Source organism: Urocitellus parryii, chromosome 3, assembly GCF_045843805.1.
Source record: "Urocitellus parryii isolate mUroPar1 chromosome 3, mUroPar1.hap1, whole genome shotgun sequence".
Taxonomy (NCBI): Eukaryota; Metazoa; Chordata; class Mammalia; order Rodentia; family Sciuridae; genus Urocitellus; species Urocitellus parryii.
The window spans coordinates 124,229,529-124,514,726 of record NC_135533.1 but is presented as its reverse complement, the minus strand read 5'-3'; the positions used below and the strand labels follow the sequence as shown (position 1 = coordinate 124,514,726).

The 285,198-nt window shown below is 52.9% G+C and overlaps 1 protein-coding gene and 2 pseudogenes across 1 annotated transcript; 1 reads left to right on the top strand and 2 right to left on the bottom strand.

Annotated features, from left to right (window-relative positions):
• The first annotated feature begins 72,743 nt into the window (after nt 1–72,743).
• On the top strand, nt 72,744–263,030 carry Tmem132c (transmembrane protein 132C). Its single transcript, XM_077796454.1, has 10 exons — nt 72,744–72,875; nt 72,989–73,049; nt 87,722–88,607; nt 175,572–175,712; nt 215,046–215,229; nt 247,046–247,189; nt 257,237–257,442; nt 258,822–259,095; nt 260,106–260,297; nt 261,864–263,030. The coding sequence occupies exons 1-10, from the start codon at nt 72,744–72,746 to the stop codon at nt 263,028–263,030; spliced, it is 3,387 nt and encodes a 1,128-aa protein (XP_077652580.1).
• LOC113196263 (small nucleolar RNA SNORA40) lies at nt 108,216–108,356 on the bottom strand (annotated as a pseudogene).
• On the bottom strand, nt 155,327–161,701 carry LOC113196254 (oligosaccharyltransferase complex subunit OSTC pseudogene; annotated as a pseudogene).
• Nucleotides 263,031–285,198: the final 22,168 nt, after the last annotated feature.

The window sequence follows — 285,198 nt, the reverse complement described above, 5'->3', positions numbered from 1 at the left end:
CTTTTGCTTTGATTATTTCGAAGCACTGTACCCTCTGCATTATTATGTCCTTTGGTTGAATCACATCCATTAGTATAACGTAATGCCTCTCTTTATTTTTGGACATATTGCTTGCTCTGAAGTCCATTTCAGATATTAATGTGGCCACCTCAGCTTTCTTTCGAGTAACGTTCATGTTCCATTTTTTTGTTTAGCATCGACCTTTGCAGAGAGCACACAGTCCCAACCGAAACCCATTCACTTGTTCCTTCAGTCTGACAGTCTTTGTCTTTTAATCATTGTGTTTAGACCATTTATATTTAATGTGATTATCCATAGATTTACATTAAGAGCCAACATTTTGCTCATGGGTTTCTTCATGTCCCATCTGTTCTGTATTCTTTGCCCCTCCTTCTTCTGCCTGATTTTGGATTAGGTGTTTTTGCGATTCCATTTTATCTCCATGATTGGCTCATTACTTAGAGTTCTTTTTAAGTTGTAGTCATTGCCCTAAGGTTTATAAAGTGCATATTTAATTAATCAAAGCTTATATTTGAGTTATGTTATATACAGGAATCTTGAAAGCGTATATTCCCAGGGCTATTTCCTGTTCATGTGATTCTTTTTCAAGCACACACCCTCTTACACCATAGGTGCGGCTACAAGAATTGTCAATTAGAGATTATTTGTGCATAATTATAAAAAATGAAAATCACAGTTACTTGGCTTGCACTTGTTTCTGAGTGGGCACTTCTGATATCCTTGGAATCATTTTCCCTGCAGGATTTTATTCTCTCTCCTACCTGCATAGTGAGTTCTCTCGTTTATGTACCCTAGGGATTGAGAAGTGGCTGCTTTCAAGGAGAGAAGACAGGTGATGTCCACCCCAGCTGTCAGGGGAGTTAGCAAAGTCTCCGAGACAATGAGTTCCAGCTTCTCTCCAATGGGGTGATTTCTCCTCTTCTGCAGTACGCACACGTTCTTTGATTAATGATCTTCGTATAGGTGTTCGAACCGTCACACTTGCAGATGGCTGGCTTCCTAGAGCTGCCCCAAGGCTCTGTGTAGAAGATTCTCTCTTCTCTCTGTAAAACACTTCTTTCTTTCTCAGCAAACTTTGTGTGCTCAGCAGTGGGGTGAGGGTTTGCTCATGAACGAATGGGGTGGGGGGACCACAGTCTGTGTCAGAGAAGCAGAGACTGCATTTTGAGCCTCTGTTCTGCCGGTTCCTGGGTGAGTTGGTCAGAAGTCTTTGGTTGTCAGCAGCCAAAACATTGGAGAGCCACCTAGGAAGGAAGTCCTCAGGGATGGGGAGCTCAGCATCACACTGCAGGCTGGAGGGCCAGGTTTCCTGAGAGGAGAGCCTGCCTGCTGGGGGTCGCTGATGCCTGCCTTCTGCAGGGCACCCTGACTGGATATGGGGCTTCAGTCACTTTATTCACTTTTATGCTCAGTTTGTAGATTCCAGAGAGAAGGAAGCTCACAACCTTGCTGAACCTTAGAAGCATCTGGAGAATTAAAAAAATAAAAATAAAAAACACCAATCCTCAGGCCTGCCCCAACGTTTTTGAGTGGGGATCTTGGTAGCAGAGCAGGGAGTAGGTGAGAGGAGGATGGATCACTTTTGATCCTTTTAAAGATCTGCGAGTGCTTCTAAGGTATAGTCAGGGGTGTGACCAGGTGGCATAGGTCCTTCTCTGTCTAGAAGAGGCAGCTTGATGGACAGTCCCCCCCATTTCCTATCCAAGGAAAGAGGAGAAGTGCTCTTACCTAAGAGGCCGGGTGGTTGCTGAAGGCAAAGCCCAGGACGCCCTTCCCGCTGTCCCGGGCCTGCTGGACAGTGGGGACCGTGGTGGGGGGCAGCTCTGCTGAGCCCCAGGTGCCCTTCAGTCAAGTGAGGCAGCTCACAGTGAGCGGGTGGGCTCACGCTCCTGGTGCAGTGTGTGGGTCTTCCAGGGCTGTGGCGCCTGGCAGGGACCACAACAGGGCAGCTTCATGCAACAGCGAGGCCCAGGCTCCAGACTTGGCAGGCCATGTGTCTCCCAGGGGGATCCGCACTGCCTCCTCCAGCTCCGGGGCTCCAGGGGCCTTTGGTGTCTGGCTGCATCTCCCCAGCTGGTCTTCTCCACATGTCCCTCCCCTCTGTCTTATAAGGACACCTGTCATTGGATGTGAGGCCTCCTCTCCTCCAGATGGTCCTTTTGAGATCCCAACTTAATGTCACCTGCCAGGACCTGCTGTCTCAGTAAGATGCGTCCACAAGTTCAGAGAGGATGTGCCAGGGCCCTTTCCAACCAGTGTACACAGTAGGATTTGGCAGGGGAAGAAGAGCACACCATCAGCACAGTGAGGCCGCAGATGTTTACAGCTATCCAACGTCACTAACTAACTGAACAGCGCGCTGGGTGAGGCCAGAATAGCGGACGCTGGGTCAGTGCAAGGCGGTCAGTGCAGGCCCACGCAGAGCCCGGGAGTCTCTTCTGCTGCAGCAGCGGGCACTGCTGGGCCTGGCCTCGGGGCAGTGCTCTGGACACTGTCCCCAACGCCTCTCCCCTGGGCTCCCAGAGCCACCCCAACACCAGGGCAGCTCTGAGTCTCTCGGGGTAGCTCTCTTTGTCCAGTTCTGCATCTTTCTTGCATCTTTCTTGCTCAGCTGGTCGCTGTGGCTTCACTGTGGTTTGTTTCCTGCTGCTCCCCCACGGTCCCAGACGCTGTAGAAATGTAGATGTTACCCCACCCACTTGGGCACACGGAGAATCACTAGCAAATGTTTGAGGCACCAGGGATTCTTGCATTCTCAAAATAAAGGGACTTTAAGGACGCTTTACCCCCTTCAAGACATGCACACGTGCACACAGGCCCATACACAAAGCTAACAGCTTCTGGTTTTATCATGAAGTTGCTGCTTAGGGATGATTTCAAGAACAAACAAACAAAATAGCAAAAACAAAAAACCTCACAGTGTAACAAAGAAACAAAACCCAGAAGTCTCACGCCCTGTAAACTGGGATCAGCACTGCCAATGGGGTTTTGTTTCCACTGGAAACAGTGAGGTTGTGTTTGAGGCACTGGGGACATCTTTCCCCCTCCTTGCCTGATAGAAATGTTCTTGGAAGGTACACCAAATTTAGTCTTTTAGTCCTGAGTCCTTTAGTTGAAAATGCCAAAAGAACCTACTTTAAGCAAACCATATCAAAGCCAAAATGAAAAACAAAATGTTTTAGCATGGAGTAACTGAGACATCCATGTGGGCTTCAGGCATAGTTGGATCCAGGAATCATGCAATGTCACTGGATGATGTTCCTCTCCTCTCTCAGCTTCTCTGTCCTCTGTGCTGGCTTCATTTTGAGATCTTCATCAGTATCACCAGCAGCTGGCCCCAATCTTACATTCTTTCCATGCAGCATCTACAACCAAAAGAAAACAGCATCCCAAATGAATGTAGAAGTTGCACAGTTGAATCTCCTGGCACTCCATAGTGGCCCAACTGTGACCACAGGCAATGAGACTGTCTGCTTGGCCAGATCTTGGACACACCAATCCTGGGAACCTGTGGGTGAGGTCATCTCCAGCCCAGCCATGGGGGGAAAGGATACAAAGGACACTGATGTCCAGGGATAAATGGGCGCCGTGGACAGAAGGCAACAGAGGCAAGACCAGTGAGACCAGATCCCCCAATAAAGGAGCACAGCCTAGGGAGCCAGAAGTGCTGCTCGGCCGCTTGTCACAGGCCCAGGGGAGCCAGCTCCCTTCTCCTGCATCTCCACCTTGGCGCTGCGTCCTCCCGGCAGCTCACATCCAGGAGGGCCTCGCCTGCTCTCTGCCCGCTTTGCCCTGGGTTCCTGCGCTGGCCCTCAATCTCCCCTCCACGGCGACTGTGGCCCAGGCCCTGCGGCAGTCCTCCCTCCTCAGGCCCCTCTGAGCCTTCACCGCAGGCTGCGCTGGGCTCCAGGCCTTGCCCCTGCCCGGGCTGCACACAGAGGCCCACAGCTCCCCGGCCGTCCAACTGCGAGGGAACGTGATCCTGGGCCGTCTCCATGTGGGGTTCTTCTGCGGCCACAGAAGTGGCTCCATTGATTGCTCTCATGTCCTGTCCACCAGATACCCTTCCCAGCAGGGCTCTGCCATTCCTCTGGCCAGTTGCTGCCCCGGTGGTGGCCTGCCCCCCCATACTGTAGCTGGGCCTTGTCCCCTGGATCAGACCAAAGGACTGAGCTTCCCCAGAGGCAGGAAGGGACACCTGTCCTCCAGCCGGCCACTCCCCTGCAGTGAGGACTGACCAGCCTCCTCCTCATATTGGTCTGTTCCTGGGGAGAACCCTGCTAGTAGAGGCCCTACGAGCTCAGTCAGAGGCAGGAGGCCTCCGGTTCTCCAGCAGGCACACCCCTGCCTGGCATTCCTGCTGGTGCTTATACTAGCCTCTGCTGATGGGCAGAGCTGGCCCTCACTTTGTTCTGAAAGCTAAGGTGGAGACCGGAACTGCCCACCCGCTCTGCAGAGGGCAGCTGTAGGCTGGCTTCGGGGCCCCTGACCGACTTCCTATTCAGGTGCTCAGCTCATGATGTCCTCTGCTGGACTTTCCTGAGGGTACGAATGTGGAGGGTACAGAGCCGTGAGCCAAGTGCCAGTGCTGCCTGTTGTCTGACCACCCAGGCCCCCTGACCTCATTGCACCTTGCTCCACTCTCTCCTCTTGGCCTTCAGTGGTCCCTTTAGGGCCTCTGTGGCACCATGGGCAAGCTGCACACAGCCAGGGGGTGCATCCAGCTTCTCTGGTCCCTACTCTAGGCCGTGCCCACCCCCGAGTGCGTCTGCTCTGCACCTCCACCCCCCCCCATAGACCCCGGATCCATTCACCCTTTTACTGACTCCCCTCCGGAGAGCAAAGCTCCGAGAACCGAGGTCCTCCTGCTGGGCCCCTCTGTGCCTGTCTGTTTTGCTCACCAGCCCGTCCAGCACATGCGAAGCTCCAACTGCTTCCAGCGTCCTCTCTCTTCCTGAGCTCAAATCCTGACAGCTCAACAGTGGGGGGGTGGAGCCCCCACTTGGTTTGGCCTTGCTGCCCTCTGCCCCTCCTCTAGAGCACTGTCCCTCTTGGACCTGGAGCGGGAGCACTCATGGCTGCCCAGTGACGCTTGGGTTCTGTCAGCCTGGCTGACTGCACCGGCCAGAGGAGACATCTTCACGTTGCTGACTCGGTTTCTGTGGGGTCACTCTCTCCTCTGTCCCTCTCTGAAATACAGGAGGGTTCATTCTTGGGGATCATGGGTCCCCAATACCAGCCACAGGAAAGACCGAACTCCACCTAACTAGTAGAAGACACCCTTGAGTAGGACCTCCTAATATTGATTGTAGGAATTGCTGAGATCATAGACCCTGGGTGCCTAATAGGTCCAAGGACTGTTGGGGATAATGAAGAGGGACTCAGTGAGGCTGCAGGCAGGGTTTGATCTGGACCTTGGACTTGTTTCCAGCATTCACTTGGCCTGGCTTCATTTTTAGGTCCCATGTGGTGATGCCTGGTGTCAGGGTTCCAGGTTCACAGTCTTGAGGGTCAAATGCCCTTTCCCATCATCCCAAGAAAGGGGAGACTCCTGTACCAGCTTTGCCTGGTTCACATGCCCACATTGGAACTGCTTGACCCGGTCAGTATAAGACAGTTGCTCTGAGTCTCCCTTGGGCTGTGTGTGAGGTGCAGAGGGTCACTGGGTGATGTCCTATGGGGCTCTGCCCGAGATGCTGACCATTCCCGCGTCTCCATGTTGAAGAGCATGAGCAAGGCAGGGGACAGAGGGGCCACTGGGACAGGCAGCATCTCTGCTCCTCAGAGATGCGCCTGAGCTAGTGTGCGCAGCAAGGCCGCGTGGGGAGGGTGTCCACTGGAGCTGATGTCCTACTTGCCTGGACCAGGAGTGTCAAACGGTGTTTATCACTTGCCTGTCAACCCAGTGGAGGCAAATCCAGAAAGAGGCAAGAGGTGGGACTGTGTCACCAGGGCAGAGACATGAGGTCCACACGGGGCTGGTCTAGTGGGGCAGGACCTGCCGCTCCTAGCAGGTCCCAGCAGGGAGGAGAGAACCAGGCGTGGCCTCCCTGGGGCTGGAGCCACTTGAACTCCTGCTCCACTGGGCAGATGGGGGCTCTTCCCACTGACCCTTAGCCTTTGGATCTGTACCTGGACTGGAAAACTGCCCTGTGGAGACTGAAAAGGGCCCCTGAGCAGGGTCCACCTGCACCCCTCCCCTCTGGACACCACCGCATCCTTTGTCCTGCTTGCCCTTGGCAGGCTGGTCCCCACTTGCTGGTTCCTGTGCCCCCTGGATTCCCCTTGGTGGAGGCCAGTGGGGGCTGGGGCAGGAGAAGAGAGAGCTGGACACTTGTTCTCTGCCTGTTTGCCTCTGTTGTGTGTCTCCAACTGGGGACTCCTGTGCACGTTTTCAACTCTCACAAGGGACAGCAACACTGTGTCCCTCTTCCGTCTTCTGATGACGGTGCTGTCCCCTCCTTCATGTACTTGGATAGCCAGCATGGCGTTTTATTTTCTCCATAAGCCGTCCCATCAATATAGGGACTTCAATCTTTGCACTGGGTTCTCTTTCCTCCTGAGAGTGACTCAATGCAGATAAACGTCTCCTGCACACCATGGGTGACAGTTGACTATTGGTGGTGGTTTTTATGTTGAAACAAATTCAAACATTCTAAAAGGTTTCAAGAAAAAGGGCCTCGAATTTTTGTCCTGGACAACTTTGGGACCTGGACCCTGTTGGAAACCCAGGCTGATTATTTGGGATCTTGAAAGTTTTGGAGACCCAGGCTGGTCATTTGGGACCTTGACAGTATTGGAGGCCCAGGCTGGTCATTTGGGACTTTGATGCTGTTGGAGACCCAGGCTGGTCATGCTGGACCATGACATTGTGAGATGCAGGATGCTCATTCAAGGCCCTTGACCTTGCTGGAGATCCAGGCTGGTCATTTGGGACCTGGACCCTGTTGGAGGCCCAGGCTGGTCATTTGGGACCTGGACCCTGTTGGAGGCCCAGGCTGGTTCTTTCACAGGCCTCTGTCCATTTGGGTGTGTCCATTGTAGCCTGGAGAGCAAATGCAGGAGTCCCAGCTGTGGCACTCCATCCCGTCTGCATCTTAACAGGGTGCACAGAATTTAATGTGCCACCACACTGAGGAGGTTCTCTTTGATCACTTGATGAAGGAGGTGACTGCCAGGTTTCCTGCTGCGAGGTGCTCTCGTTCCCTTTGGAATCTTAATGCATATTTTTGTGAAAATATGCTTAGAGACAACGTGAGTGTCCTCTCCCTAGTGAGAGTTTTCAGACTTCACTTGCGAGTCTGCGGCAGGATGGGCTCCTGGACTTGCACGGCTCTCTCTGGGTTATGTTTCATTGCCATTATTGTTTATTTTGGTGCTTGAAATATCCCAAATTTGGCCACTGGGAGCCATTGCATGACAGCTTCTATGTGATTTGGACATGTCCTCGTTAATCTTTAAGCAGTGCCCTACTTTCTGGGTAGAAGATCTTCCAGGCTTGCCTGTCCCCGTCCAGGGAGCAGCTCGCTTCCGCTTGGTGAGGAGGGGACGGTCTGCGGAACCCAGGGCCTGGAACGTGGGTGGTTTCATCCTGGTCAGGTGCTCAAAACATCTTTGTAAGCTCTTTCCTGGGAAAAACAATACAAAGAATCCCATAGACTTTCCCCAAGAGTCCCCCGAACCATCCTGGATGGTGTCTGTGCTGACGTTTTCTCATCACCCACCCCTGCTGAGTCTGTTTCTCCCCACGTGTGTGGGTTTCCTGAGCTGCTTCTGTATAAGTTGTACACTTCACCTCTTGAGTGTGTGTTTCCTAAAACAAGGGCCCTTCCTTGCCTAACCACACTGCAGAGCTCAAAATCGACCAAGTGGCACTGCTGCGGTCTCATGGCTCCTCTTGAACTTCCTTCAGAGGTTGCCTGTTTCCTGCTAAAGTCGCTGACGGCCAACACCAACAAGGCTGCTCCAAGGGCCAGGCTCTGGTGCGGGGTCTCTGTGTTTTGCTGCGAGGTCTCTTTTGTGTCCTTGGCACCCTGGCGTGTTGGGAGAGTGCAGGCCACATCTTCAGGTGGAGCGTCCCTCCATTCAACCCACATTCTTTTAGAAATAGTAGTTGTACCCAGTTCACACTCCTGGACACCGAGCTCTGATTCGCATGGCTATCCGGGCACCCTTAGTGTCACTGATGTCCCCAGTCACCCTGCAGGATCCTCTTGTCTTTAAGGCCCCAGAGGCCTGCTTGTAGGAAGCCCCGTCCCTCTTCTCTCCCCAGCTTTCTCTCGCAGTGTCCCGTCCAGGCGTGCTCTGGTTCCTCTTGCTCGTTGCACGTTCTGTTCCTGAGGGCCACCCTGAGATGTGCCTGGGGCACAGCGAGCCCTGTGCTCCCAGCTCCCCCGGCACAACAGAGATCAGAGGGGAACTTCCACAGGATTTTCCCAAAGGCCAGGGATAATGGAGGCCTCCTCATTGCTGTGGACATGTCCTTCTTACACACTGGCACGCCTGTCCCTCTTGAGTCTCTGAGGTGTGGAGTGCCCAGGTCAGGAAAGTCCCTTTCACACCTGTCCCTTCTTTCCATGAGAGTTGGGGGAACCACATGATCTTGCATCCCCTTCCCTGGCACACTGCAGGTACACACACACACACACACACACACACAAGCTATCACTTGTGTACTCATGTTCACACCTGCACACACTTGTACACACACAGGCACACGTACGGTGCCTGAGGGCACAGCTCCAGGACTAGCCATTCATTTGGGGGCATAAGTGAATTGAAATGCAGATTTAGGAATTTTTTAGAAGTCCCTAACCCCCAAGAGTGTGGTCCTTTCCAGACTCCTATTTCTGTGACTAAGAAAAACAGGGACTGTTTCCCTTTAGGATAATGGCGACTTCACAGTTGTCTCCGGAAATGTCGGGTAGTGGGCTGTAGGGCTTCAGCCCAAGACAGGAGCACATCCCTGCCCTGCATTTGGAGACTGTTCTGAAAGAAAAGAAGTATACCCAAGAGGTGGGTTGAAAGTCTCCATCTTCAAAGCCAGAAAATTGCTGCTAACTCTTCAATCAGGGTTTCTAACGTGCAGTCTGCCCCGTGTGAGTCTCAGTGGTTTTTGTTATGTATTAGTGTCACCTGCACTTCCACGGACTTAATAATTTGGCTTTTCTCGATTTCGAATCTTCTCTTTTAATCTGAGCTTTGCCCTAAGCAACCATTTCCATGAAAATCACTGTTTTACATACTAATTGCATTTCCCCCAAACATTAAGATAAATACATAACCGATAACATGTTTAAAGGTCCTCTTGTGTTTACCCCAAATTATCTCATATTGCGCACTTGGGCAGACCCTGGCCTCGGGCCCAGGTGCAGCTGGGACTGGCAGATCTGATATGGGCCCTTTCTTCTCTGTGATTTGAATCTCCTGACCGCTCGCTCTGTCATAGCTTTGAAAAGTGCTCCTAGGAGAGATTGGGAAATGGTTTCCTGAAATTCTGAGAGGGTAGGACCAGGAGTGCAGCTCAGGGAAGAGCACTTCACTAGCATAACTAGGACCTTGGGCTCATCACCCACACCATCTATGCACAGTTATGCTATATATAGTTCTGAAGGAGAGACACATAGGGCCATCCTTTGCAACCATAGAACGCTTACTAGCAGGACAGTGAGAATGACGGTTGTGTCATCACATGGGGACCTCAGCAAGGGAGTTGCAGTCTGGGCAGCCTCCTTAAACAGGGATCCAGATGCTCCTGGGCTCTAGTCAATCATCAGTATTAAGTTGGCATTTTCCAACTGTAAACTTCAGTGCCCTTTTTGAATAATATTTAAAAAAAATCCAGAGACTTTTCTCTGCTCCTGCTCCCAGAGTGGGGTATCCAGGTCCTCAAGGACCATGTTCTGTCTTCTGTGAGCCAAAAGGACAACAAATATAGAATCTCTGCCTTCTGGATTTCATCTAACGTAAAAACGTAAGGTTTCCCAATTTCTGAATAGAAAATATGGATTGTGCATTTTAATGTGAGACGTACCTGAGAATCCAGATGCGCACACACCCATCTCTAAGTGAGAATTACCCTCAGGAGGGAAGCTGACCTGATTTCCCACACAGAAGCCCTGAGTGGAGCCTGCAGTGGGTGAGAGCGCCACCCTCCTGGTGAAGTGAAGGATGGCAGCTTGTCACAGTCAGGAAACCTGTGCAAGAGGGAGCTGGGAATTCTTGATGGGGTCTTTCTGAGACCCAAGCCTGCCCCAGGGAGGAGATTTTGGATTCTGAGAATCCATCCAGGGAAAAGGAAATGCATAGTAATGGGAGAAGCCTCGCATGGTCATGCCACTGAGGAAGAACTCTGGTGGCCTGCTCCTCCATACTCTGTAGTTCCAGGTGTCTGTCTCACCCACAAGATGCCAGCAGCTCCTGCCCAGCTGTGACAGCCAGGTGCTGCTTTCCTAAGTGGGCAGTGGCTGAGGAGGAGGCTTTGAGCTGCTCACAGCTGCTGTGTGAGGGCATCAGGTCTTCTGCAGGAGGAAGGACCTGAGCGGTGGGAAGGCACTCGACAGGGTGGAGGGGAAGCCTGATGGACTGTGAGTCCTGGGGTACTTCCTGTGCCCAGGCCTGGTGCTCCTGAGGTCCTGATTCTCTACTCCACACCTGTGCTGGCCGATGGCCTGTCTGCCCTCCATCTACCCTTGTTCTTGCCTGCTCACCCTGGCTTGCAGGGGCCCACTGACTCCTGGACTCTTGAGTCCATTACAAGGCAGTGGCTGTGGCTCCCCACAGTAGCCAGTCTCTGGGCTCCTTGCACACGCTATGTTAAAGCTTTCGGCAGAGCCTGGCCAACCCCTCATGTCCGTACACTCCATGGGCATCACTGCAGTGTGTTAAGCACAGTGGACTTGGCTTTCTGCTTATTGTAGTTAAAAGAACTCTGACCAAAAAGGTTGCAAGAAACACGCGTAGACCAAGAACCGTGAACACAGAACCCATGTCCACCCACTTGCTGCTGTGAAAGACAGCTGGACCAGCCTTCCCACCCTGTGTCTGGGTCTGTGTCAGATCACAGGAGATTGACATTCCTGCTGCCTGCTTCATAGAGAGGTGTGGGACTGGCAGTGTCCCCTAGGGTTTGAGTTGGCAGTGGGTGGGCACAGGTTTTATCTCCAAGTCAACATTGAAACCCTAGTACCTGGGACAATGCAGGCATACAGTAGGCTCTCTGTGAATGTCCCTTAGCAAATACTAAGAACCATGGATCATGATACAGTGAAGCCCACTCAGCGGATGGCTACCAGTGTTTCTTTGCAGAAATAAAATAAATTTGCGACTTTTTTCTTACTACATTTCACACGTAGGTCTCCATGTTCTGTGTGAGTGGGTGCAGTTTTCCCTGTAAGTTCATTTCTTTCAATAGACCTTGATTTTAAAAGGTTTGGAGGCCAACATGCAAGATTATAGAGCAGCTTTTGTAAACAGAAAGGGCTTGTGTAAATTTGACTCCTGGATTGTTCTCGGTGAGCAGAGAGGATCTTGTCCAAACCCCAGGTCCATGCCACCTCTCTGGTCGCAGGTCTCTTGGGGTAAACCCTACACTTTTTCTTTGTAGCCACTGCAAATAACTTTAATTCCCTAATCTCCAAGGGCTGTTTCATGTGGAAATCATTGTTTGTTCACAAGCTTAGGAAGTTATTAAATAAAATTTGATGATGATTCATGGGGTAGATAAATGCAAAATCTTGTCTTTAATGTAAAACATAACCCCCCCCCCCCATCCTGATCTTTTGATTAATTCTACAGCAGCCATTGGGAGGCCAGGAAATTTCTATTTATTTCTAGAGCTAGCTCCGTGCAAAATTTAACAGAAGAGGGGCACTTGAATGTCACAATCTATTTGTGTTCTGAAGCAGGGCTCATCATTTATTCTTCAACAAGGATTTCTTTTGAGTGCAGAAACAGGAACTTGTTTTATTTAGAGGAAAAACTTTTTTTTTTTTAATATTGTTTTTGAGCTCTTGATCTCTGTTTTCAAAAGCAAAGCCCGCTTAGAAACTCTCAGGTATTGTCTTCTTAGTTTACAGCCTCTTAAGGTCAGGGATCATTCCTTAAGACAAGGAGCACACATAACTGGTGACAGCACAGCCTCCCTCGGAACACGCTAGAACACAGATCTCCTGCAGCTCCTGTCACCTCCCTGGGTTTCACTGTAATTGCCCTCCTCTCCAAAGCACGATTCCTATTAAATTATTCATGGTGGTGTAATGTTTATGTGATCAGAGCAATTATTGTAATTACGTATTGTGAATTTTCATAATTAATGACCTCACTCAGATTTCATTTGGCACAGCATATTTCCAAAAGGGAATCAGATGATCAGATCTCCTGGGGAATCAGAATGGAACAGCGTGGCAACCTATCCTGGTTGGCACAGTAATGGGAACTTTAGTCATCGATCTCAAGAGCAGGGTGGGAGACCTCAGAAGGTGAGGGAGGGAGCAAGATTTCTCCCGGGAGTGCATCAGAGGCCTGGGCCCAGCTCAGCATATTTCTCTGTGAACCATCCACGTGAGGCTGCCCAGAGGTCTCCTGGTAGCACAGCCTGGTGACCTAGAAGGCCATCAAGGACAGCAGGCACAAGTGTCTCCTCTTGTGCTGCTTTTGATTGAGGCTGGGGGCTTCAGATCTGCTGAAACCCCCCAGGGACAGAGTCTGTCCCCAGTGCTTTCCCAAGGACTCAGGCTCTGTCCCCAGCCCCGTTCTTGAGAGGGTAACAGGCGAGCACCTGGGGAATTGGCCAGTAAGCATGGAGAGACAGCTGATGTTTTCCCATACACATTGGTGATGGTCGGTTCAGCGCCTGCCACGAGATGCCAGGGACTTGGTGGCTTCTAAGCAGCAGAAATCTGTCTCTCACAGTTTAGGAGGTTGCAGCCTGAGATCAGGTGCCAGCAGAGTCAGAGTTTGGCAGGGGCCTGCTTCCTGGCTCACAGGTGGTGCCTTCTGCTGTGTCCTCACATGCTGGAAGGCACAGACTAGCACCTGGGTCTCTTTCCTAAGACCACTAATCCCAGTCATCAGGGCTCCACACTCAGGACCCAGCACCTGCCAGAGACCCGCTTCCTGACCCCCTCTCCATCACAGTGAGCTTAAGTCCCCCTTGACTTCTTTCTCTGTCCAAATGAAATCTGCATTTTCCAGATCACGGTTAGCTAAGTGCTCCTCTCCCATCTCCTCTGCTCTGTGGCTTTTTGAGGACCTTAGGCTCCCCTTCGCCTCCACGTCTCCAGGACGATATGGATCTAGTCTTCAAAGATGGAAACCCATCCTCTTCTCCTCTGCCCTCTTGCCCTGCGCCTCCACCTGACCTTGCTTCTCTTTCCCTCAGTAGCCCAGTGTCTTGGAGAACATTTGCTGATTTCCCATTCAAAGTGTGTGGCTTGAAGCCAGAACCAGGAGATAACGGGGTGGATCTGAGCTGTAGACCATAGTCCCTCGTCGGCAGCCACTCAGGTGTTATAGGTAGGATGCTTTGGGCTGCAAGTCCTAGCAGCCTGAATGCGGTCTGGCTTGAGTGGTAGGGAGAGGCAGTGTCCTAAAAACACCTACTCCAGAGGTAGGGCGGCGGCTCCGTTGATGGATGGATGGCTTATGTGGACCTTAGTGTCCAGTGTCTGTCCCTCTTTCCCTCAGAGGCCAATGTCTTATGGACTTTCTGCAGCATCCTGAGGGTTGGCTGCTTCTCCGATGGGTTACTTTTAGGGCCACAAGATAATCGTGGTATTGAGAGTGAACCTTTTTTTTGAAAGAGGAGAGAGAGAGAGAGAGAGAGAGAGAGAGAGAGAGAGAGAGAGAGAGAGAGAGAGAGAATGAATGAGAATGAGAATATTTATTTTCCAGCTTTCGGCGGACACAACATCTTTGTTGGTATGTGGTGCTGAGGATCGAACCCCGGCCGCATGCATGCCAGGCGAGCGCGCTACCGCTTGAGCCACATCCCCAGCCCCCATTTTTTTTTTAAATGGCTGGGGGAGTGACTAGCTTTTCGGGCTTTCTCTGGAGAATGAGAGGCAGTCTTTGTAGCTCCTGGCTCCCTGCCTTACAGGGTGTCTGCAGAACGCACAGCCATCGCCTGCCAGACTCTGAAAGCACGCTGGGTTGGCCTTGAAGGGAGGCAAGAATGGAGTCAGCCTCCACACCATGCAGGGCCGGGGAGCTGTTGACCATGGTCATGACTGCATTCAGCCCTTCAGAAAAATGACTCGTTCCTGTAACTTAATGAAGGGATTTTTAAATTCTCTGGGTTCAACATATGAACACTCTATTCTAACAGACAATAAAGTATATATAAAATATATATATATTTTTAAAAAAGATATTTTTCTGGGTACTGTTTTGGGAATCATTGGATTTGAATTCATCTTCCCCAACCGCTCCCTCCACAGAAACCCACCCCCCACCCGTGCTCCTGGGAGGACTTGGCCTCCTGTTGGCATGGACATCAGAGACGAAGCCGATGACTTCTATCCAACAGGTTTCTTGCTTTTGCAGTTGCAGTGCACTAGTTTTTGTCTTTTGAACTTGGAGGATCTGAGAGAGTTGAGCGCCTGCTTCTAGGGCTGGACCAGCAACTCTGAGCCAGCTGGAAGTGACCGGTAGTGAGCAGAACGCAGAACTGTGGTGCAGGAGATGTGTGCCTCCCCTGTGTGGCTTTGGTTAATGTTCTGCAGCAGGAACTCCATGCAGCTGGGCTGGATGTGACGGCCCCCCACTGGTGCTGGGCCAGTGGCTGTGAATATTCTAGGTTTGTAGACTCAGGGCTTTCGTGGGCAGCCAGACTTATTTAAAGTCATAAATGGATTATTGGATTATGCCTTGGTCATGCCTCTAAGTCACTTACGGCTGCTAGCATGGCTTTGGGTCCCTAATAAGCTGCACCCTCCACAGGAAAGTGACTCTCTTTCATTAATTAACGTTGAGTCTTCCTCGTTATGATCCTCTGGCTTTGGAATAGCTCTCTGGTGGGCCTCTGAACCGAGGGGGACTTTAGTTCTTAGCCTCTCTCTCCCAGCACCTCTGGAGAATGGCAGAAATATGTCCTGGTGCGTAGGAATTTTTTTCTTTTTAGGATTCAGAATCTCGTCTAAACCTTTCCCTGGGACACTCAGAAGATTCTAAGGGAAAACTCTCTTGAGTATCATGATTTTTTTCTTAAACACAACCGTTTACCCTCCACCTGGACAAATCCCTTAGAGGACCCCGAGCATCAAAACCAAACTGTGGGGCCCTCTTGGCCTGTCAGCAATTTAAAATTGAAACAGAACTTAACCATAAGGTGAATGGAAGAGGGTCCAACAAATATTAATTGATTTCTCATTGACTTTGGTATTCGATCCTTTGGAAAAGGCCCCATTTTGCTGGTGTTGGGGGAGTCCGGGGGCCAGCCGAGCCCGCCTTTCACTAAGACGTGGCTTTAAAAGCTGCAAAGCGCTTTCACATTTTCAGCTCGTGTTATCTTCTTTCCTGCCCCAGTTGGGTTCAGGCTGTCTCCAGAGGGCACCCCCCACCCTGTCCCCTTGTCCTCCGTGTCTGTCCCACCCTCCAGGATCAGGCTCCTTCTGACCCTCCAGCCCCAGCCTCCCCTCTGTGCAGAGGCCTCGCCGGTCTGGTTTGTTTAATGAACCAAATGTTCTTACTTCACAGCAGCTTGTAATTGGGGGATCTTTTTTTTTCCCTGTTTTTTTTTTTTTGTTTGTTTTAAATTTTATCTTGAAATAAGGAAGACTCAGAGCAAACTATTATACAGAGCCCCGTGTACCTTCACTACCCCCTGGCTGCCCTTCTTGTAATGGCACTGCCTCCACGCTCACGCCCGAAAGCTGGCCTCCCTGAGCACGTGCGCAGAGCCTGGTGTCCTTTGTCCACAGAGCTGCCTGCTGCCCCACTGTGCTGTCAGCACGAGGCCCTTCCTGCTGCAGTCTCTGCTGCACCCTACACCTCTCCTCCCCACCCCGAGGGCCCACGGGCTCCCCACCCCTGCAGGGTGTCCCTTCTAGAGTTTTGTCAGCAGACTCACTCGGTATGCGACCCCTGAGCTGTGCTTTCTCGTGACTCATTCTTTTTATTTGTTCTTAAAGCAGTTTTTAATTATGTAAATAATACATGAGCGAGCACACCCCCTTGCTGGGTGGGTTCAAGGTTGTCCGTGACACGGGTGTCCTCTTTGAACCACACCTGCCCGTGCCAGACCTCGACCCTGCCCTCCGGGGAACTCGCCCATCTGGAACCAACCAGGGCCTGGACACGACCCTCAGGGTCCTCCTCACCTGTCCCTCTTCTCCCACACGGTACCATGCGAAGCTCCAGGAGAGCAGGGTCTCTCTGCTACAGTTGCCTTCCCTGCACCCTCCCTAGTGCCGTGCCGACTCTGCGGTGGGCGCTGCCTTCTGGACCTCGGGCAACCACAGGAGCCTCTGCAGACCAGGGCCGGCTGCCTGTGCTGGCTTCTGGAGGAGCACAGGTGGTGTCCCTGCGTCCAAGCTCAGTCCGGTTCAGAGCTCATCTTCCCACCACTGCTCTGGGTCCTTAGAGGTGATCGATTTATTTCCCTAAAACTGAAAACCTTACTGGAGGTCACGGTCAACAGACTCACTTCCCAAGGGGCCCTGCTGCCCCAGAGTCTGGATTTTTAGGTCGCTGTCTCATCCCGTGTGCCTTCCATCTTCCACCCCTGAATGAATAGTTGGTTGGGTCCCAAGAAACACCTGTTCCCAGGGGTGGCCGAAGCACCCCTGGCTGGTTTGGAAAAGGTGGGCCGGTGGAATTCATCTCGGTTGGAGTTCAGCAAGGCACAGGGGGCTCTCCAGACCTTGGTGGCCACAGAGCCACCAAGGGAGTGAGCCTCGTGGTGCCAGTTCAGAGGATAAGCAGAAAGATGGTGATCAGAGGGGACCAGAGACACAGGAGAGAGTGTGTGGCTGTTGGCATCCTTCCAAGAGGCGAGGGGAGGTGAAGTTCCTTGAACAGAGGAAGCCCTTGGTGGGGGCAGTCAGGTGGTGTGTGTAGCTGGTTGCTGTTGACACAGAGCGTGAAGGGACACCCAAGCACCTGTGGTCAGGCCTGCAGAGCGCCTGGAGCTGCCAGCGTGAAGCTGGTCACCCCACGGCCCAGGCAACACGTACCACGTCACTCTGGGTCGCAGATTTGCTGGCAAGCTTGGAGCAGACATCTGCCGACTCCAAGTCTATTCCTTTGTCTGTCCAATAAAAGTCATCACCCGGGTTCCCGCTGGTGAAGCCAAAGGGCATCGTTAGTTTTAAACAAAAGTGCCCATGATGGCTGGAACACAGACCTTACCAGGGAGACTGTGTCAGAGCGTCTGGTGGCTTCTGTAGTCTCGGGCTGTGCCTGGCTTGTCCCCCCGAGGGGCTCATGGGGGCCGCAGGAGCAGCTGACTGCGGGGGCATCAGATATAGGAGCGAGAGATATGTTTGGAGGGAAAAAGAGACTCACGTCTTAATTGTGTTGATACCGTCCCCCTCTCAGCAGTTACTGCCCAGCCAGGGCAGAGCCTAAAGCCCATGCTCGCTCCAAGCCCGGGGCACAATACAGTCTCTAAACACGAAGCTCCCGCCCAGGTCTAGAGGGTTCTGTGGCTTCATATTGTGGTTTTTGTGGTTTTTTTTTTTCCCATCAGAAATTAAATTATCTGGAATGACAAAGCCACAGCTGTTAAACAGTGGGCATCAGATGACATTTAAATAGCATTATCTTATGCTCTAATGGAAGAATTGGCTGGTGATTACAAACGAGACCTCCCAAGGCAGTGAGGACATTTGCAAATGGCCTATTTTAAGCAGACCCCTGAATCCATCACTACAGATCTTCAGAGAAGATGCAGCCCCAGCCTCACCAGTGCCTGGTCCTTTAAAGACCGTGCAGAGATTTCCAGTGTGATGCTGAGGGCTTGGTCCCTGTGCACGTGTTCCCTGTGCACTGTGATTAGCATGTGACTAGCATGTGACACTCATTGTAGGAATTCACCCAAGGAGGTAGCAGTGGATCAGGGGTTGCTGGGGACCTCATTTGGTCCTTCCAAATCTCTTGGTGTGATTCAGGGAGTCTGTCCGAGTCTGCATTCCGCACAGCAGGGCTGTGGCAGGCACCCTGGGCAGGAGGATCCATTTCCAGCTGCATGCAGGTTTTCCTCTCTGAAAACCCACGTCCCACTGACTTCACCCTGCAGCGCTTATAAGCGTTTTATCTTGGAATGCACATCTTGACCCATGAGGAATCCCAGGGCTCCCCTGGGGACTGATGCTTGTCTCTCTGGTGATGTTATTTTTAGAAATGCCAAAGGGAGAGGCTGGTGATGGTTTGAGTTGTAGCGCTTGGTGCAGCAGCGGGATTTCTCTGGCAGGTTTTTTCATGCAGTGGTTTTTGGAGATCTGGTTTCTGACGTCGTCAAGGAGGGCATTTAAAAGAAAATCTATCCATCTCCGCCAGAGCTCCGTTTCCCACCTATCAGTCAGTCGGATTACTGCTCAGGTTGGGAGTAAAGGAAGGATGAAAGAACTCATGATAGTCCTTCAGACATCACTGTGGAAACATGAGCTGGGTCCTGTGATATAGTTGGCACACGGGGAAGCCCAGACCTGCCCCGGCATGGCCAACCCTGGCTCAGCCGGCTCTTCAGCCCTGGTGAGGGAGCCCCTGGACTGGCCCCCACCATTGAGAAGATGCTACAACCCCAAATTATCATTAAAAGAATCAATGGGAAACTACACGGCTCCTTCTATCATCCCTGGAATGAAGAACCTTCTTCTTTGGGGCATTTTTTTGATTCAGAGCCCCTGGCCAAGATTCCAGTTGACCAGGGTGGTCACCACATGGCACTGTGAGAGGACCTTATTCACTGTCCAGAGATGACTTCTTCCACTGAGACTGGAATAATGGGGTGGGGTGATCTTCCCCTAATCCCGAGCATCATCAGGGAGGGAGGAAGGGTGCAGAGCTGCTAAAAGGTACAGATATTCCAAGTGTGTTTTAGAAACTCAGGAGCATTGAGGCAAGATGTCCACAACTGTCTGCACGGGAGGCTGTAAGCACCAACTCTCTGGATTGGACAGAAGAAAAAAGTAGTGAAGCTATCAAGGGCGGGTATTTCCACGTCCGTTACTCCATTTCACTATTGTTTTCCTGGATAGATTTCTATCAGGTGACATGAAAATGAGGCCAGATATTTTCATAATCTCATGTGACCCAAATGTATTATGAATTCCTTCATCCAGTTTTAATATCACTCTAAATTATTCCTCAAAGTCTATTAATAATTAAGGCAAGCCAAAACTGTATTATCTCCTAATGGCACTTTGACTTTCTGGTTTCTTTTTGGAATGAATGTCCCCCGTGCGTTTCCTAAGAAATTCCGCGCTGCTCATTTCATGGCTTCTGGGTCCTCCAGCCCGTCCCCTCTCATGGGAGTCACAGCCATGCTCGGAGGGGACCCTCCCCTTGCTTTTCTCTGGGGAGCTGCCCTTTCCTGACTTCTGGACCCTTAGGTCCAGAGACAGTCACATGATGTGGGTCTGTCCAGTGAGAGATCTCCTGCCGGGTGGGAGGGATCAGGTCGGAGGTGAGCAGGTGTTCAGAGCTGGTGGACTTTGGCCACAACCATCATGATGCAGACAGTTGTGGATCTTGGACCTGCTGTGGTCATACTGCAGGAACATGAAGCCACTCCGGGGCACCCTGCGTGGTGCTGCAGGGGTCAGTCCAAGGTGGGGCCTGCAGTCCCTTGGTTGCTGCTGTTCCCCTGGGCTTGTCAACCACAGGAGCCTGTGGCACTCCACTTGTGCATGAGACTCGGGAAGCTGGCTGCTCAGTGCTCGCTGAGTCTTATCCCCACCCTGCCCTCCGCCTCGCTCACTTGCTCTTTCCAGTGACTCAGATTCTGGGGATTCTTTGCTTCTTCACCTTCTACAAGCACATGGCTTAGATGGCTGACAGTCCTCGGGAAGTGACCACGCACTCCACGGGTCCAGCACACAGAGGAGGACTGGGACTGCGTTCAGCAGGTCCTGGGCACTGGACCCATCTCTGCCGAGTGGGGAAAGAGGGTGTGCTCCCCTCTCTCTAGGGGGCATCTCCAGCTAGCCATGGCCATAACCGGAAGGAGCAGCAGACTCATAGGGAGGGACTAGGCAGGGAGACTTGCTATCCGCCTGGCCCCTGGGGACCTGCTGGCCTTCACCCAGCACCTGTGGAGCACTGCCCAGGAGAAGGGACACTGTCCACTAGCCTCCTCTGCTGCTCCCAGGACATCTCCGCTGGGGACCACTCTCTCCGCAGCTTAGCACCCTGGCCGAGCCCCTCCCTCCATGGGAGCTGTGAGCTCTTAAGGCCAGCTGCCTTTCTCTCTCTGTCCCGTACAGGGAAGAGGTGTTTTAAGTGAGACAGAAAGCATTTCCTCTAGCTGTGGCCAGGGACATTGTCCTGGCTGGGCCTGGAGGAAGGGAGTCCAGAGTGTGCAGTTCTCTGTGCTGATGAGGGCCAGGGAGTCAGGGCCATGTCCCCACCCAAGCAGCAGGCCCTTTCAGGAATCCCGGGACATTGCCCTCCTCTGGTGGGAACCTGGTGCACCAGGATGGGGCCCAGGAATGAAGAGCCCCAAGAAGAGGAAACGTCAAGCATGGCTTTCATCTCTTGAACTCTGACCTATGGCAAGTGACCTGCATTCACGGAGTCTCTGGACCTTCTTTGTAAACCTGAGACATCTGGGGCAAAGCAAACCCAACACACACTTTCCCTTTTTTCCTTTTAAAACTTGAAATGAAACGCTCATTCACTAAACCAACAGTTTTCAAGTCACCACCCCATGGACTCAGCCCGTTCTTGGTGTTGTGCCCCATCCCCTCTCTGTTTCAATGCTTTCCCATCACTCCCAACACCACAGGCCTTGAGTAGCTCCCTCCCTCCCCCCACAACCACTAATCCACTTCCTGTCTCTGTGGAGTCGCCTTTCTGGACACTTTATAAAAGGGGACTCACAGGGCAGGTGAGCTGTGCCACAGCTTCCTCCGTGAGGCATTGTGTTTCCGAGCTTCCTCCATACTGTAGCAATGTTCCATTTCAGGGCTGGGTAATATTTCACTGTGTGGGTGGATAACCCATGGTATCCTTATCCACACGCCAGCTGGTAGACATTTGGGTCGTCCCTACTTTTTGTGAGTAGTGCTGCTGTAGACGTGTGTACACAGATATTTATACTTTGAGAACAAGGAGTGTGATGAAAACAATCGCTAATTGTTTGTACTAATTAAACACTTAAATTATGTCCTCGAAAGCCATCCTCCATGCTTGATGGCCCCACTGTCGCTCATGGTTATGCTGTTTTTAATGGTAAACATGTGGCCTGCTGCAGAGGTGCTGAGGCCTCCACTGCAGGTCTAGCCTCCCACTCCCCGTGGCCCAGGAGTCCTGAGTGATGGCCCAACACTCCATGGAGCTAGGGCCCAGTGCTTTCTGGTTGTCACTGAACACTCAGCTGAGCCGGGCCCGAGGTAGCCAGGGCACCATGTCTGGGCCGTCGCCACCTGCCTGTGGCTGTGTGATCCTGGGTCCCAGAGCTTTGCCTTCTCCCTGGACAGGGTGCCGGGCTCTTCTCCCTGCTTGGCGGGCTCCGCGGGATCTGGGGCTGCTGCCCAGCTGGAGTCCAGCTGGCTGGAGGGAGCAGCCCCTCTTTTCTCCTCTGCATCTGTTTTCTGCAGGATAAAGTCTGAAAATATTGCCATCATGATGTGGCTGGCACCCAGTGCTCATCGGGTCACTTAGGTGTGTTCCCAAAGCCCCTGCGTTCACAGGGGCCTTCAGAGCCATGCCAAATCACCTCTCCTTTGTGGAAGAGATGTGGCCGCACATTCTGAGCCGGGGCTGATTGGTTCCCCACCTTCTGCCCTGCAGCCTCCTGTGTGTCCCCTCCCTGTCTGCTCGAACCTTGCTGTCCATCCTGGTCCACACGGGCCACCTGCTGAGCCGTCCTACATCAGCTCATCACCTCCACAAAGTGCTTTTTCGCGCCACAGCTGGCCACTTTGTGCAGGGTGACTCAAAGTCGTCGGAAGCTGAATCATATCCTCTGGCCTCGTTCTCTGCTTACATCAGCTTGGGTTCATCAGGGTTCTCAGTAGCCAGTGACAGAAAGCCAGCTCCTCAGTCAAGGGACTCTTGAAAGCTGAGGACTCGTCGTCCATAAAGTCAATCAGTAGAGACTCTTGCAGGCATAGCTGGCTCTGGGTGCCCCCAGGAGGGTTGTGGCATCTCCTCTGGGTTCTGCTTTCCTCTGGCTCCTTCTGCAGGTAGAATAATGTCCCCTCTAAAGCTCATGTTTACCTGGAACCTCAGAATGTGGCCTGATTTGGAAACACGGTGTATGTGGATGTAACTAGTTAAGATGAGGCCAAGGTGGATCAGGAGCGGGCCCCAGATCCAATGGCTGGGTCCTTAGAAGAGGAAGGAGAGGGAGACGTGGGCTCCCAGACACACAGGGGAAGCCCTGGGGCCAGGGACCAGGCTAGTGATATCCCTGGAAGCCACGGGGCTCTGTGGACTCCCAGCAGCCATCTGGAGTGGGGAGAGGCAGGACACGAATTCCAGAGCTCCCAGGTGAGGCTGACCCTTTGGACGGCGTGGCCGTGTACTTCCAGCCCCCAGAACTGTGAGGAAAGAGAGTTCTTTACTGATGTCCTGGCAGCCCTGGAGCCCAGTGGCCACCATTCCTGGGCTGCTTCTCCAGAAGAACCAGAGATCTCTGGCTGCACCCGCTCACCAACAGGGCGAGGGGGAGGATGACCTGGCTGTTTCATGTTCCCCCAGGGAGGACGGCCTCCTGCACTGGCAGGAGGGAGACAGATGTAAGACACCAGAGCAGAGAGGGGTGCAGAGAGCCACTCAGCCTGTGCCTGCCCCCTTCACCTGCTCTGGACTAAGCAGGTGGGCTAGCACCTGGGGGTGACAGAGAGGACAGCTCCTGACTCAGGGACGTCTTTTCCCTGGGCCAGTGTAGAGTGAGTCCTGTGCCCCTCACCCCAAGCCCCCTTCCCAGAGACAGCAGGTGCCTTTCACCTGCACCGTCTCCTGAACAGGACATCACACCCTGGACAGAGGAGAGCAGGGAGAAGCTAAGTGACAGAGTTGCTCAATGAGTGAGGCTCAATGACAGAAAGACTCTTGGCACCTGGGGTCGGTCTGTGCGGGACACCCACCCCCCCTCCCATTCTGTACCCGGCCTCCAAAGGCCAATGGAGACCTGAATCTGTGACAGCTCTCTCCCAAAGGCCAAGATCGCCCAGTTATCCGGACACTCTTGCCTCTTTCTGTATTGCCAAAGAGCCTAGGGCATTGCTGGAGGGGGACCGAGGTGGGGGCGGGGGTGACTGCAGGAGCAAGTGTGACCTTACACCTCAATTAACCGATGCACTTAGGACCCAGCCCCACTGTCCTGGATGGGGCTGGCAGAGGCGGGTGAGTTCCTGGCCCAGCTGGGACTCTGTCAGGGAGCAGGTGGGATGTGTGGTGGTCCCTGGCCTTTCCAGCTGTCCAAGGTGATCCCAGAGCCTCAACTCTGCGGCTGGCACCAGGTGGAAACTGTGTGGGCAATAAGTGAGTTATGACTAGCAGGGAGAAGAAACGGCCAGGCGAGCGGGATCCGTTTATTTTATGATATTTCCCCCTAAGAGAGCCTTGGAGTTCCCACCAAGAAGAAAGGCTGCCCGGCGGGAGGCAGCGCAGCCCTCCTCGCTCCAGGTTGTCTGGGAACTTGATTAAATCCATCACTCACCGCCCGGGAGAAAGGGTGGGAAACCCAGGAATGGCGAGGGTCCCCGGGAGACACTTGAACTTGGAATCTGCTTAATAGCTCTTGGCACGGAAGGCAAACAAGAGTCTCTCTGAGATCAAAGGACTTTATCTCCCTCAGTGGAGAAATCTGCTCCTTCAATCACTTATTGTTTGAGCCAAATATATCCCTAGAGTGAGAGGGAAAGAAAAAAGAGAGAAATGTCCTGTTTCTGCCTTTTACTGTGACTCCAAGTGAGTCCTGAACTTTATGGGGAGTGTTTTGTTTTAATTGGCGAGAGCTTGGGTGGAGCCAACTGCCACTCAGCCTTCCGTCTGAAGCCACTTGGAGCTGTAGAAGGTATCATTGGCAAGACACTCCTTGTGTTTCTCCACTCCTGATGGACTCAGTGGGCCTGGACTTCTGGCCTCCAAAGCTGTGTGTGAAGATGCAGCTGGGTGTTTTAGTGGTGAAACTGGGTAGTGAACTTTGTTATAGCAGCTGCAGGGAGCTAACACTGACCTTGCAGGTGGTCAAGCTGTTGTGGCACAAAGGAGAGCGAGACAAACTGGGAGACAAATACACATTTGTTTTCATGCTCCAAGGAGTCGGGTGTGGGCAAGAAGGATGCTTTCAGACACGTGGACCATCTGGGAAGGCTCTTCAGAAAGGTGTGCTTGAGGCCAGCACCTGGCAGTCAGAGGGGCAAAATGTCCAGTGACCTTTAGCAGAGCCTGCTGCAGGCTGAGGAGCAGAAAGTACAAAGGTCTGAGACAGGAAGAGTGGGAGCTTTCAGGATGCACAGACTAGCCAGTCTGGCCATGCTCCAGGCTGAGGAGGAAAGGAGGTGGCAGGTCAGAGGGATGCGTCCAGATATGGCTGAACATATTGGGCATTCACAGGAAGGCAGGGAACTGAGGGTCGGGCTGCAGTAGTGGATGGAAGGTGAAGTCAGAGGGTGCTCTTCAAAGATGTGGAGGAGGTGGCTCTTGTCAGATGAGACCTGCTGCAGGTCCCCTGGGGTGGCAGTGCCCTGTTCTGCTCAGCACATCCTCCTGACTTCCTGGGAAATTAGCTTCCATGTTCAGTTGGCTCTTTCCCTTCAGGCAAGAACCGGAGCCGTTATGAGCTGGGAGATGAAGGAGGGAGAGCGCCACACAGGACGGCACCGGATTGGCTCCTTTCCAACCGAGAGCAGAGTGCGACCTCACGTGGGGTCTCTGCAGATGGGATTGGCTGAGATGGGGTCATCCTGGAGGAGGACAGACCTAAATCCAGGGAGGGGACCTTGGAAGAAAGCCACGTGGTCACCCAGAGAGGGACGCAGGAGAAGGTTCTGAGATGTCGGAGGCAGAGCCTGGGGGGAGGCTCACGGCAGGTTCTCCCCAGAACCGTTGTCAAACCCTGACCTCAGGCCCCCAGCCTCCAGAGCTGCAGAAGCATGATTCCTGTTGTCCCAAGCCCCGGGGGTGGCTCTTTGTCACAGCAGGGGAAGCTCATAGTAGCCAGTTTGCAGGGAGCTGTCCATCCTGGGCCCGGAGCCCAACCTCTCTTATGAGAAGAAGACACATAAGTACTTTTTTGGTTTTTTGGTCTCAGGTTTTACTGAGGGCCCCGCCCAGTGGCTCCAGCCCATCCCTCTCCTTGGTCACTTTATCACTGACTCACTCAGTGGTTGAGTTCCAAGGAGCCCCTGCTGGGACAGGCCGGTGGCAGGCCAGGGTGTGTGAGGGGTTCCACTCCTCCCGTCACACCACGGTGGCAAGGTCCCCTCCTCCTTCTCCATGTCCTTCCCTCCCTCTCTGTGCTACGAAGGCCCAGTGGGCTCAGAGGACTTGGGGCTGGTTTTGGAGGCAGGGCTTTCCTCCCAGGCCCTGCCCACAGTGAGGAGGCCGCCAGGTGAAGTGTGGGGCCTCCAAGGGAGGCCGGGCTTCACCTCTGGGGTGACAGCGAGGACAGCTCCGTGGCCCACATGTTGTGGACACACAGAAAGGTTGATGTGGACTTCAGCTAGGGGCCTCTCATGACCCTGGTGTCCAGGCCTGTCCCCGTGGTAACTGTTAAGCGTCTGTTCTTGCTCGGTTTCTTTTGACGACTTCCCTGTGACATCCTCTTGGTTTAACTTTTTGGCGCAGGTGGAGAGCCGGCTCCGTTAAACCCCACCCCCTGCCTGGGCCACCTGTGCCCACTTGTTCTTATTTAATTTGTTATTCTTAATACAGTAATTGGCACCTGGGAATCCACCGCTCCAAACAAAAGCCAGTGATCCATCCGTTTAACCTGACTGGGTTGAATAGCTTCCGCCCGTGTGCACATTTTAAGAAGAGTTATATAACATCGCCGACAGCTTTATTTCTTAGGTTTCCTCAGTAACCAGGCCTGTTTCAGATGCATCTAGGCCCCCGGTGGGGACTTGGCGGGGCTCAGAATCCATTCGGCATCATCTTCCGGGGGAGACCCTCCCTTCCTATTACCTGCACTAAATGTAGTCCTGTTGCTGCAAAAAGGAGAGAATCGTCTTCTTTCTCGACTGATTTCTTTCATCATCTAAGCCAGGAGGCACCTGGGCCGCTGTGTGGTTGTGTAATAAAAAGGCGTGAGAATAGGCGTGCTGCAGACCCCACGGTCACAGCCTTCTCTGCTCAAGCCAGAACTGTTTATGAGGGGTTAGGGTTCCCGGACCACGGTGCTGGAGGTGCAAAGCCCAGAGATTAAACATGAAGGGGGAGAACTAGGCCAACCAGTGTTACCAAGGAATCGCCACCAGCGAATGGAGGCAACAAGCTGCCAAGAAAATGTGCTCCTGTTTTTCTTACATAATTCTCAGTAAGACTTTAGGAGAGTCGTTCCCTGAGAACGAGGGTGATCCATCAGTGGGCGCTGCTGCGGTTTTGGGGGCAAGTGTGTCTGGCCCCACCGCTTACTTATTACCTGCACTGGATAGGTCACCCCAAAAGTCTCACATTTTGGAAGAGGAACATGAGTTTGTGAGTTCCCCTGTCTGCATGGGAAGCACTTCCTGGGGAGCAGCAGATGCCAGGTGAGGCTGGGCTTTGAGGAGTAAGGGAGGCATGGACACAGCCCTTAATCCTCAGGAGGAGAAGCAGGAATTCAGAGCAGACATTGAACTTGACTTAGGCTTGAAGATGATCTCCCGGGGCACAGTTTTGAGTTTTCTGTTTCGAATGGCTCACAAGTGAATCTGCATCCGTTCTGGGAGTCAGCTCAAATTCCTGTGTCCCCAAGTCCCGAAAGCAGGTGCGGGGAAGCCTCTGCCACCTGTGTTCCCCTTGCTCTCTGCACCTACCCTTCCCACGGCCAGATGCCCACCAGAGAGCATGGCGTGCACTTGGATAAGTAGACACACCCTCTCCCTGAAGGAGAACCTCGACTCACCAGGGCCTGGTGCACAAGAACAGCAAGCAAGGGTCATTACGTGCCTGTGGTGGGTGACATCAGCAGGACTTGGAGAGCTAATTACGTTCTTAATTATAGCTTTGTATTGAGTTAGAGAACCATCATCCATAACGTAATTGAAACCCTGCTGGGATGGCGTCTGTTGCCAGCTAATTGCATGTCATTTTTTATTCCACTTTAAATAAGAACCGCATTTCATTTGTCTCTGCTTTAATTAATTGACAGGGGAAACTTAATTGGGGTTTTATCAATAGATCGAATATTTTCAAGTGATGGCAGAGAAATGAGTCACGTGCAGGCATAGCAGCCTTCGCACACAGAACTGTGCTTGTGTGACACTTGGGGAAGAACTCGGCTCTGAAACAAGACACGGGGTGGCTGGACTCACGTGGGTTCCCTTCTCACTGTGACCCACCAAGTGCTTCTCTCCTTGGGCTTAAGTGTTTTCATCTCAAAAATGAGAGTTGGGTGGGTCTTAAAAGTCCCATCTAACTCAGGAATTCCACCCTCGCGACTTAAGATGCCCAAATGAGGTAGAGACCACGTGGCGTTGGGCAGGAGACCCAACTGTTTGGGGTCTGGAGTTCATCATTATTCTCTACAGAGTGGGTCTCCTTGGCCATCAGCAATGGGGGCTGTGGTCAGCCCAGAAAAGAAATTAGGTGGGGTAGGAGCAGCCAAAGCAGGCAGGAGCTCAACCCAGGGCCTGCATCTCGTGGAGGGCTGCCGGGGGCAGGCGGGGGCCCATGTCCTTCCTGACATCACTCAGACCCAGGGGCCCTGGGCAGTGTGCTGGGCCAAGCCGGGCAGCCACCTTCTCCCTCAGCTAACAGTCCTGTTAGGTCTCATAGGACGGGGGAGAGGTCATCACCTGGAGGAGAGAGCAGGGTGCCGGCACCTTGCCCACTCTGAACCTCCGGGACTGATCCTCGGCCTGTCTGGCTTTTCATTCCCCAGGGAAGCCCTGCCTTCAAGAGATCACGGCCTTTCCAAGTGGGGAAGATGTCAACACAGAGAGGGTGTCTACAGGGACTCAAGCTGGGTCCCCAAGAGTTGCTAGCTGGACATGTCTAGCTTCTGCTTTGTTCTTGTGGCTTATTTTGAAAAGTGTTTTTCTGGGATGAACCTCCCTGTTGTAAAATAGATTCTTTTTTTTTTTTATTTTTTTTTTACTTCTCAGGCCGTAGTGTGAGGTGAAATCAGCTGAGACTCTGCGGGGAAAGGCTGGTTTTCCTCTTCTTTCTCCACCCGAGTGTGTCCGAGTCTCCCTTTCCTGGCGCTGTACAGGTGGTCCTGTTACTTTTGACTGGTTGATTCAGTGTGTGGTCTCTTGAATTACTGGTTGTGCTAATGTGGGTAGGATTTGTCCCTCCTTCCTTCCTCTTCTTTTGCTGATTCTCATTTGCCATTGAATGTCTGGTGGATGGTAACACATCCAGGAGATGAAGACACCATTGTTTAGGAACAAGAGATTTTAAAATAAGTTTCCAAGAAGTTAGAGGCCATCTCCAACATCGAGCGGTGTATGTGACGCCCTTGCTCCAGGCATGCGTCCGCAAGGTCTCTTTTGTTTTGCCGTGGTAGAAATGGGTTTGGGCTAATCTAAGCCAAAGCACACCTCTTGACAAAGAGCACAAGTCAAGTCTCGGAGATCTGAAAACAAACATATACCAAAGTCGGTGTCCTGATTGTTACCTCCCACTTTGCAAGATGTCCCTACTGGGGGACCTGGGTGGAGTCCACAGGTTTCTCTGCACCATTTCTTCTGTGTATATATTTGCACAAATATCTCAAAAAATTTTTCAAACACCAAGAACATTCCAGAAGAGTATCCATGGGGCCTATTGCCCAGAATCCCCAGGAAAGGATGTGGCTGGAAACCCCTGGAGGGTCCTCCAGCCTGTGCAGGGGAGGCCAGACCTCGGCTCACCTGGCCTGGCAGAATGCATCTCCCAGGATGGCCACGTGGCATTTCTAAGCCTACACGCTCTCTCAGAGCTGCTTCCCAGACCAGACAGAAATGACGCTACTTCCCCCACCCTCCCCTGGGGCTGGCCTGTGGCTTGCCTTACTTGCTGGTGATACTGTGGGACGTGACACCAGCCGTGAAGGTGACGTGGCTTCTGCCTGCCTCTGTCTCTTCTGGGTGACTCCCTGGGAATGCGCCTCCACGTCACGAGTAATCCCAAGCCAAACAGAGAGGCACATGTCAATGTCGTTGCCAAGGGTGGCTGACAGACAGCTGTCCCCCAGGACATGTGAGAGGGCAAGGGACCCCAGATGGAACCCTGGCCTATGAGCCCCTCAGCTAGTGTCATGCAGGGCTCAGACTAGACTTGGCCTGGCTGGACCCATGTGCAGATTCATGAACCAAGTGAATTTTGTGAGCTGGGAGTTTGTGGAATGGTTGTGCACCTAGGGGTAGTCACGGGGCCAGCCTGCAGCGGGCAGGAGGGAGCCCCAGAGGGCCTAACCCCATTCGCCTTTCTACTCATCATCAGTCCTAAGGCCTCACTTCAGGGACTCTGGGGAATTTAGAGGATGTCAGTGACCAAAAGAAATCAGAATCAAAAAACCGTCCCCATAAGGGCTGGGGTTGGGCTCAGTGACAGAGCGCTTGCCTTGCATGTGTGAGGCCCTGGGTTCGATCCTCAACACCACATAAAAATAAACAAACAACATAAAGATATTGTGTCCATGTGTAACTAAAAAACTATTAAAAAAATAACCTGTCCCCATAAGATCCTTGAGAAGCATCTTGAGGGTGATATTTAATATTTTGGGCACCAATTATGTGTAGGCATTGGGGATAATCTCAGCCCAAAGTCCTTGTCTTCTTTATGGTTTCTGACTTTTATGTTAACCATCTCACCATGGGGCTCCATGCGTATTCAAGGAGAGACGGCCGTGAAATGACAAGTAGAGGAAGGAGACCGGGAAGGTCACCTGGGCAGCATCACCACGTCAGAGAAAGCAGAGCCACCCCCCGTCTAGCATCTACCTTCAGGTGCCTGTCCTGCTCTAGGGTGGCAGGCAAGCTAACAAGGTGAACAAGAGGTTCCCCTCCTGCAGGCCTACGGTTCCCGCAGAGGGAGCTGCACTGAACACACCAGCCGGCCCACGTCCATCTTTCCAGGGCGAGCATCGGGAGAAAACTTCAAGAAAAATGCAGAATTTATTCGCCAACTCCCGGAAGGCATTTCAGTGAGTTTCTGGCCCCGTGCAAGGAAAATGGAACAGGAGTCAGGAGGAGCATTGGCCACAAGCAACTCCATTTCCTGAGCTTGGACTGATTGGAAATGAGGAGGAGGAGTGCCCAGTCCATCAGTGGGAGATTGGCCTGCAGCCACTGCACTCGGAAGGAGCACCCCGGCCTCGGAGGGCCGTTGTCAGGCCTGACGGAGCAGGAATTTAAGTTAAAGAATATTCACAGACTGCAGGCCACGGAGGAAGCAGGGGTGTTCATCTTCTCTTTACAGCCGCGCTCGCTGGGAGCCTGCCTGTCTTTTATTGTTAATATAAAAATCAATATAGCAAGAGGCGAGTCTGTGCTGCGATAATACCAGCTCCTTGCACCAGGCGTGTGGAATTAGATTGCTGATAGATGTGCCTTGGTCTACTCCCCAGGCTCCAGATAGAATCTGTGGGCTCTGCCAATCAGCACGGTAAAGCAGCCTGGATGGATGGTGGACCTGCGTGAGGCCCGTGGTGGCGGGAGGATGCGGGTCCCTTGCAAGACGCCCTCCCAAGGGAGCTGAGCTCACCCAGGCCCAGCCATGCCCTCGGGTAGAGAGTCCCAGGGCAAGTCTGCATCTGCCCAAGGGAGGCTGCAGGGGTTAAGAGAGAGGCAGAGGAGGAAAGAAAAACAAAGGAGAAAAAGAAATGGAGAGATTACCTTTGAGGAGACTTCCCCTCCAGGACTTTGGTTAAAATGTGATGGTTTCAATGAAAGAACAGATGATGTCACCTCTTCTCAGACGTGCCCTGTTCCACATAGACGCCCATCTTTACTCCCGTGACCCTGGGAGCATCACTGACCCATGGCAGAGCCAGGGTCACCTGTCTCCCGCCTCCCCTCCCTCGGAGCCCCAGGGAGGACCACCCAGCGGCTTAGTGATGCTCACTAAGCAGGACGTGGAGGGGTTGGGAGGAGCTGGGCAGAACATCCACCCAGTATGTGCAAGGACCTGGGTTGCGTCCCCAGCACCTCAAAAAGAAATAAATGATCACTCTGGAAACGGGAGGGTGATATCCAGCAGTCACCTCCACGCTGCCGTATTGACGCTCAGTGACTGTCACGTGACGTCTGCCAGCTTTTCTTGGCTTTGCCGTGTCCCTCCTGCCCCAGGTGTGGGTCCGTGTGGCTCTCCCCACACGTGTGCAGCCTCTGTTTGAAATTCTAACCCCCAGGGCGTTCCTGGAGTAGGGTGTTGCTGTGCCCCTGGAACGCGTCCTAATGCTCAGGCCTGTTCACGGTGTCTGTCCGTCCCCCCCCCCCCCCCCCCCGTGTTTGCAGTCATACCGCTGCGTGTCGTAACCGTCTCAGGAATAAGTCGCTGAAGCCGCTTTAGGTAAGTGTGTCTGAATTCCTAACAGAGAATTCCTTGCACTGAGTCCCCAGAAGCTGGGGCACAGAGCTGGGGGAGGAGCGGGCCCCTGCCATCTCCACGGGAGGCGGGACCTCTGTGCCCTGGCCTGGGAGCCGCGAGCGCCATCCCCGTTCGTACTCTTGGTCTTAATGATTCCCCAGCTGATTTTGGCTCTTGCTGATTTGGTAAAGGGAAATGTGAAGAAAAGCTCAGTGCCCAGGTCAGCCTCTGGGAAGTGTCCAGCAGCAGCCCCGGGTCTGAGTCTGTTGGGAACTGGACCTCACAGAGGCCACCATGCAAGTGAGGTCTGTCGGGGCCACCGCAGTGATTCTCTTAGGGTCCCCCTTAAGTCTGTTGTGACCCTTCTAGAAAACGAACATGCGAGTGTGCAGTATACACTCTGACAGATGCATCGCAGACAGGCATGGATGCTGGCATGTGGGTGGCCTTCTGAACATCATCCGCAGTGTGGCTCATCCTGCTCACCCTCACCAGGACATCTTGCTCACCCTGGGGATTTTTGTGTCAGCCTGTGTTTCCTTCTGGTTTGCCGTCACTTGGCCATTGTCTCTCCCAGGGCCACTGTGTCATCTTCTGTGCACAGCGGGCATCTCATGTCCCCTGGCCCATCCTATGGGTCCCACCTGGCACCTGGAGCGACTGCTGTACCCCAGCAGCCCTCCTGTGCAGGCGAGTAGGTGAAGATTCCCTGGGGTCTGAGCCCACCATGGGTGTGCAAGAGTCCTATCCTTGGCAGGCTCTTGCTCCTGGCTGTGTGCAGAGGCTGTGCCCCACAGCGTCTGCTCCAAAGCAGGACCAAGACATTGCCTGAGTCCACCTGGCATTGCCAGGAAGGAATGAGTGTATGCAGGACCCCAGGATTCTTCAGAGATAATATTGTCATGAGAATCAGATGGGACAATACCTTCTGTTGCTTTCTGCTTCTGTGAGTGTAAGGGAACTATACGGTCATTTATCAAATTCTGAAAAACCTCACGTATCCAGCTTTAGTTTCTCCATCTCGGGGCTGTCCCTCAGCCAACCTGCCACCTCCTCCATCGGGGCTCTGCCCTCCACTGATTCTCTGGGTGTGAGGTGGCCGGGCTGCACCGGGTGCCAGGGCTTCACTATTCAAGTTGCCAGAGCTACTGGGGGAAAAGGATGAAGATGGCTGTGTCCAGCCACCCTGTGCCTGCCCCTGTCTGCACCAAGTCGATATGCAAATGCACCCGGAGGATGCACCCCGTTGCTGGAGCCCAGCCTGAGGTTGGCACCCTGGGTGCCACCGAACCGGACTCGAGCAGCAGAAAAGGAAGGTGAGGGAGGGAACATCACCTCCGAGACCCCCAGGCCAGGCCTGAGGCCGGCCCTGCCAAGCAAGGGCAGGTGGATGGGCCCATTGGCCATGCTGAGCGGCTGGACAGGGTCAGAAGAGTTACCACGTCCCGTGCTCCAAAACCTCATTGCTCTATAGCACTGTCCTTCCTCCTCCATCGACAATACAGTGGAACAGCGCTTGGGGATTAATTGCAGAACAGCTATTTCTGGGCAGCTGGAGGTGATCTGTTAATCACAAAAGTTAGGAACAAGTTAGAAAAGCTACTTAAGGGCAGTTCACTTAGTGCTCTTCTTTTCCCCTCTATCTCTTCTCACCCACTAGAAAACTCCTTGCCTTCATGACAAAGGACATCCTGGCACGGGTGGCCTCAGGGTCCCCTGGCACTGACCATTGGGTTAGCCATTGTGCTGCCTGTGTGGGGGGCATTCTCAGGGGCAGGCAGCCTTACTGTGGGGTCACCCAGAGCAGGAGACAGATCGGGACAGAGGGACTTTGAGCAAGAAGATATCAGCTGTGGTGGGATGGAGGGGTGAGCGGAGGGTGACTGGACGCCTCTGTTTTCAGAAAGATTCCGAAGCTAACAAAATCACTGATGCACATCCTAAGTTCTATTCCCAGGGACAAGGCTCAGCCCAGCCCTCCAGCCCTGTCCAACAGGAGGCACCTGCTGCTGCCTGCCAGGGTCCTTCTAAACTCCAGCCCGTCAGACCAGGTGTGCGGTACCTTGTCCCCAGCTGTCCCCGTGCACATCGGGGAGCACAGACTTGCAGACCTGCGTGGTTCCTCCAGCCTCCCCCCTTCTCCCATCCCCTGGTTTCCATGGGAACCTCTGATGCTATTTTCTGGAGTCACAGATTACTGCCACAGGCTAGGACCCGTGGGGGAAAGAGCAAGCTTCCCGTGAGTGACAGGTCAGCTCGGATTCCATGGGCCAAGGAAGGTCTTGGTAACCCAGGGATTTGAAAGGCATTTCTGTGTGTCTCCTCTAAGGGATTCCGTATTTCACTCCTAAGACCTCGATATGGTTGAACTTGGGAATTATTTCAGGTGAAAACTCCAGTGTTAGCATCATTGGGTTTTCTGCTTAAAAAAAAAAAATACAAAACTTTCTTCTAGTACTCTGATCTCGGTAAACTCTGCCAGGGAGTTGGGAAGAAAGGCACGCAGTGGGGAAGGCTGGAGACTAATCCTTCCCTGGCCTGCGACTGCCCAGCCTCGGGCCGTGTGTATAAGATTGACGGCATGTAGAAAAGGCACCAGGGAGGCCAGAGGATTAACTTTTATTGGTTTGTGAAAATATCCGTTCTTAGGGAAGAAGTTGAACAAAGTTGAGTTTTCCCAGGCTCCACTATAGCAGAGCAGAGTCGTGTAATGCTTCCTTTTATGCTCCATGTGCAGGGCAGGGAGATGTTGTACATCAGCTTCCATCAGGTGGATGCCCTTTGAAGGGATGGTGTGCAGAGGGCTGGCCTCCTGCAGCCTCTGAGCCCCTTGCTCTCTCTGAGGTGGAGGCAGCAGGGTGGGAGCACAGGGACCAGATGGAATAGACATGTGGAGGCCACTAAGCGGGTCCCAGATGTCTGGGCAGCTAAACATTATATGTTCCTCCATATAGGAAGCCAAATATGAGCCAGGAGTGTCCTTCTTGATGGTGCTGAGGTTTGCTTTGTCACCTGTGGGGGACCTTGTGAGATGCAGAGGAAGCCGTGACAGCCTCATTCCTGGGGGCCTGGCCCCAGGTACCTGTGCTCCTCCTCCTCTCCATGTGGCAGGGGACTGTGGGTCTGGGCCCCTTTGTCCTTCTGAGTCTGTGAGAAGTCAGAAGTCTTCCAATGTCGTGGGAAGGGATGTCACTGAGGTCTGAGATCGACCACTGCGGGTCCCCCCTTCTACCAACCCTTGTGAGCTTGTGGGCAGAGGCACTTAATTCAAGTCCCCATGCCACAGGCGTGTCAGCAGCTGGACAGTCCCCATGCACACCGCACGCCCATGCGGGCACGGTGTGCAGACCCCGCCGAAGAGGCCCCTGTGACAGACACCCCTGTGCTCCTCCTGTGGCAGTGACAAGACAGGATCCAACATGGCCTGAGAGCCTGGAGCCTGTCCCCTCCTCCACACGGTCCGCAGCACAGTGTGTGCCAGGCTGTAAGGTCCATGGTGCAGACTGAGGTGACGCCGTCTCACAGTGGGTCCCGGTGCTCGGTGCGCTCGGCTCGTTAAAATCACCTTCTCAGGTGGCTCTCGTCACCTGCCTCAGGTCCCCTCTGAATCAGTGACAGCAAACGTCTTGTTTTAGCAGAAGGTGGATCCGCGGGCCCTCGGCTGGGAAGACGGAGCTCAAGGGGCCACAGGAAGATGCATCAGCCACCATGTGTGGCTGACCACGGTCCCCAGTTAGAAAAGCAAAGAATGCAGCAGGTCTAAAATAGGGGACATTAGAGAATGACATCACCAGCACCCATCTCAGGATCACAGATGGCAGCCCTTCGTCATGTTCCCCAAAGAGTCTTGTTTTTGTTGTTTTTAAAGAAGAGCGAACGTTCCTGATGAAGTGGAGATGCCCTTTGCAGGCTCCCCAGGGGGCCATCCCTCTGTCCCCTGCACGTCCTGAAGCGTCAACCCTCCTCCCCCCATCTTCACTAACATGGATGTGGAGTCCCCGCTCCGCTACGTGGATGTGAACTTGGGTAACCTGGGTGTTCCTGTGTGCTGCCCCTTGCTGGAGGTGGTGTGTCCAGACGAAGCCGTTCTCTGCTCACACGCCTCAAGGCCACTGGTGACCATGCCACACCCTTGCAGACATTTTTGTGTGACAGGCAAGAAAAACAGCCCCAGTGTCTTGTTATGACACCAGGTGACGCTCTGTATAGTGGGTGCACATGTGAAAGCACTTCTGAGTGACTATTTAAAATGGACATTTTGGTTTGTGTTTTGGTGTCTTGAGACGTGGAAGCCCCTTGTGGTGCCCTGGCCCTGGGAAGGCAGGTCAGGCTCTGTCCTCTGCTGTCCCCATCCCGGTGTTAGCAAAACTGCTCTTTGACCGGACCTGGGGCTCTGGTCTGAAGGATCGGTATTAAGAGCTCATGGGCTCTCTGTTTTCTGTTTCAAAGTCGTCAACAGCTCCCCCTCTGACTCGCGGTCCCTCTCCATCCCCCCTCTGCTGCGAGTGCGTGCTGTTCTCAGAAGTGACAGACCACGTAATTCTCACATGTCAGGGGCAAAGCCAAAGCCCCGGGCGCTGCCACAGGTTTTCTGCAGGGATTAAAATAAAAGTCTGCCGCCCCTCGGCAACAAGCTCCCCTGCACCTCCTGGGCACCTGTCACCCTGACACTGGAGGGCGGCTCCGTGTCTGCCAGGGAGGACGGCCCTGGGTCCCTCTCACGTGGCTCAGACTCCCCTCTCCTCCTGCAGGGACCGCCATGTTCCCAGTTGTCGCCAAGGTTGTTCATCAAGATTGTGCCTTGCCAAGTGGCCAGGGACCTTGGCAACCTGCCCCGTGTCTCTGTCGAGGCCTCTACCTTCTAGACAGCACAAAATCTACCCAGAAAACGTTTATTTGGAGTCCAGGAAACAGAATAGAGTCGTGTTTTGAAGTGAGGTTGAGACTTTTTGCTGATTTTGAGTGTGTGCATGTGTGTGCGCGCACACTATAGTGTGTAAGAGAACAGGGGTGCACATATGTATATGTAGGTGAAAGCAGGTTGTGTGCTTTGTGTTTGCTGCGTGTATTGTATGTGTGTGTTGGTGTTCACTGTGCAATGGATGTATACGTGTGCCTGTGAGAATGTGACACATGTATGCATGTGTGGGTCTTGTGTGCACGTGTCTCTGTATACCTGTGTGTCATACACTTGCACGTACATGTAAGGATGTGCTGCGTGAGGGTCCATGTGAGCTTTGTGGCCCTGCATCTGTGTGTGCATGGGTATCTGCCCCTGCATGCTGTGCGTATGTGTGTTGTGTGAGTGTGCGTGTGTTGTGTGGGGGGTGAAGGATGAAGGGGTCCAGAGGACACTGCCACCTCTCCCTCTTTTCCCTGATTTCCAGGGCTGCCGCTACCCAACCCCACCTCCACCCCAGTTGGAATGTCCTGCCTTGATCAAGAGCAGGGACTATGGAGGCCGTCTGGCTTCCGTGTCAGCCCTCGGCTCTGTTGGCCTGCAAAGGTGGCCGCAGCTGTCAAATGTCACAGTGGCTCCCACCCTGACTTCACTCTGCCAGCCCAGCTGCTGGGTACCTCCACCCACTGCCCTGCCCTCAATGTCCTCAAGGTGCTAGGCCTCGGCCAGGCAGGGCCTGCTCCATGTCTGAGGCCAGCATGTGTCCCAGTGCCCAGGCCTGGGAGGTGTTACCCAGCTAATGAGATCCCCAGTGGCCCTGATGTCCCCAAGGGTGTCCCTCGGAAGTGTAGGCTCTTGCTAGCCCTCAACAGAAGGTATGTGGACATGGACTTCTAATGTCATTCACAAAAATCTCTTTTTTAAAAGTTTTTGAATCCTTAGCTTCTACTTATTTGAGCTTTCCTCTAGTTTCTTGAAATTAGACGTCATTATTTCTTTCATAGTTTTCTTATCCATACACCTGAGGCTATCAATTTGCCTTTCAGTGCAACTTTGGCTGAACCCCACAGTGCTCTTGCCCTTCAGTTCTAAAGAGCTAAAGGTTTCCAGTTTGATTTTTTCCCTTTAAGTCAAGAGTCATTTAGATGTATGAAATATTTCAAAATTATAGAACTACACAGTTTTACTTTTAAAAGTTCAAACTTGCCTATAAAATTCACGTAAAACTCAGTGTAAATCTCTTCTTTTCCAAGTTGTTAGTGAATTATTTAAGCCTCAGAGGCTACCACTTGGTGAGACATTAATATTCCACGTGAGAATACTGTGACAGTGGGATAATGTTATGACGTTTAGGGTGCTGCCTGCATTTTCAACTTTTGCAAAGGAATTTTAACTCTAAAAGTATTTAGTGCATGTGCGCTGAAACATCATCCATCTTTCTTATTGGCTACCTCTATAATAAATCAGTTTATAAATTTGAATTTGTATAATAAGCAAATGATGCCCTTTTGAAAGTTTTAGGTATTGACATTTTGGGGTTTTTGTTTGTGTTTTTGAAGAGATCAGCTCTTCAAGCAAGCCCACACGTCACAGATGTATTCTAACCTCCCATTGGCATATGGAGAGAGGATGATCTGTGGCAGGCAGCATGTGCCAAAGCGCTTCCTGGATACAGTGTCTCTCCTGCTGGCATGATCTCATTCAGTTGTCGCCGTAACCCATGAGGAAGGGCCAGTGGTCTCCTCATTACAGAGGAAAATAGAAGCCAAGCAGATGCAGTAACATCTGGTTCATGCAGTGACAGAGTGGTAAAGCCAGCTTTAGCTTGGCAGGCCTCACAGGATCCCCCATCTTGGGAATTTGCTTCATCTCCATTCTACAGGTGGAGATGATGAGACCCAGAGAGGGACAGTGACTTGCCTAGGAGTACCCAGCGGTAAAGGGTGGGGTGTGGGGTAAGACAAAAGCCATGGGATCCCAAGGGAAGTGACCTGACTGTGCAGTTGAAGGCTCTTGACTGACTGCTCCCCTCCCCTGGGGTGGAGAAGGTGTAAACCTGGGTGGACGCACCCCCACTTGTCTGCCCTCTTTAGGAATTATTTTATTGGAAATGTAGAGTGTAGCTGTTTGCCAAGATCTAATCCATGATTACCCACCATGTCTATCCAAGCTCATTAAATTAGATCAGTGTGCGTGTGTGCGTGGGGTGGGGGGGGGGTTGTGCCTCTGTGGTACTAGGCTTTAAGAGATCAGGGTAATTTTCCATTATGACTTTGCATTTAAATAAACGGAAGCAGCTTCATTGTGAAAACACTTGTCTACTATTGAGCAATAAATGTCTAAGTGACATTGGCTTAATTACTAGTCAGACCCCTGCACTGGCTAAATAGAATTGTTTTGGAGTGTGTTCGTTAGACGGGAGGAGGCGGAGTTTGTGGAAATAATCTGCATGCCTTTAACTCTGCGTTTGAATATGTGCATTTGTAAATAGACGCTCACTTATTTATAGACACGGTCATTACAGAGCTTTGTGAGAGCGTTTTCTCCGCACGCTCCGAGGTTGGTGGGGGGGGGGGACCCTGGTGTGGTGCACCCACCTCCTAAACAAATGTCCCCAGTTAGGTAATTATATGATGAGGACGTCCCAGCTGCATCTCTATTTAAAACCCAGTTTCTATTTCCAGCAAGACCATTCTTCTAAAGGTTGAGACGTCACCCTTTTATTTTGCTCACATTAAATATCAAAAATGTATCATTTTTCTCAAATAGGCATCCATGTATCCCAGCAGTCCATGGTTGTCCACCAAGGGATAAGAGAAGCCAAGCGTGAGGAGAAACCATCTTGTCTCGCCATCTGTCTGGCCCTGAGCTGTGGCGGTGTTTCCGCCTCCCAGCGGGGGGACACACGCTGGGTGGAGGGCAGATCATTAGGCCAAAGTCCTGGTGGTGACCCAGCTCTGGGCAGCCTTAGGAACCTGCACCCCCACCGTCTCCTTCTGACCCTCCCGGAGTCAGGGGGCTCCCATCCTGGCCAGGTGGAGGGAGGCTTCCAGGGGGACAGGAGAGGGTCCGGAGCACGGTGTCCCCCAGCTCCTGGGCAGTGGTGGCCTGAGCCTCCACCGTGTTCACGCAGGGTGTCTCTATTTGATCTGGGGTTAGGCCGCTTTCCAAGTTGGCATGGCACACGTACGCCTGAGGCCGTGCAAATCAGACCCAGTCGGCCTTGAAGTGGCCTTGAAGCACGCTCGTGCCAAGAGCAGGTCAGATTTGGAGGGAGGGACGTCGGGGGGGAGATGGGCGCCGGTTCCTTGTTTCCTTCTTTCCTTTTTCATGGTCTCTGATCTTGTGAGCACGTCCTTTCCCTACTCCAGCTGTGTCTGCGTCACTGTGCCTGAAGATCACAGCGTCTGGTTCACTCCATCCACCGGGGAACGGGGTCAATGGGAGTGATCACCTTGTGCGATGCTGAGCAGCGGGAGACTCGGGAGCGTGTGCCCGGGAGGATGCTATGCCCTGGGGAAGCTTCTAGAAGGGGGCAGAATGTTCCAAAGTGGGTTTGGGGTCATTTCTACATCTCCTCAACTCTCAGGTCTGCATGAGGGACGTGAAGCACCTGTGTCTGCCGGCTGCCACACCCCGGCTGGGCAGAGCAGAAACCCAAGGATCCTGTCCCCGGGGTCTCCACACTGCCTAGGGCCAGTTCTCACATCCAAATAAACTGAAGGAGCAAGGTGGGTGGGGGCTCCCTGGTCCTCCCACTGCCCCCTGCCCTGGGCAGTCTCTGTCCCTGCAGCCCTCTGCAATTAGATCTGTCTCTGAGCTGCTTCCAGTTTCCAGGAGAACCCACAGGATTTATTGGGAGCCAATTTCTGGTTCATCATTACAAAAGTTGGAGGTAACGTGGAGCCTTATGCGAACCTGTCCAGGAGGAGAGTTTGTGTGCCCTGAAGAGATGACCCACAGCTGGGGTTCCAGCCATTCAGGGAGGGCCTGCTCCTCCAACTCTGGGCCTGCGGTGTTCTGTTCCTCCCCACCAGTTCTTAGATGGCCTCAGGGGTTTCTTGCCTTGGCCAACCCCAGCTGGCCCACTATGGTGAACTTTATCCAGGAAGATTCAGAGTGATCCAGCTCGTTACCACTGTATAAAATCAACCTGGAAAAGATTGTCCTCTCCCCTGGGTGTTTAAGAAATCACCTCCAGTGATCTTGAAAGAAAATCAGGGATGCTCAGAGATGTGGTGTGTGCTGGGCCGAGATCTGGTGCTGCCTGGGGAAGCTGCTTTCAGGGTCAGCCTCCCCAGAGCAAGGGAAGGCCCCCGTGTCCAAATCACAGACAGAGAAGTTGTGGATGAGCTGCGGTATCAGGCGTTTGGATCCCGTGTGCCTTCCCCTCCCTGTTCGGCATTGCCACCTACACAGAAGGGCACATGACTCAGATGAAGCCCATGTCTGTCCAAATGACTGGAATGGAGACCGCTGACCCCACACGTGCTGGTGAGGCCGTGGAAGGACAGGGGCCTCCTTCATCACGCTGGGAATGCAAATGAGCAACCCCTCAGGAAGGCAGTTTTGGGTCATTTCTTGTTTCTTCTTTCCACACAAATGCAGGTGTGCACAGCAGCTGCATACCAGAGACGCACTAGGTGGATGCAGGGACAAACCCTGGTGCACTGTCCTGGAGAGTGACTCACAGACAAAGGGGGTGAGCTATTAAGCCCTGGGAGACGGAAGGCACCCCGCAGGCATGTTGCTAGGGAGGAGATCCAGGGAAGGGAGGCCCCACCAGAGCCATCAGGCAGGGTCCTGAGTCACAGAGGCAGGAAAGGTCCTCAGTTGCCTGGGTTGGGGTGGTGACAGAGGGTGCATCGCAGGTTTCGGGGGCAGCTGAAGGATCCATGTGGCAGTGATGATGCCTGCGTAGCAAGATTTGGAATGTGAACTGTGGGCGCTCCTCGCCTGTGCCCTTCATGGTGCATCTGTTGGCTCAGCAACCACCACATGTGCTCCTGCTAATGCCAGGTGACAGTGAGAGGGCAAGGGGCACGGGTGACAGAGCACGGGGACGGGGTGGGGAGGAGCTGCTAGGGGTTCTCTCGACCTCATTTTCTGTGGTCCTAAAGCTCATCTTCAGCCCACTAATGGAAAGTAAGGTGCAGCCCGCACCCCACCTCTGCGGTCCCACCTGGCTCTCCCTTAGTTTCCCATCACCCTCTCTAGGGCTGGGGCGTGGCTAGAGGCAGGGGGCTTGCTCGCATGGCCCAAACCCTGGGTTTCCCCCCAGCGCCCCAAAAATACAGAACTTGGAAACCACTTCCCCTTCTTAAACGGGCTTCTTCAACACGTGCGCGTCTGTCTCCCCTGCCCCCCTGGGCCACCTGTCCAGCATCGGCTCCGTCCATCTTGACCCCTGGAGCCTCTTGGGTGCCCCGGTCAGAGTTCACGTGTGGTGGGTGTTCAGCAGGCCCTGCACCAGGGAGGTCCCCCTGCAGCTCTGAGCAGCCAGCTGGCTACCTGGGATCCCTGCTCCTTTCTTGTCCCCTGTCTACAGGTGTGTGTGTGTGTGTGTGTGTGTGTGTGTGTGTGTGTGTGTGTGTGTGTTTGCATGTGTGTATGTGTGTGTGTGTGTTCATGTTCTTTTCTGAAGAGATGAAGTCCACCCCAGGGCCTTGAGATCTATGAGCCATTGCCTGACTCGTGTCTCCAGATGTCGGGGCGAAGGCTGGCTGGGCCCCTAGAAGCACTGTGGGAAGAGCTCCAGGTAATTCATGGATTTTGTGAGGATGTTGCCAGCTTAAGTGATGAGCGTGGGGTCCTTAAGGAGGACTTAATGTGAGCACTTAGGTTCTTCCAGTGGCTCCAGGTGTCCCTCTGGCCGGATCTTCACATCTGGAAGGAGGATTACAGTGGGTTGCGCACCCTCCCCTCTCCTCTGCTTTCTGAGCCCTGTGGGGGCTCCCGGGCTGAGAGGCTCCCTGCGTAGCCCTGGGTCCAGCCTCCTCCCACCCGTGCCAGCATGGGGTCCCATCCAGGGACACTGCCAGGCCCCTGCAGGGCATCCAGCTCTCTGTGTCATTTGGAGGGGACCAGGTTTCAGAGGCTCTTCCTTTCGGCCCCCTGGAAGGGCAGCAGGTTAGCCCTGGGCTGGAGCCCACTTACTCCTGGCCTAACCTGGCCTTGCTGGCTGATCCAGAGGCCAGGAGGCCCAGAGCCACATGGGAGCCCACGAGTCACCTCACTGGGCCGCTCTGTGCAGGGCCAGGGCTCAGGGCCAGCAGATGTGCCTCTCCTGATGTCTCAGCTGAGCCCCTTCTCACTACCCATGATGGGAGAGGAGGGACGAGGCCACTTTGGGGAGGGACTCGGGGCTACTCTGGGCTGCCACTTGCCCTCTCCCCATGAAAGAAGTTGCCCTCGGTGACACACAGGACAGCCTGAGCTGAAGCGCTCTCTGTCCCAGCACTTTGGAGGAGACTCGGGCGCGCAGCCCAGGGGCAGCTCTGAGGGCACTGACCTGCAGCCAAGGAATCGCAAGGCAGGAAGTCCCCCGTGCTGGGCACCTTCTGGGTGCCCACAGCAGACGTCCATCGGGAGCTCGCAGGCCAGGAGCCACAGCAGGGCTGCCGACACACACAGGCTCTGCAGGGAGGACTCCTGGCCACCTCTCCCGTCACTGCAGGACCCTCAGGGTCATCAGCGCCAAGTTTCACAGGACCCTCCAGGGAGCTCCTTGGTTGTCAGGGACCCTCCACAGCCTCCCACGCCTGCCAGGCCCCAGGGCGTCCACAGGCCCCCGTGGTCTGCCCTCCTGTCCACAGACATGCAGTCTGTTGGGAGCGTGGGGAGGCACCAACAGCCTCCAGGGTGGGGACCCGGTGGTCTCAGCAGTCTGGGCCCTGGAGGGCCAGCGGTTTCACACCGAGCGCCCGTGTTCGTGCGTCTAAAGTCTCCGTCTCGGTTCCCCAGATCCCACAGGTGGCCGAGTGGCCCTGGCGAGCTCTGTCTGGACCCTCCATGGAGGCTCTCTTTAGAGGCCTGTCATCTTACAAACCCAAGCTCCTCCCCGTTACAAGGGACCATAAAGGTGGTCACAGAGTGCCGCGGCAAGTCCATCAGGAAACACGGTGGGCTCCCAGGACAGGAAATGGCAGGGGCAGGGACAGAGGGTCCAGTCAAGAGCCGGCACATTCCACATGAGCCTCCTCCGGTGACATGACCACAGGCTGACACGGCCTGTGGAGAGCATGAAGCACCCGTGTTGGGAGCTGGCCCCCTCCTGGACCCTTGCCCTTCCTTCTGGGCTCTGCTGGGGCAGGCTCTGCCTGCGTCTGTGTCACCTTTAAATTACCCCCTGCCACCTAGGGTAGCAGGCCGTCCGACCGTATTTGCTCTTCTTTCTGTATGTTGGAAGGCTCCGTAAATATTTTAATTTGGGACAGCAAAGGAGGATGAAGCCATCTGTTGGTGTAGGAGAGCCACCGCTACCCTTCCCACCCCATCCCCAGGTGTTTGGCTTGCTCCAAAGGACTTAAAATAGCTCAATGTCATCCGCACTTTTAGGGGAAATCCGTATTCTAGCAACATGAAATTTATCAGAAAAAAGACTCAGGGGAACTAACATCCACAACAGATGCAAATGAACATGGGTGTACACCTTTAAGGAAGTATCCTTATAGAGCCGAGCGTAGGCTTCTTCCCCTTTCTTTTCACCGCTTGTTAGAATGTAGATGTGATGGCTTCAACTGCTGCAGCCACATTGGGCCATGAGTTGGACAACACAGGCAGAAAATGATGTGTGGATTTGGGGGGAGGGGGCCTCTCAAACCGTGGACTTGTCAAACCAGCCCTTCACTTACTTGGACTCTGAATGAGAAAGAAAGAAATTTTCATGAACCACTGGTGCTTCTAGTCACAGTAGCTAAAACGTATGTGCTGTTATCGGCCCCACCGCACCACGGCCAGCTCAGCCCACCTGACCGCACTTCTTTGGACTTGCTTAGTGGGAAGGTGTGAAGGCCAGCAGGTAGGGTGGGGGCAGGGCGGGGCAGATCCCTCCCCCTCCCCCTCCCCCTCCCCTCCCCTCCCTGCACCCTCCCCTCCCTGCTGACCTCTTTCCAGAGCCCGTGATCTCTGCAGTGCGACCCCCAGGGTACCTGGCTGAGGTGACACCCAGCACTCTCTCCGAGGGTTTGGTCAGCAGCGGTCACTCGCCCCTCCTTTCCTCCTGTTCTGTGGGGGCTCCTATTCCTGGGGTGCTGGAGCCTTTGGGCTCTGCAGACCCGATGGGTTTGGTTTCCGACCTGGACCTCCCGGCAGGGCAGAGGTGGCTCAGCCCTCCCTTCCTACTCCCCCAGCAGGGCCACCAGGTGCCCCTGGGACGGTGCAGAGCCCATGGTGCTGACCAGCTGGATCCTCCTGGAGTCAGAACGTGCCCTTCATGTCCAGGTGCCCCCTGAGCATGTCCCCAGAGGTCCCTGGAGGCTTGAGTGGCAGGGCTTGAGGGAAGGTGGCCACAGGGCATTCAGGGTGACAGTGATGCCATGTGGGCAGTTGGGACATGCAGGCAGAGCCAGGGCCTGGACAAGGAGCAGCTTTCTGACAGGTGTCCTGGCAGTGGCTGAGCCGCCCCAGGAGCTGCTCCTTGAGGTCAGAGCGCGGTGGACCTTGCTGAGTGGCCTATCCTGTGGCCCACGAGACTCAGGTTTCCAATCACAATGTTACCGAGACATGATCTGTGCACATAAAATTGGCCCTTTAAAGTGTGCTGGCCATTGGTGTCCAATAGCTCGGAGTTCAACGATCATCCTGGCTGCCTGGCTCCAGAATACCTCCTTCACACTGAGAGGCCGGGACCACTCTGCCGTCCCTCCCCAGAGCCACCAGGCTTCTGCCTCTGTGGATGTGCCCGTTGGGAAGGCCTGCATCAGCCGAGTTGGGAAGCACCTTGTCACACATAGGCATCAAGTGACACAGTGGTGCTCACGGCCCCGCAAGGCACCCTGACTCTGGCCAGCAGAGCGGTTCTAACGGTCGTGCGCAGCGTGAATCGGCCATTCCATCCTTTTACATCTGAGGAATAATTGCTTCTCGCCCGAGTTTCCTTCTGTCCCTTGCATAAAAAAGGGCTGTGACCCATCTCTAGTTGCTGCGCCACTTGGGGCAAGGCCGATGTCTGGGGCCACCTGCCTGCTGGTGACGTCCACCGTCCTGCACAGCTGTGAGGACTGTGACCTCCCTATGACCATCCTGGCTCCCTCATCAGAACCCCCCGGCCTCGCCTGCAGGCCGGGGCTTCTGGACCCGTAGCTCCGTGGCCCTGCTCTGTGTCCCTGGCCAGCGCCATGCGATGTGCCCGAGTCCCACGGCGTGAGCTTCCTGGGCAGTACCTGGCCCCACCTGATTTCATACCACTCCTAGGAGACACAGGATCTGCTATCACTTCCTACTGTAGAGGCATCTGGGGGCCGGCCAGGCCACTGTGAGGTGCTTGTTGGCAGAGCTAACCCTGCAGTGGGGGGTGGTGAACTCTGGGAGCTCCTGGGGACTCAGCATTGGTCCCTCCAGGCAGAGCCAGCATCCGGGGACCCTGGCCCTGTGTGCAAAACTGCAGGTGTGCGCAGGAGCAGTGCTGAGCACCACCGTCCTCCGGGCTTGCAGAGCGTGGCAGGAGGCCTGCACCTCAGGACAGGGCTCTGAAGAGGAGGAGGAGGTGGGAAGAACGCACTTCCCAAGTCCATGAAGATTCATAGACCCCCCGCCCCCCACCCACTGCCACTCAGATTCTGCAACTTCTTCGGAATCTGTTCCTGGGACAGAGCACGCCTAGTACCCGGCTTCAGCTGCCCAGGCCACCAGGGGTCCTGCCTTCCCCAGCCAGAGCACCTTGGTTCAGCTGTGTTGGGGACAGGAGGTCCTCCTGTACCTGAGCCCCCGCCCTCCTCACTGTCCCTATCTCCACCCCCTCAGTCACTCTGACCCTGCGGGAGCCAGTCCTGGGAAACACACTGCTCTGCACACACAGGGCCTCCGGTCTCACCGCCCTCCAGGAGCACATCCCAAATGACACACGCACCTCCCTGGAAGCCACCTGTGTGCACTCTCATCTTCAATGGTGGTTTTATCTCGTTTAGGAGAACCTTCATTCCAACAAAATTGGTTTTTTATGAATTCTCAAAATGAAGAGTCCTTTTTGATACAAATCACCCACGGAATCCTCGCGCCCTCTCCATGAGTCCCCCGCCTCGATGGAGCATCTTGTTCCTGGAGTATTTGGTGGGGGGGGGGGTGCGGGGGAGGTGGGAGTGAGGACCAGAGCTCGCACTCTCCTGTCACACCCCCAAGGGGGCAGGCTGAGGACCAGGACCACAGCCGAACAGCAGATCCGTGCTGCAGAGCACAGCAAGGCCAGGAGGAGCCCGAGCACGGGGTCTCTGCGGCTGGTGGCAGGAGGGCTCCCCAGGAACCTGACTTCAGAGGAGGTGGCGGAAGGCAAAGGGGGCCCTGTGGACGTCCAAGGGGTGCTGTCCTGGAGGAGACTGGCCAGTGCAGAGGCCCCGAGACTGGACAAGAATGGTGTGGAGGGGGAACACCAAAACCAAGTGCAGGGCAGAGTGCAGGGTAGGAGATGGGAAAGGAGGCATGGGGAGGCTCAGGGGACCAAACCTGTGGCCCTGGAGAGGCATGTGTGACAGACACTGGAGCCGGTCCAGGTGTCTACCCTCTTATCTCTTTCCAAGGAGCAGAACTCCTGATGCATTAGACAACCCAGGAGAACAATGGTCTTTTCCAGTCATTTCTGCAACTACTGTGGCTCTGAGACAATGTTCTAGCTTTTGGTATGTAAAAGTGACTGTGTATATTTCAGGAGGCACCTGTGCTTTCCAAGAACTCACTTTAAAGGGAGGGAGCATGCCTGCTTCCTACGGACAGGGGTGTGAATATAATATCAGGACTCCAGCAGCCATGTTGGGTTGTGAGGTGTTGATGCTGAGATAGGAACTAAAGAGGGAAGGAGCCCAGGTCTCTGATGCCATCAGGTGTCACACCTGTTCGTTTTCTCGTTTAAGCCTCTGCTATTTGGGATATGTCACTCACAGGAAGCTTTAGAGAGGCTGAGGAGGTAGACAGTCATGGCTAAATCTGAACGTGGGAGGAGGCCCAACAGCAGGAAGGACGCACATGCCCTCACACACACGCACACGTGTGCACACACACGCATGTAGCGTGCCTTCGTACATATGTGAGTGTGTACAAAGTATCAACCTGACATGATCAACGTGGCACATGACATTTCCTAATGTGAAGAAATCTGTGACACGGAGTTGGCTTGTGCTATGGCGGAGTCTACAAGTGCCAGCTCGGCCAGGCTAGAGGGCGAGCTGTGGACCCAAGAGAGCCCACCGGTCAGTCTCACACCCCAGGCCCCAGGGTCTCCTGCGAGACCACCTGTTTTCCTAGTTTTCTTTTAAGGTCTTCAGCTATGGGGACGAGGCCCGCCCATCTCGGGAGGGCAAGCTGTTATTTGCTGGATGGAGTCCAGGGTTGATGGCATCCCTAACAGGAGTTGCAATGACCACTGGGGCTCCCTGTCCCAGCTAGGTTGAGGCGCGACATTGCCCCCCATAGGGGAGAGGGAACGGGAGGTTTCAGACGCTGGTGTGGGTGAGGAACTGTGCTCAAGTTGTAGGTTTGACTTGTGTCTCCTCCAATGCCAGCCGTCCAGCGTATCCAGAGGAAGACCTCTGTGTCCAGCAGTTTAGCTCCGGTTCCTCACTGCATCCTGCGGGAGCCAGAGTCAGGCCCAGTTCCATCCTGTGGTCTGATGAAGGGAGGGAACTCAACCTTCCCACCTGGCCCACAAGCAAGGTGGCATCTAGGAGGCAGAGCAGGGAGACGGGGAGGACAGGAGCAGGAGAGGCAGCCGCGTCGAGGGGCAGGGGGTCAGAAGGTGTCCCTGTGTTTCTGCTCTGCTCAACTTGGCACTTCTACCCTTCCTTCCTCAAAGAAGGGAACTGGGAGAGAAATGAAAGGGATGGGGTGAGCCAAGGCCAAAGGAGACAGAGGGGGCTACCGGGGCCAGAGGGCGCTCCCCATTCCCTGGCAGCCAACAAGCAGGACTCCTGGGGTTTCCTGGCAGCACAAGAGAAAAGGGAAACAGGACTAGACCCAGCACTCCCCCTGCGAGCTGCAGGAGACCAGCGGAGCCTCCTCCTGGCCGGAGCTTCCCATGGTGCTGGTTTCCTGCAAGAGGAGGCTGAACCCCTGGTCTTGCTGCTCCTGGAAATACTGCCAAGGTTTAGGAGGGCTTCCCCACAGGGCATCGTCTCAGTGAAGAGAGGCAGATCACCAAGATGACCCTGAGGAACTGCTCTCTGTGGGCCCCTCTCAGCCTCCCACGGGGCTGCTTCCTGCAGTGGCTCAGTGCGGCTGGCCCCTGCCCTCCTGCTCAGCCAGGAGACTGACCCTGGCTGCAGGTTCAGGCCGGTGCTCACCTCCGGCCTGCCGCTCCTGATGGGGCTGGTGAGACCGTGCAGGCACAGAGGCCTTCATTGTGCCCAATCTGTTTGTCCTGATAAAACATACTGCATTCTGAGCCCCTGGCCTGTGGGAGGTCATTTGACATCAAGTCATTAAGGACCCTGAGGCGCTAATGATGCTTTTGTGCAGCCCTAGGGTCCTGGAGAAGAGAGGATGGCCCTGGGGAGGGCCTGGGTGCCGCAGCTGCAGGTCACAGGTTGGGAAGGCCTCCCGTGGGTCAGCCAGCTCAGAGGCCACAGAGGCTGCCCTTGATCAAGAGGGAGGGGAAGAGAGGCCGAGAGGAGCACCCACGGCACCTGCTAGCCACGCCCTGTGCACCCCAGGAGAGCCTGGAGCTGGACCTCTCGCTCCAGTAGGTAGGCTGGAGCTCCTCCCTCCGGCCTCCCCCTCTCCTCCCCCATCTTCCTCTCCCCCCTCCCTCCCTCTCCCCCTCCCTCTCCCCGTGGCATCTGACTCAGGCCCACCCACCATCTGGATTTAGAAACTGCAGAGCACTACTGCCCTTCCCGGTGGTGTGGCCAGTGCCCCAGTGTTCTGTCCGCCGGTCTGGGTGCCCTGAGCCCTGTGGAGCCCTGAGCCCTGCAGAGCACTGACTGAGCCCAGACTTGGAGGCTTGGAGGGGAGCGAGGCCACCCTCTGCCTGACACCCTCCATGGCTCACCTAGAATAAGAGCCCTAATCCTTAGATTCCCACCTTGGGCTGGCCTGTGGCCCCACCCCACCCACCTTCCTGACTCCCCCAGGTGCTTCCAGCCAGCTCCCACCTCTGCCTTCACCCACCTCTGCCCCCAAGGCTCCTCCCTAGGGCTTGCCTCCTTCACCTACAGGTATCTGGTGGGCGAGGCTCTCCCAGGCACCCTGTGTCCCCGCAGCCTCCCCATGCTCCGGCCCCCATCCCACGTGGCCCTCCACTGCCGAGTATTTCATCCTGTTTGGAGTTTGTTTCCCACACAAATGGCGAGCTGCGTGCAGGGCGGGGTTTTGCTGCTTTGACCTGTGCTCCATCCTCAGCGTGGGTCCAGAGCAGTGGGTACGTGGGAGCTCAGCACCCTGGTGTTCCAGGAAGGGTGCAATGGGGAACTGCCCTGGGTCGTCCGCGCAGCCTGAGGGGTTCGATCTTCCTCTGCTCTTGGTCTCTGCTCCCCCGGAACTTCACCAGGAACTTCAGCAAAATGCACAGCTTGTAGGTTGGGGCCATGACACGTGGAATTTGCCCCTTTCAGGACGACAGAAGCCCAGCACTGGGCCGGCTCCTGAGGGCTGTGGACCTTAGACCCACGAGAGGACAGACCCAGACCCCCTAGCTCAGCTTTGCCCGGAGAGGGCAGAGTTAATACAGAAGGCAGGTGGGGAGGGGTCGGCCTCCCAGGGCAGAACAAGCTTCCTGCTTTCAGGGGAAAATGGGGTTGCTGCTGACCAGCTCTACTTCAGGAGCGCCAGGTGACACACCACTAATTCTGTTCGAATGAACCACGAGCTAATGTCACAGTCCCCTGCCAGCCTCCCGCCACATCTGACCTCCTAACGAGTCTTGCACTTGTCTTATGGGTCCCGTGGGCAGCTGCCCTGGGGCTGCTCTGGTGTTTCTGCTACAGGTCTCCTCGCCGCACCTAGACCTGATTCTCCACCTACCCAGGACAGGCACAGGAGACGGCCCACCTGCACTTAAAGCCACCTGTAGTTCTAGGTGGCTCTCTCCTTCACACACACAGACACACATTCAGCATCTCAAATATGACACTAAGGAACCCAGGTTAGATACACAACTATAACATGTCTGGTCTGTCTGTCTGTCTGTCTCTTGCTTTCAAGGGGTGGGTTTGAGCCCCATGTGTCCTTGAGTGGGTTAAAATGAAGAAGCCGTATTGCTTACTTCAGTGACAAGAGTCCAGATGAGGAGCCCTCTGAAGCAGGGCCTCTGTCCTCTGGCTACCCTGGCCACGTGCCCTGGTTCCTCACTGCAGCCCTGGTGCCTCGTCTTCCTGATTCACAGCTTGAGCTGAAGCCCTGGGGGCTGCATCCAGCTGCCCCCCAGCCCCAGCATCCACACTAGCACGGGCACGTTTTGTTCTAATGAGATCAGATTGCTGAGCTAGAGGATCTAAGAGATGCAGAGGGCCCCACCCCATCTACAGGGGCCCGGCCAGTGGGTCCTGTGTTTCTCTGCTCCTGGCCACTGTTTTCCAGGTGAGAGAAGAAACACACCCACTCAGCTCGGGGCCCCTGCACCTTCCATCAGCACCCAGTGCACCCAGCCTGGGGCCCCTGCACTTCCCATCAGCACCCAGTGCACCCAGCCCTCCCATCAGCACCCAGTGCACCCAGCAGGGCCCCTGCACCTCCCATCAGCACTCAGTTCACCCAGCCTGGGGCCTTCTGCACCAGCCATCAGCACCCACTGCACCCAGCAGGGCCCCTGCACCTTCCATCAGCACCCAGTGCACCCAGCCTGGGGCCCCTGCACCTCCCATCAGCACCTAGTGTACCCAGCCCTCCCATCAGCACCCAGTGCACCCAGCAGGGCCCCTGCACCTCCCATCAGCACTCAGTTCACCCAGCCTGGGGCCTTCTGCACCAGCCATCAGCACCCACTGCACCCAGCAGGGCCCCTGCACCTCCCATCAGCACCCAGTGCACCCAGCCTGGGGCCGGTCTCCAGCTCAGGCTATGAATGGTGAGCACCAGGAGTGGGACATGAAGGGAGGGGAGGGCACTGGCCTTGGGTCATGGCTCCTAGAGGAAGTGGGTTCACAAAGCCTGTTTGTACAGTACGCAGCAGCCTGAGCTCTAGGTGCCCTTACACCCTCAGTGAGTGCCTGTCATGAGGACCAGAACCCAGGGAGGGGATTGCATCCTACAGAGGGGAACTGTGGGGTGGATGATGACAGTCATCATAGGAATGACAACAGCTGCTGTCCTGTCCTCTAGTGTCAGAATTGGTGTCCAACTAAATCATGGGTAGCAAAGGGTGGGAAGCAGCATCAGCATCCTGACCATTTCTACACTATGGTGTGTGGTGGGTGTGTGTGTGGGGGGGGGCTGTGTATGTGGGGGGTATGTGTGTGTGGTGTGTTTGTTGGATGTATGTGTGCGGTGTGTGTATGGTGTGTGTGTGTGTGTGTGTGTGTGTGTGGTGTGTGTATGTGGGGGTGGTGTGTGTGGGGGGGGGTGGGGTGTGGGGGGGGTGTGTGTGGTGTGTGTGTATGTGTATGTGCGTGGTGTGTGTGTGTGGTATGTGTGGTTGTGTGTGTGGTGTATGTGGTGTGTGGTATGTGTGTGGTATAGTGTTTGTGGTGTGTGTGTGAGTGTGTTTGGTGTGTGTGTATGGTGTACACCTGAGCTTCCCAGAGAACCAGGCCACCAGTCCCCACGTGGGAGTGTCTGGAGTTGTATGTGGTGACCATTCATATCACAGGACTGGACCCGGGGAAGGGTCACACGTCCATGCAGGAGACGCTTGTGCCTGAGGCCTTGGGGGCCCCTGTGGCCCAAAGCCAGGCACCTCCTTGGCACTGATGTAGACCCACGTGATGGGTGGCCTGTGGCGTGGCAGAGAGGGTGCACCTCCGAGGCGTGGGGCAGGTGCCCAGGCAGAGCCCTGGATCTGCCTCCCGCTCTCTCCTGACCGATGCGGGAGGCACGTTGCTGGCACGTGGTAGCAGTGGGCGGTGAAGGGCCTCCCTGTGCTGGAGGCCAGGCCAAGCCTGCTCACATCAGGCCCCAGAGCAGGCGGTGAGCATGTCCCACCTGGTTGGGAAACAGATTCAGGCACGATGGCCACCAGGTGGCCAGGCCCGGGGCCCACTGCCTGCTCACCTTGCCCTTCCACGTGCTGCTTCTCTTCAAAGAGCTTCTAAGATGTTCTGTGAGTATATAAGAAAGTAAGCCCTCAGCCCACCTAGAGGGCTCTCCCCTTGACCTTGTCCACACTCACCCCAAGGTGAAGACCCCTGGCCCTGGGCATGCTCTCTGCGGTGACCTCCTGCAGTGACGGCACCTGCAGCTCCACAGACCTCCAGTGCCTGGGGAACACCACTGTTCCTCTTGATGGCCGTGGTCATGTCCCTCATCAATCGCGTGCCACCTGTTGGGGACGTGTGGGTGCCGACTCAGGGACAGCAGCTCATTAGTCTTTATTCCAGGATAAAGCTGATGTGAAGCAGCTAATGAGAGCTGAAGTTCTGTATCAGAAAAGGCAAAATATTAACCTGGAACCCAACAGGAGTGGTGTTGAAGGGTGTTTTGACTTTTTAATAAATTCTGTTAAATCTCAAGTAGGGTGGTGATCCTGTGGCAGGGATGACAGGCGTGGGCTGTTGCCTGGCCACTCACTGAGGCTCTGACCTGTGCTGACACCCTGCTCAGTACTATGGTGGCCTGGCAGGTCCTTGTCCAGCATATCTTAGGCCACGAGAAGAATCCAGCATGGAAATGAAGGCGGCTCAGGTGGAGGCAGGCCATGCACGCACACGAGCCGGGGCCACATGAGAGCAGCTGTCACGAGGAGCCTGGCTGGACCAGAGCAGAGCATCCAGTGGGATGGTGGCAACTTCCCCTTCTGTGCCATTCAGTGTGGACGCCACAAGTCACACGTGACCAACGGACACTTAAAATGAGCATAATGAGACTTGAGAACTGGGTTTTAACTTTATTTAATTTTAATTAACTTCAACTTAAATGTCAGCATGTGTGTGCTGGCTGGGGAAGGCCCTGTGTTCCTGAGGGAGCCCTCGTCCCCTTTCTCCACTGGCTGGGGAGTGCTTGAACTTCCCCATGTCAACTCCACAGCTTGATCCAAGGAGTACCCAGGACAACCTGGGATGAGTGGGGAACAGCAGCCCGTTGGGTGCCCTTGGCTTGGATTGGGGGCCTGAGCAAGGCTCTTGGAGCTGAATAATTCAGGGGCAGTGTCCCCCAAAGACTCTCCCTGGTGCCAGCCTTGGGTGTGCACAGCATCCCCTGAGTGTCCTCCGTCTGCTCCCTCAACTCCCCGTCAGCTCTCCTACCACCTCAGCTCTGCCAGGGCACACTGTGCATTACTTGTCTGCACCCACAGCCTTGGCTTGCAAGCCAGGACGGTCTCATCGTCAGCCTCCATGGGACCTGTGGGTCACTCAGGTGACAACATTGGTGGACCCTTACTAAGAGCCTGGCCCTGCTCGCGGTGTTGAAGGACCAGGAGTCCAGGAGCCTTTGCATGTATGACATTCACAGAGCAGGAGTGGCATGGGGGAAGTGGACACACCAGCTCATGGCCTGTGAACCTCGAGTTGACACTGATTGCCCCCCCGACCTCACCGGCCCCCCTGGGCCTGAGTCACGTCATCTGAAACTCCTAGGGCTGGCCAAGGTGGACCAGGAAATGCCCAATGACTTCAACCCGTGCTGCTGTGAAGCAGAGAGGTGGCAGCTGTAACAGACTGTGATATCCGTCAGGAGGGAGAGACTTGGGGTTCCTTGCAGACTCCAGGGGCTCTGGGTGCAGTTGTTATGCCATGGCCAGAGGTTCCAAGGACGCCTTTGCATCTGTGCAGGGAATCTCACCGTCCTGGGGACCAGGAGCTTCCTGCCCAGCCCTGGCCACCTCCTCAGCATCAGCAAGCACAGGCCTTTGAAGTCCAGGCTTCCCCACCCATGGGCGCCCTCCTGGTGGTCCGCCAGCCTGTTGTATTTGGAAAAAGAAAACACACCGCGATTGCTGGGCTTGATGGCCACATCTTGAACCGTTTTCCAGCGTCTGAGGCTGTGCAAACTGGAACCACATCTCTCCAATCTCCTCTTCCTTTTCATTCTTTTTTTATACCCAGCGCCTCAGAGGAGGCCATGTGCTTCCAATTCCTGAGCACTGGATGCTCCGCAGTGGGCGCAGGTAAAAGGCGTTTGATGTGTGGCCATCTGCGCCTGGGGAGGGTCGCTGACCAGCTCCTTCCTCTGCACGTCCCTCCTTACTTAGCAAGGAAGGATGCCTTTCTCACCAGTAGGAAAAAAAATGTGGGCCTCAGAAAGGTCCAGAATCCTGAGGCTGTGCCATTCCAGCAGGGCTGGACCTTGTGAAGCTCACACCTGGGAGTGAAGACCAGGGAGCTGGAGGGCAACCCTGGAACGAGCGGGTGAGGGCCGGAGCTCTGGCTGCCCTGTTCCTCCACAAGAGGAGATAGGACTGCTGCCACCTCTATGCTGACCCAGTGACTCCACACTCTTGTTATTAAATATATATGCTTTTTATTCTTGATTGAGTCACATAGTAATTGCACCTGTTTATGGGGTACCATGTGACATTTCAGGACATGTGTGGGACTTATAGTGATCAGCTCAGGGCTGTGGGAGTCACTGTCCTCTCTGACATTTATCATTTCTTTGTCTTGGAAGCATTCAAAATCCACTCTACGCACTATTTTAAAACACACAATTTGTCACTGCCAACCAGCCACCTCCTGTGCTGTAGAACACTAGTGGTCCTTCCTTCTACCTAGTCACACCCCTGTTTCCATCTTCCACAGGGAAGACTGAGGCTGGTCTGGAACATCCACCACATAACCCTGCTTTGCTGGGCTTTGGGGAGATGGGGATGAGCAGCCAGATGGGGTCCCTCACTTGAGAACCTGCTGGACACCTGCCCGTCCCCATCCTGCAACCCCGGACGGCACCTCCTAGCTTGCAAAAGGCCCCGGTTAGGGAAGGGTGGTCACAGGCTCAGCTCAGGTGCCCTCCGGTGCCTTTCCTGAAGATAAAATAGACACACTCTGGTCACTAAGTCAATGGTGCCTGAAATTCCACCAAGATGGTCACATGACCTGGAGAAGGGGCACAAGGCAGAGGGCCCACCCCACTCCTGTGAGTCCTCTCCCTTTTCAGGAGGGTCCCTCAGTAGCCAGACATTGGCCAACTGATTACCTGGGAAGATTCATTCGTCGCTTTGACTGGTTTATAAGCCAATTAGCTGCTGTGGTCCTGTGGTGAGGGCTTTTTCTTGTTCTTTCTCTAATTTGGGGGCACTGGAAATATCCACCAATATGATGCCAAATGGCGCCAGGTTTAACCAAATGGGTTTGCAGATCTTGCAAGAGATGCAGGACTTGCTGAAGTCCAGGCTTCAAATCCTCAGAGGCTTTTGCTCACCTCTGAGGATTCGACCACGTGTGTGTCCTGTAGCGCTCCACCAGTGCCAAGGAAATAGAAAATAAAGAGGACGATTTGGATATCGGAGGACTGAGAGGAGGCCTTGGGCAGTGGATGAAATGTTTTAGGCCCTTTGCCAAAAAAGAAATTCCATGTTTATGTTTGAGCTGCAGAAGTAAAATATAAATAAAGACCTATTTATAAGACATGTATCAATCTCAGCTTTGAAGGAAAAAGTCAAGTTGCCATTTCATCAACCAAAGTCACATCTATTTCATTTTCTGCCTGTTCCAAAAGTGACCACATGGTTTTAATTAAAACCTACATCTTGTTAAAAGACAGATCAAATGTAATTATATTCATAACTTTTCACTTAAAAAAGAAAAGTCCCCATGAAAGCCTCCTATGTCAACTGGTTTCAGCAATGTTTTGCTTTCTGTTTGAGGAGGATTCTTCTTGATTTTTGTTTCCTGGGAATGAGGGCTCTAGAAAAGTCAGGGCATCCATACCATCTGCAGCAGGCTTAGCCAGCCGCTGTTCTTGGTTAGGGTCAGCCTTGACCCAGCCACAGAGAAGACTGAGGCTGGGCTGCTTTGCTAGACTTTGGGGAAATGGGGACAAGCAGCCAGATGGGGTCTCTCACTTGAGAACCTCATCCTTGGTTTGGGGGCTGCTGGACACCTGCCTGTGTCCCCATTCTGCCATGCAGGACAGTACTTTCTGGAGAGGAGGCAGCTGCCCTGGCAGGGGGTGGCAGGACCCCAGGAGGAGGTGGAAGCTTGGCTATCTCTGAGGAGAGGGGAAGGCATGAGCAAGGCTGGGGTTCTCCTGGGTAGAGGAGGGAGGAAGCCACCATGTCCTGAGACAGTGATGGCCAGGCAGGGGTCCGATCCAGGATCCAACCCGGGACTATGCTTCAAACACTGAAATTTGGAATTAGTTTGCAGCGTCTAGAAATTAGAGCCCCTCTTTGCCCTGCCACACACACAACTACACACAAACACACATGCATACATACACACACGCATACACATGCACACACCTACACAAATGCACACATGCATGCACATACATGCATACATACAAACACATACACACATACACATGCATACACACATGTACACACATGCACACACATACATGCATACATACAAACACATACACACATACACATGCATACACACATGTACACACATGCACACACATACACACATGCACACATGTGCACGCACATACATACACACCCAAACACACACATATATGCATACACACATGAAAACACATACATATCATACACACGTGTATACACATACACATGCATACATCCACATACATACATGCATACACACAAAAACAATACAAATACACATGCACGCATACACACATGTACACATATGCACATGCACACATGCATGCATATACACAAGAACATACATGCACACATATGTATATACATGCATACACAAACACACATACATACACGCATACACATACACACATACACACAAACACACACTGCCTACACTGTGCACATGGATTCTCGTGTAGTCTTAGAGGGGGGTGCTTCCCTCGAATGACCCCCACTCCTCCTCTCCCCACCCCTGCCCTGTCCCTTAGCACTCAGGTGGGAGCTAGTTGAACAGAGTCCACAAAGGGAGGCCAGGGACCTCTGCAAGGACAGCCTCCTCTGCCTCCAAGAGTGTTGTGAGGCCTGGGGTCTCTCAGGCCAGCTGCCCCGCCTGGCTCCCAGGTTTGCTCTTGGAAGGAGTGCTGGAGGAGGGCCTGTCCACCATGCCAACCACTAGCCTACCCACAGCTGAGTGTGGCTGGGCTTGTCAACGTGGGGGCTCTGGGTGGACCCAGGTGCTCCCTAACCCTGAGTAGTGGAGGGTGGAGACCAGGCAGGTCTGAGTCCACTTGAGCCCTGGGAGGGTGCAAGGGGGAGGATGTGAGGCAGACCCCCGGGCTGCTTCAGGGAAGATGGGAGGCCCCCTGCTGGAGCATTGGCCTGCTCCTCTCACCGTCCTGCCTGTCAGTGATCTCTGGTCCTCCGCGAGCTTGGAAGCATCTGTGGATCACGTTGCCGCCCCTCCCCAGGGCTGTCGAGCTGCAGGGTAGGGGACCTGGGGCGGGCAGGGCAGTGCTATCCCTGTCTGACCATCTGGCAGTGCTGTGGGGACACTGGGACACATTGTCACCTGTTGCTGCTGTTGTCATATTGTCATACTGAGATGCCTGGTGTACTGTTACAGTTATGAATTTGGCAACAGAATACATTGGTGATTAATTAACAAGTGAGGTAGTCATTGAAAAAGCATCCCCATCATACTTCATTCCAACCAAATGCATATTTCTGAATTCCTTGTCTTCGAATCCAAAAGCATATGTCCCTGAAACCCAGGGCTTCACGCCACTCTCTGGTTCTGGAGCCTGGTTCTCTCAGGAAACCCACGGATTCCCTTGAGCTCTGCAACCAAATCAAATGCAAATCTCCCACTGCCCTGCCCCCTCCCCCAGTGGCTGCCCGGCCCCCTCCCTCCTAGTGGCGCTCCGGATGGTGTCTGGGTTTCATTTTTACAAGGGGCCTTTAAAAGCTCCTGGCCCCTTGAAAATTCCCAGCCCCTTTGTTCAAATGGGGACAGAGGTGGCCAGGCTGCCCCTGTTGATTGTGAGCCGAGAAGCCCTCCCCAGGAAGCTGTGATTTATACGCGCGGGCTTGTCACGGGGTGAAAGGAAGGGCCACTTTTTCATTTGGATCCAATGTGAGGTCTGAAAGCCTCCACGGCTGGAGACCCAGCTGGGTCCGCGGCCCAGATGAAACACATTGCCCGCTTTGTTGCCGGGAGGGCGTTTGGGGAGGTGGCGTGAATGTGCCTTCCCTTGGCCGCTCACACAGGCCCAAGGAGGGCCGCAGGGGACTGTGTCTGGCCCCAGAAAGCACACAGAAGGCACTGCCCCCATGGGTGCAGCTTTCCTCCTGGGGGTCTCCAGGCCCTTGCTGCTCCTCCTGGGGCTGACCACAGCCTCAGACACCTGCCTTTGGAGGATGCCAACTGTCCCCACCACATTCCCAGCCAGGTGACTGACACTGCAAATCTGCCTGACGCTCACCTCGTCCTGTGGGATTTGGTTTTTGTTTTAAGGCCCCAGCATGGGCCTGTGGCCACCCTGGCTGACATTCCAGCTTCTCAGCGGACAACAGGGAAGCCTTGTCTGTGAGACCTGGGGACGCACTAGAAGCCTTCTAAGGTCCCATCTGGCCACCTTCATTCATGGAACGTGCATTAACTAACCCTTTCTTTCATGACAATTGCCCAGCGGGAAAAACAGCCACAAGTTCAAGGGAAAAACAAGCGTCTCCCGTGACATTTCTATGGACAGAGCCTGAAAATAAACGAGTGTGTAATAGCAGAGGTGAATTCTGAAAACTCCATGCACTAGAGAGGAAAGCACGTTGGTGAGACAGTGGTGTCTGGGGACAGCCCTGGGTTTAGTGCCCCTTAATGAGATCAGAGAGGGACTTTCTACTGAGGTCACCATTGAGCTGAGACCAGAATGAAAAGACGGGACCTTCCATGGGAGGAACATTCTAGAATACAAAGAGAACGTGCAAAGGCCCAAGGTAGGAGCAAGAGAACCTCTGGGCCATTGAGCTGAGACCAGAATGAAAAGACGGGACCCTCCATGGGAGGAACATTCTAGAATACAAAGAGAACGTGCAAAGGCCCAAGGTAGGAGCAAGAGAACCTCTGGGCCATGGGAAAGACCGCCATTGTGCTGGGGCTTAGAGATTGGGCATTGCAGGAGAAACTGGAGATCTGAGCTCAGAAGGACAGATGAGGCCTGGACCCCCAGTCTCTTAGTAAGGTTAGTGATCAGTTCCAAGAATCCAGCCAAATGTGCCCATTCCTGGCACAGTCCTGGAGCACTGGTCCCTCTAGATACAACACAGGTGAGCTCTGTGCACCGCACTCATCAGTAAAACGGCCATCTGCCACAGAGAACGCTGGCTACTCTGCTGTGTAATTTTGGGGGCAGCTTAGTTTCAGTGACAACTCCACTCCCACCCTAAAGAGGTGGGAAACAGGGCGGGATGTGCATCAGCAGCAGTGCCATTTGACACGCTCCAAGTTGGGTTCCGGGTCCCCCAGCCCGTCTGAGTTCCCTAGCCCTGTTCCCAGCTGCTAACATGACAGTGTTGGTTTCTAAGTCTGGCAGGGCTGTTGCCACAGGTAGCGCTGGCCTGAGCAGGCTGGGCCAGTGCACACGTGCCACAGCGTACAATGTCCCCCTGGGTTTGAAGACACAGGATGAGAAAAGGAATGGAGAGGGTCACTTGAGTCATTGATATGCGATTGCATGTCAAAACAACATATTGGACGTATTGGGTTACATAAAACACATCGTTAATATTAACTTCAGAGCTTCTTTTATGACTTCGTGGCCACAGGAAATTGAACATGCGTGGCTCAGTGTCTGAGGCTGGCATTCTGGGCTGCAGTGGTGGGTCTGGGCCAAGCCAGCTGCTTTTCCGTGGGTCTCTGGAGTTGAAGGAGGTCCCATCACATAGGTCAGCCCCAGAGTTCTGGATCCACACATAGAAGCCGTGCGTGAATCAGGCAAAGCTGGTGAGTGGACAGGAACCACCCTGGAGGGCCAAGGTGCAGCCTTTGGAGGTGGTGACAGCTGTTCTGGCTGCCAACCCACCAAAGCCCTGTACAGAATCATGGTGTTTGGAAGTTCCTGAGCCACTCCGTGGGGCAGCTCATTAACAGCATTTTATGGGGACCACTAGGGCCCCCAGGAGGTGGATTTCAACTCGAGGACACACATTTTGTGCATTTCCTGTGCACTCAGACCCGAGGGCTGCAGGTCAGTCCAGGGTGCTTCAGGCTGCAAGTAACAGGGACTCAGGAAAACGTGCTTCATAACAAGAACCTGGGATGCAGAGGGGAAGGGCTCTGCAGAGAGGCTCAACAGTGACCCCAAAACCTAGGATCTCTGACTCCCCTCCATACTTTTCGCTCTCATTGGCTTCTTCCTACAAGGTCTGAACATCAATGTGCTGTTCATCGATGTGTGCTTCGTCAGGAAAGGGAGTAGCCTGGAGGCTGGTCCCCTGGCCTTCTTGTTAGGAAAGGAAGGGCTCCCCCCGCCCCGAGACGTGCCCTTCAGTGTAACTGGTGAGAACTGGGTCTCCTTTGCCTTCAGGGAGCAGTGAGGGGTGCAGAACCCGTGTCAAGGAAAGGGGCTCGTGATCGCAGCCCCACGGGCTTTACTTTGCTCCCTGGGCAGGAAAGGCAGGGGGAGTGGATTCGGGGTAGGGAACTGGCTGTGTGTGTGGAGGGGAAGCAGGGAGCAGGCCAGTCCCCAGGCAGCTGGCTCTCCCTGGGATAGGCTGCAGGTGCAGTCCAAGCCCTAGGTCATTACAGCTGGGCACCTGCTCCCTGGGGGGACCAGGCAGGTTCTCGTGTGCTCACTGCGGGGCTCCATCTTAAGGGCAAGCAAGGACCCACTGGGGAGGTGGAGGGCACAGCAAGGGCTTGACAGGAAGAGGCCTGAGCAGGACCTTGAGGGCATGCCTGCTCAGTGTTCTGCAGGAAGCTCAGGAAGTGCCGTGACGCTGTGTTAGGACAGCAGAGTCAGAAGACAAGACAGGGGTATGGGGACATGGTCTCCAAGGGGCTGTTAGCAGGGCTTCCGACTTGGATTTCAAAACTAAGAGTGTGCAAGAGCGTGGGCTCTGGAGCCCAAGTTCCTGGGCTGGGGTTACATGTGCAAAGACTCTGTTTCCTAATAGGAACAGAGGGTAGGGACCTGCACGGGGCATTCTGGAGGTTGCGGTGCACCCACTCTCAGGACAGAGCCTCCACTGGAGTGGAAGGGAGACATGTGAAGACATGGGGTGAGTGGGAGACATTCCAGGGAGGTGACCAAAAAGATGACAGATCTAAGGCCCGGATGAGCATGGTGTGTCCAGGGAAATCCAGGGATGAGTGTGCAAAGCTGGGCACGGTACATTGTGCTGAGGCTCAGGGCAGTGAGAAGCTCTGGGGTCCACATGGGTGCAGAGGTGCTTGAGAGGCCCTGCGAGATCTGAGGTTTGCTCCAGGCCCCTTCCCTGGGGGGAGTGAGGCTGGTGCAGCGGGGGAGAAATTCCTCTCCATCCGGAGCACGTTGAGATCACCCATTTGGGACTTTTAGAGTGAAATGAACCAAGGAAACATCACAGCAGCCTGCCCCGGGATTCCCTGGGCTCACAGCAACCAGGCACCTCCAGGAGATGATTTTCCTTCTGATTTATGAAAGTCTCAGGGTCCAAATTTTGAACCTGCTTGTAGAATGCATTCTGGATGTCGTCATGGGAATCAGAGACTTTTTCGCCTGTCTCACAATGAGGTTTCTGTGATTATTCAAATTTTGGTAAGCTTTAAAAACATCTTTTGTTGCCAACTATCAACTTTGAATATCTGGAGAATTAGGCAATTTTATTACTTCCAAAGAGAAAACAGGGAGCACAGATGTCGGAGATGAAGGCTTAAGACACTCACCCAGTGGGAGCATGAGATAGACCCCTCGGGTCCCAAGGCTCGGTGTCAGTGTGTATTTCAACTTATAAAACGGGGATCAAAGTGTGAGTTGACTGGGAGAGGCTTGGAGTTTTGAAATCCAGAACAATGCTTTGACCAGAGTAAGCATCGGAAAAAGTTGGGGGGGGGGGGATGAATAAATTGTTATATTACTGTTTAAAAAAAATAATCTACATAGGGAGAGAGGAGCTGGCTCTGTCTCTAAGGTGGCATAAAACGTAGGGAACACAGGGGCCCATCTGCCATGCTGGGGCGTATGCTGGTGGCCAGGGTGAGGCATCCTGAGTCCTGGCCTGGCTCCCCCCTACCTTCTTGGCCCTACTGGTCCCCCGCACAGTGACACTCAGTGCTGTCCCAGCACTCCAGGGCCTTCCCTCTGCCACTGGGAGTCAGCTTACAAACCCCTTCATCCCTGATGCTGGAGGGAGAGGCCCCCTGGACCCGCCGAGAACTTCCTGCCATTTACCAGAGAGCCCTGGGAATGGAGCCCCCAGGATGGTCTCTTGGGGTAGAACCGACCTACTGTAGGACACATGACTGTTCCTGTCCCAGGTGAGCAGGCGCTTCTCAAATCACAAGTGAGGACCCTCAAGGGAGGTCGGGGGCAGTTAGGGGGCAGTTTCTAAAACAGAAGTGGAGGGCAGGGCCACAGTGGAGCTGGCTGGAGCAGGACGTCACGGGCCAGGACAGAGCACACAGTGAGGGCTCAGCTCTGCTTAGGCGGGTCTGTCTGTGAGCCTGTGTCCTGCTGGTGATGGCTCCTCTTGAACCATGGGACTCACACCAAATGCCTGATGGCCACCATCCTTGGTCTGTGCCTCATGTCCTTGTCCCGTGTTGAGGGGGGGAAGTGCTCACCTTGATGCTTTGTGCTTCTGACCAGGAGTCTGCTGATGCCTCTGTTGGGTGGGCGGCAAGAGTCCAGAGGGCAACTCTGAATTCTGGGGTCCCCTTGGACCCCAGGCATGCTCTCTGCCTTCATCATGGCCGTGGTGAGTTATTGGTGCTGATGTGAGATCCATCCAGGATTGGGCTGGATACACCAGGAGGCCCCTGGCACGCCGTCAGGAGTGGGAGGCGTCTAGCCAGCATCCTAGGATTGCTACTGTACCCATTTTAGGAGACCGCTTGGAGATGGGAACAGACACAAGACAGAAGCATAGAATGGCAGTGTTCATTCACGCCTACCTACCCAGCGGGGAGATCAGGACTCCCCACAATAAACACCTTTGGTGCCACTCACAGAGTCTGACCAGAGAGCGCGGGTTTCAAGCTACCCTCCTCAGAGTGCTAACTGTCACAGCTAAGGTGTCTCTGGAGCAAGGCTGGCTGGGAAGGGGTTGTCATAGCAATGCGGCTCTCTGGCTCAGGCAGGGCGCGCTCGGGTTCACAAGGCCCCAGGCACAAAGGCGCTGTCCTGGGAGGGTGACGGCTGGGCTCTCTGGAGCTGTGCACCCTGCCTGGGGTGCCCTGCCTCACAGGACCCCCGTGGTACTAGGCTGGAGGGAAAGGCATAGGCGAGGGGAAGGTGTGGGGCTACAGAGACGAGTCCCTGAGTGACGTTTATACCAATGGGCTGAGCAGCCACTGCCGGGGCGACACCTGGCTAAACCTTACTTTTTTTTTGTAACAAGGATTGAACTCGGGACACTTGACCCCTGAGCCACATTCCCCGCCCTATTTTGTATTTATTTAGAGACAGAGTCTCACTGAGGAGTTGCTTAGCACCTCGCTTTTTGCTGAGGCTGTCTTGAACTCGGGATCCTCCTGCCTCAGCCTCCCGAGCTGCTGGGATCACAGGCGTGCGTGGCCTGTACCCAACTGCGTCTTCCTAGCCAAGCTTTCTGCCGTCTTGATCAGCTTCCGGGGGCCCTACAACAGTGGCCACCAATGGCCCAGCTTTAAATAACAGGCATTTATTTTCCTTGGTTCTAGAGGTCAGAGGTCAAGCTGCACCACCTCCGGAGTCTCTGGGGGAGACCCCCTTTGCCTTCCCAGCTTCGGGCCGCCCAGCTGCTCTTGGCTTGTGGCTGTGTCATCCACTCTCCCCTCGCTGGGACTTCCCTCTGCTGTCTCCTCTTCCTCTGCCCCTTGAAAGGTCACTTGTCCTTGGATTAGGGTCCACCCCAAATCCAGTGTGATCTCCACTCAGGATCCTCAGTTACACCTGCAGAGACTCATAGTCCAGGGAATTGAGGTCACCATCACAGGTTCTGAGGCTTAGAAGTGGGTGTATCACTTAGCGGGCCACCATTCAACCCACTGGGCAACCGGAGAGGGGAAATGGTCCTAATGGGGTCAGAGTGCATCTCCAATCAATGTGACTGCCCAGCCTCTACCCTGGGCTACGAACTGGGGATGTTTCCCCTGCCAGACCAGGGGCCACCACAGGGCTGTCCCTGATGAGCCAGGAGCTGACCTCTTTGTGCTCCCCTACTCTCCTGTCCACCGCATCTTCTCTCAGGCATTTTGTGTAAATGCCGGGTTCTCTGTGAGCTCTGCTCGATGGCCATCTTCAACCACAGCCCCTATCCCTCCGAGGTTCCTGATTCTGCTGCACGGCATTCTCAAAGCTGGCACACCACCCGCGATACCCCTTTCTCTGCCCGTCGCCATCTTCCAACACCAGTAGTTACAGAATCTATGTGAAGTCTCCTTGCAGACTTGGGCAACTGCAGATCCTCCTCTCTCCATTCCCAAATCGCTTCTGCTACACCAGATCCACAAGGCCTCGGGTGCCATTCGAGCACAGCAAGAAGCATGTTGGGAATTATCAGGGAACAATGCAGCAAAACACGCCATTTGAACAGGCCCAGCAGAGACACTGGAGAGAAATACAGTTGACTCTAGTTATTTCAGTAGTTATGTCATCAAGACCCTGTGCATGCTGGGTCAGTGATACCAAATCATTGCTCAAAGGGAAGAAGAGAGGCCCCCGAAAGCCTTCAGCAGCGCTATCATCCACAGTCGAGACAGGTCCGCATCCTGTGCCATCATAGTTAACAACACCTGACTTGATGTCACTTGTCCACTTATTGACATTGAACCCCCAGGTGAGAGCTCTTTAGCTCATGCCTGCATGGCACTGATCCGACATGTGAGGTCGTAAGGCACACCTCAGCCCCCTTGCACTCAGGAACACGGGACCATGTGTCACCACTATGCTTGGGGACAATGAACAGCAGAACAACCAACAGAGGCACAGAGAAGGCAAAACTCAGCACTGAACAGACCGTGCCAAGGATGTTGGCCGGTACTAGGAGTGAGAACCAGGTGAAGGCGGCGAGCATGGCCTTATTCACTGAGCTGGGGATGGGCTCCCAGGGTGCCAGGATTTCCTCCTGCCGGCTTGCCTGCAGTGACCTGGAAGCACAGGGTTAATGAACCTTTCCCAGTCGATGTGTTAGCCAATATGGAGTCCCGGTCAGATGAGGAGGGACGGTCTGCAGGAGAGCAGAACCCATGCTGCTTGCTCGGCACCCTCTCCAGAGACACGGGAAGCTGCACACGGGGGCAGAGTGTGGCTCCATCTTTGTGGAGAAAGAACATTCTAGAATCTAATCTCAGGACTGCACACAGGACTCACCTGTCACTTATGGATGCTCTTTTGAAAGGGTTGAAAAATGACAAACCAACCGACGAAAACCCTGAGTTGGAGAAAGGAAGTCTCTGCTTCCTCCGCCCTCCCTGGGGAGGGACTTCTGGAGTCCCCCCGACATGGTCCCCAGCAAGCTCCCTGGGGCAGAGGGTGGAGAGAGCCGTCCAGCTGGGAGGCTGCAGACTCCATACCAGGACAGCCACAAAGAGCAGCTTTGAGGGAGGCCACATCTGCCGGCTTGAAACAGCGCCAGAGGCCGACAGCAACTTCAGCGCTCAAAGGGAAACACTTCTCCAGGCCTCCCCGGCTTTCTGTCAGCATGAGAAGTGGAGGAGGGTCCAGCGGCCTCTTGAGAGGAAGGGGCTTTGCTGTTGAGAGGAGGGCACTCCGGGGTACTGTCTCTGACCTCCTCGTCTTTGTCCTGGTGCAGACCCTGCTCAGCACCCCTCCCCCAGCGCCAGTTTGTTTTCCTTCCTCACTTTTGAGTGTTTTCAGGCACACAAATAACACATTAAGACCGTCTTGCTAACGCGTACTCCCCGTTGCCTGGCAACACAAACCACTGGGCCAGGCTTCAGCCTCCCCCGCCCAGGCCCTGATCACACCTTTTCCACACACAGGCACGTGCCTGGGGAAAGATGCAGGGTCTCTCAGCTGAGCATGCAGCATAGGCGACAGCTCTCCCACACTGGCCACCTCCTACCACCGATGTGCCACCCCCACCCCCACCATCTGCACGCTCAGGGCTTTGTCATCCTGCTCTGTGCTGCCCAGTACTGCCCAGCGAGGGCTGACCAGAGAATTGCAGGGAGGACAGGGACGTCCGCAGAGCTCCTGAGCAGTGCTAGTGTGCACAGGGAGCACAAGCTCTGGTTTGGGGTGATTTTAGTTCATTTCAATTTCAGTCCTACTGGGGCTGATGCCCACGGTCCCACACCGCAGCACGCATCTTATTCTTCTTTGTAAGTTAGCCTTTGATTACGGGAGTCTTCATACATCCACAGGGGAGGCGATGGCAGCCCCATGTGTCCACCCTCCAGCACTGGCCACGATGGGCACCTCCGGCTCTTCATGGACCTCCTCCTGAAGGGGCCAGGGTGGCATCTGCCTAAACATTCAGGTGACAGCTGGTCAGACACTTGGGTGTGGCTGATTTTCTGCTAAAACACATAAGAGTGAACTTACACTTGTGTTGCTGTCTATGTGTGTGTACATCTGCCTATGCGTCTGCACAGGTACGTGTGTACCTGTGTGTTTGTGGGGGGGTCTGCGCTGTGTATGTGTGCCTTATGTATACACATGCATGTGCACGTGTGTGCATGTGTGCATGCATATGTGTGAACACGTGTGCGTGTGTGTGTGTGTGCATGTGTTCCTCTGAGGCAGAAACACATGAGAGAGCCAGGGGTCAGTTCTCCTCTGTTCCTCACAACACCTCTGCACTGGGGCCCCTCATTTCCTTCAGCATCAACCTGTCAATGAGACTCCATCCAGACCTGAGGTGCTCCCGACAGTGCCCAGTCCACCCTCCTTGTCTTCGTCCTTGTCCTCAGGGATGCTCCAACTGCTTCCCATGATGCTCAGACTCTGGCATCTGACTGGGAACCCCTGGGAGCCCCTGTATTCAGGGCCGGATAAAGGCAGGTCAGGTTCCCACACAACACTCCTGTTCTCATAGTCCTCTCCTCGTTCCTGGGTTCCAGCAGGATTTCTCCCTCCAGCCCAGGGTTTCCGTTCCCTCCCAGCCCTGGCTGTGCGGGGCAGAGGCCCACCAGTGCTCCAGAGCCGGGTGGATGAGGATTTGCAGGCCAGTACTTTCCCACAGAGGCATGATTAATGCATCCCGGAGTTGGAAGCCACGGGACTGAGAAGGCTGAGCCATTAGGGTTTTTTTTTACAGCTCAAGAATTTCTGCTTTGCTTTAAGGAATCCCGGGATCATAAGCACCCTTTCCCTGAGAAATCTCTGGTATCATAAGCACCCTTTTCACTGTGGACCCCTGGGTTGGGGACATTTGTGGTCTCTCTGGGGACTGTGCTGTCTACACTACTGAGACAGCTGTACTGTGAGGCTGGCAAGCTCAGGTCCAGTCTCCAACAGACCTAAGCTGCTCAGTTTAAAACAACAAAACCCAGAAAACAAGAAACTAAAACAAACCAAATGAGGAAACCCTGCAGGACCAAAGGCTGCAGGAGGAAGAGCCGCCCAGAGGCAGGCCTCCTCCTCCTGGAAGACAGAGGGAACCATCCAGAGACAGAAGGCTCTCGCCCAGCCCCAGTTGCAGGGCGAGGGGCCGAGGCCAAGTCCTGGGTGGGAGGAGAGTGGGCACCCACCCTCCTGGACCTCAGAGGGGCAGGAGCTGCCAGGAAGGGGACAGCAGGGCCACACCTCAGGAGCGGCTCCTCACCTGGGTGATGGATGGAGGTCAGCAGGACCCTGGGTTTGGTGTCCAGCAAATGCAGAGGGGTCACGAGCTTTCAAAGACCCCACTCAGGCTGGGGGAGGTATCGTCATCTCTCCTGTGAAAGATGAGACGCGGAGGCCCCCACAATTCCAAGCAAGGGAACCCTGGGGACCACAGGTTTAATGGCCTTCCCGTTGCTTTCCATGAAGCCACTGTGCCAGGGCCCTAGGTCCTGGGTCCTCCTCTCAGGCGTTCCTCTGTGGACCTCCTTCCTCTCACCAGCATGGCCCGTTCAGCTGCACTTGGGGGAACACTTGGCTTCACCCACACAGGCCACCGTCCCCTGCAGCTATCCCCAGTGGTAGCATTCAAGCCTGGAACAGGGGGACCTTGTCTCCTCCCACTCTAGGCAATGTCACCAAGCCCTGTCAGTGACACACAGCTGACACCAGGCAGCCTGTGCTGAATGCTGTGCATGCAGAGTCCCCAGAGAGGCTCTCACCAGGCCAGGGGTGGTCTCCAGGCTGCCCAAGCCTTCAGAGTCACCTGTGCAGCTCACGCCCAGCCTCAAGACTTGGTGTCCCCTCGCAAGGGTACAGCTGAACCTCAGGACCCTGAGGTGGCAGAGGTGGGACTGGACCTGGTGAGCCGTCTTTGCATGCCCTCCCTGGGCGGGCGCCAGGACTTGTGGTTCACACAGGGCTCCTTGCTGGCTGCCCACCTCTGTCGCCTGCTTTCCTGCCCCTCTGCACAGCCACAGGTCACAGGCAGAGGTGACACTCAGGTGACACTCATGTGTCAAAGGAGGAATGCATGGGCCAGGTGTGGCTGGGAGGCTGAAGGGATGGTGCCTGCCCTGTCCTCAACCAAACCCCAGCCAGGGACCTGCAGGTCAGGAACGGTGCCTGCCCCTCTGGCCTGGACCACTGGCTCCACTGTAGATCTGGGACTTCTGCCCTGGAAGTGTGACCTCTGGTGCAGTGGGGCCTGGGGGAGGCCACCTTGGCCCGGCACCCACACACCTGGCCTGGCCTGTTAGCACTTGGGGTTTCCTAGATTTGGTGCATGTGTGAGCAGCTCTGAGGAGCAGGCACAGTGTCACAGTCACACAGGTAAATGAGGTCTGCGGTCCTGGCGTAGTAGGGTGACTGCCGCTAATGATGTTGTAATGTCTATTTTTTAAAAAGCCAGAAAAGAAATACTTGAATGTTCTCACCACAAAGAAATGATGTCTGTTTCAGGTGGTGACATTTGAAAAAAAAAAATATATCAGAAATAAACGTGGCTGAGGGGCAGCGGGCCCTGTGTGGGGAGGTGGGGGTTGGCCCTGCTGCTGGGCCCTGGCCTGCAGGGTGGCCTCACCCACACCCCTCCGTGCGCCCTCTGGTGGCTGAGCTGAGCAGTGTCCCCAGGCCCCTTGGCCTGGAGGTCTCCCGGGTGTCCTGGTTAGTATGGCAGGAGAGCCCTGTTCCCTGTCCATTCGGGGCCCTTGAGCCTAGGCAAGGTGTGGGGTACAGGGGGATCTACCAGGAGAGCAGGACGGGATGCGCTGTCCTCCTCTGGGAGCCAACACAAGATGGCCCTGCTATGGCTGGGACCAACCCAGGGCAGCAGGGGCCCAGCAGGCTGCAGGGCGAGTCCAGGGTGGGACTAGGGCAAGGCCAGAGACTAAACAGGTAGCTCCTTTGGGTTTCCGCAGGCCTCTGTGAGCCTGGTATTGCTCCAAACTCCAGGTTTTTTTAGAGAGTCTCAATTTTTCTTTGCTCTCTGGTCAATGACCTGGGCCCCTCCTCATCTCCTCCGCTCTCCTGCCCTGCATTGAATGGCTGTGCAGCGTGACTGTCACGTCCTGAGCAGGTTTGGCTGGTGTGTCCCCACTGTGTAGGGGCCTCCCCAGAGGATGTCTCCCTGAGGGTCCCAGTGCTGTGTGGTCACCATGGCCCTGAGCAGGGGTCACCGCAGAGGGGCACAGCCACATCAGGAGGGGACCTGCTGCAAGACAGCCTCCCTCCTCTTCCTGCTCTTGGGACGTGCTGCTGTTTCTGTCACGCTGGGTGTGACGCAGTGACTGGGGGTGTCCTGCTCCCACTTGGTAACAGTGTTGGCCTGAGGGACACAGTGGTGCCTCCCCAGGAGGCAGCACCAGGAAGCCCTCCCAGGTGGCCAGTCCTCCAGGTGGCCAGCCCCGGGGCTCGCCACTCTCTGTCAGCCTTGCCACCCCCTTGCAGGATACAGGGTTGTGGACATCAGTCAGGGACACCCAGGGAGAGGGCAGCCAAGGCCCTCCTGGGTGGCGTGTCTACCTGGCCCATTGGACCACCTGTCCCTTCATGGCGTCCTGTGTGGGGGCATCAGGGATCCAGACACTGACCTGTCACTGAGGAGGGAAGGGGTAAATTCTGTGTTTCATGGGCCTCCAGGGAGGGCAGAGGCCAGCTGACAAAGAGCATCTGGAGAGAGCGGGAGGAGCCACAGGACCCAAGGCCAGAGCTGGGGGCTGGTTGGCGTGACAGGGAGGCGCCTGCTGTGACCTCAGTTTCTCCACACACTGGACAGCGCTGGACACTGTGCCATCTTCCTGGCTGGATGGTGTGCATCACAATGGCAGGAGCTCGGGTTTGCCCACAGTGGCGGCTCCCATGCCCCGACTGGTGCCAGCCCATGGCAGGCGCTCAGGGGGCTGTGCCAACCTGGGAGGGGCCTGGCCTCTTGGATGGAGCTGCCCTGCTGATTTGATCCAAATGGCACCAAACCCACCTACAATAGGTGGGCAGGATAGAAAGCAGAGCATTCCTCAGGGTACGGAAGATGGGCTGCTAAATCCCAGTTCACAGTGGAACCAACCTAGATGCCCTTCAGGTGATGAACAGACAAGGAAACTGTGGTACATACACACAGTGGAATATTACGCAGCATTCAGAACGAATACAGTCATGGCATCTGCAGGTCAATGGACAGAGTTGGAGAATATCATGCCAAGTGAAGTCAGCCAATGCCAAAAAACCAAAGGCTGAATGTTCTCTCTGATAAGTGGATGCTGATCCATAATGGGGGGGTGTGGGGGGGGAGAAGGGAGGTACTGTGATTGGGCAAAGGGAAAGAGGGGGCATGGGGTCAGGAAAGATGGTGGAACGAGACGGACATCATTCCCCTAGGTGTATGTACGACTGCATGTGTGGAGCCAAGCTACACCACGTACAACCAGAGAAATGGAGAGGTGTGCTCCATCTGTGTACAGTGAATCGAGATGCACTCTGCTGTCAGGGGTAACCAGTGAGAAAAAAATTTTAAAAGACTAAAAAAAAGATCCTCTGCTAAGAAAAAAATGTGGGGTGAGGACTCGCCAGCAGATGCCCTCAATGCCCTGTGGCCCCCAAAGTCCCTCGTGGGCTTCACATCCCAGTCTGGCAGGGCCATCCTCGAACGGGACCCCCGAGGGTCCTTAGGGAGCACAGAATGTGACAGAGTATAGTGAAGGAACAGGGGACATGGGGAGCTCTCTGCCCTGAGCTTGCACCCGAGGAAGCCCCAGCAAGGGCCAGTGAGCCTCAGCTGAGTCACCGACACACAGACCAGGCACAGCAGCCTGCGCCCATACAAACACACACACAGGTGCAAGCGGTATTGTTTTGAGTTCTCGTGACTTTAACTTAATTACTATGTTAGATGTCTTGAGGTCACACTGACGACACCACTCTGACGTGATCATTTTATTCTTTGTGTGATAACGGTGTGAGAGTGTTAATGGGCTACACAGTACCCACTTCCTCCTCCCTCGCTTACACAATGCTGGATTTGTTGGAGGTGGCCATGTACCTGTCACCTTCCCAGGCTCCCTTACAGCTGTCTGGTTATGAGCCAGTGCTGGAAGACCATGTATGCTGAGGTTCCACAGGACGGTTTTCTGGGATGGTGAAACAGCCAATGTTATATGATAAACTTACCTCGTACAGGCATTCCACCTTTAAAGCTTCCTCTCTGGAATTCAGATGTGGTGGCTGGATGTGCAGCAGCTTTATCGAAGTCCTGAGCATGAGGCCATCCTTAGAGGTGGTGGGGCAGGAAGGTATACAGAGCCTGGTCCTGGATGGTGGCCCGGAGCCTCTGAATGAACCCTGGATCGTGCTCCTCTCAAGCTCTATGGGAAACATTCTGCAAGGAAACCTAATTCTAATAAATACCCGAGTTGTCTCTTTGTTTTTACAGGGTGACATTGTTCTGCACCTTAACTTTATCAGGCTAATGCAGGCCATTACCCTTTTCAACCGCTGCCTCGTGCTGGTTAAAAGGAACAGGCAAGGATTTGAGAGCCTACTGTGTGCTGGGCTCCACGCTGAGCACTCAGCCTCAGCAAGATGTCTAACCTTCCAGGTGGCTCCGTGGGGATGTGCTGTCACTAGCATTGCCACGGTAGGACTGGAACCTGGTGACGGGCCCAGAGCAGCCCCTACCCGGCTCTGTCAGCTGCCCTTGTGCCTCCTGTGGCTGGCTACATTCAGACACCCGTCCGCGGATCAGCACCGGCACCGTTTCCAGTTTGGGGCAAGTGCAGCCAGACAGTGGGCCTTAGATGCCTCCTGTCCTGCCCATGAACGAGAGTGACCTCAGGGTGGCTACTGGCCAGGGAGAGCCACAGGTCAGGGGCTGCATGCTGACGACATCAACAATCCCAACAAAATCTGCCCCTGCCCCAGGGTACTGCCACTGCTCCTGGGGCTGGCCCCAGGCCCTCTCCACCTTCAAGCTTTGGTGGGGGGGGGGGCTGGGCGGGCTTCACCCCCAGGTCCTAGCTTGTTCCAGCCTCACCCTGGGCTTGGGAGATTCCAAAGGAAGCCAACCAGAGCTCCGGATGGCCAGCTCAGTGGTGCTGGGGCAGGGTGGGGTGGCAGGGGAGGAGTAGGGGGTCCTTGGCTGGAGGCGGGGACAGCACTGAAGCCAGGAGGGGCAGTTGCTGGTGCCCACTGTGACCAGCAGTCTGAAGCAGGACTGCTACCCTCGGGTCGGTGGCCCTACCTCCTTTCCCGGCAGAGCCCTCCCCCCAGAGAGGGGTGCCCACTCACCTGCCCCAGTCCCTGTGCGACCCGAGCCTGGTCTCTCCCGCTCTGGGTCACATGCCCACGCTCCTCTATGAGGCTGTATGCACGTGGGCGTTTCTTCCCGTCCGAAGTCTTCCTGGGGGCTGGTCTCCTGTCCTTTGCTCAGAATCCTCTGAGCCTCATAAACATTCTCTAATTATTTGTGTGGCCCCTGCAGAAGCCGGGCAGCCTGGGCAGGAGAGCCCCTTGGTGGATGGATCCTGAAGGGAGACCATTCCTTATTCCATCCCCAGCCAATTTCTCCCCCCCCCCCGAGATTCATGTTCAGAGTGCAATTGATGCTTTGTCTCTGCATTATTAAATAATTGCATTTGTAAGCTCAAGAGGCTCATTTATCAAAAACAGGATGTTGATTATCTGTTAGTTTAAAAAGACAGGAAAGCATCTAAGACTAACTTAAGCCACGGAGGGAAACTGTCCACAGACCATGTGGCTTCAGACATGGCTGGATCCAGGGGTCCCATTTCCTGCCCACCTGGCTGACAAGAGCATTAGATGGTCCTGATGTGTTCACTGTCATGCTCACCAAGCACCGACCTTCTGTCTCCATGGAAAACCATAGCCAGGAGTGAGCTGTGAACTTCAGCACAGCAGCACAGGAGTGGTGAGTTCGAATCCCGATCCCAGCAACCCAGTATTCCAACTGGGTGATCTTGGGTGGGTAACTTCATTGCCCTGGGCCTCAGTCTCCTAGTGGGTTGGTTAAATGGAGATACTAAAGCTCCTCAAACCTGTTTTCTGTGCAAAGCACCTAACATGTGGCTGCTGTCTGCAGGGTCATGGCTCACCTACAACTTAAGGGACCTCTTGACTTTTCGAAACCCCTGTGGGTTCCCGTTGCCTCTTGGCCAGTTCTGCCCAACAAGCTTTCCCCAGTGAGAAGGTTAGGGTCTCTCGATGGAAGAGAAAGCCACCTCCCTCTCCAGCCATTCCGCTTGTGTACCCGACCATCAGGAAAGCATTTTCTGCCTTGTATCCACACACTTCTCATTCATACTGTCGTCCCCAATACTGGTCCAACCCCATAGAGCTGCAGGTGCCAAGAGTGGGTACCCGGGACTCAGGTGTGACTGGACGGGGTGCGGGCTCCTTTTAATCATCTGTGATTACTGGGAAGGAAAATACGGGCACTGTGTTAAAAAAGCTCTTTGTGTGTTGAGGAAAAAGACGCTCATGCAGAACAGGAATGCTGTTCCTTTTCTCTGACATGAATGGAGATAATTCCGACTCACAATCCCTGTAAGGTTCCGTCGTAAATGACGCCACCATCTGCGGCACACGGACCGTCTCTGAATAGACGCAGCTGGGCGCTCTCCAGCCCCCATGCGGAGACCGTTGCTTCATTCTGTTATTGGGGCCTTAAAGGCCTGCCTTACGAGCCTCTGTTCCTCCTGATGGTTTTTTGTTGTTGTTGTTGTTTTTTTGTTTGTTTTGTTTTTTGCCTCCATTTCCAAGCGGGTGCCGAGGTCTGGTAACATGTTGACAATCTGGCTCAACAAGTAAGCCCACGTATCCTTCAGACTGAGCCCCACACCCTGGGAGCTCAGACGACCCCCGCCCCATCAGGGCTCAGATAACTGGGGTCCACTCCTGACCACCACCTGCTTTTGTGTGGCCTGAACACGAAGAAGGCCACATAGGCTAAATTCAACAATTGGAGACATTTTTAATAGAATCGAGCTGATGATGTGAAGATCACGTGCCGTTCAAATGCCAGATGACAAGGAAAGTTTCACCAGAAGGCAGACAGGATCCTGTATTTCTGTCTGTCTCCAGGGACTTTGCTGATACCCTGGGACTGTTGAGGAGCCTAGAGGGTCTCTAAGCTGGCCTTTACTATGGTCTGCTAACCCCTCCTCCCAGTCCCTGGGGAGCCGGTGACCTCCGTGTGGACACAGCCTTAGAAGCTTTTGGCTGAATGTGAGAGAAAGCCTGGCCTGCCGGGCGTGTCCACTGGCTCACACACCTGGAGGCTGGAGGCAGAGGCAAGGTGGGCACAGGGCATGCATCCTGTGATCCCTCATCAGGGGCAGGACCTGGAGCCAACTGCGCTACCATCAGGTGGAGCGAGAAGCTCTGGTGGGCAGCTCAGCAGGTGACCAGAGGTAGCCATAGGGACCCCACATTTCAGAAAGCTACAAGAAAGGATCTTAAAAAAACTTCCACCATAAAGAGATGATCAATGTCTGAGGAAATAGAAATGGTTGACCTCATTCAAACATGGCACAAAGCATATGTGTTTCGAAATGTCCCCCGGGTGCTCCATCAATACATACAATCTCATGTTTTGATGAACAGGTTAAGAGATCAATTTCATTTAAATTGGAAAAAAAAAAAAGACTTAGTGTATCATTTCCCCACCAAGTCTGCCCCACGGCTGTCTGCAGGACTTCACCTGTGGTTGTGAGGTGGACAGCAGCAGCCCTGGGCAGCCTGGCCCCTCAGGCCTCTGGCCAGAAGAGATCTGCCCCACACCTCCTTCTCCCGGGAGTGCGGGCACTTCTCCCCAGCAAGCCCAGCAGACCCCTCCTCGTGGGCCCTTGACCCAGGTGGGTGACGAGGACTTCACAGGCTGCCTGGGTGTTGCAGATGTGATTTCCAAGGGGGCCAGCGACCTCCAGAGACCTTCATCAGAACACAGCCCCCCTCCCCCACAGTCACAATACTGGAAAATGCAGAGCATTAAACCAGTGCCCCTGCCCTGTGCGGGGGCGGGGGGGGGGCTCCACCTTTGTTTGCTTGTGGGTCAATTTTCTTGGATCATTAAAAATAGGTTTCTCACCCTGTGAGTGCCAGGTGGGATGGCGTCCCGCGGAATCCGAGTTACGCATTATTATACAAGATACTCCCGCACTCGCACAACCTTAGCTCTCTGGGTGCTGAGGTGGCCTTTGTGCTAGGGCTTGGGCCTGCAGTGCCCCCGAGGCCCTGGTGGGAGGGCTTGGTCACAGCTTTTGAACCCGTGGGAGAAAGCGGAGGCTTTAAGGGATGCGACCTGGAAGGAAGAGGTCACCAAGGGCCCTTGCAGGGGATAAGGGGACCTTGGCTACTTTGTCCCTCCTTGCTTCCCAGCTGCTGGGAGGGGACAGCTGCTCCACCACATGCTCCGTGTCCCTCTCTTCTGCCTGGCCCCAAGCCCCAGAATGGCAGCCAGGTCACTGTGAACTGCAGCCTCCAAGGCTGTGAGCCAAAAGGGGCCTTTCCTCCTTTAACTCCATCTGTCTCCGGTATCTTGTCACAGCAAGGGATGGTGAACACGGGTGACAACCAGCCATGCCTCTTCCCAGTGACGTCTCTGTCCCAACCACCAGAGCCTACAGATGTGCGTCCTGCTGTGGCTCAGGGCTTTGCAGAGGGACTTGGTTGAAGAGTCTGAGATGGGGCATCCCCGAGTCACCCAGCTGGGCCACTGTCACCAGGAGGCTCCTTGGAGAGGCAGAGAGGGGGTCAGAGGGGAAGGAGCCGCTGAGCCACTGGCTGTGACTAGTGAGAAGAGACCACAGATCAGTGAAGGTGTCATCTGGAAAATGCAAAGGAGAAGGGCAGGTTCTGTGAGGCCCCCACAGGGAGCACAGCTCACTGGCCTCAACTCCAGACTTCCCACCTCCAGTGGATGGGAAAATCTGTTGTTTCCTGCTATCCCAGGAGCAAGAGGGACCACGGGGCTCAGCAGGGCATCACTCAGCAGGCCTGTCCTGGGAGGATGCTGGCCTGAGCCAGCGGAGCCCGTGGGCCTGGGCATGAGGTCCCCGGGCCTCCAGAGGACCCTTGGCCAAGCTGGACTCCGGAAGGCCTAGTGCCTGGCAGCGAACAGCCATTCCAGGTTCCTACCCCTCCTGGTAAATGCCCCCCTGTGCCAGCCCAAGGCACCACTCTGAGGCTCTGGTGTCCCGGCCTCCCTGTTGGAGAGGTGAAGCTCCTGGCCCTGGATGGAGGTCTTACCATGGGGCTCCTGAGGGTCGCAGGGCTTCTCCTGGAGGGAGGGCATCCCCTTCCCAGGCTCAGCCCGGGGTCTAGGGTACAGGTTCTCTATAGGGGAGTTTTGCTCTTACAGAACTGCAAACAGTACTGTGCAGTGTCAGCAAAGGACATTTGGGGTTGGTTCAGAGGAGGCGTCAAAGTCAAATAATCCACTTGTCAAGGTGCCTCTTGTTTCAAGGCAAAGGCATCAATGAGCCGTATTTAGTGGAGAAACAGAGAAGCCGGATCTGAGATCATTAATAAAACATGTGTGGGGGAGGGGAGAGGTTCAGGCCAGCCAGGTTTCAAGGAAGCTGCTGCGAGTCTTGGAAGGTAATCCCAGCCTGGGTTCTGCATGTGGCACTTGGGGACAAGCAAGCTGTGCTCTGCAGGTGACTGATATCACCTGTATGCATGGAGGGGTGTCTGCTGCAGAGCATGCAGGGACTTTGGGGGAATCTCCTCCCCTCCCTTAAAGATTTCCATCCTCACGGGGGTGGGGGGCACCTCCCAACATTCTTACTCCCCAGATGGATGTCCCCCATATTGAGGCCGTGAGAGCCTTTTGCTATACTCGTCAACATTATTGAAATGATGACGGTAACATCAGTAGGAAGGAACAAGTCTCACCTCGCCAAGCTTGCTCAGAACTTTGTGGCTCTTACTGAGGAGCTTGTGTGATTCCCATTACAGACATGCAGACTCTGAGTCTCAGAAGTTTAAAGAATTTGCAAAACAAATGAAAAAAAAAAAGTTCTCAGTTTGGGGACAGGACTTTATTAATTCCCGGGGACATGATCTGACTTCAGGAATGGTTACTGCAATGCTTTCCTAGTTCCTGTGCTAGAGAAAATTTTGGCTAAAATCATGTTTCTTCCTAATTAAGCTACTCTGACAAACCCCTTCCTTTCTGAGTGGGTCACTGGGGCAGATTCCTCCACCTGGGCCCCACGCACCCTTTGCCTGGGCAATTCTGTGTGGCGGGGCTACTCTGTATGTTGTAGGCTCTCGGGGACATCTGGCCTCGGCCCCTCAACGCCAACAGCACCTCCTCCCTTTTGCAGGGTGTCTCCAGACATTGCTGTTGGCTGGAGGTCCAGATCACCTTCCTCTGAGAGTCAGTGATGGGATGGCCTTTGGGGAAGCCCTCTGTTCTCCCGAAGGCAATTCTATGGTGCTGGGCTCCCACTCCAAGAGGTTTCTACCTTGTTCTGCTGCAGAGGAAGGGCCACCTGGTGGGCACCCTCGCTCGCCCAACGATGTGGCATCTCCTGAGAATCTTGTGATTAGTTGGTGCCATCCCTGTTGGAACGCCACGGAATGTGCTTACACGGGTCCTGGTGGCATGGGTTAGTCACTGGGCATGGCCCTTGCTGCAGTCCAGTGATGTGTAAAACACCAGGTGCTCAGGGCTGCTGCCCATGTACCACTGCTACTGTTTTACAGTTAACTGTTTTCAAAGTCAAAGGAGGACACTCCTCCAATAAAAACACAGTGTCGTAGGCACACGGTCCAGGGACACTATCACCTGTTGTCATTATCAAGTATCGTGCACTGTGGGTACTTGCTCTGCCACCTGTTTATACACCTGGCCATGCATTAGCTTGGCACCCAGAAGCCTCCCCACAGAGGCACAAGTCTTGCCTTGTACTGTGACATAATGACAGCCACAGTGTTACCAGGTGAGAGGAACTTTCCAGGTCTGTTCCAGTCTTGCAAGGACTGTCATCATACATGGGCCACTGTTGACTGTTCAAAGCCATTACGCCACTGTGACTATTCCCATGGGGCTGTGGGCAGCCCCTGCTCACACCGTCCAGAGCAAGGTCTAGTCCCACGCTCCTGGCTGGCCAGACCTCCTGTCCGCACACCAGGTCCTCAGCATTCCCTCTGTGCTTCCTGCTCGTGCCACTCCCCTCCTGGGGTCCTTGCCCGCTTCCCTTCCCTTCCACTGCCCCCCAGGCACTGCCCAGCCTTCCATCCCAGCCCAGAGAGGACGGCATCTGAGGGACCCACCTGTCTGCTTGCAGGAGAGCCTCGTGGTGGAGGCAGTGTGGCTCCCTGGCTCACAGGGCGTTTCCCACAGGCTGCTCCTCGGTGCTGAGTGGCATGGCCATCTCCCATGTCCAGTATCTCAGAATCTCAAAAACTCAATTTCCGCAATGGCTTGGCAGTGGAGTTCTCGGCTGAACAGCCGATGGGGACACAATATCCCTGACGGTGACAGCAAGTGATGAAGGAAGCGGATAAGCAGAAAGGCAGACAGGGAGGGACCCTGCCATCCGCCCGGAGGCCAGATGGGCAGGTGCGGCTGTCAGCCACCCCCAGCACTAGGCCTTGGCCTCTGGAAGCCAGCTCTGGGCTTTACCAGGGACCATTCAGACCCATGAAACCACTCAGCTGTCTGTCTTTTGGGGGACGTTGGTGGGAGCAGATAAACGGGTGCAGAGCCTCGTGGCGGCTGCTGGGCGGTTTCCTTGCAGCTGGGATAGGAGGCTTCAGGAGAACCCAGCCCAGGGCTGGCCATCACCTGTGTTCCCTTGGTCTGCTGGGCCTGTGCTTCCCGTCACCAGGATATGTGGGGGTGGCACCCAGGGGGTACCGATGGGGCTGTGCACACTCCGGGGCTGGGGGAGCCGCTCACATGAACTTGTGTCTGCTGGGTTCCAGACAGATTTGAAATCACTCACCACTGAGAAGCGATCCCCTTCCTGATTCTGTCTGAATCATTCTATGAAGAGAAGGTGCCACTTGATCTTCCCACCTGACACTGGATAAGCTTCCCATTTAACAAGCCAAGGTCAGATGAGAGGGCCTGACCTCTCGACAGGCAGCAAACCAGAGCTTGTGACCTTGTGTTTGTATTTTAAGCACGCTCTTATCTTTTTTTAATTTGAAGAGCTTATTTTTTTCATGGACAATAATGCATTATTAACTTTAATTCTAATCAATAAAGTTGTCGATTATTAGTAAGGTTCCTGGCTAATTAACAGTGCCTAAAAGTCTTCCTGAAATCATGAAGGGGAGGGGCCATCCCAAGCTTGGAAGGCCACCTCAGGTGGAGACGTGTGCACAAGGCTGTCCCAGGTGGCCAGGGCAGGCGCTTGCTTAGTGAAGTGTGCATGGCGGTCAGCAGCCCCCCGGATGGGCATCTCTGGTGCCTGCCCTCATGGGTGAACAGAAGAGTCTTCCTATCTGCTGCAGGTGTGTTAGTTGAGCTTGGCTTACTTCTGGGAAAGGCTGAAAGGCCAGGGGGACCCTAGTGAAGACCAGCTTTCCTCCAAACGTCTGAGGCCCTGACATTGAATGTCTGCAGGGACTTGCCACCTCTTCAGAGGGTGCCGGGACAGCGACTCCAGTCCTTGGAGTGTGTGAGGGAGGTCCTGCCTGCAGATCTGTGGCCGGGACTGCTCTGCCTCACACCCGTGCCCTCTTCCTCACTTAAATCTGCACTGCTGGCCAAACACCACACCTCAAGCATCCTGTGGGACACTACTGTGCACACAGTAGGCCAGGCAGGAGGGGACTGTGACAAATAAAAGCATCCCCCTGCCTACGCAGGACTGCCATTCCACTGGGGGAGAGGGCTGCTAACTCGACACTCAGGAACGTGAAGATGACTCAGTGGGAGAGAAGACAGAGAGAAGCCGGGTGGGGGACGGGCCACCAGGGACCCAGAGGGACGCAGCACTGGTGTGGAGTTCAGGACCGCTGCCGAGAAGAGCGGAGGGGAGCTAGAAACCAAATGCACAGCGGGGAAGAAAGGGCAGCCCTGGCCTGAGGTGGGAGGGCTCGAGATAGGTGGAACCTCCCCTGTAGGAAGTGGCCCTGGTGGTACCTCCCTCGCAGGACTCTGAAGAGCTGCCTAGAATTCTGGGCTCACTACCTTCAATTCCAAGGCATTTAAAATCACATCCCCAACACGGTCTACTCTTAAAAAAAAACAAACAAACAAACAAAAAAAAAACTTCTTTAGTTGTAGATGGACAATACCTTTATGTCATTTATTTATTTTGATGTGGTGCTGAGGGTCGAACCCAGGACCTCACATGTGTTAGGCAAGAGCTCCGCCACCGAGCCCCAGCCCAGCCCAAGGTCTACTCTTGATGGACAGGGGTTGCTTCTTGAAAAATACCCAAAGAGCTGGAGGCTGCGATCAAGTGGCACGTCTCCTGGGACCAGGGGTCCTGTTCTGGGCAGGACTGGGCTGGGCTGGTCTAGGCTCCCTCTCTCCTCTGGGGCTGGCTGTGGGCTGCCTGGTGCTGGAAGGCCCACTCTCCTCGGGACACCTCAGGATGCTAGGATGGCTGCTCTCCTCTGATGACCTCTCAGCCCCACAGGACTGCCTGGCCTGGTTCCTTTTGGGGATGTCATGAACCTCCAGGAGGCAGGGAGTGGAAGTGTCCCACCTCTCCCTTGCTTGACATCTGGAGATCTGGGCTCAGAGCTGGAACATCCGCCATATTCTGTTGGCCAAAGAAATTCCAGAGGTGGAACAATAGGCCTCACCTCTTGCAGGTCACACACAGAGTGTAGACACAGGAAGAGACAGGGCCACTGGGTAACTGAGCTGCCACCGCTGCTACTACGGCCCTCTGTACCCAGATCTGTCCACCTATGCATCTGTCCTTCTATGGAAATGAGTTTGCAGAAACTGAGAACTTGGCCAGGACCCCACAGCAGGGGAGTAGATCAAGCCTGGATCTGACTGTGGCCAAACTCCTTGCCCTTGGCCACCGTCTGAGACCCCACTCCTTCCCTGACCACATCTGGGCTCAGGTAAATCTCATGGCCCAGGAGAATTCAGAACTAGATTCAGTGGAAAGATAGAAGCTGTATGCTTTCTGTTCCACCCCAAGGGGAAAAAATGGACTCTTCAAATAATGGATGAAGCCCACAAGAGGAGGCAGACACTCCAGTCTGCAGAGACTAAACAGCATCTGCTCAAGAACAGAAGGTTCACCATTCAGAATTTGTTTTTAGTTAAAAGGGGGAAAAAAAATAGAGGAAAGTCCCCATCCGGCTCTTAGGTGCAGGGAGAGTGAGGTAGGGGAGCTTGCTGACAAGTGCTCCTGAGGACAGCTCCCGACACCAGGTGCCTTCTGTCCTGCATTCTGCAGCTTCGGGAGTCCTTGGCCCACTCCCCTCCCCAGAAAATGAGTCTCTAAATCTCTGCACTTCAAGTTTTAAGAGCTTTTTTGGACAGAGATGAATACTTCAAAATAAAAGCATTAGATGTGGCAATTAGCCTGCTGGATGTTACAAAATTCCTGATCGTCGTGGATTCTCAGAGATAGATCCTGAGCTCTTTCTGGAAGGCTGCACCTTGGCAGGGGCTTTTGAGTGTGTTCCAAGCTGGTGCTGAAATGAGTGTGGAGATGGAAGGGCTGGGCCATCTGAAGGACAGAGAGTGGGGCTAAGGTGCCCTTGCTGTGGGCCACCTCAGAACAGGGCCTCCTGGCAGAGAACCACAAGAGCAGTGTGGCTTTGAAGAGCCACCTCGACAACCCAAGTTCATTTGGCTGCAGCACCAAAGCCAGCTTTGATGTACCACCAGTGTCCCTGCAGGAAAGGATTAGGGACACATTCAGAGGACAGTGAGCAAGGCAGTCCCAGATGCTGGGGGCATATGCTGGCGTGAGCTGGAAGAAGTTCGGTTGGAAAGAGTGCCTTGCTTCTCTGTCAGTCATGTACCAAGCCTATCTTGAGTTTCCTGGGACTTTGGAAGACCAGGGTAAGGAGATGGGCTTGCAGAGCTTGGAGTGCTGTGAGTTCTTGAGTCCTGGGTGCAGGGAGTCCCTAGTAGTCCCCTAACAACGTAATGCTCCACAGGGAGTTTAGCTGGCTTATTGCTGTTGGTAGCTGGGATGAATGCAGACACAACAGGTGGAAGAAGTGACAGGTGACATTAAGGGTGGCTCTTGCTCTTCCCTGCCTCAGTGAGGGAACCTCCCAGCCCCCAGGAGATTTTGATTTAACCTGCAGATGACATTTTATTTATTTATTTATTTATTTATTGCTTCCATATTATTTATTCCACTGAGCATTTTTTTTATGTTGTCAGTCTGAGACTTAAGGAAAAGTTGCAAGAATAGTAAAAATAATTCCATATATCTTTTTCCCAGATTCCTTAAATAAGAAAATTTTTATCATATTAGCTTTTACATGAGTTGCTTCCTCTACCTCCCAAGTTATTTGACAATGCATTGTTGACACATCACTTTATTACTAAATATTTCTGAATGTATTTCTGAATAATAAAGATAGCCTTAGCCAGGGGTGGCGGCATACACTTGTGATAGTAGAGATTCAGGAGGTTGAGGCAGCAGAACTGCAAGTTTGAGGCCAGCCTGGGCAACTTAGCAAGACCCTGTCAAAAATACAATAAAAAGGTTTGGGGAAGTTGCTCAGTGGTAAAGCATCCTTGGGTTCAATCCCGAGTACCATTAAAAAAAAAATTTAATGATATTTTTAATAATATTTTTTAATAATATTTTTAAATAATAAATTAAAAAATACAGATAGCCTTTTATACAACTTTTGCAGTTATCAAAATGAGGAAAGTGACTTTGATCCGATTTTACTAAATATTTTGGAGACAACAAATTTTGCCACTTGTTCTAAAAATTCTCTTGATGGGAAAAGAAAATTGCTCCATGTTCCCTTGGGTTCCACGTCTCTGAGACATTTGCCCACTCACTCCTTGTTGCTCTTGGCCTAGGCATTTTGATGAGAGGCCCGTTAATTTCAATTATGTCCCTCAGAACTTTCCTCATCATTAGATGTAAATTGCCGAAGTGTGGCTGGGCACAATTCAGGAGCCACTTATCAAGCAGAAACAAACTTTATTTTTAGAACACACACACAGCACCACAGGAGCTCTTCAGGAATTCCCTCAGAGCCCAACTGCCACCACTGGCTTCCCACAAGCCTCTCAACCCCCAATTCCTTCTGCTCTTGAGGCTGATTGGCTGGGTCCCGTGGGCAGAGCCAAAAAAAGTCCCCCAATGAGCAGCTCCGTGGTCTGAAAGGGCGGGGAAACAGCCCAATGAGCATCACCATACCGCAGAGGAGTCAATCAGCTGGCAGCCAGAAGTTTGCTGGGGCCGCTGTGAGCCAATCATCAACTGGCAGCTGGAAGTTTGCTGGGGCTGCTGTGAGCCAATCATCTGCTGGCAGCTGGAAGTTTGCTGGCAGCTGGAAGTTTTCTGGGGCCCCTTCGGCTGTGGCTCTCAACAGTAAATTATGCAACTTTTAGTGTGAATGTTTGCAGGAACACAGGGGAATTGATTCTGCCTTCTCCTGGGTGCATGTGAGGGGAGAAAGATGTCTATTTCTTCCATTACTGCTGGTGTGAAATCTGGTCCCTTGGTTCAAGTGTTTCCTGCCCTGTTTCTCCTAAAACCTATGACTATTCCTTAGTGACCCACTTGGGGCTCTCCTGCTGGAAGGAACTGAATATCCTTTTACTCATGAAACTCTCACCCAGTTTTAGTATCCATTCACAATTCTTGCCTCAATCTGTCAGTGCTGTGAATGCTGTCACCAGTTTGGATCAGGCCACAAGGGAAAACGTTCCTTCCCGTCTAACTTTATTTTATTGATAACAACTCAGGGGTTCTTACTTCATTGAGTGGTTAATAATCCTGTACCATCATCATTTATCTGGATGCTCAAATCACCAAGAGCCTGCTCTGCCCCCAGCCTCCTTCTAACATACTGCAGACACCCTCCCGGGCCCTATATTCTCTACGTATTTCTCATTCACTCAATCCTACACTGCACAGAAAGCAGCTTCAGAATTGCTAATCCATTCTTCTGCCCAAAACAAGTTTTCTAACTATACCGTAAAACGGTTCTTCTTTGTCTTTAGCCTTGGGATACAGAGCAAAAAATGTGTGTCCAGCTTGCTTGGGTTTGATCTTCCCCACCCTTCTTCAGTCTGGTTTCTGGATTCCTTTGAGACAGAATTAAGTTTATCTGTTCTTGTCCGCAGTTAATTTGGGGATTTTGTTCATCCTTGTTGTGATTATTAATATCATACGCAAAATGTTAACATGACTCGAGCATCAGAACCACACAAGGAACTATGCTCGCCTGTCCTGCCCCTTTTCCTGTCCTTGGCCCCCTTTCCTTCAGCCCTGTTCCCATCCTGCCCCTCTTGACAACCAATCCCATGGGGGCTGAGTTTTCCCTTCTTTCTGTGTGGTTTTACACAAATAAGCAGACACATGTGTGTTTTATTGCCTCCCCCCCCCCTTTTATTTTTTGTTACACAAAAGGCAGTATGCGTCTCTTGCTCTTGGCTTTTTCACTGTGTGTGATGTTCTGGAATTCTCTCCCCAGTGGTTCATACAAACCTGATCTGCAGCTCTCTCCACAGTGGTCCATACAGACCTTGCTCCTCTTTTTGCAGCTGAAGTGCTGCAATGCGTGGATGTACCCAAGTTTATTCTGCGGTTTTCCTACATGGGAATGTGTCTACGGAAAATGTAACATAGTTGCAAAACCTGTCTCATTTGGAAACAAGGTTGCATTGAAGGACCCTGTCCACACCTTGTGTATGCCCTCCTTGTGTCTTCAGGGTGGATTTTGAGGAGTCCGGGTCACTGAGTCAAAGGAAAATGTGTATGTCAAGACATTGCCAATTGCCTTCCGAAAGAGTTGACTCCCTTTTCTTGGCCAGAAGCAAGCCACTTGAGTCTCTGCTGCCTCCCGGTGCCCTTATCTGCCAATCTGATAGGGGGAATGGTCCTGATTTGTAGTTTTAATCTGTATTTGCTGATTAAGTTAGGATAGGTAATTTTTATATATGTAAGGGAAATTTTAGCGTATTTTTTGGTGAATTGTCTATTCGCCGTTTATCAGTTTTTTGGTTTTTTTTTTCAATTAGGGATATTAGCCCTTTATCTGTAATATATACACTGAAAATAATTTTCTCCCAATTTATCAGCTTTCTTTTGCCTTTGTCTATGGTATTTAAATACAAATATTTTAGATCATATAGGCAAATTTGTAATTTACTAAAGCATGTGGATTTTGAGTTATAATTAGAAAACCTTTCCTACACTTAGATTATTGAGATCATTCATGTTTTATTTACCACTTAAAATACTTCATTTGCTTTCATTCAAATCACTGGTACATTTGAAGCTTATTCCTATGTGTGCTAAGAGGTATAGATCTACCTTTATTTTTTCCCAGATGGCTACCCAGTGGTCCCATGTACTTGTATTCATATTTGAGATGACATCCTTATCACACACAAAGCTTCAGATGTTCTTGGACTTATTTATGAACCTCATTCTATTCCATCGGGCTGTTTTCCTGTTCATGTCCCAGTGCCCTTAAATACAACTTAATCTCACGTAGAGTAGATCTCACAGGTGGTTTGCAGCTTTCAGCTGGGCTGAACCATGGGAGATGACCACCAATCATTGACCATCACTGCCCAAGACTCTGCATTTTACTATATCCATCCAATAGGAGCCCATAATTTGTGGGCCCTCTAGAGTCATTTACTGGCTATTTCTAGAAAGAATATAAACATTCTGGCCAAGTGGACTTCTGAATTCCGGCCTTCATTTCTGAGTTGCTCAGAGACCTGGGAACCTCTCGGCAGCCTGTTAATTTGTCTTTTTCTTTCCTTTCTTTTCCCTCTTTTAGTGATAGAAGGTCGTGGGGTCACAGACAGCATTCAGAGATTCTCCTCGCTGCCGCCCTACCTGCCTGTGAGCTACCACATCCTCAGAGCAGAGAGCTCCTTCTTCCTGAAGGAGGCCAGCCAGGACCCACTGGGCAATGCCAGCCTGCAGTCCCGGGTGGAGTCCTTCTTCGTGTACAGAGCCAGGCAGCCCCCAGTGCTGAACGCCAGCTATGGGCCTTATTCTGCAGAGAAGGTTGTGCCTCTGGACTTCATGTCGACCTCAAACTTTTTAGGCCCAACCAACAAGTTTACTTTCAACTGGAAACTGAAGGCCTACATCCTGCGGGACAAGATCTACCTGAACCGGTCCAAGGTGCAGATCCTCTTCTACATTGTGGGCAGAGACTGGGACGACCATAGGGCAGCGGAGAGGCTGCCCTGCCTGCGGGTCTTCGCTTTCCGGGAGACCCGGGAGGTGAGGGGCAGCTGCCAGCTAGGTGGGGATCTGGGGCTGTGTGTGGCCGAGCTAGAGCTCCCGGCCAGCTGGTTCAGCCCCCCAGTGGTGGGGGGGAGGCGGAAGCCGGCGGAGCAGCCCGAGGGGAGTCCCGTGGAGCTCTACTACACAGTGCAGCCGGGGAGCGAGCGAGGGGACTGCACCGGGGGTGACGTCAGGAAGGGCAATGCCATTCGCCCAGGGAAGGGGGGTCTGCAGGAAGCAACCTCGCACCTGCAGAGGATTGGCACCGTGGGCCTGTACCGCACCCAGGACAGTGCCCAGCTCCGTGAGCTGCGTCTGGACGCCAACGTGGTCATCTGGCTGCCCTCCCGACCCGTGAAGCAGGGAGACGTGGTTACTGCCTATGTCACCATCTCCAGCAACTCTACCGTGGATTTCTTCATCCTGAGGTAGGTGCCACACTGGCCCCTGGTCATCCTTGGTATGTCTAAGGTGGGGTCCCACTCCATGCCTGGGCACAGATGTTCAGGAAGAGTGCTTTTTGCTTCCTATCAGGACCCTTTCATCCAGAAGTGGAAGCTGAGTCCTACATCTGCCCATGGGGTCACTCAACAGCTCCTCCTGCGCCGTGTGTCCTGCGGCACCCAACAGAGGGGAGAGGGCAGAAACGTAGCCTGCAGAAGCAGGGTGGAAGTAATCAGCCTCTGTGCGCCTTGGGTTTACATCAGAGTTGGGCAGGGGATTCGAGTATTTCTGTGGCTTTGGCTTTACTTTTAAGTGTGCTGATCTGCAGTTTGGGTTGCATATCAAAGCAGGAACTGGGGGCTGTCATGTCTGGCTTGCAGGAGAAGAGCTGGGGGTGATGCTCACAGTCTTGAATATGGTGGGCTCATCTGTTACTGGCTAGGGGCTGGGAAAGCCTCAGTTCCCAGGGTCAGCTTGGCGCCACTTCAGGAGCACATCCAACAGAAATCTACACACAGACAGGCCAAGGAATTCCTAAATTAAAAAGAACCCAGGACACCTGGCAGGCCATCCCCTTGGCTGGCTCAGTCTACCAATCCAAGCTGTGCTAGCTGCTGTCACTCTGGAAAGTCTCAAAGTGTTGATTCAAGAGCACTTGCTTCCTGGGGTAACGACATGGAGGAAAAGCTGCCCAGCAGATCCTCAAACGTGGAGGGGTATTCATGATCAGGAAAAATATGTTCGTTTGAGACTCGTTTTAAAAACGAAAATTAACAAAAGAGGTTTTTCTTTTTCTCTGATATTTAAGAAAGACTTGGGTTATACTGCAGCTGTGCTTTGGTTCTTTTTAGAATAAAATAATCACATGTCAAGTGAGTTGTTTGGGAAAAGATTTGTGAAACAGAGTGATAGCAAGTGATGGGCACTTCAGTTTCTTTTCCTTTGGTAATGTGGTCACGAAGATGGTTAGTGTCAGTTTGGCTTTTTTATAAGAAATGTTCAGATTTCTGTAAGTATCATAAGGTATTTATTACCTTCAGATTCAAATAGTTTTTTCCAGAAGTTTCTTCCTTGTCAATACCCTTGTGATTTTTCTTTCATTTTTTTCCACTTGTTTTAACCAACTATCTATCCATCCATCCATCCATCCATCCATCCATCCATTCATCTATCCATCTATCCATCCATTTATCTATCCATCCATCCATCTGTATATCTATCCATCTATGGTGTGAGGGAGGGAACCCAGACCTGTGCTGCTGGCTCTTTCTTGCTGTGTTGAGTTCTGTGGATCCTCACTTGCCAGTGTTTCTGGATGTGATTGAAGGACTCTTGCAACATCTTCTCAGAGGCATTATGAAATCAAATGCTTTTTCTGAGATTTAAGGTCTCACCACCGGATTCCTGTCATTTGCATGTAATCCTCCCGTGTTCAGCAAGGGGCATGCCACAGTGTGGAAGGGACCTGGCCTCAGTGCACTGGAGACTTCCTGAAGATGTCATGACCTTGTGACTGTGGCCAGGATGCTCAGCATGGGGTTTGGCTCCTCTGGCCTTGGGTAGGGAGAAATGCCTGCCTGGGAGCCTGAGGTTAGTCCTCAGTAAGTCCTTCACCCTGCTGACTTCAGATGGCACCCAGCCCTGGCTCTTGAACTTGAAGACAGGGAGATGGGGACCGAAGGCACCGCTAAGGAGTGGTAATACCACAGGGTCATTTGTGTCCCCACACTTTTGTCTTGGGGAAGTGCAGGCTGTCATCCCCCAGGGTGACTGTGAGTGGGGCCACCTGCATCCTTGGGTCTGTGGTCCAGGGCCTTCGGCTGCCCTCAGAAGGGAGGAGCTGTGGCAGTCCTGTCCATCACAAAGCCAGGTGTGGTGGAGGAGAACATCAGTCCTGCAGCCAGCGTCCTCTGTCCTGTCCTGTCTCTCCCACTGACAACTGTGTGACTTGGCAAGTTACCAACCTCCTCATGCCTCTGTTTCTTTATCTTAAAAACAGATTGAGCTCAAGGGCCTCCTCTCATAGCATTAGGACAATTTGATGGGCTAATATTTGCTTGTGAGGTACCTATAACAGTGTCTGGCACATAAAAATGTTGGCTGTGATGATCCACTGAAGATTGGGTGAGCATTGAATTCTATTTTAGCTGCAAAGGACACGCCCTCTGCACAAAACCACCACCAGTCACCCTCAAAGCCGTGTTGACTCCCATTGCACCAAGCCTGTCCTTAATGACTGGAGCTTTCAGAACACAGAGGGTAGCAAAGGGTGTGTGACTCCGGACTTGGTCACACTGCGGGTGTTGCTCCCCTGGATCTTTCTATCCACAGACCAGGGTCCTTGGGAGAGGAGGTCAGCCTGACCTCCTGTCGAAGATGCGGCACCTCAACTGGAAGCAGTGTTCTTATATGCTCCAGAGCAATTCACTCATTAGAAACTCCAAGCACAAAAGGGCCCCAGACACATGTGCAGATGAAAGGATTTGAGTCTCAGGCAGGTGGGGACTCAGTGGAGGTGAAATTGTTGGAAGACGTGTCTCAATCTGTTCTCCTTCCAAAGATGTAATATCACTACTTAAAAAAAACAGAAGTTATGGACAGTAAAGACATTGTAGGGCCTGGCTTAATTTAACTGCACTAATGGTCCATTGGGGACTTTGTCAAATAGAATCTCTCTGTGTGTGGAATCCCGTCATCCTCTCCTTCCCTTCATCTCTCCCCCGTCCCTCTTCTTCTCTCCACCAAGCTCCCTCGCTCCTCCGACATGTGAGAAGGTTCTTTTATATTTAGTCTTTTTCACTTTAAGAAACTATAGACTTATAAGAAATTGCAAAAATGATACAGCGCTTTCCCATCCATATACCTTCTCCTGTTTCCTCTCAGAAGCAAACCACACAACCATTAGCTTGGCCAAGCCTAGAAAGTTGGCACTAACAGAACATTATTATCCAACCCGAAGGTGGCACTTGTGTCAGAGTTTAGGTGTTTATTGTTCTTTTCGTGTTTGTTTTTAGTCCCGGGGTGCTTTACCAGTGAGCTTCATCCCCAGCTCTTTTAATCTTTCATTTTGAGACAGGGCCTCACTAAGTTGCCCAGGCTGGCCTAGAACTTGCCATCCTCCTGCCTGAGCCTCCAGAGTCATTGGGATTATGGGAGAATTTAGGTGCATTATCCCTTTCTGGGAAAGGGAATGTTTTCAAAGGGAAGGAGGTTCGATTGGGAAAGACGGTCCCTAGGAAAAACTGCCCAGTTTGAGCAAGTGTCCGGCCATGTAAGCCTAAGGACAGAGAAGTCACCACAGCAGATCATCATCACCACCACCTGGAAGGCTGCCCACCTTTCCAGTCTTGCATGTATCCAGATATCAACAGGTCTTCAGGGACACTAGCTGCCATAGCCACATGGTGTCTCAGAAGCCCTCCAAGAGCTTAGCATCTGGTCAGGGGGAAAGAACCCAGGCCTCAATGAAGCTGGCCTTGTGAATGGCAGACCCTCCAACTGGAAAGGCTCCCGACCTCTGCGTGCCGAGAGCTGTGTGCACTCCAGAGGTGCACGATGCCTGATGCCAGTCAGCATGATGCAGATCAGTGTCCCCACAGTCTGAGTTCAACTCTCATTTAGCTGATTCTACAGGGAGCAGCCTTGGTCCTCACACCCTAAACACTTGGAGAACAGCTACCCACACCTTGCTTTTATGGTAGAAGAAGCAAACCAGAAGAAAGACAGGTCCATCTCCCAGCCCTCGCCTTGTCTGTTGGAGTTTTTAAATGTGGCTCATTTCCTTCCGCTGTTTGTGTTCAAAGTCGCTTTCTTTTGATGAAGAGGTTTCCGTCTTCACTGTGGATATCATGTGTCTCTCCCGTGGATGAATCTGTATTCAGTGAATGTTTACTGCTCCCATCTTCCAGGCATGTGTGTGCGCCAGCAAAGGAAACAGCACAGCTCTCTCCCCGTGCGGGGCTTGTGCTCTTGGGGAGGAAGATGAACATAATCAAAATAAGGAAGTAATGCCGCATACAGTAATAAGTGGTGAGAAGCATGAGCCAGGGGAGAGGAATGGAGCCTGCCGAGCCTGTGACTTTGAGAAGGCTGCAGCCAGGGCAGGCCTTGCTGTAAAGGTGGCATGGGGGTCAAGCATGGTCTTGGGAGCAACAGGTGCAGAGGCCCGGAGGCAGCTTGCTTTCTGGTTGCAGGAATGTAAGGGACCATTGTGGGTGAAATAGAATGGAAGGAGGTGCAGGTAGGTTCAGGGAAGAGCTGGGATCCAGGTCACTCAGAGCCTCACAGACCCTTGCAAGGACTTGCCTTGTTCTGAGATGTGGGCAACTGGAAGGTTTTGTTAGTTAGTCACAATCTAACTTTTTTTTTTTTTTTTTTGAGGCAAGGTCTTGGTCTCTTGCCCAGGCTGGCCCAGCTCACCATCCTCCAGATTCACCCACCCCCCGGCAGCTGGGAATGCAGGCCTGCACCCCCACATTCAGCTCTAATATGGTGCAGGAGACACTGGCGTCAGACATGAGGATGAAGGATGAGCTGCTGTCCTTGTGCTGGGAGGCCTGAGGGAGCAACTCTACTCTTTCTGGAGAATATACTTAATCTTAATTAAAATGTGTTTTATGCTTAAAATCATTGTTTTAGGAGAAAATATCTAGCAAGGAAATCATCTAAGGGGATTTCCACTATACGGCCTCACAGTGAAGTTGGTATGAGGCCCTGGGCTCTGGGAAACACCGTGGCTCCTCTCAGCCAGCACAGAGGTGGCTGAAACCTGTGTGTCCACCTGCGGCCACTGGGGATGCGGAGGGATCCACTCAGGCTCAGAGCGCTGGGTCCTCTCTATGGGGGAGCTCACAGGGGGCGGGGCACGGGAGACCTGGGTCTCTCTCCCAACTGAGAGACTCAGGCTCTCTCTGGTGTCCCTATGCACAAATACGTCACCAACAAGGCTGCAAGTTCAGGGCACCTGGAGTTCTCGGAAATTCTGTGGGACCCATAACATCTATGAAACTTGGCGGAAATCACTGCTACAGAATTGTCACACAAATGCCACTCTTCACGGGCCTGAGGAACAGCCTGGATCATGTTTGCCACTCCATAGATTGAATTAAAAGGCGACCCTGGCTTTATGATCCAGCGAGTCCTGAGACTCAGAGTCAAGGGATGGAGGAGGGGACCTCTGCTTCCTAGCTATGATTTATCTTGGAAGCCTATTATAGAAAATGAAGTATCTTAATTGCTGGCGGGAGTGAAAAGGCACATGCAGAGGTGTTTTACCAACGCCGTGAGCATGTTGGCTGGGTAGGGTGAGTGCCTGGTGCATCCTCAGCCCTTGACACGCGGCTTGGGCAAGATACATCCTCGTTTAATTGAATACATCCAAAACCAAAAACCCAATGTCAAATCTGCATCATAAGCCTTCCTTTTCTGGGATGTCTGATCTTGTAACTGACTGAGTCCCCTTAAAATAAAGACCAAGATTACTGAGCAGCAAGGCATTACGCACAATTCCACGGTTGTTCAGAATATATCGGCAGTCAGGGCCATCCGTTCTAAAACCTCCCTTTGACTTCTCAGAGTGCCGGGTGCTCCTGAAGACCCTGGGGTGCAGAGGCGGGGACTTCTTCCGGATGACTGTGCCCCACAGTTCAGCTTCAGACCGAAGACTCATCCCTCTGATGGAGGCAGTGTCCATTTGACACCAGGTGCAGTTCCTGGGCTACGCAGTGGGCCTTGACCCTGCAGGTGTGCAGAGGAGCTGGAGGCCACTAGATCTCTGCCTTCTACTTAGGCAAAGGACTTCTACAGAAGGAAGCAGTGTTGTGCTCCCTTCCTTCTCTAAGCTGAAGTAAGCTTGCTTAGTTGAAATACGTAGCTCATGGAGATGGAGGGGATTTGTCCTCCATTTTTAACCATCCGCAGCTCCTCATGAAGGAGGCCAGGGGAGTCATGGAGAATCTACCTCTAGTGGGGGATCATGCCATGCTGCTAACATGAACTTGTGCCTGGTAAATAGAGCTCAGTGTCTCCGCATAGCAAAGGAGGACGGTCAGCATACAGACCAGATCCATCCACAGCAGCCTCAGCAACATTGGCTTTGAAGGCCAGAAACCTTTTAGTCATGGGATTGTTCTGTGCACTAAAGGGTACCTCTACCCTCCAGACACCGGTAGCCCCTCCAACCCTGCCCCTCTTGTGACAATCAGAACATCTGTAGACTTTGCAGATGTTCTCTGGGGGACAAGATCTCGTGTCCGAAGCCTTGGTGTGCAGGGCTTAGACCTGTGGCTGGTCTGTGGGATACAGGTGGAAGATGGGATGAGGTGGCTCATGGCTCGTGGCTCATGCCTCCGCGGTTCTTTGAGTAACAGCTGTTGAGAAAGTTTCTTGGTTCCTCCTCTAAGCAACAACCATCTGGGCTCCTCCTTATGTTCTGAAGCCCAGCTTCAGATCTGGGCAAAGGAAATCCCTCCTCATAAGCCCAAATTCAAGGCAAACCACGCTTGTTCTTACCTACCTCACCAGCACCTGGGCAGCGCTGGGTTTGTAATATATGCACAAACATTTTTAAGGGACTAGGCCTGACTCTAAGTCTGGAAGAGCACTCCCCCCACTGTTGAGAGCCACAGCCGAAGGGGCCTCAGCAAACTTCCAGCTGCCAGCAAACTTCCAGCTGCCAGCTGATGATTGGCTCACAGCTGCCCCAGCAAACTTCTAGCTGCCAACTGATTGGCTCCTCTGCGGTGATGCTCATTGGGCTGTTTCCCCGCCCTTTCAGACCACGGAGCTGCTCATTGGGGGACTTTTTTTGGCTCTGCCCACACGACCCAGCCAATAGGCCTCAGGAGCGGAGTGGGGGAGGTTGAGAGAAGCCTGTGGTGGCAGTTGGGCTCATGGGGGTTTTCCTGAAGAGCTGTGTGGTGCAGCGTGTGTGGTTCTAAAAACAAAGTTCGTTTCTTTTGACAAGTGGCTCCTGAATTGTCCCCAGCCAGACTGCAGCACCCCACCAGGGCTTTGCCAAAAGCACCTCCCGCCAGTGCTTCCTTCGCACCTGCTTCCAGGTGACCCACTCAGGGTGGCTCTCCCTGCCCCCTTCCCAGCCTCTCCACAGCTCCCTTCCCCTTAGATTCTGTTTTCATGGTCTCCCACCCTCGCCATCCACATGGGTTGTCTCCCTCCCCATTGTAGAGGCTCCAAGGTTTTGGCCCACAGGACCATGCCACATCTCAGCACTTGGCATGCTAGGGACACGGTGGCACCCAGCAGTGATGCTCTGGTGAATAAGTGGTTTGCGTGTTCCCACCCTGACCCAGTCCATGTCTAAGAGGCAAAGGAGATACACAACCTCCCATCTTGGAGCCCCTGAGTTTCTGGATTCCTCTTGACCTCAGTCCTTTCTCCAGTCATGTGCCCCTGAGATCGGTGCCAGTGCGGCACAATTGACACTCCAGCAGAAGAAAGGCACAGTCTCTCCTTCCATCTGCTCATGTTGCTGGCTTTGAAAGAACAGCAGAACAGAACGGCAATGTGCCCAGCTTCCTGGTGCCCTGCTGGGAAGACCTTGTGCACCAGGACTGGTAATGGCACCTTCAGACCATCAGTCCTAAGATCTGAGTTTTAGAAACACAGTGAAGGGAGGAAGAGTCTTCCCTGAGGATTGGAGGGGCAGAGGCTGTGCCAGGAAGAGCACCCCATCCTTGTCAGCCCTGCCCACTGAGGCAGGACCCCAAGAGTAGAGAGAAGCAGGCAGCCCTTGGGGTGTGCAGGGCACGCACCTATCTTTCCTAGAAGAAGGACCTCCCCATCCTTCAGTTCCATCCTGGCCAGCTGGTGAGTGAAGCAATGGCCAGTGTGATTACCATCTAAGGTCCCCACAATGTCACCATGTGTGCTTAGCACACGAGATCTGCTCCTAGTGTGTTCCAATCAATCAACAGAGAGACTGGGCAGGGAAGAAAGCTTTCAGAGATGTGTCCTAGTGGGGGGAGGGCTTGTCAGACTTTTCATATGGGAACACTGAGATGAGCATGATGTTTCCCAGCCAGACAAGGTTCATAGGTGGATTTGTTCCTAAAACTTAACTGTGTGACCAGGGAATCCAGGTGGGGTTCACTGGGTGCCTTCCACCTCTCTTCCCAAAGGACTTCGTAAGGACCCGTTGCAGACACATTGTGTTCCCAGCCAGCCCAGGGCAAGGGCTTGTGGGAGGGGGCATCTGCACAACCACACCACACACACAAGGTGCATTGCAGCATTGAGCCTTAGAGCCACCAGGACCACCACCCCAGGGCCATCACCCACAAGCCAGCAACTAAAGAGGCTGCTGCCATCAAGCAGAAAGTGATTCAGGTTTAAGAAGAATGAAACCCACTACAGCATGCAGGACTGGGAGAGGTGACACAGGGTGACAGAAGCCAGTCCAAGAAGCCCACATGTAGCACAATCCTACTCATAAGAAACCTAGAATGGGCAGATCCATGGACACTGGAGGTAGGCCTTTGCCAGAACAGGGGTCAGGGGAGTGGGGAGTGACTGCTGATGGCCTCGGAGGTTCTTTCTGAGGTGCTGAGGATGTCCTGAATCAGATGGTGGTGACAATGGCACTGATTCTCCAGTACGCAACGCAGCTCTAAGCCCAACGCCTCACCTTCTCCTGGTGGCCAGGCTTTAGTGCACGTGGCACCATGGACACTAGGAGCTGAAATGGCCAGGGGCCACAGCAAGCAGGAGCTCGCATGCCATTTCTGGAGAGGCAAATACTCACCTACTCCCAGCGACTGTTGGTGTGCAGGCTGGTAAGACCACAGCAATCAGATTCAGTGGTTTTTAAAGAGAAGCAGGAAGTGTGGGCTTGTAACTACAGTCTTTTCACTTTTATGTATGAACATCAGAATCATATTTCAGCTGCCCAGGCAGACCCACCTTCTCTGTAGGCTGCCAGACATCTCCTGCACCAGTTATGGCTGAGAGCAGAAGTATGTATCAGTTCCCTGCTGCTGCTATAACAAATAACTCCAAACTTGGTGGCTTGAAGCTACAGAACTTCCTTTCCTCAAAGTTCTGGAGGTCAGAAGTTGAAAATCAAGGTGCTGGCCAGGCCACACTCCTTCCAAGGATAGGAGTCCTTCTTTCTGCTTCTAGTTTCTGAGCCACGGGTGAGCCTCCACGTGGCTACACCTTCAGTACCCACCTCTGTGTTCATACATGTCTGTGGCCCAGACCCCCATCTTTTCTCATGTAAGGACAGCCATCACTGTATTTAGGGCTCACTCTAATCCAGAAGGGTGCTGTTTTGAGATCCTTAACTAATTATAAAGATCCTGTTTGCAAATAGGTCACATTCTTAGGCCCCACCTGGGTGAGAGGCAGGAGGAGTGCTCAGCACCTCTGGAGGAGATGCGTCCCCTGAAGTGCAGCCTCGCCTGGCTCTTCTGAAAGCTGTGTGCCCTTGGCAGGACTGCAGCAGGGCCCGGCTACAAAGGGGAGCTCGAGCCTTCACCTCCAGCCTGAGTCTAGACAGGTGCTCTCAGGACTACTGCTTTCCTTACTAAGCAGGGCCTGTGTCCACACTGTTATAATTTAGCTTCAGCAAGTCAGTTTTTCTCCGGCTGCTTTAATGTCTGAGGATGTGAAAACCCTGGCAAAGGCGTTCTCTGGATACCTGGATCGCCCCAGGTAATTGCTGGCCTTTCATTTCCACTGGACATCAGTCTGCGGGATCAAGGATGGTCTGGCCTCTTCCCAGACTCATCGTCAGGAGGAGGCGACCCTAAAACACAGTCAAGTTCGCATTGGCTACAAATTTGGAGCAAACTCAAAAAACTCTAGAAAACTTGTTTTCCCACACTCAGTCTTAAAGTCTTTCCCCGGCTGCAGGCCACTTAAGGAAGCCCTCACGTCCATCTCCCATGGCTTGTCATTGTAAATGTGTTCTGGAAAAGAGGAAAGGAATAATTTTTCTTTCTGCTTGGGAAGAAGCAGAGAAATAGCGTTTCCTGCCGCGGCCCTGGCCCCTCCCCAAGCAACCCGCAGCACATCTGGGTTGCCAGGCAGCGGCCTCGCCGCGCCACCAGAGAGCGGCTGGACTGTTGTGGGAAACATGGGAACACGAAATCAACTCCAGCTCTGTGAAAGGAGAGGGGAACCAGAGCCCCCGCCCCCGGCCCTTTGTTCCACATTCCTTAAACCACTTAAAAGTCGCTTCATTCTCCAGTTCCCCAAACCACAGGCTCCTCCAGGGCACACGGTTTAATGCTTGTGTAAGTGGACCTGTGACCCAGTCTCTCCACTGGGAGGTTTTTGGAGAGGGGAGCAGTCTCAGGAGAGTAAGGACTGCGGAAAGAGCATGCCACGTGCAAGTATCCTGGTGTAGCTCAGCATTGAGGACATGTCCTGTATGTGACATGGTATTACCGCTCAGGAGTTCCTGGATATGGGACATTTGAATTCTCAATGTCTTGGAACCTCCTTATTAGCTGAAATGGGCTCTTGGCTAAAGATGAGAAGCACTCCTGGTTCGAGAGCCATCAGATTGTACCCACTTTGTTGAAGATCGGCCCTTGTAGCCCCTTGCTGGTCCAGCCTGTTCCCAGGCTCTTGGTGACATGGACCATGTTGTATATCAGTTCTTAGTTTTCCCCAGGACCCGCCTGCTCCAGTCTACTCTAGAGGCACCATGAACTTGTTTTGGAAAGGCCTGAATGTGGAGACCTCATGGGGGCAGGAGGAGAATGTGGAGTCAGGGAGGATGGGGACAGCTGTGGATCTCAGCCACATGGGCTGTCCCCTGTCTGGCCGCCTCGCTGCCCCCAGGGCTGGGTTCCTTTTGCCAGTCCCTTTGTGCGTGGGGCAGTCCCAGGTGAAGCCCCTGTTCTCCAGCCTGGCTCTGCCCTCTTAGCACCCTAGCCAGGACCTTCCTCCTCTGCCATCTCACCTGGAGAACCCCGGCTAGAAAGGGACAGGGTTCTGGTACCTGAAGCAGCTGCCACTCCATGGGCAATGCCCCTGAGGACAGTGTGCAGGGAGATGGGGACCGTGTCTCACCTTTCTCTGTGACACCCACCCTTGGTACCGCGAGTCACCATGCACTTGCTTTTCTGAGGTGATTTACAGAAAGACCTTTAAAAATAGAACTCACTCCAGGCTAAAGCAGCATGTGGGCCTCCCCTCTGCTCCAGCCCATGACAGCCAGGACGGAATCTGTGGGTCCTGAGAGGCACAGTCGGCTCCTTTGGAGACTGGAGCTGGACAACTCTTCCGAGCTCCCAGGCAATGTTAGTGCAATGCGGCCAGGTCGTCCTCTCATGAAAAGCCCAGCGATCCTCCCGGCAGCTGCTCTACAGATGCACAGACAGCCTCTGAGCATTGAGGAATGTGCCAGTTGCAACTTAAGCTAACCTAAAACAGAAAGGTGGGGCTGGGAGGACAGCCCAGCAGTCAAGCCCTCGCCTAGCACACATGAGGCCTGGGGTTCCATCCCCAGCACTGCCAAAAAAACACACACACACAAACAGAGTCTGATTGAACTAAAACGGAGGTTTCCCCCAAGACTGAAAGGCCAGGGGATTCAGGCATCAGTGTCCCTGGGCTGGACTGACACCCCTGGGCTCTGAGGTCTCCATCCTTCACCTCCCTCTTGTACGTATTTCACCAGCTCTGCAAGATGACTCCGGTGGCTGTGCTGAGATAAGTAGACCTTCTCTTCTATAATAAGTCCAGTAAATGTCCTGTAATTGAGTTGCCTTGGCCTGGTTGGGGCCACACCCCCACATCTCATCCATTTACCCATTTACCGTGACTGGCTGATGTAAGCTTGCTAATTCACCAGGCTACTCTTGGAGCTGGAAGTGGTGAATCGATCTCACCAAAACATGTTGACCACAAGTGTATATGGGGTCATTGGGAAAGAGAAAACTGAAGTACAGCTGCTAGCAGGAGGAGGATTTGTGCACTGGGCAGCAAATAGAAGTGACATCCATCCACCCAGCTGCAGCACAGCACATGCAGATGGTCAGGTTCAAAGCCAGCACCACAGGTTTCCAGATGTGCAACCTGACTGGTGCCTGAGCCCCTCTCTGTGCTCACTTTCTGTATGCAGAGAATAGCCCCTATGTACAGGGATACTGTGAGATTTAACTGAAATAGAATTTTAACTTATGCTTGGCACACATTAAACATGAATAAATATTAACATTTTTATTCCCACATTTTATTAACATGCATATTTCTTCTCAAAGTCACAGAGGCTCCACTATACTTGCTCCTGACTGAGAGCTGTGAGAGGGACTGGGAGTCTGCTAGCTGGTGACCTCTAGTTGGTATAGAGCCTCAACAGTTTCTGGGAGGAGGGAAGCCACTGTGTTTGTTGAGGTCAGCTGAGATTCTCAACCAGGGAGTAGTTTTACCTGCACTTGGGCAGAGATCTGTGACAATGTCTGGAATGATTTTGGTTGTCTAAATTGGGAGGAAGTTGCTACCAGTTTCCAGTGGGTGGAGGCTATGTGTGGGAGGAGGTGCCCTACAATCCACAAGACAGCCTCTCTGCCTCCCCCAACAAAGAATATTCCAGCCTTAAATGCCAATTAACAGTTCTGACTTGGAAAAACTCTGAGGGGAACAAATGGCTTCTCGCCATGTAGGTTCCTACAACTAGGGGTCATAACCAATTTCTTCTCAGTCTCACCATGAGAGTCTCAGTGAGTCACAGATGTACCCTGTGCATGTGATAAGAGCTGTCGGGGATGTGCAAGACAGCTCTGCTCAGCAGTGCAAGGGGCTCTGTTTCTTTGAAATGCTCTTTCCCAGATGTTGGCTGCAGATAATGGCCATGCGTCATCGAAATCAAGGCCAATTTCGTGTTTACCAAAGAACAAGGACCACATCTGGTTCATCTAAACTTTATAAGAAGCGTGTCTTAATGTCCCTACTTTAAAGAGAAAAGAACAATAAGAAAAAGGCTGCGATAAATCAGAGAGGAATGTGCAAAGATGGAACCCATCCTTGACAAGTCAGTTGACTTCATTTCATTAGCTGTTAATGAATCTTTCCTGGACCAGGTGCTCGGCCAAATGCCTGGCTCTCACAATTGATGGACCAGTGTTGATGTTTCTGAGATGGAAGAGCTCAAGACTGAATCCAGCCAACACAGCCCATTAGGCCAACAGAGATATGAAAAGATGTCCAGCATCTCTAGCAATCAGGGCAAGGCCAATCAAAGCGATGCTAAGATTTCATCTGTTCAGTCAGAATGGCAATTATCAAGAACACAAATAACAACAAATGGTGAGGATGTGGGGGGAAAGGGTACACTCATCCATTGTTGGGACTGCAAATTAGCACAACAACTCTGGAAAGTAGTTTGGAGATTGCTCAAAAAACTAGGGATGCAATCACCATATGACCCAGCTATCCAACTCTTTGGTATTTTTCCAAAAGAATTGAAATATCTAAATAGATATCTAAACAGATATAGCCACATCAATGTTTATAGCCCCACAATTCACAAGAGCCAAGTTATGGAACCAGTCTAGGTGTGCATCAGCAGATAAATAAATAAGGACAATGCGGCATATACACACGATGGAGCTTCACTTGGCCATAAAGAAGAATGGAATGATGGAATTTGCCCTCAAATGGATGAAACTGTGGAACATCCTGTTGAGTGAAATAAGCCAGACTCAGAGAGCCAAGGGCCGAATGTTTTCTCTCCTACGTGGAAGCTGGGGGGAAAGAAGGTGGAAGTGAAAAGGGGATCAGATATCAGGAAATTCTAGGGAAGATGGGAGGGAAGAGGGGATGGGAAAGGGGAGGAAATATGTAATGAATTTAACAAAATCACATTTTGTGCACATAGAAACATACCAAGGGGAATCTCACCTTTATGTGTATGCAGAAACTATCCTTCAAAAAATGAGTAGAGGAGCCAAAGGGAGATGAGTAGGGGAAGGAGAATAGAGGGAGGGAAGAGAGGAGGAAAGGGAGGGGGGAGAATAGGGAGGAAATCAGACTCCATGCATGTGTGCCTTTGTTGAATGAGCCCGACTACTACGCATAGCTGTAATGCTCTTAATTAACAACCGCAACATAAAAGGGTGACAGGGGAAGGTCCCATTCATGCTCAGCTGTGCGGCGGGATGCAGACACAGCCAGACCTTTCCTCAGCAGACACGTGGGCTGCCGATCTCCAAAGAGTTCAAAAGACCATTTCCTCCCCCTGCACCCCACTCCCACTAAGCCTACTATGGACGTGTAGCTGTGGCTGTCCATCAGCCCACCATACATGGGGGGTGTTTCAATAGGATAAATGATATCTCACCACACTGTGCTTCTTAGTACACCATCGTTTCCCCCAGTATTCGAGCCATACAGCCAGCGTGTTATACTGATGTGGGTACAGGCACAGATGGTGAAGAAGAGCCTGAAACCCTTCTTAAGGTCAATTACAATGGAGACTGTCCTGAAGGGCTCTTGGGCAGCAGAGCCAGTGAGATCTCATGAGGAACCTTCATCTTGCTTGATTTGCAATCACAAGCAAAACTTTCCTGGAGCCACTTTTTGTAAAAGCTTATATTAAATCAGAATAAATAAGCCCAACCAGGCCAAAAGTAACCAACAAACCTATGATTCTGTAACTGGGGACTTTCCAATGGAATAGACCAAATCAGGCAGCAGAGTATTTTCTGGAAATCCACAGAGTATTTTCTTTGTTTTATTTCCCTGTCTGCCCTAAGAAAGCCCTTCCCTGGTGTCCCCTGGTGTCTCTTGGGCAGTACTCCCCAGCGACTTCTGGTTTGGGGTACGCTGTTCGTGGTTCATAGTTTGCTCAAATATACTTCTTAAAATTTTATCTCTGCTGACCTGTGGATATCTTTATTTTTTTAATCTGCAAAAAAAAAAATTATAAAACTGTTAACAGGTTTGTTCTTATTCTAATAAATTAAAGTTTTCCCAAACTGAGAGCGTAGTAAGAAATAGATCAGGATCAGACTCGGAAGGAGTGAGATGTTGGAGGGACCCTGAAAGGCTGCGTGAGTGCTGACATGGACCCTGAGAAGCTCGGGACATCAGAGAGGAAGGAAATGGTGGTCTTCTGTCTGCCTCTGATAAAACACCAGGAGCGGGCAGCATTTCACAGTGTCCTGCGCCCGGCTCAGCAGGAACAGGGGTGGAGCTGAGTGGCCGGGAGACCTCAGGGCAAGAAGGCCCGTCCTCACCCAGTCCCCACATGTCCCTGCAGGACAAGGGCACAGAAGTCAGTGAAAGAGAAAGCTAGCTTTGGCATGAGAATAAAGTAGACACGCAGTGGTCTGCTGCTGCCGGGCTCTATGGGCTGCAGAGGGTGCTTTTACCATCTGTGTTCTGGGCCAGCAACTCAGAGGCACACAGATGCCATCTGACTCAGTGCCACGGTTCCATGTCCCACTCACCCTGACCCCAAGGGATATGGCTGCTCCTCTGGGGCCAGGGTGTGTCAGCTGGAAGGCTTTCTGCTACAGTCACCCACACCTAAGCAACAGTAGCTTAAAGCAGCGGTTCTCTTCCTCGAGGGGGCACCAGCAAACCTGTAGGTCTTATGACTCGTTGTTAGGGTTGCTGACTCGGGACCTTTAGGGCTGAGTCAGAGGATTCATCTTTCTAATAAGATCCCTGGTATTATGGGTTGAGCTGTGCCCAGCCCCAGAATTCTGTTAATATCCCAGTATCCCAGAATGTGACCCACCCGACCTATGACTTTGTCTTGACACCCTAGTGCTGCTCCTGCCGGCCCAGGGACCCCACTTTGAGAACCTATGACTGACAAGCACACTAACTGTGAGCAGCCACTCAGGCCACCATGAACTGGAGACCTTCCCATCATGCTCCACCGCCACCCTTACCCAGGAGGCCCCAGGGCTCACAGATGGCAGCACCACCATGAAGGTCAACTCCCCAGTTGCAAGTGGTCCACACCGGAAGCACGGGGGCCGAGGTGGAAAAGAAAGTGTGTCTCCTAACACAGCTCGGCCTTGCAGGAAGGAAGGCCTTGCCCGCAAGCCTGGCAGGGGCTTCCTTGGCATCCCCCTGGCTGCACTGGGCCTTCCGGGTGTCCTCAGGACCCAAGGGACACTGTGTGGCCAGGTGCCATTCCTTTCATTTTCTCAATGTGATCTGGAGCTCAGAGGCAACCTTGGGTTTGACTGGACTCGGAGCTCATTGAGGACGGCCTCCATCCCTTAGCCCTCTGTTCCTAGCGTTTTTCTTTGGCCTTCTTTATTGTCTTGGCTAAACACTCAGTGTATTATGCAGTGTCTTTGAATTTCTCTTCTGTTGAATTTTGAATAGTGTATTTTCCTTTTCTTTAGAGCCAAACACTGATATTTGTGCCCTATGAAGAAAACCAAGTAACACAACACTGATTCGGGGGTTTGGTGTCTGTTTATTTTTAATAAAATTAAATTAAAAAACTGATGAGTGGCTTTCTCAAAACATGCTGGTAAAAATCATCTTTGGAGAGAATGGAAAGTTTGCAAATCCTGGGAGCTCTTAGACCCGGGACCAGGGACATCCTTCTTGATGCCTCTCCTTTATTTATTTATTTTAATTCAGGTGAAATTGCCATAAACAGAAATCAGCCACTTTAAAGTGAAAAATCCCATGACACTTAATATGCTCACAGTAACCTCCACATCTATCTAGTCCCCAAATATCTTTACTGTCCCAAAGAAAGCCCCACTCCCATCACATCGCTCCTCCCTTGCCCCTCCCCCGCCCCTCCCCCTGGTCACTGGAACCTGCCAATCTGCTTCCCATCTCTCCGAAATACTTAACATTTCCCCCACCATTTTTATTTCCTTTTTTAATAACCAAGCTGGGGACACCCAGATAGAGGTCCACAGTGCAACCTCAGCAGGTTTGCTCTTGCTCTCTCCAGGCCCCTTGATCTAAAGCAAGAGAGACCCTGGTTCAGTAGCAAGTGGATACCATCAAGAGGCTGTGCCTCATAAGGAAAACCTGCTGGTTATTCTCCACTGACCGGGCCCCAACACCCTTCCCCACGTCACCCAGAGAGCTGACACTGGGACCTTAGCTTTTCATAGACGGTCCAAGGTTTCCACGTGAAGCCGCTTCAATGCGTCACTGTGGTGTGGTGACTGGGAAGGAACTGTCTGCCTCCGTGTCTCCGTGGCCCCCGCAGGTGACTTCTTGAGCATCCTTTTAGCCTAGGCACATGCTTCCCAGACGACCCTGGGGGCCCTTGGGCCAGAGGAAGCGGGGCTGGCTGTGGAGAATGAGCGGTGCTGGCCACGGAGGTACCGTTAGCTCAGCAAGACTGTTTCACCATCTCATGAAATAATGGTCTGCAAGAGAAATGAGCTCTGCGCAGGGGCCTGGGAGACTCTGCACTTGTAGAATGAGATCTGTACCCGTTCGACTCATTAGCCGAGGAAAGAATCTCAGCTGGAGCTTGGGGGTGTCTCTAGTTGTTCCATTGAGACCTCACACCCTAGGAGCTTCCAGAAAATCCATGGAGAAGGGCCTGTCTTTTCTCGGCAGGAGGAGGCGATGATTCAGAGGCCGGTTCCCAGCACGCCTTGGTCAAGGCCATCTGGGGACTGGGCATCTGTCCCAGCTGTGCTCCCATCGTGCCCTCTGAAACTGATTGGAAAGGTGGGGGACCAGCAGAGGGTGAGACTGAATTTGACAGCTGTCTGAGGGGAGGGAGAGGCAGGCCAAGGGACAGGAGGGATTTGAACAGTGCCCATAAGGTCTGTAGCAGCCTTGGGAACAGTCACATGCGTTGTGCCCCTTCAGGGATCACTTCCTGTCCACCCCTCGAGGGAAAGTCTGGTGGCTTCGCAGCACTGTGATGTGACATGTTAAACACAGCAGCAGTGCTTTCGGGTTTCTCTTTCTGTGGGAGGTGTTGTTTGAGAGGCAAATGGTCTACCAAGACTCCTGTTGTCCTTTCCAACAGCCACCATGTGCAACGACCCCGCCTGGCCAGGAGTTCTCCCTCCATCCTCCCACTGGGGCTTTAGTTAGAGTTGGAGTCTTGCTGTAACGCAGAAGTCACAACTAGCTGCCTTCTGGCCCAGTCCCCTGATTGCTTTGTGTTTGGTCCCTAAATGCCATCAGACATCGAACGAGTCCGTGGTCTCTTTAGCTGTGGTTCTTAGTTGTTAACATCTGTATCAGCGCTAGCTGGATTAGACAGAAACGCATGTAGGACAGGGTGCTGGGGACTGAGGCTTCAAGAGGAGTAGAGTTGGAGTTAGAACCTCAGACCCCGGAGTAATGACCAGACCCTTCCATGGGGCCTCCCCCGAGAGGACCACATGTCGCAGCCCCTGCATGAGGCCTTGCTCTGGTTGCCAGGGCTGTGCATCTCCTACCCCAAATCTACCCCTTTTGCCAGAGAGCACGTCCATTTGTCCTATTTCAAATCAGTTGCATGTAGCTGGAGCCAACTGGCTGAGACTAATCACATGACCTCATGCTGGCAGCAAAGGAGGCTGGCCAAGTGAGTTTCTGGTTTGTGCCTTATAAGATGGTGCACATAGTAGGTCTATTCCCCAAATTTGGTGCTAGGTAAGACGGATGCCCAGCTGCTTGCTCATCCTTCTTTTTAAAGACCAGATGATCTTTACATAGAGAGGCATCCGATTTCTCTCAAACTTCAAAAGATCTGGCCAAGGCCCATCGGGGATTTCGTGTGACAGTGACCGTGAGGGCCAGCTGCTGCAGAACGCTGTCCCACTCAGTGGGCACCTGCACTAATGCCCCTCAGGCCAGGCCCAGTTCCCTGCACTCACACATCCACAAACTGCTTGCCCCTCTGTCCCGTCAAACCAGGCCCCGCTGCTGCCTGACTCCTGAGGTCTCTTCTCTTGCCTGTGTGTCCTGGGCTGGGCCAGGGGATGGCCTAGAAAACTGCTCCCTCTGTGGCTAAAAACGAGCTGCCTGCTGGTCTGTGGGCTTCTACCAATGAAACACCCAAGGAGCACCAGAAGCACCATGGGGGACTCCGGCCCTGCAGGACTCTCCCTGGTGTGGGACAGGACGGGGGCTGTGGCAGGTCAGGCTTTCTACATGTAATACACCAGGTGAGGCTGACTGTTCAGAACCTGCTGTGAGGCATCCCTGATGAGGGAGCTGGTAACTGAGTCCCTGGGACAGCGGGAAGTGCAGGGCCCAGGGCCCCAGGTGATGATCGGACAGTGCAGATGAAGGCTGTGCAGAAGATAAAGATGACGTTGATGACCAGCTAACTCGGATGGGCTGTCAGAGTGGCCCAGGCCACGCTCCTGGCTGTGACTTCAGGAAATTTAAGAGATTGTTCCTGCATCCTCGTTATCACACACTGATATTTAGGGAAGATTTATGCTCCAATTTGGGAAAGCATTTATTTTGTTCTCCTGGGACAAGTTTGTCAGGGAGAAAACCTGCTTCTGTTTCTAGCAAAGAGAGATAAAATAAATTTTTAGGAGCAGAGTCTGTTTACTTGAGTGAGAAATTTCAGGCTGTAGAAGTGAAATAGAATACTTCAGAATGTAGAAAATCCTTCAACTTGGCAGCTGAACATTCATCATTGTTTTCTGTTTTGTTTATTTTTAAGTAATATTCCTGCTTATGTGTATCAAAACTCAAGCTGAACAATGAGTTCTGGGTTGCAAAATAGGACTTACTTGTTGCACCTGTCTGTAAGCCTTTATCCACTCCTTGTTTGGGGTTTTGAAATTATCATTGAATTAAATCCAGTGATGTCCACAACTTCAAGATCTAGTAATATAGAGAACAAGCCATGATCATAAGCAATCGTATTTCAAAGAACTGTTATCAGCAAGTGGCAAAAACCGGCTATTAAATGTTGGAACGTCAATTCTTTGTAAATAGAGGGGAAATAAGGGAGTAGGAATTCTACAGAGAACAGAGAGGCCTCCAGAGACAGAGATGCTAAGTTCTCACCCACGCTCATCGTTCTTTTAAATATTTCTAGTGGTATCATTTTGTTTATCTTTATGTGGTGCTGAGGATCGAACTCAGTGCCTCACCCATGCTAGGTAAGCACTCCGCTAAGGAGCCAAACCCCAGCCCCCCATCTACGCTCTTTATGTGGACATCCAGAGGTGACCCTGCTCCGCGTGGCCTGATCTTCTGGCTTACCTGGCAGCTTGGGAGCAAGCTGTACCATGGCATAGGCACAATGTGAGGCCCAAGTAAACCAGACGTGCACTGTGACGTAGATATTTCCTCTTCAACAGTAGCCATACGTTAGTTATATTTAACCAAGAACTGCTGAAACTTTATATATATATATATATATATATATATATATATATATATATATATATATGTATATATATGTGTATATATATATATATATATATTCCTATATATTCCTAAAATTAAAAAGTGAACGATTGTGTTAGGTCACCTGTAGCCACCTGCAGACCCATCAGCTCCCTGCCAAGCAGGAGTGGCTGTGGAACTGCAGATGGTGGAGGGCATGTTTCCAAGGACAGAGGCCTGAGGCCCCGCATGCACCCCTCTGTTCCTGCCTTCATCCCCCACCCAGTGTCACCCAGATGCAGCCGTGCCAAGTCCACCTGGCTCAGCGTCTCACTCTCAGGCGGCTCCTGGGCCTCGGTCTGCCCACCTGGAAAGGGGGACCTGCCTTAAGTGCTGAAACCCAACCCCACCTCTCTCTTTCCCCTGCAGTCAGTCCCCTGCTCTCCTCCCAGGTAACGGTTCCTTAGGCTGCTGACGCCATTGCCGTTCCTGTGGCCTCTGTCCTCACCCCAAACTGTCAACCTGAATCCAATCAGGAAAATCCCAAAGGGTCTTTTCTCCCGGGAAAACTTAGCCCAGACCCTTCAAAGGTACCAGTGCCTTAAAAAACAAGAGACGAGGGGACTCTAAGTTAGCAGAAGCTGACGAAGCTGTGGCAAAGGTGATGTGTGACTCTGGATTTAAATAGGCTACAAAGGGGATGTTTGAGGCAATCGGGGTGCTTCTAGGGGGGAAAGTCACCTGTCACAGAATTGACCGTCTTCAGCAGCATGCAGTCCACTCACAGTGCTCTACAGCCACCAGATGTCTGTGAGCCAGATCATTTCACCACCCCCAAGGGACACCCGGAGACCATGTGACACTGTGCCCACCGCCCCGGCCCCGCCCTGGAGGTTGAGGACATCTTACTATAGACTCAGTATTAACTGATATTGTTGACATATCTTGGGTGCAATTAGGTTGTTCTCTTTATAGAAGAAGCGTCTTGATTTTAGGAATGCACGTGGATCATTAGGAGTGAAATAACTTGTCTCTGTTACTTTCAAATGGCCCAGAAGCTCAAAAAAAGAGAGCCCCCTCCCCAAGCTCCCCACCCCCTGCACACTTCGTGTATATTTAGAGAGAGGGTGAAAGTGTAGGTGGCGAAATTTTAAAGGTGAAACTGCTTGGAGATCAGATAGGCTTTCATACTATTATTCTATAGTTTTTATACTGACTTTTCTAGTTTTAAAAACTTACAGGGATGAGAGGTGGGAGGGAAAGGGAGTGAGAAGGGGAATCGCATGGAAATGGAAGGCGATCCTCAGGGTTATACAAAATGACATATAAGAGGAAAGGAGGGGTAAGACAAGATAATTCAAATGGAAGAAGTGATTTACAGTAGAAGGGGTAGAGAGAGAAAAGGGGAGGGGAGGGGAGGGGAGGGGAGGGGGGATAGTAGAGAATAGGACAGACAGCAGAATACATCAGACACTAGAAAGGCAATATGTCAATCAATGGAAGGGTAACTGATGTGATACAGCAATCTGTATACGGGATAAAATTGGGAGTTCATAACTCATTTGAATCAAACTGTGAAATATGATGTATGAGGAACTATGTAATGTTTTGAACGACCAACAATAAAAAAAAAAAAAAAAAAAAAAAAACTTGTTTGGGAAAAAAAAAGTGTTGAAAAATGTCAATGTCTGAACAATACCCCAATCCAATTAGATCAGCCTCTAGGTGCTCCTGGATATACTGGTATCTGGGGAAGTATCTCTAGGACGGCCTGTGGCCGTGGAGATCTGCAGTCCCACAGCAGCAGTCACCTCCCAAGCCTGTTTCTGCTTTTTCCTGTTCTCTTTGTGTTGAAGCCTTGCCTGTTTCCTGTGGCCAAGTGTGACGGCTCATCCTGCCCCAGGGCCTTGGCACTTGCTGTTGGCTGGGCCTGAATTGTCTCTATCTTCAGAGTAGGGGCTGCTTCTTGCCACTCAGGACTTGGCTCCCTCCCCTCTTTCATCCTGTCCTCTCTTGAGGCCAGGTACCAGCCCAGCCTCCCTTCTCCAGCTCTCTGTGACATTGTCTTAGAACTGATCCTGTGTGGCTTTTCATCTTTGAACTCCTGTGTATGGATTTCCAAACTTGACTATCTGCTCCGTGCTCCCTCCTAGTCATCACTGTGCCTTTGTACTCCCGAGGGCTCCCCGAGGAGCTGTTTCCAGGTGGAAGGTCCACAACACACTTAATTAACATAGAGCAGATGCCGGGGCGGGGCGAGGAGAGCTGAGACTATGGGGAGAAGCTTTCATGTTCTACAAAGACACCCGGTGTCTCAGGGTAGGGCGGGCACAGACCGCCACAGGGTAAGAGCACTTTCAGACTCTGCTGTCATGGCCCTGGGGGGGACAGCCTCGAGGGAATGCTGAAGGAAGGCTCCCACGGCTGTGTGGCCCTGGCTTGGCTCTGGTTTTCAGGGGGGCACGTTCAGGCAGCTGCCTCATTTAGACGGAAGCGTTCTCCACTCCTCTTTGGCTGGTGACAGTGACAATAGAAGTCTTTCTGGTTTAGAAAAAACACCCAGCAAGCCAGGCATGGTGACACTTGACTGTAATCCCGGCAGCTTGGGAGGCTGAGGCAGGAGGATCACAAGTTCAAAGCCAGCCTTAGCAACTTAGCAAGGCCTCAACCAACTCAGCAAGACCCTGTCTCTAAATAAAATATTTTTTTAAAGGGTTGGGGATGTGGCTCAGTGGTTCAGTGCCCCTGAGTTCAATCCCCAGTACCAAAAAAATAAAAGAAATAAAAAAGACCCAGCTAGCCTTGGTGGCCCCTCCTGGCACAGCCCAGGACCCCCGACCTCCACCTCTATTGCTCTCCAGATGCAGTTCCTGAGATTACAACTGGGAGAACAGCATTAAGTCAGAACCAAGGAGTTCATTAGGACATTCTGTTTTTCAATCTGCAGAGATAGGGAGGGGATTAAAAAGACAATGTTGGAAAAGTATACAGAAGCTTAAAGACCTTATCAGGGTCTCCCTCCATAGAGTTAATAGAAGCCACTTAGAGTCTACTCAAAAATCAGTTCAAAGCTACCTGCACCTGGAAAAGCCCCAGACAAAATTCTGAGATCCAGTCACCTGGCAGGCATTGCTGCATAGTCCTTAATTCCTGAACCATCTCTAGAAAAGCAGGTGAAGGGCCCGTTGCTATGGAAATTGCTGACTTTTTTTTTTTTGCATAAGAAAAGTTAAAGAGAATGTTACATAAAAACATACCCACAACTTTTTTTCTCCCCTCCAGATTGCTATCATTTTGGCATCTAATTTAAACAGAGCGGCAGTGTGCACATTCAAACAGAATTGAACAAACAGATTAAAAGAGAAGAGTGCAATTTCTAAGACTCGGGTGGCCTCTTTCTCTGTCTCATCTCCCGGGTCATGTGCTCCCGGCTCCTCACTGTTCCTCGGCCATTGCAGCAGACACAAGGCAGAGCCCTCCCTAGTGTCATGAGCCATGTGGCACTCCTCCGTGCATTTGAGGTGCTGTTCTTGGTGCTGGGGTGACCTGTGTCCTGGGAAGGGGCCAGGAGCCCAGGGAAGCAGGGGTCCCCGCTCCTACTGTGGCTCCTGGATGTACCCCTACTGCACCGAGATTCCTCTCCTTCCCGGTCTTCTCAATAGAGGGCTCACCCAGGGCCCTCAGAGTGTTTTCCAAACCTCCAGCGACAGCCTCTCTCCATGTTCCAGCACTCACTAAAGTGTGTGTGGAATAGGAATGAACACTGCCTGATGGGGTCAGTGGTGATTAATGAGCCCCTCCTGGAATGTTCCCCTGGCTTCTAGAACATTCTGTCTTCCAACACACAGCCCAGCCCCTGCTTAGAGAACATGGAAGCAGAGACCATGACAGAGCCACCCAAGAACCACAGTGATTGAATTGTGATGAGTTAGAGGTGATTAATCTCCGTCACCTCCCAAGCTGCTTCCAAGGTCCTCTTTCCTCCCACATGGAAAGGGAGACGCGGAGGAGAACTGTATGAGCTTGGCCCTGCTCCATGTGTGGATCAAGATTCCCTGCTTTCCCTGATAGGGCAAGGTGGTCCCGTTTCCAGCAGGTTGATTGGAGACTTCTGCCTTGGGCCAGGGCAAAACCATGGGCGCTTCTGAATCCAGAGCCCTCAGACCCTAACCCAGTGGCCTGTCCGCCTGTTTGAGTCCGCCTGTTTGCCGAGCTTATGTCTCAGAACTAAGAAGCTGTGGACCCCAAGCCACAAGGGAAGCAGAGAGATCTGGCGGTCCTTGGGGTGAGCACGCTGCAGACAAAGGGGTCCCCCCAAGAGGCAAGAGTTCCTGAGCCAGCCAAGAGTACACATCCCAAGGTCAACGAGGACAGCACTCAACGCTGGGGACGCACTAGGAGGACCACCCTTTGCAAATCCTCAGACACCCCCCTGTGTTCCCCAAAGGCATCTGCACCTCCCCATCACATTCATTTCAACAGGCATTTAGTGGGGTGTATCAGCCGGATTCAGTGGTCATCATAATATAAATCAGCACTTGAAGCATACTCATTCTGCACACCTCTGAGCTCTCAGGCCATCTTTGTTCCCGAGGGCTTTGATCTCCTCCTAGCAGGCGTGGTGCCTGTGCTCCAGAAGAGCCGGGTAGTTCAGGCACTCTCAGCCCCATCTGTCCTCACTCAAGAGGTGGCGTCCGAAGAAGCAGCCCTTTTAAAACTAAAAGGCCTGATGACACTTCCATACTTTGTCTCTGGGGACAGATGGTCCCACTGTTCCCTACCAAGTAGTCCAGAGCCAGAAGACTCAGACTCCCACAACTAGGCAGGAATCAGAGAGCCCGCTCTGTTGAGCTCTCTGGGGGTGGGTGGACACAGGCACAATGCAGGTGACCTTAGCAAAAGATGAGTCATGGACGGGCAAGAGTGGGGCTTGGTGTCCCTGGGGTAGATCTGGAACGATAGGGCTCAGGGAAGAGCAGCAGGGGGAGGAATGGCCTCCTAGTCCCTCTGTCCGCTTGCTGGACAGACATCCTTCTCTTTCTGAGGATGAAGTATATGGGTCACATCCCCCAGGGCCATACGGCAGCAGGGAAGGGAATCCGTAGCTCTTTCCATCTCGGGTTCCTGAAGACCATCTCCGCAAGACTTCAGGCAATAGAGAGGCTCTTCCCTCCAAGGAACTTGGTGCCTCTCAGAAGGAAATGGGCACAGAGGTCCTGAAGCCCATGTTTCATAAAGAAGGAACTGCACCTGGTGGGCTGGGTGGTGTGGAGAGGAGGTATATAAATAGTTAACAACCAGCCAGGGAGGGAAGGCAGCCCCTGTCTGCAGGTGTGCCAGGCTCCCTGGTGCAGAGGCTCCCACCAAGGCCAATGTCAAGTTACCAGCCAACTCACCAAATTCCTAAAACTGCAACATGTGTCTCTCAGAAGCAAGACTCAACCCAGCACATCCCCGGTGCATGGTGTTACTTCAATTTCTTGTTAAAATCATCCTAATGTAACCCCCATAGCACATCTGCCCAGCTCCTGAGTTGACGTGCCTGGAGTGATTGAATTGGAGGAATCAAGAGCATTTGTTTGGAAATCGACTAAAGATCTTTTTTAAAAAAGACTGGCCCAAAGTCAACAAAGTGGTCAGGTACAACAATTTATCCATGCCAGGTTCTTTCTCTGTGCTTCCTGGGGGAATTACTGTCTCAATAAGTCCTCACAAAAGGCCTCGGCAGTGGAAGTCACCATTATTACTGTCTTTAGGTTACAAAGGTGGACACTGAGGGTGTTAGCTTTTGTGTCCCTATGACCAAAATGCCCGACAAGATCATTGTAGAAGAGGGAAAGTTTATTTGGGGCTCATGGTATCAGAGGTCTCAGTTCACCATTGGCTGACTCCATTGCTATGGGCCTGAGCGAGGCAGGACATCTTGGTGCCAGGACATGGAGAGGGCAAGCTGTCAGCTCATGGCAGCCTATAAGCAGAGAGAGAAAGAGGGGAGCCAGGGGCAAGACATAATTAATCCCAAGGGCATGCCTCAGTGACCTACTTCCTTCCACCATACCAACCTGCCTACAGTTACTATCCAGCAGTCCACTTCAAGTCATTATCCATCAAGTGGATTAATCCACTTGACGAGGTTACATTCTCATCTTTGCCTAACAGCATCCCCTCTGAACCTTCCTGGATGGTGGGTCATGCTTTCAAAACACAAGCTTTGGGAAAACATTGAAGATTCCAACTGCAAGACTGAAGCTCTGAAGCAAATTCACTGTTCCCAAGTCACCAGGGAATGGTTCTGGGAGCACGGATTTTGGTCCCAGTCACATATCTCCTGGGTTTTTTGCAGAACTACCCTGAATATTAGTACCTTAGAAACACCACTGCTCAACCTTGCAATCCTGTGCTCTGTGACTTGGGCTGTGCTCAACTGGATTGTTCTTCTGACCAGGCTGGCTCCAGAGGGGCTAGACTGTCGGCTGGCAGGACGGGGCCTCCAGGTGTGTGTCATGCATGACCAGCAGACCAGCCCAGGGTGTCTAGGTGGCCATGCGGGGCTCCAAGGAAAACAGCAGTGACCAGGCCCTGCACAGTGGCTAGCACTGCCTTGCCTCTGCCACCTTCTCTGGTCTGGGCAGGCCCAAGGCCAAGCCCTGCTCAGGGATGGGGAAAGAGATGCCCCTTCTCGGAAGAAGGAGACTGCAAGTCACGTTGCTAAGGGTGGAAAGGTGCCCACTCTGTCCCTTCCACCAGGCGTAACCTGAGCATGTGAGTCTGTGCTCCCCTGGGTCTGCGGTTTATCACATGTGGCCGAGCACACAGGCTGCAGTCTGGGCCGGAGGGCTTTGATATGCTTGCAAAGCATTTGAACAATTAAGATATTTTATGTACAAATCTGGCTTTCTGTTTTAAAAATCAGGAGATCTGAACATTGGTCCATTTCATTCTCTTTTTGCTCCAGTAGTTTAGAGACCGTGAGTGGCTGCCTGGGGGGGGGGGGCTCTGCTGTCCACCCCATATGTCCACCCCCACAGGGGCCCCCAGACAGCTTCCTGCCCATGGGAGTTACCGGGCTGCTGCCCAGAGGCGTTTTCCTTCCTATTTCCTCCTCCCTGTGTCAGCTCCGAGGCTTTGGCTTCCTTAGGTTAATTGTGTTACGCACTCTGCGGCCAGACGCCAGTGGACCTGATAACTTCTTATTAGTCTGCACTTTGGGTCTGTTTACGGTTTATCAGGATGACGTCTCCATTTGGCTGGAAGCCAAGCCAAAACCTCATCTAGTTTGATGTTATCTCGATTCCGTCACAGAGGAGGCGACAGCAGCTTTCCGATGTGCAACATGTGGAAGAGAAGTCTCGAGGAGCCTTGCTATATATGCCCTATGGCGCCGCCCATCTGCGAGCCAAATAATGACGCCGCAGGACATCCCCTAGTCTCAGATGACTCTGGAACAGGTGTCTCTCAGATACAGAAGGATTAGAATCAATAGAGCTGCTGCTTCCCGGGAGGTGACTGGAAGTTTCCCTGTGGAAATGCTTGGTCGGGAGGGATTATGTGTACTTGATGCACAGAAGCAGAAGTGGGCCAACCTACTGCAAAATGGAATCAAATTTTAATTACTCAGGAGGTTCCAGAATTTTTCTAGTGTAATGTCCACCATGCCTGGGAAGATTTGAGGCCAACAGAGGAATGTGAACTCTGAGCTTCTCAAGAAACTACCGCAAGTCTCTCCATGGTGCGGAAGGAACACTGTGTTTTCTGGAACAGAGCCTCATGCAATGGGCAGGGGCTGAACCTGCGCCACCCCACAGAGTAGAACTTGCCACATACCCGATGTGTGTCGGGTGCAATGAGGCACTGAATGTTTAACGTTGTTCAATTTTGATTAATTTGATTTTGGCAGCTAATGGCTACCACACTGGGGTACACACAGACCATTCTGAGGCCTGACTTTGAACTCTGACCCCCTGACCTAGGAGGAAGAACCCATCGAGAGGGTTTGTCCCTGAAGAGGACCGTGCAATGCGGGTGTCTTCCTCCCTGCTTCTGCTTCCTGGTCATGACATGACAGCTTGCTTCGCCATGCACCCTCTGTCCCTGCCACCAGGCATGCCCACCAGAGGCCCAAAGCAGAAGGTCCACCTGATCAGCAGCTGTGAGCCAGAATGACCTTTCCCTCTTTATAAGTTAGTCATCGTCGGCACTGTTAGAGTGACGGAAAGCAGACTGGGGCAGAGACCAGCTCCTTGTACAGCTGCAGCCACACTGAAGAGTGAGGCCTTAGAGTCAAGGACCCTGTGCCCCTACCCATCCTCCCCAGCCCTTTGCCCTATGCTTCGGATCAGCTTTTCCTCACTGGGCAGGACACCTGAGATGATCACCTCATACGGGGGAGACGATTCATGGCTCATAGTCCCAGAGGCTTCAGCTGGCCTAGGTGAGAAGGTGAGAAGTGGGCGGTAGAGCCGAGTGCCTACCTCCTGGCACCTGAGAAACAGAGAAAGAACAAGCAGGAGCTGGGACCCAACCCCCCCGGAGACCTGGCTTTCACTGGGCCCACCCCTGAAGGTGGCCCTCCCAGGACCACCACCCCGGGGACCTACAGGTCTTTGGGGGCTATTCCGATGCAAACTCCAGCTGAGATGGAGACCGTTTGGCCAGTACAGGGTAAGCAGACTACTGGCAAGGTGCCAAGTTCTAATCACTGCTCGGACCCACCTCTTCCATGTACTAATCATGACGTGTGTGTAAATGCACAGGGGAATAATACAAGCGGCTTATAAAACGGGATCCATGGTTAGCAACTAAGGCTACTTTTCCTAAGTGAGTCAGATCCACAGAAAAATGGCCCACAAGTAATGAGAGATTGGGTCCCAGATAAAACAAATATTCCAAAAGAAAGAGGAGAGAACTGAAGTCGCGATCAGCGGGTGAAGACGCGGGTGCCCCCGCCCCCCCCCACCCCGTGCTGTGATTAACCAGAGGTTTCTTCTTCTTCTTTTCCTTTTCTGTTTTAACAGACACTCATGCCCGAAAACATAAAATCCTGTCCTTTCAACCTTTGTGTGAGGGAGTGAACCGCTTTTCCTCTTTGGCCCGTTTCTCTTGCCTTCTCTTGTTTCCGTCTGGAAGGAAGCCGACAGCATGAATATTCATGACGCTGTTAAACAAGATTTTTTTTGAAAACAGAAATGGGTTCGGGGTGTTTCCTTCGTGGACCCTGGTGGATGGACAGGCCAGGGACAGGGATCCCGGCTACCTGCCGTTTGCTTCTGCTGAAAATGTAGCCCTTTGCCTAAGGTGTTAACCCTTGCCCTTTGGGAAAATGTGAAAATATTGAGTATAGATCCTGCCGTTTTCTATCCTTGAGCATTAGAAGAAGACATTATAAGGTGACCAGAGAGCTGAAGCAGCAATATTGAAAATACTGGGGTTTCCCCCTAAGCCTATGCACCTGAGACTAAACCGGGCTTGATTTCCAGGGCTCCTTTGCTAATTCCTAGCAAAAGGACCACTGTCATTTGGAATTCATGCGTCTCCCCTGCCACTCTCTGCAGGAGAGAGGGTCACGCTTTTCCAGAGGTTGATTAATCAGCACATTGTTCCTCTGAACACCTTCCAGCAGTTCAGGGCTCCCCAAGACCTATTGTCACTTGGCAGAAAATAAATACACCATCAAAAATGTATTTCGATGCTGCTGACTGACACCTGGAGAAGCGAACGCTTCACTGTGCGCACAAACAATATCGACTTATGAAAATGAGGTTCCCAGGAGAGTCTCAAGTCCCCCTGATGGCTGGGGCTCGTTAGGGGCTTTGAATGAGTCGTTAGTTTACTCATTCATTCCTGTGGTCAATAAAAATGTATGAAGCTCCCACTAAGCACAATCTGCAGGCGTTGGGAGTCAGGAGTGGGCAGAACTGATCAAAATGAGGCACCTGGTGGAACTTACCCGTGATGGGTGGGGGACTCCTCAGATAAGAAATAAGGTCACTTAAAAATACAGTGATAAGCCAGTGCGGGGTGGTAATCCCAGCAGCTCCAGGGAGCCTGAGGCAGGAGGATCGCAAATTCAAGGCCAGCCTGGGTAACTTAGCCAGGCTCTGAGCAATTTAGCAAAACCCTATCTCAAAATAAAAAAGGGCTGGGGATGTGGCTCAGGGTTGAGCACCCTTGGTTTAATTCCTGGTACCCCACCCCCCCAAAAAAAAAAATCCAGATAGATATGTGCAAAGAATAAACATGAAGTTTCAAGAATTATTTAACAGGTCTTGGAACCAGAAATGGCTTGACAAAGGGCCAAGAGGGAGCATTGTCACCAAGTGCTTTAGGCAATGCTGCCCGAGGGTGCGTTGTGCCCGGTTGGTTGTCTCTGGGTCACTATCTTTGGTAATAATCATTTCTTTACAGATATGGTAACCTTCCATTTTTATCAAGTGACACAAACTTTCCATTCAGTCGTGAGACACTGTAACAGTTCACTTTCTAGTAAAGGGGTAGGTGAAAGAGGGGAAGTGGAGCAAAGAAAAGCACCAACTCCCTTGGAGAAGCAGCAGGTATTGCCGGAGTCTGGATAGAGTGGCCCTCTGCTCAAGCAGTGGTGGCTGGAGGAGGGGACCGGAGATGGGGCTGGTGATTGGCTGGTGTGACACCTACCACTCCACCCTAGACCTCACGGCCTCGCTGAACCTCTGCTTGGTGGTCAGGATTTCTGGCTCGCCCAGTCTGCCCTGCGCCTGGCATAGCCTGGGCTTCCTCACTAGCTGGGTCAGGTGTGGGGATCTGGGACGGCTGCAGCCCGCTGCCTGGCCCTCAGTGGGGAGGCTGGGTTGCTGAGGCTCCTCCACCCTGGGAGCTTTGACCGCTACCGTCTTTCCTCTTTGTGTGGTCTCACCATCATTGTACCTGGGCCTCTAATGATGGCAATTCAGGGCTCCAAGGGAACAAATGTGGAATCTGCCAGGTGCCAAGGCAGCCCAGGCTCAAGCAGAGGGGAATCACAGAGCCATGCTGGGGTGACCGTTGCAGCCATCTTTGGTAAAGAGCTGCCCTTTGGTGCTTGGGTCTGGCCAGAACCAAGTGAGTTAGGAACCACGTGGAGGCATTCGGTGTGTGTCTGATCACCTGTGCGTTGGGTGGGGGCCTCTCAGGATCTGGGGCAACTTCAGCACAAGAAGAAGAACCGGAAGCAAAATTGACTTTTCGACCATCTACAGGAAGCCAAGGGAAAGAGGGAGGGGTTGGTATAGCAAGGTTCAGTACCCCAGGACATAATTTTGATAAAAATCCTGATGTTGGGGAGACTGCTGTGTTGTACCTAGGGAGACCAACGTGTGCAGGATGCAGGTCAGGACGGGGAAGGAGGAAGAGAGAGCTTGGTGGAAAAGGTCTCAATGGGGAGCTTTTGCTCTGAAGGAGGCGTATTCATCTCCTTCTCTGCAGGTTCCCCCATCTACACCAGCAAGGAAGTAGACAAGATGTCCAGATTTTACTCGTGAACTGCTTGGCAAGGTGTGTAGGAGACTCAGGTGCATTCGCACATAGACCAATAGTAGAAATCACTGCCGGCTGTCCAGCCTTAGGATGCGCCGGCCACTGCGTCCATGGTCTGCTCATTTCAATTCCCAGGAGGTTGTTAGACTGGATTTTGAAGTGTCCTAAGAAGCACTGTGGGTGGCCTGCCTGGCATGCAATTCCCCATCTTATATTTCTGAGTTTGGGTTCATATATTTACTCTTCCGTACCTTTCCATGTGCTCCAGGGAACCTTGATCCCTAACCCAGCTCAGAAGTTGATGGAATTGGTTTTCTAATTACTAATGCCTCTCACAAAGCACCCCGAAGCTCAGGAGACTGAAGTGCCCTCTCACCCACCTGCCTACTCTCCCTTCCTCTCTTTAGTGAGACTGTGGTGGGATGAGGCATCATTGGGCAAGTCTCCCTTGGGATCTTGCACGAGGATGTGGAGGCATGGGTTGGGGCTGCGACCTCCAAGATGGCGCACTCGCATGGCTGGCAGGTGTCAATGGCCATGGGCTGGGAGCTTGGCCACACATCAGTGGCAGCCCTGCGCATGACCTCTCCCATGTGGTGGCCTCTTGCATGGCCGCTGGCTTCTGTCAGAACACGTATTCCAAGAGGGCTTCTGGAGACCAGCCTCAGAAGGCATGGGCATCCTTTGTACCACTCTCTGTGATTGGAGCTTTACAAGACTCCCTGATTGTCAGAAAATGAGCATAGACCACCACTCAAAGGAACACCAGAGAATCTGGGTCCCATCATGACCTGGTCACCTTTGGTCAAACAAGAATCCCATTCCCTTCAGCACCAATTGGTTCAGTGGGTTCACTTAAGTCACGGGTCCCCTTCTTCCCCTGGGTGTCGCTGTGTCTGATGCCTTCAATGTCGGGGATGGCAGGGAGGGGAAGGGAGGAAGCAGCGTCCCTACTAATGGGCAAGACCTCTGGAGCCACCAGGCTGCCTGTCTTTGATGTAACCAGCCTCTTGATTTGCTAAGCCAGTTGGGTTGCCTCTCTCTCTCTCTTACCTGGACTGAGAAACTTTAACAGTTAGCTCCTTGGGTGCTTGGAAAGGAGAGGAAACAGTCAATGAGTCTTAGAAGTTGTGTGACAGGCCACAGGGTCGGTCTTTGCTCAGGGCTTGGTGACTCAGCTCTCCCCTTTGGATTGTCAGACTGAGTTCAACAAAACCAGTGGGGTAGGGCTGCTTTTTAAAACACTGGACCCCAGACCCACTTTAACCCTTCCACTGGAGGACTCCGTATCCTCTCTTTGTCCTCCTCTTTCCTGCCCAACTCTGCTTGGGTCTGGAGTGTCTTGGCTTCTCGGGTTTGTTCCATGTCTTCTGATGCCTGCAGGTCCTTTGAGTCCTGACCACGTCCTTTACAGGAAGCCTGAAGCTCTTAGGATATAGAATATCATGTATTCGTGGAATGATAGTTTTTCAAACATTTCTTCCCGGGGCTCAGTGATATTTCTGGGAAACGTACATTTCTTGCTGGGCAGAAAATTAAATCAAGGTGATTAAAAGAATTGTAATTCCCTTTCTATTTTAAAGGTGATAGCGAATGATCTAAAATGTGAGGCGACAGAATCATTTCACCTTCTGACCTTGGTAGCACTCATTTAGAGAAGTAGATGATTCATCTGCTCTCTATGAAATATGAACCCAATAAATAAATAAGAGTTTGTGAACTCTGCACATTTCTCAGCCAGGACGTGGGGGTAACTGTGCCAACAGACCTGATGGGCCTGCTCCTCACGGGTTTTGGTGTTTAATGACTCATCATGCTTGAAAGACGGGTATCTACTTATAAAATGTAGATCCTTTTCATAACCCATGGGCCTCACCCCCTCCAGCAAAGCCTGTCAGCTGTCAGTGGGAGGTGACTAGGGGAGTCGGCAGTTGACCCAGTAGTGACTGGCATGGACGTCAGGGAACCACTGTAGGAAGGGGGCACATCCCCCCTGCTCCACAGGGTCCCCCTCCTCCATGGTCCCCAGATGCCCCACTCAGCCTCTGAACACCAATGATGGACCTGGACCCTGTCTGTACACCTGCATCTTGTTCTCTGGTGACCACATTCACTGGTTTCAGGCCATGGACAGCAGCTCCAGGCTCTGAGGACTTTTCCTGGGACGGTCACCTGCAGAGGTTGTGTATTTGGGGTGTGCTCACTTCTCCCGGAGAAGTGCTGTCCAGACTCCCAGAAGGTGGTGTTGAGGAGCAAGTCTCTGTCCCAGGAGCTCATGCGGTGTCCCAGGCAGCTGCCAATGCCCTGGCTACGCTGGACCTCATCCACCCACGTATTCCTCCTGGCCTCGGATAGGGGCCAGGAAAACTTAGCTGTCACCTCCCGGTGTGGAGCCTGTGTGGAACACCACTTCAGATTCCACCCCATCTCCTAAAGTACTGCAGCCTGAGCGGCCACTGGACTGTCAAGGGGAGGAGCCACGGCGCTTTCTGCATTGCCATTGAGAGCCAGAGGTCCAGTGGCTTTGCTGCGATTGTCTCACATCACTCCTGTCCTCCCACCCAGCCAGGATAATAGAACCAGTGGTCAGCAGGTGTCTTCAGGAGGGTTTTGCTCACACACGTTCAAAGGTGTCCTGGCTTTTAGCATGTGCCCGTGTCATGTCCTGCTACGTCCTCTGCCCTTGCTGGGTCCTTAGGACAGGTTGACACAGGGAAGCAGGGCCCCAGGCCCCCAAGGACTTCAGCTCATTCTGCCTGTGTCCACCAGCTTTCCCTTGCAGTGATAAACACCACAGGTGACCGACCAGCTTAGAAAGAACACAGGCCCCTGCAGCTCAGGGTCCAGAGGTTTCAGAACATGGGCAACTGGCCCTGGCAGCACCTTGTGGCGGGGAACGTGGGGTGGAGCAAGCAGCCCGTCTCCTGGTGGTCAGGGAGCAGAGAGGGGAAGAGGAAGGGCAGCAGCCCACAGTCCCCTGGAGGGCACCCCAGAGCCCTGACGCCTCCCCCCGGTTCCACCCCCCCCCCCAGCAGCAGCCAGCTGAAGACCATGCCCTGGACACCTGGGCCTTGGGCACCCTCCACACTCAAATGATGCCACCGTCCTTTCTATAGTCAGCTGCGGGGCAGGGGACAGGTGGGGTGACTTGGCCACATCCAGCACTGGAATCAGGATACAAAGAGCTGATTTCCTCCTCCCCATGTCCTCAAAACTGGCCAGATTAAGTGTGAAAGGTAAAATCTGAGGCCACGTAATTGGAAGGAATTTTTCTTAAGAAGTCTTTGGTGAGGGCTCCCTCTCCCTCCCCTCCTTTGCAGTAACTACCGAGCGTCAGGAAAATCTGAATTTGGGGTAATCCAAGCAAGCTGGAGATGAGATGGGTCTTAGATGTGATTACGGCTGGGAGCAAAGAGCTGCTCTGTAAATAAATCACGGTTGTCAGATCCAGTTAGCGGTCCGCGGTGACAAGCCCACCACCTGAATTCAGCTGCACCAGGCCCGGGCTGCCCCGCTCAGCGGAAGTGGACAGGTTGTGTGGGGGCGTGCCTGGGGCTTGGCCGCCCCTGCTCAGGTTCAGCGTGGCCACAGGTGCACCTCACCCAGTGGGGCTGCACTTAGATCCCTCAAAGTGATGGGGACCAGTGGGTAGAAAGACAGTGGCAAGCACATTCATCATGAGAGGAGGGCTACCTCCAAGGCTTATGGTATGGCTATGAGCAGGTTTGGGAGACAGTGTCCCTGCCAGTGGCTTCCTAGTCTGTGCATTTGTGGAGTTCACCACGTGGCAGCAATCAGGACTTGGTCCTACCGCAGGCTCAGTCCTGTTGCGGTTACTGGGTTTGCTGGTCCACCCCAGGGTGGCCTCCGGCTGGAGCTGAGAGGCACACAGTGGCTTTGAGCATTGGTGGACGCGTCCCTGTGTGAATGAGTATCTCCACGGATCTTGGAGTAAGTTGCTGGTCCCAGGGTGAATGTGTGCCTCATTCTCTAAGAGACCACCAGGTCACTTTCCAAAGTGGTCACGTGGATTTTTCTCTACCACCAACCGTGCTCGGGAGACTGACTTGCTTCATGTTGTATCAAACTTTGAGGTTTTCGGTCTTCTTTAAAAATTTACTCTTTTTAGCAATGTGTGTGCCACAGATACTAGTTACCCAGAGCTTACTAGGAAGAGGCTCAGCACAGATGGGTGGAGATCCTGTTTCCAGAGGCAGGTGAGCTGGCACCTCATCGGGAGCAGCGGGGGAATAGACCACAGGCAGGAAGAAGCAGAGTCTGGGGCTGGTGACATCACTGCAAGGCTGTCACATCCACAGTCCCTTGCTGCGGGAATCAAGCCTTGGAGACTAAGGGTCGAAGAGCTCCCGAGCACCCACCTTTACAGACCCGACCCCTCGCTCCACGCCATCTGCCACACGGGAACAGGTGTGGACACGTCTTCCATACTTTAATCCAGATTTTTACGGGCAGTATGTGTATTTCGATTTAACGTTGTATTTTTAAAACAGTAGATGAGTCAAACCAAGCGTGGCGGTGGTTGCCAGCTGACATGTGCATTGGATGTGACGGGGAGGAGGAGGGGTAGGATGGGCTTAGTGAGGCTTGTCCCTTAGTATGTGCAATCAGCACCTGTTATGTTCCATATTGGCATTAGAGTTGGTATAAATCACAATGAAGGGTGTAACAGAGACCAAAGTCTTGATGACTCATACTTGGTACCGATTTATTCCTTAAATTGTGTTTCTTTCTCTCAGGCAACGGGCAGGCGTGGCCAGGTTAGGTGGTGAGAGGCTTTCCTAGGGTTGGGGACTCAGGCTCCTCCTACTTCTCCTCCTGTGGTCCTCTGGGGCCTGACATCTACCCCTCACACCCGGCAGGAGGAGGGGGTGTGGGGAGAAGCAGGCCAGCCTTGGTGCTGGTGGGGGAACTTGCTGAGGGGTCCACTCTCCGCGGCGCAGATCCCTCCACGTCCAGCTGCAAGCTACCAAATGGGGACCTGACAAGAGGTGCCTGTGGCCAGCTGGGTCTGCAGGTGCACAGCCCTGTCTTGAGCTCCAGCTGAATATCGGGCATGCCCCTGTTCTGCTGCTACCGCCCTGCACAGGGCTCCTACGGCCCAGACAAGGGAGGCTGGGGGAGGTGGCCAGTCCAAATGTGGTGCAGGGGCCCTGTGCCCAGCAAAACATCTCAGGATTTTCTCAGAGAGGAAAAGAATGAGGGCTGCTCCAAGACCCCCGGAAATGTGTCCACGGGGTGTTAGGCAGGGGAACAAGGTGGCCAAGGCTGGATTTCAGGAGAACCTCTGGAGCAGTGGGAGGGACAGGAGCAGGGATGGAGTGAGGTCCCTGTGGTCGAGGTCCAGAGGGGCCTGGACTTCAGGGGGTTAGGAGGAAGGCTCTGGGATTTGACTGGGGGTAGTGAGAAGCTGACCGGAGGACGCCAGGGCTGAAATGGGTGGGATGGAGGACGACCCGCAGGTTCCCAGCCCAGACGATGCCGAGTCGTCGACTGAGATGAATGCAGCTGAGGTCCCAGTTGTGGGAGAGGGTGAAGAATTCTCCTTCAGACTCATTCAGATCTGAGGCGCCGTCAGCCCCCCTGAATATTCTCCAGCAAGGGTTAAAAATAAGGCCTGAAATTTAGACAGAGATGAGTCTGAAACTCAGGCTGGGAAGTGATCAGGAGAGTACAAGTAGCTGAGAAATTTGGAGGTGACAGAGTCAAGAGTAGGTAAATTCAGCAGAAAAGACTCGCTCGGGGATGTAACCAATAGGACCCTTACAGTATTTAGTGGCAGAAACCCAAATCAGAATGGCTTTAGGAAAAAGAAAGAAAGAAACAGAGGCTCTGATAACTGAGAAGTCCAAGGGCAGGATGAATTCAGGTGTGGCTGGATCAAGGCCAACGACCCTGTGAGTGGAACCTGACTGTCCTCACACTCACCCTCACCCCTGCTCTCTCCTGCAGTCCTTCTCTCCTCACAAGGAATCCAGGAAGGGCGAAGCAGATGGACACCCTACAGCTAATGCCCTGGGGCCAGCTCTCAAGGCACATCTCTCTGTCTGGCTTAGCACTTTGCCTGCTCCAGGGCACCTCCAGAGGGGATGAACAGCCAGGAGGGTCCCTGAAACCAGAAGTGAGCAGGAAGGCAGGCGGCTGAGGCAGGAAGGTGCACTTCCAGGGGTCTGCAGTGGTCTCACCCCCGGCCTCAGGGACAGCCCTGCACCCAGGTCTCCCCCTGCCTGAGCTCCGTTCTCCTCTGGTCATCAGATGACGTGGGGCCTTGGTTGATAGAGCTTTCTGGGGCTCAGCGACCCACAGGTGTGCTCTGACAGGGCCTCGAGAGGAGTGGGACAGCAGGCGAGAGTGGGCCGCTTCCGGTGGCTGGGGCCCAGGGCGAAGACTTAATTGGAAAATTAGGATCCAAGGAGAGGAAGGAGCCCGGGTTTCTCTGTCCTGTTTCTTAAGAGAAGTTAATGAAGGCATGTTGGAAAGAAAAAAAATAACAATAACTTAATTCTGATGCTGACCTTGTCAGTGACCCAAATTAAAAAGCCATTTATCTTCTCTGTGTGTTCACCTCGGAAAGTTTGCTTCTGGCAGCTGTTAATTGGAAGGAAGGGAAAGAGGCAGTTCTAACATCCTTCCCGCTCGCTCCAGCTTCCCTCCGCCAGGTCCCTGGAGACGGGCCGGGACCCAGAGATGGAGAGCTGGGGAGTGCGATTAGCACAGGACACTGGAGGGGCCTACAGACCGTTGACCAGCCAAGGCGTGCCCTCAAAAGATGTGCTGGAATGCTGAGATCCGTGAAAACTATCTAGGTCGCCCTCCCTCTCCCACTGCATCAAAGAAAAAGGTCTGCAAACTGCACCTGAACTGAAGCCTGTCTGTGGAGAACCCTCCAGTGTGCAGCCCCATGAGTTCTGTCAGCCCCAGGAACTGCTGTGCCTAGTCACACAGGTTGTTCACTGCTCAAGTAGGCTCTTTTGAGAGGAAAATGGGGGCTGAAGCTCAGTCCAGCCATATCTCACTAAGCGAGGACTCTGGGGTCCCTGGCCACATGAGGAAACCCGTATGCAGTCGGTTCCCCAGTGATGTGCACGCCACTTGCCTGCTCCTCCCCAATAAGCCCCTGGAAGAGCCATTCATCTGTGTCTGGCTTCACTTTCCAGAGCGGTTCTGAGCTCCATCCTCCACGCACACCCGTGGCCAGAGCTGGTCCTTCAGCACTCAGGTGGCCCTCACTCTCCACCTCGCAGGTCGCTGCCGCCTCGCAGGTGCGTGGGCAAGGGCACAGACCCAGCCTGAGCGTCAGGCACATCCTCTGGAGCCCTGCAGAGGGAGGCAGCCTCTGCCCTCTGCCCCGTCTCCTGGAGCATCTGCTTGTACAAATGCAGAGCTAAGTGCGGAGACACCAAGGATGCACCGGCAATGACGACACAGGCCTGTCATGGCTCAGCGCAGGCCTCTTGAGCACCTACTGGGTGCCAGATGCCCTCACTGTGTCTGTGAATGAGAGTCCAGTGACCCCTTCCCATTGGAGCTCACCTTCCATTAACCAGAAGTGCACAATAAGTAAACTGAAGCCGTCGTCACAAGCTGGTTTCAGGTGCCAACAAATGGAGGAGGATCTGCTCCGCTGCGGGGTTTTTTGACAGGCTGTCAGCCATGTTCCTGAGTAGGTGACAGCTGAGAAGAATACAGATAACAGGAAGGATCTGACTGTGAGGGAGGGTGACCCTGGGGGCGAGAACACGGATGCAAAGGCCCTGAGGTAGGACACGCTGGCACGTTCCAGGGCAGCACTGTAACTGGCTGCAGTGCTGAAGGCTGGAGGAGAGGCGTCAGGAAGAGAGGCGACTGGCCAGGCCCCGGGGAGCCCTCTGAGTCACCCACCCCCACCTTCCTGTCTTATAAGTCTGGCCTCATGCTTGTTGTTTCCCGATGGGCATCGGCTGTCCATCTCACATAACTCAGACAAAGCAACACCCTCAGCCTGTTGTCCCCTGCTGCCAGGCTGACCCACCAGGCTAGGTAGGATGGCACGGCCCTGCAGCACCCCAGAGCAACCGGCATCTCCCTGGACAGTGGGTCTTGCGGCTCCATTCAAGACCCACCCCGGCTCTGACCTGCTCTCTACCTCCCTCACGCTGGCCCCATGCGGAGCCCCATCATTGCTCACCTGAACCCCCCAGTGCTACCTGACTGCTGCCCACTTCCTCTTCACACTGTGACTTGTCCTTCCCATGGGCAGAGCACCTGTGATGGGCTCTCCCTCCTCTCCAGGGGCAGGTTCAGGCTCCATGGAGGCCTCTGTCTCCAGCCTGGGGGTCTTCACCCTGATCATCCTGCCCCAGCCCTGGGCACTGGCCTGGCGTGTACAGGTGCCCAGGCTCAGGTGCCAGATGCATGCGAGCTCCTGCGTGGTCGCCATGGCTCAGAGCCACTGGGACCCCTAGGGTGAGATCCGGCACAGGGCAGCAGGGGCAATGTCAGAGTCACCCCCAGGCAGACCTCTGTGGGTTCAGTGGGCAGGAACAGTAGGTGTGCTGCCCTGAGGAGAGGGGACGGCATGCCGCTGGGGGACTCTGCTTCCCCATCTAAGCCTCTCCTGTGAGCTCACATCTGGTTTCCCAGCTCTGTTTGTTTTGAAAAGCTAAATGTGTAAATAAGAAGGAGACTTTGGCCAGGGAGGAAACAGGAGGGCCCTGCGCCCCTGCCTTCCCGGAGGAGAGGCCAGACCCCAGTGTCTTTGATCTCCTCCATTTTATTGCCTCTTTTATTTCACTTAGGAATTTATTTGAAAAGCCCCGAAGTCAGGAGTGGGGAGCAGAAATGTCCCCAGGCATGATCACCTAGGCCAGAGGAGGACGACCAGTGTGCGAGTGGTGGGTCTCCCTCCCCAGGACAAGGAGCTGGACAAGGGGGGCCCGGCCTAGTGGGAGGGTGAGGAAGGCGCTCAGCAACTGGGCTGAAGGTGGGCGGGTCTGCTGTGTGCTTGGCCTCTCCTGGGGCAGTGCGACATCAGGGTGACCTTCACCCAGGGGGAAGCTGGACACACCCAGCGGAGCAACATGTCCCCTCTCTTTGGAAAAGCATAGGTCACCTGGAGGCCTCGGGGATACTTCCAGTGTGTGTCACAGGCAGATCTGGGTCACATGGCCTCCCTGCCTGCCAAGGAAGCAGACACTCACACTTATTTCTTTCAGCTGCGGTAATGGTGGCAGAGAGGGCAGCTCCTCAGGAACCCGCCCTTAGCTTCCATAGGACAGCAGGTCCTGCAAGGGGCCGCCTGGTCAGACTGCTTTCCAACGCTCTTGCATGGAGGCGGGCCACGTGAGCCTACTGTGGGCGGAACTGGCACCTCCAGGCCAGTCTGTGTCCCTACCTGCCTGTGGCTGGAGGCAGAGGCTCTGGGTCTGGGGAGTGTACAGGCCCCCAGATGTGGGATCCCTGGGACAACTGAGCCTGGACGCCCACCCTGGGCCTGCACCTGCATTGCCTTCCTGAGGGGCAGCTATGCCTCTTTGTGCTCAGACACCAAGGTGGGGCCTTTGCCCTGCCTTGCAGCCTGCACTGCCCAGTCCACTGGGCACTTCAACAGACGCACTTCAGCAGACGAGGAGCCCTGGGGTAGAGGCAGCCTTATCCAGCAGGGTCCCCTAGACCTCAGTTGGGCCAACCCTCCTTGCCATTTGTCAAGAGTCCCTTCATTTCTGGAAGATTCCCTCCACTGCTGGCCCTGTGGAGCCCTTGTGCTGAGGGAGGGCAGCCTGCACATTGACCATGTCTCCCGAGCAGAGGGTCCCATCAGATAAAGCACCAGTGAGTCGAGGATGCTCTTGGGCACTCAGCCCGTTGCCCCTGCGTGCACTGCCCTCACCCCGCCACACCTCGTGGGGGCCACAGAGGTACACATGAGCTCAGCCCCTGGATCCCCACTGACAGGCAGCATTAGCTACCTGAGCTGACCGGGCTCTCAGGCCCCTCAGGGCACTTGCATATAGGATGCAAAGACGAACCCAGGCCAGGGGACAGGTGGAGAGAGTGTGCACTCCCAGGCCTCGGACACCAGCTGAGTGAGCCAACAGGAGACCTGGAAGGAGGCACAGGTAAGAAAGGCAGCTCAGAGATAAGACAGATGGTGGCTCCAGGTGCCTCAGGGCCTTCCCAGTCCCCGGGCATGGGCATGCCTCTGCAGCCATAGCATGGGACCCTCAGGTTCCCGACACTCGGGCCCTCAAGCAAGGTTGAACAGGCTTGTGACTCCCCGCAAAGGCCCCCCTTGCCTTGCGCCCGTACTTTGTTCTCTTGCACATACCTCACTGGGGAACCCCAGTGACAGGGCTTGCACAGTGTCAGCTGTCTGTCACCCCCATGGTTCTGTCTGCTCTTTTAAATGCTGTCCACCTGCTCTCTACACGCCCAGCACTGGGGGAGGCTCAAGGCCCATGGGAGGCCCTGGGGAGGGCAGCTTGGGGTTGTCCTTCCTCACTCTACTTACACCTGTGCATAGGTGCACTGTGCCCAGCGAGGGTCCTGAAGGTCAACCTAGTGCCCCACATGGCCCCTAGCATGCCCTGGAGTTAGGGTGCACTGGCCAGCAAGACACTCGTGCCACCTTGTCAGAGCACAGGGCTGTGACATTGGGTCCAATGTGTGTCCACCAGAGCAAAGGTGTGACTAGGCAGTGAGCGAGCCTAGGAGGGGCAAGGTGCAGGGCACGGGGCACAGAGTGAGCGCCCTAGCCTCACCACGGAGATGGCATTTCAGTGAGAAATTTTAAAAAATCAAAATGAATGCAAAATGTCTCTAATGAACAATAGACCCAAAGGCAGATCCAGACAGCAGAACACAGGAGCAGGGCTCCAACCTGGAGGAGGCCCAGAGAGGAGCCAGAGTGCGGCCAAGCAGAGAATCCCAGCCCCCAGGGAGCCGGTGTCAGAACCAGGCAAGGCACAAGCTCCTGCTGGGAGTTGCAGCCAGCGTGCGGGGCCTGGAGAGAGCAAGGGACAGCCCAGAAAGCCCCCAGACCACATGGAAGGAGGAAAAGCGCCCCTGAGTTCGCCCTGCAGTCATGTTTAGCTTGGCTTACAGGAAGCTTAGGTTTTACAAGCTTGGTTGTAAAAAAGTGACTTTTCATTTGGAAATCCAGCTTTCTCAGCTGTGTGTGGAAAGGCTGAATATCCATCAGAATGGACCACCTGGAGCCAGTGGGACCTCACAGTTCCAGGCACCTGGAGGGCGCACTTATTGATGTCACCTGTTAGCCCCCACCCCACCAGCATTCAGGCCTCTCTCTGAAAGAATGAGGTTGGTGGGGTGGGGTCTTCCTGTGGAGGCTTAGAAGACCTCCAGTCTGGGACTCCCAGAAGGGGTGAGTGGGCTCTCCACACAAGAGGTCTACAGGGGAGGATACGGAGGGGCACAGGACCAGGACAGGAAGGGCAGGTGCAGGAACAGGAGCAGGAGCAGGAGCAGGAGATAGGATTGTCCTTCCTTCCCTTCCCACTGCCCGGGAAGCCCCACCGGGGAGCTGCAGGTCCACACTGTGCCCTCCCTGCCAACTCCGTAAGAAAATCCTCTTGAACTATCCACACCATCCATCGTCTACACTGGCCATCGCCCACACCCCACTGTCTGGTGGTTTCCTGCCTAGTGGCTTCATTTGGGAAACTCGAAGATGTACCCCTGGCACATGGGAGTGGGGGGTGTAGCAGCTGCCAGAGATTTTCCTCTCTGCACCAGCAAGAAATTCATATTCCTAAGACAAACACCAAATTGTCAGGTCTTGTAGAGGAGAGGGAGCATCCTGGAGTGGCTAATGAGGCCGGCTGGCAGGCTGGGGTTGCTGCCTGGATGATTGGATTAAGTTAGTTTGTATTTTAATGAGGTGGCTAATCAGAGCTGGGTTGTTGGGGTGGTTGTGAGGCTGTGGGGCTAGTTGTTTTGTGTTTTCCTTTGCTTTCTGCTTGCCGTTGTCATTCTGTGAACTGGAATGACTCTCTTCCAGGAGCAAGAGTCTGGCTCAGTTTCGGGGGCCTGTGTAAGCTCCAGTGAAGAAAGCAGAGCACTGGGCCCTGGCATGGGGCTGGGGCGGTGTGTTCCGGGATCGTCTGCCTAATGATCGTAGGTGTCTGCAGAGCCCGCTCCTGGGAACAGGACGGAGAAGTCACCTCTGGAGTTCTGAGCTGGCCGCAGAGCAACCTGGGGCAGCCCCACTTCCCACCTCGCCCTCTACTGCAGCGCTTGCTGGTGTACCTGCCCAGCTGCCCAGCTGCACTTTTGCTCATTCATTCCGTAGACTTTTGATGTGGCCATTATGCCTCAGACCAGGGGTCATTCCTGTCCTCCATGGGAGGAGGTAGCTCAGGTCTATTGGTCACATGGCACATGAATACGGTGTGTGATAAATGTGAAGTGGACACATGCCAGGGTCACTCAGGTGGCCATGAGTAATCTGGCTATGCAGGAGTGAGAGGTAGACGGGGGACTGTGGTGACAGCTGGCTGTCTGGCCCATGAAGGAGGCTGGGTACCCTGGCGCTCGGGGAGCCTGTGTGGCCTATGGCCTAAGCGTCCCCTGCAGAGGAAGAGTCCTCTGGGCAGAAGGGTGTTAGGAGGGCGGTTGGAGGCCTGCTGAAGCCCCCTGAGGGTCCAGGGCCAGAGACAGGCTGAGCCTGGGGGACAGGGGGTGGGCCTTCTCCTAAGAGCATGCAGAATCCACCGGGAGCCAGGCCATATTCCCACTTGTAGAAGATCACCCTGCCTGCCCCAGGGAAAACCGGAAGGCTTTCAAAACAGTGGCATGCACCCACTAACCTAGGAGTTCATGAACTTTAAAATGTACCTGGCTCTGTATTCAGCCAAATATGTATTAGGAAACTGAAAACGGTCTCACCTGACCAGGAGGGAGCTCTGAGGAAGAGCTGAATCCAAATATGTGTGATGAGGTTTAAGTCATGGGGGCGGGCGAGCAGGAGAAAGGCCTCAAGCCAGTGGCCCAGGAGAGGCTATGTGGGCTTGGCTCAGCTCCAGCACTCCTGGGCTGTGTGACTTGGGCAGGTTTTTGACCTCTCTGTGCCTAGGTCCTCCTGTCTCCTTCCTGGCCTGTGCCATGCTAATTCGCAGCTGGCAGGGCAGCCTTATGGAGGTGGCCGAGTGCTGAGATGGCCTCTGGCCTGAACTAAGCACTCCCTAAGTGTTTGCCAAATGACACAATAAAGTGGAAATCGGGGAGCATGGTCTCCAGGCCAAACCCCACTGCCTAACCACATCTGGGTCAGTGCTGGTGGGACAGTCCCTCTCCGTGGCTGGGGCGTGTCCTGAGAGAAGAAGGCTGGTGTGACCTCGGCCTCCCCAAGGTAGGCTGTCCAGGACGAGGGACTCAGTGCCCTTAGGCTTCTGGGCTGATGGATGACCCTGGTGTCCAGATTGACATTTGGGGCCAGGAGATAATATAGGATTGAAACCTGTTCGGTACCTGTTAGTCCCTCTCCCTGTCCAGCCTGTTGCTGATAAACAGAAGCATCTCTCCACCTCTCCATTGTGTTGAGGGAACTGTCTCACTGTGAGATGCCAGCAGTCCTGGGTCAGAAAGCTCGGCTGGCCCTGCAGGCTGAGCACTATTGGGTTAATCAACAGGAAGCCTGGCTGTTTCACAGGGCTCCCCTGGGGAGCACTCCGGGTAGGAGTCTTCCCTTCCTTCCACAGAGTGCAGATTCACGGAGTGGCTTGGGAAAGGTCACCTCCTGTGTCTTGGCTGAAGGCCACGGTGTGGCTGGGCAGCTGACCACAGCTTTTGGAGGTGTCAATACAGCCTCAGGTTGGTGATGAATGTCGCCATTTTGCTGGGAATTTCAAGCAGATGTAAACCCACATGGGGACCAGGAAAGTCTGCGAAGGGGACACCTGAACGGGAAAGGAGGAGCAAAAGATCAGTGCTTACACCCAGGTCCCGTGGTTTTGCACATGGAGACCCTGAGAACAGCGTGTGTAACCAACACTCTTTAGTTACTTCCCAGGGGCCTTGTTCCTGGGGCTCCCATGGCAGACTTGGCCCCTCCCTGGCTGGAGGGAGAGGCATTTACTACTTCCAGCCATCACTGGCTTGGGCGTCCTTGGCTTGCAAAGCAGCACCCAGTCTCTGCTTCCGTCTTTGCCAGCCCTCTTCTCCCATTAGAAGGACACTCCTGTTGGATTAAGGGCCCACCCAGATAATCCACGATGACCTCATCCTGAGATCCGTGATTTAATCACATCTGCAAAGGCCCTTTTCCCAAACAGTCACATCATAGTTTCCTGGATGAGGACCACTGCTTGGGGGTCATCCCCCGACCCACTCCAGGCCCTGCTATCTTGGAACATGCTGAGGCTGCTGACAGCAACGCTCTAAATGGGCATCATGGGCCCTTGTCCCCCCCACCCCTGGGTTGCACTTGGTGGCTCCTTCCTGCAGGAATCTGCATCAGTCCTTAAACTGGTGTGGCGTCTGGTCTCCTGAAGGGCATCATCCACCTGGGGCTAGAGCCCCGTCTGTAGGGTCCCTCTGAGCAAGTGGAAGGTACAACCTGGGAATCTGCATTTTAAAGAAATTCCTAGGTGAGGTGTTACTGATGCTGCTGGTCCACACTTGTTCTCAAGGTTTTCTTTAGGAGGTTGGTTCTCAAACATTCGGGGACAAAGATCTGTGTCCTAGGTATCCTCAGTCCCCTACACGGCTGCTCATGGCCCTCCCTGCCTTCAGTAGGCACAGCGACCCTCCAGAAGAGCAATGGCAGCTGAGGTGGTGACGATCCACGGCCTTGGAGCGTCTTCAATGGAGACACGATATGTTTTGCAGCAAAGCAGCAGAACAGCAGTTCTCAAATTCAAACACATTTTCTTAAGTAAGATTACAGCAACAGCCGAGGTGATATTTTGAAACTTGTCATAGTAATTAGAATGCCCGATGCTGATGCTCACTGAAGTGGGGAGAATTCTGACATCCTCAGAGGGGAGATTACAATGTAACCCATCTGGGCCACTCCATGTAATCCTGCATTTGTGTTATGAATTCTGGAATTAGGACTCTGTCTCTGCTTTGAGCAGCGGTCTGTTGAAAACTTCCCAGTGGCAAGAAGCACAAATTGGTGTGAGGTCGCATCTGAAAAGCCCTTGCCTTTGTTAGAAGCAGCGGCTTTGTGCAAAGCGATCGGAATGAGCCGTGTCCCGGTTTTTCTGTGTGAGCCATGGTCAGGCCATCTCCACGAGGCCCTCTGTGGAGTACCTTTCCACGCAGGACAAAGAGCTACTCAGTAACCTGTCCCCTCAGGACACAGGAGTCTGACAGTGAGACCGCGTGGGAGGGAGCCGAGGATGAGGGGGTCGGTCAGGGCCGTGACTCTGCAGAGCAGCCGTGGGCCGTTCCCAGAGCTCAAAGCATGGCTGGCAGCGGAGTAGGAAGCGGCCTGCAGACCAGGGTGGCCTATGGCATCCCAGCCTGTCTGGGCACAGACATCCAGTGTGTCATTTACCAGGCATCCAGGAAGTTGCTGTGATTTTTTTTTCTGATAAAAAAGTCATGCTAGATTCATTTCTATTCCATTTACACAAACTGTCCAGAATAGTCGAACCCAGAGTCCAAGAGCTCTGTGATGACAGGTGCTGGGGAGAGAGCAAATAAGGGTGACTACCCATTGACACAGGGCTTCTTTGGGGGTACTAAAGGTATTCTGGACTTAGTGCTAATGGTTTGCTCACCTCACCCTTGTGAACATGTAATGCATACAGAACACTCTTTAAAATGGTGACTTTGTGATATATACATTACATATAAAAAAAAAAAAAAACTCCAGGTTTAAGGGTATGCTGGATACCACATTACCCAAGGTGGGGGGGGGGGCAAAAAGCATGGGGGGGACTGGCAGATAATGCAGTCAAACCCCATCTCTTTAGTCATTTATTTTTCTAGTTCTTAGATCTGTGCATCTTACTGTTTGTTGAGCACCTAATGTGTGCAGAGTGAGCATTCTGGGAACACAGGTGTCGGGCTGCACAGTTGATTGAATGCACTGGTGCAGGGCCAAGCCACCCATTGTGCAGGTGGGGAAGCTGGTGCCTCACCTGCCCAGGCCTCCGGAGCTGGTGAGAGGCCACGCTGGGACTGTGCCAGGCAAGCGGGTGGCTCAGGAACCTGCAGGACTCCCTGCTCTGCCAGTGCTGGGGCTATGACTGGACCCCAGAAGGCCCAGGGGAGCAGGGTGGCCACAAAGAGCCACTCGCCTCATGGTGGGTAGCAGGGCAACGTCAGAGTCGGTCTCTGACCCATTCTGGATTCTTCCCTGAGGTACCCGTGGCTGGCAGAGGCCCACTCAAGTGGGTGCTCCCTGGATTAATTTGCTGGATGCTAAACCAGCAAAGTCCAGCAATGCCTGTGACCACTAGATAGGGACCCAGCATTCCTTGGACTGGGTGTCATTCCTTATGATTGTGGCAAGGATTTCAATGTGGCAGTGCAGAGAGCAGAGGGGGAGACACCGCCCCTCCACACTGGTGAGTCGGAAGCAGGGCTGGGCAAGGAATTGATGGACGCGAGTTCCAGGGGAGGGGGAGGACATGCTTCTCACGTGGCTGGCAGCTGTCTTCAACCCAAGCAGAGCCCTTCCCATCCACATCAGAAAATCACCTAGAAAAGGTCTCCTGTCAGCTCTGATATTGATGGCGACTGAGAAATGCATTTAGTGCTGGGAAAAAAGAAAACTGGCATTTTCTCAAGATCTCGATCACATTTTAACTCTTTAGGTCTTTGTCATCAGGAAGCTCGGGTGGTCTCAGACTCAGCTGCACCACATGGTGGATCTCTAGAGAGTTTTGTAAACACTGGCTGAGACCCTCTGCTGTCCCCTGAGTTCCTACTCTGAGGCCATGGCCCAGGTGATGGATGCTCATAGAAAGGTCTCATCCCACCCGACTGGAAAAACATTTGATATTCATGGTGTCCATCTGCATTCCCTGAATAAGGGATTTTTGTTGTACTTTCCACATTCTGTGGGACAGAGTCTCAATTATCCCCATGAATACTGGCAATACAATCTACATCTGAAATTAAGCCTCACTTTCACTTTGATTTAAACGATGTCACTTATTTTCTTGAGCAGAATTGACTTCTTGATTATGGTTCACTCACATTTAAAGTCAGTTGGTATATCAGTGAGCTACTGCTGTGTAACAAAAAGCTCCCAAAACTCAGTGGCCTAAAAAATAGTGTTTGTGGTTATTTCTCCCCATTGTGAAGTCTGGCAGGAATAGGGACTGTGCTGACCATTCCTAAGGGTCGTTGGATTCTACAGTGGTTGAGTAGATGTGTCCTGCAAGTCAACATCTCAGTGTCCTGCTGGGCCAGAAAGCTAGCTTGGGGAAGGTTTTCTGAGTGCAACATCAAGCATGAAGCAAGCAGAAGCATTCAGGATATCTTGAGGCCAAAGCTGGAAAGTGGCACCTGGTTATTTCCATCTTGGTTTATCCATTGTGCTGTCTCTGGCTGAGACTAGAGATGAGGGCTGGGACCCCTCTCTTCTGGAAGGACACTGCAAACCACCTTTCAGGGAAAGGAAGGGATGAAGAACAGGGACAATGAGTGAAATATGTCCCAGGAGGTATGCACCATCTTGCTGAGAAGCCTTGCAGCACGAAGCCGGTCCCGCTGCCTCCATGATGGGAGCTGAGATGTGGTCTTCCCATTGGCTGACTTTGACTCGGAAAGGAAAACTGACACCACAACCCATGTTTCACGAGGACTCCAGCTTTTCCTCAGTCCCATATGCATTAGTCCCTGTGCTAACAAGTCGTTATTATCAAAGATGCTACCGTCTGCTCACTTGACCAGAGCCCGAGCAGGTAGCCTCTTCCTGGAAGAAAAGCAGGCCACAGCCTCACTTCCTGTGAAGCCGGTGCAGTACATGCAGACAGCCGCTTAATGAGCACTTCTTCCACGAGCCTGCGGCATGTTCCCACTCCATCTAGCCATGAGCTGTTTAATGAAAAACACTGATTGTTGTTTTTGGAAAATTTTTGCCCCAATCTCCAAGTACTTATGATTCTTAAAGAACATCACTCGTTGAGGCAAATGAGCACAAGTCTTGCTTCTGCCTCTCAACTCCAGGAGCTGAGAGAAGGGGAAAGCCAGGAAGAGCCCCTTCTGGGGGATTGTCCCCGTGCGGGCCCAGGGCAGGCTCGCAGAAATCACCAGTCTTTTATTTAATCCCTCCCGTGTGGCTGGGAGTGTCTGCTTCGGACCCCAGTTACCATTCAGACCTTCCCAGATGGCTCCTGCACCACCCTGTAGCTCACTGTGGGGCGGAAACAGCTCCCCAGCATCTGGGCACTTCCAAGGCAGCCTGTCCCTGGTGCAGGGTCCAGGGCAGCTGAGCCTGCCACAGATGCTCTGTGCACACCTGCTGGACTCAGATGGCTCGGCCACACCTCTTCCTTCCCTCACGCCCACCCCACACTCCCAGCTTGAGTTGCGACCTCACACAGGTGGCCGTGGAAGGCCTGTGATGGTGTACTGGGGATGCATGGAACATTCTGTCCACTTCTGTGGGTGCTTGTGAGCTTTCATAGTAAAGAGTCAAGAGAAGAGGGAGCCTATGACGACATGGAATAGGCAGACGGGTCACCCAATACCGGCACAGCTTCCTGGCCAAGGGATGGGTTGACCAGCTGCAGCCCATGAGCCTACCAGACCACCTGTTTTTATACAGCCTGCGAGATAAAAATGGGTTTAAATGCTTAGAAGAAAATATATTGTGACAAATGCAAATTAAACAAAGTTTGCAATTTAGTGTCCACAGATAATGTCCAGCTAGGGCATGGCCTTGCTCACTTGATTATATTTTGGGCTCTGTCTGCCTTCACGCTTCCTCAGCAGAGCTGGGTAGTTACCAGAGATGGTGTGGCCAATAAACTGAGATTAGTGGCTCGATGGCCCTCTCTGGGGACCACTCCCTGATCCCTGGCTTAGTGCTTAAACAGAGGCACGAGACTTTCTGGGTCCGGGAGCACACCCACTGTGCTTTCCCTTGAGCAAGTGCCTGCACTTGGCTACTCCTCAGTTTCCCCCCCTGTAGCAGCCATGGTGATGGATCTCACATCTACTCCATACACTTTTTTCTTTTCCTGCTGTCCTGGGGATTGAGCACATGCTGGGCAAGCATCCTACTGAGGAGCTCCATCCCCAGGCCCATGTGGCTTTTGTGGGCAAATCCGCAAACCTCAGCCTCTCCATGGCTCTGACCTGGTTGTCAGCAAGCTGGGAGGGACTGCATCAAGATACCCAGATTGTGGGGTGAGGGGCGAGAGCCGCTCTTCTGCTCAGAGCTGAATTTCGGAACCCTGAGGCTTTCCCTTAGTAGCAAGTAAGGTGCACATTTGTCTTCCCAGCAAGAGCAGAATGGTGGGCCCTGAGCCGGCCCGGGGTGCCCCTCCTCTTGGAGCCAGGCAGGCATGAGGAGGACACAGAGCATCCATGGGGGAAGCGGGAGGAGCCCTGGGCACACTCTGCTCTGACTGCCCAGCTCAGCTCTGCATCCTCTTCCAAATGACATTCATCCAACAGGATCCAACTGACTGAGGAGGTGTGTGAACAGGTTCCAGGTTCCCGGCCAGTTCAGAGAGGGAAGGGCTGTCTGCTGATGGTCACTGTTCCCGGCTCTTGGCACCATATCCAGCAAACAGTAGGTGTTTAATAAATGAGAGCTGAATGTGAACTGCTCGTGGAATACAGGCTTGTGTGTGGTCAGTGCTGCTTGAATATGTCCATGTTGGGGTAACAGGCCTGCGTCCTCGTCACTGTCATTGCCATCACAGCAGCAAGGACCACAGGGGGGCACACTCAGGGAGGGCTCCCAGGCACCAGCTGTAGCTCAGACGCTGGGCAGGGATGAGGGCGTTGAATGCTGTCCACACCTGGTGGTTTCCACCTGAGGCAGAGGACAAGGTAGGGTGGTTTCTGCAGCCCTGATTGCACATGCAGCCCGCCGGCACCTCGCCCTCCGGATCCCTGCTGTACCCATGCTGTCAAAAGGCCAGGGGCCATTGCCACCTCCAGGGACACTCGAAGCCTTCTGCTTGTGTTCTAGGTTTGGTGCCAGATGCAAAGCGATGGCAACTGCACTGGCATCCTCAAGAGAGTGGGGAGGGCTACAGTCCCTGGTAACCATCTCCTGCACGGGATGCTCTTCTTGACCCCCAGCCCTGCTTCTTATGGGTACATGGCACACCAGGATGTGTAAGGCTGTTAGGGAGCCTCACAGGTGCCCCAGTGCCTGGGGAAGTCATCACTGGTCCCAAAGAGTCCTTTAGAATGCAGACAGGGGGGGGCACCTAAGCTGCTTTCTCCACCAGGGTCTTGGTGTGAGGGTCCTATCATGTTACCACACTGGCCAAGCTGCTGGACCTGCAAGGGGCAGAATGACACCCTGAGTAGGTCCTCCCACTTCAGCTCTCAGGAGCTATCCCAGGGGTGATGGTGAGCATAGTGGGTCTCCAGGAGCACGCTGCCCCCAGGCTCTGCAGTCTTCAGACCATGGCTTGGACCCATCCCTCTCAGATCCCTGCCCCCCTGGGGGCATCTCACATTTCAAAGTGAGAGCTCCTTCTCAATCTTCGGGGTGATCACTCAGGAAGGGAAACAGCCCAGAGGAAGATCCTGGGAAGGAGACACTCTGAGCTGGAGGTGAGCTGCCTGGGAAACCGGCTTCCTCTAAAATGAGAAATCTCTGCAAAGAGCCCTTGGGCGGCTTCAAGGACACTGGAGCAACCTGGAGAGAGAGGCACCTTTCTAACCCTAAGGGGCTCAACCCTGGTGATCCCCTCCCCTCCTGAGCTCCTGAAGACCTTTCCAGTCCTCACTGCTGGGGAGAGGGGGCTTCGGTTTCCAGGGGCTGCTGGTAAAGGCACAGACTTGGTGGCACATTCCACCTCTAATGTGGCAGTGCCAAGCCCTGCTCTCGGTTGCAGCAACCCCTCTCACTCTGGGCCTTGGTGAGAAGATACATGGGAGTTTTGAGTCCCAAACTGTCCATTCTGTCCCTTCCCCAGTCTTGGCGCTGAATCGTAATCTCAAGCTGGTAGTGGGGGCAGCTGTTCCTGAAGGGCCAAGACCCATTTTCCCTCCCACCTCCTCGCTTGGTTTTTATCCACTTTTCCCCTCTCGGTGGCTGTAGATCATATTTACAGCACGTGGCACTTCAAGGTTAGTCACAGATGTCAGGTCCACAAAGAATGGCCTCTCTCTGGATGCCCAGAGCTGCGAATTCATGTTCAGGAGATGGGGATTGACATGTTCTGCTCTGATTTCATTTTAGAGATGGGATAACACAGTCACTCCTGGAGACAGAGTGCAAAGCTGGCGTCCACCCAGCTCCACCTTCCCTCCTGGATGGGTCCAATGGGCCATGTGGGGCATTGACTGGCACGTGGGCTGCTGCATTTCCCACTGTCTGACGATCTGTGTCGCCTTTATCTGGAGCCTTGGGTGACTTAGTGTGACTTTGAGAAATGGCAACATTATTCAGACATTCCTATTTCCAAATCTCCAAGCCTGACTCGGTGATGAGTTCGGCAAGTGCGGGGAAATCCCAACATGTCTCCAATAGGAGAAGGGGGACGAAGGGAACAGAATTGGGCACCAGGAAGGAACTTGAATTGATGGAAATTGACCCAACATGCGTCTAGAAGCTACAGCCCTCTCAGCAAGCCCTCCCCTCCCAGATGGCAGCCACGTGCCTGTCTTCACAGCCCCACCTCATGGCTACCGAGGTCAGGAAGGCTTGGGAAAGGCTAGCTCCTTCTGGAAGAGTTTTGTTTCCTTGGCAACTTTCCTTCCCTCTCTGTTTTCCATGTGCCTGTCCACCATCAGCCCCAGCAGTGTGCACTCAAGGCTGTCCTGCTGGGGTGGGGCAACCTGTGGTCCAGGAGGCTTGCACCATGCTACTGAGAGCAGCGATATGGTGGCATCTCATTTAAGTCATCTGTGCATGGGGCTCACATGAAGGAGAGGGAGAGGAGGGGAACGGAGGAGCAGAAAGAAAGGGAATAAAACCTGGAGAAGACATGGTCCTTCCCTTCGAGAGCATGCTGGCGGCCAAGGTTTGCTCTCATGCCACCGAGATGTCGGGAGAGGAGGGAGCCAGGGGACTGGGAGAAGGGCAAGATGTGAGGACATGCAGTGATCCTGCCCAATGCTGTGTGTTAGAACTCCTGGGATGTCTCTGTTTCTTGACTACCCCTCTGCTAACGGCTGCCCAGTGCAGAGCCCTGCACCTGGGACTTTCACACACCCTGAGACACGCTTTCCAACCAACCCAAGAACTTAGAACCGCTCTTTCTCCCCTAATGTGCTCCAAGACTGCAGAGTTTGCAAGTGTGTCCCGAATCCCAAAAGACAGATCTGGGCCAGCGTCTGGGTTCTAACTATTCCTTCCAAATGCAGCTAAAAACCAATCCTAATTAAGAGGACTCAGTTTGGAGCAGCAAGAATCAATGGAGGTTAACAGGGGAGGTAACTTGGGAATGGAAATCCTTTTTCACCCTTTCTTGGTAAACACTCGGTTCTCTGAATTGAATGTCTATGAACAAGCCTGGATTTTGAGTCAAGCGCTTGGTATTGATTATGGTGGGACTCCAGGTCATACTAGTGCAAAGCCTCTGTGTAGGTAGCTGGCCCAGCTCTTCCACAATGAGGAACACCAGCAGGCTCCGCTCATGAAGTGAAAAGCCCCGGTAGTGGAGTAGGGAGAACACCCACCGATCATCAATCAGTAGAACGGGGTTTGGGAACTCGCTCTGGTCCTGGGTGGTGGTGTTGTTATGGAAAACTCCCTGCATCCTAATTGTCAGAGCTGATTCTGTAGCATGAAGATAACAGCGTCTGTCCTCGCTACCCCACAGGGTAGTTTGTTAGCAGTAACAGCCGGCTCTTGGCGTTGTCCTCCATCAGGTGCTCTGTAAGGCTTGGAAGGCACAGCCAATGTCATGCTTTTAGCTATAATATCATTGGGGAGGGGGGTGGCATGATAAAACCAAGGCTGAGTTCTAAGTGACTCCTCCGCAGAGCTCAACCAGTGAGGACTGGAGCTGACTTCCAGCCCAGCATTGGCAGATGCCCAAAACCAGACTCTTCACCTCCACACGGTTCTGTTGGGTGGACAAATGGCAGGTGAGAGTGAAGGAGCTCTGTGGGCAACCAGAACTAGCTGGACAGGTGAAGGGCATTGATAAGGCACAGGAACACTGTTTAGAAAGGGGTCAGATGAAAGGAACCAGCTTGCTGTCTGGACCCTCCATTATTCCTGGAATATCAGAACTTCGAGGGGGATGGATTGGCTGCCTGAACAGCTTGAACACACTGGTCAGTTGGGATCACCAGGTGATTCTGCCACGGGCTTTGCCACAGGCTCCTGGTCTCGATTGGTGCAGAGCAGCCTGTGAATTCCCGACAATGTCAGCTAGAGGACTGTGTCAACGTGGCAGGGACAAGTGTCTATCAGTCCCTACTCTATTTCTGTGACATGCTTTTGGCTCCAACATAAACTTGAAGTGTGCCGATATCCTCCCTATGGCTAGCTGGCACTCAAGAAACGTTCCTTAAACCACTCAGGGTCTGCTGACCTTGTCCCCCACTTGCTCCTGAGGTATCTGGTGCCTGATGTGACATTGGCCTCCAAGTCTTATCCACCTGCTCAGACAGGCTTTCCACATACTCAGGGTGTCACCTAACCTCTATCCCTAGCTCTTTCTCCAGAACTCTGGGTGGACTAGCTTTCAGCCTCACCAGCTATCACCTGGGCTGTCCTCCAGCTATCTGCTCTACCCTCTCCACCCTCTCATTGGGTACCAACTACTTTTTTTTGCTGCATTAATTCTCTCTGAGGGATGTTTCAGATGGATTCTTCTGGACCAGTACTTCATAATCCTTTGCATCTCTAGGATATAACGTCCTATACAGACCAACTTTTTAATGTTTTCATTCTGATGATATGATCCCCTTCCTTGGGGATTCCTTCTGTGTGTTGTTCCCTACTCTCTATAAAGCAGAATCGGAATGATCAAGAACAAGAAAACTACGTCCATTCCCATAATTTCTATTCAACATTGTACTGGAGGTTACAGCCAATGCAATTAGGCAAGAAAAGGAAATAGAAGGCATGTAGAACAGAAAGGAAGGATTAAAATGATCTGTGTGCAGATAACATAATATTCCCTATAGAGATCGCTAAGAAACTGACTGAAAAACTACTAGAACCAATAAGAGAGTTTTTCAAGGTTGCAGGGTCAATATGCAAAACCTAACAGGCATTGCATTTTCTGTACAGAGTAATAAATATCTGAAAATGAATTTTTTAAAAAAAATTCCATTTGCAATAGCATCAAAAGGGACAAAATACCTTGGAATAATTTTGTCAAAATATTTATACCCTGATAACTGGAAAATATTATTGAAATAAACAAAAGACCTCCCAAACAAATGGAAAGATATCTTGTGTTCTGGGATTGGAAGACAGGATATTGTTAAAACAACAACACTCCCCAAATTCACCTACAGATTTAATGCAATTCCTATCAAAATCCCAGCTGCTACTTTGGCAGAAATTGTGAAATGGATTCAAAAATTCACATGAATGGACTGAGGGTGTGACTCAGTGGTAGAGAGCTTGCCTACCATGCACAAGGTCTTGGTTCAATCCCCAGCACCACACAAAAAATAAATAACTGAAACAATGTAGAAGAAGAACAAATTTGGAAGGCTCACTTAACTTTTATATTTCAACGCATACTACAAAGCTATAGTAACCAGCATTGCATGGTACTGACGTAGATATAGATGATGTAGATATAGCTATAGACACATGCAGATCACTGGAATACCAAGTCCAGAAATAAACCCATCAATTTATGGTTAGTTGGTTGATTTCCAACAGGAATGAATCTCAAAAGAATTCCATGAGAAACAGTTTTCTTATTGTTATCGCTGTTGTTCGCAGTACTAAGTGTTGATCCCAGGGGCTCTCTAGCACCGGGCTACATTCTAAGCCCTTTTATTTTTTATTTTAAGGCAGGGTTTTGCTAAGCTGCTGAGATTGTCCTCAACCTCCTGCGTCAGCCCCCTGAGTTGCTAGGATTGCAGGCATGGCCACCACACCCAGCACAATAGTCTTTTCAATAAATGGTGCTGGGGCAACTGATGTGGAGCCTACGTCACACCATCTACCAAAACAAATCAAAATGGATCAAGACCCTGATGGGAAGAGCTAACACTTAGGAGCAAACAGGTGCACTTGACCTCGGATTGGGCAATAATTTCTTAGTTACAACTCTAAAATCACAGGCAACAAAAGAAAAAAAAAATAGAGGAATCAGATTCTATTAAAATTAAAAACTTGTGGACTTGAAAGAGCCCTGGAAAGATGGCAAAGCTGCAGCCTACAGAATAAAAGAAGTCATCTGTGTCATTATCCAATGAGCATCTAGTGTCAACCACTTGTAAAGCACCATTGCTTCTCAACAATAAAGACACAATTAACTCAATTTAAAAAATAAAAGATATCAATAGACATTTCTCCAAGGGCGTATAAATGGCCCAATAAGTACATGGAAAAGGTTCCCAACATAATTAGTCACCAAGGAAGTGCAAATCAAAATCACACTGAGACACAGCTTTCCACTCACTAGGATGACAGTGATGAAAGACACAAAGGCTGGAAAGGCCGTGGGGAGGTGGAACTCCTGGGCATAACCCGTGAAGGCACAGGATGGTACTCAGTGCTGTGGCAGCTCCTCAGTGGACCCGGGGAACATCACACTAAGTGTTTCACTTAGCCAGACCCAGAAAGTCCAGGCCCAGTGTTTTATCATCTATGCAGGAGCGAGAGAGAACTAAGGGGCAAAAGAGGGGTGAATGCCATAAAAATAAGGAGCAAAGTGAAGTATACAAAGGGGCCGTGCTCGTGTGAGAATCCTCACGATTCACTATGGTGTGTATCTCAGGAGCACCAATCCCAAAACAATAAATAAATAGACAGAAAAAAAAAGTTAAGCAGAGTTGTCAAATGGTCCAGCTACTCCCTCCCCTCTTAGATACACACCTAAGAGAACCGAGAATATATGCCCAGACTCACACTGCTGCATGAAAACCACAGTCATAGCCATAATGACCAGGGGAGGAAATGACCCAGATGTCCATCAACAGCTGAGCGGGTGAGCAGGGACGTGGGGAAAACCCCAGGATACTCTCCAACCCTGAGAATGAGCACCCACACCAACCACGCTGCCCTCCTGGAAGAACAGCTGTCGCTCCCATTCACCCCTGAGAGCAGATTCCAGGTGTCAGTGCTACAGTGCGGTCAGCCCCTGGCTGGCTGCCCGTGCCGTGCCTCCGAGAGGGGAAGGAGCTGCTCGGAGGAAAGACATGGGTGACTGGCAGCCTCTCGGCAGACTTGACGGGGCCAAGGCGACAGGCGATCTGTGAATCATCTTGCCCTCTCCAGACGCAGCCTCATCAGGGACGGTAATGGCCCTAATGGATGACACCTACCAAAGAGCCCACGGTGGCGGTGCGGGCTTGGAGCGCTGAGCCGGGCTGGGGCTGCTCCCTCTGAATAGAATCACGTCCACAGAGCTTTCCATCGCCCTCTCCTCCCAAGTGTTTCTCTTTCCTCCCACTTAACCAGTCACGGAGCTTTTCAGGGGGCCGTGTCAGTCGGGGGCTGGGATAAAAGCTCTGCCATTACCTGGAGCATTGTTAAAACATGAAGGGCAACGTGTGTCTCATTATCTAGGTCTTCAGAAGAGATGGCATCCAGCCAAAATGATACCATTAACTCTCGGGCCTCGCTTCCGAGAATCCCCACTTTAAATAATAATTTCTTTGAGAGGGAGTGAAGAAAACTTGAAGGCTATCATCGGCCTTGGGACCGCAGGGCCCCTAACACCCAGAGACGTGTTATCTGCACATGAGGCTTTCTGAGCCCGTCTTCTGAGACAGTGGTGTGCATCTCTCAGAGGCAGGAAAATCCTCCCACCCTGGGTTCAAAGGCAGCCGGGGCACAAGTGGCTGGTCTTTGGGGGAGAATACAGTCCCCTTTCTAAGCTCTGCAGTGGTCTTTTCTTCCAAGGACAGCTTATTTATGCCCTGGGGTCTATGAAGTGGGGAACTGGGCTGGGTTCTGACTCTGACCTCCAGTGTTCCTAGGAGTTTCATGTTGGTCATTGTAGTTTTGTATCTAAAACAACAAAAATAAGAGCCATAGCATCATGCAGGGTGAACCATGTCTGCCTGTCCCCTTTATCCCTCACAGTGTCACAAGACGAGATCTGTCACCTGATGCATTAGAGAATGGTGGCCCATAGCCACGAGGATGGGCACCTGCTGGCCCTCCTAGTTGATGTGGGCCAGGAACTTGAACAGCCCTCGGTCGGGTGACTCTAGCTCATGGCTCCTCACTGAGGTGCAAAGGGACACAGGGCATCTGGAGCCTGCACTGGGCAAGCGGGCAGTAGAGTGGGCCTCCCTGTTCCCTCTCTCTGCCTCTCCCTTCCTCCGTCCCTCCCAAGTCCTCTTCAGGATTTCCTATGGGGTCTTTCCATGGGGTACCAGGACGACAGAGTAGTCAGACCATTTCTATGGCAGACCAGGGGGTCCAGGAGCAAGGGAATCTTCTAGAAGCCACATACCAGCACCACAAGCTCTTTTGGTCGAAAGAGTCCCAAAGTCCTGCCTGGTTTCAGAGGGAGGAAGGTCCATTCCACCTCGAGGTGGGAAGAATGTCAAGGTCATATTTTAAGGAGACAAAGTGCAAGGAAGTCACCGTTGGATGACCTGTGGAAAACACAGTCTGCCCAGTTCCTGAATTCAGGCTGGTTCTGAAGGCTTCAACTCCAAGGTCAAGTATCGGCAGGGTTTGCATCTGGTAAGGGCTCTCCCCTGCCTCGCAGAAGGCTGCCTTCTTGTTGTGTCCTCCTGTGGATGTGTCCCTCTGTGCATGCAGCAAGAGATCCCTGGTGTCTCTCTTTTCTTATATGGACACCAATCCCACTGAATCAGGCTCTTCCCTGTGACCTCATTGAACCTGCATTCCCTTCTTGAAGACCCTGTCTCCAAGTGCACTCACATTGGGTTTAGGGGTTCAGTGCATGAGATTCCGGAAAAACAACTTCAGCCATACAGTTCCTAATTGCTAAGCCTTAAATATTCCACAGCATTGACATCAGCATTGACAGCCATGCTGTCACAGATCCTGAAGTTAATCTGCGGAAGGTGCCTAGCCTAGTGCCTGGTGCCCAGGATGCCCTCCATGATCATGACCAGCTATTCAAGGTCATGGTAAATATGCTTGTTTGCTGCTACATCCAGTGTGCCTCTGAGCCTCTCTAGAGAAAGCACAGGAGACCTACCTGTGTACTTAACATTCCCCCAGTAGACAGTTGGAGGAGAAGTGACCAGAAAGGGACTAGACCCTCTGAGATTCTGAGCAGCCATGATATTTCCATCCAGATCCTCTGTCACTTGTCCCAAAGCCTCCTGCCTCAGGTGGGACTGCGTCCTGCCACATGCAATAGGAAGCTGGGCAAGCTAGGGCGGGTGCTGGCTTGGTTGTTTTCTTGCTCTGGGAGGAAGCTACTCACAGTGTCCTTTCTGCCCCAGCGTCCTTGATGTGCAGCTTTCCTCCTCATGACCAGCAGGGGGCGATGCACCAGCACAGGAGAGCACTCCAGGCACAGAAGTGGGTGCACAGGGGCCAGGCAGCCTCAGCATCTGCCCAGACACTTGGATCTCTTTGGAAATCAGATTTTCACTCTCCTCCACAAAGAGCACAACCCTCAACAGAGGAGCACTTGTCTCCTTCCCAGAAGAGACTGTGCCAAGCCCTGCATCCAGCCATGCTGGGGGTTTCCTGCAGAGTTCTAGACAGGGGACATGAAGGAGTGGACTTGCCATGGCTGTGAGGACCACTCCAGGCCTCCAGGTTGTGGGCAAGTCAGTGCTACAGCACGGTCATCCCCAGGCTTGGAGATAGGAGAGCAGCTCCGCAGGATTGTTTGGGGAAGATGTGTGCGTTGGTCAGTGGTGTGTTGCTATAATGGAATACCTGAGACAATGAACCACAAAGAGAAAGGTTCTGGGGCTCCTCCAGTTTGAGACTGAATGGCCCTACACTTTGGGCCTCTAGAGGCCATGGCAGGATCATGTGGTAGACAAGGAAAACTCACCCCATGACCAGAAAGCAGAAAAAGAGGGTGGATTGCGGTCCCACAGTTCTCTTTGGGCACAGTGACCTAAGGACCTGCTTTAATATGGCACCACCTCTTAAACTGTCTTTTACATCTGCCAATAGCCCCCTTTGGGGCCACACCTGGGATGCCTGGATCTAGGGAGAGATTCAACACCACCCTATAGAGCCATGGGGCAGCATGCTAGTCATCCAGCAAAACCAAGGTGACATTACCTGTGGCTAGTGTCCTCCTCAACCTGCTTGAAGCCCATCCCTGGCCTCAACCTGCCTGAGTCCCACCCTCCCTCTGCAAATGCCACCCTCACATCCACAAGCATTGCCCCCCCCCTTCACTCTTCAACTTGCAGTTTGGGGGCCCCTGTCCTCACCACCAGACTCCAAGTTGGGCAGGAGAAGAAGGTGCAGCCAATCAAACGATTCCTTCCCCCGGGCCACAGGCATGGCCCCAGAGCAGCCAGGCCTGCTGATCTTTTTGTGGTGGGCCATCACCAAAGGACCCAGTAGACTTCAGCTACAGCTGATGGAAACAGACCCCATCTCCCAGCCTGGAAGCATGGTGTCCCCATTTGACTACCCCCCAGGGAGCCTGGAAATGAAGCCCAGTGGAGGAAATCAGAGCTGAGACAGGAGAGAATCCTGCCAGGCCCAGAGGTGCCCTGTGCCCTGGGCAACCCCTCTCTGATGTGTTTCCATTCCATTGCTACCCACCTCACCTGGAGATCTACCTGTACTTGAGAAACGTCAGACCAGGTGGAGAGGAGTGTGATACCGAGGTTTCAGGGTTGGGGGAGAGAAGAATCTGAAACCCTGGCAGTTGGGTATGAGTGTTTTCACAGGCTGTTTCTTTTTATAAGACCAAACCATCCCAGTGGCTGAGACATTGAGATGAGAATCCAAAGGACAGGATTTCTCCTGAGGCACCATCTGTGTGCTTCATTTCCTCGGACTGTCTGGTTGAAAAGGCTCCAGAAATGTCGGTGAGAAATGTTTGAAGAACCTCCATGTCCAGCGGCTGCAACAGGGAGCTCCCCGGTTGCAGGAGAGCTGGGGCTGCTTCCCAGGGCTGCCACTCGGCCAGCAGTCCTAAGGCATCAAAGGAGGTGAGCGTTTTATGTGTTTGGAAAGGGGCAGAGGGCCCGCCTGCCGACAGGCGAGTGGAGCCCTGAGAAACGCTCCAGGATGTACATCTTGAAGGGACTCGGGGCAGCCTCTGAACTTCTCTGCGGATGGTCACACAGCTGTGTGGTCCTGCGCAGGTCCTGGCCGAGTGGGAATAAGACACTGATGGACGGTGGGAACTGGAGGGTCATTTTGTGCCTGTGGTGGAGAGAGCCCACTCGCACGGCTCTGGGGTTGAGTAGTAGCGACTATCACCTGCTCTGCATGTACTTGCTGACTAGCCCGTGGTATGGTCAGTAGTCCTGATAGGCCAGGCTGACCTTAATGGTGCGGCTGGGTCTGTGGGTGAGTCATCCGAGGGATGTCACCTGACCTGGTGATACTCCTCATGGAGAGCTACTATCTGTTTCTCCTGCTAATAACTGATTCAGGGAAGAGGTAGGGACATCTGGATTCCTGGGGCCCCTCGTCATGAGGTTCATTTACAGCCTGTCCCTACTGTGCATCTTGAGCTCTCCGTGCCCCAGGGTTCTCTCCTTAGGAGCAGCTGCCCTTCATCTTCCTGCTGGGGCATCACCATAGAGGCTCCCATACCTCCCCGTCTCCTGGATAGTCTGGGCTGAAGGGTGGGAGGCAGGTCCTGCTGTGGAAGACTGCGAGAGCCATGGCAGCTCTGCGTCTTCAGATGGTCTTGCATAGGCTGATTTGGGGGGTGGATGAGTAGCTCGAGCCTGGTGGTAGACTCGGGAACATTTCTTTGCCTTGTTTGTTTTGCACACTGATGTTTATGCCAACACATTTCTGTGCAAATATATTCTCAGTTAAACACCACCCTCTCCATTCCTGACGGGGGGGGGGGGCTTGCTCGCCTTCTCAAATAATTTTCGGGTGCTATGAAGCTTTTAAGAGCCACTTGCCAAAGTCTAACTCACATGCAGAGGAGTATGCACATCTGAAGAGCCAACTATATCCGTAAAGGGGACACCCGTGTCACCAGAGCCCAGGGTCAGAAAGAGCTGAATTCAAGTGACATGGTCATCAGTGCCGTGGAAACTCTGCATGTTAGCCCTCTGTGGAGGGAACTGGGGGCGGGATCTGCTAGTAGTGGACATGGGACAGGGAGCCACTCACTTCCAGGATGACTGCCTCCAGCTACCAACAAAAACCGTGGTGTTGGGCTGGGGATGTGGCTCAAGAGGTAGCACACTCGCCTGGCATGCGTGTGGCCCAGGTTCGATCCTCAGCACCACATACCAACAAAGATGTTGTGTCTGCTGAAAACTAAAAAATAAATATTAAAAAATTCTCTCTCTCTCTAAAAAAAAAAAAACACAAAACCTGTGGTGTTGCTTAAGAGGAAAATAACCATCCTCCTTGGTTTCCAGAGTGCACTGGATGTTAATACCAAGCAACTGTCTTCTTTCCCCTCTGGGCCCCATCATGCCCAGGCCTCTGTCTTCATGGATTAGGGCACCCGAGAGGGAAAAAGTAGAGGGCCAAGTCTGTGCTACCGGGGAATTGGGAATGGTCACTGTGATGCTGAACAGTGGCCCTGAGACTGGCCACCTGCCAGAATCCAAGACCTAGACAATGAGCCGGGGGCTGTGCCCCTCCTCCTCCCGGCACGTTTCCATCGTACCTTCTTCTCTGTTGTCATTTACTGTGCCTTTGAGATCTGAGATTCTTTCTCCTTGATGAAATCCTAAGAGAAACCACCCTAAAAACTTTGCTGTCTGACCAAACGGTGAGCAGGACAGGCGGCTTGCACCCTGGTCACCACCTTTGTCCCTAGGCCCTGCCAAGCAAGTGCCCAGCTTGGCCAAGAGAGAGGACTTTCTGCTGGCTTTTTAAAAATAGAAGCAAACACCATGGCTTCCTGCCTTCTGGCCCTGCGTCTTCCTCCGGGGCCAGTGTGGTCCCCGCTCTTTCCTGGCAGGGCTCCTCACTCCCCCACCCCCGCCCCCTGTGTCTTGTGAATTCGGGTTGCCTGCTGTCCAGAAGGCGCTTTGCACATTTTCTGCATGGCCTGAGTCAGTTGGAAGTTCATACCAAGCTCTGGCTTCTGTCCAGCTCCCATTAGATAGACGGGAGCCTGGTGAACCACAGTTCCCACCGATGGCCGGGTGGGAATAAGACACAGTCATCTCACTTTCCCCGCGGAGGTCTTCCCTGGGCAGGACCAGAGCAGCCTGGCAAGCACTCAGATGCTGGGAGGAAGCACCTTGCCCGGGCACCCCACGTTCACGGGCATCCCTCGCCTGGCACCTGGCCCCGGCACGTGCTGTCAGGGATCTGAGCTCACTGCTAGTTCTTTCCCAAACTGTAGAAGGCCTGCGACTTGACGCTCTGCCCCCACTGACCCATCTGTGTCCACTCTGCATTCCAATAGTTCCGTGGTGCGCTTCACCTGGCCAATTGTGGCTCATTTCGGAGCCCTGCTGGAGACCCTCCCCCTCCACACACCGACAGCCCGAGAGCGGCTGCAGCATGCCTCATGAGCATGGCGTGGTTTGCAGACTGGCGTTTGGCACAGGGGCTTCTGCCCACAAGTGGACGAGGACAGGAAGTGCCAGGAGTCAGCCTCAATGCGCACCTGGTCCCAGCCCTGCCGGGGGGGGGGGGGGGGGGTCCAACAGCCTCTGCACATGAACTCGACGCCTGTATGGTCCCTTCCAGAAGCCAGACACTTATTAAACCCGGCATTCTGGTGGTTGAGCAAGAAGTCAGCCGAAGTGGCCTTAGGGAACAGTCCGCAGACCACACGCTCCCCACACCCATTGTGGTTGGAGGGTTCCACGGGCCTCACTGAAGCTGTCATGGCCACGGTGTGTCACAGGAAGGATGAGGATTACATCGTCCAGGGAAAAAGCTCCAAAGGCAGAGTTCAAGAAACCCACGGGCCCCCTCCTCCTGCCAAGTCTGGGGTGATGCTTCTTCCCGGGCCAGGTGTGGGCCACCCGAGTTGCCTGGATCACTACCGCCCAGGGAGGGATGGAGCCTTGGTGTCCAGAGACATCCCCGGGCTCTATCACCCAGGCACAGCCGACTACTGGAGGCTGCAGTCAGCCGCCAGCACCTCGGGAGGGCGAGCTGACAGCTGGGACCCAAGGCCCACCCTGAATCACGTGGCCCTGCCTGGTCTGACTTGTTCGCTTGCCAGGGTGAAGTAGCACAGCCTGGAGATCATCTCCTAGGAGCAGGGAGGCTGGTCCTCTGAACTTTGGGTCACCACCCAGGTACTTTGGTTTCTGCCAGGTCTACACATACAGGATGCTGGGTGGAGCCCGGCCTGGCCCAAGGCCCCTCAGGCCTCCATGTTGGCCACGGGACCCTCCCGATCCCCATCCACTGAACCCTTATTAATCAGTGTCATTGTTGTTAAAGGAGAAATTTGGTTGAAAACTGGCAACGATGTGGAAAATAGACAAAGGAAGTCCTCCTGGTGACCTGCCCACCTGCATCTCCCATCACTGGGAGAGACCCTTGTGGTGGCTTCTGGGCTGCCTTTGGTCTTCCTCCATACCAACCTGAGCAGAGGGAACGGCCTGCCCCGGCTTACCTCCTACCCATGCCCTGTGTGTCCGTCTGGCTCCTTTTTCTGCCGACAGCTCCCCATGCCTTTTCTGTCTGGGTCCCTCCAGTCCCCTCAGCCTCTTCACTGTCACTTAATATTCCACCCCATGGAGCTGCCAGAGTTCACTTAACCCGTCAACGAGGCGTGGGTGTTTTCCAAACAACAACCACGTAAAATAGCCACAAACACATTTTACCTCTCACTCTAAGAGCCCTGAACATGCCCTGGTGCCGGCATCATGGGAGCTGCAGAGTGAAGGATGTGCAGTAAGGGAGCGAGCAGAGCAGGGATCTCCTGGAGTTTCCTCTACAGGTTGGCACCGGCTGCACCCATCACCCTGAGAGTCTGTCCTGGGCCATCAGGGGGCACTGTCCCATGCCGTGGGGAGTGGGGAGTGGTAAAACTTTTGGATTTTTCTTTGCCTCTTTAAAAAAAAAAATAGAAAAATTATTGATTTCTGCTCCTTTCATACATCTTACTGTTGAGCAAACAGTCTCACACACACATATGTGAAATGACCTGCTATCACACAAGCCACTTAAAGTCAGAACATCATCAATGAAGCGGATCAGCACACCCGAGTTCTCAGTTAATGGGATCTTGCTCCCTGATTTTACATAAACTTCTGAAAATTAGACATATCTCCAAAAAAAAGTGTTAAAGGGGGTTGTAAAAAAAATGGTCATTTTCTTCAAATATCACAATTTTAGAAGAACAGTATATTTCCGAAATGAAAAACTAAGAAAACGACACTTAACATGGTTGGTACAACAGGTCAGCAGGAAAAAGTACGACTGTGATAAACTTGTCTCCGATACCAAGAAATTCTAGTCCAAGCTTTAATATATGTCCTATGTTTTCACTTGATTCTTCTTCTATTTTTATTCTTTTCCACGTTTCATAGAAGAGGACTTGGTACAGCCTTTAAAACTTCACTCACAGGAGCAAATCCAGAATCCCCTGATTTCTTCTCAAAAGGCACTCTAACCCATCAGGTAGCCCCGCAGTTTCATTCTCGGGAATACTCTGGCCGTGACAAAGCTCAGTAGGACACAGACGAACCCTATAAATAGAAGAAGAAATCTACTGAGATTTGGAAGATTTGGTGCACTGGATCGGTCCAGGATTATGAAACCTAACCCCCCCCCCATTGTAAACAGGAAGCCGGGTGCAAGTCCTTCCATGATATATTGTCCTACTCTGTAGGCCAGGAAAGCCACTGGCCTCCGATGCCCATGTTCATCAGTCATAGAGCCGACATTGGAGCCAACAATAACGTCATGAATGATTCCTCCAGTGATGAGGAAACAAGACACCACCCCCCCGCGAGCACACACGTCATGGCCGACCGCATGTGCACAGGGGCGGCGGCTTCAGCTTTAGGATGGGACACTCCAGCACTAAGAATGGGACCCAAAATATACAAAGCCTCTGTATTGGTGGCCTGCCTCCATTTTTCAAATGTCAGAAGCCAAGAATTTGTGTTTGTCTTTGCTCTGGGTCTGAGATCATGTGACAAACACGTACATTGAAACCCAGCAGTAGTGCACCGGGACACGGCCAAGTCCCTGTCACTGTGGAGCTGACCCTGCTGGGAGACGCAAAGTGGACGATGTGTGGTGGGCAGGGAGAGGGAAGTGCCAAGGATGCCTACTGCAGAGGAGGGGACACAGAGGACAGAGGGGAGCAGGCTGATGCAGGTCCCAGGGAGAGCCCTCCTGGAAGGTGGCATTTACACAGAGACCCACGTCAAGAGGGAAGGGAGTCATGTGATCAAGGGAGAGACAGCTCTGGGCAGAGGGAGCATCAAGTGGAAAGTACTAAAGGGGCCAGGGGCCAGGGGAGAGGCTCAGTGACCTCTGCTCCCTGCTCCCAAGCACAGAGAAGGAAGGGTCAGTGCCCATAGTAAATCACACTGACTGACATGAAGATCGCATCTCCTCCTGCCAAAGGAGGAAGCCGTGCCTCTCAGTCCCTTTACTGAGTCAGAAAGAGAATGAGACCCAGGAGAAGCTCTGTGCGGAGCGGCCTCCCGCCCCCTGGAGGAGAATCTTGGCTGCAGGGCTCAGCACCTTGGAGGGTTCTGCTTAGTTAATATGCAGCCAGTTCCGCCAGCCGCAAGCTCTTGCAGGAGCCACCATGACATCTCCAATTATCATGGAAATTTTGTTCCTGAAGAGGAAGGGAGAAGTGATCAGAAGAGGTGACAGGTATGAAAATGAGATGTGGGCCCTGGAGAGATTTCTTTTCACCAAAGAGTCTTGGAGGGACCATACAGACATTTCCTTCACGGAACAAATACCTTCAAAATGTCCGGCCTCCCTTGGGTGCAGTGCACACCTCCGTGATGACCAGTGGCAGGTGGTCTGGGGTGCACACCAGAGGCAAGGGAGGAGAGGCCTCTTCCATGGGGAAACAGCCCCCGACCAAGCCCACCCCGGAACATGGTTTTGCTCCTGGGGGGTCTGTTAGCTTCCCGATTTTCCAGGCTGAGCCACCTACCAAGTCCCACAGCCAGAGGTGCCATGGGTCTCCTAGCACCTAGAGCAACCTTGCCCCTTCCTGTGAGGACAGCAGCCTGGGATCCACTGATGCAGGACCGTCCACACTTAGGGCACTCCCGAAACCAGGCCCCGGAGAAGTTGACCAGAGTGTTGTAACTGGGCAGCGCTCCGGGAAGGGGAGCAGCTCTCAGATGGGCCTGCACTGTGTTCCAACACCTCACCCAGGCCCCCCACTCCTCCCAGCACTGACGGGCAGCCTCTAGTCCTCCTGCCACTGTCAGAGAAGGACACTGAGTCCAGGGAGTCCATCACCCAGGCCAGCGTCCACACTTCCCTACACTCATTCCATTGATTCTTTAATTTGGATGTTCTTACACCTGGACAGAGGTTGGGGTGGGAGGAGCCATGCCATCTGTTCAATGTGCAGGACTTCCCCAGGTCTGACTTGACCCCCGGGACAAAGTGACCACCCAAGGAGCAAATGGGCATGTTGGCATCATTTATAAGGAAGAGCCTTGTGGTCCATGAGAAGTGGCAATAATGGAACCCCAGTGCTGAGTTCTGTCTGCGCCCTTACTCTAAGGACCAGGCAGTTACAACCACCTGTCCCTTGTGCCTCTGTCTCTCATTCGACAGATTCTCATTGAGTTCTAGTAGGCTGTGGAGATGTGAACACAGCAGAAAAGATTCCCTGCTCCCTGGTAGTGTAGGAACCCAGACCATAAAACATGGAAACAGAAGGCAGGCGGTTGGCCGTGGACTCTGAGTACAACACAAGATTACAACTGGCTAAGGCAGAACAGCTCGGCAGAACGAGGCACCCACGTAGCAAAGTGGTGGAAGTCGTACCTCGGAGACGCCTCGATCCCTCACAGGTGAGATGAAACTGAAAATGAGATGGTCCAAGGGGTGGATGGAAGGATGGACAGGTGGCAAGGCCAGGGGGCAGCAAGTGTGGGCTGACCACAGGTTCTGGGTGTTGGTCCATGGTGCTGACTGACAATTCTTCCAACTTCTCTGTATGTTGGGACATTTTGCCATGAAGTTTGGGGACGGCCATTCAGAGGCCCTGCAGAGCCGTTGATGAGATCGTCATGCTCCACTCCCGCAGCCTGTCCTTCCTCTGATGAAGGCAGTTATGGAAATGAGGGGCTTAGACGGGCAGGATGGAGCTGTGCTTCTGGGGGCTGAGTTATGTACGTAAAGCTTGCTACCGGCCAAGAACACCTCGGACAGGTGCAGGAGGAGCGGGTCAGCCACCCACGAGCTTAGCCTCAAAGACCCCAACAACCTGTCAACCAGAGACCCCGGGATTACGGTGCGTGGAAAGTCCCTGCAAGGAACGTTGACCTTCGGATGCCAGAGTCCTCACCCTCAGGGAAAGCCTGGTTAAACTGCAGCCTTGTCCCTTTTATTAGAAAGGACATCTTACAAGACACACACAGAGTTGCACAGAAGTCTGCGGCCCGGCCCTGCCCTCCTTGGCCCTCTGTGGATAAAGCTTGTATTTGCTGGGCCAGTGACTTATTTGTGCAGAAAATGAAATGATGTGCTGATGGTGAATGAGATGGACAGGGAAGGCACCTGGCGTGTGCTCCAGGAGTCTTTCAGGTTTGTCCAGAGCTGTTTTGAAGTCAATTCTGGGTCTCAGGATGGCAGCTTGGACAGAAGCCAGGGCACTGAGGTGCAGCTGCCCTGTGCCTCGGATGCTGGGCCTGTGGCTTAGGGAGAGAGGGCTGCAATCACAGGAAGTGTCCCTGCATGGACAGGTCGGGGCTGCTGGCCACCCATGCTGAAAGCCCACCTCCTGTCTTCACCGGATTTTAAAAGGAACGATGGTTACACTTTATTTGTGTAAAAATCACCTGAAGAGACCTTTCGTACATTTTTGGAAATGTTACTTATAAAAGTGACATTTCCTTTTATCTTCAGTTTGGATATCAATTGCTTCCCTCACCCCTTTGAAGGAACCACTGCGTTTGGAAGACAACTGGGGCACTTCCAGCTTAGCTGCCTATGAGCTGCACAAGCCCACGGGAGGTGGCCTCTCTTCCTGCCCCGTGGACCCAAGCATCCTGCCTATGAATGGTACCTCCCTCCCTTGTCCTGAGTGAGGGCTAGATGTATGTCTGGGGACCCTCAGAAAGTGCTTGGCAGTAGAAAGCAGAGGATTGTGTTGTGCGTGTTACATGGGAAGCGCCACATTTGTCAGTGTTTCTGTGCAGGGGGTTAAACAGGTTCAGCGGGTCCCACCACCTGTAGTACTGGACCTAGTGTCCTGGAGACTTCCACACAGGGACCTCTTCCACCTCCTCTCCTTTATTATCTGTTCCCCGTTGACACTGGGACTGGATCGTCTTGTCCAAACCAGGTCTCCCTCGGGGCAAAGCATGGCCTCGGGGCAGGGACTCCAGGGCAGCAAGCCTGATGGGGCTGTCCTGAGCCCATGACATCTAGTCTCCCGAGGTTTATCCTCACCTCTGCACCCTGAGAGCACTCTGGTGCTCCATGCTCTGCATCTCTCTGCACTGACTGGCAGGGGGCAGCTGGCCGAGCCGAGGGGCAGGGCACCTTCACATTTCACATGCAGAAGGTGTGCCTGGGCCCCCCCCCCGCACCTGCTCCTCTTCTGTGCTCTCAGCAATACAGATGCCATCCCAGAAGCCACTGCCCAAGAGCTCAGAGCCCTCATTCAACACTGCACATGTCCCTTCTGGGTGCTGTTGTCCCTACACCAGAGACTAGACATCCAATGATATTGTCCTCTTTCTTCCTTCGACCATACACAGATTTTGCACTTTAACTAGGCACGAGATCACCTAGACTGAAGATTTCATCTCGCTTTTAATAATACGAATACAGAGTATATGTGCCTGTTTTCAGGTCACATCCTTAAAAAGTATGCATTTATGTATGCCTTGCTCTTCCACTGGCTGGGATGTAGACATGAGGACAGGTGTGAAGCAGCCACCTTAGACCCAGAGGGGAAAGATGTGTGTTTCATGGGGCTCTCAACCTCAGCACCGTGGACATTGTGAAGTGAGATGATTCTTTGCGGGATGGGGGAAATTTGTGTATCATAAGATGTTGAGCAGAACCTCTCGCCTTTCCCAGTAGATGCTAGAGCATTCCACCCCAGGTGTGATCATCAAAACTGACTCCAGACTTTGCCTGGTATTCCCGAAAGACCAAACTCTTGTGTACCCAGGTTGGAGAGATCCCTGCAGAGTGTCTCTCTCTACTCCAAATGTCTGAATTTCTGGGTCGCAGCAGCATGGACTCCTGAACCCTAACTCACCTGTGTATTCATTTCCTCAGGTTACAGGGGTCCATCCAGATGCTGAGTATTACAGATAGTGTACCCTTGACCTGGAGAGACCACCCAGGTCGCAGAGGGGAACCTGCATTTTTATTGAAAATCCACAGCCTGAATCTCTGAAAAAGGCAGAAGTTATAACAATGCCCAGGGGTGGAACCTGGCACTTAGATATTTTCTTCTTCTGTGATATTTTAAAAACATTTAAAACCCTTGTAAAATTTAAAAATAATGACATTTTGTTTTAAAAATCCATAGGGGTGGCTTCGTGTGCTTAGCAGAGGGGATGCGCGGCTAGTGCGTGAGGAGCCCTCGGTGATGAGCTCCGGGGACTCGGTCTCCTGTCCTCACGGGCAGCTGGCTACCTGCAGCCTCAGGCAAGGATCCCTGGGCAGAGCTGAGCGGGCCCTGTGCAGACCGTGGACACTGTTTTAGACCCAAACTCAGGACGGGGTGACCTGGCTTGTGGCCAGAGAGGAGGACAGGAGCTGTGAACTCCACACTCTCTCAAGGACAGGTGTCACTCCCTGGAGCCATTGTTTCTGTCCTCTTAACTTCCCACAACAAGGAGCCCACACAGCCATCAGGAGACTGCTCCGCGCCCAGGATTCCCCTACAGCAGTTAAGGAGCCCCAAGGTTCTGCTTCCCGAGAGCCCTCCTCAGCTAGATATGCTCCAATGCAGCCTCCTCCTGGACAGGAAGACTCTACAGATCACTAGTCCCACGTGTTAGTCACTTTGCATTACTGTGACCAGAGCACGTGGCAGAAACAACTTAAAGAAGAGAAAGTTTATAGCCTTGATCCAGTCAAGGTTCCGGAGGTCCAGTGCATGGTAAGCCACATCCATTGCTCTGAGCCTAAGGTGAGGCAGAGCAGCAAGGCGGGGGGATGTGGGGGAGAAGGACTGCTCATGACCGCCAAGAAGCAGAGGGGGAGGAAGGGGTCACAGAGAAGATGACCCGTCCAGGGCAGCCCCAGTAGCCCCCACCTCCAGCCACCCTTACCTGTCCACAGTCACCATCCAGGATGGACAGGTTAGGTCCTAGCTCTCACTGTCATTTCCCCCCTGTAGGTTCCTGCCTTCACCCAAGAGCTTTGGGGGACACCTCATAGCCAGAGCCTAACACTCTCACTGGGCACAGCGGCCCCTCTATCCCCCGCAAACCTCATTTTCTGCCGTCTCTGGCTGACATTTCTTGATGGTGTTGCTTTATTTTCGCTTCCTGTTGGATCTCAGAGCCAGACTTCCTGTTGGATCATAGACTTGAGGTGTCTGTGCTCCGTCTCCAGCCAGCTTCCTCCCGGGGGAGCGACTGGGGTTTGCCACGTTTGCATGGCGAGGCTCATTTCTAAAGTCCCTGGCAGACAGGTTAGCGCCTGCCGTGTCGGAAGTGCACCTCTGTCCTCTGCTAAGCACTTCGAGCGGGTTTGATGCATCTTGAGGCTGTCAGAAATGACGACTGAAATGGGGTCGAAGGCGAACTGAGCCAGACCTGGAGGTGGGAAGGTTCTGTCGTTATTGCTGCCATTGACCATTGACGTTGAAGTGTCACTGGCATTAGAAAAGACACTCGTGGTTTCCAGCCATAGAGTCCCCACCCAGATTGTTGAAGATGATCCAGCAGGTCCACCTCCAGGCACCAACACAGGAAAATGGAAAGGAGGGACCAAGAGGGGAATAGATTCTCAGCAGCACCATGCACAGTAGCCAGAAGGTGGGATGGCCGAGCGTCCCCCAGTGGATGAGCAGTGAGCACAGCATGGAGCACAGTTCTGACGCATGGAACAACATGGGGGGGGTGGCCTTGAGAACATCACACTAAGTGAAATAACCCTGTCCCCAAAGGACAAATACTGTGTTTCCACTTAGGGGTCCCCAGAGCCGTCAGATCCATGGAGGCAGAGGACAGAGTGTCAGTGCACAGGGTCTGGAGGGAGGGCAGGGGCTTACTGTTTAAGGGGCACAGAGCTCTGGTTTTGCAAGGTGAAAAGCTGAGCCGTGGGTGCCTGCCTAGTACACGTCATGCCTGGGTCTATGCCCAGCACCCCAGGGAAAAAAAAAAAAGAAAAACAGTTCAGATGCTGAATTTAAATTTCACCTTGCTTTGCCTCAAATTACCACTTCATTTTAAAAAGGATACTGGTCCACTCTCCAAACTGCAAAGTCTGGGAGCAGAGCTGGTTCCAAGCAGAGCTGGATCTGGGGTTCACGAAGTACCATCAGGAATCTGCCTCTCTCTCCATCCTGCAGGAACTTCCCACAAGATAGACCAGGGCCCCCCTCCTCCTTGAGCAGCTCTTGCCCAACAACCCTTGAAAGGGACATTCTTTTCATTTTCCATGTCAGAAAAAAAAATCTCTAAAGAACTCTAAGAGGCCAAGCCAGGGTCATGGTGCCTAAATGCACCAATTGCCCCCATGGTGGGTACAAGCCCTAGCATGGAACAAGCTGAAATTGGTCCCTGGAAGACAGGGCCTCTGAAGGAAAGGGACTGTTTCACAGTCCAAGTCTACCGAAGCCTTGATCCAGGAGGGACTTTGTGAAAGGCGGGTGCTGAGCACTGTTTCAGTCCCCGTGTGGCTGTAGAGTGCAGGCAGGCGGTGTCTCAATACCCACAGCAAGGACACAGGTGCTGCTGGGCCCTGAGTGTCAGCCACCAGAATTGTCCCACATGTTCTCCGGCCGGCTCCAGCCCTACGTAGCTCACCTATGACTGGCATTTACGGCTCTGGATATTAGTTCTCTCTTTTGTTGTTCACCTTTTCTTCAGCCAAGAATATAATCGCCACCTTAAGAGCGAGCTGTCCCTGAATTCTGAAATTGGCAGCTCATGGTGAGAGTGCAGGGGAACTTCCTCTCCAGGCAGGGTTCAGGGGTGGTTTTCCTTCTTTCTTACCAAAAGCACAGGTAGGAGCAACAGGTCTCCCCATAGGTAGAGCATCAGCCCCATAGTTGTGTGGGCTGATGTGGTCGATGCCAGCTGTGTCCCCAACCAGCCAAGAAACACCATCATGACACCCAGGCAGCTTCCCTATCCTGAGTGTCCCCAGAGTTCTGGGGGTGTAAGAATGCCCTTCCTCGAGGTGTGGAAGCCCCCTACACCCGTGACTGTCCATTGTTGCTAGCCTGACCCAGAGGAGCTGTCTAGGGAATTGGGACAGTGACCTTCTGGGGCACTGCTTCAATGCAGGCAGCTATGTCCCCCTCCACTGCTGACAGGAGCTATGCTGGCACATGGCAGGTGTAGCGCCTGGCCTTGGAAGGTGGCCTTTCCTGAAGTCATGACAGGCCTAAGGCTGACCTCTCCTGCCAGCTAGGCCTTCTCCATTGCCGTGATAGTGAGGGGGTCCTCTGGGCCATGAGGGCAGCGGGAAGTCTTCTAAGTGTGTTTCAGGGGCCACCTTCCCTGGAGAGCATTCTTTGCCATCATGCACGCCCCACCCTCTTTCCCTTTCTTTTGCTGTGAGTAGTGGAGAGTGTGGTACCTGCTGAGGGCTCTGGTGGTAGCCTGGAGCAGTGGAGGAGATCCCAGGGCACGGCTGGGACACCAGCCCAGCTCCAGCCAGCCTGCAGACACTGGTCCTTTTCCTTAGGCATTTCTTGAGCTGGCTCTTGGAACCTGGAGCGTTACTATCAATAACAGTAAGTGCTCCAAGTCCTTCAAGTCCTCAGAGTGCTCTCTATCAGTGAAACCCCACGTGTGATCTCAGTCTTGCCCAAGTCCTCTCAAGAGGTCTAATTGCTCAAGGTGTGAGAATTAGGATGCAGATTCTGGACCCACATGCTTGCTGCCTTCCAGCTGTGGGCAAAGCCTCTCAGTGCCCCAAGCTCCCGAGAGGGCAGGACCTGCCCAGCTGGCAGCCTGGACCCTGCCGAAGCCGCCTGCCACCCACCTAGAGTCCAGGGTGCCCAGTTGCATGAGACCACCGCCACCCATTGGAAGGTCTTGCATGCGTCCACACAGCAGGGGAATCAGGTAAACACGAGCTGCCTTGGAGGAGCCCACACTCCAGAACCCTATTCTCCCCCAGGCCCGACCACCTGCTCAGCCTGCTCCCCTGAGAGCAGAGAGCAGACGCCATGGAACTGCCCAGCCCACAGCGGAGCCCTCCGTGCAGCCACTCAGGTCTGTCTCTGTACATCAGAAAAGAGGGCCTGGGCCAGCTGGAGGGTGATGGCTCAGCACAGGAGTTTCTGGAGGTCAGGCCAGGGCCGGACACTGCTCCCAGTCCTCAGAGTCCTGCAGTGTGCAGAGAGGGGCACGGTCCCCCGTCCTCATCCGTCAGAGCCGCCCTAACGGCACTGTGGGCTAGGTGGCTCGTAGGCCACAGCAATGACTGGCTGGTGGGTCTGGAGGCTGGAGTCCAGGTGTCAGCAGGTCCCGTGTCTGGGGAGGGCTGCTTCCTGGTCATTGAGGTGCCTTTCTACCCTGTCCTCATGTGGAGAGAAGGAGGAGAGCTCCCTGGAGTCTCTTACTAGGGAACTAATGCCCAGGACCTCACGGCCTCCCAGGGGCCCCGCCTCCTTCAGCATCCCGTGCTGGCCAGGTGTTGGGGCAGCACAGACCTTACGCTGCAGCACCCTTGCTCAAGGTACCTCCCAGTGGGGGAGACAGGTTAGCAAACGCTGATCAACTGTGTGCTGACTGTTTGATAAAGACTGTGGAGAAAGATAAAGTGGGATCTGAAGATGAGCAGATGAAGCAGATCCTGCTCTATGTGCCCTTCCCCAAGGCAGACTGGATGAGAGGGGAGGTGGGACCTGACTAGGCAGGATATGTGAGGGAAGGACACTCAGGAGGAGGGAACGGAAAGAACAGAGCTCAGAGGCTGGACCTTTGCCCAGCCACATTGTCACAAATGGGGACTGCAAAACGAGGTCCAAGGGACAGGAGTAAGGGAGAGCATGGGAAGCAGGGACAACACCTTCACATGGCATAGGTGGGAACTAAGCTTGGGCAGGGGGACCCTGACACGCATGGCTTTACCCATTCCACCCTGCTGGCTTCCTGGAAAGACAGAGAAAGGCACCTTGGCCATGGACCTCTGGTTACCCTCCAGCAGCCAAGAAGGGGGACCCAGGAAGTTTGAGCAGGGAGCAGAAAACAGCAGTGAGTGGCAGTGTCCTCGGGTGCACGCCCACAGGATGAGAACCAGAGAGCCGAGCTCCTGGGGCATGGAGGCCGGGAACCTGGCAGAGATGGGTGCTGGCCCTTGGGGACCTGGCAGCCGTCCTCCGTCCGTAGGAGTTATCACGCACGACTTTCCCTCCCTTGCCGGGAAAGCAGGGCTGCGGAGACTCGGGCTCCTTCAGGGGTGAATTAGTAGGTCACCCTTGTCAAATATTAATGCACCAGCTGCACCGGAGCTGCCCACCTCCTGCGGGAGCCCCTCCGTGCCTGGCCCTCACGCTTGCACAGAAGGCAGGCACCTGCTCAGAGGTACTTAAAGAGCCACTAGGCCGTTGATGGACGCCTTCAAAGCCCTTTTTGGAGTTCATTATTAATGCATTTGTTTTGCACCAGTGACTCAGGGCCAAAGAGCAATCCAGTGGCCTCTCAAGTCAGCAGTGGGGGAGGGGTAGCTGTGTGTGTGCGAGTGTGCGTGCTTGTGGGGGAAGGCGTGTGACCCCCAGATAACTTTTCTGCCCACGTGGCCAAAGCATGGGCCTGCTCATGGGCCAGGTTGTTAGCGCTCTGGAGTCTGATGGGGTGGGTCACCACGCACTGCTGCCTGGTCCTTGTGTGATCTTGAGGGTTTCTTGGCCATTCTGGCTCTTATTTATTTATTTTTAATCATCTATTTAAAAGGGTGATGTAGCAATGGGATCTACTCAGGGAAGTTGTTAGAATATTTAAAATAGAATAAAATAAAACCGCTTAGCAGAGACCTGACGGCTCGAGACGTAGTAAAGCGGGCAGCTGCTGGGGTGTTCGCTGGGCACGACATTGCAGCAGAGACCGGGCTCTTGCCGTTCCCCTGCTGCCACAAGAACCCAGGATTGGAGCAACAGTGGAGGATGGGCTTTGCTTTCCGCTGGCCGCGATTCTGACTCTGACCCCCAGGGGAGTATCACCTCTGGGATTTGGTGTTCTGGCTCGTCACTGTCTGTGATGAAGCCCCCAGACCGCAGCATGAGCCACTCTGCTGCTCTGCTGACAGCTTATTCTATATTTTAATGGCTTATTCGTTTCCGGGTTGCACTGAAGCAGGGTGGGGAAGCCACAGCGACTCTCTATCCACACACGTGGGAGCCGGCATGACCTCAGAGCAGCGGCTGTTCCGAGGTGCTAGGGGAGCGTGTGAATCTGTCCTGGTAATTAGATGACGACGCTTCCTTGGCTTGCCAAGCTCGCTGGACCGGGCTCTGCTTGCTTTGCCTTTGAGCAAGATTTCTCAATCTCACTACTGCTGACATTTGGGGCCAGATAATTATTTGTGTCTGGAAGGGGGGCTGTCCTGTCCATTACAGGGTTCTTAGCAACATCCTGGCTGCTGCCTGCCAAATGCCAGTGTCACTGCAGCTCCTCCTGAGGACATCACAAGCGTCCCTTGAAGGGCAGCACTGCCTTGGAGCACAGCTCTGAGTGGTGTTCGGGCAGGGGGTAAAAGCAGGGTGGGGTGAGGATCCCTCCATGACACACCCCACGAAGAGCTTTGTATTCAAGGACACATGTTTCATGGTTGAGGCCAAGTTGCATTAAACTGCTGGGACTCCTCAGGGATTTTAGTTTCAAGGCTGTGATTCACTTTGCATTTTGACCCTTCTGGAGCAGAACATCGTCTGGCAGTCACTCCAAATGGGACCCAGGCTGCTCTTTTGACACGCACTGTTATCTCCTGTGCTCTAGGTGGTGCCTGCCTCCTCAGCAACATTGTTCATGGAAACAGGGTGACGCAGGCTGGACCCCTGCCCTCGGTACCCCTCCCTAAGCTCCTCATCCATGCTTGAACCTGCATCTAACCACATTCCTGGAGCTGACACCAGCTTAAGGGAGACACAGAGGATGGAAGAAACCCAGTGAGGGCAGCAGAACCCAGCAGACAAATCCATAATGAGGACATCCTACAAGTCAAGGACTCAGTGTCCCTCCAAGAATCAATTCCACGAAAAGGGGGCTAGAGCATTAATAGAAAACAGATGTAAGAATATAACAACCAAGTGGCCTAGGTAACCATGTTTGGATTCTGAAGAGTCCAAACCTTTGAAATAATTAAGGAGATTCTCACACTAAGAGATCATTAATTTCGTTAGGTCTGATAAAGACAAAGTGATTGTGTTTAAAAAAAAAAATTTCCTCCTGCCCCTCGGTCTGGTGTTGGGCCACACTCCACTGGACATGGAAGGGAAGGGATCCCAGAGTGGTTCTAGGTAGAGGTCAGTCACCAAGGGCATGATCCAGGTAAGGAAGAAGGGCAGGATCTGGCCAGGGAAGCCAGATCACAGAGTGGGCACGTGAGAGTCCCCAGATGCACAATCAGACTCTGCTGGACTTTGGAGCTAATGGCACAGGGCGGTAATCGCCATGCACAGTGTGGGAATGTTCTCTGTGAATCAGCCCCAGCACTGATCCAGTGCCCCTGGCAGCGGTGTGCAGGAGCAGGGGTTTTCTGGGGAGCAGGCATTGATTTACACCTGCCATTTACAGGGGTATAAATACTCCCAGCAAAGCCAAAGTCCGGGTCAGAGTCAGGTGTCGCTGAGCACAGGGCTGGGAGGACTTGTCCCTTAACCTTCCATTGTATGCCACCTCCTCTGCACAGACACAGATGTCAGTACCTCAAGGGCCTGCACGGCAGTAGTAAATTGTGATAAAATATCCAGAAAGTGGTGAGTCTTGGGCGTATCTTATACTCATTCGTCAATGGTGTGATTTATGTTTGTGTTTGGCAACTAGTTTGCAAATATCCTAAAATCCTCACATCTAGCATAGCACTGGCCTGTGCCATTGTCTACACCTTCAAAAAGAGGACGGTAGGGTGGGGAGGTGGGCATCGGGGTTGAGGAGTCAGGCTATGGAAGCGTTTGTCTTACAAATGAGCATCCCACGTGCCGAGTTTTAGTAGAGGGTTGGCCCATGGCTGGGGCCTGGAGGAGAAGTACTGGAGCCAGAGTAGAGCTGTACTGGGGACACCCTGCCTTCCTCAGAGGTCTGATGAGTCACTGGGGAAAAGCTGACCAGTGTTCACCAAGCCGGGCAGAAGACGGAAAGGTGCTGGGTAGGAAACCTTTGCCTGCAGCTGTTTTCACAGCGCCCTGCAAAAGGCGGGAGGGGGAAGTTCTGTGTGCTGGGAAGAGCGGGGCCTCAGGGGATCCACACAGACGCACCAATGCGCAGGTGCATGCAGGCGGGTGCACACATGTGCACAGGCATGAGTGTGTATCCAACTTCTCTTAAGAAACTGGAGGGAAGCTTATTATGGGCTTGGAACCGATCCCTACCTCCTCACTTCCTGGGTTCTCCATTTCCACTGAGAGGAGCCAGGTAATTTAGGAACCATCAGAGGGGTAGCATAGGTGGACAGGAGACCGGGTCACAGTGTAGAAAAGGACATTGCCCAGCTGGTTCCAACTCCAGAAGTCGTGGTGGAATAAGGTGACTGTGTTCCTGGGGCTCCTGGTGGAGAAAAGAAGATGGAAAGAAGCTCACGTAACTAAAAACAGCCACGAGTCTTCTCAATATTACTATCCAGGGTAGTAAAAGTACCACTGCTGAGGATTCCGTCCTCCTGTGTTTTGAAAGATTGTCTATACCAAGCTGACATTAGGCAGGAAACTCTGCCTTTTTAAATTATATGCCCACTGTGCCTGCCAGAGTGTGGTATTGTGCTAGTAGCAAGAGATGCTGCTTTATAAGATTCATGAACAGTTTATTTTTTATTTGCACTATTACTTTGTTGTGCATATAGGGAAAAAGTTTGTTTTTCATGATTGCATATATAGTTCTTTTTTAAATATTTTTATTTTATTAATTTATTAATTTATTTTTATGTGGTGCTGAGGATGGAACCCAGGGCCTCACATATGCCAGGCAAGCCCTCTATCACTGAGCCACAACCCCAGCCCCTACAATTCTTTTTTAAAATAACTTTTCTGCAGTAAACAAAGAGGGAGATAGCTAATATTTTAAAAATATTAAGTAGATGATATTATAGGTAGAGTATGAACATGCCAGTAATTTGGGGGTGGGCCTCCAGTGGCTCACCTTAAGGGACCCCAGTGAATTGTGTATGTCAAAACTCCACAATTCAGCATGAGTCCATGATGCCCCAGGGGACAAGTTCATGAAAGCAGCAATAGCATTCATGCTATTTGGTTAATATCTGCACCTCCCCGACTTCTGTGCTTTGAAATGCTGGAAACACAGCCCCTCCTGGGGACTGAAGCAGTCAGGTTAGTGGGTGGATGTATATTTGAACTTCCAGGTCTTGTTGCCGCAGGGACCAAGCACCAGGGAATTACATGTCCCCCCAAGGCAGGCACCACTGCAAAGGACCTTCCCCTCATTTCTTAACTGCAGAAGCCATTGTGAATACGGAGCAGGAGATTTTCCTATTGTGGGGCCAAGGGCCAAGCCGCTGGAGAGCCCTGGACTGACAGGCTGAGCATGCAGGGACAGTAACCTGCTTTTCCATCTCGTCATGGCTACGCTTTCTGGTGGCTGCTCCCAGGGGCCAAGCTGGCCTGGGCCCCACTTTTCCCGCCTCTTTCCCTCCATGTTAACAGTATTGGTTTACCAAGGCTGCTGTAACAAGGTAACACAGACCGGGCGCCTTGAACCAGAGAAATGTCCTCTCTTCCCATTCTGGGCGAGGGTGGGGTGTGAGGCCAGGGAGTTGGCAGGGTGCTGCCCTGGGGCTGAGAGGGAGGCTCCTGGCCTTCCCTCTGGCTGTAGGAGGTAAGGCCTTCAGGTGCAGGTGTCATTATCCCAGACGGAGTCTGTCTCCACTCTCACCTTTATAAGCACAGCTGTCATTTTGTCAGGTCCCCCCTGATGGTCTCCACAAAGCCCCTGTCTCCCCTGAGGCCACACTGCAAGGTGCTGGGGGTCTGGGACTCAGCCCCCTCCCCAGACCGATGGTGTTGCTTCCTCTGTAACACGCTCTGAGGCTCAACTCAGCTCCTAAGCAGGGGCCAGAGACCCAGCGGGACCTGAAGAAGCCCGTGTCCCACACAGGTGCTCACCCCAGCACACCCACATCCCCAGAGGGTGCTTCACCACGAAGGCATTGCCAACCAGAGAGGCCCCCTCACCATGGAAAACAGGCTACCCGTGGTCAACATCCGCTGTGGACCTGGTCCTCTAAGTGGCTCTTAGTCACCCTCGTATTATGTCTCAGCCACGTTCATTTTCAAAAAAAAGGGAATTATTTTGCTATGACTTTTAACCACTGGGGACTGAATGCAGGCTATGAAGCTGCTGTGCAGAGGGCATGAGCCCTCCCAGGTCCCCACAGGCAGGCCACAGGAGCCGCCAGGCAAGGCCCACCCCTGAGCCCTGTGCCGGGACATCCAGTATCCAGCACAGTGCCAGGAACTGTTGGGACCGATGGTGACGTGGCGAATGAAAGATGGCCGCCTCTGTGTCCTTCAGCTGAGTCCCTAAGCTGGAATCATCTCCCGGGTGACCCGCAGTGGAAGTCCCAAAAATCAGGATTGTTTCAGTCAGCTTTTTTGCTGCTGTGACTAAAAGACCCGACCAGAACAATTTTAAAGGAGGAAAAGTTTATTTGAGGGCTTGTGGTTTCAGAAGTCTGAGTCCATGGAGAGCTGGCTCCATCCCTCAGGGTCCAAGGTGAGGCAGGACATCGTGGTGGAAGAGTGTGGCAGAGGAAGCGGCTCCCAAGATGATCAGGAAGCAGAGACTCCACTCGCCAGATACACCCAAGCCACGCCCCCACTGCCCACTCCTCCAACAACACCCCACATGCTTCCAGTCACCACCAGTTAAATCCCATCAGGGATTAGTTCACTGACTAGGTTAAGGCTATACCCCAATGACTCCTCCTCCAAACCTCCTTGCATTGTCTCACATGTGAGCTTTTAGGGGACACCACGTCTAAATCATAACAGGGTTCCAAGAAACCAAGCCACACTTTGTATAGGGAATGATGAAGAAAGTCCTGGGCAACTCCCAAGGCAGGGCCAAGTCTGCCCCTGCACCATGGCTCACTGTCCTTTCCCTCCCTGTGTCCAAGCTGAGAAAGGTCAGCCTCTCACAAAGCCACTGGCCCACCATCCGTGCCTCTTACTCAGAAGCCAGGCGTCCTCCAAGTCCTCTGACTTTGTGTTTGTATGACTGTGTGCTGGGGATGGGACCCAGGGCTCTTCCACTGAGCCACACCCTCAGCCCTCCTTCCACTGAATCTTTAATGCTGATTCTGATTGCAAAACTTCTGATCCAAAAACCCAAACTCCAGGCACATCTCATCCCTGAAGTAGACAGTAGCCCTGGTTGTCATCAGAGGACACACCTGACCACCAGTGGCCTCCCACACCCGCCCCCACCTCCGTGGCCACTTCCTCCACCCCAAGACCAACATCGCCCATGGTGGAGTCCCCCACCTGTGTGAACTCCTGAGTGGGGACAACAAATGTAGCTTCAGTGAAATCTGGAATTTGAGCAAAACCCAAATGCGAGCAAGGCGATGTTGCCTGCTGCCTTCATGTGCAGGGTGGGAGATCCTGTGGGAGACAGTGGGCGGCATGTTCCCTGTGCTAGGAGCAAAGGGCTTTCCCACATGGGTGCGTCTCTAGGTATTGGCCTTCACACGCAGGGTAGCAGGATTATTTAGCAAATCACTTTAACATGAGACTCAGATTGCTCTAGAGAAGATGGGCTGTGGCTGAGAGGCTCGGGCTGCCCTGCGGCTCATTTGGACACCCCTGAGTCAGGCAGGGGAAGGTTGATTCATGACTACCTCCCCCACCTCCTGGTGACCACCCAGCAATGGCCTTCTCAGCTCTGAATAGCCTTTAGCTGCTCCCTTGAGCTGCTTGACTCTGGGAGACAAGCAGGGCAGGAGCGTGTGTGTGTGTGTGTGTGTGTGTGTGTGTGTGTGTGCAACTGTTTTAGCAGATCCTCTCATAAGATGCAAGCGTGCGCATAATGTTAAGTCAAGCAGTTGTATGTGAATCTTGAATTGATACAAGAGAGCAGAGCTGTTTTCAGGATTAGGGTGAGGATGGGCCACCGTGGAGGGGTCAGGAGGGTCCCCTCGTGGCCGGGGAACAGCTCCATGTCTTGCTTGTGCTGCGGATCCCTGACTCCACGCACCTGGAGTTCACAAAGGAAGAAGGTCTGTGAGTGCTGGAGCCTGGAGTCCTTCCCCCTTGGGTGGTACTGTACCAACACATCTCCTGACCGTGACAGTGAACCATGACTGTCTGTGGTGTCCACATGGGGGCAAACTGGGTCAAGTGCACAAGGAACTCTGTAGTTTTATTTATTGCAATTCTTGTTAATCTCAAGTGATTTAACTATTTCAGAACTGAAAATGTCACAGCTGCTCCATTTCTCTGTCCTGCAAAATGCCCTCTTTGTCTGGAATTTATATCCGTGTCACTAAGTGTCATGCGGGTGTGGATTTCCTCCTGTTTGAGCTTTGGGCAAGATCTACAGATTTCCCACTGTGGAGGGTCAAGCCAGATTTCACCCTTCTTCCCTACACCAGTGCCCTCCCTTCTAGCTCCTTACCTCCAGGGTAATCATCCCATTTTGTTCCGATTAGTACTGAGTGTTGAAAATACTGTAAATGTGTGTGTGAATCGTGGCAAAATGGAGTATTAAATCATGATGACTTTTCCTTTTTTGCATAATGTTTTACAGTTACAATCCAAAGCTGATTTGTTCTATTCTTTTCCTTGATTCTCAGTGTATTTACCTTTTCTTCATTGCCAGGATCTCCAATAGTTGTCTAAATCCTTTGTAAAGCAGCCATTCACGATGCATTTATTAGGAAACCGCAGCTTCTGGGAAATGTCTCTGCTGGTGGATTCTGAGTTACCCAGGGGCCTTGCTGCCATCGCTGGAGCCTCCGCCTCTGCTGTACTCTGGGTCGTCTTGTGACCCCTGGGATGACCCTCTGGGTGGGTGGAGCACTTCCCAGACATTTCCCAGCCTGGGTATAGGAAATAAAGTTTCTGAGAACTCACGTGTGTAGAAGCATTGAACTCATGCATTGGCTGGAGGCAGGAATCCAGGTTGGAAAACCCCTCCCCAGGGATGTTTAAGATGTTTCCCTTCATTTTCTAGGTCCCCTGAGGCTGCTCTCTCTGGAGCCTGTGACCTTGGCCCCTGTGTGCCCAGAGCTCTGATGTGTTCTGAGTGCCCAGCCTGCTGTGCTGCGGTCCTCACTTCATGTGACAATGCCCAGTGGGCTCTTCCTCTCTGAAAACGACTGGCCTCCAAGTTGGGGGAATGTTCTTAAAGTGCTCCCCGGGAATGCTCTCTCTCCTCTCTGTGATTCGCATGTGGAACTGGGAAGCTGCTCTCTTGGTTTCCTGTGTCCCTGTCTTCCACCTCCTGTCCTCACCTCCTTGGAGGCTCCCTCTGGGCTGTCCCTCCAACCCTCCATGCCTCTTCCCTTCCCTGTGGTCTTTTATTAACAGAAACTCGGGCCTATGGTTGGGACTCGCAGATGGCAGTCTCATGAGAAGGAACCTGTTTCAAGTGGCCCCAGCCACAGTGCTGTAGGACTTTGCTTTAGGACAGTGGAATTCTCTAGTATCCTATATTTTTCCTGGAAGGTGAAGGTCCAGCTTGGAAAGAACTAGGAATAGTGTTCAGTGTGCGCAGGTCACGTCTTTGCAGTGAGGGGCCCCAGTTCTCGTCCTGGTACGTGGGCCCTGTGTGGAGTTCAGGCAGACCCCCCTTGCAGGGACAGGGAGGCGTGCTAGTAGGGCTGCCTCCTAAGCAGACCCCGGCTCTAACCCTCTTTATTTATGAACTGCTCTCAGAGCCAGCTGGTGCCCTGGGCCTGGAGTCCTGTGGCTTGCGCTGTTCTTGTCCCCAGCTCTTCTCTCTTGCGGCTGCTGAAGTGCTGCTCATCCATCTCTCCTGCAGAACTTGCTTTTCCCAGGTTCCAGACCTGTTGCCAGGTGGAGTCTCCTCTCCGTACAGGGGGCTCGTGCCTTTGAGACAGTCCTTTGCACTCCTCTAAGTGGGATCAGGGGCGAGAGTCCCCTGATGTTCGCGCTCAATTCCACGCTTTTCTCAGCAGCTTAGTGGTGACACCGAGGTCCTGAGAGCTGGCTGGGGGTGAGGAAATGACAGCAGTGGGAGGAGCTGTCTGCCTGCTCTCGGGGTCCTGGTTGGCTTTGGCAGAGTGGGATGCAGCCTCCAGACTGAGCAGGAGACACCTGGAGAGGCGGGGACATGGTGGGCTGTCCTCAGGAGTGTTCTGTGTGGCTGATGCTACCCCCTGTGCTCCTGTGTGTTGACACATTCAAACACCAGTGTTACATTGGGGGTGTTATGCCCACCCCCTCTCTTTACAGAGGAGGGGAGGGAGGCACAGAGACATCGTAAATGTGACACAACCCAGCACTGCTGACCTTTGGCTTCTTCTGTGTTGTGCGGCTCTCCGAGGCCTTGCAGGCTGCTTGGCCTCTATCCACTAGATGACATCATACCCACCCCAGCTGCGATGACCCAGAATGTCTCCAGACATGTACAAACATGCCCAGCAGGCCTCGCACTTGGATTGAGGACAGCTAACCCTGGCAGTGTGCCCAAACTAGCTGCCATTCTAGTGCTGGTCTAAGGAACATCTGGGTTCCCCTCCCCCACCTGGCGCAGGACAGGAGGTACCTACAGCAGGTCTCCCCCCCCCTCCCACCTGGTGCAAGACAGGAGGTACCTGGCTCCCTGGTCTGCAGCAGGTCTCCCCCTCCCCTCCCCCTCTCCCACCTGCCCAGGATAGGAGGTACCTGACTCCCAGGTCTGCAGCAGGTCTCTCCCTCCTCCCCCTCCCCCACCTGGCCCAGGACAGGAGATACCTGGCTCCCAGGTCTGCAGCAGGTCTCCCCCCTCCCCTCCCCCTCCACCCCTGGCCCAAGACAGAAGGTACTTGGCTCCCAGGTCTGCAGCAGGTCTCCCCCCACTCCCCCCCTGGCCCAGGACAGAAGGTACCTGACTCCCTGGTCTGCAGCAGGTCTCCCCCTCCTCCCCCTCTCCCACCTGGCCCAGGACAGGAGGTACCTGGCTCCCTGGTCTGCAGTGACAGGTCTCCTCACTTCCCCCTCCATCCTCCTCCCCTGCCCCACAGCCACCATCTTGCACACCGACTGTGAAAATATGGGCAAGCGGAAAAGGAGCCACACAGCAGTTTCGGCGAGCCGGGCACCTTTGGGAAGGCCAGTCTAATGCTGCGGCTCTCACCGTCTCCATGTCTCCATCCGCAGGGCCAAGGTGAAGAAGGGTGTGAACATCCTGAGCGCGTGGACCAGCGAGCCCCGGCAGTGGGACGTGAAGCAGGAGGTGGGGAATGGCGGGAAGCACGCCACCGCCACCGTGGCCTGCCAGCGCCTGGGACCGCGCAACAGGTAAGTGCCCTGTACTGTCCTAACCCAGCCTCGGGAGGCTCAGGCCTGGCATCCACCCATGGGCAGTGCTATGACCCTGGGCAGCGGTGGGCAGCCCTGGCCGTCCTGCACTGGGGTGCCTAAGCCATCCCACCTCCCCAGGGTCTCGTGGGCTGGGCTGGGTGGCCCCAGAGACCAGAGGGCCTGTCCCAACACTATGGTTACTGAACAAAGGGTCAGGTCGTTTTCTAATTATAAAAGTTTCAATTGCTCTTCTCATGATATGGGGAGGTACCAATGCCCTACTGCCCGGGGTTTAACTCAATATAACCTCCACAGAGAACAAACATGGTGGATTATTTATTTTACAAATTTAGAATATGTATGTGTATGTGTATATATAGAGAGAGAGACAGATTTTTTAAAAATATTTTTAGTCATAGATGGATATAATACTTTATTTTGTTTATTTAGTTTTATGTGGTGCTGGGATCCAGGTGAGCACTCTACCACTGAGCCACAGCTCCAGCCCTATATACAGATTTTATTTTTATATAAGCTGCTTTTACTTGCACTTCTTTTAGAACATTTTTCTCTTGACTTTATTTCTTAAAAACAATGTTAATGGCTCCCTAATATGCCCTCACATATATATAAAATACTGTGAATAGGGAAGCTGTGCTGCTTAGCATTTAGGTTGTGTTCTAGGTTATGCTCATAGATAATGTGGAGCAGTGAAGCATAAGTTGTCCATTTCTGTTGGAAAAATCTGGGACGAAGGAGGCCTTTCATCATGAGTATTGTGTTTCATTCTATGGCAGTAATAGGGGGATTTTTTTTTTTTTCCTGATTGCCTCGGATCTACCTAAAGAGGTTGCCTTCTACTAATATCAAATCTCTGTAGGGTTAGTGATTACCTCCCGTTTAAAGAGGCTGCTGGCATTCAGTCTGGATTCACATATCATAGTTAAATAAAATATCAAATTGATATTTTGTGTTTTCTAAATGGATTAAAACTGATGCATTCTGTATGTTACTTTCGTTGAGATGGCTTAGTGATGAGGGAATAATAATTTGCAAGCTTGGATAACATAGCATTCCTTTATTATTTTTTTAAAAAATCTCTAAAGTTTAGCATCCCCGATGTTTCCACTGAAAACTTTCAAATTGTAATATAGCTCCATAAAACGTGCACAAAAGCTGACTCAGTTTCCTGGGGTTCTGTGTGATATTTCAACATACGCGTAGAGTACCCAATTGGCTTCTTTTTAAAATTTTTTTTAGTTGTAGGTGAACACAATACCTGAGGGTGTCTCTGGGAGACCATCAAGGTGATGTCTTCATCACTCCCCAAGCAGGTCAGCAGGAGGAAGAAGCTTCAGCACACGGGGACGTGGCTTCGCTTGCTGGTCCCTGCCTTTGAAATGGCCTGTGTCTCTGTCCTCATGTCCTGGTGCTGAAACCAATCCCCACAAATGCAGTGTCTTAAATAGATCCTCACGCAGTGCTGGAGGTCTGAAGTCCAATCGGGTGCCTCTGGGAGACAATCAAGGTGTCAGCGGGGCAACATTTCCTGAGGGGGCCAGTGGGACGTGTCTCTTGTTTTCTAAGCCACTTAATTTTGATGGTGGCTGCTTTCTCACCCTCGGTCAACCTCAACTGCTCACGGTGCTTCTCAGGCCGCGTCTCTGGCCCTCTGCTCCACCCCAGGTCTTGTCTGGCTCTCCTGCCTCCTACCTCCACTTGCTAGTGTCCTGTGATGACATCAGGCTGGATGGTCCAGGACCTTCCCCCACTTCTCAAACCCTCAGTCTAAGGTCCCTCTGCCTTGGAAGGTTGCATGGTCACAGATTCCAGGATCAGATGTGGACTAATGTGCCTGTGAGGTCTTCTTAGAGTGAGACATCTGCAGCATCCACTGAGTCCTGAGTCTCTGTAGTGCTGGGTGGGGCCGCCCTGGGCTCCAGACTCAGGTCAGCTGCTGCCCCTTCTGGTTCCCAGGCAGTGAATGGCACTCCCATCCAGGGCACTTCTGCCTAGCAGAGGAGGATGGCAGATCCTACACATGTGCCAAGCTGCCTCGGGCACTGAGCTCCTGCCCGGCTGGCCCAACAGGAGCAGAGCTGCAGTCAGGGAATGTGGGATGGACTCTGGCTTCAAGGATGAGGTTGGCTCCGTTAGCTACCTGAGATCCTGTTGGCACGAAGCTCCCATTTTGTGATCTGTGGCTGGCAGCAGTCCTGTTGGTGGGACAGCCAGGACTTGGGTGGTGGAGAGCTTTCTTCCTGCCTCTGGCCCTCGGGATGCCCCTCATGAGTTTTGAAGTTAGGTGGGTTGCCCACTGAAGCCACAAAGCCACAGGGGCATTTTCAGATCACAGTCACATCCCCATGTGCATATAACAGGGTCCCGGGGTCATGGGAACAACCTTAGAGAACAGTGCTGGTAAGCCCAGGGAGTGTAGCCAGGCTGGGCAGTTTGGGATCATCAGCCCCCAGGCAGAATGGCCAGAAAGGTGGCTCTGTAGACTTGCCGAGGCCCTGACACCCATTTCCAAACCTACACTATACACTTAACCAAAAATAGCGTGGAGATACATGAGCACAGCTTCAAATCATGCCCTGGCCTCAACCCACAGCATGTCCCCTCAGGGCCCTTGGCCCAGATCCTTCACACATCAGATGCTAGGAGAAGATTTGGGAGCTGGGCTCTGAACCAGAGGACAGCCAGTGGCTAAAGGCATTTGCTCTTGGTGCTTCAGGGCTCAGGGAGTAGCTCTAATCCACAAGTTTCCAACAAGAGCAGTGAATGGGTACAGGGCTGCACTGGAGGTGAGTTGGGAATTCTTCCTATAGCAGTTCCCTCCTACAGCTTCCTTCCAGTACCTAAGCACTTGTCAACTGGATGTCCCTGCACTGAGCTTCATGAGTCTGTGGGTTCATGACCACAGCAAAACCAGAATCTGAGTGACATCATTTTAGACACAATGTTTCCAGTTAGTCTCTGTGCAGGTACCCCCTTATCGTCTGTGTGTTTTCTTTGGTTTGTGAAAATGTTTTAGTAGAAGGTGGCAGATCTGTCAGCTAGTGCCACCATAATGCTACATTAAAAAAAAAAAAAAAAGACTACCTGGCATCTTAGAATCTAAAGCTTTTACAGCTGCAAGTGTCCCTCCTGCTCCAGGAGCTGTGGATGGAGCCCAGTTGCTGCTGAGGGTCACACAAACTGGCAGGGCTGCACCTACTCTGGTGACACTATTCCCAGGGCAGCTGGCTACCTCCTGACCACAGCACATCCAGTAACTGCTACAGGCCAAAGTCAGCGGGATGGGGATGTGCCCTCCACAGGCAGTGGGAGTGGGGACTTGCTGCTCCGTGAGAGATATCTGTCATACCTTAGCAACTCTACAGGCTGCTGGGCTCAGGAGAGTCCCCTTGCTCTGAGGAAACCTGTGGTTCCCCTTTCTCTTGTTTGCTCACTGAACAAGTGTCTGTCGAGTTCCCAGAGCCTGCAGTCACCATGCTAACAAGCTCAGGACAGGGGAATTCAAGGAGAAACTTGAAGCCTGTCCCAGTGTGCCTGGGCACCACATGGTGACCAGCGTAGCCCTGGGAGAGCCTGTGAGGATGGAATGAACTCAGCAAACCCAAGGAGCGCTGTTTCCTGATGCCACCTTCCAATGTTGTGTGTGCTCTGGGGCCATTGGGGCCCTTTGGCCCACTCTTGCAGGTTGCAGAAGGAGCCAAGTGTCTTGGTCTTCCTGGGGCTGCTCTGCCAGTGGGGACTGGGTGTGGAGTACAAAAGCCCAGCTGGGTCCCCCACTGCAGGCAGCTCCCAATCGTCATGGGCACGCAGAGCCCCCTCAGGACCTGGCTGCAGAGGAGGACTTCAGAATCTGAGCTGTTCTGTGCGAGTTATTTCCCTCTCTCCTTCCTTACCAGCTTCTCCTGGGGGTGGGGAGGTCTTCCACAAACACCCTCATCTTGGAGTGGGCTTCTGTTGGACCCCACCTGAGAGGCTCAGAGACACACAGGGCCTCTGCTTCCTCCCTGTTCAAGTGGCCTCGGGTGGGTGACGAAGAGAGCCAGCTTATTAGGAAACTAACAATCTCCGATAGCCTGGACCCTCCCAAAGGCCTGTGGGCTTCTGGTCCCAAAGCCACCTGTCCCTGAGCCTCAAATCCAGGGGGCCAGCTGACACTTGGTCCACACATACCCTGAATTATGTCGCATGTACTTTTTCTAGTCCCCTGTATCAGTGCTTCAGTAGTGGAGCACCTCGGCCCTCAGGCAAAATCAATCGGCAGCCTCTGAGCATTCTCAGGATTTGCAGGGGTACGGCCAGCAGAGCCAGGGACTGTCCAGACCTCCCCTCAGCTGGAGTGACTGGTTCATGTGTAACGCCTCCTGCCACAGGGAGAGCGAGTGGTGGCCAGCGGGCGGCCTGTGTGAACGTGGGAACACATTTTTTGTCCTTTCTGTGCCTGTTCCTGAGGGAGTATCTTCCCTGTGCCCTTTCATCTCCCCCGCCCTTTCCAAGTCTTTGTTCAAACCTAAGTGTCAGGGCCAGTCTGGGCAGCTGGGGCTCAATTAGGGGAGACTTTCCTGAGGCCCGTGAGGCTGTGGCAGAGGAAGTCTGACTGCTCCCCTTGATTCAGTGCTCTAGTAAGCGTCTGCCCCCAGCATTCCCCAGGCCTTCCTGCAAGTTCATTCCTTCAGGGCAAACACCCTAAACGAGGTGTTTCTTTAAACTGCCGGCATCCTCTGAAGTTAACAGGCAACCTCTTGTTGCCTGAGGCTAGGGCTGAGTGGGGGGCTGGTATGGGTCCCTGGGAGCCTGCTGCGCTGGGCTCTCAGTACCGAACACCTTGACTTAAAGTAGTCGGCTTCTTGCATTTTAAAAGCTTTCCTTTAGGCTTTATTATTAAAAGGTCACTGTTAAAATCTCTTCCTGAAGCGAGCTTGCCCTCTTAAAAGTAGAAACTTAAAGAACCGGGGTATGCTACCTATTTCGTGGAACTCTGACCGCCTGCAGAATAGGACTCCGTGTATTTGCTAGAGTCTGGCGTTCTGCAAACGCTTTGTGGTGGTCACTTCAGTTCACCTTCCTGACAGCCCGGTGAACTCAGCATCACTCAGCGTACAGAAAAGGAAAGGGGAAGTGCCCAACTGGTATATATGCAAATGATTAAAAATGCTTTATTTATTAAAATAGCTTTCCTGTCAACAGCAGGTCCCCTCCACCCCCATAGGCTTTGGGCCCAGAGGCCCAGGACTGGCTTTAGAACAGCTGGGAGACTTCCTTCTTAACTCACCTTAAAGCTTATGGAAGAATCTGAAAGGGACCAACTTTTGCCTGTGTGACTCAATCTTTCACAGGCCACTCATCCCCCTTTGGAAAACAGTTCCCAGGGTGTTCAAAGGGTGACCAACAGCTTCCAGAACCTTCTCTTGTAGGAGCACAGGCCCTGTGTTGCCAGTTCTCTGGATTTTTCTAGAGCAGCTGAAAAACCTCCCGATGTGTAAACATGTGTTCAGATTTTTAAAATCACTGTGCAGATCAAACTAAAAGATAATTGCTCTGGAAATGTCTCATCAGCAAGTAAATCCTGGGCAAAGTGGCCAGTTTCAGCCAAAATAAAGCCCGGCTTGAGGAGGTTGATTGTGTCTTCCTCGCATGGCATCTGCAGCAAGAGCCGCCCTGGAGCTGGACTCTGCGGCTTTGGGAGGGATTTATAAATAGGACCGGCCGCCCCAAAGACCAGTGCCCTCATTTCACCACAGATTCCTCCTCAACAGACCAAATCACAAGCACCTTTGTTTCCAGCAGATGTTGTGGGCACGCTTCTGAGCTCTGGCCCCTGCCCTGTCTTCCCACAGCTTTAATGGAGAGCCAGCCCTACCCAGGATCCCCCCTGTCCCCCTTGGGGTGGCTGTGAACCAGCTGGCATTCTCTAGGGGTCCTGGGGGGAGGCCTGCTGGGGTCCATGGGCTCCCATAGGGTGCCAGACAATGCCCGCCCCATTCTCCCTCCTGGAATAAAGGCGGCGGCAGCAACCCTCAGTCCTCTTAATTCAAGAGCATCAAGCTTCGGGGACTCTGCTGCCCAGGAGAAGTCTAAATCAGGCAGGTAATAAAACGAGAAGGGCTTTGCAGAAAGCGAAAATCATTGAAAATGGTAAATAAAATGCCCATTAGTATTCATTTAAGCAGTCCCAGCTGCACACCGCACAACTCGACTCCACTGTCTGTTTTGAAGAATTCTGGAACATGAGCAGGCTCATAGCTGCTTGGTGTAAGCTGTTCCAGCAGAGCTTAGGGGAGTGACAAGCTAAAATAATCTGCTTTCCCCTGAAAGAAATCATCCAGACCTAGTCCTCTCCGTAAGACATATTTGAAGATAGCAAATAACAACAAATTAAAATCTCCCCATCAGTAGCATACGATCACATTTTTGCATTCTTAAACCCCCAAATTCATAGCAAGCTCATCTAAGCATCTGAAGCAGGTCAGTTGTGGATACCTGAACCATGCGGTTCTCTGTGAGATTTTTCTCTTCCTCCCACTTTGAGCACGTGCCAGGCTTTGGGGTCCTGGGCTCTGTGGCAAAGGTCAAAGCCAAGATGGTGAGGCTGTTGGTGTTTCCTGTCACTTCTAGAAGCTGATGTCTCCAGTGGAACTTGCTGGAGGCACCTGAGGGCACAGGAGGGACAGTAGAGGGCTCCCATGAAAGAACCTGAGAAAAGCTTCTCCTGGGACCTACAGCCAGGCAGGCATCTCAGCCCTCTGTCTGATGTCAGAAAAGGTCCCAGGGTGGTCTCCATTGCTTGGTGCTGGGCAAGCCACTTGGTCCACATCCCGTCAAGACAGCCTATGGTGAAGGGAATTGACTTCCTCAAGGAAATCAGGATGCTCTACAGAGAAGGAAGAGATGCCAGGGAGGTAAGAGATGCCCACTCAGGTGGGCTCACAGCTGGATGCTTTGCACATAAGCATCAGGCTTCCTCAGTGCTGTGAGGTGAATATCTGCAAAATCCCTTTTCATGAGGCCACTGCTTGCCCTGGTTGCATTTTTCTAAAAATAGTTCCAGTGGACATACTCTCAATGGCTCTGCCCACATGCCCCTCTGGAATCTCTAAGGTATGGCATCTCTACCTTCTCCCATTGAACCCTGATAGGCCTTGGTGACTGGCTGAAAATAGTGTCTGGCAGCAATGACACCATGCAATGCCCAAAGCTGTGTCATAAAAGAGCTCTGAGCCAACATCTAGGCAGACCTGTCCCCCTGAGGCCGCCATGATGTGAGGAAGCCCAACTATGGAAAGTCCCCAAAGAGGACCTCTTGCCTTACAAAGAGAGGACGATGTCCAGCCATCCCCTCTGCTCCAGCCTCTGTTCCATCCAGAGTCGTGATCAGACAGTGACTGCCAGGGACACCCTAGACAAAGCAACCCAGCCAAGCCTTTTCAGAACTCTTGACTCACAGAAACCAAGAGAGTCAATAAAGTGATTGTTTCTGTTTTACACTGCCAGGTTTGGATGGGATCTGTGGAACATTGGTAACACAGAGGATTAAACAACTTGCCAAACTCACAGGGCCACAGAGGGCCAGAATCAATCTTGTAGCCCTGTTCTCCTGATCCTCAGGGCTCCCACAACAAGGAAGAGTTGTGGAGGGTCTTGTGTCCTCCGCTTCACACCCTTCCCAGTTCTCAGCATCATATCTGGAAGTTTTCTCCTGTGCGCTGTAGACCCAAGCCTCATTTAAGGTTTTACACAGGCAGAATGAGAGTTTCTGTTTTCTTCATGCCCTTGACAGTCTGGCATGCAGTCCCCAGTCAAGACTGAATATGTACAAAGTAAACATCTCTCAGCATCTGCCCTGCAATGACTTTGCTACGCCCAGTGAAGCAGCCTCTCTCGCTCTTGCCAGACCCATAATTAACTTTAAGAGAAGGCTGAGGCACCCATGTTCTGGTCTCTGACAGGAGCAGGTGCATTTTGGGACCAGTGACCTTGCCTTAGAGACCCTGGCTTGCTAACTGGCTTCCAGCTGAGACCCTCCCCAATATGGTGCCTCCATTGTTGGTGCCCAGAAAGCAAGCTGGGTACCAGTTAAAGGCTGTGGGGAGAACTTTCTAATACCCTCAAAGACCCTCTGTGCTTCAGGGGACCTGTTCTGAATTATCCTGGCCACCACTCAGCCACCACAAGATCCTGACTTTGCTCACTTTGTGTAAATCCTTTCAATTCCAGGGGCTTATTGAGATGGTGGGCTCTTATCATACTAATCTTCGTGATGAACTGGGAAACAGCAGGAGAAAGAAGCCGCTTCCTCTCTTAAAACTTAAGAAGCATTTTGCTAACATGATACCTGTGTTCTCAGGCATTCCATAAAGCAATATGGTGCCCCAAATAGCAGTGTGGCTGTTTGAGCCAGTTGGCACCTGGGTTCGAGTCTCAGCTCTGCGACTCGGGCACTGTGAGGTCTGGTTTGTTTTGTTGGTTTTGTTCTTTTGTCTGTTTCAAATCATTCTGTCTCTTTGAGTCTTACATGAACTAAATAATGTAATGCTACATAATAATCGAGTCCTTGTTGGGGAACGCCTATCAGGATTGAGTCAGTGTTTGTGAAGTGCCCACGAGGGCTCAGCAGTGTTTTTCATGGAGCACCCTCTCCTTCGGTTGGTCCTTCCTAACGTTTCTTACAGGGTTCCAGAGTTCCTTCCATTATCATGTGACCATGGCACCTTTTGTCACGGGTGGCATCTATCAACCAGTGAGACCCCTGCCCTGCTGTGATCCATCCCCACACCCCACAGGAGGCTCTGTTATGCCCACCAGCCGCTTCCTACCCTGCTGTTCCTGGGCTCGGAGCTCTTCCTGCTGCAGTTCCAGTCTCTGGGTGGCCCTGGCCTTGGCTCCCACCCTCAGGACAGCCTGAAGGTCAGGGAGAGGAGTGCTCAGGCAGAGAAAAGTCAGGAACTGGTGCACCCTGCAAGGTGGATACCTGTTGCTTCGACTATTAAAGCCCACACTGGAGGTCCCACAGAGACCTGCTGCAATTTGTCACTTAACTAAGGCTTTGCAGGCAAAAGGGACATTTTCCTAAGATGTCCTTCCAGTTGGCAAGAAACTCACTGCCCCTCCAAGCTGGAGAGCTGTAGGCCATAGGGAAATAGACACTCACTGCATCTTCACCTCTAGTGCGGGGTGCCACCCAGGATGCAGAGGTCCTAAGGGGGCAGACTCTCTCCCGACAGGCTCAAGAATTCCAGTCCCTGCACTGCCCTCTGAGCACCATTTTACCCTCGTGGTGAGACACCTCCCATGACATAAGCCAGACTGGAAGGTCTCAGAGGGAGGCCTGGATCTGTGTGTGTGTGTTCATTGACCAAATGCATATGGAGTGCCTGCCAAGCACTGGGAATAGCAAAGCTTATAACGGCAAGCATGTACCCCAACCTCATGGAATTCACTGACCTTTAGAAAAGACGGAAAATGATCAAATTAGGGTACCAAGAAATACTCAGCTGCTACTCTGCTAAGAGCATGAGGAAGAGCACCTAGGGTGGATTTAAAAATCCCGTCATAAAGGAGTCTGTTATTTAGGATGTGGGTCAACCACTGGCAAAAGAAGCCTTGTCTAAAGTGGTGTAACCAAGGAAAATGTCTTCTGCCACAGAGGATCCAGGGTGTCTCGGTGCTGGGCTTCAATGCCATCAGAAGCCCAGGCTTCTTCTCTCCTGGGCTCAGGGATGGTAGAGGAGGCTGCCCCACAACTTGACCCATATGGTCCTTTGAAGTAGGTGTCCGAGAATCTAGAGTCTTGGTGGTCCATTAAGGCCAGACTGGCAGGAGGACTTCCAGTCAGGAAAGGGAAGACTCAGCTCTCAAGAGGTTTCAAACACATGAGCAAGAACCAGAGAACATAGGAGACCAGGCCAGCAGGGGAGGGATGTGAGTGCCTAGAACAGTCCCTGCCCTGGCCAGGAGCCTCCGTGTGACCCTGTTGTAAAGACAAGAGCACCGCTCGGCCTTGGAGTCCACTTCTTGCAGAATAGCTCTTTCCCAGCGTTATGCCATGTCCTTTCTGAGACCGTTTGCATTTGGAGTGACCCAGTCCCAGTCCCTGCAGTCTTGGAAAAGTTACTCTTCAGACCTCAGGCTTCTTTACAAAGCACGGATGCCATAGGAACGCTGTGGTGTTGGAAAGTCGTGTAACACTGTGCGACCCTTGGAGCTGTGCTTGATACCCAGCAAAAGCTCAGTACATCCTACCTCAGTCTTAGTCTGCCTGGGCTGCTAAATGGCCACGCCATAAGCCGAGGGGTTGAAACCGCAGACACTCGTTTCCCATGATCCCGGAAGCTGGAGGCCCAAGGTCAGGGCTCCTGCAGTCTCTGCAGACCTGTTGTCGGCTGAAGGCTGCTGCTTGCTTTGCAGAGGGCCATTTTCTCCTTGGGTCCTCCCAGGGCAGGAGGAGCTCTAGTGTCTCTCTCTCTCTCTCTCTCTCTCTCTCTCTCTCTCTCTCTCTCTCTCTCTCTCTCTCTCCCCCTCATGAATCCCATCATGGGGCTCTATGCTCATGACCCAATCTGAACCTGATCACCTCCCAAAGCCCCACTCCTGATAAATGGCCCTGGGGGATTGAGTTCCAACCCAAGAATTGCACAACGTATCTGTGAACAGTGGTGTTTCTCAAAGTCTTGCTGGGCAGGAAGTCAGGAGGGGGCCCTGGCTCCCCAGAGGAGCCAGGTGGCCCCGCCACCCCTGAGGCTAGCGTAAAAATTCAGGCAAAATCGCTGTTCTGTCAAAGTGGCTTCAAAGCCAGTCCTCTGCCCCGCAGTGCCCTGGGCCACCCCAGCAGTGCCCTGGGCCACCCCAGACCCTGTCTGCCCTATCTGCTGCTCCTCTGCAGAAGCTGATTCAGCCACTCACTGATGAGCTCTGTGTCTTTCAACCACCCTGGGATACAGATCCTTTGAGTCCCTCCCTCTGGACAGCCACGTAAGGACAACAGGTGACTGAGAAGTGGGACCTGTGCTGGAAATCAGCTGTCACTTGTTTGTCCTGTAGCTCAGGGAAGCTGCTGGACTTCTCTAAGCCTCTGTGTCTTCATCTCTGTGAAGATGGCAGAGTCCCCGCTGATCCGTTTGCTCTCAAGGGCAAATGGTGTCAGACGCTCGGCCTGTGAGCATCAGGAAAGCCAGGGCTTTGTGTTTGTGGCAGCAGCTTGTCACAGGCCAGGAGATGCCCCATGTGTGACCTTGCTCTTGTCAGCGTGGGCTACATGGCTGATGTGCTCTCAAGTGGCCCTGGAGGAGGTCTGCTTCCCTGAGAATGTCCATAGCTTGGGAGATGAGGTCACCGAGGCCCAGCCCACGTGTGGCTCAAGGCTGTCCATGGCCTTCCTGGCTTGAATGTTTGCAGAGCCCACTGGAAAAGGGGAAGGGTCTGTAGCCAACAGCCCTGAGAAGCCCAGGCTGCGAATCTTACAGGCCATGAGGCGCGGAGTCCCCTCTACAGCATGGAGCCTGGAGGCAGATCCTTCCCCTCTTGAGCCTTCAAGGAAGACCCCGGCCCTTCCTGACACCCTTGGTCTCAGCTTGGGACAGATCCTGAAGCCCAGGACACTGCCCAGCCTCCCCAGGCTTCCTGACCCACAGAGCCTGGAGATGAGGATGCAGTGTCAAGACACAAGTTCCAGGGGTAATTTGTCACATGTGGTATTCTTAGATGCTCTAGGGCTGTTGTATAAACTCTTGGTTATGGGAAACTACAAACAGGAGCAGGTAAATGTAGGACATAAAAACTCCTCATGTTTTCATAAAGCTTTACAGTTTTCTAAAGGATTTCGATGGTAGTCACATCATCTGCTCTTCCAACCTTGGAGATCCTGGAGGGGCAATGGGGGCTTCCATTACAGGTGGGGAAACTGAGACTGAAGGGCAATAGAAGGGACTCACTCGAATCCAACTAGCAGGATAGAGGCCACAGTGGTATTGCTCTCCAAATCCTGGGCTCTCTCCAAGAAACCTACCCTCCATTGGTGCCTTCCCCTTTGTAAACCGGATGTATCTTCTGCCATAATTTGAACCCAAGATCCTTATGTTGAATAGCTAAACTCGACCCTCATTGTTACACAAAATTACATATAAGAGATGGTGAGGGGAAAGGAGGGAAAAAAACAAGGGAGAGAATTGAATAACAGCAGATGGGGTAGAGAGGGAAGATGGGAGGGAAGGGAAGGGGGGATAGTAGGGGATAGGAAAGGTAGCAGAATACAACAGTCACTAATATGGCATTATGTAAAAATGTGGATGTGTAACCGATGTGATTCTGCAACTTGTATTTGGGGTAAAAATGGGAGTTCATGACCCATTTGAATCAAATGTATGAAAGATGATATGTCAAGAGCTTTGTAATGTTGTGAACAACCAATAAAAAAAAACTAAAAAAAAAAAAAGAATAGCTAAATTCTCTTTTAACAAAGTCAACGCCTACTGGTGATTTTTCAGTCTCTAACATTCTAGGACATCACATTAAAGAAGGCCACTGGAGAAGACGCCATGAATGTGAACCTGCCTCTACCATATAGAAAAATAATTCACATTTCATGTGCATATTTCTGATAATCTGTATTGTTTGGAGGACATTTTCCTAAGGACCGATTGACTTTTTAATCCTGAAAGCACCCTTTCTTTATGTGCATTCATTGGGTTGGTTCCACCATTGCCTAGGAGCAGGAAACCTTCTTTTCAGCCCTGTGTGGGTTGCAGCCACACCTTGGCAGGGAGAGCCAGGCTTTTGCGACTGATTTGCTTTTCTCGACCTGAAATGTGCCAAACTGATGTAAAAGCCTCTGAAATCACTTCTGAGGATGAGCTGAAGGGGAGGCCATTCTCAGGTGAGACAGATCTCTGCGGGCACACCTCCTGTCACAGGGACCCTGGAGGAGTCTGCAGCCCTGATCCCAGCCCACTGCGAATCCTGCGGTTAGTACCGCATCGGCTTCAGTGTTACCACAGGGGAATCAGCCTGGCAGGCTGCAGACTCCAGCACCGTGAGCTGCTAACTGAACTTCGGCGAGTTTCTAACAGCGAGCACTTTGTAATGAGCTGAGGTAGCTAATGGGTGCTTTAAGCACCAGCCCTGATGGGGACTGGGGACAGAACACCAGCTGGATGCCAACCTTTCAAGGGCAAATACAGTTCATTGACCTTTCGGAAATGTCCACACCCATCCAACCCCACGTCCTCCAGGGCGCTCAGTCAGCTACTCCTGAAGTTCCCGTCCACCACCCAGCACTGTCCATTGCCTCCTCTGGGAGGGCCCTGTGTAGACTTGTCTTCATCCAAAGGTGTTTTCAGTGCAGGAGGAAGAGCCCCCCCCCGGGTGGACTGGGGGGAGCCACAGGGCTGGAGTGCCAGGGGTGAGCCTTCCACCTGGGGTTCCACGGCGCCAACCGTAGCACAGGGTCCACCCCCGTCAGGCATCTTGGTTCTCATGGACCACAGGGTGCTGGGTGAGGCCCCAGGGCCCACTGGCATGAGTAGGATGCTGGGGACATTGAAGGGTCCAGTGAGAGAGGACAGCAGGGCATCATGAGTGTATCAGAGGATGAACATCTCCTAGAGCAAGAGCCTCCATTCTTCAGTCTCTTCTCTGCAGCAAAGTCAGGTCCGAGTCTGTTCGTTACTCTGTCTCCTAAAGACACAGACAAGAAGGATAGGGGTAGTGACGCACACCTGTCATCCCCCCCGCGCCTCTGGAGGCTGAGAAGGAAAAATCACAAGTTTCAGGTCCTAAGTAACTTAGCAAGACCCTGTCTCAAAATAAAACATAAAAAATACAGGGTTCGGGATGTGATTCAGTGGTTAAGTGCCCTGGATTCACTCCCCAGCACCAAATAAATAATAAATAAAAAGATGAAAAAGCACTAACAAGCTCTTTTTATTCTGGGAACTGGAAATTGAAGCCAGGGGTGCTCAACTACAAAGCCACATCCCAGCACTTCTTTAAGAATGTTTTTGAGACAGGTCTTCACTAATTTGCTTAGGGCCTCACTAAGTTGCTGAGGCTGGCCTTGAACTTGCAATCCTCCTGCCTCAACCTCCTGAGTCACTGGGATTAGAGTGTGCCACTGTGCTGGGCCATCAATGAGCCTGTAGATGGAGAAAGAGTGAGCATTTCCACCTACTGCTGCAAAAGGATCTGTCTATAGTACACATAAAAAAGTGTAGGACAGAGATTTTGTACCAAGGAGTGAAGAGTAGAGGGCAGGCGGCTGGAGGGGGAAATAAAAAGAAAACACAATTTACATCCTCCATTTATGCCATCAGCTTTTTATTAAGCAGGTGACATGAAGACAGAGCTGGCGCTAGGTGCTGCTTGAGGAGGGAGCAGTAAAGCCGACAGGCAATTTGGTAAATCAAGACAGTCAGCAAACATCTGCAGAGGACGATAATGTTCAAGGGGCTTCATTGTTTCTGTGAAAACTTAGTTATACTGGGCTGAGATTAATTTTTCATTGTCTCCAGTTAAACGGGGATTGCTTACACAGCTGCTGCAAATAGAACCTTGATTGCATTCCATCTTTTGCCAAAATCATAAAAGACAGGATAAAAAAAAAGAAGTTAAATAAAATCAAAAACCAACTTCAGATGCACTAGAGCCTGGGTGCTCCCCGAGCCCTGGGACGTCTGCCTTCTGCATTGCATTTTCTTTGATCAATTTCAAGGTCCTTTTATTACGGTGTTGTTAACAAGAGAAGGGAAGCGAGAGACGAAAAATAAACTCTGACCATGTTAGGAAAAAAATAGGAAGAAGCATATAATATTCCAAGTGGGGACAGCTGGGGTTGTTTCTTATCCTAAAGCTCCGTAGCACCACAAAGGGGTGGAAAGGTAAAAAAGCAAGCAGGAAAGACTGAGAATCCACCCCATGCACTGTGGTCACACTGAAGAGAGACTCTCGGCACCTTCTGACATGCACGGGCATGCAGCCAGGTGGGGTGTGCTTTCTGCTGTCAATTTGCTTCCCAAATAATTAACAACACTTGGGCACGTTCACAGCCTTCACAAATCTCGTTTTGATGTGCGTGTCAGAGAAAACTGCTCCGATGAATGGTGCTTGGGTAGACTGAACTCCAGAATTTGGTTTTCTCTTTTTAATAGGCATTCCCTGCCCTAATGGGAAGTCTTGCTGATGCCGTGTGCGGAAACCAGATTCCTGTGGCCCAGCTAAATGGGCTCTCCTTTGCTCTGACATGAAGTTCAGACACCCGTGTTAGGACTGGAGTTGGTTTGGTGGTTCCACAAAGCCATCGGGGACACAGGTTCCTTTTCTCTTCCTGCTGCACCATGTTTGGTGTGCGGTGGCCTCTCTCATGCTCACGGGACAGTGGCTAAACATGCAGTCACGGTGTTTGTGGGAGGAGCAGGGCTTACGGCAATAGGCAAAGGCTGGGTCTGTCTGTCTCCTTGGGAGAGGACAACAGTGTTCCTGGAAGCACAGCCAGTGGATGTCTGCTTATATCTCATTGCTGGATGGGACCCCATCATCACTCCAGCCAGCAAGGAGACCTGGGGAGGTAAACATTGTCACCTGCGCACAACACTGCTCTGAACAATTCAGAGTTCGATAAGCAAGAAAGGAGGCCAGTGTTGGATAAGCAGCCGGCTGTCCCAGGGCTGTCCTCAGTCTTTGGATTCAGCTGCATGGGGGTGGGATGGCTGCAGCTGCAGCTTGGAGATGAGACCATGAAAGGCCAATGCCCTGTAAGGCCGAGCAGAAATTTGGGGCTATCTGATGGCATTGTGGAGTCTCTGAATCAACCAACTCTGGGCTTCCCTATCTTCTAGCCTTCTCATTTGGTTAAAAAAAAATACCTACATATAAAAGTACTTATATATGTATGTATTTCCCTGCCAATCCAGTCTGAGGTTGGGATCTGGAATGTTCAGTAAAAAATACTGTAACTGAGTTACTATGTACTGTAACAAGTTTCTGTATCTCTCTGCCAAGTCTTTACATAAGAAAGTGTTTTTTAAATGAATTTTTTATTGTGGTAAAATATATATAATACAAAATTGACCATTTGAACCACATTTAAGTGCGCACTTCAGCTGCATGGAGCACTAGCATATTGTAAAATCACCACTGTCCATCTCCACAACTCTTTGATTGTCCCTAACTGAATCTCTGTCCCTGTTAAATACCAGTGTCACAGCCCTTCTACTTTTGTCTATGGGTGTGACTCCTCTAGGGACCTTCTGTATGAGGAATCACAGGAATTTGTCTTTTAAAAGAGAGTGTGTTGATGAAGACTTGTGTGGTTATGAAGACAGAAAAGCCTAACTGAAATCTGTTAAGAAATCAGAGCTGGTTTTGGGTATGGCTGACTGCAGGGCCTCAAAGCTATGGAGAAGGCCTGGATTTTATTCTCTGTTCAGAGGCAGATTGTCCTGCCCACTGCCAAGTCTTCATCCTCTTTGGAAAAAATCACATGGAAAAAGACAAAAGCCACTTCTGCTTCTCAAGAGTTCCCACAAATATCCCAGAGTAGAGGCTTATTGGCTACAACTGATCATGTGCTTATCTCAGAACCAATCATGTGTTTCTTCCTCTCCTGGATTCTGATTGGCCAGGAGAGGATCACATGCCCACTTGTAGTTTCTGCTAGCCTCTGATTGGCCAGGCCTGAGTCACATGCCCACTTCTTGAACTGGGTGTTGAACTGGTCCTGCTTAGGTCTGAGTCCCTGATAAAGTCTTGGGCACCAAAAAGGAGTGGAGACCTTTCTGGAAGGATGGAGACTCTGTACCAGATGGCAGATGGGCCAGATGTCCACTCCAGAGGCAGTTTTGATATAGCCCAGGGGCAGTGCCTGTGCCACCTGGGATCCATAGCCTCCACACCTGGCTCTGATTACCCAGACCCCAGTGGGTAATCAGAGCCAGGGTGCCTGAACTGCACACGTGAGTTCTCTTGGCTCCTTTGTTCTCCTGGCTCCTTTGTTCATTCTTCCTTCTCCACCCTGCAGTACTCGGGCATCCTGTGCACATATGGTGCTATCCAGTCTCCCTTAATCGTGACTCTCATTCTAACCCTTGGAGCACTGCTGTTTATAGCTGATGTCTCTGAGCACCCTTGACGTGTTGGAGTCTGGGTGAAGCACCTTGCCTCCTCCTTCCACCTGACAGCACTCCCACCATCTTCATCCGTTTCCTCTTGCTCTAACTGGATTCCACAGACCAGGTGATGGATAAAGAGTGGAGATTTGTGGAGCTCACAGTGCTGGAGGCTCGGGGTCCAGGAGCATGGTGCCTGCATCTCTTCAGCATCTGGTAAGGGCTTCAGGAGCATCAAAGCACGGCAGGGCATGTCACCTGGCAAGACAGCAGGTGTCTGAGCTCCATCCCTCTTCTTCTTCCTATAAAGCCACCAGTGCCAGCCTGGGGCCCTGCCTCACCATTTCACCTAACCCTTATGGTCCCTCACCTTGGCTTTCCTGAACTTGGACAGCCCTGGCTCCTCTCACTAACTCCTCTCACGTTACTACAGGATGATTCTCAAAAACTCAGTAAAATCACGAGTTTTACAAATACAAAATGAACATGTTTCAAAAATTTTAATGATGACGAATGGAGAAACCTATAAGATGTAACCCTTCACAGGGGAATTTAAGAGGCAGAGACATACACAGGCCATGAAATAAATTGTGTAAGTAGTTAAGAAACTGACTTTCCCACACAGATGGGGAGAGAAATCCATTGTCTCTCCTCTGGGCATAATTTGTAAGCGTGTCTCCTGACAGGAGGCATTTGCATGGCTATCAGTTATCTACAATTTACAGAATCGCAAACCAGGTCAAGAAGACAGGCAGAAATTCTGTGGAGTGGAAGGACAGAGGGGGTGTGTGCTGTACAGAACACGAACATGGCGTCATTGGCCCAGCTCAGAATCCACAGGGATGCTTCTGACGCTGTGGCCTAAAGCCTTTGGGCCAGCTGTCCTGACACGGCCAACGCCCTGGCGCTCCTCTGTGTTCAGAACCCCCAGAATTCAAAGTGGGTGTGCTGTCTGTCCAGTGCCCTCCTCTCTGCAGCCCATCTGCCCAGACCTGAGACTTCCCTTGGATGAGTGGGTTGGCGGGAGTGACAGGTGCCTCTCCAGCTTCCTTGTAGTCACAGTCCTCAGCAGTTACTCCTGTGTCCCACGAGGACTGTCACCCTCAATGGCACGGCTCCTGGCAGGCAGAGATTGGAAGGCAGGGGTCTGACTCCTGAGCTCAAGCCTGAGTTCCCCTAGTTGGTATGGATCTTGATGCTGGTGTCACACCTTTTCTTCCTGCTGAGAGAGCTGCTCAGGACACGATGACTGGGCTTCAGGTACACACTGTGCACCGGGCTCCGTTTACATCGCTTTTCGTATATCTTTGACCCACCCTTAAAGTGGGTTTCCCCATCGGTGGGTTTCCACACATCTATTAACAGGTGCCACCATCACCATCGACTCTAGAACATTCTCATCACCCCAGAAGGAAGTCTGTCCCTTACTCGGCTTCCCTCCCCCAGCCTCTGGCAAGCTCGTGTCTGTTTTCTGTGTCTTAGACCTGCCTCCTCTGGAAGTTCCATGCAGACAGATCCCAAGCTTCGGGCTTCTTCCTGTCCTGCATCGGACTCAGCACGAGGATGTTCTCGAGGCCCAAGCAGGCCTCCCATCAGGGCCTCATCCCTTCCCGTGGCCGGTGACAGTCCACCATGTGGACCCACCATGTGGAACTGCCATGTGGGCTGCACTTGTCTTCTGGTCCAGTGTGTTTTGTCTCCATTGAGAGAAAAACAGGTACAAGACAAGGGAGGTGCATCACCATTTGTGCCCGACTGTGCAGGCCGGGCTCCACCAGGATGGCAACTGGGGGGACATCCCTAGGCCTGAGCCTCTCCTACAGGGCTTCCTTGGAGCCAAAGCCATGCTGGACTATGATGTCTCTGAGACCGTGGGCCATCATTCTGTCCTAAGCTGTGGGAACAGGCTTCTGGGAGACCCTATGGCCTCTCCCCCATGCCTTCTGCAGGGGCTAACCCAGCTCTCCATCCAGCCTCGACCCCCTGAAGACCTATTGATCTTTTAAAAGTTTCATGGTCCCGTCTCAAGGTCACAAAGTGGGCACAGGCCTTTAGCCCCCACAGAGCCCAAGTCTGTCCTCACTTCTCAAGGCCTCTGCCTGGGCTGCGAGAGGCCCCTCTACCCCACACTCGTCCAGCTGCCTCGTTCTGGGAAGACCCTGCGGTTTCCAAACCAGATGCCACAGGTCAGCAGCACCATTGTGACTTACTCCTGCATGTGAAAATCAACTGCCTTCCTCTCTCTCTTCCCTCTAATAAATACATTTCAGGAGGGAACTTCACATCCCGCCTGAACGTGAAACCAGCATCCTTTGCCGTAAATAGAAGGCAGCCATAAAAGAAATGCAATTAAACCCCTGGCCTGGGGCCGCGCCTCTCTGTGCTGGTGGAGCTGAGTGGCCCTAAAAGGCTCCCCTCCTGTTTCCCAATGCCCCAGGAGAACCCCCTTCTTATCTCTTGCATGAGCAGAAGATGCATTTAAATTAGAATGTAGGTCATGCCTCCAAGCCAGGCAGCTGTCAGCCCCATGCCTCCCAAACTAATCCACTTAAAATCGTGTGAGAGCGCCTGCTGTATGCACACCGGGTAAGCGAAATTCACTGCTGGACTGTGGCTCCTGCCTGGTGTTTGAGGGCTGCATCCAAGTGGCATGGCCAGCTGCCAACAGTTCTTTGCATCTTCCTCCATGGCCAGACCACCTCTCCCAGGTCCGATCTGGTGCCTCCTGCCCCCCACCAGTTATACCCCTTAACTTGCTTATCTACCCAAACTCACTGTGCCTCCAAGGCTGCTTCTCACTGCATTACCAATTACCAGATGCAAATGATTTTCCCATCGCTCCTTCCCTGTGCTAAGCTTACCTGAGGATGGGAGTTTTAACTTTTTTTTTTTAAGTAATAGATAAACCCAGTTATAATTACAGGAAAAATCATAAAAATATGACTCCAGAAAGAAGTGATCCAGGGGACTTGTGGGATTATCCACCACACCTGCTGGCGATACCTAACAGGTCCTCCAGGGGAAGGCTGCCACCTCAAACCTGTGCTGTTCAAGAAAACCAAGCTCCACTCCTGGAAGAGGCCCCATCTTGCAGCATCAGCAGGGAGCATGAGGAGCCCCCAGCCATGGCGGTGACCCCTGCACTGCAGCTCTGTGGAGGGTGGGGGCCCAGGGAGGGGCCTTTCTCTGCCTCGCCTCCCTATCTCACTGCCCTGAAGCACAGGTTTGGTCATGTGTGGCCCTTACTAGGAGTTGTGTTCACCATAATGTCATCCACTGAGGGTGTCTCAATGGCTGTGTCAACATAATACTTGGAAATTGCTAAAATTGGCTACTTTGTGGCCACATGCTGGATCCAGGAGAGCACAAACATCCCTCTTGCCTTACCCACCCTCCTCTGGGTTAGTTAGCTTTCATTGCTATGACAAAATGCCTGAGATAAACCAACTTTAAAGGAGGAAGGTTTATTTTGGTTCAGGGCTTCAGAAGTTTCAGTCCACACTCTCCTGGCCCCACTGCCGTGGGCCTGTAACCAGGCAGAACATCATGGCAGAGCATGGGGTGGAGCAAAGCTGCTTGCCTCATAGCAGCCAAGAAAGCAGAGGCAGAGAGGAAGGGCCAGAGTCACGATGTCCTTTCAAGGGCATGCACCCCGAGACTCACTTCTGTCCACTAGGCTCCAGCTCCTAAAGGCTTCACCTCCTCCAGAGAGTGCTGACCACTAGGGATCAGGCTTCCAACATGCAAGCCTTTGGAGGCCATGTGAGATCTGAGCCATAACATCCTCCAAACATATCGCCCTGGGTCTCTGGCTGAATAGATTTGGAGGACAATATGATTTCTCTTACCCATCAATCATCATGCACATACATAGAAATGACCCTGATAAGTCCTGCTGAAGGAAATGGCTGGCAGAAGCTCTGCTCCCCACCCCCGGCTGACTGGGAGCCAACCACAAAGTCCACTCAGATATGCTTGCCGCCTGCTCATACCCACCTGCATGCTGGGCAGGTGACAGGGAGAGGAAGAGAATGACAAGCAGGGCCCTGCCATCGGGGTGGAGACAAGTGAGCCAGAAGGAGCCAGGACAACTGTCTTGACCCCTGGGCTGTGGAATCCAGAGAGAAGCAAGTCAGCCCCAGGGTGGTCAGAAGGCCTCAGAGGGATGTGAACTGCTCTAGACCTGGACAGGATGCCGAACCAAGGAGCAAGGAGAAGGTGGGAGAAACGGGGAAGCTGAGGCGGAGTCAGCCAGGTGGTGGGAGAGACCTGGCCAGCCTGGTTCAGATCCACTCAGCCCACTGGCTGCGGGACCTGGGTCGGTAGCTGATGTCTCCAAGCCCCAGTTCGCCATCTGTGAAATTGGGAACAGCTCGGTGAATTGTCGTTACAAGGTGGAAAGTGAACCCACAGAGCAGCCCAAGTAAACAGCCCGGCAGATGTCAGCCTGCATGGCCACCGCCTGGCTGGGGCAGTCCGGGTTCTCAGCCCCCTAGGGGAGGTTGGGCCACCCGACTGCATGCACTTTACACCACGCAGCGTTTTAAAATCAACACACTGAATCTCTGATTCTTCTACAAAGCACAGAGGTGCCTCTGTGGTGCCAGTCAGCCAGCCTTGAGGAGGAGCTGGGCATTTTTTTGACAGCGAGGTCCCCACTGTTCCTGATGAGCAAACTGGCACCGGTGACTCCTGTCCCCAGATTGCTGCCTTTAGTTACGGGACCCCTCTACCCTGGGGGGGCTTTCCCAGCTTCCTCTCTACTTCCACCCTAGGCCAGCGAGTCCTTGTGGCACGGGTGCCCTGTGCCTCGGAGGGTGTAGAGCACCACCATGGCCTCTAGCCACAGATGCCCAGGGCTGGCCCTCCCCTGCCCTGGCGCGATGGCACAAATGTCCCCAGGGGCAAAGCTGCCCTGGGAGAGAACCACAGGTAACACCCACCAGCATCCAACCCTATAGACGCCCCGGGAACATGGTGAAGAAAATGGGCTGGAGTCAGAGGAAGGTTGCCAGGCTCTGGGGAGCAGGAGCAGAGAGAAAGCAGCCCCTGGAGGTTCCTGTGGACGCCCCAATTCCCAGCCACTCTGACTCCGGTGCGGTTCTGTTGGCCTCCGACGCTGGGACCTTTTTTTTTTTTTTAAATTTTTCTTTCTTTTGAAAATACAAACTAACAAAATAAATGTTTAATTTGCAAATTGCAGTGAGCTCCCAAACACAGCAGTCCTTGAACAGGGAAGCACACAGACAGGAGCGAGACCCGTGGAGTCTTCCACCTCCGTCTGGAGGGGAGGAGACCAAGCCTGTCTGCCACAGCCTGGCGGGGAGTGTGGGGGGGGGGCAGCTGCTTCAGGGGGCTTGGCAGCGTTTCCCAGCTCACTTTGACTTTCCTTTGATCGATTCTCATCTCAGCGGTTACAAAATCCCAGGCTCCTTAGATCTGAACTTCTTTCCCAGTCTTTAAAATGCAAAGTTGGCCAATTTAATGACCGGCCAGGATATTAGCCACGTTTGGGCCCAGCTGGAGCGCGTTCCAGAGCCAGGCAGTGGCATCCGGACGTCCGACCTCCCCTCTCATCTCTTTTGACTGCATTAGCTCGCTGGGGCCAGCTCAGGGCCATCCAAGTGGCGGAGACAAGGAGAAAACAGATGTTTAATTCACAGTCCCTGGAGAGGAGAATGGGGTGATGGAGAGCTGCCACTTTCACACCATGCACAGAAGATGGAGAAAAGCTGAGTGGAACATGGGGGTGGGGGGCGCTGCGGAGGTGCCGCAGGAAGACCCACCCTCATGGCCTCAAGTTTCCTCCGCCAACGCTGCTCCCGACCTCATGGCAGGCAGGGAACTGAGTTTGAGCGGAACAGAAACTAGAACCTTATGACCCAGCCTCGGCCCGGCCTTGCTGGGGAGACGACCCACAAGAGGACATTGGAGGGAGCTGAACCTGTTCTAGAACACGCCAGGAGCAGCCTCTAGAGTAAGAAAAGGTGAGCAGGCAACTGGCTGCCAAGGGGACAGGAGAAAGGCACACGGAGCCATGGAGATCCCATTCCTCACCAGGGTCAGCAGGGCTTCCAGGCACACCCTGAAGTGACTTCACAAGTGCACACTCATAGTATCACCATGACATTGTGTTCCGGAGATGGAGAGGACTGTCCCTGAATTCTGCACTTCCACCAGCTGGAATGGTCCACGGCCATTGAAAATGGGTTGTGCCTGCTCCATCCATCTGCAAAGTAAGAAAAGCGAGGCGCAGAGCCACACGGGTGGCCGCTGTCCCAGGTGGGGAATGAAAGTGGACCATGGAGTCCAAGACCTCAGCTGGCCACAGGAGGCGCACACCAGCCTCCTCTTGGAGGAGCCCCCCCCCACAGCAGCTGAGTTCGGAGAGATGGAGAGTAGCAGGTGCCAGCAGCTGCAGAAATGGGAAATGGGGCTACTTGGATGGGCACAGAGCTCAGTTTTGCAAGATGAAAAGTATTTTGGAGTTGGCAGCTGTGCCCTGCATGACACCATGGACATGCTCAACACTACTCACATGGGGTCACAGTGGAGAAGTGTGGAGGACTTTGGTGAATGCAGAAGATCTCAGCAAGGCTATCCAGTGGGAGGGAAGTTGGGAAAATAAATGCTGGGAGTGGAGGGAAACTTACCTTCCCTGCACCCTGTATTTTTATGTACTGTTTAAATCTTTTGTTACTGAGTATGTGTGTTACATTTAAAATTTTAAATTTTAAAATGTAAAAAATAACTAAACAATTGCAATAGCCAAGTGTGCTTACTTTAGCAATACATATAATAAGTACCTTCTATACGCTTACGAGTAATCTATATATAGTATGTATTTATATTAATATGTTGTGCTTTTATAAATATGTAGTATGTATTATAAAGATAAATTTAGTGGTATTTATTTAGCAACCTGTGACCTACTTTGCAAGACCAGAATTCTGTTCTGTTACAGTTAAAAAGATTATTAGCTACAGGGTGAAATGGGGTTGCAGCTTGTATTTTTCCACTATTACATAAGCAAATAAAACCACCAAACTGCTGTCTTTTAAAAAATATTCCTTCAAGACGTAGGACTCGTCCTCTGCATTCGCCACGCTTCCCCCTTGCACAACAATCATGCCTGTTGTGACAAGAAGTCCTGGCAACTATTAAACAGACAGCCCAGTGGACGTGGGAGGAGTCCAGGTGAAACCAGGAGACATGGCGGATTCTGAAGTGGAAAAGAGCCCCCGCCACCCACACCTGTGTCCTGGCTCCAGTGCCTTCCCCACTCTCCCACCCGGAATCGTCCTGCAGGCACACCTGTTGCCAGTCCGGGTCACCCTTCTGCAGCCCTTGTTCCGACTCAGCGAGTTAAGGGGACCCTGCCCCGAGATGCCCCTGAGTGCCCCTTCTGGGCCTCTGGGTCTCACCTGGGGATGCAGAGGCTGTAGGAAGGGGACAGAGTGGAGCCAAGGGCCCCAAAGCTCAGAGTTTCAGTCCCTGCTCCGGGTTCCTCCCCTCAGCCCCGTGCACTTTCACTGGAGGGAGAATTAGTCCGGGCCAGGGCAGGTCATCTATGGCTTCCTTCAGAGTCTGTGTCCTAGTAGTGATCTCGCTTGCAGTGGTGTTTTGACAGTGGACATCAAACGCCAAATAAGCCACAGAAGCCCTGATTCCTGAGGTATTGTGGAAAATGATGCCTTTGTCCCTTCCAGCTGTTATAAAAACACCATAAACCAGGAGGCCTTAAACAGCAGAAATGTAGAGAGCACAGTCTGCAGGTCCAAGGTCAAGGCACCATCTCCTTGCTCATAGTGTCTTCCCACCTGACCTCTCACAGCAGAAGGCTCTCTTTTCTAAGGCACTAATCCCTTTCTCAAGGACCTCACCCTCATGACCTAATTTCACCCTAAGACCTCACCTTCAAACTCTCCGCCACCCTGGGAACTGAGGATTTTGTGGAGTTGGGGGACACAAGCATTCAGACTGTAGCAGATGGCTTTAGTGGGGTCGAGTGCCCCATGGCACTCAGTCAATCAAATTGCAAGATGAGAAAGTGACCTCATCTCCATCTCTCTCTGGATGAGGCTCCCTCCGGCAGTGAGACCCGGGGCCCCCGTCCTCTAGCTCCTCAAATTTTGGCTGTGCGTCTTGTTTTCAGCTCCATGGCTTGACAGAAAATCTTCTGCTAAACAAATGTATATAGGCCTCAGAAAAAAGCAAGACGATTTACAGAGGAAATACAAAGTAACTAACAGAACAAAAGGCCCTTAGATCTGGCCAAACACCATGTGCCTGTCGTGTGGCGCATTCCAAATTTGAAGTTTGGAGTCCCAAAGACAATCAGCAGCAGCTCCTTAGTGCTAGTCTGGCTCTGGGCACCTGCTGTGTAGCAACTCATGCTCCTGTGACTAACGGCCGGGGGGTAGATTCTTCTATGCACCCTGTCTTAAAGATGAAGAAATGATCCCTATGTCTGGAGACTCCGAGGTCAAGATCAGGTGAGGGACAATGGGTGGCTTAGGCCTGTGTATGTGCTTTTTGGTCATTTACTTCACTGGTGGGTGGTGGGTTGTTGGGGCTGCAAGAACCCAGCCTGGACCCAGTGTGGGGGCTGTGTCCCCTGAGATCCTAGGCTGGATCCCACCAGGACACACTGGCTGGGTTCAGAGGAGGGGGCTTGGAAGGTGCTTACGTGATGAGGCTGGTGCTCTGTGAATGTCAGTAGGGCTCTCAGGAAAGGGGTCGGAGGGCAGCCTATGAGGACACAGCAAGAAGGCACCGTCTGGGACCAGGAGGCTGGCCCCTCTCCATGTTCCCTCTCTTCTCCTCCCCGCTTCAAATGAAAGCTTCAACACAGACTTCTGCCCCCAACTGAGCTGGAAGCTGCTCTCTGGGTCCTGGGGCCATCCTCTAAGGGCTGCCTCGCTTAGCCCAGAGACAACTTCCTATCATCAGTCACACAGCTAGTAAGAGTGGGAGTCTTCCCCTGCACGTGGATGACATCTGCATGGGATCTGGGTTCAGGTCCTGCCATCACCTGTCCTTGAGACAGGCACTCCTTCTGAGGCTGGCACCTCCCATGCAGGGCCAGGAACTGGTGCACACTGGACACACACACTCCTACACACCGTGAGCACTGATGCAGGTGGTTTCCCTCCTAACCCAGCAGCTCGACCCCCTGTGCAATCCTGAAGACAGAGCCAGGTGACAGCAGTTACTGAAACTGTTCCTGCCCCTCATGCTTCCTCTACTGCATCTGGATTTCCAGGTCTCTCTAGTCCCCTCTCCTGAGCTCACCTGCAGAATCGTAGAGAGTGCTGGCTGTTGCCTTAGGAGCTTACCTCACGTGCTCTGGCTTTCCTGCGCTAGGGAGGGCTTTCTCTGAGTCCCAGCTTATAAAACAAGAAAGGACAGAAAATCAGGCCGAATGAGTAGCAAAGCACCTGCTCAAGGCTCTGGTGGCCTCCGTGGTGTCTTAGAATCACATCTGCCCCAGTCAGCACAGTTGTGCAAACTGCCAGCAAAGCCCTGTGACCAGGAAGCTAGGTGGAAAGGAAGGGTGGGGCCTGGGGAATTCATTATTAGGTGCCTCCCCCCATCAGCAGCACCTCCTGCCACCTTCCCAGCCCCCATACAGACATTGGCACCAAACTCCATGAAAATCGGCATGCATTTTTTTGCTTCTGTGTCCCCAGCTCCTTAAAACCTGCCTTGCATGCTGTAGGTACACACTAAACATTTCTTGAAAGACTGCGTGTCACATGCTGTAAATGAAGGTAGCTAGAAACCTCCCAGCCGGTGCCCAGTGGGCCCAGCACCGCTGTCCCTCCCAAACAAGGCTGGGAATAAAGAGAGCAAAGGGAGGAACAGCTGTCACGGCTGCTTTGTAACACTTGAGTGCAAGGAGGGCTCTGGGATTGAAACCATTTGTCAACAGGACGATGTTTTCCATTTCCAGTGTGAACACAGTATTATTCAATTCCCCACAGTCCTGGGTCCAGGGAGCCCCTCTAAACGGAGTTTACTTGAAAATGAAATTGCAGCCTCGGAACTGATTTCTCAAAGGATGCGGTTCATTCCGGCATCTTTACTCTCCATTCCGGCTGTTTCCAAGTCACCTAAGAATGGCTTTTTCTAAGTGGAAGGTCCCCTTGGATGGGCTCAGCTAGATAGTTACAGCTTCAGGGCTGTGGATTTGAAAAGCGCCCCTGGCTCTCCATCACGGCTGCTCCAGAGAGCCAGGCTCTGCAGAGGGAGGGCTGCTGGCCAGCAAGCATTCTTTCTCAAGATGGGTCAGAAGGGTCAGCGCAGCTGAGAGAGAACCGGGCTCCCCAGGGGACAGAGTGGGGAACAGCAGGTTTGGTCCCCCATTGATTTTTCCGCTGGCTGCATTTTCCCCTGGTATCTGACCCTCTTCCTGCAGCAAGTGATGGCCCACAGGGGAGACATTTGTTCACGGCATCTGCCGCCTTTGAAGCCAAGCTGCTCCTTGTCGGAATATAAGGAACCGTTTAAAGATGAGTGAGTCCGATGTGGTTTCCAGGGCCTGAGCAGGGCGGGGATTTCTCTCGGAGCCTGCTGTCCCGAGCTCTGGCTTCCCAGAGTTGGCGACAGGTGTGAGGTGTGCGCCTCTGTGGCCAGTGTTAACGCCAAGAGCTGAACACCCTGCTCTTACAGAGGGAGGACTGAGGCCCAGCAGGCTCAGTCAGTCTGTTTGTGGATGCCTAGCAGCAGAAGCCGAATCTGGCTAAGGTAACCCTGGTTGGGGGTGGGGGTGGGGCAAGAAGCAAAGAGCAGATGGTCACAGGGAGGGCAGGACAGCAGCCTCAACAAGGGCTTGGGGTGGGTGACCTGGCACCGCCACACTGCACCCTGCGCTCTCCCTTCTTGGCAAGGCTGGACAGCAAGGACCTGGGAGGGCACAGCACCCAGCTCAGTCTCACTGGCCACACAGAACCTGAGGGTCGAAACTCAGACGCTGTGATTTTAAAGTGGGGTGGGGGAGCCACCAGGAAGTGACCACCCATCGCAGCTCCATGCAACAGCAGAAGGGTCATTCCTCAGAAGGAAGCCACCATCCCGTGCGCTGTTTAGACAGATGCTGGGAAGTTCTGATGTGTGCACCCTGAGTGTCCCACGGGGTCCCGAGGAGGATGGGAACAGGACAACGACGGCCAGTCCGCGGCTGCATGGAGGCCCCAGCGCCCAACCCCACGTAAGAGCCCTTCTAGTGAAGTCCATGTGTGAGCGAACACGTGGTCAAATGCTTTGTCATAGCCACAGTGGAGCCTGGGGTGGGGAAGGCCGTCCCCTTCAGCAGAGCCGTTTCTTTGTAGCTTGCCCATTTTCTGTTAGGGATGCTGTCCAGGCACCTTGTGATAGTTTTTCCTGAACTGCAGACCCAACACACTGGGTGAGTGGAGAGCAGGTGGTTGACACTTGGCCCTGGCCTGTCCCTGACACTGAGGGGCCGCTGGAAATTGAAGGCAGGCTTGTCAGGGCAAGTGGGGTGCCCTGGTGCCTCAGTTTCCCGCTGCACCACAGAACTGCAGCTGATTGGAGAGATGGCAGCTGTGTGTGTGTCCATCATCCTATCTGGAAGCTGGCTCCCTCCTCCCACCTGGCCTCCAGCTCACTTCTGCTTCTCAGAAGTCATCAACCCAGTGGGCGTGTCCTCCGGAGAGGACAGTGGGTGCTGCTGGGAGGAACCAGAGGTGATCCTCAGGAGGCCGTGAGGCATGCACCAGGCCTTGGGGGATCAGGGCCATGATGCCAGAGGTGGAGAAGGGACCCAGAGTAATCCTCTGAACAAATGCAGGTGTGGTCACCCCTCCTGCTCTTCCAGGCACTGTGCTAAGCCTCAGGAACCCCACAGGGACCTGACAAAGTTTCTCATCTCAAGGAGCTTACCCCTCGGCAGCGGGGAAAGTGCAGCATGGGCACCGGGGGTGAAACCTTGAGTCTGGTGTTCAATTTTCAGAATGTCACGACTTCTACGCTGGGTGACAGGATGGAGCCGGCCATGCACTGAGAGCCAAAGGAAGCAGCCATGCAAAGGTGGGGTGAGCTCAGTGGGTCTGTGCAGCAGCCAAAGCCCAGAGCAGCGGCACAGCGAGGGGAGAGACGGAGGAGGAGGGGGAAAGACATAGTGACCCAGGGAAGGACACAGGTCCTCTAACTAAGGTAGGAAGTCAGGGAGACAGTTAAAGATAGAAGTGGCCTCAGGAGCTGTATGTTACAGAAGGACCTCCCTGCTCACAGGAACATCCCCTCCCTGCTCACCTCCCTGCCCTCTCTGGCTTGTGGGGTGAGCAGGGGCAGGGGTGCCACTCCTCACAGTGGGAAGACAGCCATGGACCATGATGGACAGGTCAAGCCACAGAGCCTGCTGGAGAACTGACTGCTTCCAGCCCAGGCAGAGCATGCCCTGCATAACCCCCCGCAGGACTGAGTGACACTTAGCAGCCGTCAGAGCAAACCTCCAGGAGCTTCCAGTCTCCGGCCTCCCATACCAGCACTGGGAACCCGAGGAGCTCCCACTCCCTCCCTGCTGGGCAGCCGCTCCCTGTCCTGCCCTCTTCTCCTACGGTTTCCCAGTCCACTCCCTCCTCGCCCATCCTTTCCAACCCTCTCTGCTCTTCTCCCAGGACCCTGCCCACCACCAGAGGCCTCTGCCTGGGAGTCCACTCTGCATAGCCCTTGCTGCTCCTCCTTGTAATCCAGTTGCACCCAGATCCTTCCAAGGGAGCCCCACATCCTGCTGTGTCAGCTCCTCGCTGTCTTGGGATCCGGGAGGGACTGAGCCAGGGAGGAGAGTGGCCCCCAGTATGCTTCTTCCCCATGTGATGCATTTTATATATTTTAATACAAAAAAAAACCTTTTAAAGATAAAATGCAGACAGTATTGAGAACACGTAAAAAAGCACATGTTGGGCTGGAGATATGGCTCAAGTAGTAGCATGCTCGCCTGGTATGCGTGAGGCATTGGGTTCAATCCTCAGCACCACATAAAAATAAAATAAAAATATTTTTAAAATGTGCATGTTGAAGGATGGAGTTTGGAGGACCCCATCACACTGCCACCACCAGCAGAGCAGGGGTGTCAGACCCTGGATCTCCCAGCTTGCTCCCCTAGGTGTTGGGACATATCGTAGGTCCTCAGGGGGTCTTCCCTCACAAGGCCCCTTCCTAAACCCTGTGGGTGCCTTCCCCTGGTCAACTCCACCCTGGGCAGGTCTCAGCTCCAGTCTGTTTCGGGGAAGCTACTGTCACCTCCTGGCCAGTCTCCCCTAGCTGGGGCATTACGCTGGTCCTCCCTCAGTGGAGTGGGTGGAGGTGCTTGTGTGGGAGTCGAGGTGGGCAGCGCTGGCCGGGGACCTATTGGTCTCAGTCCATCACTCCGCAACCTGCAGAATGAACTTTCCAAGCTCCCTTGCTAACTGGGTTATGGAGGGTGGGGGGGCTGCCATGATTGGGTCCTTTCACCTGGATTACAGCAAGGTACCAAACTTGCCCACTGGGCTATTGGCTCTGTGTAGCCACAGGGAGGCCCTGAGGGAGGGCGAGAGTCGGAGAGTAGAAGGAGGAAGCTGAGGGTGCTCTCTCGGCTGCAGGGTGTCTCTGGAAGAGGCCCTTGTCCTCGATGGCTCCAGCCCCATAGCTCTGCTCTGGGACCCAGCTCCTGCGTTCTCCCCAGACCCATGTGCGACCTTGTCCCTCACCTCTGGAGGCAGAAGTGTCTTCCCCCTTTTCACCTACCACCCCACTAGTCCTTGGAGTGAGTCCCTCCGCAGAGCCTCCTCCCAGGGACAGCTCTTCTGTCTCAGGCACAGTGTGTGTCTCAGGCAGAGGCCCTCTGTACTCTGACTGTGGGGCTGTCCACGGAACCAGGAGGCCCAGGGCAGGGCCAGGGGGCCAGGGCACTCAGGCCTGCCTCTACAGCTTTGCTGGGATGAGACCCTGTCCCATCTTGCTGCTGCTGATTTGGGTACAAGATACTACTCCCTTAAAAACCAAACCAAACTTGATAGTAGTACTTGATACTACTCCCTTAAAAACCAAACCAAACAAAAATCAGTACTTCTTTACCCTACCTGCCCCTGGGGTGTCCTCAGAAGCTTTACCAAACAAGAAGAGGAACGTCCAGGCCCACCCCCTGCTGGCCCAATCTGAGAGAGAGAGGGGAAGGCCACTTTTAAAAAAGCACTGGTATCTCCTTAAAGCCCAGCAGGCCCTCCTGCCATCAGTCAGGGTCGAGCATCTTAAATAAGACAGCAGAGGTTCTGAGTTCAAGTTCCTCCAGAGTACTTATGGTCTGTACCCCCAAGTTCAAAGAGAAGCACTTTCTCAACTCCAAGGGAACCCGAAATTGGAAACATCATTGTAGTCAGGTGCCAAAGAAGGGAACCCAGGGGACCAGGGCAGAGCAGCACCCAGGCTTGATGATCTACCACCACTAGGCAGTCTCCTCACCGTGTCTGTAGCCAAGTAAGCAGTGAGTGGACAGCAGGAGTCTGGGGACTCCTGGGTTGCCCACAGGTGCTGTGGACCACAATGGCTCACTTCCCCGTCTCTCACACAGTGCCTGGCACAAATCCATGTTGGTCAGTGTCCAGTGGCTGGATGCTGGATGAATGGGCACAAAACTGGTTGAGGAAGCCTTCTGTTTCCAAAGAGGAAACTTTCCTTTATCCCTTCAGGGCCTTCTCATCTCAGCAGTTAGCGCTGCCACAGAGACCCGCAGCTCATCAATTACAAACATTAACTGTAAATTACAATTCTGCATAGTTAATTCGGCCTCCTCATTATGTATTTAGTAGAGCTTAGCAGGCATAAAATTCAATAGCAAGCTTTGGAGCAGATCCAGCGTCTGTCTTCTGTGATAATCGGAAAATGCAAAGTTTTAGGAGTGGACCTCGAGAGTGGCTGTGCTGGAGAACCTCCAGGGGGCTCTGCCTTTCACTTGGCTCCTGGAACAGGTTCAAGGCTTCTGGAAGAGCTGATAGCTCCCAAGGATGCGCCTGCACTCCCTTCCAAGAAAGCCGACTCCCGTCTTGAGCAAAAATTAATATTAACCTGACTAGTGGGAGGAAAGAAAATCGTGAGTCTCAGGGAGCTTGGCTCGGGGAGCAATCGCTCACATGTCACGCATTCAACAAATATTTGCTGGGTGCCTCCCATGGATTATGGCAGTGATGAGACCTGAGGAGGCAATGGAAGGGGCCATGTCATGCTGTCAGGGAGCTGGCCTTGGAGAAGGAGGGGGCATGAGGTCCAGCAGGTACAAAGGGGTGCACAGTGTAATGTGTGACATGTAAATGAAAGGGCAGGGTGAGCCTCCAGTGGAGGCAAGGGTCCAGGGTCATGTGAAGAGTGTGTCATGTGTTCATGCAGTGAGGGACCAGCCGAGATGCACTTGGTGTGTTTGAGTAGCACCAGGGCCAGATGGGAGGGGCCGGGGGATGATGAGGAGATGAGGAAGCCCCGTGGAGGTGGAATCCTGTGACCGGATTTGAGAGACACTGGATCTTGGGGCCGGGCTCAGGCTGGCTGCTGCCTGGGCACTGTTAACCATGCACAGCTTCACTGGGGAAGGCAGTGGGCTTTCCCATGGACACACCCCAGTGCGCAGAATGGCATGTGCCGCTCCAGGCCTCCCCTGCCGTTCACTCCCATCTCCCCCAGCCCCCACCCCTCCTGTAGGTGGAAAGCCTGATAAGGCATTTCAGGTGGAAACTTGGTCATTTGGGCCCGTTAGGCTCTGCAGGGTTCTCTGCAAACTTGGCCCAGCTGACAAGGCTCATCGTGGCATAGGGCTGCAGAGGACACCGGGCCCTCGGGTCGTCTCTCTCTGATGGCCTCACATGAAGGAACTGCCAATTGCTTCCTGTGTGCCAGTGTGGTGGGTGCTGAGGCCCACCCTCATGGAGCAACCATGTTCAGTGGTCTCTGTCCACAGTCCAGGCCATCTTACTGTCCACCCATCCTCCTGCTGGACACTGAGATGGAGTTCTGCCTCTGTCCCCTCTCAGCCACCTCAGAAGACTTCCTTGGAGCTGGGCAAACATTTCACTGCATTCTGGGTGGGCTTCTGGGCTCCTCTCTGCTCTTGGCATCCAATTTCTTCTCCACCTGTGCCCTACCTGTGCCATACTCTGCTCAAAAGAGCTGTGGCAGCCATGTCTCCACCTAGTGCTACGTAACAGAGTCCCCCGTGCTTTCTGACTCCAAGCCATACACTGCTTCTCCTGAGTAGAAACTCACTGGGCCACCCCCCCATTGGCACTGTCTTTACCTGGTGCAGCAGCTTGGGGCTGGATGGTAGGGGCCTCTCTCTCCACACAGCCCAGGGTCTTCATGTCATGGTGATGTCACAGCAGTGCCCCTCAAGAGAAGGGTAGCTGCTGCGAGGCTGGGAAGTTCTGCAGGGTCACTTCCACGGTGCTCTTTGGGCCAAAGTGAATCTCAGGGCCAGCTTGGATTCTAGCAGGGGAGAGAGGGTCTCAGCTCTTGATGGGAGGTACAGCAAAGCCACCCCTGAAAGAGGTGGGTAGGGTTTGAGACCCAGCATCTCCCCTTAAGTAGTTACGACAGAGGGAATTCAGGTGGGAGCTAGATCCACAGTAATGACGGGTTTGGCTGTTCCAAGGGGCTGCTGTGCTTTAAAGGGACGCCATTGGCATTGATGTAATTGGCAGTAAAGGAGTCTCTTTCTCCATCTTCCCATTTATTGCCTGCTCCCATGGATTCCTAGGCTTTGCTCCTTTAGAGAGAAGGAAAATGTGTGCTTAGGTTTGCTTTTAAGTCCAGGCTCCAAATCCGAGTGCTTGGCAACACGCAGGCTTCCTAGGCTTTGCTCTCCAGCCGCTGTCCTGAGCCTGGAATTCTGCCTAGTAACTGGGGAGAGCAGGAAAGAAAGAGGAGACTCCTTCTGGCTGCCCAGGCATGCTGGACAGCAGCAGGTCATCTCCTCAGCCAGTCCCCGTCCTTGCTCAACACTCGGAATGGGGGTCGCTGGTGGAGAGTCAAGAGAGCAGCTGGCTTTCTCTGAGGCTCTAGATTTGTGGCCCTTCTTTGTCCCCCCCACCTTATCCATTTCTTTTCTCCTCCCTTCCTGGTGACTTTGAAGCATATGTTCTGTTCCCTTCCCTCAGCTGGATCAAGGGTTTTGCAGTTGCTCGCAATTTGTAGCTCAAACCCACAATCTGTAGCTCTGACACCCCAGAGCACACAGGCCATCAGGATGGACCTGGGGTCTGGGGACAGGACGTGTGCCCACCTTCATCCAATGCACATGAAGCAGAGGAATAAAGCGAGGCCTGGGGCAGACGCCCCGATATCCTGGGGCAGCCCCACTCCGAGGCTCCTTTCTTCCCTTTGTGGCTCTCCTCTCTCTCTGCAGCTAAGGAGGGGAAGTGCCCTCCCCCGGAGTGGGGAGGCCAAGTCCCTCTGGCGTTGAGACTTTCTTACCAGATAAAGCCCAATAGATAAGAGGCTTGGTACATTGAATTTTCGGTGGTCCAAACACTATTGTGACTATTGGGGGAATTTATTTGCTTTTCAGTAAGAGCTTCTTTAAGCCGATTTTGAAAATTTCTTTCAAGAGTCACTGCAATAAGTGCCCATTATTGATTTTAGCAAGGGATGGCTCTTGGACGCTTTCTGGAGTCACATAAGTGTTGAAATTCCTCTTTTTTACTCCAACCCCACCTAAGCTGGGTGGGGGTTCCTGGCCTGCTCTTCTACACAGTCTGGGTTCTAACTCTCCATCCTCTTCCTTCCCTCTTCTCTCCCTCATCTCCTTCTTTCCTTCTTTCTCTTTCATTCCTTGAAATAAATGCCTCCTAGAGACCCAATGTCTTGAACCCCTAGGCCACGGCTGCTCTTATTTGGCAACATGAGGACATAGGGACCCAGGGGCATTCAGGACCCACGTAGCCACGCCCATCTCTTGCTCACCCCTTTGGAGTCCTGGGGACCCAGTTGGGAAATCACACTGCACCGTCCTCAGGACAGGCCTCTTCCACCTCAGTGAAGGAGCTTCTGCAAAGTGTTCCCAGAAAGAGGAAGCCTCTGAGATAGAGGTGTGGAGGAACCCACGGCCACTGGAGTTCCCAACCAGAGACAGCAAGTGGAGCTGCCGTCTGAGCCACATCGGGGCCGAAAGAGCTGTTATCCAGAGATTCCATAGAAAAGCACAGGTTCCCAGCCTCTCTGGAACCATCTTTCTCTACCCCGCACTGAGAAGGCAGCCGTCGCAGGCACGCAGCAAGGCTTCCGCTCAGAGGGAACAGAGCAGGCCGTGGGCACCGGTCGCCCTCTCCGCTCACCTCTCCACAGTGCCCGATTCCCTAGTAGCTCCCCTCCCTGTAATTTGATACGTCCCACATGCTCTAAAAGATGAAGTTAAGGCTGGCTGGCCACTGAGGAGGGGATAGAGCCACACCTGTGCAGAGAACTAAATAAACAGGGTATGAAGTCTGTACCCCCTGTTCCCAGTCAGCCAGTTCAGGCTTGAGCCTCCCAGGCACCGGCCCGTCTCTGCCAGGTCGGCCTTGGGTGGCCTCTTCCCACACATGCCTCTGGGCTCCCTGTGACCCAGGACGTCTCCTCCGTCTCTCTGAGGTCTCCGCTGCCTGAGAGTCTGATGTCAATGTTCTAAATAAGCACACGTCCCCGTCCCCCTTGACCCAGGGGCTCGTCCTGATATCACTCTGCCTGTAATTCTGCCCAGCTCTTAGGCGGCTGGAGTTTTCCTCCAACTGCAAACTTTTTTATTATTATTATTATTATTTTATTCTGAAACAGAAATTGAGCTCAGTTGGCTCACAAGAGTGCTGAGAGCCCCAGGGGGGGACCACAGCATGTTTCAAACAGGGACGTGCAGAGTTATTGCCCTCAATTCTGTGATGCAAAGCCATCCCTGGCTGCAGAGTCAGGAGTCTCTGCTCCAACACTGGTGTGAACTGGGAGTCTCGGCAGCCATGCACCCTGCGGATTTTCAGTGGGGTTTGGAATGACGCATGCATGGAGCCTGGGCCTGTGCCTGGAACATAGTGAATCTCATTAACAGTAGGGTCTTCTTTCCATTCTGTATGCACTTTAGCAAAACCCCTTGAAAGGCCAGGCACAGTGGTATACACCTGTAGTTCTAGCGGCTCAGGAGGCTGAGGCAGGAGGATCGTGAGTTCAAAGCCAGCCTCAGCATCTTAGCAAGGCCATAAGCAACTCAGTGAGACCCTGTCTCTAAGTAAAATATTTTAAAGGGCTGTGGATGTGGGTCAGTGGTAAAGCACCCCTGGGTTCAATCCTTGGTTCAAAAATAAAAACCCCACCTTGGGCAGGTAACCTCATCGCTCATGAAGATCATACCTCCCAGTCCTTCAGCACCAGGGAAAACATTGCTTCCTCTTTGTTCTGAGTCAAGCCGTCGTTCCCAGCCTTGGCTGAGCTGCAGGAGCTGTGGCTGCAGCAGGTGGAGTCCTGTCCCCTGCAGGCTGCTCCCCTTCCTGTGGTGGGAACACCGGTGTTCCAGTGGGGGTGATGCCGCTGAGCCTCAGAAAGATTTGAGAGCTTTGGTGATGGTCACAAAAGAATATGCTGCAGGAGATGCAGCCAGGTGTAGGCGGGAGCCCTGGAGACTCTGCAGCCTGGCATCAGGACAGGCCTCCTGGGGGCCTCCGCAGACCGAGCCCATGGGTAGTTGGAGTTTTGTCATGTGCTGTCCCAAGGAGGGCCAAGCCATTGCTGGCAGGAGTCCACCAAGTAGCCGGGCAGCGGTGGCACCTCCAGCAGGCCTAGCCAGCAGGACCCTCCTCCATGGCAGGTGGGGAGGTCCCCGGTGTCCTCACTAGGAGAACAAGATTAAGCCCTGGAAACCCAGGAGTGCCTGTGGCCAGGGAGGAGGACGCCCTGGAGGTCATCGGGCAGCATAGATGCCAGAGCCTCTGGTTCCTGGAGCAAGAGCTCATCTCCCAGTTTGGAAACACTCCAGACCCCAGATCCTTCATTGTCCAAGACCAGAGGTTCACTCCTGAGATTTGCAGCCCAACTGGATTGTCCAGACCTTGGGTTTATTTTCCCTTCCAGAGGGATCCTGGTGTTTCATTAATCACGATTCTCCGGGCCCCACCTCAGGCTCAGAGAACTCATGGAGGATCCACCTGTCCCAGAGCTTGGGCTGGTGCATCCGTTACCTCCAGCTCAGCCACGGACTGTGCCAAGTGCATGTAGCCCTCAGCCTGGAGCAAGCCCTGAAGACTCCGCAGGTGCGTTTGTGGCTGATTCTCACCCTGGCAAAGGGAAAGGCGGCCCGCCTCCACCCAGCACCAGCGCACGCTCACGGGGCCACTGCTGAGTGCATCTGGTATGTCTTCCTTAATGTGCACTGGAAAACCCCCTTGATTTTGCCTGCAAACAGGTGGCCTACCCTCTAGATGCCAGCCTGAGATGGTGCCGACGGCTGACCCACTGCTTAGGCAATCCTGGTCTGAACCTCAAGGCTCCACAGGACCCTGGCCAAGTGGCCAGGGACACTGGGACACCCCTCCTTCTTGGTTCTCCTCAGTTCTGGTGATTAAACAGCTGTGGACAGTGCAGCCACCTTCCTTCTCCAGCCGATGGCGAAGACCAGCAGGTTCCCCCGAAGGTCCAGACCATGTGTGCTTCAGGATATGAAGGCGATGCCGGTCTCACACCTGCCTCCATGTCACCAACACAGCCACAGACAGAATGCAAGCTGTCCCACAGGGCTTTGCACCAATAAAGCGTGACTTGCCAAAGTAGCCAGCTGCTGTTTGGTCCAAGGACACAGTTGGCTGTTCCCTGTCTTGAGAAGGTCCTTTGGTGCCTGGGAGGTCGTGTCTGGCCACAGAGGCTGGTGCCAAAGAGCACTGCGCTAGGGAGCAGGAGACACAGTGCTCCGTGTTGATGCTGCCACTCAGGTCAGAGGAAGCCATGTTCCCTTTCCAGGCCTAAATTTCATCATCTGAGAAAGTCTGGACTGTCACTGGCTCTGAAGTATGCTAGGTGAGCTTGCTGAACACCTGTCTGGGCCCCCTGCCCCCGGAAGCACAGTATAGTCGGAATTCTTAAGTTCAGACACAGGGACCCTCCAGCTAAGGAGGCCTTCTGAGCACAAGAGGCTTCACTGAAGTACACTAGGCGATTCAGACAACCCTGGGAGACTGGGAGAGGTGCCGAATTGAAGGTATTAACCTCCTAGCCAGAGCCAGGGCAGCAGGGATAATAGAGACCATGAAAAAGTGACCAGGCTCTGCAGACACCAGCACCAGCGTGCCGCAGCCCGGCTAGGCAAAATAACCGGGAGGTGACAAGCAACTTGAAGGTTGAAGCGGGAACTGCTTTATCGTAGGAAAAAACTGAGCGGGAACTCAAGGTAGCAGGCACCCAAGGTAGCAGAGGTATATATACCTAACTGATTATACACAGCTTGACTCAATTAGCATCATCCAGTTATAGCAATCAGCCAATAAGGAATCTCCACCAACTTAATGGCTCAGTGGCGTTGCTTCACAAACCACTCCTCCTGGCAAACTGCCAGGCGCCATCTTGACTTGATCTGCAGTCCCCAACACCAGTGGCTGAGAGTATGAGGGCCAGGGTGCCAGGAGCACCCACAGTCGCCCTGAAGAACCCGGAACTCAGCTCTCCAGGGAATGCCAGCCCCCTCCACTGCTGATGTCTCTTGACCCCTTTTATCCCTGAGCCCCGGATGAGTGGGACCTGCCTGGTGGACCCTGCTATGAGCCTCCTTCTGGCTGCAGGGGAGCCTGGGAGTGGGACGAACTTCTTAGTCCCTAAGGAGAGAGGAAGGGACCAGCTAGGAAAGAGGGCAGGGGTTGGAGGCGATATTGCATCTGCTGCATGTTTGACACTAATATAAGGGGCCTGCTTAGTTCAAGGCCACACGAATGCATACAGCCAGCCCAGGCCCACTGGCTTATCTCTTCATCAGGAGCCTCCTTGAGACCCAGGCTGATGCTAGCTCCATGTTCAACACCCCAATCCCAGACCCATAATGTGTGGCTGCTGCTCCATCCTGGCCACCCACTCCCAAGCTGGAGGTGGTGGCCTGTGCCAGGTGCCCCACCAAACCTTGGCCTCTTCTTTATCTGTAGAGTCTAAGATTGCCTTGGAGGGGTAAGGGAGAGGGTCTTTGAAGGAAGTCAGCCTGACGCCACTCCCCTCTGCTCCCTTCCAGAAGCAGCAGTCTGTTCAGCGAGGTTGTGCAGATGAACTTTGAGATCGCCAGCTTCAGCAGCCTCTCGGGGACTCAGCCCATCACGTGGCAGGTGGAATACCCGCGGAAGGGGACCACCGACATCACCGTATCCGAGATCTTCATCAGCCAGAAGGACCTAGTGGGCATCGTGCCGCTGGCCATGGTAAGATGTGCTGCCCTGGCCGCCCCCACCTCAAGGCGTGCATTGTTGCAACCCCAGGGGTGCTGACCCCCCAGCCTCCCACCTCCCTCCAGCCGGGAGAAGCCACTATTGACTCGGTGAGCTCAGCCTGGCTATGGGTCCTCGTGGTGCCTGCCACGCCCAGGCCACATTCATCCTTACCTACTTACCTCTTCTTTAAGTCCATTTCCTTTCTTCTGTTTCTTTTCTATTAAGAAGCTTTGTGGGCCATGCTGCGAACCTATTGGGGTGGGCTAGGTTATGCTGTGGCAACAAGTGACTTTGAAGTCCTGGGGACCTGAGTCAGCAAATGTCATTCTTGGTTATATTGCGTGCCTGGAAGCTCAGGGAGCTCTGGACCGTGCAGTCCTTGAGGGACCCTCTAGCTCTTCCTGATCCCTACTCCATGCATGAGAGACATGTTGGCTACACTCCTTCAGTGCCCCAGACTGAAGGAGCCTGATCGGCAGGGGCTCCAAGAGGCTCCGGGTGGGCTGCAATTCAATCTGAGGTGCACCATGCAGACAATGCTCAGTGCTGTGCCTCGCCCTGCCGTCCTCTAGTGCCCAGTCATGCTTAGCAGCCTGCACTGGCGAGAGGCGGCCAGCACACAGCCTGTTTGCTTGACTGCATTCAGGATGACCAGGAATGGGTGGATCAAGGTTCTTTGGGTATCAAGGGCTGCAAACCCAACCCAACTTAGACTTGGCTCACAGAACTTCCAGGTCTAGAAAGTGTTTCTCGGACTTGAATGTGCTTGCACACGTGACTTAGGAGGTCTGGGTTGGGATTAAGAACTTCATAGGTCATGCCAGTAGTGCCGCTGCAGGCCACACGGGTGCTCAAACCCCAGAGCCCTGACAATATCGTCAAGGAGGGCTGTGTCTTCTCTTCCTCCCTCAGCTCTGTGACTCTCTGTTAGAGCCCCGAGGTGGCCCTGACAGTGCCATTCTGGCACTTTCATAGTATTACATCCAGTAAGAAAAAAATAAATCCTTGTTGCCAATCACACATGTACATCCTTGGGCTGGCTCTGATGAGGATCATAATTGATTGCCGTGCACCAGCCTGAAGCCAAACACTGAAGGCTCGAGACTCAGTGCTCTGCTTGGCCAGGCCTGGGGAACCTGATCACCCTGAGAGCTGGTGGGTGTGGGGTATCAAGGGAAAATCTGGCTTTCACTGAGAGGTGGGGAATGGACAATGATGCCAGATGTCTACCAGAAGGCACATCTGTCAGGAGGATCTGTGAACACTGAGGTTGGAGAATGATCCCTCTTGGCTTATCATATCCACTGTAACCGTGGGCCACACGCACTCTACTGCCTACACCCCTCATGAGATAGCAGCGGTTTCAACTCTTCTAATGTCTGCATTTCAAAAGGTTGTGTACAGTTCCTTCCTCTGCCTAGCGTTGCTTCTTGGCCTACCACTCTACAATATCTACTCCGGACCCTCCAAAGAAAGGGTTTGCAGACTAACACCCACACCAGTCGCAGTTAGGGTGTCAGTGCTCCATTCCTGCCTATTTGCAAAAGATAAGACACTCAAGTATGTTGAAAAAGCAAAATCATTATAAAGATATAGGATGTTATTATGGCCTGCCTTCAAAACAAGAATGCTCGTTGAGGTGAGATATTAGTATAATGGTCATTGTGTCTTGTACTGCCTGTAAGGCACGACAAAATAACTACTAATGTGGCACCTGGAACCCTTTTGACTGCAAGCTACTGAAGGTGAATTCAGACTGGCTTCATCTCTGAGGGCCCTGGTGGGCAGGCAGCTCTGCAGGATCAACGTGGACCTCAAGTCTAAATACTGGACAGAGAGTCCAGGTGACATCCCCATCTTGCTTCCCTGGGATCCGCAACTGTGCAATGCAGCTTGGGACGCCAGGGCAGTGCCAATCAGGGACAGCCTATGGGGCAGCCTAGGGACCTCTCTTGTTTTTCTGTAATTTCTGAGCATTCAGGGCTGACAAAAGCATTCTGGGGCTTCCATTCTTTGATATATGAAAAGAGTGATTACATCTCAAAGGAATTTTTTTTTAAGATTGAGCATTAATATATTTATAACCAGTCAAAAACTAACGTTCATTGGAAGTAACTAGCAATGATGGTGAAAAGTTTCTCACTAGAAGATGAGAAATTAAAAAAAAAAAAAAAAAAACCTGCCAGAGAAACTAACTCTTGACTTGCGCATATGCAGCCAGAGAGAGAGCCAGCCTGGTCTTGGAAAAACTCAAGTGAATTTCCCAGTGTGTTGCTCATTTTAAAGAAAATAGGCTAGAGCAAGCTACAATGAAGGCATTCTCCCTGGAAAACCAGGCTGCTCAGGCCTCCTCCTCTGTCCAGGCAGAGAGCAGCTGGGGAGGGACCACCCAAGCCTCCCTTCCGCTGGGCTGCAGCTCTCATGCCCACTGAGTCAGAGCTGGAAAAAGGGTGTCCCTGTCCTGCAGAGCCCTGTCTGTGCAGGCAAGAGACCTGCATGGCACCGCCAGGCCCTTGGTGCTTCTTTAGTGAAGAACCATGACACCCTCAGTCACTGGGGCCGTCCTTGGCCACTTGTGAACACAGGGTCTGGATGGGAGGCTGGGACGTCCCGGGTCTGCCTGGGCAGCACCCTCTTCAGGAAGGAGTGCGTGGGCCTTTGGGTCTTCCATGTAAGACCATTTGCATGGTGAGTGGAGCCTGCGGGGCTCAGAACACATCCTGTGTGGTCACTTCTGTGTGTTCTGAGGAGGGGCCATAGTCTCCTTGAGAAGAAAACCATCGGCCCTCAGTGGGCCTCACCCAGCTCTTCCCTGGGCCAGGCACAGGTTGTCCTGAAGGGTGAGCAGGAGGGACCCTGTTGTGCCCAGGGCAGCAAGCACTCTGGTGGCCTGACAGGGACAAATAAGGAGACATTTCACAAGGCACCATCAGAAAGTGACTGGCGGCTGCTGGAGGGGGAAGAGGCAGGACAGGGGTGGTTATTGCGGGTTTCCAGCTGCGTGGTCCTGAAGAGTTTCTCCTCCTAGTTTATTCAATTTCTTAAAACTTAAACCTAAGTTTTGGGCCTAGCCTGGGGGTGCTGCACTCCTCATTTAGACGGTGTAGGAAGAGATCCTCTCGCCCAGGACTGATGTAACTGGACTGAATTTCCCAGGACGTGGGGGGTTTGCTGGGCATTTTGAAGAGTTTCACTTTTCATCATAAAGAGTAGAAGAAGAAGTCACCTTCTTTACCCAGAAGCACGTGGGAACCAGGGACTTTCCTCACAAGAGCTTTTGAAATTCCTAGGACATATCCTTCACTCTCGGCATAAAATGAAATAAAAATAAGATAAAATAAAAATGTCCATCACTAGCACTGTGGAAAGGAGACGGCTCCTTGTTCTTGAGTCTGCAGAATGGTGATTTGAACGCTCACCTCTCGGGTGGCCTGGAGACTCTCGGGGATGAGCGAGATCCTCAGAGCCCTGTGTGCAGCAAGAACAGAGCCCGCAGGGTGGCCTGCCCTGGGATTCCCTCTATGGCCTGCTGTGTCCAGGGGCATGGCCTTTGTGGGCAGCTCCACCTCCTGCCCTCCCCTGCAGCTGGAGGGGCAGCGATGTGGTCCTCTGTGGATTTCCTGTCCCTGGCTCCAGGGCCCTTACCCTCCCCTTGCACTAGACCTGGGACAATGGCTGGTGATGCACCATGCCTGGCTGTCCTTGGACCTTGCTGCAAGTGTCCATGGTCCTCATCACCTGCCCTCCAGTTACACCCTGTGAGGAAGCTCGTTCTCAGCCAGGACCTGAGTGGCACCTAGCAGGTAGGTGCCTCCTGGATCACTACTTCCCTCCTCAGGCCATGTGCGGTGATCACCCTGGTGCAGCCATGATCAGGCCCCACTCCTGGGTCACCTTTCTTCCCTCTGTCTACACCTATGATTGAAGGGAGAGGTTAAGGAACCCTACTGGGACATATTGATCCTGGGAATGTATTTTCCACCAAGGGACATCCATGGTTACTTTCCTGCCTCAGAGACCCAGGAGAACAGGAGCCAAGCTTGGCTCTGCAGGCCTGGGGCTCTGCAGGGATGCATTAGATCCACCCATCAATCTGCAGATGACGGAAGGCTGAGCTGCTTGGGTGTGTCGGGGACTGTGTTGCAACACCCTGAGTTCTCAAAGGCAAAGGGAGATGCTCCCCAGAACTCCAGGCAGATGTCCTCTGACAGGATGGGAGAGCACTGTTTTTATAGGGACAATGGGGAAATGATGTTTCAAGAATTTTCAAGAAGATCCAACCCTCATCTCCACTTTACTTTTGCAATTTGGAAATGTTGCCTATGAACCCCTCAGAGCCAGCTGAAGGAGGGCTTGGAAGCTCTAAAGCAATTGGAAGATGTTTGCTAAGATAAAAAATAAATCTACAGGAAAATAAGTGTTTCTGTGTCAGAGCTGGAGGTTTACTTTGGAATTAAATTGAAAAATGTTCTTTCCCTTCAACTAACTGGCCCAGAATTTTGCCTAAAAAGCAAACTGTGATGCATGGGAGGCTGTTTTAGTGGGTAGTGATGTTTGCAGGGTTACCAATGGATCATGCAAGAAATGAGAGCTTACCCTGCCCCCCCACCACACAGCCACGCTCCCCAGTGATCATTGCGGATATTCGGATGGTGACCACCCGCATCTGAACCCTGGTCCCCTCCAGGAAAGGGAGTTTGGAGTGACAGGCAGGTCTTCCCAAGCTCCCAGTCCCGCGGTGCTGCACAGCTCACCCAGAAAGTAGACTGCGCTCCAGTTTGGAAGATTATAGAACTTTATTGGAGATGATTGAGAAATGGAGATGGAGAACACAGAGACAAACAAAAACTAAAGAAACTCGTGGCCATCCAACATGGAGAGAGCCATGGGAGAGCAGGCAAGTGCACAGGAAGGACTGAAGGTCAGCCAGCTCCTCCCCACCCTCCACTCCTCCAGAGCCCATAGGGTGCCAGGGGAGCCACATGGGCTGCCACCGGCCATACTCACCCTTCTAGAAACTGACAAAAACTTCTGATTCTCTCACCCAGTCTTTCTTTTTTAAATGAGTTTTTTTTTTAATTAGAGCATTATAGTTACACATAAATACCAGGGTTCTTTTTGATGTAATTATATAAGCATGAAATATAATCTGCTCACATTCAGCCCCAGTACTTCCCCTCTCTCCTCCTCCTCTCCTCTATCATTTCCTTTCCTCTACTCTACCGATCTTTCTCCTATTTAGTTATAGTTTCTTTTTAAAAAATAGTGTTTTATGAAGATACATAAAGGTGAAACTCACAGGAGTATATTCATATATGTACATACTTCACAACTGGTGCTGGGGAAACTGGAAGTCCATACGGGGAAGAACAAAGGTAGATTCTGATCTCTCACCCTGCACAAAGGTGAAATCCAAGTGGATCAGAGACCTAGGATTCAGCCCAGACACTCTGCAACCGCTAGAAGATGTTAGCCAAACGCTCAGAGTGGCAGAGTGTCTGGGCTGATTCCTAGGTCTCTGATCCACTTGGATCTCACTTTTGTGCAGGGTGAAGGATCGGAATCTACCTTCATTCTTCCCCATATGGACTTCCAGTTTCCCCAGCACCAATTGTCAAAAAGGCCATCTTTTCTCTAACAAGCACCTTAGAGAACCATCAGATGAGTGTGCATGGGCGGCTCGGTCTCTGCACCTTCTCTCGTCTTCCCCTGGTCTTCATGTCTGTTCGGTGAGAATACCATGCTGATTCTGTTCCTACAGCTACGTAGTATAGTTTGAGATCTGGTATTGAGATGTCTTCAGTTCTTCTTACTTAGGATTGGTTTGGCTATTCTGGGTCTCCTATTCTTTCAAATGAAGTTTAGGACTATTTTTTTTCTGGTTCTGTGAAGAATGTCATTGGCATTGTGATGGGTATTGCATTGAGTTTGTCTGACACTTTGGGTAGTGTGACCATCTTGACAATATTAATTCTGCCTATTCAAAAACATGGGAGGTCTTTCCATCTTCTAAGGTCTTCTTTTATGTCTTTCTTCAGTGTTCAGTAATTTTCATTATAGAGGACTTTCACCTCCTTGGGTATATTTAAGTATTTTTTGAGTTATTGTGAGGGATAGATTTCTTATTTTTTCCCAGTGGATTCATTATTTTTGGTGGGGGTGGGAGTACAGGAAGAACATTGATTTATACATGTTGATCTTTTTCTCCTGCTACTTTGATAAATATGTTTATCTGCTCTAGAGATCTTTAATGAAGTTTTTTTTTTTTTTTTGGAGGGGGTCTTCTAAACATAGAATCTGTCATCAGCAAACAAGTCATTTGATTTCTTCTTTTCCTCTTTCCTTCTCTTGCCTGATTTCTCCAACTAGAGCTTCAATAATTATATTAAATACAAGTGGTAAATGTGAAAATCATTGTCTTCTTCCTGTTTTTAGAGAAAATGCTTTTAGTTTTCTTCAACTCAGAATAATGATGACATTGCAATTGTTATATGTAGCCTTTATAATTTTAAGGTAAGCTCCTTCTATCTCTATTTTATCCAGAATTTCTAATATGAATGGATGTGGGATGTTGCCAAATGTTTTCTCTGCGTCTATTGAGATGATCGTGTGATTCTGGTCCTTAAATCAAGTTATATGGTGAAAGATATTTACGGACCCGCATATGTTGAACCAACCTTGCATTCCTGGAATGAACCCACTTGATCACAGTGTACCATCTCTTTAGTGGGTTTTTGAATGTGGTTTGCCAATATCTTGAGAGTATTTGTATTTGTATTCATCAAGGTTAGTGATCTGAATTTTACTCTCCTTCGGGTGTCCTTGTTTGGTTTTAGTATTTGCTTCATAGGATGAATTTGACAGTGTTCCTTCCTAGTTTGTGGAATAATTTGAGGAGGATTGGTACTCGCTCCTCATTGAAGGTCTGACAGAACTCAGCTGAACAATCCATCTTGTCCTGGGCTTTGCTTTGTTGGAAGACTTTTGATGGCTGCTTCAATCCCATTACTTGATATTGGTCTATTTAAGTTGTGTACAGCCTCATGGTTCAACTGGGGTAAGTTGTTTGTGTCTAGAAATTTATCAAGATCTTTTTTATTTTCCTGTTTACTAGAGTATACATTTTCAAATTAGTTTATAATGATCCTCTATTTTAGAAGTGTCTGTGGTAATATCTCCTTTTTCGTCTCTAATTTTATAAATTTGGGTCTTCTCTCTCTGGGTAATTTTGGTTAGGAGTTTATTGATCTTGTTTCTCTTTTCAAAGAACCAACTGGCTGTTGCATTTAATCCATGTATTGCTCTTTTATTCTCAATTTCGTGTTTGATTTTAATTATTTCCTGACTTCTACTAATGTTGTAATTAGTTTGTTCTTCTTCTTCTAGCGTCTTGAGTATAATATTAGATTATTTATTTGGTATCTATCTATTTTTTAATGTACAAGCTCAGTGCTATAAACTTTCCTCTTAGAACTACTTTCATAATGTCCCAGAGATTCTGTTATGTTTTATATTCTCATTTGTTTCTAAGAGGTTTTTTTTTTTTTTAATTTCTCCTCTGATTTCTTCTGGGACAATTCCTCATTCAAAAGAGTATTATTTAACCTCTAGGTGTTAAAAATGGTTTCTGTTTTTTATTTTGTCATTGGTTTCTAATTTCATTTCATTATGATCTAATAGGATACAAGGAATTATCTGGATTTTTGATATTTGCTAAGATTATTTGTATCCTAAAATATGATCTATTTTAGAGAATGTTCCATTTGTTACTGAGAAGGAAGTGAATTCAGTAGTTGACAGATGAATAGTATATAGGTGTCTTTTAGGTCCTTGAGGTTAACAGTGTTTTTTAGATCTGAAGAATCTTGATTTAGGTTGTGATGATCTATCTACTGGTAACGGAGGTGTGTTGAAGTCACCCAGTATCATTCTATTTGATCTATTTGATTCTTGATACTGGAAAGGGTTTGTTTTGTGTACATAGGTGCTCCATTGTTTGAAGCATAAATATTTACAATCATTATTTCTTGTTATTGGATGATTCTCTTAACCAGTATGAAGTGACCTTTGTCTTTTCTTATTAGTTTTGGTGTGAAGTCCACTTTGCCTGATAGGAGAGTAGCTACCCCTGCTTGCTTGTGGCTTCCATTAGCATGGTGTATCTTTTCCCACCCTTTCCCTTCAGCCTATGGATGTCTTTGCCTGTAAGGTGAGGTTCCTGTAAACAGTATATTATTGCCTTGTTTGTAATCTAATCTGAGCACTTATGTCTTTTGATTGAAGCCTTTAAACCATTTGCACCCAATGTTATTATAGAGAGATGATTTTTATTTCTTGCCACGTTGATATATTTCTAATGGTTAATTCAGACTTGATTCTCTTATAATTGGCTATTTATCTAGTGCAATTCATCCTTATGCTGGGCTTTTTTTCATTTTTTGTACCAGAGATTGAACCCAGGGGTGCTTAACCACTGAGCCATATCTCTGGCCCTTTTTGTATTATATTTAGAGACAGTTCTTTGTGTGTGTGTGTGTGTGTGTGTGTGTGTGTGCTGGGGATTGAACCCAGGGCTTTGTGCATGCAAGGTGAGCACTCTACCAAATGAGCTATATCCCCTGCCCTAGAGACAATTTTAATCTTTATTTTTTATTTCTTCCACATGAAATAAATCACTGAGCATGTTTTGTAGGATAGACTTAGTGACTGAATTCTTTTAGTTTTGGCTGATCATGGAAGTCTTTTTATTTCAGCTTCAATTCTGAATGATAATTTTGCTGGGTATGATAACCACAGCTGGTAAATGTTATGTTTGGTATATATTCTTCCAAGTCCTCTGGGCTTTAGGGTCTGGACTGATAAATCAGTTGTAATCCAAATTGGGGGCTAGGGATGGAGCTCAGTGGTATAGTTCTTGCTTCCTATGAACAAGGTCCTGGGTTCAATCCCCAACACTGCAAAAAAAATAGTGAAATCCAAATTGGTTTACCTCTAAATGTTACCTGCTTTTTCCCCTATTTTTTCAGCTTTTAAAATTCTATCCTTATTCTTTACTTTAGGCATTTTCATTAAAATGTGTCTTGGAGCAGATCTTTTTCCATCTTGCATATTTGGGGTTCTATGTCTCCTGTATTTGCATTTCCATTTTGCTCCTAAGCTTTGGAATCTTTCCTAATATTGTCTCATTGAAAAGATTGTGCATTCCTTTACTTTGTATTTTGCAGTCTTCTTCTACACCAATGATTTTTATATTTGATCTCTTAATATTATCCCAGATTTCTTGAATATTCTGGTAATGTTCCCTTAATATCTTTCCTTTATGGTCCACTTTATTTTCAAGATTCTATGCTTTGTCCTCCAAACCTGAGACTCTGTCTTCAAAGTGGTCTAATCCATTGGTGGCGATTTCCCTTGAATTTTATTTTGATGCATTGAGTATTTCATTTCCAAGATTTCCATCATATTCTTTTTCAGAATCTCTATCACTTATTTCCTGCATTTTCTAATTTCATTCCTTATGTCTTCTTTTAGCTCCTTGGCCATTTTAGCTGAACTTTCTAAACTCTTTCTCTGACAATCCCTCCACTGGAGTGTCCATGGGTCCCATCGCTAGAGTGTTGTGGGCTGTGTGGAGTGGTCTGTTCCCTAGATCTTTTGCATTGTTTGTATGTGTACCCGTCTACAGGAATGGTAATTTCTTCTTCTTTTATGCAAGAAACTATTATGTGAACTTCTCTCTCCTAAGAACCCCACATTGGGCCATTGGGTCATTTCCTCAATGTGTGTTGACCCCTGTTCCTGGTATCAGCATCACTTTGAGAGAGGACACCAAACCCTACTGATGACAATCGCTTCAGAGCACAGCCTCATAGTAATCAGCCTTAGGAAAAAACAAAAACCTGTTGATATCGTTCGTTCTCCACAGTTCCTCTGATCCAGGTATAAAGTTGTAATAGTTTCTGGAAGTTGTAGAAGTTTCTGGAATAGGCCGAAACACTAGTTATTAAAGATAGAAAAAAGAAAGATAGAAAGAATAATACACACCATGGCCAAAAGCAGAACAAGATGGTGGACAGAGATTTGAGGCCATGGCAGGTCATGTAAGAGGGAAAAGAGGGGCTCAGAGGCACAATCATGAACCTGAAGGAGGAAAACAAAGATAGAATGATTCCAATTAAACATGAGCAGAAATACAACCAGAGGGGTTGAAGTGCTGTGGTGCATATGAGGGGGTGGGTAACTGTGAAATCTAATCAAAGAGGATCTAGATGATCAAAGATGATGGTAGAGCTACTTACAGCAAACCTGGCCAGGGTGAAGGAAGTTCATGTTGAGTCTTGGTTTGGATTTCATTGAGACTTAGGACATTCAACCCTTGCCCTTCAGTCTTGGATTCTCCAGGGGTGCTGGGACATTTGCAATGACCTCTGTCCAGCAGGTGTTCATTTGTGAGCCCAGGGGTCTGGGGCTGGCAGCCAGAAGGGTGTGATGTGGTGTCTGTAGTGGCTCATGTTGTACAGGAGCCCAGGATGCAGTGCCCTGGGTGGTTACTGTGACTGCTGTGGGTCTCTGTGCACCACTCCCCTCCCCTGGGCCTTCTTCACAGTAGCTCAGAGGCCGGTGGCTGTCTGCAGTCTCAGGACCTGTGGTTGTGAATGCGCTGGGGGATCTGTGGTGCAGAAAGGCCCCCACCACCAACACAGATTGCTGGGCACCGTCCCTGCTACCAGGAGAGACACTCAGCTGGTTCTGGGAGGAGGGGCTGAGTTCCAGGGCCAGGACCTCGAGCCCTCCTCACCAGGCCATTGCTCCCCAGTGGTGAGACCCCCAAGAGTGGCTTTGTTCATGCAGAGCCTCCCCTGTGGGACCCACGGTGGCTTCTTGTGTGCTGGTGTATCGTCACTACACATACCAGTGCGGCAGGGTCCCACCTGTACCAGGTGTGGATTGGCCAGTGCATTCTCTGATGCCCTTCCTTGCCCCACTGGGCCTCTCCTCCACCCGTCTCCTTGGATCTCCTGACATCCCCTCCCGGGCACCTTTCATTTCTTTCTTCCTCTCTAGCTTCCACATGTGAAAGCAAACACACCACCCTTGACCCCTGGGAATGGCTTGTTGCACTTAGCACTTAGCATGGCAGCTCACCCACCCTCCTGAAAAGGCTATGCTTTCCTTCTCTTTATGGCTCAGTAAAACCCCATCGGGTTTGTGTACACATACACACACACACACACACACACACACACACACACTCTCTCTCTCTCTCTCTCTCTCTCTCTCTCTCTCTCTCTCTCTCTCTCTCTCCTGCCTCTCCCTACATACACACACCACATTTTCTTTGGTGGACACGTAGGCTGGCCCCACGATCTGGCAACTGTGACTTGTGCTGCTCTAAACACAGAGATGTAAGTGTCCCTGTGGTATGCTGACGTTAATTCTCCAGGGTAAATACCACAGAATGGGATAGAGAAGTCCCGCGCTGGCCAGGCAGCGGGCGGAGGTCACACTGATAGCGGCCGCAGCCTCAGGGAGGAAATGTGCTCAGGGCCCCAGGCAGACACTCTGGATTGGGTGCGGGGAGCAACAGCACCATCAGTGTCCTGCTCACCTGCTGCATGAATCAGTTGGCACATCTTCCTTAAGGAAGCTGGAAAGTAAGACGATGGGTCCTCAGAAACCAGCGCTTCTCCGTCTTAGAAGAGGCGACTGAAATTATTTGTATAATTCTTTGTCATTTGCTAGGTCCTGAGAAAAGGGCCACAACACTGGCTGGAGCAGTGCCAACTAGAAAGACCCTCCAAGCCCCTCTCCACATGGTGCCTGAGTTCTCTTAGAAAATACAGTCTGCTTTGCAGATACCAACTCCTTTCATGTACAGCCTTGTGCAGTACAGAGGCCGCCCAACTGTACTTACCTGGCCTGCCTGAACTTAACCGGCAAACCAAGTAAAACCTACCATCCTTAGTTACAGAGAAACTGGTACCATCTATCTATTGTTCATCAGTCTTGCTAACATTTTAGGTTTTAGCACCAAACCAAGGCCTTTGATTTCTGCTTTGCCTGTGGCTAGAGCCTGCAGTGGCTGTCATGAGTCGTTTCAGATTCTTGATGTCCCTTTTCTTTCTTTCTTTCTGAAAGACCCTTGGAAAGAGGATTTAATAGCCAGTGAGTTCAAAGACATAGGCAATTCCCTTCCCAAGTATCACTGCCAGACAGGTGCCGTGTGGAAGCATCCTAGAGGATGCTGGGATTGCCTGGAGCACGTGTCACCCACGAAAATGAAGATCAGTGGAATTCCTCAGAGCCACTATTCTAAAGTGCTCACTATGCTCTGCTCAGAGCTACAGCTCACTGCCGCACGGGTCCCTGGCACTACCTCAGACTTGCGCGATGCTAGGAGACATAAACAGCAAACCCTCTCGGATTCTTCATCCCCTGCAGGGGAGACACAGGAGCTGGCAGAATGTTCTCAGAAGCCCTGCTGTGCTCGGGCACAAGCCCCACCAGAGCCCAAGTGTCCGCATTCCAAAGATTCTTGAAAGTAAAAATGAAAGGGAATTGGTAATGGAATTTCATTTTCAAGAACCTTAGGTGGGTGCGGATTTGAATGAGAATTAATCTCGGTATTTTGCTTTATAAATTAATATTAGAACAGCCAGACGAAATGAGATTTTGTTTGCCTCCATATGGATTTTGTCGTGGGGTTTTGAAAGGTCAAAATCAGCACATCCATTTATTTTATGGAAAAGGGTTCTTTTTGCCTTCTAAACCCACATGGGGGCAAATTCCCTTTCCCTTGGAGGGTCCAGGCCACCAGGTCACACATGAGCCCGACACCAGTCTCCATTAACGGAGGCAGCCTGCAGCAAGCCCTGCCCTTGGGGCTGCAGATGCCTGGAGCAGCCGGTGGTGCTGGCTCTCAATCTAACCAGGGGTGCGAGAAGCCGAGGCTCACAGGGCCCTGGAGTCCCACTGCTAGCCCAACCCCTTCTGAGCCACAGCTTCCTCTTGCCCAGAACCGTGGCAAGGTCACAAGCTGAGAACCAAAGTCCCATGTGCCACATCATTCACTCCAGTGCCCCTGAGGTTGGGTCTGGCTACCCCCTGGTGTGACCCTGGGCAGATCCGCGCTGAGCTCATCCCAGACATCTGCGTGGAAGCCTCAGTCTACAAAATGCCTTCAGCACTTGGTCCCATGTTTCTCCTGCCTGTGGAGGAAATCCTCCTTAGAGGCAGATGGCAGCAGTAATTCAAGAATGTGGCCCTGTGATGCGGGGAACCTGACCAGAGGGGGCCAGAGCAAAAACTAGCAGGAGTTTCTGGACATTAGAGCCAGTTTGGTGACCCCGGAGAGCCAAGGGTGCTGACGATGTGAGTGCCTTTCCACAGTGGTGATCACTGACCTCACTGACCTCCGGTGCTGGCCCTTTCCACAGTGGCGATCACTGACCTCCAGTGCTGGCCCTGAACACAGTGCTCCACGCTCCCTACTTCACTTAATCTCGCAGCAGCTATTTCCATGGCTTCAGGGCCTGTCTGCCCTCACTTGATGGAGAGGCTTCTTCACACCTATGGACAGAGCAGTATGTCCCAGTTACAGGGCCTGGAGAGGGTGGATGTGGGGCACAACCCTCATTTCTCTGACCTGAGCATACTGTGCTCACTGCCACACCTTAAACTGGAAAATATTCATTGTGAAGGGTGGAGAAAGGGTGGATGAATAATATGCTGGCATTGACGCTGCTGTTGGTGGTTATGAAGATAGTGGTGTTGGTGGTAGTGGAGGTGAAAATGGTGATTGATGATGGTGATGATGAGGGTTATGATAATGGTGGTGATGGTGCTGATGATGGTGATGATGGTAATAATGGTGGTGATGGTGGTGATGATGGTGATGATGATGGTGATGATGGTGGTTATGATGATGGGGTGATAGTGATGATGGTGATGTTGGTGATGGTGATGGTGGTGGTGATGATTGTGATGATGGTGATGGTGATGATAGTGATGGTTATGGCAATGGTGGTGGTGGTGGTGATGACGTTGGTGGTGGTGATTATGATGGTGATGGTGGTGATGATGGTGATGATGATAGTGATGATGGTGGTTATGATGATGGGGTGATGGTGATGTTGGTAATGTTAATGATGATGGTTATGGTTATGGCAATGGTGATGTTGGTGGTGGTGATTATGATGGTGATGGTGGTGATGGTGGTGATGATGATGATGATGATGGTGGTAATGGAAGTGATGGTGATGATGGTGATGTTAGTGATGATAGTCATGATGGTGATGGTGGTGATGGTGGTGATGATGATGGTGGTGGCGATTATGATGGTGGTAATGGTGGTGATGGTGGTGATGGTGATGATGATGATGATGATGGTGATGTTAGTTATTGTGGTGACAGTGGTGACAGTGATGGTGATGGTGACATTGTTCATAAATTCCTTCTGAGGATATACAGAGTGAGCAGCCACCGTGTCTCCAACATGGCCCCCTCCTACAAATCCACTGTGGCCTCCCAGTCATTCCAGTTTTCCTGGGACAGAGGAGATTCCTGGGATGTGGGGCTTCCAGTTTTAACAATGGGACAATCTAGGCAAACCAAGATGAGGTGGCCACGTTTTTCCCAAAGGGACTCTGAGGGCAGGATGTGGTCACCTTCAGATGGCCTTGTCACCTGCGAGTGGTGCTTCTGGCTTGGCATCAGTTTGCTGTTCACATCCCCCAGTTGGAAGGCCTCACACAGGTAGACCTGGATCCTGGCTTCTCTGGAAACAAGCAGAAGGTCCAGCAATGGTGCAGCCCCAGAGGCGGCAATTGGCAGGGTGACGGATACTGCACCCGTGGGCTTCGGCAGGAGAGCCAACGACCGAGTCTCTCCCGCGTTCTTTGTGCCTATTCGTCTTGGCTGTCCAGCCTCTGCAGGCGTCTCCATTGGAAAAATGCACACAATTAGCCAGGGCTTGGAACATCGGAGGTACGCAGTGACGCAGCCCTTGTAGTTTATGATTTCTACTTGGTAATTGTACCTCTCAGCTCAAGAGGACTGAAACCATTTGGCAATAAAAATGAAGCACCAGACACGTGACGGCGAAGATGAACTGTGGAGACATTATCCTGCGTGAGAGAGGGAGTCAGAAGGAGCACATGCCCTAGGACTCCATTTATGTGAAATTATAGAATAAGTGAATCCTTAGGCAGAATGACTCAGAGACCGCCCAGGGCGGAGAGGGGCGGGCGGGAACAGCTACAGGGTGCAGAATTCTTTGTGGGCTGATGGAAATGTGCTGAAATCGATTGTAGAGATAGCTGCATGAGTCTGTGAATCTACTAAAAGCCATTGAATTTCCCATTTTAAATGGGTGAATCGTAGGGCATTAGAATCGAATCTTAATAAAGTTATTTTTTAAAAAGTTCTGCAGCCCAGCTTGCTTATCAGCACAAATGCCACTCTGCTCTGAGATCAGGGCTGGGGAAATGAAGAGATGCACGGAAATCATTCAGGGGGACGCACAAGTGGCCAGGTTGGATCCAGACCCGGAGGTGACATCCTGATTGTGAGCCCTGACTCCTCCCCCTGTACACACTCGGCCAGCTCCAGCCTCCAGTTCTTGGCCTATGCTGTGGTCCCCACGAGCAGCAGCTGACCCCCATCCAGCATCCCCACGAGCAGCAGCTGACCCCCCATCCAAAAATGCTATTGCCCATTCAAATAGAACCACGGTGCAGGCTCGTTCTCCTGGTACCTGTTGGACCAGCGATGGTGTCCATTCGAGAGACACACCCAAGTCCTAAACCCTGGTACTGAGAATGACACCTTATTTGCAAATAGAGTCTTTTCAGAGATTCTTAAGGGTCAGAATGATGTCATCCAGGACTAGGGTTGGTCCTACACCCCATGACAAGCACCCTTAGAAGAAATGGAAAGGGAGAAGATGCCATGATAGGCCTGGAGGAGGGAGACAGGCCGAGCCTGGCTGGTGGCCAGGAGCAGCTGGCACAGGCCAGGGAGGGTCCTCCCCCAGCCCTTGAGCCCCCTGTGAGAGCACAGGCCTGTGCACACCTTCCTGTTGGACTTGCCCACACAGCTGTGAGAGGGTACCTTTCTATTCTGTAAGCCACCAGGTTTATGGTCATTTGTCCCAACGGCCAAAGCCGACTAACAGAAGAGGGACACTATTCTTCCCCCCATTTTAAAACTAAGTGGAGGTGCAGCACAGACACTCAGCCAGGAAGCACAGCGGAGGTGGTCAGTGGGCTGCCTTCCAGGTGCAAGCCGGCCCCTCTCCACCCCCACCTGGACCAGCCCGGCAGAGACCAAAGGTTTTCCCGGTGAGTGAGGTAAGCAGCGTCTGCCTGCCCTGCCTGCTCTCCCTCATTACTGAAAGCACCTCCCACCAGCCCTCAGAGACATCTTCTTTCCTAAATTTGCCTGAAAGATCACGGAGTCACCCAGCTGGTTCCTTTTCCTTTAATCATTTGAAAGAAAGAAGCAAGATCCATTTTTCTCCCCGGGGCTTTTATTTATCTAATACGTCTGCAACTCCATGTAGGACAAGGGATTTTGCAATGGGATTATTGCTTGTGCTCAAAATTAAATCTGCCAAGCGGGGCCAGGGCACAGGGAGCTGGAGTCTCTGCTAATTCACAGATGCTTGGAGTCCATTCGCAGCTCATCCCGGGCAGCCAGGGCGCCTCGGGGCTAGTGTCTCGGAGGCCCCTTTGGTGTGGGGGCTGCATCAGACTCCCAGGAGACAATGCTCCAGAACAGATAGGCCAGGGATCAGAAGCCCTGGCCAAGGAAAGCGCTCAGAGAGCGCCCCAGAGAAGAGCACCAACTCAGGGTCCCGGTGTCAGCACCACCTCATGATCCAGACTCCGCCTGGGCTGGTAGAGGCCATGGACGAATATTTTAAAAACTAGGGGAAGAAAAAGAAAAAAGATCCTAATTTTCAAGGAAAAAATGAGAAGGGTGAAATGTTAAACAATTCTGATGATGTGTATTTTGATAACTACTTTAGATTGCAACCCAAAAATGCTATTGCTGTTGGCTACAGTTAACTCTCCCTAGTTCGCTTCTTTTTTTCCTCCTTCTTTTTTTTTCAAGTTGGAGGTGAGCCAACATACCTCCTCGCCATTCTATCATCTGGTTCTTCTCAACTTCTCTTACCATATAGATTAAATTTGGTGTTAGAGTTATGGTTTGAGGAAATCCGAGCCTCAACATAAACATACAGATAGAATATCAAAACATGAATTCGCACCAGGACTCACAACGGTAATTAATTTTAACCCAAATGTTAGGAGAATGGAAATGCTTTGCATCATTAGTGACTGGGAAAAGGACAGAAAGCCACAGGGAAAAGCCGCGGAATTGCCTCAAAGTGAAGAGACGGACCCGCAGAGTGCTGACCGGGTGTGGAGGGAAGCCCTGCTCTGTGTTGGGGAGGAAGAGATGAATAGATGTTAGAAACGGCAGTTTCTCTGTGTGTTACCTGTGCATGCTGTATGCCCTGGGATCTGCAGGTTTACAGAACGAGAACACCCAGGACGGGATGCCCATGGGCGGGCACTGCTACCTGACCGTCAACCCAGGTGCCCACAGTGGGTGATAAAGAAGAAACAAACCATGGAACAGGCAGACGGTAGGACAGTCCTGACAATAAGCAGGAAGACCACGGCTGTGCCAAGCAAGGGTGACAGGGTAGGCTTCTCTTCACGTGAACTTTCTAGAAACAGCAAGACTTCAGAGACAGAAAGCAGATCAAGGACAGCCTGGGGTTGGCTGTCAGAGCAGAGACGAACTGCAGGGGGCCCGGGGAGCATTCTGAACAAGGGGACATTCCAAGCTGCGCTGTGGCAGAGTTACTGGTGGTGCTGAGCAGGACTGAGCACATCTCACCTCAGCAGGACCTGGAGCAGCCTGCAAGGGTCAACCCCCTTCTGCTCTGATCCAGTGTGTTGGGACAAGTGCTGTGTTTCCCGTCTCTGCCACAAGGGGGTAGTGTCACCCATTGTCATGCGGCAGCTGCTGGGCTTTCAGTCTCTGGGAATGGTCCAGTAGGATTCCTGGGGTTGGGATGGATGGGGGCCAGCAGAGTTGAAAGGGAAAATGAGTCCTCCATGATTCCACACTCAGTGGGATTAACTGGGCACCGAGATCTGGATTTTCTGGCCTTCACTGACTTATACCTGAGCAGCTCAGGGAGTCTGGGGGCACTTGCTAGGAGGACAGTGCCTCCAGCCACACCAAATCAAGCTTGGGACCCAGGTGAGGTTGTCTCCAAGCCACAACTCACAGAGAGCAGAGATCCACAGAGCTGTGGATCCCCAAACCCAGCGCAGGCTGCTCCTCCCAGTCCCTGGCACTGACTGGCTCCCATTAGTGCTGGTTACCAACTCAGCGGGGACAGCTGCATGCTTGAGAGTCTGAGCCAGTGTGATGCGAGAACACTAAACAACTCCTGAGGTGCCCTGGCTATCCTCTCCCTGACCAAATGAAGACCCTGCACCCAATCTCCACCACCCATCCTGCAGGACACCTACATCCCTTCCAGCAGATTTCTTTTTGCTCATTTCTGTGCTTATGACCCAAAGTCCTCATTGGATGAAAGTGGGTAATAGGATTCTAAGGGCACCAAGAAGGCCCACCTCAAAATTCCCTCCCCGGTAGCTCCAGAGGTTGACTTGGAGCCCACCACTGCCCATCCATCCCGCTGGCAAACATCTCCAGCCCACTGGGGTTCTCTTTGAAATGCCAGTGCCCCTGGCAGGGTCACCCTTTCACTCGAGTGTGCCTGTGGAGAGCTGGCCTGTGACCAAGCAGATGCTGGCCTGCCTTCCCTGGGTATTCTGCTGACATGTGTCCAGCAAGCTCCACGGCAGACACTCCAGAATGTCAGATTTAACTCAGCCAGGTCCTCACGGCCCTCAGCAAAGCATGGTGCCAGCCATTCTGGGCTCCCCAGATGATGAAGGGGACTCAGCAAATCCTCTGACACTGCATTGAGATGGTGGGCCCTGATTGTCACACCAGAAGAGAGCAGAGGGCTGGCACTCTGGCGTTTCCCTGACTCAGCCTAGAAGGGACCACACCGTTTGCCCTCTCGTGTCAATGGCTGCAGGCATCTGGGACATGGCCTCTCCCTTGGCTCAGGAACAAGAAGAGGACCAGTTAGGCATGGGCAGCAGAAATGTCTCTCCCACCCAGTGCCTTTGGCAAGACAGAGGTTTACAAGGAGCAGAGATACACATATACCAATAGCCCCTTTTCCTCCTCCACGGCAGTCAGAGCAGCCCTCCCTTGGGGCTGCCTTGGGCACCTTGATGAGGGGCAATCATGTGTGCAAACTCAAAAGTGATGCAGGGGAATGGAAAACAGGGAGAAAGACTACCCACAACCTTGGAGAAATAAAGTACAAATTTCCCAACAACAGCCTCCTTCTTGGCTAAGTTGCAAACAACGACATTTCTCAGGGACATTGGTGCCACTTATTCCACGCGTTGCCCCAGAGGATGATCCATCTAACAAGCCAGTTACAGCACTGGACCTTCTGAAAACGGTGCCTGCTGAAATTGAATTGCTTTCTTGTTTTAAATGCATGTTTGGGGATAGAGACTCTATCTTGTATTAGAAGCAAATTGACAGATAAGTAAAGTTTGTCTCCTGCACCCCTGCTTTGGGCCGTGAATGAATTGCAAGTAAATGAGGTGGGCGTTGGGTTTCCCGCGGTGACAGGACCCAGAATGATTGCTTTGTTAGCGCGAGCCCACAGAGCTGTTAGCACGCGTCCTGGGGGAGGGAGGGAGATTTTGCTCGCCACCTTTCCAGAGGAACTGCAGCTCCCCAGGATGGATCGGTTAAGTGATTTGCTATGGAGCTTCTGTGTTCCTCCCGTGGTAACTGCTGGCAGAAACGCCGAGATTCAGGAGGGCAGAGGGCTGAGACTTGCTTTTAACTCCGTGTGACTAATGCAGTCAGTACAATACTCGCAGCAGAGACGCTGCAGGCAGGGACCCTTGTAGGTCGTTCAAAAAGGACGACTGTCTTTTGTATTCTGACCTTCCAGATGCCCAAGGAGACCCAGGAAGACCCTTGCAAGAGACTCATTAAAAGATTGTGACTGGACCGCTTCCCACCGATTAGGGGGTTATGGTGGTCACCAGCACGCAGGAGAAATTGCAGAGAAAATCTCACTTGTTACCTGAAATCTCCATTAAAATGGTTCCAAATGGCGAATAATCAAACTCCACCAGCTAAAGTGGCGCAGGCTCCAACCAATCAGAGCAAACCAGAAGGTAACATTGGCCAATCAAAAAGGAGCTGGCAGGAGGGTGTGGCCGACGTGGCCTGGCGCTGGATGTGTTCTGGCGTGTCCACCAGTGTTGGAGCAGGTGCACCGAAGCAAGCTGTCACTTGTAGTCCTGCACCTTGCTCTGACTTCTGCCTCCACCTGGGATTCTCCCCGGGCTCCTGGATCTCCTACTGCCCAAGCAAGGCTGCAGCTAGCTCTAGGGCACCTTGTTTCCTGGTCCCGGCACCATCACGGACCCTGAGCCCACCATGGTTCCTGGGCCCCCACCTCCTTCCCAGGGCTGGCACTTTCGGACCAGACCGCTCTGCCCAGTGTCTTGGTTGTGGGGAACAGGCCAGGGTCCCTTTTCCTAATTCGAGGCCCTTTTCTAAATGCACTGTGCCCCAATACCCTTCTCCTAAATACTTCCAGAAACTCCAACTAAAACGATTTGCAGACCATTTCTCCTTTGTGTCCATTGCCCTTGTTCCTGATGCTGGAGGTGGAACGGTCAACAAGAGACACACAAGACCTCTCTGTGCTGCCTCCAGCCAGAAGGGAGACTGGCCCAGCCCCAAAGCTGAAAGGAAATCCTGAGGCATATGCAGTGGGAGCTGCGGAGGAGGTAGAAGGGGAGGGCTGGGGTGGGAGGTGAGGGTGGACTCCTGTGGCATCTGGGAAGGGCTTTCCAGGCAGGAGGAGCAGGATATTCAGAGCAATGAGTGCACAGTGGCTGGAAAGTACAGTGTAGGGGGCAGAAGTAGGAGCCAGAGGCCCAGGGTCCAAATCCTGCAGGACTTTGGCTTCCCGGGGAGCATGCAGGGCCTTGTCCCTTGCTCAGGTCTAAAGGGCTGGCCCCGCCTGCTGTGTGGAAGGTAAGCTCAAAATATGATCCACATACATGGGCTAGACAGTGGGAGGACCCAGGCGCCACCCAGTACCACGTGTCACAGGAGTTCCTTGTTGGCCGAGGTGGGGCCAGTGCCAGGATCAGAGCTGCCCAGATCATGCCCAAAGACACTTTCTGCATCCCCAGATGGGAAATGAGCAGATCAGCCTCACGGCATCCCTTGGACCCCTGCTTAAAACTCCAAAGAGACACAGGATCCAACAAAGAGCTCCTGTGCCCATAGAGGGTCACCTGAGAGGGCCACTTACTGAGAAGCAGCTCAGAAGGGGTCAAGATTCCTGCAGATGAGGTGCCATCTGGGAACACTCAGGGGCAGAGCACAGAGTCCTCAGAGTCACAAGGAGCTGCATTCAGGAAGACAGAGGGAGGTGGCTCCCACGTGCCTGTGAACAGAGTGCCCCCTGGCCTGGGACAGGACACTAGGCTGTGGTCAGCATCAGCTTCTCACCTCTGCCCTAAGCATGGGACCTCCATGACTTCATGAAATGACCCCCAGAAGAAGGTAGAGGAGCACATTGCCTAGTATTAAGAAAAGTGCATGGGCCACCCTGGAGAGGGGCAGTCATAACGCCACAGGACGGTCCTAACTTTGCCAGTGGAGAGGAGCTGAGGAAAAATAATTTGCCTCAGAGAAGTCTGTGTCCTTAGCTGGTTTCTAAAAGGACCTTCTTCAGCCTCATCCCACACTCAGGAGAAACCAAAGTCTCCAGCCACAGGAACAGTGGCACTTCACTGTCACTAGCAGCGTTATGCAGAATAGCCCAAAGCAGAACAAGCCACCAGCAAATGGGTGCAGAATCAGGTCTCTTCCTATAATAGAATGTCATCAGGCAACACAAAAGGACGGAGCACTGCCATCTGCCACTGCAGGGATGCACTGTGACAACATGACTGAAAGAAGCCAGACACAGAAGCCACGTGTAACATGACTCCATTTACAAGAATTGTCCACAATAGGGGAGGCCCTGCAAACAGAGCAGGCCAGTGGCCAGGAGCTGGGCAAGGGGGATGGAGAGCATGGCCATTCCCTCTGGAGGATAAGACTGTTTTGAAGCTGGATAAAGTGACCTTGGGCCTGACGAGTAGCACCCTTTAAATGGTGCATACTATGGTGCTATCTCAATGAAGCTGTTTTTTTTTTTAAGCTTTCCTGAGATATTTAATGTACTCATCTGCTTTTTCAAGGCCAACTTGCATTATTTTTAAGGTATTTATGCCACATACGGCAGTGGCTCAGAGATGGGCTTTAGGGTCAGACAGGCCAGTGCATCTGTCCACCCCGCGCTGCCCAGGGGTGGGTGGTTCCTGCTCTGAGTGCGGCCACTTCCTGCAGTTTGGTTTCGGGACCTGTGAGGTGGGGAGAATCACGTCACCTGCCCATCAGGAGGAGATGCTCTTGGGAAATGCAGGGGCACCAGAGAGGGTAGTTTTCCCAAGCTGGGCATTGCCCCGTGGGCATCTTCCCAAGCACTTTTTAAGTCAATTCTACAAAAAAAAAAAAAAAAAAAAAAAAAAAAAAAAAAAACACAAAAAAGCGTAGAACTGTGGGGGCCTTTTCATCAGGAAAAGGGAGCAGAGAGGCTGTTGGCCAGCTGACGGGGCCATCCAGACTGTTCTACTGGGCCTGCCATTCAAGCCAGCCAGTAAAAAGGTCCCCTACCCTGGAGAGGGAACTGTCACATTGCGCCACCCAGCAGAGGGAAGGCTGCCCTGGGTGCGGCTATGAGACCCCTGTGATGCCTGAGTGTGCACCAAATGTGCTCCAAATCCCTGGGTTATGTAGAGGGTGGGCTGTGCATGATCACGTCCACTCGGTGGTGATCAGATGGCACTTCTCTGGCTCCCAGCCCTGGATCCAGAACTACGGTCCCTGCCACCTTACTAATCAGCTGGCAGGCAGCTGCCAGGCACCATGCATCATCTTAACCAGGAAGCCGTGAGCTGGGAAAACGAGGAGCTCTAGGAGTAATTTGTCTGCGGTAAATTAGGCTGAGCTGTCAATCTCCGCTCCTTCTCTCCTCCCACACCAGCCAGCAGCATAGGACGGCAGGGCCACCACCCCACCTGCTTGCTTCCCCAGGGGATGGCAGGGCCACTGCCCCACCTGCCCGCTCCTGCAGGCATGCTGCCCCCAGCGTCCTCACCCTCGGTCGCCTTCTCAGGGTTCCATGACCAGAGAGGTGTTGTCACACAGTGTAGTATGGCGGTCTTCATCCTCCACTCCCTCAAGTATAGGAAGAAATGCCGAATGAGTTGGCCTTCGATTCACCTGAGAATGTCAGAACCTCTAAGCTGACAGCTGAACATAAAGGAAGTTGGTTTCACACTCATGGACAAGGCTGTGGCCACTCCTTAGTCCTCAGGGATTCCGGTTTCCCACATCTCTGTATTCCACTGTCCGTAGTGAATGGCTTTCATTTCCCAATGGGGCCTCATGGTCCAAGATGGATGGTGTTGGTCCAGTCATTGTAGCTAGTATTCCAGGTATCAGGAAGAGAAAGGGGATAACAGGAGTGTCTGTACTTCCTGAGTCCAGCTCCACCAGCAGGTTTCCTGAAGTGATGCTCACTGTCTCTGTTTCCATTCACTCTGCAACAGTAGTCCTCAAACTTTGGGCAGTGTCAGAATCGCCCATTCAGTAGGTCTGGGATAGCAAGCCACCGTCTGCTTTCCCAACAGTTCCCAGACATCACACTCTGAGAACACTGTGCTGGACGCCAGGCACAGGCCACCCTGTGGCCAGAGGGAGATGCGGGAGTGACTCTTCTGGTGGGGCACTCCACCACACCCGAGCCCCTAGATCATGGCTCACTTACAGGACAAGAGAGTGATAATGAGTGGCAAAAGCCTCTTCTGACTCCAAGTCTTGGCTCTCTCTCCTCCAAATCCAGTCGGTTTTCTTTTCTAGCCCCTGCCATGTTAGTGGCCCCACTAGGTCTCTGGGTCTCTGAGTGGTTGCAGATGCACCAGGCAGCACCTCCTCTTGCCTTTTCATAGCACACCTTCCACCCAGAGGCCCCTCCTCCCCTTGCTCATTTTCTTCTAAAAGAGATCCTTTTGCTCAGGAGGCAGGTGGGGGGCCCTCACCTTCCACTCCAATATTTTTGGGGGGATACCAAGGATTGAACTCAGGGGCAATCGACCACTGAGCCACATACCCAGCCCTATTTTGTATTTTATGTCAATACAGCAACTCACTGAGTTGCTTAGTGCCTCACTTTTGCTGAGGCCAGCTGTGAACTCAGATCCTCCTGTCTCAGCCTCCCAAGCCACTGGGATCACAGGTGTGCGCCACCGCACCCGTCTCCACTCCAATTGTGACCAAGCTGTTGTCCGTGTCTGTGAGCCTTTACCCCATGAGCATTGCTGGCCTATTCTCCCTCCTCCACAGACCTGAAGAGAACTGGTTTTCCTGTTGAATGGGAGGGAAGGAGGGATCACAGAAGGGGAAATGAAACCTAGGGTAATATCTCAAAATATCCCCACAGACAGAGAGCGGGTAGTTGCCTCTGGGGAGAGAAATTGAGGGCGAAGATTGGAAAATGCGACATCAGCTGTTGTGGCCTGGATGGGAGGCGTCCACCAAAGCTCCTGTGCTGATGCAGGAATGCTCAGAGGGGAAGTGATTGGAGACCATCACCTGACCAGTCCATCCTGGTTGGAGTGGACTGACTGGGTGGTAACTGTGGGCAGGTGGGGTGAGACTGGAAGCATGTCCTGGAAAGGGGCAGTTTCCCTGAGGGCCCCTCTGTCCATCCCTCTCTGCTTATGGTCACCACAAGGTGGACATCTCTGCTCTGCACACCCTTCAGGCATGGTGTTCTGCCTCACCTAGGGCCCGAGCAGTGGAGGAGCCTACCATGGACTGAAACCTCTGGAACCATGAGACAAACAATCTGTCCCTCCTCTCACTTGCTCTTGTCCAGTATGTTGGTGACTAACTGAGACGTTGGTGTGGAGAGGTGAGGCTGTGCTGTGACTAAACTGACCATGTGATTCCAAAGCCTTTGGAGCAGTTTGTGGGAGGCATTTGGAGAAGTTTGGAGAAGCAGGACGGAGAAGGCATAGAAGGCTGTAGGTGGAGCTGAACAGGCATCTCTAGTGGGAGCTCGGAAGCCCAGACGGCTGAAAGCAATGTGGACCGTGCCCCGAGGCTTCAAAGGGAAATGAAGACCTCTTAGGAGTGGTGCCACAGCCCATTTGCGTTATGTCCTGGTAAACAACTTGTGTGTCTTATGCCCCTGTCCTGAGGCTTTGCATGAGGCTGAATTTAAAGGTGATAGACTAATTAATCTGGTGGTGGAAATTCAAAGGCAGCACAGCATTTAGGAGGTGGTATGGATACTGATGGCAAGTGTTCTGTGAGGGTTGGGAGGGGACAGCAGAGATGAGGGATTTATAAAATGTTCAGTCTGGCCAGAAAAGTGTCTGTAAAACTAGGGTCAAGGAAGTCATAATTATTAAAGGTATTACAGCCACTAACGAGATGCTAAGTACTCTGCACAGAGACACTCTGGAAAGACAACTTAAGGGCATCTCAGGGCTTGGCAAGGCCAAACCCATTGCAGGCTCAAAGATATGTAAGGAAAAACTCCTTTGAGAAAAGAGAAAGAGGCCACCCAGTTTGCACAGGGGGCCTAAGATGGCATTTGAACATGCCAAGCCACGCAGGCCCTCAGAGGCTGCTACAGTCAGGAACCCCAGGTACTGCACAAGTGGGTGGCACACCTTGGCATCATCCATGTGGTGCTGGCTCTGCAGGAATACAGGAGGCCGAGGCTAAGGGGTCATGGAGGTTTCTGCTGAGATTTCAGAGGGAGGCCTGGGAGGGAGGGCTAATTGTGGTCGCTTCAGAATCCCTGAGAGGGCTGTGGGTGAAGCTGGGGAGGTAAAGCTAATGCTGGAATGGAGACCTCGGGGATGAAGAGGTGCCAGTGACGAGGACTGTCTGCTGAGGAAACCTGCTGGCTACAGAGAAAGGCAGGTTAGAAAGGAGGCCAAGCAGGCTGTAGGACGGTAGGACTCCCCAACCCTTTCGTCAGCCCATCTCACCACCATGTGTCCCATATGCCAGGGGAGGAGCGACAGGATATGTTTGTCCAGCTAGATTAGGTCTTGCCTTCTACTCTCCTTTCCCTCCTTTATGGAACAGGGGTTCACCTGTGCCACTGCACATGGGTATATGTAACTCGTTGTCGCTCACAGCCAAGAGTCTGCCTCGAGTCTCCGGGGTGACTTGGGCTTTGGGGCAGTGTGGGAACTGTCAAGACCGTGGGACTCTTGGAGATGAGCTAAATGCATTTTTTTAAAAGAGAGAGAGAGAGAATTTTAATATTTTTTTTTTTTTTTAGTTTTCTGCGGACACAACATCTTTGTTTGTATGTGGTGCTGAGGATCGAACCCGGGCCGCACGCATGCCAGGCGAGCGCGCTCCCGCTTGAGCCACATCCCCAGCCCTAAATGCATTTTTTATTATGAGGTGGACATGAATTTTGGGGGGCCAGAGATGGAATGCTATGGTTTGGAAGAATACAAAAGCTCTTGTATTGATATAGGAATGTTCAGCGGGAAGTGATAGGAATTGAGAGCTGTAACCTAAGTAGCCCATCCTCATTGAACAGACCAACTGGGGGTGACTGTAGGCAGATGGGGTGTGGCAGGAGTAGGTGGGTCCCTGGGGGCCTGGGAACCTGCCCGATGACCCCTCTCCTCCCTCCCTCTCTCTGCTTCCTGACCACAATGTCCTGAGCAACTTTCTTCCACCACGACCTCTGGCCATGAGGTTCTGCCCCACCTTGGGTCCAGAGGAAGGGATGCAGCCAACCATGAACTCAAACCTCTGGATCCACGAGCCAGTAGAACCTTTCCCTCTGCTAACTTGCTCTTGTTGGGTATTTTGGTCACAGAGACGAAAAGCTAACACATATGCCACATTTTCTCTTTTATAAACAAAAATTTTGGAACAGACATCTCAACATCTGTGTGTTGCACATCACACAAACGAGGATTGGCCTTTATTTTATTTTCTGTCCTTTCCCCGACACAGCCCCAATGTTGGATATGAGGTGTTCCCCAAAAGCTCCAAAGAGCAAAGAGCTTCCTGCGGGGGTCCCTCCCCACCCACACCTCACACCAGACACTCAGCACCCAGGCTCACCAGCTGCGCTGAGGCCACCGGAACTTGTCCCACACCCCAGTGAGTGACCTCAAACCTCACCAGATCTAACTCCCCAACCACCCAGTTATTCCCCTGGTTCAGTGGAGGAAACCGATGCTTGGAGAACTAAGCACAGCCAGAGAAGGGCAGAGCCAGGACTCCAGGTGAACTTCTGTCCTCACTCTTACCTGCTAGCCAGCCAGAAATGTGGTCAAGCCAGGTGTGCCATCCTGGGTGGATGCTCCAGGCCTGCTGGACCATGGCTGCTCACCCAGCCCTGGGCCTGGGTTTCCCCATCTGTAGGCTGTGGACCACACGGCCACCAGCTTCATGGACCCTAGGCCAGTGTCTCGCCCCTGTGCGTGAGCTACCTTCTCTTAGTCCTGTTTCCAAGGGGAACAGCTGGTTGGCTCAGCCAAGGCCTCCTTGCGAGCCCAGAGTCAGCGGGTCCAGCCTGGCCCAGGCCTCTTGGTGGGTCCACCTCCTGCCCACCCTCAAGTCTTCCCTCCTGTCCTCCCTGGTCACCCACTCCTTCCCTCCTTCCCTCCCTCCTCCCTTTCTTCCTCTTTCTCAGAGAGGATCCCTGCTCCCTAAGACCTACCTCTTGAAAGCTCACCTCAGGGGCTCCCACCTTTGGCAGGTTTGGTGGCCATCACTCCATCCAGTTCCAAAGTGCTTTCCCCAGCACAGCACCGTCCATTCGCAGCGCCCTCTGCCAGCTTCCTGTCCCTGTGGACCAGCTAGCCCTGCATGTGTCCTGTGAAGAAGCCGTGGAGGGCGCCCTTCAGCGTCTGGCCCTCCCACTTCACACATGTCCTGACACCCCTCCACAGCTGAGTCACCCTCGAGGGTGTCACTCATGTTTACCCTCTGCTCTGCCCCAGGGGTCAAGACCCAGTGACCACAGCTGGCCCCTTCCCAGGCATAATTTGAGGCGGTTCACACCCTGGGTCTCATGCTCCAGAAGCAATTCTATGCTCTTTATTGATTTAAAAATTAAAACAGCTCAAGCAATTAGCATTTATGAGGATGAGTCAACAACAAAGCATGTTTAATCCAAAGCCTCGGGCTCTTTGCAAATTTGAAATGGCAGTGATTTAAAGTGCCTTGGGCCCCTGACCCTCCACAGCAGAGCAGAGCAGCTCTCTGACGGTGGTGGAAGGGACAGAGCGAGAGCTCAGAGGAAGAGGAGGGAGGAACCTTTAATGACACCAATGTCTCCCAGGCAATAGTGACGGCTTCAGCACTCTGCGACTGGGTTGATAAGTGCGTGCTAAACTCTGCTGGGGCCGACAGGAGTTGTACCACCCCGTGGTCTCAGGCAGAGTACTGCTTTCTATGAGGATGAACTCCTCCCGGGCCAGAAGGGGCCAGGGATAGGCAGCCAGCAGTACAAGCTTACTTGGGCAGCCATGAGGGACAGGGCAAAGGGAGGTGAGCAGTCCCTGCACAGGATGGCTTCAGTGAGTTTCAGAAAATAATGTAGCTTTATGCACTTAAATAATGTCCTGGTCAGCAATGAATTGCATCAACTGAAAAGTATTTGGGGGTTGCAACCAGCCGCATAGAACCCTGTGTCTACACCAAAGTGTCTGTTTCTCTCTCTCTCTCTCTCTCTCTCTCTCTCCCTCCCTCCCTCCCTCCCTCTCTCTTTAACTCCATCTTCACCAGACCCTGAATCTTGATCTTGGTCTTGAGGTCTCCAGAGCTGTGAGGAACAAGTGTGTGTTGTTTGCAACCCTCCCCATCTGTGGAATTTTGCTGTGATCAAATGGGCTGAATAAGACAGATGTCTAGATCTGACAGCCAGATACCCAGGGATGACAGAGCCCAAGCCCTCATCTGCAAAAGGAGGGAATGGAGATCCAGAGAGAGAGAGAGAGAGAGAGAGGTGGTCGCAGCCACTCAAGTCAGTGTTGTTTGTCACAGAGAAGAATCCAGATTCCCAACTCCCTGTGCTCACCAGGCAATGAACACTCCCTGCTCAGGAAAGTGACTCCCTCGCAAGGGGACCTCCCCACAGCCTACTGGCCTGCCTTGGAGGCATTTCCTTCTGTCCCCTGTTCTTTCCATGGCTGTTAACACCCTGAAATCCATGTGGTCAGGAAGGCTGAGGTCCAGCCCTCCCAGCCTCCATGCAATGCCAGTTTCAGACAGGGATTGTAAAGGTAGGACAGGGTGAGTGTGGACATGTGTGCAAATGAGTGTATGCATGCGGGTGTGAAACCCCAACAGCACTAGGAAACTAATCACAATTAGTAGGCCAGGGAGCCTGCAGCTTTAATGAAGCCATAGCTCTGTGGAGAGAATGTGCAGGTCTATCTCTGAGCACATTACCTGTAATGACCCTGGAAATGGACTCGGGGGCTCCTGCGGTATTCTTAGCATCTGTAAAGCCGTTCTGAAAGCAGCCCAGATTACAGCCCCAGCCTCAGGAATCCTGGGCACCAGGGACAGACCTGGCAGAGGGTTATTAACTGCTAGCTCATGAGAAAGGCTGGGCTCCACTCATAACCCAAGCCTCTGCCCACGGTGCTCCTGCTTACTGCAAAAGGTCACCCGTGTCAATTGCTTCCCTGAAGAAAGAACAGAAAAGCTTTCCGCTGGCGTCTCCTGCTTCAAACTGGAGCAGCACTTCTGGAGAGGGACTTCAGGGAAAACCGACCCGAGGGTAAAAGGTCTCAGCAGATGTCCCAAGGCCAAAGACCCTTTCGTACCCTCATTTGGCCATCAAGAAAAGGCTTACAAAAGGAGGTTTCAGGAGACGGTGCCATCTCAGGCACTTAAATAGCGTGCTAGACACATCACCGTCTGTGAGCAGCCTGCACCCTACAGACGCAAAAAAAACGTGTTTCTCCACTGCTTTGCAAGTCGCAATGCCTGCAGGAGGAGGTAGACTGAGAATTTCGAATGACGTCAACATGAACAGAATCAGCCAAGCCCCCCCTGGCTGTGTCGGAGGGGGCTCCCCAGGGCGGCAGAGGAAGAGGGTCTGGTTTGCTGAAAAGTTTTCACTGAACAAGGAAACCCCTGCTCTGGAGATGGAGGCAGGAGAATCACAAGTTCAAGGACAGCCTGGGCAACTTAGTGAGACACTGACATTGAAACAAAAAAATATAAATAAAAAGGGCAGGGGGTGTAGCTCAGAGGTAGAGCGCCCCTGGTGTCAAGTCCCGGTACTGCACCAAATAAAACCAAGTGTTTAGCTGAGTGGGAGGGTGGCAGCAGCTGCGGTCCCAGCTACCCAGGAGGCTGAAGCAGGGTTGCTGGAGCCCGGGAGTTCAGGGCCAGCCTGGACAATATAACTAGACCCCCTCAAGCAAAAATCAACAAACAAACAAGACATGAAGCCCAGTTCTGGGGCCACTGCTACAGTGCCACCAGCCCAAGCTCCGGGGCCGACTCGGCGGCCCCGCGGGGGGGAATCTCACCACTCTCTCTTTCTGGTAACATGAGTCTGATTTTTTTCAACCCCCTTTTTCCTATGGAAATCTGTCTGGTAGTCTTGTTGGTGAACATGCCGGGTCCTCCTCTGGGTGAGGGGTGGGCCCTGAGCCCAGCAGGGCCAGCCAGAGATACCCTCCCAGAACGAGCCTCAGGCGGGGCCATGCACGGGTGGGTGGTTGAAGGCGTCCTGGCCACCTCGCTGGAGAGACTGCCCGGGGGTGACCTCGTCCCACCTTGGCGAAGTGCTCTTCCACTTTCCCTGTGACTCTGAGCCTCCTGCCACCTGTCCTGTCCTGTGGCTGCACTTCTATGAGGAAGTGACGACACATGGGACCTGACTGCTTTGAGGAGCATCTGGGATGAGCCCAGGGGCCAGGTAGAGGTGTGCATGCTCCTGCCCTGCCACCCATCACCCACAGGCCACCCACCTCTAGGCCACGAGCAGGTCCCTGGAACCTCTGCCCTCATACCTGCATCTCAGTTCCTTCCCCAGACCTTTGTGGTCCCCCCTGGGAAGATGTTAGAATTGGGCCATGTAGGTGCCCCAGGATGGTGTCCCATCTCAAGATCCTGAGCCTTATCATACCTGCAAAGTCCCTCTTACCAGGTCAGGTGACATAGTCCAGGCTCTGGAGGTCAGATGGCGGACATCTGCTACAGGGTGGCGAGAGCGCACCAGGCACCCTCCACAGTGTCTGCTGGCCCGATGTACCCAGGGACACGCCTGTGCGCAGGACCACAGCCTGGCTGGTGGAGAATCACCACCTGCTCTGCGGCAGAGAGGAAATGAACCAGTGGTTGTGGGGAGCCAGGAGGAGCAGCCTATGCAGACCACGCATTGGGCGTTCTTGAGAATCCGTCCCAAACTATGGCCTTTACATTTGAAGGAAGTGCCACAGGATGTCTTTAACAGGGGCAGCCTGGTGCTTACCCTGGAAATCCCAGGGACGGAGCGCCCCCCTGACCCCCGCGTGTCTGGTTCTTTCGGCAGGACACTGAAATCCTGAACACAGCCATCCTCACAGGAAAGACAGTGGCAGTGCCCCTCAGGGTGGTCTCCGTGGAGGAGAACAGCGCGGTGACCGACATCTCAGAGTCGGTGGAGTGCAAGTCTGCGGACGAGGGTGTCATCAAAGTAAGTGACTCAGCGTGCAGCCACGGAGCGGTGGGGCTCAGGGGCCTCCGTTCTCTAGGAACCTCTGAGCTTAGGAGTCTGCTGGTCTGTTCGCGCTCAGAACCTGTCCAGCGGGGTCCCTCGTGGTCCTGCTCCATTTTACCATCTGGGTAATCTGTCTTTCTCTTTCTTCTTCCCTTCCTCTCTCTCTCTCTCTCTCTTTCTTTCCTTCCTTCTTTCTCTATTTATTTAAGTGAACAATAAAAATCCTATCTACCTCCCAGGTACAACATGTTGTGTTGGGAAATGCTCAAGTGCTGTGGAGGAGCTCTTTCCAGCTAATTATCATAGGCATTGACTCACGGATCTTTTTATGGTGAGAACACTTGAAACAACCTCAGAAAACTTTAAAAATCGAGTGCATTGTTATGAACTGTGATCACTGTGTTGTAGAAAGGGCCCTTGACCTCATCCTGAGTTAAATTCATAGAAGCAGAGAATAGAGCGGTGGTTGAGGGAGGCAGGAGGGGACGGCAGGACCAGGGACCAGGGTCAGAGGACAGGATCTCAGTTGGGTGAGTGACAGCTTAGATGGAGACGCCAGCCCGTTCTCCAGAGAGAAGGAATCTATTTTTAGCTTCAAAACCCAGGAGAGAAACAAGACCCAGAAGCAGATCTCATCACAGTTACACCCAGGGTCATCCCTGGCTGCTCGGAAATGATTTTGACAAGGAGCCCGTAGCCAGTGTTTCCAGGAATGTGATCTGTACCTTTAGGGAAATGAGCAGACTCGAGCTGAGAACGTCCCCCTGAGATGAGTGGGGAGGTGACATCCCTGGCCATGGACAAAGCACAGCATGGGGGAGCATTATGAAGGGGGCTGGCCACTCAGGAGTGTCACCCCTGGGGCTTGAAGGCTGTGTCCGGCTGCCATGGGGAGGGCGTTCACATCTAATCAGTGCTTCTCTGCTGCAGGCCCAGGAGGCTTTGGATTTAGGGAGCTCAGTTTGGTTGAGTCTGAAGACTCTGAGGTTTTGCCCAGTGCACGCAAATAAACCTTCCCATCTCCTGGGTCTGAGACAGACACCAGCAGCCTGAGCTCGGTGCCCATAGGGCGATGCAGAGGACCGGTGACCCTGGCACAGGTAGCTGGCTATGCTATAAGAGAGGAGCCCTGGCCTGGGGACCTGAAGCTCATGTGATAGGCAGCCAGTGGACCCCCCAGTCCCTATGCCCAGGCCCTGTCCCCAGTCAGGTGGTGTTAAGCAGTGGGAGCTCTGGGTAGTAACTGGGCTTAGAGAGGTCACTAGAGTAGAGGTCCTGATGGGATTTTTGCCCTTCATGAAGAGGAAGAGAAGCCGGGTGTGGCAACACACGCCTGTAGTCACAGCCACTCAGGATGCTGTAGCAGGAGAATCACAGGTTCAAGGCCAGGCTGGGTATCTTAGCAAGAGCCTGTCTCAAAGCACCTCTGAGTTCAAGCCCCATTACCAAAGAAAAGCAGGGGGTGAGTAAAGAGGAAAACAGAAAAGGAGCTGCGGGGACAGATCAAGAAGGCAGCCATCTGCCAGCCAGGAGGAGCGCAGCCAGAGCCAGCCATGCAGCTCCCTGGTCTGCGGCTCCAGAGCTGTGAGAGACGGCTCGTGCTGTGAGGCTTGCTGAAGGCTCTCCCTGGGCCTTGGTATTTCCAAGGCAGGCAGCCTTGGGCAGTCCTCGTGTTCCTCCCGGCCCTTGGGACAGTCAGAGTCCCAGCATCCAAAGCCGTTTGGAGGGCATATGAGTTCCATCAATCAAGTGAAGAGCCTGGCCCAGCGGCCACACAGCCAAGGACTTACGAACTCTGAGTCAGAAGGTCCTCTGGCTACATGAGGTGGACCCCGGGAGGGAGGCCTGGTGTGCTGTGCGTGGTGATGCTGACATGTCAGAATTGTAGCCACGCATTTCAAAGATGTTGGCAAGTCCTCTGAGTCAGACAGCCATCTCCATGACCCAGTCATGGGACATTCGTGTCACCCGATTGCGGTCAGTTGCTCCTCCCACCCACAGCCCCTGGCAACCACTCCTGTCCCCACGGATCTGTGTTCTGCTCTCCCTGCCTTTGACTTAGCATCGTGGGTTTGTTTGAAGCTGTGCCACAGTCTAACCTGGATAGGCAGTTTGTTCCTCCATTGCTGAAGGACATTCGGTTGTCTGAGTGGACCCCACACTGTCCATCAATGTCCACTTTTGGAGTTTCTAAACAAATGTGAGCATGCGTGTGCGTCCTTACGCAGAGGTGTTTTGGTGTCTCCTGAATGGATTCTGAGGACTGGAACTGCTTGGTCTCATGGTACCTTTCCAGGGTGGCTTCATGGCTTTCCTTTCCTGCCACTCACGACTGAGGATCCCCACTTCTCGGGAAAATCCAGCAGATCTGGAGACCCACAAACCACATTCCCAGGGGAGAGCACACTGCGGGTGTCCCCTCTGCTCAGGCACCTGCCCGCTCACCAGTCACCACCTTATGGCCTGTCTAGTCCTCCTGGCTCAGAGGAGCTGAGCCTGTCCTCAAGGTGGATGGGACTGTGCCCACATCACGATGTGGAGCCTGGGCCTGCTTACACACCTCTGTTGACACGTATTTGTAATCTCCACGTGGAGATACTACTTTACAGCAGGGAGAACCCACCGAGAGCACTTCCCGTGGGCAGGTCTGTGCACACTCTCAGCACACTTTTCAGGGCCTCAGGTGGTCAGTACTGACCACTTTCCCGGTGTCCCTGTAGGCCTTCCTCATGCTTATGTGATCACACACACACACACACCTGGCTGTGCGTACACTCAGAACACACCTACAGGCTCTTTGTTTTGCAGGGACAGGTGACTTCCTACACTCATTCCTCCTATTCTTCCTTCACCGCATCAGGACTACCCCTGACTGGTGCCTTGGGAAAGCTCAGCCAGGCCAGCAGGCAGTGCACAGTGTCCAGGGTGGGGGCAGGAGGAGCCGCAGCACCCTCAGGAAGTGGGCCATGTCTGTGCTGGTGCTCATGGTAAGGCGAAGGGCGTAGACCCCAGAAGGGTAGCCACTAGCAGAAGCCCCAGGACAGTGGCAGAAGAAGCTTGGGGTGGGTGGCAGAGCTGTCCTTGCCATGTGTGGGCACCACTAGAGCACGTAACTGCACCCACCTCCTGCCCGAGGGTGAGCATCTTTGAAATACAGCTGTGTCGTGCAGTCTGTGACACGGCATAGATTATTGGGTGGTACTTGTCCTGCTTGATGCTCAAATCCCACTCGGTTTGACAGTATGACAGTCAAGATTTCATAAATCACATGCTAATTCATTCAACGAAGATTGATTGGCCAGAGGTGCCATCCTGGTTTGGGTTGCACAGCAGTAAATAAGCAGGTGAGGAACCTGTCCCTGGGAACCCGGCGTGCTGTGAGGAGGAGGAACAGGCAGGTGGCCAGAGGCAAGAACACCACGAAGCTGGTGGGAACCACAAGGGGTGACCATGATAGAGAGTGGCATGGGACAGCTGCCTGGACAGGGTAGTCTCCCAGGTAGGGACATCAGAGCCACTGAGCCTGCTGTGGACTGTGCCTCCTGCCTGCCAGGGCTCTCTGAACCTCCCCTGTCTCCAGTGAGGCTCCCCTGGGGTACCCTGGTTCACAGTCTGGCTTGTGCTTTCCCCAGGGGCTCCTGTGGTCACTGGGCCACATGTCACTATGCCCCAGGGACAATTAACTGGAGGGAGAGAGATCACTTACTAAATTTCCAGCGCAGCCCAATGGACCTCCAGGGTCCATTCCAGCTAAGGGGTCCCGGCCCAGAGCGGGAGAGAGTGCTCACAGGTGATGAGCTGACTGGCCTGTCCCAGGTCATGGGGAGCAACCCCCTCAGGCACAGCCTTGGCTTTCCCCTGAACTCTGACCCCTAAACTTTGCTCTATGGGACTTACCCTCAATTTTGCAAGCTTGAGAGTGAGTTCTTGGGAATGGCCCCCCATCTCTGGAGAGTCTGTAGGATTCGCATTGCTTTGGGTGGCACCCAGGGCCGAGGGCGGACTTTAGGCAGAGGAGGGACTAGCAGTCCCCATTCCTGCTTCTTGTGGCCCAGGGGCTGAGGAAGAAGCACAGTAGGGCCTCTCTCTGCAAGAGCCGCCTGTTCTCAGGTGAGAAGAGGGAGAGGAGGCGCCTGGGCTGAGGCCAGCGAGCCAGGTACCCAGCACAGCCCGTCTCTGGACCTGATTCTGCTGTGAAGCAAGGGAGCTCCCCCCATGCAGGGTTCTCCCAGCGAGAGTCCCTGGGCCTGGGCCTCAGCGGGCAGCTCCAATGCCTGCTCCCAAGCTGCTCTGCACTAGCCAGCTCTTCTCTGAACCCCAGTTAGTTCTTCCACCTGAGAAGTGGGGGTGCTCATGCCCACCTCCTGAAGTGCTGCGGCCTAGGACACAGTGTCGCTGGTGAAGCTGACATTGCCACAGAGGCAGACCTAGACGGTGGCTCTCCACAGAGTGTCCCTGGGCCACTCGCAATGCCTGGAGGTGGTTGTGGTCACCCTGGGGCGGAGGCTGCTAGCATCCAGTGGTGGCTACTCACTGGCCCACAGTGCCCGCACAACAGAGAGGCACGTGACCCTGCAGAGGCCTAGAGGGCCACCCTCACCCAGCAGACAGCAGGTGCTGTCGGAAATGAGCACCTGTGTGCAGCTTTGGCTGGCGGCCCCCACACGGAGGCCGGGTCTTCTCTGTCACTCACCATCTGAGTGAGTGACAAGGACTTAATAAATGCCATGCACTGTGGGTGTGGCACCCCTGTACCGACTCAGCTCTTCTCAGAGAGCAGAGAGCCCTTCACAGCTCCACGTCCTGGGGCGGGTAGACGTGGGTCTCGGGTCGTCACTGGGTGGCCGTGGGTGTTGGGTTGTCCCTGGAAGGCTAGATTTGTGTCAGCCAGCTCCAGCTGTGATCATGCTGTGTGACAAAGGAACCCAGAAACTCAATGACTTACATCAGCAAGCCGTGGCTTCTCCCCCAGGGCCCGTGGTGGACCACAGCAGCCCTTCAGGGGGCAGGTTGCCTGGGCTGGGATCCAAGGAGCCTGGGCTTCAGGTCAGCCCCACGTCTCATGCCAGTGCCCAGAGCAGCTGCCCCTCAAGGACATTCTGCTCAAGGTGGCTCAAGAGAACACGGTAGCCAAGCCAAGCCAGGCCAGCCCACTGTGGCCTCTGCTCACAGGTGCCCACTAACATCCCTCTTTAGAGGCATGACCACCTGGGCCCTTAAAGAAATGCACCATCTGCTCCTTCTCCTCGATGGTCTATACCGAGCACCTCCCACACCCCGGGACGTGGCTCCCAATTGCTCCATTCACACACCTTATCTTCAACAGTCTGGAGCATTTGTCAGTCAACAAACATAAGAAGCAAGGTCATTTCCAGTATTGTAAATGTCATGGAGAAACCACTAGATTGATGGGCCGAAGAGATGGGCAGGGCTGTTTGCAGTGGACAATCGGGAGCCTCTCTGCATCTGCACTGATGCCCGCGGGCCAACAGCTTGGAACAGTCTTCTAAGCAGCAGGAACCGCATGGGAAAAGACCCTAGGGGGTGAGCAAGCTGGCTGTCCCCCAGAAAGTCAGTCAAGATGGAGGAGTGTGGGTGAGGACCTAAGGGGACACTGAGGGGGCACAAAGTCAGAGGTGTCAAGCTGGAGCCAGACTTTCATTTTATTCTAAGAGCAACAGGACACTGGAAGATATTCTGGTTTAAACTGCAAGTTGATCACTCTGGCAAGTGCAAAGTGGGGACTGTTGTAAGTTTCATTTTGAGGAAACTGAAACCCAGAGAGGTTGAAGAAATTTCCAAAGTCACACAGCTGATAAGTAACAGAGTCCAGAATCAAACCCAGGTGCATATGATCTTGAAGCCATTGTAGTCTCAGGCTCCCTGTGGGCTCAGGCGAGGAGGAGTACACCACAGACAGATCTTTAGGTTACTGAGCTGTCCAGTATGATAACCACTGACTACGTGTGCATCAGCAAATTATTAACACTGAATGAAGTGGCTGATTCAGTCTCTTGGTTGTTCTAGCCACGGTCCCCGGCTTTGGCCACACATGGCAGTGGCCGCCATATCAAATCACACATACCTAAGATACTTTAAGAGAGGCACAGACCCAGAACCTTGCCTTAGAGGAGTGGCGGCCGGCATTTTTTCCTGGGAGAGGCTGATGGAAAGAACATACACATGGAGCTGTCCAGGAAGGAGAGGATTATTCTGACCCTCCATCAAGCCACAGAGAATGTGCTCTTCCAATATAAGACTTTTGCACAAGATCAGACCTTTTGTTTGTGAGCCAGATTTTACTGGAGTTGAGGAAGGCTCCATCTGGATTTGCTTAACTGGGAAAAGAGGTTTCTACATCCAGGACCCTGGAGCTGATATTTGCATGGGTGAAAAGCTTCTGGCCAGGTCCATGATGCCCAGGGTCGAGTCCAGACTGGGACCTGGGTGGCTGGTTTGCCTCAGGGAAGACTGAGTTCTGGCAAACAGTGCACCCATGGTGGCTCTCCCCCAACTCCTCTGCTGAGATCAATTTGAGAGCCAGGGTTTGGTCTCAGAAGCATCTCATGCCAACTCTTCGTATCTTCATGGAGTGAGCAGGTGCTGAGCCACCAAGACCCTCACATTGGATTAGTAAGGAGAAACGGTCTCATCAGTGAAGGTCTAGGGCAGGTGGCTGCGGGGGACCCTCGAAACAATCCCTCTGACCCTCTCAGCACTGTTTGGACTGTCAATGTCATCCTCAATGCCATGTAGAGATGCCCCAGGCTCAAATCCTGGGCCTTGAAGTCCTGGAGGCCCAGGTGGAAGTCCTGGGATCCCTGTCCTTGGCCAGGCCAAGCCATGCGCCTATTCTGAACCAGTCACCGTGGCCAGGGAGGGAAGAGCACTTGTCATGATGTGTCCAGCCACGTACCTGAAACCAAGACCTAGGGGATGGGGACGTGAGCAGTTCCCCAGAAATAATTAAACAATTTTCCCAGGAAATAGAAAACAGAGGTGCTGAACAGGAAAACCAGCAAATGCATACCCTCTCTGAGCTGAACTTAGAGGGGCTTCTCGCCCTCCTACGTTCACCCTCTGAGTGGCTGGAGGATTCCTCTTGAGCATGCAATGCTTGTTGGAAGATAGGCATTCCTTTCATGCCTCGTCTCTTGTTCTGTGCTGAGATGCTGATAGGCAGGGTAGCACATGGAGGGCCTGGGCTGGGCACTGGGCTGGGCATATTGTCTGAGGGGATGATTTTGGTCAACAGACTGCATGACCCAAACTGAATTAAGCCAAATAGGTGCAGAAACGTTTTTTGGCTTCTATGTGTGAGGTGTAAGGGATCCCTGGCTTCAGGGATGGCTGGATCAAGGGGCTAAAAGGAAGTAGTATTTTATTTGTGGCTCTCCATCTCCTGGCTCAGTGCCCCCTGTGTTGAATGAATTCTCAGACAAGTTGTTGTAAGACGGCTGCAAGCTGCTGTCAGACTGCTGCTTTTTAAGCAGAGGTCTCACAGAAGACAGCAGGCATCTTTGCCTACCTAGCCTTGCCTGAGAAGTCCCCAGTGTACGTCACCTGTTCACCCTGAGCCAATCACTGTGCTGGGGGAATATAAGCTCTGATTGGTTTAGGCCACAGTCACGTGGACCTGCTCACAGCTGGAAGCAGAGCTTCATCCTTCCCCTGAGAAACCAGGGCTGCAGGGCAGGGGTGCCCCACATGACTACAAGGGGCTCCCCTCTTCGGCCCCCTTCTTACTCCTTGACACCAGCCTCTGCTGTCCCAGGACCACACTTCAGGGGACTACCTTCCCTGTTGGCACCTGTTCCCTCCACGCTCCTCATGAGGGCCCACCCTGTGGGCCGAGCCCCCTCTACTCCCCACTGACTGCACCTGCAAGGGCCCCGTTTCCAGATGAGGTCACCTTGCGGTCGAGTGGGTGCATGGTTTTGGGGACACTGCTGATCCCAGTGCATGTACATACCGCAGTGGCTCAGAAGGATGGAAGCTCCTGGATCGTCCCACCCGAGGCTTCCTGGGGCTTGGGTCAAATTCTTCCCTAGGACTTTTGGCCTTGGCAATGGTGACCATGGTTGGGGCCAGCAGTATAACTGCTGTCCCAGCTGGAAACTGGCCAAGCATTTCTGCACAGCACTGAGCTCCCGGGACTGTCCCTGGGCCAAGTCCTCATGTGACACGGCAGAGTCCCCCGGTGCCCACCCCCAGGGGACCACAAAGATGCCTGTGGCCTTGCTGCTTCCTGCCTGTAGAAGAACTTGCTTGCTTTCTGGCACTGTGGTCCTCAAAGCCAACCATGTAGGAGGTGACGAGGTACCCGGAGACCTCCTCATTGGTTAGGACTCCCTGGGCATGAGCCGAGATGGGGCCCTGCCGTGCCCGGCAGCCTCGGGCCACCGTTGTTCCTCTCAATTGCTTAGATATTCTGCAGAGACCAGGTCCCCTCCCACCCACGCCAGAAAGGTAACCGACAAGAAGCCAGTGGTCTGTAAATTACAACATTGATTAGAGAGGAGATTATTGGAGTGACTCCTGCCCGGCCGTTATGCTAATGCTGTCCAGATCTGGGGCAGTGCTGATGTCCTAACGGCCAGCCTGGGACAGTGGCAAAAATTGGTTTCCATCCTTCATATCAGCATGGAAACACACTCTGCTCTTGACCATGGGTGAGAGGACCCGTCCACATGTCCCTCCCAGCTGCTCCCTGCCACTGTCCCCAGCAGATGGAGCAAAGTCTCTCTGCCCAGCCCTCACCAGCTGCCTCTGCAAACAGAACAGTGCATGGAAGATGGAAATCGGGCCCAGAGTGGCTACCCACCACCCCAGAAGGTGGGGAAGGAGAGGGTGAACGATCACAGAAGATCACTAATCAGCACTAGAGGTCATCTGGTGGGGTCCAGACCTCTGGGGGTATCTGCTCCTCCCAGAGCATGCAGCCTAGGAGACAGATAAGCAAATCGGCAATTACAGCTTTGCATGGTAAGTGCTGCCTGATGACTTCATTAACTCCAAAGTGTTAAGCTCAATTGTGCAAACGTCCACCTCTCCAGCACAAATTAGGCTTATGTGTGTTCTCGAAGGAGTCACTGACCCTGGAAAGGTCGGAAAACACTGCCTGAGGGCTTCCTAAGAGCTTTCAAATTAACTTCCTATGTTTCCACTGCTTTTCCTCCATCTCATCTCAGTGGCTCCCTGCCTCTTCACTCAACCCCAAATCCTCTACGGTTGTCCTGAGGCATCCCCATGAAGGGAGGGCTCTGTTCATCCATCCATCCATCCTTCCTTTCATCCATCTGGCTGGCTGTCCATCCATCTAACCCTCCCTCCATCCATCATCCTTCTTTCCTCCATCCATCTGTCCATCCATCCTTCCATCTATTCATTCATCCATCTTTCCATCTATTCATCCCTCTGATCATCCAGCCAGCCAGCCAACCATTTGCCCACCTGTTCATCAATCTGTCTGTCCTTCCATCCATCTGTCCATCCATCTGTTGATTTATCCATTCACCAACCCATCCTTCCATCTGTTCATCTACTCACCCATCTATCTATCCATCCATCTATTCCTCCATCCCCCTTCTCTCCATCCCGCCATCTGCCCACCATCCACTCTGCTGAGTTCCTGCTTCATGAGCAACTGGTATAAGGAACCAAGGGCTGAAGACAAAGAGGATGCACTCTTTGCCTTGAAGGATGTCACAGTTTAGGAGGTGATGCAGGAGCTACATGAGATAAGTCATGTTGTGTCCCTGTAATGCAGCTGTATTTCTATTTCAGTTTTCCGTTCATTCGTATGGCACAAACAGAGCCTCCGTCTCACTTCCAGAGGTTGTAACTATCACCTTCACCCCTGCTCCCTGGGGTCACTTCCTAATGCAACCATCTGTACCAGGTCCTTGTCTGAGGGATTTGAAGCCCATGTACTTTCCAAGAAAATGGGATGAACTGAACTGAAGACAGGTGGTCTGCAGGGTCCTGTGGACGTCTCCATCCCCACTCCCTCTGTCTCTGCAGGTGTCCGACCACTGTGACTATGTCTTTGTCAATGGCAAAGAGATCAAGGGCAGGATGGATGCAGTAGTGAATTTCACCTACCAGTACCTGAGCGCCCCCCTGCACATCACCGTGTGGGTGCCCCGGCTGCCCCTGCAGATTGAGGTCTCTGACACCGAGCTCAGCCAGATTAAGGGCTGGAGGGTCCCCATCGTGGCCAGCAAGAGGTGAGCCTGACGTGAAGAAGGTATCCGAGAACCTCGATAACCGCTGCTTTATGGACAGTTTTAACTCTACGGGGGCCGGTTCAGGACCTGGAGCATAGTGGGCACTGATGTTCTCACGACTCTTACATCTCCTAACCCTAACAAGAGCTCCATGCAGGGGCCAGGGCTCAGGATGGCCCAGCCAGAGCTGGACCCACAGCTGCTCAACAGAGGGTCTGCACCCAGCCCGAGATGTCCTCCTGCTGCCCGTGGGCTGGGGCGAGTCTGTCTTGCAAGTGGTTCTCCAAGTGGCAGCACAAGTGTCTCCATTTTTCTAGGCCTTCAAGCCCCAGGGAATTTGAGGTTTGATTTAATTTTCTAAGGAAAGCATCCGCCCTCTCCTGTGCTTTGTGAATATCTCTAAGCATGAAGTGCTCTGTGCAGGTCAAATTATTGGATACAATTTAATTGGGTTTCTCCTGGAACACAGGGCTACTGTTTCAAACAGCCTCTAATTGGTTTATTCTGTGTGATTCTGGGTCCTTGGCAGGAGCTTGGGGTCTAGTGGGCTCAGAGCTATGACACCCCCTCCGCTGTGTTGCCTAAGGGGGTGTCATGGCTGAGGTCCTGGCTTCTGGCCTGAAATCCCCCATCCTGGGCCATCAGGACTGTCCCTGGGGACTCCCAGGCACAGGAGTCTTCATTAGATTACAGCAAGAGTGTGTCTCAACAAGAGCACACAGACAGGGAGTCAAACCTCCCAGAAGAGCTTGAGGGAAATCGGCCTGATTGGGGAGGACAGTGGTCCTTCAGGTCACACCGTGGTCAGGAGTGGCCAAGAGAATGGGTGTGTCCCGCTTGGAACCAGGACATGCTGCGTTCCCATCCACAGAAGGTCTGCTTTGGAGCCAGACCCCTGGCCTCTCCGTGCCTCTGTATCCTCATCTAGACATAACGCTAGTTAGAGGGTGATGATTGGAGAGTTTATACACAGGGGGTCAGTGGGGCCTGGTCCACCTCAAGAGCATGAACAGCTCTGTCCAGCAGAACTTTCTGCAGCAGGGGGCTGTCCTAGAAGGACACTGTCCAATATGGTAGCCACCCGTACGGCAACCACGGGGCATTTGGACTACCATGCGGCTGAGAAGTTGAGTCTTTTAATGCATTAATTTGTGTTAACTTGCATTTAAATATCCACAGATGGTGGATGGATAGTGAACACACAGTGTGTGCTTAGTTAGCCCTTAAGTCTTTAATCTGCTGATAGACACATTCCAGGAAGGGTGTCCAGCCCTTTGTGCTGCCCAGGGTTGAACTGGCATGCCTGTGACCCAGGGCAGGTACAGAATGTCGGCTCTGGGAGGCCTCTGGATCCCAGAGCGGCTATTCTTTTCCCTCAGGCCCACGCGGGACAGCGAGGACGAGGAGGAAGAGGAGCGGCGGGGCCGGGGCTGTGCCCTGCAGTTCCAGCACGCCACTGTGCGGGTCCTCACCCAGTTTGTGTCCGAAGGGGCCGGCCCCTGGGGCCAGCCAAGCCACCTGCTGGGCCCCGGCTGGCAGTTCGACATCACCCCCCTGGTGGTGGACTTCATGAAGCTGGAGTCGCCCCACGTGGCCACGCTGCAGGACGGCAGGATCCTGGTCGGGCGGGAGGTCGGGATGACCACCATCCAGGTAGGAAGCGGGGGCTCGGGACGTCAGCCTGCTTCCTGGTAGTGGTGCCGGGGGCTCCCAATGCGCAGGTCATCGTGGACAATCCCTGGACCCCGATGGCTCCAGAGGACCACATGAGGGACAGAAAGGGTAGCCCACCCAGTGACTAGGGCTCCAGACCTGCTGGGGCACCCCAAGGCACCCACACTGCCTCCCACCCAGGCTCCCCCAGGGAGCTCCCCTCCAGGTCCCCTTTCCTGCCCCTCTCGGGTGACCTTCGTGTCCTCTGTGCATCTATGAGTGGCCAGCTGGAACCGGCAGGTTCCTGTCTCTGCTGCTTTTGGACATGGCCACCAGCCCTTCATTTGCTCTCTGACTCTTCAGCGTCCACACCCCATCTTTTGCTTCAGGAGACATGTAGGGTGTTTTGGGACAGACAATGGGGTGTGGATAATCTTTGCTTCAATCCCTCAAGTCCCCGTTGCCCAACACCTTTCTGGAATGTCTTTCTTGATCTTTAAACCATGTGTGGAAGTGACTGGTACAGTCCGCCATCTCCCCTGGACTTCTCCACCCCGTGGAGCTTATAGGAGGGGGAGAAACCAGTGTCCCAGCAGGTGTGGACTGTTTTATTCCAGTTCTTCCCAGTTGACTCCATACTTCATTCAAAATTCGACTCAGGCTGCGCAAAGTCAGTTAATGCGCAACGCTTCACGAGTTGAGTCAACAGGATCACCCGATACAGTTAACCAGGTTGTGCATGGTACAGGGCACCTCTTCGAACTGGGAGGGGTCATTCTCTTTTAAAGACATACTGGATTTTAATATTTATTTCAATTTTCCAACAAATAGAACTAAAATTGCTTGGGGAAGGGATGGCTATCTGATTCCCCCCTAAGCCACAGTATGGGCCAGCGTTGATAGTGGGATGGGCACGGGACTCCCTTGCTCTGTGTTCTGGACTCAGGCCCAGTTGGGGAGTTTCTGACATCTGTGTGAGGAGTTTTCCTCATGTCCTGCCAACCCCACAGGTGCTGTCCCCACTGTCTGACTCCATCCTGGCAGAGAAAACGGTCACCGTGCTGGAGGACAAAGTGTCGGTGCTGGACTTGGCCATCCAGCTCGTGGCCGGGCTTTCTGTGTCCCTCCACCCCAACGCCGAGCACAGCAAGGCCATCACGGCCGTGGCCACCGCCGAGGACCTGCTGCGCACCCCCAAACAGGTAGGACCTGGCGGAGGGCGGGCCATGCACCTGAGAGGGGACTGTTCAGCTGCAGCAGGTCAGCGCAGAGGTCAAGTCCTGAGCACTGAAGCACTCGACTCCCCGCCAGGCTGTGGAACCCGACCAGGAGCGAGTCCATCTGCAGCCCTCCCAGGGGGGACTGGCCATGCTCTTCGTCCACCCTCCCGTCTGCTGCGGGCACAGTGAGCCTCTGAAACCGTGGGTCCGATCACGTCCTTCTAGGGCTAAAACTGAGGCAGGGGACTTCCCACTGACCTAAAGAGGCCATGTTCCCTCGCAGCCCACAGGCCCCCACGCTGGGCCTCTGATGGCATCTGCCCTCCCGGCCTCCCTGCTGTGTGTCACACGCCCTCTTCTTGAGCTTCCCAGAGCCCTCCCTGCTGTTCCTCTGGCCTGGGACATGCAGCCCTGGCCTTCCCCCGAGCATCTCTCTGCCCGATGCTTAGGCCCAGCTGCGATCCCGCAGCTCATGGTGCCTCTGCCACCAGCCCTGCTCTGCCCCCGCCACCCCACTGTTATCTCTCTTTGCCAATCTGTCACCAAGTAGGGTGCATAACTGTGAAAAAGAAGCAATGACCGTGAGGGCACTTGGCCCCCTCAGGGCAGAGCTGGACATCAGCTCTCCCCACCCACCTCTTCACACCCTGCCCCAGGGGCACCCAAGCTCCATCCTAGCTAATGGCGGCTTGGTCCCCACGTGTCTGCCCAGGGAGTCCCCACCTGGGAGGCACAGTCTCTGCAGCCAAGTGCATCCAGCCTGGCCTGGGCTGTTAGCTGTGTCCACTTGTCCAGGGAGGAGGTGGGTGGGATGCTTCTGCTTACTGAACCTCTGCCACATGTGCGTTTGGACTGGAGGTGGGGGCGTGACCTGCGAGCTGGTAATTCTCAAACTTTCTTGACTGTTCTCCCTTCCGGGAACTCTGGGTCACTGCTCGCGCACTGATGGGAAGACAGCCAGTCTTTCCAGTCCACTCAGCCCTCACTCTGGCCCGAGCTTCCTGTTTTCCTCGGTGATAATTCCACAAAAGCAACCTGCAGAGTGAAGCTGGCACAGCCAAGCGGCCACCAGAGAGCACTCAGCTGGCTCTCAGCACATCACCGCTGTGGACTGACCGTCTCCTGGGGGGGCTCAAGGGCAGAGCAGAAGGTGCCCCCAGCTCACAGGGCAGGTGCAGCGAGGAGGGGGCTCCTGTTCATTGCCCGGGGCTCTGACGGTTCTCCCACCCACCCCCCTCGGCAGCCTTGTTATCACGAGCACCTGGCCACTAATAAAAGGGTCTGCCACAGGTAACAGGCCCGTCTGGTGGCCAGTGGTGAAGACGGGAAACTCATATCTGTTGGCTTCTTCTCCTGGGAAGGGCCGGGCTGAGGGTCCTTGTTGAAGTTCAGGTGCTTTTTTCTGTCCTTGGTGTAAACCTGTTTTCTTCCCCAGATTCGTCAGCCACCGGGTCTGGATTTGGGGTCCCTGTCTGGGGCATCGTGCTCGTGGGTGGTTGGAGGAGAAGAGCCTCCCCCAGGTGGTTCTCACTGCCTCTCTCCCCGCAGGAAGCCATGGTCAGCACGTGGCTACAGTTCAGTGACGGCTCGGTGACACCCCTGGACATCTACGACACCCAGGACTTCTCGCTGGCTGCCACCTCCCTGGATGAGGCTGTGGTGTCTGTTGCCCCCGCCCGCTCTCCCAGGTGGCCCATGGTGGTGGCCGAAGGGGAAGGTCAGGGCCCGCTGGTCCGAGTGGACATGACCATCGCCGAGGCCTGTCAGAAATCCAAACGCAAGAGTGTCCTGGCCGTGGGCATCGGCAACATCAGGGTCAAATTTGGACAGAGTGACGCCGACACCAGCCCCACCGGGGACAAGGACGAGGATGACATCAAGAACCACACCAGTGACCGTCGGCAAAAGGGCCAGGACGAGCGTTTCCAGGAGCGGGAGGAAGGGGCCCTGCGGAGGGCCACCACCACCACGGCCAAGTCCCTGCAGGACAACAGGGTGGGGAAGAGCAGCCGGCTGGACGGGGGCACGCGGCCCGGGGAGGGGCAGCTGCAGAACATCCCCATTGACTTCACCAACTTCCCAGCCCACGTGGACCTGCCCAGGGCGGGGGCCGGGCTGGAAGAGAGCGACCTGATGCCCACGCCCCGGGGCCTGAGCGACCTGGAGATCGGCATGTACGCCCTGCTGGGGGTCTTCTGCCTGGCCATCCTGGTCTTCCTCATCAACTGTGCCACCTTTGCCCTCAAGTACAGGCACAAGCAGGTGCCCCTGGAGGGCCAGGCCTCCATGACCCACTCCCACGACTGGGTGTGGCTGGGCAACGAGGCCGAGCTCCTGGAGAGCGTCGGGGACCCGGCCCCGCCCCAGGACGAGCACACCACGGTCATCGACCGCGGGCCGGGGGGCCACGAGGAGGGCGACCACCTGCTCCTCAACGGGGGCTCCCAGAAGCAGGTGCAGAGCCAGGTGCGCAGGCCCACGGACCCAGGGAGGCCAGGCAAGGCACAGAAGCCGGAGCCCCCGCACTCGCCCACCTCCAAGCGGAAGAAGGTGAAGTTCGCCACCTTCACCACCATCCCCACCGACGGCGGCTGCCCCACTGTGAACTCCATCCTGGGTGGCCAAGAGGAGATCCAGTGGGTGTGCCAGGATGTGGAGGTGGGTGCCCCCAAGGAGCTCAGAAACTATCTGGAGAAATTCCAGGAGAAGGCCTAAGTCCTGTGGCCAAGGGCCTTCAGACCCCGGGGTCGGGGGACACCAGCCCCAGTGGGCAGAGGGCATCCTGAGAGGTTGAGTGGGGCTGGGCTGGGCTCCCCCCAGGCCCAGTGGGAAGTTCTGAAGCTGGGAAGGACATTTTTGTATCAAGAATTTTTTAGCAGTTGATGACGGTGGATTTTGGAAAGTCGGTTCCCCTGTTCTGGGAGCAAGGGACAGATGGGAGTGCTGAGGCCTGCCACGCCCCACGGCGATGTTGTCTTACGGACACCCACGAGCTACCAAAAATGATTTGTTAAAAAATGCAAAACGACAGACAAAAAGAGACAGATCGTACTCTGTTTATATTTCTAATAAAGAAGCAGAATACAAAAGTAGGGTCTTCCAAGAGGAGGCCCTGCCTCCGAGGTCCACGTCGCCTGGCCAGGGAAGAGACCTTCTCTGTGCCGACGTGGACTCCGGGCAGAACTGAGGACCTGGACATTCCAACAGTGGCCTCCTCTTTCCTCTTGCACATTTCCTTTTTACGGCCTAGACTCACACTTGATTTATATTTAACGCTGATCTCTGAGGATCGCGTGGTATATTTTTCCTAAATGAAATATAAATTATATTCTCTTCGTCAGACAGCTTTTCGGCAACGATGTCCATCCCTCCACTCCTCCCCCTGTGACTGTCGAGCTTTCTCGTCTCCCTCCGGCTTCGCTGGGACTTTACAATTAGGAAAAGCTCTCTACGCCTTCAGTGACCCCACCACCGCCATCACAGGGTCAAGACCCGGGAGTGGGTCCCGTTCAGCAGGACGGAGCCCAGCCCGGACCACCCACCACACAGAGTGCCTGCCCGGTGGGGAGGTTGGGTCAAACCCCAGAGAGGCTGTACCCAGGTGGAATCGGTGTCAACTTTCGGGGTGGGTCTGTCACCAGGCACAGCCAATGTTGAAAAATGACCCAAGATGAGAAGTGTTTGGGGGGGATTTAAGCTGCTTTTCTGACTTTGCCGGGCAGGGTACACCAGCATAAACTCGGAAGACGCGCCCTGTGTCTGATGTCCCTCAGCTGTGCTCTTGAGTAGCATCACCGTTAGCCGCACACCACAAAACACATTCATCCAAAGTGACAGGCACATGGCTGAGAAGACCTGCATGGGGTGAAATGACCACCTTTGTGACTCTCTGTTCAGAGCTGTGGAGGGGACAGAGCTTAATGCTCCCAGCAGGGAGACGCTCACAGAGATGCCAGGGATGGTTTCTGGTGGGTTTTTTTATCATTATTATTACTATTATTACTAAAGTCAGTAGCTGGGAAAGGGTCCTGGAAGCCTCTGAGGCTTAGTTGGACCTTTGAAAAATATATTTGTAGCACATATTATAAACGGAAAGAAGCTATTTATTTATACCTGTGATGCCAGTTGTCATTAAAATGTTTCCGGTGGCTTGACTGCTCAGCGTCTCCTGGGGTGTTTCTTGTGTCACTCGGTTCTCGCTGGGGAATGCAGCTGCTGGGCCAGAGGGGACGGGTGCATTTACCTTTTCCCCTCTGCTTCCTGAAAGATCCAGGGTGGTCGCTAATCAAGGACCTGTGGTCCCTGCACTCACCACCACCTCCATCCCACCCCATCCCCATCACAGCAGGGCTCTGTGAAGCGGGGCAGCAGGCCTGGCGCCACTTTCTGATTGGGTAGCACCTGGGAGACTTGTTAACACCTTCCAAGGTGCAGCTGGTGCTGCTGGTCCTGAGGCCTGCATTTTGCCCCCCACCCCCACCCTGGAAGTGGGAGGGAAGCCCCACCAGGCAGCCTGCGGGAGGCAGGGTTGGTCTCTCACTTTCCTTCCAAGCTGTGGTTGTTTGTTCAGGGTCTGGGCAGGATCGTCGTTGCTGCCCACTGGTTTGGGAGAACAAGACTTGTTTCTCCATAACAGTTTTATGGAGACGTAATTCCCATGCCATGAAACCCACCAGGGTGGTATCCAACTCTGTGTTTCTAGCCTGTTCACAAAGCAGGGCATCTAGCACAGCCTCGGGTATAGAACATGTCCATCACCCCAAGGAGAAGCCCTGTGCCCATCAGCTGTCACTTCCCCGGCCCCCGTTCTCACCAGCCCTGAGCAGCAGCTGCTGTGTCTTCTGTGTGCACAGGATGTGCCTGGAGGAGCAGATGCTGCAGTCATTATGGGACTCTCCCGACAGCTGGCGTGAGGGGCTACCGTCCCCAGCAGCAGCGACTCTGTTTCCTTCTTGGAGAAGCAATCTTAAAACAAAAACGAGCTTGCTCAGGCAGGGCACTCAGCCCCAGTATAGTCAGACCCTAAAGCAAACTGGATCAGCCTCAAGGATTCGGTCTCCCTCTGCGCTCACACCCGCTCCACCCACCCACCAAGCCCTCTCTCCTGCCTTTGTGAACGTGGATCCTCACTGGATGACTGTGGACCACACAGTCCACAGTCTGTGTATTCCCGAAGATGTGTGTCAGTGCCTTCTGCAAATAAGGCCACAGGTGTCAGGGTATGTGCATCCCAGGAATGGCTTCGGCTTTCCCCAAGGACACCAGTCTGCAGCAGAAGACCCCACACACAGAGCCCACTGGTATGGACAATCTTGCTCCCAGTGCAAGTTGTGAAATACAAGGGCCCTGTCTCTTCAGTGTCACCTGACACACCACGTGCCTGGCCCTGCACCACATGCCAAGGTTGGAACAAGAAGAGAGACCACAAGGTACTGGGGTCACTGTGCTGCTGGGCGGTGGCTGCACTCCCCTGTCCTCTCTTCCCACCTATCTGTCCACAGTCGTTACTCAGGTACCCATAGGCCCTCTCTTGGCTTTTCAGAAAAGTAAGAGTCTGAAAAAAGAAACAGCAATGGCTATAATCACTAAAAAAAATAAATAAGCCCAGTTAATGAGCCACCACTCTGTGCCAAGACCAGTGTTCAACACCCTCTAGTTATGGGCGTGTTATCCCCAAGGAGATGTGAACCCTGGTACAGGTCCTTCCCCAGGCCACGGCCTGGGTGGCAGAGCCGGGCCCAAGCCCATCTACATTCTTAACTAACATGTGACACAAGCTTTACGTGTCTTATCCTGTGACAGAAATGGGATTTGACTGACATAAAATTTGACTGACAATTCGGTTTCGAGACCCAAGATTTGGGTGATGAAGGAAGGCAGGAGGAAAGGAGGAGGAAAGTGGAACCTCCCAGTCCCTCCCGGCAGACACAAACGAAAACTCGACCCACGAGCCTTTCAGGTTTGTGACACGGCAGGTCAGTTCACGCGTTCCTATTCATGTTTTGAAAACTCACCATGATAAGTGTGAATCGTGGACCACTGTCCAGTCTTTACAGTAGCCCATTCTAAGAAATTTTTGAAAGGGATCAAACTCCCTCTGCCAGGCCCCTCAGGCATGTCCTTCTGCTTCTCGTTGAGGTCCAGGGCGTGTACTGATTGTTAAGCATCATGAACTGCAGCCAGAGGTAGAAGACAACAGGCCCCGTCCTGAGGAGAGGTGCTGCATGAGGGGCTCTGCAGTGAAGGCAGGGGGTGGGCACGGAGCCGCCCCTGCGCAGCCCATATCTACCGTCTCCAGGCACCTGCTGGGGGGAGGCTCAAGGCACAGGGGTGAACGGGAGCACCAGCCCTGCAGCGCCCAGCCCTGCAAGGCCATGCCTGCAGTTTGCTCCCCAAGACACAGAATGCTGAGGGTGCCATGAGCAGGTCACGTCAACAGGTGGCAGTACCAACCGTTGGTGGGACCTTCCTCAGCCAAACGCAGGGAGACTCCTGTGCCCAGGAAGCCGAGTTTCAGCGCATCCCGAGTGGGGCAGAGCGTAGAGGAGAGCCGTCACAAGCCCTCAGAAAGCAGCCGTGGCTGCCACAAGGGCAGTGGTCCTAGAGACCCTGGACTCGCACCAGGGGAATCCCACTTCTGCCACCAACTCTCTCTGAGGACATTGGTGATTCATGCTGAAGGGCTGGGAGACTAACCCAAGAGCAGAAGCCTAGAGCTTGCAGCAGGGTCTCCGGGCTGGGTGGACAAAAGTGTGTCAGAACATGGTTCTCTCTGGAGCCTGTGGCGGCGTCTGGACAGTACATGGGCAGGGCAGTAACGAAGCACATGGGAGAGAAAGGGAGCCTGAAACTGGCTGATCTCACAGCACTTAGGAGAGGAAAATGGAGACTGAATTCCACAAAGAGGGACCCCAGTTGGCATCCAGGGTTAAAGCTGAGACCCTGGAGAGTGTGTTCCTCGAGGGGAGCCAGCTGGCCTGCAGCGGCCCTAGGGAAGCCGGGAGCAGGGCCAGGAGTCGAGGAAGCTCATGATTGAGTCCGGGTCTCCACAGGGGCCTCAGACCTCAGGAGCGAGAGATCACATCTTGCCCCCACCTCAAATGTGGGAACTTCTTCCAGAGGATAAGGGCATCTCCTTCCCTCCTGCCTTCCACAGGGGGTTCTATTTGGAAAATTCTGTCCTGGGATCACATAGGAAGGGAGATTGTGGGGCTGGGTTTGGCTCAGTGGCAGTGCCCTCGCCTAGGACCCAGTGAGGCCCTGGGTTCCGTCCCCAGCAAAACAAAGAGAGATGCCGGGAGACGCAGCTTCTAGTCCATGCTGCAGAGGATTCCTGAGAAGGAAGTGGTCCTCAGGCTGTGGTGACCAAAGGCAATCAGGGCCACCTAAATTAAAAGACAAAGACAGGGAAACTGGATTCAAAAAACAAAAAAAAAAGTACTGATTACACAAGCTCCCACTCCAAAACAAGGACAAAAAAAAGTTTGTAGGAAAAAAAAAGATGGCAAAATGTGTGACGTTGGTGTGGACTGAGGACAACGCAGCTCCACGTGCATCAGAAAAACATTAGAAGGAAGAAGCATTGCTGGAGAGGAAGAGAGGCTCTCATCATAACAAAAGAGTAACTTGAAGACACAAAGGTCTTAATTATGTATGAAACTTAGAACAATGATGCAAAACACACAAGAAGACTAAAAGCTGCAGGACATTGTTGAAAGGGAGGAAGGACCAGCTAAGGGAGGACACATCCACGTTTCCATGTTCACCGAGGGCTACAAGGTCATGACCATGTGCTGCTTTGAGCTGTGGGTTGGGGATTAGCTAATAATGGTAGCAGCAGGAATCCAGCACGTGTCCTCAGGGCGCAGCCGCTCCAGGGCCCGGGATGCTGACCACTGGGGCACTCAGAAGGCTGCAGGGCTGGAGCCATCCATTCTGCAGTCCTCGGGGATGGCCCACTGCTTGCATGCTCACCCCGAGCTTCCTGGAGCAGCTGGGGAAGGGCCAGCCAGCCTCCGAGGGCCTCCCTCAGTGGGCTCTCTCCCCTGGCAGGTGCAGGGCTCTCTGGACCTGCTGGGGCTGCACCCGGGATATCCCATGGCAGCCTCATGGTTTGTAACTGTCATGAGCCACCTGACAGCCCACCAGTTGGGTGGGTGACTCTGGTAGCCCAGGTAACCCTACCTTTGTTTCCAGGGCACCACAGTTAACTACCATGAACTTGGTGGCTTCCAACGGCAGGATTTCCTCTATCCCACAGCTCTGAAGGACAGAGGTCTGGAGGCACTGGCAGGGTCACAGTCCCCCAGAGACCGCAGAGAAAATCCTTCCTCTTTCTGCTTCGGGGGCCGCTGGTGTCCCCTGGCTTGTGGCTGTGTGGCTCCCGTCTCTGTGACTGCCTTCACATCCCTTCCCTGGGCCTCTGTGTCTCTCCTTGTCTGTCTCAGATAAGGAGTCCATCGTTGATTCAGGACCCACCCTCCTCCAGGACTGTCATCTCAAGATACCTCGGTTAAGTGTATCTGTGACAATTCTCACTCCAAATAAGGTCACACTCCGTGGTGCTGGGCACAGAGTCTTTGGGACTCACCAACAAAGTGATACTCAGGAGTCACTTTGGGCCACCAAAGCTCACTCTCACCAGGGCCAGGCACCTGCTAACAGTAGATTCCCAGGGTGTCCACTTCATTGGCAATGAGGTCACCGCATGCTCTGGAGTCCTTGGATCAGCACTGGGATTCTAATTTTGGAGCTTAGCACAGACCACACAGGGCACTTCATCCAGCAGAGACACCTCCACCATCATGGATGGGCCCTGCAGTTTGTGATAACCATGGGACAAGGCTGTCACTCTGCACCCTGCACCTGAGGAGGATCTGTGTCCTGCTCTGAGCCCTGACCAGTACATCCAGGAGCTGTCTCCAAGGCCAGAGGAGCTTCTGAGGTTCCTGAAGGGGTGGGCAGTAGGGTGGGGGGGCTACACAGTGACTCTCCCTGCCCTTGAACGCCCCACAGCCTGTGGCACTTACCAAATGCCAAGCCACACGGCTCTGCTCATCTCCTGCCCCCTGGAGTCTGGTCCTGGGGCCATCTGAGTATCCCCCACTCTTGCTCAGCGACTAGTTGACAAGATGCTGTCCTCACACCTGGGCAGCCTGAGCCCTGGCAGAACCATCTGCAGTCTGCCTTCTGTGGTTGGAGAGCAGAAGAACTAACAGAACCCAGGGCAGGACAGCAAACGTACGTTCTCCCCCTTCACCTGGGCCCAGGGGAGAGCCCCCGGAGCTCTAGACACCACTGAAGGCTGGCCCCTTCCATCACCTGCCCCCCACAATCAGCACCTGAACCCATGATGCCACAGGCAGAAACCTGGGCGCTCCGTGGCCTTGGTGGAGGTCAGGAATCTCCCCTGCTCTGAGAAAAGTTTCAGTAAGCAGGTGGGGGAGGAACTCACAGAAGGAATGGTAAAGGGACAGGTTGACGTCTGAGTCTGCTGCTCTGAACTCCCCATAAGAATTGTGGACCAAACCTCTGCACAGGCCATGTGAAAGTTCCAGCCATGATGAACACTAAGGAGACGTGGAAGGTGCCAGAAAATCTGTCAGGGCCTGGGGGAGGCAGGGAGGCCAGAGAAAGCCTCTTGGAATCATGTGGCTTGGCTGGAGCTCTGGATGTGCCCAAGGTGTCCGTGTAGAGCATCAGGCCAATGGAGGCTCCGGCGCCAAGAGCTGTGCAGCAGGGTGGGTGGGTGTGTGGCCCGGGCCGTGTGCTGGAACAGGGGAGAAGCAGCACAGCACAGGTGGCTGGGAGTGGGGTCCAGGCACAGATGCAAGGCCCCCCTGTGCTCTCTACACTGCTGTGGGGATGCAGCTCTGTGACAGGCCCACTGCCTGTAGGACACATGGCTCTCCGGAGCATCTTTCCATGCCGGTTCATCATGGCTAAGGTATTCCACCCTTTGACCTAGGGTGCTGGGTGGCCTCTGCCTCTCAGAACTCCTGAGCAAGTGAACATGGGTGGGTTCCCAGAGCTTGCTCCCCGAGCAGTAAGCACGAGGTGACTGAGCCCCCTGCTCGGGTCAGGGCTGGGTCCTGCCTGGAGGAGGAGTCGTACCCTGGAGAGTGTGTGTCAGGAGGAGATGCTCAAGAAGACCCAGGGGACAGGACAGGCAGCTCGTCCTGCTGCTTCTCTTTCTGGAGAGCAAGGCAGATTGTCACCCTGTTTCAATTTATCCTCAACCGACCAAGACATTCTGTCCAAACCCCCACCCCCAATCAAAGAAGTTGTTTCGGTGGAAATCAATGACCGGACTGTGAAATCCCATTGATCTGAGAAGTCCAAGTTAAGTCAGGGGTCAAGATTTCCACTTCCTCTGACTGGGCTGCCCTCTGATTGAGGCTGGAGGGGAAGACCTGCCACCTGGATTTGTGGGGACACTCTGGAGGGGGCTGCAGAGGGCAGAGTTGCCTGCATCCAGGGCTATATGTGGAGAAGACAGACCAGGGGCGGGGCAGACAGGGGACTGAAGCAGTCATCCATCACCCAGCGTCACACAGAGCCCTGCTACCGATGGGCAGCGGTCTAAGAGGCTGGTGACAATCTGAAAGAGAGTTGACGTCTGTCCCTCCCCACGTGGAACTCATATTCCTGGGGGCCGGGGAATAGGTAAGAACAAACATGAACCAAGTCAATGAAGACACAAGATGGTGAAAAGCTACAGTGGTGACGGAAGCGGAGCATCATGCTGAGACCCCGCAGAGAGCACAGCGGGGGCCCTTGGTCCCAGAGCGTCATGAGAGGGCAGGTAAGCCGAGACTGCAGGACGGTCCCAGGTACCCCAGGCAAAGTGGACGGCAGGGCAAGAGAAGGGGAATCCGAGACGCCCCTGAGGTGGCCCCCAGACCAGCTTGGCAAGGAGAGTGGGCAACAGGAGGCTGCTGGCGGCTCCCATGCAGAGAGGTCTCCTCTGGATGGAGTGTGGGGAGAGCAGGCCGTGAGGAGTGGGAGGCACCGGCAGACCCCCGAGAGGGCCACTCGCAGTCGTAGCGGTGGAAGGCTGTGGCCCCTGGGCCAGCAGTAACCCTGAAGAGCAGCCCCAGCTGCGGGGTGAGGGATCTCAGAGACCTGCAGCTGAGAGAGGCTGGCGTAGCCGAGAACGAGTGAGGTGGGGGGTGGCCTGCAGTCCCACACTGGCCATGAAGACCTCTGCGCTTCCTTCCTCTGGGCTCACTCTGCCGCTGTCTGAAGCAGCACTGTGGACAGGAGCTGGGGTCACGGGCAGCAGGTCCTCCAGCCTGTCAAACCCTCAGCCAATTGCCACCCTGACTGCAAAGCAAGGCAAGAACCTGAGCCAGGCCACCAGCTGCCCTACTCCCAAATCTGTGACCCACAGAAATGGTGAGAGAGTGAGTATTTGGCAAGGTAAACAGCTTGACCCGGGACAAACTTGCCGTCACAGCAGGAGTCTGCATTGGGACTCCTTCAGGCAGGGACTGCATTGGCTCCTTCAGGCAGGGTCCCTGCGCCTTGCCTTGTTCTGGGATGGCTGCAGCCTGCGGCACCAGCTCACAACGCCTGGCTGCGCCCACCTCTACCCTGATTCCAGGTCAGTGACATCGCCTTGGTAGCTTAAGATTAGCTGTAATAGGAAGAGTTTACCATCAGAATTGAAAACCACTACATGCTTTAGATTCCTAGCAATGACTCCAAACTTGGAAGTACAGGAATCTAACCTGTCACAGTTCCAAAGTCCAGAAATCGGATTCGGAACATAAGCAGGGCCGGTCCCTCCCTCTTCAGCTCCTGGTGGCTCCAGGTTCCTTGGCTCTGGGTGCGTCCCTCCCGTCGGCCATCTTTGCTGGCTTCCCCCATTCTCTATGTGTGGCCCTCAGTCTTCCCATAAGGACACAAGTCACTGGGTTCAGAACTCAGCCTAATTCAGTGTGACTGATTCACCCAGCATGATGAATCATATCTGCAAAGTCCCTGTTTCCAGATAGGGTCACATTCTGAGGTTCTGGTGACATGTATGAGGGGGACACAGTTCAACCTCGTGTACTGCAGATCAGGATTTTTACCAGAGCTGCTTTGCTAGGACCAGACCACCTCCCTGAGGGTGCCACAGTACTGAGCCTCGGCTGCCCACAGAGGTGACATGCTCATGAACACACTGGCTTCTGTCCCGAACTGAGAGGGAGACAGTACCTCCCAGTTCCATTTTGATGCCTGTCCCAAATAAATCACCTCCTCCCCTGTCCTCTTCCCAGGTTCTGCTCACAGAGAAATTCAATCAGACACAACAGCAGAAGGGTTTGCCTGTAGACTGCACCAGCGTTAAGAGAAGGGAAAGAGTGCCGTGGCGCAGGCCTGCAATCCAGGAGCCCGGGAGGCTGAGGCAGGAGGGTCGCGAGTTAAAAGCCAGCCTCAGCAATTTAGCAAGGTGCTAAGCAACTCATGAGACCCTGTCTCTAAATAAAATATAAAAATTGGGCTGGGGATGTGGGTCAATGGTCAAGTGCCCCCTGAGTTTAGTTCCCAGTACCAAAAAAAAGAAAAAGAATCCTGAGTTGTTTTGTTTTTTTTCTCCTCCTATGGTTAACTGGCATATAAATCATCCATTTGCCCAGAAGGAGACTGAATGGTGACAAAGTAGCCTCCACCAAGGGCTCTCTGCCGGCGTTCCCCTGAGGAATTATCTTAGCTAAAGCCTCGAGGAAGGCAGGCTCTCCCTGGGACCTGGTAGCCTGCCCCGTCCTGCTACAGTGGCAGGGTTGGGGTCTGCGTGGCTTCCCTGGCTTCACATAATGGGTCCCTCTCCCCAGCGCCCTTTCACCTTGTGACTGGCATAGCCACATGGTCATGGATGTGGTTTTTCTATAATTACCCTAAAATCACATGAAGACAGTGTGAGGACTGGGATTTATGGGCGCAAGGCAACGCTGAAGCAGGTATCAGGCACCTTCCAGTGAAGGCCGGCCAGTCACACGGAAAGGAAAGCTATGTCTCTCAGTCACACTTCAGAAGTGCCAAACAAGACGCCCCTCCTCCTTGCTACGTGGCCACTCACCATCTACATCCGGGACACTCATGGCTGCAGGCAGACAGGGAGGTTTCTAGAATCTTCTGCTTCTTCCTAAACAATTCTCACAAAAGCTAGTGGGATCCCAATATAAAGCCTTAAAATAGGGAAATTTGTTTCTGGTGGAGTGGTTTCCAGACCCCAGACTCTGGTAGGTAAAAAATACAGTTGTCATTTTCTTCTGTAACTAAAACATTTTTTTTTTACTAAGTCTTTTACCTTAGGGAACAAGAAAGAATTCCACATCAAGCAATTCAGATTTTCATCCTTTCTCCTGCGGGACGCTTCTGAGTCCCAGCTGTGAAGTTGTGCCATGGAACTGTACCTGGAGTCAGGTGGGCGCGGCACAGAGTGGTGTGTTCCGATGTGATTTGCTGTACGCACAATATGCAGGAACACGCTTGAGTGTGGAACAGGGCTCTCAAGGGTGAGAAGGGTGACAGGCTCCTGGACTGTCCCTGCAAATTGGCATTTATAATTCAGTGCAGCCCAGCAGAAAGGACCCTCAGGAGACCTGTCGCCCTGTGCTGTTTTCAAGGAGGGCGATGAGTGGAACCTAGAGATGGGTCGTCAGCTCTCACACAGATGCCAAGGGCTGTCCAACAAGAGCTTCCTACCACCAGGGCAATGGCTAGAGCATGTTGTCCAGACTACCCCAGGCAGGCATTGTGGATGTCACCCTGAACCGAGGGGACTTTGCAGATGTGACTCAGGATCGGGAAGTGAGAGGCAACCTGGGATTATCAGAGTGGCTCCAACGTAATCACAGGATCTTTGTAAGGAAAGATGGGGACAGGAGGGTGGCATGAGACAAGGAGCTCTGAAGACAGAGCCAACACAGTGACAGAAACCAAGTGCCCCAAGCCAGGTCCGTGGGCACCGCTAAAGACCAAAAGGCCAGAAAACAGGTTCTCGAGGCTCTGGGGGGAAAGCAGAGCTGCCTGCATCTCCACAATGGTCCCAGGAACAAGAGCTCATAAATGCTGGCTGCTTGAAGCCACCACATAAGCAGTTTGTCCCAGCAGCCTCTGGGAAGACCAGCCTGCCCCTCGGGGTTGCTCTCATAGTCACAAGATGGATAGCACCTGGGCACTGACTCTATTCCAGGTGTCTCAGAAGCACTGACTCGTTTATTTCCTGCAACAAACCTATGAAGTGACTAGAAGCACTATCACTGACACTCTTACATATGAGAAAGCAAGTCCACCAGAGGCCACACTGTTAGTGCTGGTCATCCAGCTCTCAAAGAGTGACAGCAAGAAGGGTTGGCAGCCTGTCAGGGGAGCAGGGTGGAGCACTGTCCACCTAGAGCCTGTCCCTGGCCTTAGCCACCACACCACACTGTCCCTTGTAAAACCCCCCAAAAAATTTTATGCAAGCAAAATACCACGCCCTTGGCATTCCGATGAGTGTTCAATAAACAGACTTTTAATGAGCTTTCTCTGATCTCCCTGAGTCCGAAAGAGGCAAGGAAACAGGCAGACAGGGACTTTTCTTCTACTTAAAGCAAAAAGCAGCTTTCAAGAGCCAAGACAATGCCCCCGAGCTGCAGGCCTCCCTTTCATGGGCTCTCAAGGCTGTGGACCCTGAGCTGGCTGCTTTGGGGCTGTGGGGTGGGGCTGGGGCGGGGACTCACTGCAGATAGTGGCCACTCCCTGCTGCTGGGAAGCTGCCCACTGAGGGTATCAGGCATGAATGCGCACCCCTTGTTTAGAAAAAAGCCTAAAGCCCATTTCAATTCTAGAACAAAACCTTGGAACCAGTCAGCCACAGAGAGGACTAGCCCTGATGGTGAGGCAAAGCTCCATGAGATTGCAGGGGCATTGCCGGCTGCCAACCTCTCTCAGCGCCCAGTCCTGCCCTCACCCCACATCCATCCATAATCAGGCTGTAGGAAAAGCGCTGAGTTTCTTCTTGGGTAGCTAATAGGGTCATCATCCCTGCCAGCTATCCTGTCCCCAAGGCAGCCAGAGCTCACACGTGTGCCCAGCCAGGTCTGCTGACACTGAGTAGGCAGATGGCCAGGGAGTGAGAGAAGCCTGGGAGTGCAGCTCAGGCTCCAGGCCTGCGTCCCCATAGGGATCTCTCAGAACACTCCATGTCCAGATGCGGGGAAGAGCACACACCTGCCAGTACTGCCCCCACTGGCCCCAGTGGGTACACAGTCTAGGCCCGTCAGTTCCTGTTATATGGGACCCTAGCAAGGGCACAGCTACCCATAAACCATAAGTGCTATAAGGAGAGATGCCTGTGCCTGTCCACTCTAAGGTCTCCTGGGCTCTCTGTGTAGTAGCTTCTGAATGAATGTGCTGGACCCGTGCGCGGAGGCAGAGATGCAGGGTGTCTGAGGTCAGCACTGCACAAGAAAAATATAATGCTGTCATGTGGGTGATTTTAAATTTTTCAGAAGCCACATTAGAATATCAAGTAAGATCTATTCTAATAATAGACCTATTTTAATTCAATCCAGTTGACCTGAACTACCATCCTCTCAACGTGTTGTTCTGGGCCAGGCTGTACCGGCAATGACCAAAGAGACTCCATCTTACCCCAAGACTCCAGGTAAGAAATGCTTCTCCCGTGGAAAGCCCTGCCTCTGTGCCCATCCACAGTGGCTTAGCTCAGCAGGTTTGGCAACACAAAGTGGCAATTCTTATCCAGTGTAAAAGTCTTCTCTCTTTGGTTCCCAATTTTCCTGGATGATGTACCCTGTCAGAGATTGATCATCCAGATGTTAGTAACCATTCTGTAACTTGTACTCAACTAGGATGTTTTGACCCACTCCCTTTTCTGCTTACGATTTTAGATCTCATGATGTTTGTTTATGGTTTTGAATCATAGCAACGGCCACTTATGATTAATGTGGGTTTGGACTATAATTGGTATACTGAAACCCCAGGAGGGGGTCGAAGGGTGCAGACTTGCAGCCTGCCCCTTGGCCCACCAGCTGGTAGATCTGGACCACCAGCTTGTGGATAAAGTCTCCATCGCCTGCTTTAAGATCAGCTCCATGATTGATTGCTATCTCACCTTAACAGTGTCATCAGTGTCGGAGTTTGTTGATGGAAATTGTGCATCCTTGCAGTAAGGCTTTGAAATCCCACATGCCAAAGTGCTTAAAGTGCATCTCTATTCAGACTCGAGGCCATTCGAGTGTTCGGTGTTATCTGAAAGGCGTGGACGTTCAGAGCACTCCACCTGAGAGGGCACGACTCTCACCAGAGGGTCATTCTGACCTGAAAGCAATGGGGAAGCAGCAGACAGGAAGCATCTCTCTGCCATCTACAGACAACAGGAAGGGACACTGCATTCCAGAACAGAGATTCCGGAGAGCAGATCTGCCCCTGCTTCCTAAGAGCCAGGCCACTGTGTGTGCAGACACTGCCCTTTGTTAAGGGCCAACCAAGAGCATCAGACACCTCAGGAGGGTTCCTCCAGTAACGCTGTCCTGTGAGGATGGAGCATAGCCATCTTCAGGGCTGGAGTGTATGAGAGGAGGAGGGGCTGAACCTGCTTCCAGAGAAGACTGGATGGCTTCCTTGGGCTTGCCTAGCAGTCATTTGTGGTGACCCAGGTGACCTGCACGCTGACCAGGCTCCAGCCTGAGGAGCTCTGGAAAACCACCGCTTCATCCTAGGCCCAGCCCCGTCTGCCTACCCTGGGAGCAGGGCTGTCAGAGACCTAGCCCTGGAGCCCTTTCTCCATGCTGTACCGTGTGAGGAGAAAGAAGCCCCCCTTCTGCCCTGGCCCACCTGGTCTGTACCTTCTGCAGTGTCAGGGTGTGGGGGGCTTCTGTGGAGAGGATGGGAGAACCACCAGGGCTAGGGAGATCCATCAGAGGAGGAGGTGGGGGTCAGACCAACTCACCAGGTGACGGGCTCTGGCCTGGGGAGTGGCCTCCACTTTTCCTGACCTGTTAATCCCTTCACTTCACAGCAAACCATCCCCACGCTTCCTCTTTCCAACAACCGTCATGGGTTGTCTGTGGCTTTGCTGGGCTGATAATTAGGGAGCAGCTCCGCCCATTGGTTCTGGCTGAGACTCCCTCCTGAGGGTCCAGTCAGATGGGGCCAGTCCTGGGGTCATCTTGAAGCTCCTCTGTCATGCAGCTGGGAAGATTTGGACACCTGGGGGCCTCTGGTACCTGATCCTTCCCCAGGGCTGATGACATCAGGATGGCCGGAATGGCCTTCTCACCTGGCAGCTCCCAACGCCAGAGCAAAGGGTGTGTGCAGGGCGCCTGGACGCCGAATGTCACTGCCCAAACCAGAAGCCCCTCGGGAGCAGTACCACTGTGTTCTAGGAACCAAACGACAACCCAGGCCCAAGTGGAGGAAACATCCCACAGCCCCAGCTTGTCACAGGGTGGAGCACAGGAGAGGAGATCCGCCAGTGAAGCCATCGTCACCAATAAGACCACGGGACACGGGGGCTCTGACCCAGAAGGCAGCAGAAAGGAAAGACCGTTTCTGCTGGTGAGAAAAGCAGCCGGACTGAGGTGAAGAGCGTCCCCCCAAAACCTTGTTCACCCAGAACCTCAGAAGGTAACGTTATTTAGAAATAGGGTCTTCGAAGATGTATCTCGGAAAATGGTCATCCTGGAGTAGGGTGGACCCCAAATCCACATGGAGACAGAGAATGGACGGAAAGGGCCCTGTGGCGATGGACAGGACATGGCGATGGACAGGACATTGTGGTGGTGTGGCTTCAGGCCCGGGAAAGCCCAAGCAGCCCGCACACCGGGGTCTTATGAGGCAGCTCTTCCTACGGGCACCTTGGTCCCAGACTCAGGGCGTCCTGAGCTGCCAGACAGTTGGCCACCATGTGGTGCACTGCCACAGCGACAGAACACTCCTGCTCTCGTGTCTGAACCAAACGGGCTGAGCTTTCTCTGCCACCATTGTCCCATTGACCCCTGACCCCAATCAGGGCACACAGGTGACTGTTTTTTTTTTTTTTAAGCATGTGCAAATAATGAGGCTTTTTGTCTGATTCAGCCTGGTCTGCACCAATAAAGAGTCTGCGTTAGAACTTTCAAGGGAGAGCTGCTGTGGTCGGTTGGTCTCTTCGTTTGGAGCAATTAGATGAAAAGTAGAGAGCAGACCAGAGGAGAGAAAGAGCAGCGGCGGAACCCCACCCCTCATTGAGCATCTTCTGGGGATTTGCAGAATTTGCTCTGTGCTGTTGGGTCCTAATTTATGTCTGTTCTCTGTTGAATAGAGGAACTCATCCCATGGGTTTGTCACTCTCAGGAGCGTCAGCTGATTCAGGATTTGTCACAGGAGCGCAAGGCAACCCGGACTTGAGGAGCCGGGAGGGAAGAACCACTTAATGAGGACACTAGCAAGCCGGGGGATTTCTCCCTGGTAGCCAGCTCCTCCCCACTCCATCTTTTTTTCTTTCTTTTTCCTGGTTCTGGGGATTGAACTCAGGGGCACTCGACCACTGAGCCACCTCCCCAGCCCTATTTTAATTTTATTTAGAGACAGGGTCTCACTGAGTTGCTTAGCACCTCACTTTTGTGGAGGCTGGCTTTGAACTCTCGATCCTCCTGTCTCAGCCTCCTGAGCGGCTGGATTACATGCATGCACCAGTACACCCAATGTTCCACTTCATCTTTATTGCCAGTGACTGACCCATTCGCTGCTAGCTGGCAAGAGAAAAAATGGAAAAGGTCCATAAGCAGCTAAAGGGGACCCAAGCCATTGCAAATGAAAACAGCCCGTCACCTTTCACCTCCCAAATCAATGATGATTTTTGTTGCAATTGTTTCCTAAAGTGACTATGTGTTGTGGGTATGGAAAGAGGGATGTGCCCAGAGGGCCGAGGGCTGTTTAAATGTCCTAAATCATCTTGAAAGCAAGTGGCACAATTGAAAATGTGCAAAATCTGATACAGAATGTGCCAGGACCTCCAGGGGAGGGGACGTGTGGAGAAAGGTAGGGAGACCAACTCGCAGGCAGGAATCGGAGACAGCTCAGGGCACAGAAGGGGACCTAGAGAACCCTTCAGAGCAGCCGCACCCAGAAAACAAGAACAGCATCAAGGAACAAGCCGAGAAGTGCTCTTTTTAAAAAATAAGATTGCTGAAATTAAAGGTTGAGTTGAGTGACTGGAAGAATTCCCCAGAAAATAGAGCAAGACAGCAACTATGAGGAGCTCAGGAGAGACTAGCGCTAGAGAGGGAAATATTAAAGACATAATAAAAGACAAGTTTCCAGAACTGCAGAGAGATGTGGTTCTCAAGGACAAGAGCGCACGCAGCATACTTGAACCCGGTGCACTTCGACACCCTCCCTAGCACAAACTCGTGAGACTGAAGAAGGTTGAAGAACATCCTGAACCCCTGAAACAAAGCATCCCTGTGAAGGAATCACCCAGCACCCTTGCATGGAACTTCTCATCTGTAACTCTCGGCGCTAGAGAAAATGTAGGAAAATTCTCTCAACTTCAAGTAAAAGCCACTTTGGGACCAGACATTTAAACCCAGTGCCTCGTCCTGCAAGGGTGGATGCAAAATGTGGCTGTTTTTAGATGTGAAAGGATGACCCTCAACTCCTGCCCTTGGAGCCAGGTCCTCATGGATGATCGCAAGGATGAAGCCCAACAGAAGGAGACGCACACTCAGGAAACCGGGGCCCATCGCAGCCCATGGCAAGGCAAGCTGAGGGGCAGCTGTGGGCAGAGAGCAAAAGGCCAGGCCTCCTTGAAGAGGGTGTGTGAGACCACAGAGGGCTGCATTTCGGGACACAGAATGAGGAAAACTCTGAAGCGTCTTCACCATATGACGCAAATAGCCATTCTGTCTAAGAAAAAGGGAAGGGGCCTGTAAACCTGGGGAAGACAGCCATTGCCCCTGGGAAAGCAGCAAGGACCTGGTGTCCTGGGGAGACGTCACGTCCCTGCACTGAGACTGGCTCAGTCTTATTTACTGGATGGCATCGGGTGGTGTAGAGAGAACAGGAGAAAGGAAAACGGGAGGACTCAGAGATGGTAGAAGAGTTTTGACTCGCCCAGTAATTGACTCGTTTTATATTTGTTCTCAACGGTTAGAATCCGCTTACAGACAAAAGGAGAGTTTGGGGTCAGGTTTGCCAAACAATAAATCTGCTCGAATATCATGTTCCCAAGTGAGAAGTCGGCTGCCAGAAGCAGCAGCCAGAGGGGGGAATACACAGAAGCTTTCTTCTCTCCGACTGTTTACGGGAATGTCACAAGATAAAAATGTAGCCTGGGTAGATTAAGAAACAGCGATTGCTGCGTGTTATTTAAATTCATACCCGTGGAGCAACTGAAGAATTAAAAATATGACTTTGTATGACTTAAAGCAAAACCAGGAAAAGGAGGTCGGGAGTAACACGAAGTGTCACCCCTTATAGCCAGGAGTCCCACAAAACTATGTAGAGCCGATAAAGCAGAGAGCGTAGCATAGGAAGGTGAAGCATTATGGAGATGGTCACCAAGAACGTAGATTAGAAATGGCTCAAGAATGTCACTTCAGGGAGGAGCGTTCAGACTCGGACAGGGAGCTCCAGGTGAGTGGACCAAGGAATCGTCCTTCTCATTAAGAGCTCTTCTGCATTTTTAAAACTACAACCACAATTAGTTTCCTATTGTTCCTGTAACAAGCGAAGGTCACCTCGGTTGCTAAAACAATGCAAACTGACCATCTCTCAGTTCTGGAGGGTAAACACGTGTCATGGATCTCACTGGACTGAAATCAGGTGTCCTCCAGGCTATATTCCTGCTAGGGGCTCTAGGTAGACTCCGTGTCCTGGCCGGGTCCAGCTTCTGTTGGCTGCCCAGGTCTTGGGCTGGGGACCCTTTCCCCCTCTTCAAGACCTCTGCCTCTGAGCTCCGTCTTCTTCCAAGCCAGCCAGGAGTCTCTCCCACTGTGCAGGGTGCTCTGCTCCTGCAGGCACATCTCTGAACCCGTCTTGCTCACGATGCACACAGGACACTGCCAGGTGGCCTCCACATCTCAATGTCAGTTGATCAGCTCCCGACATAATCACAGCTGCAGGCCCTCTGCCTCAAATGGGACATAGCCACAGGGTCTTAGAATTAGGAACTGGGCATCTTTGGGGGCTATTATTCTGCCTGCTTTGGTAATTTGAATGCAAAAAAAAAGATTACTCTGCAAATGTGGTGAAAATTAATCCAAGGAAAATTTCAGAAATTAGTCCTTGTGTGTGTGCATACATTTGCAGAGAAAAACTAGCTATTTGGAGTGCCGTCCCTTCTGTGTGGGGTAAGAGTCACAGTTACTTTCTTTTTCGTTCTTTAGTTTTCCAGATTTACTATAATGAATTTGAATTGCTCCAAAAATTAGGGAAAAAAAAATATCTATTTCCAAAATTCCCACAGAGCAACCTGTTGCTTGCATATGGTGTCCAGGATATTTTGGAACAGATGGAGTCACTTGCTTCCTCTGAGGAGCAGGTCCCAGTCTGCCTCATTAGCTGGGGACTGTGAGGCTGCTGGACACACTCATCCAGCCGGATATCAACTGCAGTCTGGGCAGGTCTGACGACTTCCTGTCTAGGAAGCTGGAGCCAGGAGCCCTGCCTCTCCATGCCTGCCCTGGGCGTCCAGGGAGCAGGGGCCCAGCAGGTCTGCTGCTTGAACAAGCACCTCTCCTTCCTTCACACACAGGTGTCGCCCGCGGCTCCTGCTAAGTGCAGCTGGTGTGGCAGGAACTGAGATTCCACGTTTCTAATCATCTCCCTGTGCGGCAGATGTGACCGGTGCCCAGGATAGACCCCTGGCCCCTGGGTGAGAGTAGAGCAAATCAGTAGGGAGGGGACAGAAGAAAAAAAAACAGTTCCATATAAAGGCATTACAAAGCATAGCCACTGCAACCCCATTAGACAGGGTCCAGGGGAAGCAGAACTCCACTGAGGACCAGCTTCTGGCCACAGGGGTCACAGGTCACATCTGCTTAGAAGTCGTGGGGAAAAGAATTATCCAGTTGTACATCTGGATAATCAGGACCACATTGTCACCTGGGAGCCAACCTGCTGCCACCTCAGCAATCGTCCAACAGGAGAGTTGTTTCCCCAAAGTGACTGGTCACCTAGATGGCAGGCTGACAGACCTGGTTCAAAGCCAGGCTCATAGCCTACCCCAGGCAGACACACACTAGAATTGAAGGCAGGTACTCCGACAGAAAACACATATGACGTACACAGGGATGCGCTTCATAATAGCCCAAAGGTGGGCACCACCTGAACTTCCGTCATGGATCTCAGAAGGTGGCTGAGCACCTACAGAGTATTTATTATTCAGCCACAAAGACCACCCAATTCAGATCCATCCTACAACCTTGAAAACACTGTGATAAGTGACAAGAAAGCAGTCACAACAGAGCCATGTGTATGACCCCACATCCAGGCTCTGTCTGGAAGAAACAAAGCCACAGAGTCAGGAAGCTGATTATTTCTCAGGGCAGGTGAGAAGGGAAAGTACGGAAGTGACAGCCAAAGGCACAGGTTTTCTTCCTGGATGATGGGGACGTTCAACAGAGGACCCTAGTGAGGCTTGCTTGACCCTAAACACACTGGAAAACAGTGAATAGGGGAAACTCAGCTGGATGAGGCTCTTCGGAGCAGAGCAGATTTTGGCAATTGGCCAGTGGCCTTGAGGCTCAGGCCTGCTCCAGCCCCGTGGGAGGGCTTATCCTCGCCTGCAAACCCAGCAGCTGCTCACACTCTCTGAAGTACTCGGGTGAAGATGTTGTCGGGTCCCGTAATGCAGGACCACCCATTCTTGCTCGTCAGGAGCTCGTCTGCAGCTTGGGAGTCCTTAGGCACCTGCGTCCAGCAAGCTCTGCCATTTTGTCTTTGATGCTGGAAAGAGTGAAGGACACCAAGCCCTGGAGGGACTGGAGAGGGCTCTGGACCTGCCGTGCGATCAACGAGCTAAGAGCAGATCTGCTGAGAGGGCCCCCTTTGCCAGGAGCCTGCAGGGAAACCAACGGCTTGCCGATGACTCCACATGAGCAAATGATCAGACTCGGCTCCCTCCAGAGAGGAGAGAGAAGCCAAGCTCGGCTCCGCACGCCCAGGCCCACCCGTACACGCTGCGTCTAGGGATCAATCAGGATGGGTTTCTCCACCAGAAATGACAGTTGCCTGCGTTTCCCTGTGAAGGAAATGCACTCTCTTTTAGAAACTGCTGGAAGTCCTCTTTCACATCAACAGCAGCCGCTGGATTTTTTTCTTTCTTTGGGAAGCAATTTTTCTAGCAATTGATTCTATGGATTTCTATGAGTGGGGAGCGGAGGGGACAACTGTACGAATAGCCATTGATATTGGCAGAGTGCCAGTGACCGTGCCCCCTTCCTAGGGGTCCTCCAAAGAAAGCTTTGTGGCTATACAGAGCAAAGCTCGTCCTGGGTTAGTGGGACAGGCCTAAGTGCAATCTGAGAATACGCCGTCAGGTTCGATGGAGAACAGATTAAAAGGCATGTGCCTGCCCGAGCCCCCTCTCGGGGGGCCTAGCTCTGCCCTTCTCCACCCATGTGCTGGGGGCTGACCTCTGTTCCCTCAAGTGTTGAGGCCCTGACCCCAGGCTTTCAGACCTGAGGGCATTTGGAGGTAGGATCTAAATGAAAACCAGGATAGTAGGGTAGGCCCACATCCAACTGGTCCTTGTAAGAAGTATCTTGGCAGAAAACACAGAGGTCAACAGGACATGTCCACTAAGGCTTTGCTGCTCCTTAGAGACCATCCTCCAGGGACCTGGACCCAGAATTCAGTGGGCTCAGGCTCATTTCTGGGCCTGCAGGAGCCTCTACCCCAAGGCCAGCTTCCCAAGGGCTCTGGGAAGCAGCTGCTGGCCAGACCCCAAGCAGAGCCTCTCCTGCAGCCCAGGTGGCCACATGCGTGCTGGTGAGGCCTGTCATGTGCAGGAGAAGGACTTGGGAGGGGCGGGAAGGGCTGCAGACCAAGGCCAAGCACCATGCCCAGAGGGGAAAGACTTCTGCTCAGAGCCAGCTGAGTTGGGCTTGGCGAGGGGTGGCCAGGTAAGCGACATCCATTGGTCCCTTTGGGGCACTCACATGCGTTGAATATGATCTCCACCAATGCTCTTGCTGTGGGCCCCACAGACCCCTGGGGCAAAGCCAGTGGCCCAGCCAATATGGGAGTCTGGGCCCCGCTGGCCTGGCCAGCTCATCTTCCTGCAGCTGGTGGTGGGCCCGAGCCTCTAACAGGGAGGTGTGTGAAGGTCTGTTTGGAGAGGCTCTCAGGGTGGCCTGTCCAGGAGCAAGGCATAGAAGCATGTTCCAGGGGCTGGGAATGTGGCTCAGGCGGTAACGCGCTCGTCTGGCATGCGTGCGGCCCGGGTTCAATCCTCAGCACCACATACCAACAAAGATGTTTTGTCCACCGAGAACTAAGAAATAAATATTAAAAATTAAAAAAATAATAATAATGTGTCCCTTTAAAAAAAAAAAAAAAAAAAAAGAAGCAGGTTCCAGCCATCGGGTGAGTGCGACCACAGGAGCAGCCGCGTCCAACCACAGTGAAGCAGCATTGCCCCAGGGACCTCTGTGGACTCTGTGGTCCAGCCTCAGGATTCTCGCACCCATGGCATCCACACTTGCATCCTGTCCACGTGGGAACTTGCCCTGCTGTTCCGAAGCTGCTACCCCATAACTGATCCTCACATGAAGAGGCATAGGCCCTGGGTGTTTTTGCTCAAGTGCGATTGTGCCTTTCTCGGGGATGAGTTCATGGGCAGGCTCGGGGACCAGCGTCCCAGAGGGCAGGAAAGGCCCAGCAGGAGCCTGGAGTGGGCAGG

Excerpts from the sequence above, each read along its gene's own strand:
- Tmem132c (XM_077796454.1), top strand. The coding sequence starts at position 72,744 with ATGGGCTACACAGTACCCACTTCCTCCTCCCTCGCTTACACAATGCTG. Across the intron at positions 72,876-72,988 it reads AGCCAGTGCTGGAAGACCAT|ATGTGGTGGCTGGATGTGCA; the intron begins GTATGCTGAGGT and ends TCTGGAATTCAG. Across the intron at positions 175,713-215,045 it reads CGCCTGGGACCGCGCAACAG|AAGCAGCAGTCTGTTCAGCG; the intron begins GTAAGTGCCCTG and ends GCTCCCTTCCAG.